General features: G+C 40.6%; 2 protein-coding genes, 1 non-coding gene and 1 pseudogene across 9 annotated transcripts; 1 reads left to right on the top strand and 3 right to left on the bottom strand.

Moving 5' to 3' along the window:
• Positions 1-21,459: 21,459 nt before the first annotated feature.
• On the bottom strand, positions 21,460-23,370 carry CCDC185 (coiled-coil domain containing 185). The gene has a single exon (XM_044000254.1). The coding sequence runs from the start codon at positions 23,368-23,370 to the stop codon at positions 21,460-21,462; it is 1,911 nt and encodes a 636-aa protein (XP_043856189.1).
• Positions 23,371-50,746: 27,376 nt separating this feature from the next.
• Positions 50,747-285,029, top strand: SUSD4 (sushi domain containing 4). 7 transcript variants are annotated; one of them, XM_044004309.1, is made up of 10 exons: positions 50,747-50,865; positions 51,993-52,184; positions 166,756-166,968; positions 201,581-201,760; positions 219,462-219,650; positions 268,608-268,799; positions 269,875-270,019; positions 278,515-278,900; positions 279,666-279,872; positions 284,057-285,029. In XM_044004309.1, the coding sequence occupies exons 2-9, from the start codon at positions 52,028-52,030 to the stop codon at positions 279,848-279,850; spliced, it is 1,647 nt and encodes a 548-aa protein (XP_043860244.1). In that variant the 5' UTR covers positions 50,747-50,865; positions 51,993-52,027; the 3' UTR covers positions 279,851-279,872; positions 284,057-285,029. The 7 variants fall into 7 exon arrangements, with proteins under 7 accessions (XP_043860244.1, XP_043860239.1, XP_043860246.1 ...); XM_044004304.1 differs by lacking the exon at positions 50,747-50,865 and adding an exon at positions 50,872-51,018; XM_044004307.1 differs by lacking the exon at positions 50,747-50,865 and adding an exon at positions 51,326-51,380.
• Positions 200,960-201,064, bottom strand: LOC122726958. The gene has a single exon (XR_006352949.1). It is a non-coding gene; the product is annotated as a U6 spliceosomal RNA (small nuclear RNA).
• On the bottom strand, positions 203,330-203,449 carry LOC122727164 (annotated as a pseudogene).
• Positions 285,030-288,358: the final 3,329 nt, after the last annotated feature.

Here is a 288,358-nt window from a genome sequence, read left to right as displayed (position 1 = left end):
TCTATCTGTATGTGGAGAGAAAGTAAAACAGAAAGATGCATAGATAGACAGACAGACAGATTGATAGATGATAGATAGATAGACAGACAGACAGATAAATGATAGATAGAGGGACAGCCAGATAGATAGATGGATGATAGACAGCCAGATAGATATGTGATAGATAGACAGACAGATGATAGACAGACAGACAGATAGACAGACATATTGACAGATAGATAGATAGATAATAGACTGATAGAGGGACAGACAGACAGATAGATGATAGATGGATATATAGATAGAGGGACAGACAGACAGACAGACAGACAGATAGGTGGATGATAGATAGATGATAGATAGACAGACAGTTAGACAGACAGACAGATGGACAGACAGATAGATAGATAGATAGATAGATAGATAGATAGATAGATAGATAGATGCAGCATTTATTAAGTGCTTACTATGTGCTAAGCACTATGCTAAAGACAACAAAAATACAAAAAAGTAAAGTCGTCTCTGCCCTCAAGGAGCTCATATTCTAATGAAGGAGAGCTGCAAGAACGGGCAGTGCAGTATGACTTAGACCAGTCTGGGTAGTTGTATAGAAGCCTGGGCCCTGGCAACATAAACCAAAAGCCAAGACCTACCATAGTAGAGGGACCCAGGGGCACAGTCTGGGTTATATGAAGGAAAGATCTGGTTACTTCTTTTTTTTTTTTTTTTTTGTGGAGCAATGCAGGTTAAGTGACTTGCCCAGGGTCACATAGCCAGTAAGTGTCAAATGTCTGAGACCAGATTTGAAATCAGGTACTCCTGAATCCAGGGCCGGTACTTTATCCACTGCGCCATCTAGCCGCCCCCTGAAGGAAAGATCTGGAGGCCTATGGAAGAAGCCTGAGTCTATAAGATAGAAAGTAGAGACAAGGAGGAAAGAAGAGTTTGAGGTACAAATATGGGAAAACAAGGAGAAAGGAAGAAGGAACTGAAGAAAATAAGAAAAACAGCATTGGGGGGAAAGGATTCTGGAGACGTGACAAGGCAGGGACAGAGAGAGAGAGGGAGATATACAAAGTGACATAGGGAAGAATGAAGAAAGGAGGAAATGAAGAGGAGACCAATGGTAAGTAAGAACAATTATAAAACAATTATAAATGTCAGAGGTTGGGGATCATTGTAAGGGTAGTGATGAAAGGAGGGTGGAGTCTAGTCAATCAGCATTTCTCAGCATCCACTATGTGCCAGGCATGATGCTAAGTGACAGGGATAGAGAGAAAAGCAAAAAGAGCCCCTGTCCTCAGGAAACTTATGTTTTACCAGGGGAAGGACTGGAGTTCACCCACAAGGGAGCCCTTCCCATTTTTAAAAACTCAAGCTATTGTGCATACCCTTTGACCCAGCAATACCATTTTTCGGTCTTTTTCCCAAAGAGATCATAAAAAAGGGAAAGGGACCCACATGTACAAAAATATTTATAGCTGCTCTTTTTGTGGTGGCAAGGAATTGGAAATTGAGGGGTTGCCCATCAATTGGGGAATGGCTGAACAAGTTGTGGTATATGAATACAATGGAATTCTATTGTGCTGTAAGAAACGATGAGCAGGAGGAGTTCAGAGAAACCTGGAAGGACTTGCAAGAGCTGATGATGAGTGAGATGAGCAGAACCAGGAGAACATTGTACACAGTATCATCAACATTATGTATTGATCAACTGTGATAGGCTAGATTCTTCTCACCAATACAATGGTACAAGAAAGTTCCAAAGGACTCATGATGGAAAAGGCTCTCCAAATCCAGGAAAAAAAAAAAGGAACTGTGGAATATGGATGCTAATTGAACCGTACTATTTCTTTTGTTTTTGGTGCTGTTGTTTTTCTTTTTTGAGGTTTTTTTCCTTTTTTCTCTTATTTTTCTCTTATAACATGACTAATGCAGAACTATGTTTAATAGTATATATATATATATATATATATATATATATATATATGTATATATATAACCTATATCAGATTACCTGCTGTCTAGGGGAGAGGGGAGGGGGGGAAGGAGGGAGAAAAAATTTAAATTGGAAATCTTATAAAAACAAATGTTGAAAACTATCTCTACATGTAATTGGAAAATAATAAAATACTTTTATTTATTTAAAAAAAAGTTCAAGCTATGCCACATAGCATTTTTAGTGGGAGATATTGGAAAAGAAAACCAATAACATTAGGCAGGAAGGATCACAACTCCCAAACAGGGTGGGAATGCTGGTTGTGGACCCTCATTTCAGCCTGAAGATTTGGGTCATTTTGGTGCTCCATCTTGCCAGTTATTTAAGGCCTAGTCGGCCCGATCCGGTTTTCTCATTTCCTTTATTTCTAGCACTGCCTCACTGAACCTGGGTAACACATCCTGTCAATGCTCCAACATTTCCTCCACATCTCCAATGACAAGGCACTCTGCTAGGTGCTTAAACACAGGGATTAAGAAATTGGAAGATTTTTAAAAGACAGTTTTGACAACAAAAACATGGATGTGTTTTTCCTTTAGAATAACAACTTCACTGAATCTACAAGCCACTACCCCCTGGGAATATATCCATTCACATCTTTCATTTAATTTAAGAATGGAATAATATTATCTGCGGCATTTGATAAAAGGGATCATAAGGAAAGCTACAGTGGCATTAATTTATCACTGACAAGTCACTAGCTTGAGTAAGTATGGCACCACACTTCAGCAGTATTTGGGTATCAAATCTAATCATATCTGTCTCCAAGACGGAAGAACTAACATGTTAGGAAGGCTTCGTTTGAAATGCTTGGTGCATTTTGCATTGTGTCTGCTTTCCTATATTTCATTTGAAAGTTGCCAATGACACAATGTTTTCTATGACACAGTCTGCACCAAGCTATCAAAAACTTCCAGTTTCCAAATACTGATGAGATTCTCTTCCAAACTGTTACTTTTAAAATGACTTTGTTGATGGTCTAAGACAAATATTGCCATGTTCTATCAGTGGAAAGTTTGGATTACCTCCTGGAGAGTTGTCAGGCCCTTGGTTTGGGGGCTTGTACAATGTATTTTTTGGTACTTCTAAAAGGTGGGGAGAGAACTGCTGGGTGGGGGCCTATTACCCCTAAAAATACCTAGTGGCCTGGAAGCTTATTGAACTCTTTAGAGGAGATCCCATCCTGAAAAGGCAGTTATATACAATGTCTTAAAGGGCTGATAGAGGTGTGAGAAATAATTATTAATAATATATTAGGGGGCGGCTAGGTGGCGCAGTGGATAAGGCACCGGCCCTGGATTCAGGAGGACCTGAGTTCAAATCTGGTCTCAGACACTTGACACTTACTAGCTGTGTGACCCTGGGCAAGTCACTTAACCCTCATTGCCCCACAAAAAAAAAAAGAGAGAAAGAAAAAAATAATAATCTTTATATTGGGGGACCCAGAGATCTCCCCTTCTTCGTTAGTCTTGTTTCCCTCCCCCACTCAAGGTCCAAGTTTTCCTTGAAACATTCATCTGGGTCAAATCAGACCCAAACCCACAAAGGAGTCTTAGGCAGAGATAGATCCTTTTGTCTAGATAGCCCAGGGATGTGATTGATGAGATTAAACCACACCTAGATAAAAAGGATTTTTGCCCTGATCAACTTGAGTGGAGGGTCTTACATTCTTCTTCTGCTGTCATCCCTGGACTTCATTTTAATATAACCTACCTCCAACCAATTAGATTTGAATGATGTTAACCAATTAGATTTGATTGTTATGTGATGGACTTCCTACAGTTGGAAGTGTATATGAACTGAGACCTGACCACCATGAAGGGTTTTTGGTCTGAGATGACCACAGACTTCCTTTTATTAATAACCCACCAGCCTTATTAATAAAATAATTAAGTTACCCAGAAACTATGTCTCTCATATTTTTAATCATCACAGAGGGTTCTTGCAGAGGGGGTAGTAAAGCCTTCCTATCAACTTAGCCCCTACTTTGTTATCACACACTCTATGCTCCAGTCAGACTGGCCTATTTGCTATTTTTCACACATGATATTCCATCTCCTACATCTGTCTTTGAACAGGCTATACCACAGGGATGGTGCCTGGAAGGACCATCTCTGAAGAAATCACTTTGGATTTACTTTATGTTTATCATATACATATGTGTGTGTGTGTGTGTGTGTGTCTGTGTGTGTGTGTGTCTGTGTTTCCCCAAAAGAATGTAAGATTCTTGAAAGGAAGGAGGCTCTAAGATTCTAAATGGCAGAGAAAGTGCCTTCCTGCATTATATTAAAGGGAGTTTCCTGATCTGGAATTCCCTGTACCAATGAAATCATGGATCCAGTCTCAATCACGATCTTCAGTGCCTAGCACAGTGTCTGATAAGCAGTAGATAATAAGTTTTTTTAATGTGTAAGGGGTATTCATCTGGACTTCAGCACACTTGAAAGTTGCAAGAGGCAAAAGATATTGAAATATTTTGAAAAGTCCATTCAGATGTAATGCAAGCACTCAGAAAGGGTCTATAGCTTGAATGGCTCAATGGCCAGCAGATAACAATATTCTGGCCCCTGGGATACAGACTACTTCCATACCTGTCGTTCATTTGCAATAAGATCCAACTGGAATATGGGAACTGTAACTGGGATGGCCAGTATAAAAAGGTGAGAACCATGATCTAAGCCAAGACTTTCTAACAAGGAAAGGCTATCCTCAGGCCTTTCCCATTTCCTGCCTGGAAGTAATAAACCTCAGAGCTAAAGCCCTGAGGGACTTAAAGAGAAGTTACTACTAATTTCAGGCTAAGGGTTATTACTTTTACTAAAAACAAAACCCAAAAAGCCACCAAAAAACAAAACCCCCAAACCAGTATTGTAACATTCAGTCTGAAAGGGCACGGTAACACCCAGCCAAGTCAGAAGCTGAAGGTGACGAAGGAGAGTACAGCTGCTCATCAAAGAGCAAACCCAGGTTGTCCAAAAGACCATCCCTTCCAGCAGAGATATCACGCCCTTTGAAAAGCCCAGCCACTTAGTGACCTGCTTGGCCTAGTCTGATTGATTCTTAGAAGAGAAACACAGTGTTCTTCAAGGAACAAGCCCAGCTGAACAGCTGAGGTGTTGCTGATTAATTTATCCATCAACAATGCTCCACAATGCAGGGAACTACAGGTGGGGCTTTCCAGGGGAAATGAAAGCAGCTTTGTGGCTCAGTGGATATCACACTGAGCCTGGAGTTAGGAAGACCCTAAATTTAAATCTAGCCTCAAACACTTATTAGCTGAGTTACCCTGGGCAAGTCACTTAACATCCGTTTGCCTCAGTTTCCTTATCTGTAAAACAGGGATAATAATAACACCTTCATGTCAGGGTGGTTGTGAGGACCAACGAGATAACATTTGTATAATGCTTAGCACAGTGTTCGGTACATAGTAAGCACTATATAAATATTTTTTATTATTATATTGAGGTTCTGGTTTTCCAGAATTGTGAGCTGCTCCTTCCATTTTTTGTTCCCTACCCATGTACCTCACCTGCACTGTGTTTTAAATTTATGCTCACTTGATATTTGTGGGAGAGTATGATCCACAGGTTTTGGAGGAAAGGCTTTGTAACAACTATTCTTCCAATAACATTTAAGTAACTGCTTTCTTTAAAAAGCTAAAAGCTAATTGGCTGATAGTTCATGGGAAGCCTATTGTTTGATACTGGTGAGATACAGCAATAGGAGGATAGACACCCCACAGAATCTGAGGTGGCAGCCACCCCTTTGTGGAACCAACCTGTCTGTGTCAGTGCTGGTTGAGGGAGTGACCCCGAAGGAGAAGTCACTTCAGTGAATGAATGAATGAACATTTATTAGAAACCGAAAGGCACTGATGGAAGTAGAGATACGGGAAACAAAAAACAATAAATTATCTACTCTTCTTTAAAGAAGTTCATGGGCAAGAAGCAGCTTAGTGGCTCAATGGATAGAGTACTGTGCCTAGAGTATGGAAGTTCTGACTTTAAATTTTAATATCTGTGTGACCCTGGGTAAGTTGCTTAACTTCAATGTGTCTCAGTTTTCTCAACTTCAAAAAATAAGGATCATAAAATCACCTACCTCCCAGGGGTGTTGTGAGAATCAAACAAGATATTTGTAAAGCACTTAACACAGTGTGTGGCACATAGCAGATGTTTTTAAAATACTTGTTTCCCACCTCACACCTATCAGAGTGCCTACTATGACAGAAAAGGAAAATGTTGGCTGTTGGAGGGGATGTGGGAAAACTGGGACACTAACACACTGTTGGTGGAGTTGGGAACTGATCCAACCATTCTGGAGAGCAGTTTGGAACTATGTGCAAAGGGCTATAAAACTGTGCCTACCCTTTGGTTCAGCAATATCACTGCTTAGGTCTATATCCAAAAGACATTCAAAAAAGGGGAATGGACCTATTTGTAAAAAAAATATTTATAGAAGCTCTTTTTGTGGTGGCTAAGAATTGGAAATGAAAGGAATGCCCATCATTTGGGGAATGGCTAAACAAGCTAAAGTATATGATTGTAAAGGAATATTATTATGCTTTAAGAATGACAAGTAGGATGACTTAAAAAAAAACTTAGAAAGACTTACATGAACTGATGCATAGTGAAGTGAACTGAACCAGGAGAAGGTTATACAAAGCAACAACAATAGTGTTTGAAGAACTGTGAATGACTTAACTCTTCTCAGCAATACAATAATGCAAGATAATCCCAAAGGACTAATGATGAAGCATACTTTCTGCCTCCAGAGAAAGAACTGATATTGATTGAGCACAGACTGAAGCATGCTACTTCTCCCTTTCTTTCACTTTTTTTCTTTTATTCGAGTCTTCTTGTACAAAATGACTAATATGATAATGTTTTGCATAATTGCACATGTATAACCTATATCTGATTGCTTACTGCCTCAGGATAGAATTTGAAACTCAGAACTTTAAATAAAAATGTTCCCCAAAATTGTTTCCTTCCTTTAAAGCCTAGTTCAAATAAAGAGTTGAATTTTAAAGGGTTTTGGCACTCATACTAAATTCTGTGTACCCTTGGGCAAGTAAATTAACCTCTCTGGGCCTTAGTTTCTTCTTCTTCTTCTTCTTCTTCTTTCTTCTTCTTCTTCTTCTTCTTCTCCTTCTTCTCCTTCTTCTTCTTCTTCTTCAGGTGGGAAAATGAGGGTTAAGTGTCTTGCCCAGGGTCACACAGCTGGTAAGTGTCATGTGTCTGAGGCCTGATTTGAACTCAGGTCCTCCTGAATCCAGGGCTGGTGCTTTATTCACTGTGCCACCTAGCTGCCCACCTTAGTTTCTTCTTCTGAAAAATGAAGGGGTTGGACAATATGACCCTAAGCTCTAGCTTTAAAGCCATGATCCTAAATCATAGACAGGTACAAGGAAGGAAAGAGGCAAGCTATTCTGCATATGGAAAAATTGTGACAATGAAAGGAGAGAAGGGAAATATAGAGAGCAGTAAATGGGTTAGTATGAGCTGAACAGAGAGATTGGGCTATTAAGTAATGGGAAATCATAGAATCTTAGAGTGTCAGACTGATTTAAGACCTTCTGGTCCAAGAACAGTATTCCAACACTCAGAAAGGGGATGTATTAGACAGCAAATACTTACTAGCTGTGTGACCCTGGGAAAGTCACTTCACCCTTTTTGTCTCAAGTTTCCTTATCTGTAAAAATGAACTGGAGAAGGAAATGACAAAACACTCCAGTGTCTTTGCCAAGAAAACCCCAAATCCTTGTTTCCCACCTCACACCTATCAGAGTGGGTCATGAAGTTAGACAGGACTGAAACGAATGAACGACAACAAAATAGTCTCTACCTACCTCTGAATCTTCATTAGGCCATACCCCAACTCTATAGCCAGCAGTAGGGGTCAGAGGCTCCCAAGACCAAAGTGAAAATACTGTAAATCCCAGGATCCTTAAGACTGTATTTTTGGTTATGTAGCTGTTGAGAGGCAGCAAATTGAGTGGGCTCAGAGTCAGGAAGACAGGTTTAAATCCCACCTCTGACACACATTGGTTGTATAACCCTGGGCGAGTCACCTCACTCCTTGGTACTTTAGGTAACTGCAAGAGTCCAATTTGCAGAAAAGGTGTCAGCCCTCATCAGTACAAGGCATTTCCTTGCATGGCAGTCTCAGATCCAACTTACATCCCTATCCCTTATGTTGCCATTGGAAAAAGTGACCCTGGGTGATGCAACCCTGGTTGCCAAATTTCCTTTAAAGAAAACCTGAGTTTATTTGCTGTTGGAGCAATATAGGAACTGGATTCTATAGGCTAAGAAGAAGCAGTGTGTATCTCTTGGCCACTGTATCCATAGATCTCAGTGATTTCAGTCAATGTCTCTATCCTGGAGTCCATCTTTGTGAGAGAGAATTGTTTGCATTCAGTGCTATTAGTAGACTGCATCACTGGAAGGGGAAGAGGGGTCAAGGAGGAGAGAGACACTTTATCAGCACATCACACATGGGATTTTGTCCAATGTTTATATTAAGCAAGCTGGGGTGGGGGGATCACATCTTCCCCCATCTGTATCCTTTACATGGCCATTGTTGCTAGCTTGGCTGCTGGAAGATGTTTCCTAAGAACCCAAGACTAATAGCAGGAGAGGTAATGTCCATACTGGGGAGATGATAAACCCACTGTGCTCTTCCTAGTGAGAGACTACTCCTAGAGTACTATGTTCAATTCTAGGTGTCATAATAGGAAGGTCATTAATAAGCTGGAGAGCATCTAGAGGAAGTTGGACAAGATGGTGAAAGGCCCCAAGTATAAGGGGCTAAAATTCTAGCTATACTATCTAAAATCTAATGAGTGGTCACCAATAAATTATAAGCTTTAGCAAGGGTATTTAAATGTTTAAGTACTTATTAAAGAGCATTAGGATCAGAGAGAAAGGTAAAAATCTAACTATTTCTAAGAGGACCCCATCATCTGATCCGCCATGGTGAGGTCAGGAACCAAAAGAGCAAGAACCCCTCCACCAGCATCTGCTTCCTACTTCGTGTCCTCCTCCCAGAAATGGGAGGCTCCTCAAGTTGATTTGGTAGCTTTGATAGACAGTACCCACGAGCAAATGTCACTTCCCGACACCAAGGAACTGACTACATGGCTTGCCCTTAGATGCCTTCTCATGGCAGAGCTTTCCTACAGTAACTCTCCAGCAGGTGGCGTCATTCCAATCATTACACAAGATTATACTTTATAAGGATTAATTAAAGGAACTAAAAATATTTAGTCTAGAGAAGAGAAGACTGGGGCAGGAGGAGGCTGTGATAGCTATCTTCAAGTATTTGAAGGACTGTTACATGGGAAAGCCCCAGTTACATTCAGCCTCAGACATTTCTTAACTGTGTGAGCCTGGGCAAGTCACTTAACCTTTGTCTACCTCAGTTTCCTCATCTGTAAAATGGGGATAATAATAGCACCTATTCCCCCAGGATTGTTTTGAGGTCACAGTGAGGTAATATTGTAAGGCTCTTCACAAACCTTAAAATACTAGCTATTATCATTGAGCTTAAACTTGTCCTACTTGGTTCTAAAGGACAAAACAAAGAAGCAGATGTAAATTGCAGAGAAGCTTAAAGTAAGGAAAGACTTCCTAACAATTAGAACTATGTGAAAGTGGAATAGACTACCTGAGGAGTTAGGGGGGTTCTCTTATTCATTGGAGGTTTTCAGGTAAAGAGAAGATAACTAAGTGTCCAATGTATTAGAGAGGGTTGTTTGTTTGTTTTTGGTGGAATCTGAGATTCCCAACTCCAAGATCTTATGACTTCACATTTTTTACAGTACTTGATATTTTGTAGTGTCTTCCTCCAGATCACCCTTTGAGGTAGAATGTCCAAGTGTTATTATTTCCATTTTACATATAAAGAGACAGAAAGAATAGGTGACTTCCTCACAATAACAGAACTCATAAATGTGGGGGAAAGGTCCCAAACTCTGAATCCAGGGTTCTTGTCACTAAACCATATGGTTTCTCTCTGCTTAGCCGGATGGAGTTTTATTTTCGCTGTTTAGTTATTTCAGTTGTGTCTGACTCTTTGTGATCTCATTTGGGGTTTTCTTGGCAAAGATACTGGAGTGATTTGCCATTTCCTTCTCCAGATCATTTTATAGATGAAGAAACTGAGACAACAAAGGTTAAGTGACTTGCTTAGGGTCATTTACCTAGTAAGTAGCTGAGGCAAGATTTGAACTCAGAAACATATCAATAATCTACCTGATTCCCAGGCCAGTGCTCAATCCATTAGGCCACCGAGGTACCTGTATGGAGTTTTATCATGATTCAGAATCAAATTAAAGCCTTAAAATTTTCCATGACTTTATCTCAGTCTAATCTGAGAGGTCTCATATCTGAAACCATCTCAATGTGGTCTAGGGCTTATAATATAGATCTGGCTTAATTCCAAGAAAATTCTGATGTCTTCTCAGCAAATACACCATTAGCAACAACAAGGCTTAGGCTACTTTCCACTTTTTCCAGTGCTTTTTTGCATATCTATTTGTACAGACCTGCTCTGTTTTAAAAGGAAATTTGAACTTCTTCAAACCACAAGAATCATTTCTGCTGGCAATTGCTGTCTGAGAGGAATCTAGCAACTAAAGTGCTCTAGAATTAACAGGCTGCACAGCATCTTTAAACCAGGGAGGAAATAGGATAACTTTCCTTTTGTTCTGTCTAGTAGTTTTCTTCCACTTTGTGGTTTATGTAGGGCCTTCCTTCTCTTTCCTCCCTCCCCTCTCCTCCCCATCTTCTTCCAATTTATTTCATGAAATGGAGGAGCCTTGAATAATACTGAATCACTTTTAGAGACACAAAGAATCTTCTGGAAATTAGGCAGATTTTTTATCTGCAAAGGAGGGCACATTGGCAGAATCCCTAGATCATTCTCTGGACCTCACATCCATTTGGCACTTCTCTCTGTACATATGTGTATATGTGTGTATTTTTTCCCTCAATTACACTGTCTTACTAATAAAGCTCAATTACCACTAATTGGTAAAACTATACTGATGCCTAGTTATTTGTGCTGATGGCTCAGTCCCAGATGTAGAAGTGTTGCTGATCTTCCTGCCCTCTCTTTATCTCTTGTACTTGTAGTCCAATTAATATTCATCATATTTAAGGAGGCCCAATACATCATTTTAGTTTACAATTTTTATGCTTAAAACCCATCAAAAGCAATTGTTCAGCAAATCTGCACATGTAGAAAAAAACACTATAGGATTAAAAATCTATTGCTGATGCTTTTATGCAAAGTAAGAAGTGGAAGCACAGTGTTCCATTTTTGTAGGGAGCAATGCCTGTACACACACACACACACACACACACACACACACACACACACACACACACACACGACATTCTTTTGGAATGCCTTGAAAGAAAATCTAATATTCTTTTAAAGCCCATTTCAAATAAAATCTTTTTCTTGAAACTCTATTGATTTCCCCAGATAGATGTACTCTCTTCTCTGGATACCAATAGTGTTTATTAGCACTTTTCTTAAGATATTAATCCCCCTCTGCTTTGTACTATTGCTATTTTTGTGTTTATTTTGTCCTTTCTATTAGATGGCAAGCTTCCTGAGGGTAAGAGTATCTTATTTATTTTTCTTATCTTTCACAAGACCCAGAAAAGACACAGGCACAGAGTAAACACTCAAGAAACATTTGTTGAATCGTATGTTCTAATCTAATAGTAAAATATTTTAAAATGAGGGCCAACAGTAAGATTTTCATTTAGCTAAGAACGATTCACATTTCCATAGCATTTTTTTGGTGGGGTGTGAGGCAATTGGGGCAAGTGACTTGCCCAGGGTCACACAGCTAGTAAGTGTCAAGTGTCTGAGGCCAAATTTGAACTCAGGTCCTCCTGACTCCAGGGCCTGTGCTCTATTCAACTGTGCCACCTAGCTGCTCCCCATAGCATTTTTAAGTTTACAAAGTATTTTCTTCACAATCACCTTGTAAAGATGTGGTGTTTGCCCAGAGACTGTGAAAGGAATGGGTTAATTATGTGCAGGGCAGCTAAGGATGATGAAATGGTGATTGATGTTGTTATAACTGGTGATTTATAAAGCACCATGAAAATCAAATGGAATAAGGGTTAATTCCTACAGGGTATGGTTTCTGGTTCAAGTTTCAAGGTAGCTGGTGAGAAATTAACTAGAGAGTGAGAAAGTAGTTGCTTTGTAAGGTGCAGGAGAGCAGAGATTCAGTTTGGGGAAAAGAGAGAAGCCTTGGAGAGACTATGAGACAAAAGCTAAAAACCTTCCCCCCCCCCCCATTTGAAGTACTTTCAGTGACTTGTATCCCTTCACCAGATACTCCATTTGATTTTCATGTACTTTGCACATTCTAAGTACTTGATAGTCATTCATTCCAAAATAAGAGTATCATCATAATCACCAATCTATGTAGTAATACCGACTGGGCAACAGAGAGTGGTTTTCCGATGTCCTGGTTGCGGCAGGAGCTGCGGCTCCCACCATTGGACTGCACAGCCACACTGTGGCCTGTGGCTCTTCAAGGTGCTGATCCATGGTTGTCCGCCACTGCTGGAAACCTACTATAAAGTAATATCTTAATACCTACATAGAGTACTATTGGACACTAGAGGCATGTGGAAGACACATTGTCCCTGCCCTTAAAAAGCTTATGGTAGAGTCTACAAACTACAGCCCAGGAAGCTTGGTTTTGATTATTGTGAAAATTGTAGAATGTGCCATTAAAAGGCTTATCACTGATCACCTGGAAAAGGAAGCAGTGATCGATGTGATCATAAGAAATAAAATGATAGGGGGCAGCTAGGTGGTGCAGTGGATAAAGCACTGGCCCTGGATTCAGGAGGGCCTGAGTTCAAATCCAGCCTCAGACACTTGACACTTACTAGCTGTGTGACCCTGGGCAAGTCACTTAACCCTCATTGCCCTGCAAAAAGAAAAAAGAAAGAAAGGAAGGAAGAAAGAAAGAAAGGAAGGAAGGAAGGAAGGAAGAAAAGAAGGAAGGAAGAAAGAAAGAAAGAAAGAAAGAAAGAAAGAAAGAAAGAAAGAAAGAAAGAAAGAAAGAAAGAAAATAGACAAGTTCAGTTGCATACAATAAAAAAACCTGTTGCATGAACAAAATCAATGCAGCTACAAAAATAAAAGATGTTAATCAGTAAAACAAATCTTTGCATGAAATACCTCTGATAAAGTCTATTCTTCAAGATATATAATGAATTGGCACAAATATAGAAGACCAGGGCAACTAGGTGGTACAGTGGATAGAACACCAGGTTTGGAGTCAGGAAGATATCTTTCTGAGTTCATATCTAGCTTCGGGAACTTACTAGCTGTGTGACCCTGGGCAATTAAGTAATCCTGTTGGCTTCACTCATCTGTAAAATGAGCTGGAAAAGGAAATGTCCAACCACTCCAGTCAGTATCTTTGCCAAGAAATGAGGTCAGAGAGAGCTGAACATGACTGTAAAATGAAAGAACAACAATATCTACAAAATAGAGATAATGGAAATGTTCAGTAAAATACAGAGGCAATGTGTCATAGAGAAGAGAGAGCTAGATTCAGTCAGGTGTTCACATCCCACCTAGCTGCGTGATGGTCAAGCCTATGAACCTCAGGCAACTCTCTAAATCATGCAATTGTATAAACAGACTTGTACTACCTACATCATGGAATCATTATGGGCATCAAATTAAATAATATATACAGAATGTTAGACTTCAACAGTGGGGTGTAAAAGAGATCAGTGATTATTGTCCCAGGGTATAAAGGCTTCCGGCTCCTATCTTGAGGTCTTCAGCCATTTTTGTCCACATACATAGTGACTTGAAACATAACAAAGCATTTCAAATGATTACCTCTGAGGGCTGAAAAGTCTCTCTCTTATCCAGAAAACAGCCTACTCTATTATAAAACCACTCATTGAGATACTGAAATGGACATTTCTTCGGCTATAATGCATATTCCTCCCTTCACCTGTGTGGATGGCAAACCCTCCTGCCTAATCTTGTATAATTCCTTTCCATGTCTTTCCATCCCATCCAGCCATTTGATTTGCCTCAGTACTCCCCCCAATAACCTCTCCCACTTTCCTACATGGAATAGTACCCTTGGGAATGCATCTCTCCCTGGAAGAGTTAATCTACTCAGTTTTGAAGCTCCCTTCCTGAGATGAGCCATCCTGATTGATGAGTGGGTAAAAATTCACCTAAACTGTTATATCTACCAGACCCCAGATGCTTCCTACCCAGACCAGACATCCACCAGAAAATTCATTTGTCTTGCTGCCAAACCTTCCTGCCTCACCACACACATTCCTACTTCTTGCTCTGGGAAATAATCTTGCTCTGGGCTTAATCAGATCAAAAGGACTGAAATTCCCTTCCTTAGCTACTATTCCCTTATATGTTGCTCCCCACCCTCCCAATGTAAGGTAATAGAAAGTAGGTACTACATCGATTGATTTTTGTATCCCCAGAATCTAACACAGTGCCCAGCACACAGTAAGTACTCAGTAAATGCTTTTCCATTCATTCCATAAGTTCTCTCTTGACAATAAATCCACACAAGACACTGAACTAGTTCCTCTAGTTGTTTTAATATCACAAAGACATTAATGTAACACTTGGGCTTTCTCTCTTTCATTCTAATACACATGCACCTACATATTATTGTCTTTTAATTACTCTTTGGTTATTCCATAGAGCAGTATCTTGCCTTTTCAACTACCTTTTAAAATCCCTGACTTCAAAGTCTTAGTGTTCTGTCTATCTTATTATTTTTTTAATCAGTGCTGAGCACAGAGGAGATGCTTAAGAAATAGATGACATATCCTGGAAGGACCATATTCAAATGGCTGTAAAAGAATTTAGTTAGGTCAGCCCTACCCCAATAATAAGCCTTAGTAAAAATGCCCTATAAGGTTTGTTACTGGTCTGGGGCTGACCTAATTAACTCCTCTTACAGACATTTGAACACCCTGCTGACTACACTCTTAAGGTTTTAAGAAAAATAGCCCAGAATAGCCAAGAAAGCTGGCCTAAAAGTCAGGAAGACCTGAAATCAAGATCCATCTCTGACAAATACTGGTTATGTGACCTCACCAAGTCACTTAATCTCTCTGAGCCTGTTTCCTTAGCTATAGAATAAGGGAATTCCACGGCCTCTAAGTTCCCTTCCAGCTCTCTAAATCTATGATCCTTAACCTCTCGGCATTCTTGGAAGTTCTCCAGGACTATATCTAGAATAGAGGGTACCAACATGCATTGGTAGAGGGAATTTCCTTATGCAGGAGTTCTTACAGTCATGAAATCACAAGTTCCTGACTGTCACAAGAGAGAACAAGGAAAGGCCTTGCTTCCATTGATTCAGAATATCTATGCAGGATATTACATCTTCAAACCAGCCTTATTAGGCCCCAAATAGAAAATAAGATTCTAAACTTCCAGAATCATTTGCTTTTGAAAAGAGGCCAACTTCTAACCTTAAAAAATAAACTTGTAAATAAATTTATACTTAAGTTCACTTGATTTAGAACATCTGTAATAGCAAAGCAAGAAAATGTATTGGATTTCAGAAAAACTGTAGGCATAGCTATTTGGGTTTGAAGTGTTATTAGAAATGGAAACTGAGTCGGGGTGTAAGTTAGGTAGGAAGGTAAGGATGTCCTGGTATTTTTTTAAAGGCTGAAATGGTCAACCTCACTTTCTCAAATAATCAGAAATACCATCTGTTGAAAGATGATTCAAAATAGATGATGGATGGATGGAAGTAGTCAATGAATCTGCACCTTTGGGGTCTTTTGGGTTGTTTGGGAGTTTCTTTGGTTAGTGCAAAATCTCAGATTGGAACAACTATTTGCCAACAATTAGCAAAAGCTAAAAGTAGAATGAACACAATTAATGAGAAAGCATTTCAATCCCTCTAGAGCCACTGAAAAGCAGCTTAGTTTAAAACTTTCAGGGGCTGCCTGGAGAAATGTAAACAGGATCATTGCCAGGTGTAAGTTGAACCAACCTAACCAAAATATTTTTTCACAGAGTAACAAACAGGATTATGGATTATATGCTGCCTGCATCAGGTCACCTCTTTATTCATTGTTCCCAAATCCTGAGCCTCTAAAACTATCCTCACATTTTCCTGAAAACCAAAGAAAGCATTTCCACATTTGCACCTGGCCCACCTAATTATGTTTGACTTATGTCCTACAGGTGTCAGACCTCAGAATCTGACATCATCAACAACCAACATTTGCTGAGTATCTACTTGTCCTGGGCATGGTGGCACAGAGTGTACTGGGCACAAAGAAACCTAAGATATGGTTCTAATCATCAAGCATGTTGAAATGTAGTTGGGGCTATAAGATAAACATGCAAAAATTAATAATATAAAGGCAGAATGTCATAATACAAGATGGCATCAAAGCCAAAAAGACCTGATTTCAAGTCCTGTCTTTGATAGATACTAGATACATGTGAAAGGGATAAAGAACCTGAACCTCTTAGGGATCTAACCAATTCTCTAAGACAAAAAGTTACAGATAAGTTTCCAATACTAAATATTCTCTGTGCTGACACAATCACATGTCCAGACCAAGGTAGCATGTAGTAAGTACCAAGTGAGTGGTATAGCTAATCAGTTTCACAGGAATTCAGCAGAAGATGACTAAAAGCTGTCTGAGGAAGGCTCACAGAGGAGGTAGAATTTCAGTTGAGCCTTAAAGGAAAGGGTAAGATTTAGAAAGGATGGAGGAATATATTCCAGGCAGATCAAATGAGTCCCATTAGGAATGTGTGGTATTTTCAAGGATTAATAAGTAGATTTGTCTGGAACAAGAGAGTTGGAGTCTTCATGTGTTATTAGATCTAGAAATAAGGGTGGAAAGAAATAAGAACATGCTAAGCTGTGGACATCCTTAAATGCCAAGAAAAGATGTTTGCATTTCTTTCTGTAGGTACGGGGGGACCACTGAAGAGTTTTTGACCAAGGGAATAAACAAGGGCAAAGAGATATGTTAAGAAAAAAAAGATTCATCTGCCTCTAAAGTCCTTTCCAACTCTTGGTTTATGATGTGATATTCTACAAGGGTTGTATAGTATAGATCTTAAAAGGGAAGATATTATAGCCAAGGAGACCAATTAGCAGACTACTGAAATAGTCACAGCATGGGGATAGGAGGTTTCAACTAGGATATTGAGCATTATAGTGATTTCTCTATTATATTTCACTGCTGTACTTCATTAGGAAAAAACAAAAACCTTGATATCGCAACAAACTTCCAATCTAATTCATTTTTATTTCTCCAATACCTCTTTAAGCACACACTGTAATGCTGCCTTTGGGATGAAATGTTTATTTTTCTTATGCCATATTAATGATACTTATGATAGGTTAACTTGGTTTTACATGTATTGTCTGTATCATAAAATAGTCTGGCTTCTAATACAGAAAAAGAGCCTGCTGAGTCATGCTCAAGACAGTCTCGATGGGCTAATTAGAAGCAGTAGGGGCAGACACAATGCTATCATATGTCTCCTTTATAAAGTCAGAAGAGACCTAGAGATGAGGGAGTATTTCTCCAGAAAACAGGACAGAGAAGAATAAAGGCATCTGACCCTCCTAAGAAACAAAGTGAAGAGAGATGGTTGAGACATCAAGGTTCAAATGTACTATCTCTAGCAAAGTACTGCCAATGGACTATTTATCTATTGAGACCATAGCATGAGCTAGAGAGGGCTAGGACAGTAAAGAGTCGGACAGAACTATAGAGGGATGTTAAGAATCACAGAATCAGGTAATGTTAGATGTGAGAATATATAGTTCATGTCAGGCTCCAAATCTATTTTCTTTGCAAACTGTCTGCCTTTTGTCAAGATATGGCTTTTGCATTCAATAATCACCTATTAAACAGCTATCACGTGAAGACATTGTTAGATACTGAAGATACAAAGACAATACAAAAAGTAGCACTTGCAACTGAGAAGCCTAGTTTGTTGAAGGGGATACAGCATGTACACTAATATGTAAATTCAAAGTAATTTGGGAATAGGGCAGTACTGAGGGAGCAGCTATCCAGATGGTTTGGGGAATGGAGAGAGAGTGAAAGCTTCAAGTACAAATTAGTAGGCTATTACAATAATACACGTGAGAGAAGTGATGAGTGTCAGAATCAGGGTTGATGGCTATGCAAGTGGACCAAAAAGAACGTATTTAAGAGATGTTGTAGAGGTTGTTTTGTTTTTTAAAAATAAACTTTGGCAAAGTGATTGAATGTAGGGGTAAAGGAGAGAGAAGAATGAAAGATGACTGAAATTATAAACCTGTGTGACTAGGAGGAGGGTTGTGCATTGGATAAAAATAGGGAAATTTGGAGGAGAGTTAGATTTAGTGAGGGAGAAATTATGAATTCCATTTTAGACATATCATATAGAAGGTGCAGTCAGGGTCAAGATGTCCAAGAGTTTCTAAATAAGGGGTCTTAACTTGGAGATTCATGGATAGAGTTCAGGGAATCTATGAATTTGCATAGGGGAAAATTACATTCTCATTTTGTGAAATTTAGCATTTCCTTCAATTATGAATATAAGCAATAAACCAATAGTCTGTGCCATGATGCAAAAAAGGTTACAAACCACTGCTCTAGATGATGTAGGATTGTAGTTCAGTAGAGAGATTAGATCTGGATACATAGATTTTGGAGTTATTTGCATGGAGACTATTACCATGGGAGCTAATGAGATTACCAAGGGTGCTTGAGCATGGAATAAAAAGGTCCAGAGCAAGCCTTGGGGGCCACCAATGCTGGGAGATGGGAAGTGGAGATGGATGTTGATACAGGAAATTGTGGTCAGATTAGTAGGAAGAAAACCAAAGAAAAGACAGAAGAATAATAGGAGTCAAGGGAGTAACGGGTTTTGGGAAGAGGTGGGTGGTCTATGATGTCAAAGCCAAAGCTGCATCATCATGAAATCTCATCAGATTTATCAGCTAAAAGCCTGGAGGAAGCAATTTCAGTAGAGTGAATATAGCTCAGAAGCCAAACTGCAAGGAAAGGGTTGAGAAGTGAGCAAACGATAAAGAAATGGACACGGTGAATACAAGGGATTCTTTCTACAAGTTTGTTTGTGAAAGGGAGGACTGGAAGATATATTTGAAAAAGTGGCAAGATCAAGTGAAAGGTTTTTTTTTTTTTAAGAATGGGAAGAACTGGGGAAGCTAGGTGGTACAGTGGATAAAGCACTGGCCCTGGATTTAGGAGGACCTGAGTTAAAATCTGACCCCAGACACTTGACACTTACTAGCTGTGTGACCCTGGGCAAGTCACTTAAAAGAATTGGAAGAACTAGGTGGACTGTGTTGGCAGTAGGGGAAGGAATAAGTAGAAAGGGAGAAAAGGGGGGAAAAGGTTATTTCATAGAGCTAGAAAAAACAATAACAAAATTCGTATGGAAGAACAAAAGGTCAAGAATATCAAGGGAATTAATGAAAAAGAATGCAAAGGAAGGTAGCCTAGCTGTACCAGATTTAAAACTATATTATAAAGCAGCAATCATTAAAACTATTTGCTACTGGCTAAGAAACAGAGAGGAGAATCAGTGGAATAAATTAGGCATACAAAATATAGCAGTAAATGAATATAGCAATCTCCTGTTTGATAAACCCAAAGGCTCTAGCCTCCAGGATAAGAACTCACTATTTGACAAAAACTGCTGGGAAAAAATGGAAAATAGTATGGCAAAAACTAAGCATAGACCAACATGTTACACCATACACCAAAGCCAAGTCAAAACGGGTAAAGATCTAGAAAAAAAGGGTGATATTATAGGTTAATTAGAAAAGGAAGGAATAGTTTACTTGTCATAACTGTGGAGAGGGAAAGAATTTATGACCAAAGAGGAGACAGAGAACATTATGAAATGCAGAATATATCACTTTGACTACATTAAATTAAAAAGGTTTTGCACAAACAAAACAAATGCAAACAAGATTAGAAGGAAAGCAAAAAGCTGGGAAACAATCTTTACAGACAGTGTTTCGGATAAAGGCCTCTATCCAAAATATAGAGAGAACTGAATTAAATATATAATAATACAAATCATTCCCCAACTGAGAAATAGCCAAAGGATATGAACAGGCAGTTTTCATATGATGAAATTAAAACTATCTACAGCCATTTGAAAAAATGTTCTCAATCACTACTGATTAGAGAAATGCAAATTAAATCTACTCTGAGGTACCACCTCACACCTATCCAATTGGCTAATATGACAAAAAAGGAGAATGAAAAAAGTTGGAGAGGATGTGGGAAAATTGGAACACTAATACACTGTTGGAGCTGTGAACTGATTCAACCATTCTGGAGAGCAATTTGGAACCATGCCCAAAAGGCTTTAAAACTGTGCATACCCTTTGACCCAGCAATACCAGTACTAGGTCTGTATCTCAAAGAGATCATGGAAAAGGAATAAAGGACCCACATGTACAAAAATATTTATAGCTGTTCTTTTTGTGGTAGCAAAGAATTGGAAATTGAGGGGATGCCCATCAGTTGGGCAATGGCTGAACAAGTTGTGGTATATGAATGTAATGGAACACTATTGAGCTGTAAGAAATGATAAGCAGATGGACTTCAGAAAAACCTGGAAAGACTTACATGAATTGATGCTGAGTGAAATGAGCAGAACCCGGAGAACATTGTATACAGCAGTATCAACAACATTTTGTGATGATCAGCTGTGATGAACTTGGCTCTTCTCAGCAATGGAATGAGCCAAGACAATGCAAAAAGACTTATGGTGAAAAATGCTCTCCACATTCAGAAAAAGAACTATGGAGTCTGAATGCAGACCGAAGCATACCGTTTTCACTTTTGTTGTTGTTCTTTTGTTATTGTTCTTGTTTTTTTCCCTTACGTTCTTTTCCTTTTGTTCTGATTAATGTGGAAATATGTTTAACATGATTTAATATATAACCTATATCAAATAGCTTACTGGCTTTGGGAGGGGGGAGGTAAGAGAGAGTGGGAGAAAAATTTGGAACTCAAAAAATATCTTTACATGTAACTGACAAAAAAGTTAAAAGAAATTTTTAAAAGAAAGGGAGAGAATGAATATGAGAAAGAGGCAAGGAATGAAAGCCTGATGATGAAGCATGATGAAGCCCTAAGAACCAGTGTTTTTCCATTCAAAGTAAGTTTTTAAAACCTAAATGATATAAAATATAAGGTTAAATTCCTCAAACTATCCTTTGCCCCACCCCTTTAAAAAGCTAATTAAAATAGCAGTTCTATTTTAAAAAGGAGATCACAGTTAGAGGTTAAAAACCACTTTATATCAATGCCAGGTTATAGGCAGATTATAAAATGAATGCGTTACATTTTCACATCTCTCTCTCTCTCTCTCTTTGGCTTATAGATTGTGAGATATTTCATGCCAAGGGCTCAGTGACTCCCCTGATGCAGACTGGCACTAAGCTGAGCTTCCCAGGCCATCCTGTCAAAGGAAACTTGCAGGGCTTTCACTTTCTCCCTCATCTGCAGAGAGGCTTGAGCAATCTTTCGGGATTCTTCAATAGTGGCGTCTTTCTCTCTGGAGATCTGGTTTATCTTCTGCTCCTTCCTCCTGATAGCTTCTTTGATGCCTTCAATGTGGCACTTGGCCTCTTCCTCAGCTTTCTGCTTTAGAAAGTAGTGGTTTTTCTCCCGAAGAAAGTTAAACTCCCTGATCCTGTCTGCCTTGTCTTTGTTATTTTTATTCACGTTATCTCTAGCCTGCTGGATCTTCAGGTCACCCAGCTCCACTAACAACATCTTATGCAATTTTTTCTGCTCATCTGTCTCTTCCGCTCTCCACTTGGCCAACAAGAGATGCTCTTCCTCTTTCTGAGCCTTTTCTTTCAGCTCTCTGTGCCTCTCCTCGATCAGGCGCTGGTGGATCTCCTGAGACCTCTGGGATCTCTGCTCCAAGGACAGTCTCCTCAGGATTTCCTCAGCCTTGTTCTGACTGTCTAGCAGGACCTTCCGGAACTGGTGATTGGCAGAGGAAGCAAGGTTGTTCTCCTGAAGTTTCTTCCTGCCTTCCAAGTTCTTGAGCTGCCTCTTGTAGCAAGCCTGCACCATCTTCTCCTGCAGCTGCTGAATGTTCTGCTCCCTGAGGTCCTTCCGCATCCCCTCTTTTTCTTTCAGCATCTGCTCCTGGCAATGCTTCCGGAACTCCGCCTGCATCCGAGCCCTCTCCAACTTCTCCCTGCGCCGGTTCTCCTGCTCCTGGACCTGCCGTTTCCACTTGTTCTCTCTCAAGGCCATCTCCTTTTCCCAAGTCTGCAACCGCTCCTGCTGTTCCTTGCTGAGGCGGGCACGTCGCTCCTCCTTCTGACGCTCCCACTCTTCCTTGCTTTGGGACAGCTGCTGCTGGCGCTCCCTCTCCATCATCATCTGGAACCTCTGGTCGCAGCGCTTCACCTCCTCCCAGGCCTCGGCCGCCTGGTGCTGCAGCTCTTGTATCCGCCTGGCCTTCTGCAGCCGCTCCAGCATGAGATTGACGATCTTCTTATCGCGGGCGGGGATCATGGCCTCAGCGTGCTTGTCCTGCAGGTTTTGGAAGGGCTCCAGCTCAGAGTCCTGGTGGGCCGCCTGGGGCTGGGGGTACTGGCCGCCACGTTCCACCAGCTGGCTCCCGGCCTTGCCGCGCCGCTCCTGGGAAGAGGCCCGGACCCTGAGCTCTTTCGAGGGCAAGGCGGACTTCTCCAAGGAGGTGGACGACGGGACCCAGTGCCCCATGGCCCTGCGCACAGTCGTGGCCCATTGATCCCCGCTGGGTTCTCTCTCCAGAGTCAGGCTCCCACGAGGGGTGCTGTAATCTCCGCGGGGCGTGGGCGCGGGGGTGTCCTTCTTCCCCGAATGGGGCCGCCGCTGTTGCTGCTGCTGCTGCTGGGGTGCGGGCGGAGGCGGGGGCTGCTGCCAGGCCAAGTTGTAACCGGCCCGTCCGAGCCGCCGGCACCTGGCGGCGGCCTCGTGGTCGTCGTCCGGGCGGCGGCCACGGGGCAGCTGCCTCCGGGCGCGGTCCGGGGGTCTCCTGCTCACGTCGGTCAGACTGCGGCTCTCCCGCGGCGAGCCGGGGAAGAGGCGCCGCTGCGGCTGCGGCGTCGGGGGGTGGTGTGCCTGCTGTGCCGCCGCCCCGCGGCCTCGCTCTAGGGCCAGGCCGCCCAGCCGAGTGGCCGCGTCCTTGCACGCCACTGGGGCCTCACCCTTGAGGGGCCCCGCCAGGGCCAAAGGCGCCGGCTCCCCGCCCAGCGGCTCGTGGTCGTAGACCTCCAGGTAGGGCAGCGGCGAGATGCGGCCCGCGCCCTCCATCCCCTGGACGGCGCCCCCCGCCCTCCGCAGAGCTGCTCTCTCGGCCTTATCTGGAGGTCCTGGCGGAGGCGCTGAGGAGCCTCCGGACCGTCCAGCAGGTCCTTTATGAATCCCAGTAACGCCCCGCCCGGGCCTCTCACCCTCCGCCCCACCCTCGGGGCGGCCCGCGCCGCCTGTGACGCCCCCACCACTTCACAATGCCCCCCACAACCGGAGCGCAGCCCTGGGGCCTAGTCTTTACGAGACCCCCCAGCGCGGGACTCGAGCGCCCCCGCTGCGCTGGATGTCCCACTGAAGCTGGTGGGCATCGCCCGCGTGGTCGGGTCCTAGCCCTCCCTGGGGTCAGCCGCAGCCTCTCGTGACTTAACAAAAGCTACAGATCGGGGCTTGATTTGTCATTCGGTCACTCCGTAGATGTTTATTAAGCGGCTGCTAGGCACAGTGCTAAGCTCTGGTGATACAAAGGAGGCAAAAGACTGCCCCTCCAGGAGCTCAACAACCTAATAATTATTTGGTTGATTGTCTAGATTTGAGAAAGTAATGGAGAAAAATGTGAATAATGCAGATTAAGCTTAAAAGTCTGTCCTATGTTTTGTTAATTGTCACTTAAGAAAGTGATGGGAAAATGTTTATAATGCAGATTAAATTTAATCGTTGCTTTGGGACAGCCAGGTGGTAAAACATATCAGCATATCTTTGGGCATACTCGGGATGGGTAGTTAAAGCAAATACTCTACTGCATAAGGCTTGAAACCGGGCATTTAAAAACCAACACCTTGTTATAATGACTGGAGTGAGCCGGTCAGAAGTTAAGGAAAAGCTTTTGAACAATTAGAACAATCTAGAACGGGAATAGGCTTCATTGGAAGATGAGGGACTTTTCTTCACCTGAAGTCTTCAAGTCAAGTTGGTCAAAAATCATTTATAGTGCTTACTTACATGCCAAGTAAGCTCTGGGGACAGCAAAAACACTTTCCCTGCCCTGATGGAGTTCACATTCTAAAGAGGGAAACAACATACAAACAATTATGTAATGCAGGATAGATACAGAGTAGATGAAAGATGTGAGTACAGCCTAGCTAAGAGTTGGGGAAGCCTGATGTTGTGAACATAGTTCTAGTTTAGGGTCGGGTGACATGCGTTTAAACCCCCCAAGTCAACCCATGAATTAGCAAGTGAATTTAGGTAGCACAGTGCAGTGGGAAGAATCTTGAGCTGGGATCCGGGTTTTGCTTCTTACTTACTTAGGTAAGACACTTCCCTTTTCTGGCCCTCATTGAATTCTAGATGACTTCTAAGGTCTTTTCCAGATCTTGATCTGTGGTCCCATGTCTTCTTTGAGTCTCAGTTTCCTCACCAGTAAAAAAAAAAAAAAAAAAAAGAGGCTGAGAGTCCTTGGAATACAGAAGATCTGGTCCTGGGCAAAAGGTTTAGTCTCTTGGTGCCCCGGCAAGTTTCTAAGACCAGAATGTTACGAAGGAATGGTAGATGTTCTACATGGGGAGCTCGATACAGGGAAGAAGAAATCTTGATCTTTGTGGCACTTTTATTCTTTGAGCTTGTGCAGCGGATTTTCTCAGAGTCTAATCAAAGCCATGAAGATCAAGCCCGTGTCTCTGAGAATAAGCCTAAAGCTCGCCATGGGATAGGTCTCCTCCCTCCACTCAGTCAACCAAGTAAGTCCAGCGTTCAAGAATCCTAAAGAAATCTGGGAGCAGTTTATTTGATAAACTAACACCCCTATCCCTAATTGTGCTGGACACAGACTTGGAGATTTGCAATTCCCCTGTTTCTGGCCTTCCTGAGGTCTGTGTTAGATGTAAAGAGTATCTATCAACAAATCTCTATAAAATCTGGATGCATACTTTTTTTTAATGTGGATTTTTTCTCTTTTCCCTTCCTTTGCATAGGCACTGATTTACCTTATAATCTTTCATCTGGAGAGATTAGAGAATAGGGACTGGTCCTGTAATTTCACTGGCATAGAGAACTCTCAGAAGAGGAAACTTTATCTCACAATGCAGGTGAATACCTTCTTTACAATTTATATAGTCTGATGGAGTCTGAATACAGACTGAAGCATCCTGTTTTTCTCCTTTCCTTCTTTCCTTCCTTCTTTCTTTCTTTCTCTCTCTGTTTCCTTCCTTCCTTCCTTCCTTCCTTCCTTCCTTCCTTCCTTCCTTCCTTCCTTCCTTCCTTCCTTCCTTCCTTCCTTCCTTCCTTCCTCCCTTCCTTCCTTCCTTCCTTCCTTCCTTCTTCTTTCCTTCCTTTCTCTTTTTGGTTTGAGTTTTCTTCCACAAAATGACTGATATGGAAATATGTTTTACACAATTGCATATGTATAACCTATATCAGATTGCTTACTGTCTCAGGGAGGAGGGAGGGGGAAAAGAGTTAGAATCTGGAACTCAAAACTTTTTTTTAAAGTTAAAATTTGGTTTTACATGTAATTGGGGAAAGACAATTACTATTTTTTTTTAAATCGCCTAGATTATTGAGTAGTTAAGTGATCTGCCTGGGAGTCACACAGCCAGTTTGTGTTAATAGGAGGACTTGAACTTGGAGCCTCTTGGCTTTGAGGCAAGCCTCTCTATCCACTATAGCATGCTACCTCTGAAGAGGAATTTGCTACCAAGCATAGGAATTGCAATGGGTAGATCTTGATCAATTTTTTTTTGTCCGTTTCATGGAAGGAACCTAGAAATGTAGAGACATAGCACTAATTTAAATTGTTATCAGAAATATGGTTAATACACACACCTGGATAATGTTCCAGGGTGGCAGGAAGGTGATACTGCAACCACAGATTAAAGAAAAAGGGCAAAGTGTCCCTTGGAGAATGTGATCTGAGAGTTCAGCCTGAATGAGCTGTACCAACCAGTCAAGAAGCAAACCAAATTCCAAGCTGGATACCTGAGGAAGGACGAGTCCCCAGCTCCTAGAAGGACAGGACATGTGCATTGAGGTCCTTCTCTTTCCAGATTTCTCCTCATTGCCTTTTCAGGGTTTGCCATTTGGGCGACTGAAACATTCTTCTCAGTCTACTGCCAATTTGGGGCATTTAGGTGTATTCTCTATTTACCCACGGGATATAGAGCCCAGGTCTAATAGGAGGAATTAAAGAAATCCCTGTCTTAGAGGGAAAAGAAAATTGCCTTCTGAATGTGAATTTTTTTCTGCTGTTCTTCAAAGTGGAAATTACTTTCCCTTCTAAACCAGCTATATAAAAAGTTTGAAATTTCAGTATTTCCTCCTCCAAGATAAACATGCTTACAAAAATACTTACTAATTGCTTACTTAAGAAAATGAGAGTGGTTTAAAGGAGAACTGTTTAGCTAAAGGATGGAGTCCTAGAGAGGGGCCCTAACCAGGCATCTCTGTTAAGACTACAGACCAGAAGCCATGTGACCCTTCGGATAAGATCTGCTTGTGTGTTGGACCTAGTGTCAGAATAACCAGGATTCAAAACTTGCCTCTGATACTGATTACTTTGGTGACTCAGACAAGTCATTTATCCGCCTTTCTGCCTCAGTTTCCTCCTTCAAAAATGGGGACAATAAGTAATCCCTGTGTCATCAAATGGAACTCTGTGCATGTGTAAAGTATTTTGAAAGTGCCACGCATTGTAAGCATGTCAGATGCAATTATCGAGGCAGTGGATTCCTCTCTGTGGTGGAGCTAGAAATAACTTGGTTATGGTCTCCAGAGGAGCTTTTGAAGAAGAAAGCTATGTTATTAACAAATATCCACAACTTGGCTATATAGTATTAGTTTTTTTAAAATTACACCTCTGAGCTGACTGAATAGGTTTCGACGGTGGAAGCAAATTTTCTAGTAAGTTATGATCAAAATGCAAATCTGGGGTTATAACACAAGTGACACTGTAGCCATAACTATAGCAACCACTGCCATCCAGGAGAGTTCCATCTCTCAGTGGTGGATAGAATCTCATTTGCAGTAGTTAACATGTCTGTATTGAAAAAAGGGGAGATGCGGTTTCCATCCCAAATTCCTATTTGCAGCCACTTGGACCATTGTTGGAGATAATTCCTTGATGTAATAGTGATCTATTTTTGGAGGCTAGGGGAAATCAAACTAAATTTGTAACAGAATGTTTTGACTTTTTTCAAAGTTAGGTAGTATCTAGACAATTAATATGGTAGTGATGACACCTAAGGAATTATGTAGCACCTTGCAAGGCATTTTATAAAAAGCATTTTGCCCTGGATTTGGAATTGTAAGATCCAGGTTCAAATCCAAGTTCTATTACTACCTGTGTCACTTTGGACAAGTAACTTAACCTCTCTGTGCCTCAGTTTCTTCATCTGTAAAATGAGAGGGTTGGACTAAGTGACTTCTAATATGCCTTCCAGCTCTATAAGCTATCATGTCTTTCAGATATAACCTAGCATCATAGGCTTTGAATAAACTTACCCTGTTCATAAGTCATAACCTCTCTGGGCTTCAATTTCATCATTTAGTCCCTTTGAACTCTTAAATCCTATGATCTTATGGCTGAGTTTAGTTATCCCAAATACCCAAGTGATTTCTGAATATAAAGTCACCACACAGTGAGGAAATGACCTTCCGGAGGCTGTCTAGAAGGTTGGCAGTCATTACTTATTTTAGTTGCTTTAACTTCCATCACAGCCCATAGTCAATTATACAGCAAGAAGAAACTGCACATTAAAGAGGGTTACCCTAGTAGATGGCCCCTGAAGTACCTTCCATCTCTCAATCTGTGTATGTTCTTATGATAAATGTTCTGGTCCCATTGCTGTCACTAATTCACTGTGTGACTTTGGACAATCATTCAATCTTCTCTGTCTATAAACTGGTGATAATAGAACACTTGCCCCACCCTTTTCATATGATTATTGTGAGGATCAGAAGAGATAATGGATTTGGAAGTACTTTATAAAGCTAGAGAAAGAGGTAACTGGAAGAAATATTTGCAATGATGAAGGTCTCATTCAACTATATTAGGAACTGATTCCGAGAGCCCTTCCTCAATACATAAATAGTTGAAGGATATGAACATATAGTTTTCTGTGTTTCTTTTTTTCTTCCTTCCTTCCTTCCTTCCTTCCTTCCTTCCTTCCTTCCTTCCTTCCTTCCTTCCTTCCTTCCTTTATATCTCTCTCTCTCTCTCTCTCTCTCTCTCTCTCTCTCTCTCTCTCTCTCTCTCTCTCTCTCTTTCTTGGTAATGAGGGTTAAGTAACTTGCCCAGGGTCACACGGCTAGTAAGTGTCAAGTGTCTGAGGTCAGATTTGAAGTCAGGTCCTCCTGAATCCAGGGCCAGTGTTCTATCCGCTGTGCCACCTAGATGCCCCTGTGAGGATTAAATGAGATAACATATGTAAAGCTCTTTGCAGACCTTAGGTGCTTTATCCATTGTGCCACCTAGCTGCCCTCGGAAAGATTAATTTTTAAAGTTCTTGTTAACTGAAAAAATAAAACTATTAAACTATGTATATATGTTTAAAAATAAGAAACCTTTTGCAAATGTAGGGTGTCATTCTTGTTATTTCCATTATTAGGGAACAGGCTGGACATGTAGCTAGATAATTATATTATTACAGGTAATAATAACAGCTCATCTTTGTGTAGTGTTTTAAGGTTTGCAAAGCATTTTACAAATATAATTTCATTTCATTATGATTAAATCAAGGGATAACCAATGTTATCCATGGGCATCCTGTGTACATGTCCTGTTGACAGCCACACAATGTCAAGAGATCAATAGGAAGGTTGCCCACATATGGTATGGATTTTCCATGAAGGATTTACAAGTGGACATGAATGAGTCACAAAGGATGAGAAGATGGCATTCTGCCAACTTCAGAGACAGTCCCGACATCGATAAGGTCATGGAATACCACCAATGATTTCATCCTCTAAAAGTATTTGAGTCCCCAATTTGTATATGGTGCTTTGTGGTAGGAGATGGAAGGAACATTCGAAATCTTAAAGTCTAACCACCTTGTTTTTCGGATCAGGAAACTGAGACCCAGAGAGGTCAAGTAGTCCCCAAAGTCACATGGGGAATAAATATTCACAGCCTGTGATGTCGACCCACATTTGGGAAACATAGGATCACAGATAAAGAGCTGGAGGATACTTTAAAGGTCATCTCATTTTACAGATGTAGAAACCGATTTGCTCAAGGGTCACAGTGGTAGTAAATAGCACAGCCAGGATTCAAACCTAGGTTATGCGACTCCAAATTCAGTAAAGTCTTGTTTTCCTCCTTTCATGACATGAAACCTCTCATAAACAAAAAAGATTTTTACACAGTCTTGGAGTCCTCAAAGAAGTTACACTCTTAAGTCAGACAACACTGATGGATAGATAACATTCATCAAGTATTTATTAAACACCTACTATATACCAGGCACTGAGCCAAGCAATAGGGATACAAGAATACAAGGGATACAAAGTCAATTCCTGTCTCGGGGAGTTCGCATTCTAATGGAAGAGAAAATGTGCAAACCACTCTTATATAGGATAAATAGGAAATAATCAACAGAGGAGAGGCGTCGTTAAAGGGAATCTGGAAAGGCATCTTGCAAAAGGTCGGGTTTTGGCTGAAACTTGAAGGAAACCAGGGGAGTTAGGATGAAATGATGAGGAAGGAGAGAGCTCCAGTTATGAGGGACAGAAAGTGAAAATGCATCCAGTTGGGAGATGGGGTAGTGCCTATTGAAAGGAACAGCAAGGAAGCCAGTGTCACTGGATTGCAGAATACATGGGGGTTGGGGAGTGTTAGGAGTAAAGAATGCCGTATACTGACGATAAAATTTTAAACTGTAAAATGAATGTAAAAACCACATAACATTCATTATACATGTGTGTGCACACACACGTATGGCAGGGGTTGTTATTTTGGAGCAGTGAGGACTATGGGAAAACCTCCAAATCTAAGCAGGATCGGGGAGGGAGGAACCAGCTGTTTTCTGACAAATCTCCAGAGGCTCTGTGGAATTGGCTCACCAAAAGATAAGAATGGAAGTGCCATTGAAAATCAGTAGTATAAAGTGAACATAATATAGCAACAGTAAACAATATGGCTGTCCCTGGCAGCAGACTGACTAGATTTAAAAAACAAAACAGAAAAATAACAACAGCAAAAAGCACTGTCTCTTCTGAGTTCCTTATAACTGAAGTTCTTGTCCTAACAGCCCAATACTTAAAGAGACAGTAGAATTTCTTGTCTTTTCCTGTAACTTTACAAAACCCATAACTAATTATTGATGAGCTGATGCTAATATGGTGCTTTTCTTACGTTATTAGGTGAGCCTCATCATGATCCCTCGAGATTGGTGCTATGGTTACTATTATCTCCATTTTATGGATAAAAGAACTCCCCCAAAACTGAGTTTGATGTTCACATAGCTAGTCAGTGTCAGAGGCAGGATTGGAAACCAAGCTTTCCTAATGCCAAGTGTAGCCCTATTTCTACTATGCTGTGCCTCCATTCAACTAGACAGCATGACTCAATGGAAGAGTCATGAACTAGTAGTCAGAAGACCTGGGTTCAAATCTTGACTCTGATTATTATAATAATTCTGTGACTTTGGAAAGTCAGCATAACTTCTCTGGGACCTTAGTTTCTACATCTATAAGATGGGGGGGGGAGGGCACTAGATGATCTCTAAGTTCCTTTCCAATTCTAGATCTTTTATCCTACCCAGGACAACCATGAGCTGGGTACTCCATCTCCACCTACCCTCAGCTTGACTCATCACTTTTTCTACGGGGAAGAGAAAGGATATGTCACTAAATACTAAGCTAAGTAGTATTCTCTTGCTACTGATACTGTATGCTTCATTTGGAGGGAAAGAGAGCTTAATGTGTATCCATGGATGTTGGATGATATGGGCTATGTGCCAAGTGAACACTGGGACATTTCATGAAACTGGGGAAAGGAAGTTAAATATTTTTGAACCTTTAAATTCAAATCCATCCATGGTAAAACTCTATGCCTTATCACTTACTTGCTTCTTTGGTGGGGGGTGGGGGTTCAGGTTAAATGCATTAGCTGATGATGACTGAGAGACTCAATTATCTGCATGTTCTACTAAGTAAAATAAAATTTTAAATTGTAACTATTTAGCTAGTTTTCATCAGTAAACACAGCCTTACTATTATACTTATATTTTCTTTGAGATGGAATTTGGGCAAAATTTGTTTTCTTTATGCCTGGATTTTAGGGTAACTTTTAAACTTCTAAAATTCATCTTTGAAACCCATTTTTTTTTTCTTTCTTTTTTTTTTTTTAGTGAGGCAATTGGGGTTAAGTGACTTGCCCAGGGTCACACAGCTAGTAAGTGTTAAGTGTCTGAGGCCGGATTTGAACTCAGGTACTCCTGACTCCAGGGCCGGTGCTCTATCCACTGCGCCATCTAGCTGCCCCCTGAAACCCATTTTTTAAAAATAAGATTTATCTTTTTCCTTTGCCTCCTCCCCTTGTCTAACTATGAAGGGAAGCATATGGTCTTAAGTAACATGTCTGAAGATACAGAGTAGAACATGTTTCTGCATCTGCATCATAGATGAGAACTCATTTAAAATATCAGGCTTGTCAGAAAAAAAAAAAAGAGGAACACCCAGGGCATTGAATGTAAGCCTTGTGTTAATGCAGTGTGGAAAATGAAAAATATAGCCCATAAACCACTTTTTTTGGGGGAAAAAATAAACTAAACGAGAGAAGAGCCAGGAAATATGAAAGTTGAGGTTTCCATAGTAACTAACAGTCATTCAGCCACAATGCAAATACTGTATGTGTATGAGAAGTCATATATGTATGTGTCTAATTATAATGGAAGAATACTATGTCTGAACAAGTTAATTTGATAGTACCATGAGAAGCCTTAGTTTTTACATCTTCCAATTTTTATGTGACTACATTTATAACCTTTCTGAAATTTTCTAAAGGGTTGATTTATTTAGAAGAGAGTTATTTGGGAATGGGAATGAACACTGGGTTCCTCTTTCCAGTGAAATTATAGGAGCAAATGGCAATTACTTGATTATTTGACAATAATGATAAAGTACAGAGTTACCTAATAAAGATACTCTGTGTTTTTGAAACTATCATTACCATCATGAAAATTATGTAATTCCAGATCTTTGTGAACTCCTGTATTGTTCGTACATGACCATTTAAAAATTTTCTTAGTATCCAGAGCACCTCAGTTCCAATCTGTCTGCAGTGTCTCATCATGGGAAAGAGGTTAAATTGTAAGTCTGTACATTTGTAAAGACTTAAACTCTAAGCATAGCCATAGCCATTGTGTCAACTGAGAACCAGCCTGGCTAAGTAAAGAGAGGCTTATCACAAGGAAATTGGCCACTAAGTCAATTACTTTGGGTCACAGCAACTCATTAAGACTCTATTAAGGCAGAGAACCATTGTTGACATCTTTTAATATGCTTGTACCCATAAAACATACAAAAATATTCAACTTCTTTGTTGCAAACTTGGAAAATTAGTTATGGATTGTTGTTTTTTGTTGTTGTTGTTGTTGGGTGGGGCAATGAGGGTTAAGGTCACACAGCTAGTAAGTGTCAACTGTCTGAGGCTGGATTTGAACTCAGGTCCTCCTAAATCCAAGGCCAGTGCTTTATCCACTGTGCCACCTAGCTGCCCTCAGTTATGGTTTTAAAAGTTAAACCATTTGGAGATAGCTCCCTTGTAAAATGTGAACTTGAAGACAAGGACCCCTGATTTTTTGTTTTTATTTTATTTTTATGCAGGGCAATGAGGGTTAAATGACTTTCCCAGGGTCACACAGCAAGTAAGTATCAAGGATTTGAGGCCGTATTTGAACCTGATCAGGTCCCCTGAATTCAGGGCCAGTGCTTTATCCACTGCGTCACCTAGCTGCCCCAGAAATGGAAACTTGTCTAAGTTCCAAGCACTTTTCTCTCTTCTGTCTCTTTGTCTCTGTCTCTGTCTCTGTCTCTGTCTGTCTCTCTGTCTTTCTGTCTCTGTCTCTCTGTCTCTCTGTCTCTCTCTGTCTTTCTCTTTGTGGGCCAATGAGGGTTAAGTGACTTGACCAGGGTCACACAGCTAAGTAAGTGTCAAGTGTCTGAGGTCGGATTTGAACTCAGGTCCTCCTGAATCCAGGGCCAGTGCTTTATCCACCATACCACCTAGCTACCCTAGGACCCCTGTTTTTAATCTTTTTTTCCCAGCACTTATTACTGTGCCTGATACATAATAGAATCTTTTTGTTTGTTTTGTTTTGTTTTTTCAGGGTAATGAGGATTAAGTGACTTGCCCAGGGTCACACGGCTAGTAAATGTCAGGTGTCCGAGACTGGATTTGAACTCAGGTCCTCCTGAATCCAGGGCCAGTGCTTTATCCACTGTGCCACCTAGCTGCCCCCCCCACCTAGCTGCCCCCTACATAATAGAATGTTAACAAATGTTTGCTGATTTTGAGCATTAAGTGACTTGACCAGGGTCACACAGCTAATAAATGTCAGGTGTCTGAGACTGGATTTGAACTCAGGTCCTCCTGAATCCAAGGCCAGTGCTTTATCCATTATACCACCTAGCTACCCCAGGACCCCTGATTTTTAATCTTTTTTTCCCAGCACTTATTACCGTGCATGATACATAATAGAATCTTTTTGTTTGTTTGTTTTTGTTTTTTTGCAGGGCAATGAGGGTTAAGTGACTTGCCCAGGGTCACACAGCTAATAAATGTCAGGTGTCTGAGACTGGATTTGAACTCAGGTCCTCCTGAATCCAAGGCCAGTGCTTTATCCACTGTGCCACCTAGCTGCCCCCTACCTAGATGCCTGCTACATAATAGAATCTTAATAAATGTTTGCTGATTTTGATAAAAATCTACCATAAAATACTTGAAAATAGAACCTTTAAATTTTTCTCAGAATCATACGTGCATTATTAATTTATGTATTGTGTACTTTAAAAAATTCTGATCCTTCTTTGTCCAAACTTTAAAAAAAAATTATGCATAATGACAAAAAATCCTCCCCAATAGAAAAGTATTCAAATATATGAATGAACAGTTCTCAAAAGAAAGATTGCAAATTAATAATCATGTGAAAGAATACTCAAACTAATTAATAATAAGAGAAATGGAATCAATATAACCCTGAGGTTTCACCTCATACCCAGCAAATTGACAACTGAAGACAAAGGATGGGAATAACAAGTATTGGAGGGGCTTGGAGAGACTACTAACTAATGTGTTGTTAATGGAACTGTGAATTGATCAGTACAACAACTATGGAAAGCAGTTTGGAACTATGCAAATGAAGTGGCTAAAATGCCCACTCTTTCAACCAGAAATTCCATTGCTAGGCATATTTCCTAAGGAGGTCACTAAAGAAAAGAAGGTCTCCATATACAACAGAATACTTAGAGCAGCACTTTTTGTGGTAGCAAAGAACTGGAAACAAAATAGACATCCGTTGAATCAGTCAATCAATTTGAACATGATCTCCACAGATCCTTAAATCAATCAACAACAGAGATTTGATCAGTCCTAAGAAGTTTCTGTAAAAGGGAAGAATTATCACAGAATCAGAGAGAAATTCCCAGAATCTGGACGTGAAAAGAGGTGGGGTTATGAGGGCTAAGCCAAGAACTGACATCCCTGGGGCAGGCTGGGGACAGGGAAGAGAAAGTGAGATTGACTTGTGGCAGAGAGACAGAGACAGAGAGAGAGACAGAGGGAGACAGAGAAACAGACAGAGACAGAGACACAGAGAAACAGACAGAGAAGAGAGACAGATAGAGAGACAGAGACAGACACAGACACAGAGACAGAGAAACAGAGAGATAGAGACAGTGACAGACAGAGAAACAAAGATAGAGAAACAGAGAGAAAGACAGAGAGACAGAGTAAGATTAAGAAAGGTTATTGGCTTTATAGGAATCTTAAAGCGGAAGACCCAAGCTGAAGCCAGCAGTTTACTCATACTCTAGAATTGAGGGTTTCTGAGAAAAAAGGTCTGCTCTTACCTTCCCATTCTTTTCCAGTGCCTGTCAATGTATAAATACTATAATATAATATGCTGCTTTGTTACTCAAACATCATTTTCAGTAACCTGAATTTAGCCTCAGCCACAAAGAGGCAGGAGAATATATGTGTGTGTGTGTGTGTGTGTGTGTATAAAATTCAGGCAGAGGGCCCAACTTCTGCCAAAATATTAGGAATTTTCCTAATTGGTGACTCAAAGTGAGTGTGATTGAATTCAGAACTTTTTTCTAGAATAAAATCTATGAAGCAGTAGAATAATGAACCAAATGGAAATTTAGGGGCCTTTAGGTTTAAAATGAGCTAATTATTGTAACCAGGAGTTATATAAGTAACGAGGTGATTAAGCAAGTTGAGTCAAGTGACCAAGAGTATATAGGTTGATTGAAGTGAATAATAGTTATTTGATTGACCAATTCATGAAGTGTCTTGTCTTTCCTTTAAGGGTATATTTTTAGTTTGGGCTGATTAAAAACAAACAAACCGCAATGCCATGAGTATTTGTACTTCAGAAGTCAATAAAAGAACCCTTGAGAAGCTTAATGGAGACAAGCACTTCTTGAACAGAGGCCATCCCTGGAATTATGCAGCACTCTGTCCCATACATATCTCTATTGAGCTTTTGTTCACCTGCAACTCTGTTTCTTTAGAGGCTGTAGTGTTCCAAGATTCACATCCATATAGTATTGCCAAGAGAACATTCGTGTTGAAAAGATGGGTCTTTGTGCCAGTGAGTAGCTTGAGATTGTTAAAAGCACTGCACAATTTCCCAAATGCAATCCAGCCTGCTCTCTACCTATTTTTATGTGGGGACCCAACTCATTGCCCATCTTCAATGCCTATCCTAGACTTATGTACAGATCGACGATACAATGAACTGACCATCTAACTTAATGTTACAGTCTGGACAAGAGACATTCATCAATTTGTTTTTGCCCAATTGATTTAAAAAAAAAATTACCATGCATCTTATTAAGGAGGCTCTGTTATGTTTTAAGGTATCTGGACTCCCACACAGATTATTAGTGGTTCATGAATTTAGACAGGAGAATATTCCTTTGTAATCATATTATTTTATTGTGTGGATTTAAACACATTTCCTGAGGGGGTTGTTCATAATACACAAAAAGATTAAGGTTTAATGTTTAATGAGCTTAATAAAATCCATAAACAGTAACACCTGGAGGATCTTATCATCAATAGGGAATCCTTTTTCTGCTTGGAATCCTATAACATATTCTCCATGACTGTAGAAATCACCTTTGGTAAGTCTACCTCTCCTTGCTTTATGTCTCACTTGATGTTAGCCATCAAAGAGCTGTGTAATGAACATATCTCTGTGTTTGTAATTTTCATGGATTCTTATATTATCTGAACATATGCATGTAGGAGGAGAACTTTTAGACTACATTTTATTTTGCCAAATCAAATACTTTTTGGTAATCAAACAATAAACACCCTGGGATCTTGTGCTTCCCAATGTTTTTTTCAGACATTTTATAAACTCTAAAAGGGTAGTCTTCTTTAGAGTAATTTTTGAAAGCCTACTTGTTCCTGCTTTATTTTCATCAAGGATACCCGCAATGCATATATAGATCATTTAAAGCTTTTCAAAAGATGAGAAAGTAGAATGCATTATTGCTATAGCCAGTGATTTCCCCAGTTTTTTGGATACTTCCACCTCCTGATCTATTTTCTTTCTTTTCTTTCTTTTGTTTGTTTTTGCAAGGGCAATGAGGGTTAAGTGACTTGCCCAGGGTCACACAGCTAGTAAGTGTCAAGTGTCTCAAGCTGGATTTGAACTCAAGTCCTTCTGAATCCAGGGCTGTGCTTTATCATCTGTGCCACCTAGCTGCTCCCTGATCTATTTTCAAAAGTGATCCCTCAGTGTTTTTAAGACTTTATTACTTCCAGCATACACCACTTTAGTGTATACTTGATATGGTCCAGCCATTCTTCCTGACTTTGTCTGTGCCATTTCTACTTCTTTGAGCACCACATTGTGACCTGAGTAGAAGAAAACAGATCCATGGTAGAGAAAGACAAAAGAAAATAATTTCAGATGTATTAAAAGATTTTTTTTCCATTTTGTGTATATTGTTGTCCTCTTGCCATTTTGATCCATGGATACCAGCTTTTTATATGCCTGTTTTTGCTTCCACTACCTTCTTTATGTTTTCAAAGGTGATGCTACTTATAATCTTATGCCATCCTCCTCCATAGCATTTTACAAACGCATTTGTATTCTAAACTAGTGTTACCTTTGGGTTGGCTCTCACTGCTTTTCAAGAAGATTGAACATCTTTCGGAAGTGGTTTCTAGGCTCTTTTTGCCTCCTCATTGTGATGATTTGTTTAATGTTAATTAACTTTTTGCAGGGAATGGTGCTTTAATTATAATAACTTAATTATATTTAATTAATTTAATTCTATCTAATTATAATCAATATTGACTTTCCCCTTTTCCATTTCTCATTTTTTGTCGCTAATAGTTTGATAGTTCTGATCAAATAGTTTGATAGTTCTGATCAAAGCTCTTGCACATAGACATGCTATTATGTTATATTATACACACATGTATAAATATATGCATGTGCGTACATACATGTGTTCATGTGTGTAAGCACACATACATCTTGTTCAATCTAAAGAAAGTATATTTGCTTATTATACTGAATCATTTTTAAGAAATGGTTGCAGCTAACACCAGTTAGCAAACCCCTTGCAATAACTCCACTGGTCCCCAGGGGGCAGCAGTCCACAGGTTGGGAACCAGTGTTATACATGTATACCTGCGTGTATTAATAATGTGCCTTTCTCCCTCATTGAAATTATAAGTTCATTCTGGGGTGGGGTGGGGGGGGGACCCACCCGTAATAGTTATTTCCCACAGATTTTCCCTTTAGTTAAACAGTAGGATTGTTGTTGTTCAGTCATCTTCAGTCATGTCTGATTCATTGTGACTCCATTTGAAGTTTTCTTGTCAAAGATACTGGAGTGGGTTGCCATTTCTTTCTCTAGCTCATTTTACAGATGAGGAAACTGAGGCAAATGAGGTTAAGTGATTTGCCCAGGGTCACAGAGCTGGTAAGTGTTTGCAGCCAGATTTGAATTCAAGATGAGTCTTCCTGACTCCAGGCCTGGTGCCCTATCCACTGTCACCTAGCTGCCCTGAAACTGTAGGATTAGGCCATAGAATTTCAGAGGTAGAAGGAACGTTAGAGTCAATCTAGTTCAATCCCTTCCATTTTAGAGAAAAGAAATCTGAGATCCAGACAAGTGTAGTGAGGTCATTTTAATAGTAAGTAGCAGAGCCAGGATTTGAATTCAGATCTTTTGGGCTCCAAACCCAGTGCTTTCCCCACTGTCTCACACTACCCTTTTCCTCATACTGCAGAATTAAGTTCACAGTATTTAGAATACAATTTGATCACTGATGGACCACTCTCTCCTGAAAACAAATATGAGTGAGAAAGCCTCATGCAGCACTTGCAGAAGTCAGCAAGACAAAATTCAGCCAGAAATAAAAAGTGCAGTGTTAAGCCTGATGAATCTTGTGCCTAGGGATTCAGCATTCTTGGCAGACAGATCATAGATTTAGAGTCCATTGGGTCCAACCTCTCATTTTATAGAGGAGAAAACTGAGGCTGAGAGAGTTTAAGTGACTTGCAAAGGACCACAGAGTTAGTAAGTGTTTGACGCAGGATTTGAACTCAGTTCTCCTAGACTCCCAGTCTAGCACTCTTATCTACTGTGCCACCCAGCTACATTAAGCAGCCTGTAGGTTCCCTAAGTGTCTGATGGATCTGTAGTTGGTACAGCTACAACTAGTTTAGGTCATGTCTCTGCATTATTGAATATTGCATAGTATTGAGAAAGAGTATGTTATGATGGCTTTTGTTTTTTAAGAAAGGATTGTAGAGGCAGCTAGGTAGCACAGTGGATAAAGCACCGGTCCTGGATTCAGGAGTACCTGAGTTCAAATCCTGCCTCAGACACTTGACACTTACTAGCTGTGTGACCTTGGGCAAGTCACTTAATCCCCACTGCCCCACAAAAAAAAAAAAAAGAAAGGATTGTGGAACCATTAGAAAGTGAGACAAGGAAGTCAAGCTGAGACAGGATAAGGCAAGGCTATTCAAGAAAACATGAATATTTCTGTATCAAGTCATGTCCTATCAAAGGCTAAATGATAGACATTCTTCTTTCACTTGGTTTTTCTATTATATATAGTTCAGATGGACTCGAGTAATTATGTTAGTCAGTCAATAAACATGTCTTAAGTACGTACTATGTGTCAGGCACTGTGCTAAGCTCTGGAGATAATGAAGAAAGGCAAAAGACAATTCCTGCCCTTGGGGAGCTTACAGTCTAATGAGAGAGACAACATGCAAACAACTGGGTAAAACAGGCTATAGAAAGGAAAACTTGGTGATAACCAACATAGGGAAAAGGAGATCTCATTTAGGAGGCTCTGCAATAATTCAAGGATTGATGATCCCTGAAGTGAGGTCATTTGAATAGCAAGTCATGGGGCAGCTAGGTGACACAGTGGATAAAGCACTGGCCCTGGATTCAGGAGGACCTGAGTTCAAATCCAGCCTCAGACACTTGACACTTACTAGCTGTGTGACTCTAGGCAAGTTACTTAACCCTCATTGCCCTGCAAAAAAAAATACAAAAAAAATATGAATAGCAAGTCATTTACAAACAGAAGCATCTCTAGGGCATCACTGGCTCTAGGAAGTCCTTTATTCCTCCAGATTCTTGACCATATCCTCCATGAAGATGGCAGAACCTTTTTTTTTCAAGTATACATAAACCCAGAGAGTTGGTCTATTAATTGGATAGACACTTTGCATGGATGGTGAGCTAGGCCTAAAATTACACTGTGCTTTTAATGACTCCAAACCTCCCCAAAACAAAGGCCTCTCTCTGTCTCTGTCTCTGTCTCTGTCTCTCTCTATCTATCTCTGTCTGTCTGTCTGTCTCTGTCTCTCTCTCAACCAAACTCTTTGTGTGATGCTATATTGATGTAGAGCATGGAATACAACAGTTTGATAAATTAAGGTTGTGGGACATCCAAAAGTCAATGGTCAGGTGCATGGTGGGTGTTAGTAAGCTAAGTAAAGAATGTGCTGGCTAACAACTGCTCAACTGAAGAAGCATAAAGGGAGGTGGTATAATTCAGGTAGGTGGTGCAGTGGGTAGAATGCCAGATCTGGATTCAGGAAGACCTGAGTTCAAATCCAGCCTCATACCTACCAGCTGTGTGACCCTGGGCAAGTCACTTCACCCTGCTTACCTCAATTCCTCATTTGTAAAATGATCTGGAGAAGGAAATGGCAAACCAGTCCAGTATCTTTGCCAAGAAAAACCCAAATGGGGTCAAGAGGAGTTGGACATGACTGAACAGCAACCACATAATCCAGTGGAAAGAGCTGCTGGCTCTGGAGTTAGATGACCTAGGCTCAGATTCTGCCTCTGACACTTACTATTCATGAGTGACCTTGGGCAAGTCACAACTTCCCTGAACTTAATTTCTTCATCTACAAAGGAGTTGAAATGGATGACATCTGAGGGCCCTTCCAGTTGCAAATCTCTGTCTCTGTGACCTCTGAAACATGTGCAGCACAGGTAAGATATAACCAATGGAGAGCCTACATGTTCCATTTGCATTTAAACACTGGCAAGAGGACTTGAGGAAGGCTCCTATAATATTTGGTGGAACCATTATGGGAGGATGTATGTGTGCATGGGTCGCATAGGCCATGACTGTCTGGATGGGCTGCGATCTGAATGACAGGAAGGAGTTACAGCATAGATGAGACCATAGATCCATTGATGTATCAAAGTCTTATGATTTCCATTTTAATTAACAACTGAAAATATAATGAAGTATTAGTTTACCTTTTACTTGCAAGACAACTGAAGTGGGAAGGTTGAGTAAAGGAGGTGATATTACTGAGCCTGCTTGCTCAGAAGGTTGTTTGATTATCCCTGAACCAAATATTGTTACTCAGAGGCAAGGGCTTAAAGTTAATAAAAAATGTATCAAATTCATAATTAAATGGAAATGCTAAGAGCTCAGAATATGTTCTTTTGTTGGACTATTTTTTCCCCTTCCCATGCCCCAAATTTAACCAACTGGAATTATTTTCTCAGCACCAGATATTTGCTTTGTGCTCTGAAATGACAGATATCTTTGCATATCGGATTTACTCTGTGGTGGGTTTAATGAGAAAGCAGTCAGTCAGTGACAAGTATTAAATACCCACTGTGTGCAAAGTACTCTAAGTGTGAAAGGACAGAGAGCTCTTTGGTCCCTCTTAAAAAAAACTAGTCATTCATCCAAATGGTGGAGAAGATGATATTGCAAGATGATAACCTTTTTTTAAAAATGCCGAGGAAACAGAAATAAATACAGTTCAATGTGGTTCAGGCAATAATAGGGGCTGACATTTAGACAGGGTGTCCCAAAAGTCTTAGTGCTGTTTTAGGCTTTAATAATTTATACACTCTGTATGGCACTTGGAAGTTTACAAAGTGCTTTAGAAACATTATCTTGAGTACAATCCTGTGAGGAAGATACTTTTTTAAGGGTAAGGAAAAGGTGAGAGAACTATGTCTGCTATTTCACTGGCATGGGGAACTCCTGGTAAGAATGACTTGCTGAGTGTCACATGGCCATTATTTATTCAAAGCAGGACTTGAACTAAGATTTTTTTTTTTAGACTCTTAGATCCAACTCTTTATCCGCTGTGCCATGATGCCTCTTAAGGTAGGCACTGAAGGTATCATTATCCCTGTTTTACTGATGAGGAGACAGATGCTGAGAGAGAGAGAGAGAGAGAGAGAGAGAGAGAGAGAGAGAGAGAGAGAGAGAGAGAGAGAGAGAGAGAGATATGAAGAGATTTGCCTACAATCACATAGCTTGTGAAGGTCAGAGGTAGGATTTGAAGCTGGGACTTGCTAACTCTTAGTCTAGCACTCCACCCACCATGATTACCCAGCCAACTGTTGAGAGAACATAGAGTGGCTATTTGGGGGTCAGTAAGGTGAGGGAGAGAATAATTATAGTAAAGGTGAGGCCACCTCTCACAGTGTTTGGGCAGACTCTTGAAAGGAGTGCATGGTGCATAATGAGGGTGTTTTAAGAATAGGGAATCTTGGAAGGACTAAAAGCAATGTAATGGAGTAGGTATAAGTAAGAGTGGATAGAAAGCCTGACTCAAGTTAGGAAGACCTGGGTTCAAGCCTATGATTCTACATACAGGCTGGATGATCCTTGCCCAGTCAAGGAAACTCTCTTAAACTCTGAATAGAGCAAGTGGTCATTTGCATTCCTTGAGGCGATTTCTTCATCAGGCGTTCCCTATACCAGTGGAAAGTGATTTTAATTAATATATATTTTTTAATTTTTTCCCCTCAATCACATGAAGAAACATTTTTTGGGGTGGGACAGTGAGGATTAAATGACTTGCCCAGGGTCGCACAGCTAGTAAGTGTCAAGTGTCTGAGGCCGTTTTTTGAACTCAGGTCGTCCTGAATCCAGGGCTGGTGCTTTATCCACTGCACCACCTAGCTGCCCCAAGAAAATTTTTAACCTTCATTTTAAAAATGTTTGAGTTCCAAATTCTCTCCTTCTTCCCCCAACATTGAAAAGGCAAGCAATTTGATAAACGTTATACATGAACAGTCATGCAAACATACTTCCACATTAGTCATGTTATGAAAGAAAACAAAGACCAAAAAAAAAAAAAAAGAAAAGAAAGTAAAGAAAAAGTATGCTTTGATTTGCATTCAGACTCCACCAGTTCTTTCTCTGGAGATGCATAGCATTTTTCATCATAAGTCCTTCAAAATTCTCTTGGTTCATTGTATTGCTGAGAATAGCTAAGTCATTCACAGCTGATCATCATACAGTGTTGCTGCTACTGTATACAGTGTTCTGGTTCTGTTCATTTCATATTACATCAGTTCGTGTAAGTCTTTCTAGGTTTTCCTGAGAGCATCCTGCTCATCATTTTTTATATTACAATTGTTCGGAATGTCATTATAAAAATTACGGTCCGGTCCAAAAATAGGAATGCCTTTCTTTTTTCTGCCACCCTGGCCATTTTGCTCTCTCTTCCTTCTTTGAAAGAAGAGTCACATGCAGGGTGTCCCAGCTTAAGGTTTAAGACTCAAATATTTGGAGATTATGACATTCAATGAATTTTTTAAAAAATAAAGCACTTATTAAACAAACAAACAAAGACAAGGCTCAGAACTTCACTAAGACTTTTGAGATGCCCTATATGTAGACATTAATAATATACTGGTGATATGTAGTGTGGTGTGCTATAGATCTATTTCAGTATACCCTATGCCTGTCACTTTCTTCTCATCTCCCTCTGTCTCTCTTTCCCCTACTCTCCACTTGATTTCCTTCTTTGGCCCATTGTCTCTTTCTACCCTACCTCTTCCTCTTTGGCCCTTTCTCTTCCTTTCTATTTCTCTAGATTAAGGTTGGAGGTAAGGTGGAATATAGGGAGATGAACATCCAAGAGAGCATGATGGGAAGAGAGAAGAATCTTAAAATAAAAGCCAGAATGGATTTTACAGCTTATCTAGCTCAATCCCCTGGTTTTATAGACAGGACAGTGAGGCCCAAAGAGGCAGAGGGAGTTGTCCATTGTCACACAGCCAACTGATGGCAGTTCTGGGACTAGAGCCCAGGTCTTCTGATTTCCAGGCCAGTGCCCTGCCATTCTCTGGCTTGTCCCTTGGCTGGATGTTAACTGTGATGATCACCCTTCCAATGGTCATCTTTTCTGTTCTTAGATTTCCTGTCCTCTCTTCTCATTACTTTTTTGCAGGACAATGAGGGTTAAGTGACTTGCCCAGGGTCACACAGCCAGTAAGTGTCAAGTTTCTAAGGCCAGATTTGAACTCAGATCCTCCTGAATCCAGGGCCAGTGCTTTATCCACTGCACCACCTAGCTGTCCCCTGTCCTCTCTTATCCAACAATGTCATGCCACCCAGGGCCCAAGATTCTTCATCCCAGCTCCCCTTCCCTTCGACAATGCTTCCATATTGAACTCTCCCCATTCTGTTGCTGTCATACTTTTGGACCCTCACCTTCATCCCAATTCTGTGAAATTAACTTGTCTCCTAAAAGCCATATTCCCCAAGTCTTCCTATTTAAGAAATAGCCAACAAATTCCTGTTAATGTGCTTAGGAGAGCAGTGAGGCATCATTTGCCTTCCAGCTGCATTGCGATGGTGATCTTCTGGAGGCAATGTCCTGCTTCCACATCTGAACAAGACTCTAATGGCAGGCGTTTCAGGTGAGGTTGGAGGGGATGGCGTAAATTACTCAGAGCAACTTTGAATTATATTCATACCACGCTAGAATAAATTTAGAGGCTAGAAGGGAAATATAAAGGTCATCTAGTACAACTCCTTCCTCCTCCCTTTTTATTTAAATGGATAAGCTGATGGAGGCTAGTGGAGAGTAAGTAGCTTGCCCAAAGTCACACAAGTAGTACATGGCGGGATTCAAACTCAAGTTCTCTGACTCCAAACCCAGGGCTTTTCCTGCTGTACCACCCTTCTTCCATGGAGTGATATGTGGTCAGGGAGATCAGAGAAGGTGTCCTTTACAAAGTTCTAGGAGGGGGTGGGGTCCTACCATTAAGTTGTCTTGTTAAGTTATAGGGACATGAGAGTTCCAAAACAATGCCTTTTTCTATTCCAGTCTGTTCCACTTCAAGAACAGGTACAATGGCTTTGAACTCCCACCTGTAGTGTTTCTACCCTTCATTTCAGCGTAGAGATTTTCAATTTTTAAACCACATTTCCCATCATTAAAACATTTTTGAGCACATACCTCTAAAACATGTATAGCTGCTTCTGTGAGAGGAAGTGGGGTACAGAACATAGAGAGCCAACCTTGAAATCAGGACAAGACTCATTAAAGTCCAGCCTCTGATATATACTAGCTTTGTGACCCAGCTCTTCACCACCTGGGAGTGGAAGGAGAAGGGATTTTCTTTTCCTAACTATCAGCCACGGTGTCTAGCAGCAAAGTGACTCACCCAGAAAGAGACACCTTATCCAGCAGGAAAGAAGGAAGTGTGTATTTGTTAAGTACTTACCATGTGCCAGGCACTGTGCTAAGTGCTTTATAAATATTATCTCATTTTATCCCAACAACAACCCTAGGAGGAAGGTGCTATTATCATTTCCATTTTAGAGTCGAGGAAACTGAGACAGATGGGTTAAGGGACTTGCCCAGGGTCACCTAGCTATTAAGTGTCTGAGATCAAATGTGAATTGGGGTCTTCTTGACTCCAGGCCCAGTGCTTTATCCATCATGTCATCTAGCTACCAACCAGCTAGGTGAAGAGAGTTTGAGATATTGTTATCATTGAGTCATTTCAGTCGTGTCTGTCACTCCGTTACCCCATTTGGGGTTTTCTTAGCAAAGATACTAGAGTGGTTTGCCATTTCCTTCTCCAGCTCATTTTTACAGATGAGGAACTGAGGCAAAAATGGTTAAGTGACTTGTCCAGAGTCACACAGCTAGCTGAGGCTGGATTTGAGCTCAGGTCCTCCTGACTCCTGGTTCTGTGTTCTTTTTCACTGCACCACCTAGCTGAGATATGTATGGGGAAATAATCTGACAAAGGTTGATAATAATAATAATAATAAGCATTTATATCACTTTAAGGTTTGCAAAGCCCTTTATAAAGGTTATCTCATTTTATCCTTATAACAATCTTAAGAGGTACATGCTATTATTGTGTCAAATTTACAGATAAGAAAATTGAGGCCAAAAGAGGCTGAGTGATTTGCCCAGTGTCACAGAGCTAGAAAATGTCTGAAGCAGGATTTGAACTTGGGTATTCCTGACTTCAGGGTCAGCCCCCAATCTACTATACCACCCAACTGTCTCTCCATGGTACTTAAGGGTCTAGAAGTCCTTCATTATTTTATGGTGTCTCATCTTCAGAACACTTCCCATTGCCAAGGCCAGAACCTCTCTTGAGTGCATAGTCATATCTTGCTCTGCTTTTCTGCCAGGGGTCATAGTCCTTGAAGATGCTTCCAGCCTCAAGGGACTGCTTCTCTGTATCTGTGCCCTTTGGAAGTGTGTGACTCTCCACCCTCAACTGTGCTTCAAACACTCTCCAGCTGACTCTCTTATTGTTGGATGTAGTGTTTCCTGCTAGCCAAGTAGCTTCACTGTTAGAGACCATGGATGAGGAAGATGGGAGGAGAGAAAGTCCTTTCTTCCCCTGCCAAGAGCTGAAGGCTAGGTTCTTCTCTACTGCTGGCTTTCTCTTCGACCTACCCCAACCTGACATACATACTTCAGGAGCCACAATATTGCTTCTTCTGACTTAGAGAAAGGGATTTTCATATTTTCTAAGGGAATGTTACCATACCTTACTTAACATGTTAACATTTCATCATTCAGGATGGATGGGAACTGAATCCTCCCCTACCCCATAGATAAGTTCTATTGTATTAATAATAATTAAGTACCTCATAAAATTAACACAGAAATAGGAATTAGGAAAGAATGAGGTAAAGATCAAATAATAATTGGAACTAGATTCAACAGGGAGTAGGGAAGTAATGCGGTTCAGATCCGTACTTAAGGAAAATAACTTGGCAAGCTGTGTGGAGATTGGATCAGAAATAGGTAGATGAGAGATGCCTAGGTAGGTAGGTAAATGATAGGGAGGGAGGGAGGGAGGGAGAGAGAGAGAGAGAGAGAGAGAGAGAGAGAGAGAGAGAGAGAGAGAGAGAGAGAGAGAGAGAGAGAGATGGCGAGAGAGCGCACATCCATTAAATTTTTTATGTGCCATAGGGTTGAAAGTGAGGAGGGTGGAGACACTTGAGGTAGGGAGACCATATAGGAGGCTATAATAGCTTAGTGAGAGGTGACAAGAGCCTCAGCTATCGTGGTGACTATATGAATAGAGAGAAGGGCATAGATAGAGGAGATGTTATGGGGGGAGAAACGACAGCATGGCAGTTGATTAGATATGTGAGGTAAGAGAGAGTCCAGTTTAGCTGGAATAGAGTTTGTGAAGAAAAGTAGAACGGGAGCTTATTCCTTTATCTTATTTTGTGGTTTCAGGTGTTATTCATGCAAGCTCCCCTTGATGCTTGGAACACAACTTTCTTCTCATCTGTTTGCTAGAGTCCTCTTCCTTCACTGCCTTCCCTAATCTAGCTGGATCAAGGCTCAATAGCTGGAAGACCTTAGAGGTCATCAAATCCAAAGGAGTAATCCTTTACAGATGAGGAAACTGAAGCCCCTATATCTTTCCTTCCTATTTCTTGCAGCAAGTTGTCTAGACCTCTTCTTGCCTTTATCCCATTCTACTTATATTTGTTTACCTGGTCTATCTCTCCTATCAGGTCCAAGCTTCTATAAGGGCAGGGACTGTGTCCTTTATCATGTTGGTAAACCCCAGTAGATACCACAATACTTTGAACATAATAGATATTTAAGAAATGTTTGTTAAATTGAAAGGCACAACTGAGTAAACTAGAGGCCAAATGAGTTCATTCCTTAATAAAGCACTTTTCCAGGAATTGAGTGAAAGTGATGTTTTCTCCTTTTACACATTATGAACCAGTGGCGCTCTATTGTAGGCATCACCTAGGATCAAAGGATTATATATTTAGAGCTAAAAAGAACCTTAGAAGATACTTTAATCAAGCTCCCTCACTTTACAAATGGAAAAAATTAGTCACAGAGCATTAAAGTGACTTGACCACTCACCCCGGTGGGATTTGAACCCCAAACTACAAGTCCAATACCCTATCCACTACACCACTCAGGGGTTTGTGTTGATATGTGACGGTTGGTCTTAATGATACAATCCAAGATATCAGATCAGCTTAATGTAAGTTTTAGGGAACAAGAAGTAGGAGACTGGAAGAAAATTCCAACACTGAGTACACAAGATGGAGAAAATTGAGGTAGATGTGAATTTGAATGGTGCAATACATTTGTCAACGAATTCTCCTGTAGGTCTTATTAACCAGAGGATCCAGAAGGAGCAGGTGCTGTGAAGAGCTCTTCACTCCAACTTTCCTGCCAGTGCTCCATTCTTTCCTCCTCCTAGCTAGATGCCACATCCTGAGTCCCCTCCCCACCCTGCTGCTGACTTTTCCCTTAGTTCCACCCCCAAAAGGAAGAAACCCTGTCCAAACTGCTTGGATGAACAGGGATTCCAATGACAAACCCAGTAAGATGATGGATCGCCGAGTCTTTCTCTTTGCCTTGCCTAGGTGTCTTAAGGACTACAGATGTTATTTACTATTTGTCCTGCTTCTCTATTTTCTATACCTCCAAGCATTGCCATCTGATTGGTTGCAGGACGTTCCTATGTGAGTTGCCTCCCCCAATTAGAATAAGAGTTCTTTGAGAGCAGGGGCTGTCTGCTTTTTCTGTCTGTATCCCTAGGGCTGAGCATAGTTGCTTGGCACATAATAAATATGCCTTACTAAATGCTTCTCCATTTATTTTTACATGTATGCAAAGTCTAACCATAGACAAAGAGATTCTGAAATAGTGAAGTTGTATTTGTTCTTTGTGAACCATCATCATGTTTGCCTTCTTTTATTCAAAGGCATTAATTCTACTTTGTAATGAAAAAAAAAGTCTCGTAGGATTAACAGGCTATATAATTCACTGTAGAATTTCTAAAAAGGTAGAATATTTTGAAAGAGTTCTTAAAATTATTCTTAGCCCATATCCAGACTGGTTGACAAACAAGATTTGAAGTAGGAAAATTTTAATTTTGTAAATATCAAGAGACTTTTGAACACTCCATCGAAGCAAAGTAATCATTTGGCTACATTGACAGTAGGTTTCATTTATTCAACAATTTTCTACAGATGAAAAGGTAAGCGAACCTAGAACTGTGAGCTCTTTCGGTTTGCCCCAGGGCAAGCTTTGAATTTCCAGCTTTTAGCACACTGCTTTGGACAGAGCAGAGGTTAAATAAATATTTGTTGAAATGATCACCTCAATTCTTACAGTTGGAACACTTTATCCTGCATAAAAGATTATAGCTCCTCTGAAACCATATTTTACTAATTTCCCAGTTGAGGCCAGAGGGTGGAAAGAAAGCCCTCGGATTCCTAAGATCATAGATAGTGTTGGAAGGGATTGTAAAAGCCATTGAGTCCAAACTCCTCATTTTACAGACGAGGAAACTGAGGCTTAGAGAATGAAATGACTTGTCCAGGGACACAACAGCTTGTAAGTATATGAGGCAAAAATTGAACCCAAATCTGAGCCAAGTCAAGGGTTCTTCTACACATTGCCATTCTCTTTTTCATTAGCCCTGCCGAAAAACAGGAGGGCAGTTCAGAATAAGTCTTTGGAGTAAGGGCAAGCAGTATCCACTGGAAGGTGCTACATCCACAGGGAAGGTGGTATGAGTGAAGCAAACTAGGGTGACAAAAATGGTACTGACTGAAGCGACCAGCCGTCTCCAGCTGGCTTGGTGTGTTGAGTGTGGAAAGGGAGAGCATGAAATCTGACATCCAGAGCCAATACATGGGGCAAGCCCTCCCTTCCTCTGCTCTGCTCTGCTCTGCTCTGCTCTGCTAGACACACAGTCCCGCAGCTTTACCTATTCTTCACCAACCTTTGGAAAGAGAACGGGCCCTTCCCGCAAATTCTCCTCAATTCCAGAGCTACACAGCCTGGTGGACCTTCAGCCCATAACCAGAACACCTCCCTTTCTCTCCCTTTCTCTCAGAACTCAGTACTCCTCTTGTCCAAAGTGGTTGGCCGGGGCAGCTTCTGGTGGAAAGGGGAAGTCAGCACTAGGCTAAGAGAGAGGAGCGTGGAAAGGACTCCTGGATCCCCTGACCGTCTAGGCTATATCTAGCAGGCAAGTGAGCTATCCCTGCTACTCTCTCCCTTCCTCAGCCCCCACCCCCGCCCCAATGGTGCATTTTCCTTCTGGTTGTTTGCTAAGGCTAGGGGAATGAGAGGGAGGGAGGGAAAAAAGACCGGTATATTTTTCTTTCCCCCCCCCCGCCCCCTTCTTTAATTTAAAGAAGTTAACGGTGGTGTGGGTAAGGCCCCACGGGATGGGCATGGGGTAGGAGGGAGAGAGGGGGTGATGTGGTAAAGCCAGCCACCGTGGTTTGGAGCAGTGGAAGAAGAAATCTCCCTCCCTCCAGAACCGTGCACTGGGGGCACCAGAGTACGCTAGGTAGTGGCAGCTGCGGCTGCACCCGCGGCTGGCACTTAAGCACGCGCGCAGCCAGGGGCGGGGAAGAGGGAGAGGATGGGGTGGGGGGAGTGGAGGCAGCACACGTGTGTGGGAGCGGCGGAAAAGCGGCGAGTGCACAGGACAGGTGCAGGCGCGCAGCCTTCCCATTGGTCCCGGGCTGCGACCCTCCCGCCCCCGCTGCAGCTCCAGCTCCAGCTCCAGTTCCGTCTGTGGGTACGTGTGCACGCGCCCGAGGAGGGGAGGGGAAGAGGGGGCAGGAGGACGGCGCGTGTCCGTCCTCCTCCGGTTCCAACTCCCCCGCCCCTCTGCCCCAGACCTGGTATATCTTCCTCCGTCGCTGCTGCCGCCGCGCGCTCGCAGACACAGGTATGGGGGAGCGCGAGCGCCTCGGGCGCGCGCTGTGTTTGCCATTCCCTCTTGTGCGGGCTTGGGGGAAGCGGGGAGGGAAAAAGAAGGGGGGGGGGAGGTTGGAGCTGCTGCTGCTGCTGCTGCTGCTGCTGCTGCTGCTACTACCGCTGCTGCTGCGGCTTTCGTCTAGCTCGCGCAGCAGCAGAGGTCGTGCACAGATGCGGGTTAAGCTTGGGGGGGAGGAGGAAGAGGAGGAGGAGAAGAAGGAGAAAGAGGAGGAGGAGGAGGAGGAGGAGGAGGAGGAGGAGGAGGAGGAGGAGGAGGAGGAGGAGGAGGAGGAGGAAGAGGAGGGAAGGAGGCTGCATGCATGAAACCCACAGGTAAGATTTCCAGGCAGAAAAGGGCATCCCCATCCGGGAGAAGGGGCGTGCGGAGGGAAAGAGTGTTTTGGTCCTCCTCCCCCCCTCCTCCCCCCGCCCCCGGCTGAATGTGACAGCGCGGGGGATATCTCTTGAAGACTGTGCAGTAGGACACATTCTGATCCCAAGGAGGAAAATAAACTGAGAACTAGCTGCAGGAACCCAGTGCCACGCTGGGGTGTGCTTAAGAGTGGAATGTATAGGCCTAAAGGGGGCAGAAAAAAAGTATCGTATTAGCCATGAGACCCTGAGAAGCTTCAGACTTTCCTGGCATGGTCGTAACTGCTGAATTGCAGGGACCGCTGCAACACAGATTTGCATTAAATCCCTGCCCTCCCACACCTCCATTACTCTTTCGCTAGAAAAGCATCCCAGAGATTGACACTCTCCGGACCTCAGTGAGTGTCGTTATGCACAATGGGAAGGGGAAGAAGCGGTGAGACAGGATGAAGTGGGGAGGGGAGGGCCGAGGGTGCGGAGCAGGGAAAGGGGGCGCTCGGGTTTAGCGGGAGCTGGAGAGGAGAGTGCCCTGAACCAGCTCGGGGTATTTTTGTATTCTGCCTCTTGTTACAGACTCTTGCAAGCCGGATGCCCTCTGTGGATAAAAGATGTATCATGGAATGAACCCGAGCAGTGGAGATGCATTTCTAGAGCAGCAGCAGCAGCAGCAGCCCCAGCCCCAGCACCAGTTCCCCCCGAGACTCTTCGCAGTGGTTTTGTGGTTTCAGCTAGCGCTGTGCTTTGGCCCAGCACAGCTCACGGGTGGTGAGTGACTTCCTCATGTGACAGTGTGAAGGGAGCCGGGACAGCACGAGAAGGAGAGTCTGTGGCGGGGTCGGCGGGGCCCCTCCCCACCCTCACTTCCAACCTCCAGGGGGTACCAGGAGGCCCTTCTCCTCCTCTTGTCCCCTCTCCTTCCATTACACCCCATCCGCATTCATACACTTAAAAAAGAAAGCTCCCAGCAGAAAGCCAGAGACTATCCTCCTTCAAACACACATTCCTGCTTTACTGAAAATCGCCTTCTCTTTTACTTACTCCCTGACACAAATACACACACCCGCATAGTGACAGGAGCGGACAGCAACACCCCAGCTTTTCTGAAGAACCAAACTGGAACCTCTTCCCCTCCCCCCCCCACCCCCAATAGCCTAATCAATTCAACAGACATCCATTACTAGTCCACTATCCTTGGGGGTTGGGGGAGGGAGCAAAGTGTTGGTAGCTTAGGATGAATAATTATGGATCTCCTATTACCAGTGGTAGCCTTCAGCTGAGAGAGCTCCAATATTTCATCACTGGAGATTTAGGCAAGTGCCGTTATGGCTACTCAAAGGGGGCAAGTTGGAAATTAGACTCAAAAACACGTGATACGATTGCCTAAGAATCATCTTGGATGGAAAGTTAAGCTTTGCTTTATTTTTCTTTGCAGTTGAAAGGAGGTGTGTGTGTGTGTGTGTGTGTGTGTGTGTGTGTGTGTGTGTGTGTGTGTGTGTGCAGCGATGTGCCTAATAAAACTGCTTTGCTGGGATTTCTCATTTCTGATTTTCAGTGAAAGAAAGCATAACAAGTCAAGGGCCCTTCTGTGAGGTAGAAATGAGTGGAAATTATATTAATAGCCTCAGTTTCACATGTTTCTAATCTAAGGTATGTTTGGTTCTTGAAGAGGAATCATCTTCTGATTGCATTAGTAGAAGACAGAAAAAAGTTGTTTTTAGAGTTTTAGAATCCTTGTGGGTCTTACCTTGTCCATCATTGCTATGCACCCCACCTTTAGTCTACAGGTTTTTTGCTATGGAAAAGTTAAAATGGAGGGGGTTGGGGGGAATGCGTTTCTTTAGCTTAAACGCTGTTAACATTAGTAAATTATTGTTGGTTGGGAAATCTTTTTTTTTCCAGTAGCAAATAAACATTATTTATTCACTTGAATACAATTTCTCTCAGGTTCTCCTCAACATCCTTATTATATGCCCTGAATTCGGGAAGACTCTGGCAACTAAGCACTGTGGGAAGAGTCTTAATTGCAATAAGCAAACCTTGAAAAAATACTTTCCAACAATATCAACCCAGAAGATTTATAGTGAAAGAAAGTATATGAAGTCAAGGGCCCTTCTGTGAGGTAGAAATTAGTGGAAATTATATTAATAACCTCAATTTCATATGTTTCTAATCTAAGACATATTTGGTCCTTGATGAAGAAACATCTTTTGGTGGCATTAGTAGAAAGCAGAAGAAAGTCCTTGTCAAGAGTTTTAGAAACTTCAGAGGTTTTGCCTTGTCCATCATTGCTGTCCAGCCTGTATATACTCTACAGGCTTTTTGATATGGAAAATTAAAATGGGGAAAGGGGATGTGTTTCTTTAGCCTAAATACTGTTAACATTGGTAAATTGCTAATTTGTTGGGGAAAGTCTTGACTGCAGTAAGCAAACCTTGAAAAAATACTTTCCAACCATATGACCTCAGGAGACTTCAGTGGAGAGAATAAAAGACTAGGTTGCAATAAAATTCTTCCCATTCTACTTTCCTGTAAGGGAAGAAAAACTAGGGGAGGGAGAAGAGAAGAAAATTACAAATGGAGTTATTATCATCGATCAAAAGTTCTGACGTTGAATTTGGGATCCTGAGTTTTGAGTGTAAAAAAACTTGCTGTGAATATGCATATCTGGTTATATTTGACTACCATGTAAGTTACATTGCTTTCTAAGCCTTTCTGTTTCATTGTCAATCAATATCAATGTCAACCTTCCTTCATCCTTGGTTGGGAAACTTTGTAAGAAAAACCTTTGTTTGTGTGTATTACTGTGTCTCCATAAAAATCCTTTAGGTGAGTGTGGACCACCTACTTGTGTTGAGCAAGGTCAGAAGTTCACAATGGCAGATCATTAGGATAGGGCATAGTCCTAGAGTATACAATTAAAATTCCTTTTGGATCAAAACACTTCTCCAAAGCTGAGGTATTTAATAATATTTTATAAGTAAAATGCAGTTTCTTTGAGTGACAAAGGACATTTCACCTTCCTTATCAGTATATCTTCTCTTTTTTCCTTCCTTCTTCATTCTCACTTCTTACATTCCCTTCTCCCAAACCAAATATACTTCCTTCTTGCTGGTCCATTTGTGTCTTTTAGTAGACTGTGGAGTACTGGACTTGGGATCAGGGGTCTTGGGTTCAAATAGAAACTTGTGATTTTGCGTAAGTCTTTTGGGTATTCAGTTTCCCCCTCTGTGAATTGAGGACAGAATGACCTCTAGGTCCTCTCAAGCATTAAGTCTTTATGAAGTACCATAGGACAGAACCTGTCTCATAGGCTTGTTGTGAAAAAGTTCTTTGTTCAGTTTAAACATGAATTATAATTAATGTAGATATAGGTTAGTAAGGATTCAATCATCTTTCAGTCGTCCTCAGATTTTGTTCTTCATAAGATGAGTTTAAGAAAAGAGATCTCTAAGATTTAAAAGAAGAGGTTGTTGCAGTTCAGTTGTGACCAGCTCTTTGTGACCCCATTTTGGGTTTTTCTTGGCAAAGATACTGCAATGGTTTGGCATATCCTTCTCTTGCTCACTTTACAGATAGGGAAACTGAGAGAAACAAGGTTAAGTGACTTGACGGGGGGATCACATAGTAAGTGCCTGAGGCTGGATTTGAACTCATGAAGAGGAGTCTTCCTGATTCTAAGGCCAGTGTTCTATTCACACTATGCCATTTAGCTGCCCTCGAAGACAGGGGATCCATGTGTAGTATCATTGCCAGAGCAGCCATTTGATTGATTTCATAGAATTTGGAACAAATTCAATTCTGGGCTATATTAAGATAGCAATGACTTCCAAGAATAGGGAATATTCTTGGAATATTGGAAGTGATAATCCAGTTGTTTGCTGCCATTATGAAACTTCATCTGGAGTATTTCATTCAGTTTTGGCCACCACAGTTTAAGAAGAGCATAGATAAGCTGGAGAGTATTCAGAGAAAGGCTGTTGTTTTTCCTTCATTCTTGAAGAGGACCATGACATTGGGAGGTGATGTCATGACTTGCAGTGAATTGGATTTAAGTGAGAGAGGGCTGTGCAAAGTCATCAGCCTCATTCTCTCCTCCAGAGCCATCTGGATCCAGTGGCAAGATATAGATCAGAATGATTGGAGAAAGGCAACCAGGAAGTGAAAGAACTTGAGATCACATCATATGAAGATTGGGTTGAAGTACCTGGGCATGATTGTCCTGGAGAAGAGAAGTTTCATTGTTGGGTGAGGGACATTATAGCTGCCTTCTAGTATTGGAAATGTTCTCATATGAAGAATTATTAGACATGTTCTCTTTGGCCCCATAAAGCAGAACTGGGAGCAGTGGGAGGCAGTTACAAAGAAGCCAGTTTAGGGTTGGTGTTGGGGAAAACTTAATAACAATTAAGCTGTCCACAAGCAGTGTGGACTGTTGAGAGATGGTGGGTCCTCTTCCTTGGAGGTCTTCAAACAGAGGTCTTGATGCAATTGTTGTATCTACCTTTTGTGGGCATTTCTTGGATCTATTTCATTGGTGTATGATTTGTAGATCATTGCTGAAGGTCCTTCCAACTCTCAAAAGTATATGATTCTGAGCTGGCAGGGACTTTGGAAGTTATTTAGTCCAGTCAGCTTATTTGACAGATGAGGAAAACAAGGCTCAGAAGTTGAGTAACTTGCCCCCAAGGTAATAAATAGCAGAGCCAGAATTCAAATTCAGTTCCCTTCAGGGTTTTTAAGGTACTATTGAGATAGTGTTATATTAGCAATAATGTTAAACTTCTTTGACATCTGTAAAGACCATGTTACATCTCAATCTTTCCATTGAAGTATGTAATAAAAGAAAGTATTCAGTAACGTTAAAAGAAGGTGGTAGGTAGTGTGTAACCTCCCATTTTTACATCCTGCTTTCGGAGAACCCCTTTGGGTCTGTTCATTTCAGAGAAGGGGCTTCAGTTCTGTTTCTTATTAAGTCCATACAGACTGATAAAGTCATCAGTAGTAACATAGTCATTATAACTGGATTCTCCTTCAAGTCAACAATTTGGGGGTTCCTGTCAGGATCACTCTTACCCATTAAATATCTGACAAACTAAGACTTAAGGGAGAATGTTTGTGACTGGTCCCAGTGCCATAAAAATAAATTCCAAAGCTTTTATGGAGAAAGAACCAGTGGCAAACTTGGGTTTGGGGACCACTTTTTGGTCCCATTATTCCTAATATCATGTTGCTTGGTCACCAAACTTAATCTAAATGGAAAACAGACATTGAGCCTGAAGCACATTTGGGACTGGTGGAAAGCAAGGGAGATAGCTTCCTACGGCACAGAACACCAGGAGGAGCACAAGGGATACTTGTAATATTGCTTTTTGAGAAATGCACATCTTTAATGTCAGAAAATTGTGCACTCCATGACACATACATATTTATTTTGTTTTATGTGTTTATAGTACAGGCTCAAGGCCTCTGGAATGCTGTAATACATGGGGGACAGTTTTCAAAGGCAGGGGTCTGGTGGGGAGGAATATTCAGATTTTGTCCAGGACATATAAATGTCTTGTCCTGGTTAGGACCTGAAGAGGTTTGGTCCAGTGTCCAGCCTCGGGATAATTCACAAAACTGTACATCAGGCCCCAGCAGGCAAGAGTGCCTTTCTCTCATTGACCAAAAGGTGCATATTTAATAGACAATCCATTCTTAACCTGGGATTTTCATTTTTTGTTACTTTCAGCAGAAAAAAATAGCTCAACAATAGTGGGTACACAGTAGCTTCATCTCAGAAAAGAAAGGCAGTTATTCAATTCAAATACTATATAGCAGGGCAGCTAGGTGGCGCAGTGGATAGAGCACCAGCCCTGGAGTCAGGAGGACCTGAGTTCAAAACCGGCCTCAGACACTTAACACTTACTAGCTGTGTGACCCTGGGCAAGTCTCTTAACCCCAATTGCCTCACTATAAAAAAAAATACTATATAGCAAGAGCCTGAATCACAGAGGGAGAACTGGAGAGAGTGGTCATACCAAAATGAACAGTTTTCCCCAGGATCCATAGATTTGAACCTTGGAATAGTTTTTATCAACCCGAGTTTACATGTGAGTAGGTTTCTCTAAGTCTTTTGTTAAGTGAGGAGAAGCTAGTTTAAAAATAATAACACTAAATAGTATGTATCTATTGCTTTAAGGTTTGCATGGCTATATACACATATTATCTCATTTGATTATAGCAATAATTCTGGGGTGTAGGTAATATTATCATTACCATTTTACAGATAAGGAAACTGAAACAGAGATTAAGTGACTTGCCCAGTCCCACAACTAATAAGTGTCTGAGGTTGGATTTGAACTCAGTTCTTACTGATTTCAAATCGACCATTCCATCCATGGAGGGATTGCCACTATTATTCTTTAAAGTTTATAGAGTACTTTAGCACAGAGGTAGCTTCAAACACTCCTGAACTCCTTGAACTAGATTAAGATGTAATTGGGAAATGTTGAACAGAATAAACTTTTAAAATACAATGCAACATAGATAATATTAATTTTGTGTTTTCTGAGTCAGTATGTGGCTGCAGGGATCTGTTTTATTTGGGTTTGAGAGTACTTCCTCTAATTTTTACAACAATACTATGAGATAGGTATTCAAGGTCTTTTTTTTTTCCTAATCCCTATTTTAGAGATGAGGAAACTGATTCTCAGAGAGGTTAAGCAATTTACCCATAGTCACACAGCTAATTTTTCTCAGAGGTAACATTTGAACCCTGGCAATTCCTGATTCTAAAGTTAACACCCTATCTGTTAAACCAGGATTTAAGAACTTAAGAGGCCTGTCATGCTACAAGTAAACCATTTCTCAGGGTGGCATAGAATGGCTGCTAGTGTCCTTAGTATCTTTTATCTCAGGTCTTTGCCTGAGTTTCAGAAGGAATCATCTGTATTGTCCTAGAGGGAATGAACAAAGAACTTGGCCACAAGTAGAGTCAATGGGAGAAAATCCTGAGAGCTCATTAGCATACCCTGGGTTGTGGTGTTACCCACCTGTTCTCCATCTCCTCTGGGTTTTAAAACTATTCCTGGTAAGAGAAAACAATTGCCACACAAGTTCAATAATAAATAGGGGCAATAAAGAAATGAAATCACATAGTGCAGAGAGAACCAGTCTCAAAACCAAGAGCCAGTTTCAAGTCTTGTCCCAACACATACTGTGTTACTTTGGGCAAGTCACTTAACCCATCAGTGACCTAGGTAGCTCTCTAAAACTATAAGTTGTAGACAAAGTGACAACTTCCATGAATGGAGGGATTTTTCTTATCTAGAGATTCCCTGTACCAGTGAAATCACAGATCTAAGCCCTATCCCTTTGTCAGTAGACCAGACAACCAGTGAGCCAAGGGACTGGGCCTTTTAATAGATTACTAGATCCAGAGAATACCGTAGCTGTAATATAGCTGGATTTCAGGAAGATCTTTGAAAAAGTCTCTCATTCTATCATTGTGAACAAGTAGAGATAGATGGATAATAGTACTGTGAAGTCAAATGAGTTTAGAACTAGTCGAACCATCAGACAAAAAAAGACAACCCTACACTATGCAGCCCTAAAAGAAGAGTTTCTAGCAGGGCACCTTAAGGATTTATCCTTGGTCCTCTACTGTTTTACATTTCAATTTGGGATTTAGATGATAGAATGCTGAGCTTGGAATCCAGAAGACCTATGTTCAAATCCTGCCTTTGACACATTATTATTATTATTGTTGTTGTTGTTGTTATTTTGTGGGGCTATGGGGGTTAAGTGACTTGCCCAGGGTCACACAGGTAGTGTCAAGTGTCTGAGGCTGGATTTGAACTCAGGTACTCCTGAATCCAAGGCCGGTGCTTTATCCACTGTGCCGCTTAGCTGCTCTGCCTTTGACACTTATTAGCTGTATGACTATTGAATGGAGAGCTTGACTTGGGGTTAATAAGACCTGGGTTCAAGTTCAGCTTCTGACACACACCGACTACTTTCACTCTGTGCATGCCACTTAACTTCAGAGTATTCTAAGAAGTTCTTAAGGCTATATATTGCAGAGCAGATACTGACTTGCTTTGGTAGAGGGAATTTCCTTATCTGGATCAATGAAATCACAGGTCCATAACTATCCATAGCTTTCATATACATGGTATCTACCTCATAGGTTTGTTGTGAGGCTCAGATGAAATCATGCATTTCATGATGTATCATCCTGAAAGCGCTATATAGTACGATGATGGTGGTGATATGAAGGCATAGACAGAATGCTTGTAAAATCTATAGATAATGAAAAGTTGGGTTGGGAGTAATAGCTAATGGTGGGTAACAGAGTAAGGATCCAAAAAGAACCAGACAGGAATAATGGGCTACACCTTTTTTTTTCCTTTCTGCACCTTGTGGTGGGTTGGGAACTTGTGCTTTTGTTAGCATGAGGAACTCGTATTCAGGAAATTGTTTTTACCAATACACATCTGCAGCTGTCCAACAATTTACAGTATTTGAGAGTTGTATGGGCAACCAAGAGATTGAGTGACTTCCCTAGGGTGACAGAGCCAGTATGTATTAGAAGCATTACTTGGACCAAGTCTTCTTGACTCTGAGGCTATTTGTTAGCCTATCCAGGCCTCATCTGGAATATTGTGTTCAGTTCAGTTAAATTACCATGATTTAAGAAGGACATTGTCAATTGGGCGAGTGTCCAGAAGGAAGTATACCAGGATGGTTGCATTGACTTCATGTAATATGAGGATATGTTGAAGTCTCTGGGCATGCTTAGTCTAGGAAAGAGAAGAGTCAGGAGGAATGTGATAGTTGTCTTCAAATATCTGAAGGGCTTTCACATGGAAGAGAGATTAGACTTGTTTGACCGCAAAGAACAAAACCAGGAACAATGGGTGGGAGTTACTAGGAAGCCAGTATAGGCTTAATGTAAGGGAAGACTTCCAAACAATTAGACCTTCCAGAAGGTAGAATGGGCTACCTCAAATGGTGGGTTTCCCCTCCTTTATAGGAGGCAGCTAGGTGCCTCAATGGGTAGGGCACTCACTCTGGAGTCAGGAATACCTGAGTTCAAAACCGGCCACAGACACTTACTAGGTGTGTGACCCTAGGCAACTCACTTAACTTCTGTTTGTCTTAACCCACTGGAGAATAGAATGGCAAAACACTTCAGTATCTTTGCCCAGAAAACCCTATGGACAGTATGGTCTATGGCGTCATGAAAAGTTGGACAGGTCTGAATGACAACATTTTCCCTCCTTGCAAGTCTTCAAGTAGAATTTGGATGGGTATTTGTTGATATGTTATAGGGGAGGTCCCTTTTGTGTATGGGTTGAGGTAGGTGGCTACTGAGGTCCTTTCCAGTTCTCATAATTTGTGATCCTATGATTATCAGAAACTGTCAACCATAACCAAAGAGATATAATTTAACAAAGATGAAAATAAAACCCTATACCAGGGTTCAAAAATAAACATCATAAGGAGAAAGAACACTAGATAAGAAGATCTAGGTCTGATTTCTAGTTTCTCCAGGTGTTATCTGGGTGGACTGTAGGTAAATCACTTCAACTCATTGAACTTAGCATCTTCTTGCCCTCAAACATTGATTGATTGATTGATTGATTGATTGATTGATTAGAAAATGTTGGGAAAGACAGGGGTTTTGATTGGACTATAAGTCAATAATAATGATGTGGTAGCCAAAAAATTAAGATAATCTTAGGCTAAATTACTAGTAGCAATATTATTTAGAACTACTCCTACCACATCTGGAATATTATGTACAGTTCTTCCTGCCACATTTTGGAAAACACATTGACAAACTGGAATATTCTCAGAAATGAACTACCTGGATTCTTGAGCAGTTAACAAAAGGATGTTTACTTTGCCTTAAAACAGCAAGGATGCACAATGAGGATACAACCCCTCCCCATCATCTACATATGGAAACTTGTCTGGTGGGCAGGAAAGGATATGATGACTCCCATGGTCTTCAGACAAACCCTGACTGGGTGGATGTCTTATGCCCTTGAGTGGAATGAAGGTTCTGGGATCTATGAGATATGAGATGTGCAAATCTAGAGACATCTCCATCCCAAATGTTCAAACTCTTTGTGCCTCACCTGTGGTTGAGCCTCCTGAGCTCCTATTGGACTGATCAACCACCAGACACACAATACCTTCACTCCAATATCACAATGTCATTGGTCCTCTTGGAGTACAAAGGATAAATGACAAAAGAGGCATTGGACCAGATGACCCGTGAGGTCACTTCCAACTTGAAGTCTGAATTTTCTGGCTTTGCCTGGTCTAGCTTTGTAGGGAAAACCTCTGTTTCTAGTTGTTGTTGTTGTTTATATGTATGATTAAACAAGTTTAAAGAATTGATGGTGGTTAAGTTTCTGAAGGCAAGGACATTGCTATTTTACTTGATCTGTGTGTACCCAGAATAGTCCAAAAGAGCTTTACTTAAACAAGTTTTCTTGCTTATGAGTGGAGACTTTTCATTTACCACTTCACTGAAAAGCTTCAATCTCAAGCTGTACTTTATTCAGACTGTAAACAAAGACACAATCTATAGACTAAAGAGTTGGATTTCTTCAAAAAGGCAGAAAAAAAATCCTTTTCATCTAGTTGTAGGATGAACTCTAAAAGCCCTTGGCAACATTCAAATGGTTTCTTATGCAATCCACAAAGCTCTAGTCTCACAAAGTGTCAGGGAAAAATTGGAGAATCACTGATGGTGGGAAAATCCTCTTTTTATATTCTTCTTGGTTTTGAGGCACATTAGAAAACTCTGCAAAAAGGCCAAAATGCTGTCATCTTTATGTGAGCTATATTTCCATTGTAATCTAGTGAGGACTTAGCTATCTCTGACACTAGTTATGTGTGGAACATTGGAAGAGTTACTTACTGTCCCTGGGTCTCAGTTTTTTCATTGTAGAAAATGAGGAAGTTGTACTAGATGGCCCCTGAGATCTCTTCTGGTTCTAGATCCCAGTGCCCTCTATGTATAGTGGGAAATGCCACAAATTAATTCATTGTAGGAGTTTGTTGACTAAGAGTTTGGTTTGTACCTGAATTTGTACCTTGCCTTTTTTTTAGTATTTATATAGTGCTTTATTGCAAAGAACTTTATAAATATTGTTAGAGTCTTATAACATTTAAGTCTTACAACAACCCTAGGAGGTAGGTGCTATCATTATTTGCATTTTACAGATGAGGAAACTGAGGCAGGAAGAGGTTAAGTGACTTGCCCAGGGTCACAGATCTAGTAAATTTCTGAGGAAGGATGTGAACTAGGGTTGTCTTGACTCCAGGTATAGCACTCTGCACCTAGCTGCCTTATTTTTTTTCCATAAAAGTATTTTATTATTTTCCAGTTACATGTAGAGATAGTTTTCAACATTTGTTTTTATAAGATTTCTAGTTTCAAATTTTTCTCTCTCCCTCCTCTCTCTCCCCTCTCACTAAGACAGCAAGCAATCTGATATAGGTTATATATGTATGATCACATTAAACATATTTCTGCATTAGTCATGCTGTGAAAGAAGAATCCGAGCAAAAAGGAAAAACCTCAAAAAAAGAAAAAAGATAGAAATAGTAGGGTTCAATCTGCATCTAGATTCCATAGTTCTTTTTTCTGAATTTGGAGAACATTTTCCATCATGAGTCCTTTGGAACTATCTTGGACACTGTATTGCTAAGAAGAGTCAAGTCTATCACAGCTGATCAACATATAATGTTGTTGATACTGTGTACAATGTTCTCCTGGTTCTGCTCATCTCACTCAGCATCGGTTCATGTAAGTCCTTCCAGGTTTCTCTGAAATCTGCCTGCTCCTCATTTCTTACAGCACAATAGTATTCCATTATATTCATATATCACAAATTTTTCAGCTGTTCCCCAATTGATGGGCATCCCCTCAATTTGAGTTCCTTGCCACCACAAAAAGAGCAACTATAAATATTTTTGTACATGTGGGTCCTTTTCTCTTTTTTATGATTTCTTTGGGGAAAAGACCTATTAGTGGTATTGCTGGGTCAGAGAGTATGCACAGCTTTATAGCCCTTTGGACACAGGTCCAAACTGCTCTCCAGAATGGTTGGATCAGTTCACAGCTCCACCAACAATGCATTAATGTTCCTATTTTTTCACAGCTACTCCATTTATTATTTTCCTTTTTGTCATATTATCCAATCTGAGTGTGAAGTGGCACCTCAGAGTTGTTTTAATTTGCATTTCTTTAATCAATAGTGATTTAGAGCATTTTTTCATATGGAAATAGATAGCTATGATTTCTTCATCAGAAAACTGCCTGATCATATCCTTTGACCATTTCTCAATTGGGGAATGACTTGGATTCTTATAAATTTGATTTACTTTCCTATATATTGTAGAAATTAGGTCTTTATCAGAAGTACTGGCTATAAAAATTATTTCCCAGCTTTCTGTCTCCCTTCTAATTTTGGCTGCATTACTTCTGTTTGTACAAAACCTTTTTAATTTAATGTAATCAAAATAATCCATTTTGCATTTCATAATATTCTCTGTCTCTTGTTTGATCATAAACTGTTCTCCTTTCCATAAATCTGAGAGGTAAACTACTCCTTCCTCTCCTAATTTACCTTTGGTATCTCCTTTTATGTCTAAATCATGTATCCATTTTGACCTTATTTTAGTATAAGGTGTAGGATGTTGGTCTATGCCTAGTTTCTGCCATACTATCTTCTAGTTTTTCCAACAGTTTTTGTCAAATACTGAGTTCCTATCCCAGAAGCTGGAGTCTTTGGGTTTATCAAACAGTACATTACTAAAGTCATTTACTAACTGTATCTCCAGTGCCTAACCTCTTCCATTGATCCACCACTCTATTTCTTAGCCAGTATCAAATAGCTTTTTGATGACTGCTGCTTTATAGTAAAGCTTTAGATTTGGTACAAATAGCCCACCTTCCTATGCATTTTTTCCATTAGTTTCCTTGATATTCTTGACCTTTTGTTCTTGCAGATGAATTTTGTTATTATTTTTTCTAGCTCTATGAAATAATTTTAGGTAATCTTATTGGTATGGCACTGAATAAGTAAATTAATTTAGGTAGAATTGTCATTTTTATTATGTTAGCTCGGCCTATCCATGAGCAATTGATATTTTTCCAGTTATTTAGATCTGATTTGATTTGTGTGAAAAGTGTTTTGTAAATGTGTTCATAGAGTTCCTGGGTTTGTCTTGGCAAGTAGACTCCCAAGTCTTTTATACTGTCTACCATTACTTTAAATGGAATTTCTCTTTCTATCTCCTGCTGGACTTTGTTGGTCGTGTATAGAAATGCTGATGAATTATGTGGATTTATTTTGTATCCTACAACTTTGCTAAAGTTGTTAATTGTTTCAAGTAATTTTTTAGTTGATTCTCTAGGATTCTCTAAATATACCATCATATCATCTGCAAAGAGTGATAGTTTTGTTTCCTCCTTGCCTATTCTAATTCCTTCAATTCCTTTTTTCTCTTATTGCGAAAGCTAATATTTCTAGTACAATATTAAATAATAGAGGTGATAATGGACATCCATGTTTCACCCCTGATCTTATTGGGAATGCCTCTAACTTATCTCCATTACATATAATGCCTGCTGATGGTTTTAGGTAGATACTGCTTATTATTTTAAGGAAAGTTCCACCTATTCCTATGCTCTCTAGTGTTTTTATTAGGAATGGGTATACTTTCCTTTTGCTTGTGGTCAAAACATGATTACATGAAAGTTCATTGGTAAAGTACCTTTTAGAAAGCAAATCCTGGTGTATTTTATGGGCCTGATTATATTATTATTATTATATTATTTGCCTATGCAAATGAAATAAAGAAACAGATGAGAAAAGAAATGTTCTAGGTGCCCTTCCCTTTACCCCCATATTTATTTGTATATCTTGTAATAAAAGAAACTCGCATACAAACAATATCCCCAAATGAATTGCTGAACGAGTGGCTGGGGATATGTTTATCTGAATTAGGTAGGCAGAGAGAGGCGGGGAAGGAGAGAGAGAAAAAGGACTGAGGGACTTTCTCTTTTGTGACTTGGAAATACGTGAAAGAAGAATCATAACTGTAGTTGGTAAAATACTGAATACACACACATATTCACACTGCTTAGATACAACTTCTTAAATCAGTTTTTTAAAAAAGAAAAATAACTTCCTGTAATGGCTCTAAATATCCAAAAGTGGACTGAATATGTTATTAGGAAACTCCCTCAGGGGTATCCCTTTATTCAGGCAATGTTGCTAACCGCAAAAAGACTAGGGAGAAAAATAGGAACATTTTTTTTAATCTGTCAGCATCTTAGAAAAATGGTAGCAAGATTTTAAATAAAAGTAAAACTATGCAGTGGCAAAAAAGTCTGTAATAGGATTTACCATGGTTGGGAACCTAAAAATCATAGCATCATAGTGTTTCAGAATTTGAAGGGACCTCAAAGGCAGTGCACCTTCTTCTTGACATAAGGGCATTCAGTCTTTGCTTCAAGAGATCCAGTGACATAAATCCACAGTTTCTGGAGGCAGTCTCTTCCACTTTTGGAATGCTGTAATTATTTAGAATAGAGAGATGAGCCTTGAAGTCAGAAGATCTGGTTTCAAGTCCTACCTTGGACACATTGGTTGTATGACTCTGGGTAATTCTGCAAATTCTCAGTGCTCTAGACCAGGGCTTCTTAAACTTTTTCAATTCATGACCCCTTTTCTCCTGAGAAGTTTTTATGTGACCTGGGGTATATAGGTATATAAAATAGATATGCATAACCTTTTACTGTTTCCAAATTTTTCACAACCCCCACATTCAACATGACCTTATATGTGGTCATTACCCACAGTTTAAGAAGCTAGACTCTAGGCCAGTAGTGTCAAACTCAAATAGAAACAGGGCTTCTAATCTATATATGAGCAGCTGGGTGGCTCAGTGGATAGAGCACAAGGCCTGGGGTCAGGAAGATCTGATTTCTTTTTTTAATTTAATTTTTATTTTTTTTAAATCATAAATGTATTTTACTAATTTCCAGTTACATATAGAGATAGTTGTCAACAGTTATCTGTATAAGATTTCTAGTTCCAAATTTTTCTCCCTTCCATCCCCCTTCCTCAAGACAGCAAGCAATCTAATATAGATTATATATGTACAATCACATTAAACATATTTCTGCATTAGTCATGTTGTGAAAGAAGAATCAGACAAAAGGGAAAAAACCTCAAAAAACACAAAAGTAGAAATAGTATGGTTCAATCTGCATCTAGATTCCACAGTTCCTTTTTTCTGAATCTGGAGAGCATTTTCCATCATGAGTCCTTTGGAATTATCTTGGACCATTGTATTGCTGAGAAGAGTTAGCCTATCACAGTTGGAAGATTTGATTTCAAATCTGACCTCAGACACATATTAGTCCAAATCACTTAACCCTGTTTGCCTCAGTTTCCTCATCTGAAAAATGATCTGGAGAAGGAAATGGCAAACCACTCTAGTATCTTTGCTAAGAAAACCCCAAGTGGGGTCAAGGAGAGTTGGATAAGACTGAAAATGACTGAACAACAATAACAACAGAAATCCATCCATACAAATCATTACCAGTCATATATTGACTTTGTTTAAAATGTAATGTTATCTATGTTTTATTGCATTTTTATTTATTTTATTAACTATTTCCCAATTACATTTTAATCTGCTTGGAGCCTTAGTTGGAAGTGTTTCAGGCTGCATTTGACACCTCTGCTCTAGGCAAGTCTCTAAGATTATAAATTTCAGAGAAGTTGGTAAAGGAATTTTTCTCACACAGAAGTTCTCTCTACCAATCAAATCAGTGGACCAGTCCCCCATGACCTGTAATTGTTATTTTCTCCTAATACCTGTCTTTTCATTTTATCTCAGTCTAGACCTTGAGTCTTAGTTTTTCATAAAAAGTTAGTTATCCATAAAATGAGGATGATCGTTACTGGTAGTAGCATTTTCCTCACAGAGCTGTTGTCAGGACCAAATGAGAAAACGATGCAGAGTGATATAGAAACACTGAAATGTCATAAAAATGCCAGCATTTCATTTTATACTTCTTCAGATATAGGTACTTCCTTTAATGATATCGTTCAAACCCCATTTAAACCTCATTCTTGGCAATTCTAATCCATGTTTTCCCATAAATATTCATAGCCAGTCTACCCAATGTGCTGGGGGGGTTTCTTCTAGATCAGGGGTTTGTAATCTTTATGATGTCATGGACTCCTTTGGAAATCAGGTGATGCCTATGGACCTCTTCTCAGAATACTGATTTTTAAAACCATAAATATAAATACGTATGGTTACAAAGGAAACTGATTATTTAATGCAGTTATCAAAACATAAGAAACAAAAACAGAAACAAAGTTTGCAGACTCCAGATTAAGAACTGCTCTTCTAGGTCTTCTGATATTGTGTACAGAGTAGTAGAGCTTTCAAGTTGTCTATTATTCATCCCTTGTGTGACTAGCCTATCTTTTGGGGAGGCAACCTATGAAACCAGAAGAATGTTGGGTTAAAGGGATGAGCATTTATTCCAGGGAGATTTGCCAACCGGATAATTAAAAGTATCGAGCAAGAATTAAAACAGGAAGACATGCTTGTCAAAGATGTTTGTCAATGTCATGGAAGATATCCAGAACAGAATCCAAGTAGAAGAGGGATCTCCTCTAGATGACAAGGTCTTTCAGAGACTCCTGTTTTCACAAGAACGTTGTGCTGATTATCTTTGATGTATTACAGAGCCTCCTAGATGGGATCCATTTATGCTCAAATACTTCAATTTAACTATCCACACAAGGGAAAACCCCAAAATAAATGAAAATTCTTAATTGCCCATGCCATGATATGTAGTTGGATGGACCAGATCTATGGGCTATCTCTCTATATATCTAGACATATATAATATCTTGGACAGATTCTGTGGATGGACAATGAATTAGGCCCAGAATTGAATAAGAGGAGAATGGAGCAGATTTAATTTTTGGAATGACTCAGAGGGGTTCCTTAAAATAAAGGCCCAGCTGATTTAATAATAATTAATAAAAATATTCTGAATATGTGAATCTACCCACATACACAAAACACTCAAACCAAAATGGTGTATAATGACAAGAACTAAACAGAAGAGAATGATAACAGGACCATTTAATGTATCAGACACTTGTTCCTCTGGGGAAAAGGGAATGGAAACTGAATATCTCATAATTCTACCTTTTCCCTGCTTGGGAGACAAGGGGTATTAGTGAAAAATAGTCAGTCTCTTAGATGCCCTTCTCCATCCTCATGATACATTCTCTATTCCCAGAGCCTCTTTGATCCCTTAATGTTCACAGCACAAAATTTTATAACATGGGTTCAAGTTGGTTCACGTTCACAGAAATTGTATGTAAAGGGGAGGCTAACTGTTAAATTAATGTTTTCACAACATTTATAGTGTAACTGATACCATAGTTTCAAAAAAGTGCCTTATTAATCTTAATTCATAGACAGGAGTTAATAGGCACCAAAAGCTAAAAGAAAAATTATATGTGAGATGCTTTTTCAATGAAATTAAGGTATAACTCTTCAGAGCAAGTGTGGATTTTTTTTCCCTTTTAACAATTAAATTTTCAGTAACAAGACATTTTTTCTGTGACTGGTATGGGGCAAGAAATATTAGTATCTTAGGACAAGTGGGTATGAGTGACATAGATTTAAGCTATAGTGTTTAGGGGGAAATTTCCCCTAATGTTTTCCCTTCTTTAAGACAAGCATGCTGTGGTGCTGAGAGAGAAGAAATTATCCACTCAAGAAGAAAAACAAATAGTTATAATTAAGTGAGTTACACATGAACTGGAATTAAAAGTGCATTTTAAAATAGCTTCTTAATTGAGAGTATTGTAATTGCTTTATTAATCTTAAATAAGGTAAACTGTGTGCAACAGAGAAGTAAAATAATTCTTGAAATTATTTGGAAGTGACAGTGAACTTGGGAATATACTAACTAGATAAAACCCACATTTATCTACTACAGAAGAAGTAGCAATGCTCCTAACCCACATTCTGAGAGGACATCATGAAGATATAGTCACGGCAGCTGCATCTGTCTGTTTATGTTGAGTAAGTACATGCCCTAAGAAAAGAAAGATTCCTAGAAGAAAAAACAGAAACCCCAAATCTCAGTCATCTGTACCAAATAATGAACCTCAAATCTATCTTCCAGTAAATTTAGCTTTTTAATAAAGAGGATGAGGAAGAGCAGATTTGTTTGGAAATGAGTTTAACTTGGTGTCTCATGTTTCTATTTGGGACTGAGTACTCTTAGGTCTCTGTGAGTCACTAGTGTGGGAGTTAGAGAACCAGTAGGTTGGTTGTATACTAGTCTATTCCATTTTCCAGTTTAGAGCAAAGAAAAGAAGATTTCATTTCTATGGAAAAATTTCACTTGAAAAAGAAATGTGTGGTTGAATTGGGTACAGTGGTGAGAGATTCTTTAAAAAAATGCATATTGAAAGTAGACATTATTAAATAGAATTTGAATACTATTGATCAGATTTCCAATATATGTGAATGAGATGTACTAAGTTCCCCAAGGCCATGAAAACAGAAGAATCTAGCAGGTGTTGGGGGCTGGGGGAGAGAAGAGTGTTAGAGGAACTTGTTTAAAAAAACTATTATATTATTATTATTATGTTGTGTAGAATTAGGGAGTACCTAGCTTTAAATCAGTTTTCTAATTGGTATTGTCAAAAACAATTTAACACCACTTTCTTTTGGTCATTGTCGGGGAACTATGAGTGTGAAGGTGGGTGGGTGGAGGGAGAACCTCCTTTACTGTTTTGGATTGATAATTGTTGTGTAATTGATGATCTTTGAGCATTGTGGGGCGGGGCACTGAAAAGTTAAGTGACTCATTGAGAGTCATCTCACCTGTATCCACCATAGCACACTGCCCCTTCATTGTTTTAGTATTAGAAGAAAATCTAACTTAAGGATTTAATTTAAGCTATTGCTTTAGTGATTCCATCCCCAGAGTCCATTTTCAAGTTTGGGTTGGGGTACTTAGAACTGGGTGTTAGGAATGAATTTTTAAGTTGTAATGACTACTGTTTTAAATTGTATTGGGAAGGTCCTGTTTGTGGAGGGTTGTCCTTCATCTGGTTAGACAAATAGTCCTAAGGATGCATAAGAGAGCAAAACAAACATGTTACTTCACAGACATTGTCAGGTCAATTAAAAAGCAGAGTAAGTAGAGTAGCTTATCATGGTAGATAGGTAGATAGATGGATGGATGGATGGATGGATGGATGGATGGATGGATGGATGGATAGGAAGATAGGTAGGTAGATAGACAGACAGACAGACTTATAGAAAGATATCACCTAGATTTGTCTAGTTCTGTGCAGAGGGCACTCAATTATTTTTACATGATGATTCAGTCATCTACACTTGCATATCCCCCACAGCACATAGCACTGTGCCTTTGGATACTTGCTGCTGCTCAATAAATGTCTGTGAAACAAATGAATGAGTTCTACTGGAGATGCTTTGATTTCATGTCAGTATTAATCTGGAGCAGAGGGCTGACAAGGAATATGCTCTAATGGAAAATGCACAAGGCCTGGGAGTCAAGATACTTGAGTTTTAGTCCCTACTCACTAACTTTCTGTGTGATCTGCATCTAATCTGTGACTCCACTTCCTCTTCTGAAAAATAGGAATAAAGTTGTTCAGAGGAATAAGTGAGATAATAGATTTTAAAGAAGACCTGAATTCAAATCCAGCCTCAGACATTTCCTAGCTATGTGACCTTGGGCAAGTCACTTCACCCTGTTTGCCTCCATTTCCTCATCTGTAAAATGGGCCAGAGAGGGAAATGTCAAGTCACTTTGCTAAGTGTATCTTTGCTAAGAAAACCCCAAATGGGGGTCAGACATGGACTTGAAGAATCAGATAGTACTTGAAAACGACTGAACAACAACATAAAATGCAAAGTAGGATTATCATTATCAACAGACCTTTATGGAGATTGTAGGTACTTGAATTTTCTAAGATTGTAAAGATGAATAATACCCTAAAAGAATTTATAATACAAATGTGAAGACTTGACTCATACCCAAAAGGAAGAATACTAAGTATTGTAGGCTAAGTGCCAAATGAATGATAATAAGTACTGTAATGAGGTCATAGGAGAGATAAGCTTTTAATATATTCAGCTCTTATTCGTTCATTAATTCAATTATTCAACAAACATTTATTAAAAGTCTATGTTTACAAAGCACTGGTCTAAGGATATATGATGCGAATTTTAAAATATTAATACCTTTTGTTTTTACATTACCTCCATTTCCCCTGAAAGAATACACCCCAAAGAATAAAAAAGAGGAAGAATCCGAGTCAGATGTAATGTTCCCACACATACACACACACACACACACACACACACACACACACACTCACTCCCCTTGCTCAGCAAAGAAGGAAGGGAGGTGCATTTTCCTATCTTTTCTTTGGGAACTAGTTTTTTGTTTTGTTTTGTTTTGTGGGGGCAATGGGGGTTAAGTGTCTTGCCCAGGGTCACACAGCTAATAAGTGTCAAGTATCTGAGGCCAAATTTGAACTCAGGTCCTCCTGAATCCAGGGTTGGTGCTTTATCCACTGCACCACCTATCTGCCCCCAGGGGTCTCATTTGATCATTAAAATGTCACAGCATTCAGCTTGGATTTCTTGTTTTTTTGTTTTCCTTTTGTACATTGCTGCAGTTAGTGTTTGTACTGCTTTCCCAGTTCTGCTTAATTCACTTTTCACTAGTTCATATAACTCTTCCTAAACTTCCTTGTATTTTTCATATTCATTGTTTCTTATAGCAATACTGTCTGATTCCTGTTTTGTTGCTGGCATCTGCCTTGTTTCCCGTTCTTTGCTACCACATGAAAAGTACTGCTTTGAATGTTTAGTGTATATTGGCCTTTGCCTCTTGTCTGTGGCTTCCACAAAACTCCCCCCAAATTTCCATTTAATTTCTTATGCTGACCCAAGATGTATCAAAACCGAGATGGGGAAAGTCTTGATGTGGAAGAGATAACTATGATCCTATTAGCAGAATGGGATTTTGAAAACCCTGGACTCTGAACAGCCACAGTAGCAAATAACAAAATCTGGAAGTGCTGGAGGCAGTCATTGCAGTAGACAGGGCAAGGGACATGAAGCTAGAAAAACCTAAATTCAGATTCAGCCTCTGACACTTGCTTACTTGTGTGACCCTGTGTAAATCACTTCATCTCCCTCAGCCTCAGATTCTTCATCTGTAAAGTAGCACCTGACTCATATGTTTATTGAGAGGATCAAATGAGTTAACATATGTAGAGCAGTTTGTATACCTTACAGAGTTATATAAATACTAGCCATTAGGATTATAATTGAGCCGGAAAAACTTTGAGTATAGGCGTGATGACAGACTGTATGCTTTTTTGACATCTAGTCCAAGTTCAAAGAAGCTCATTAACAGAATAACTGTAGGGTAATGAATTTGTCAGCTATACCAGCTCCTTAAAAATTATTATTTAGTTAGTTTTAATTCTTTTTTTAAAATGTTGAGTTAAAAATTCTCCCTCTCCCTCTCACCCCTCTCCCATCCACTGAGAAGGCAAGAAATGTGATATTAAATATGCATGTGAAATCATGTAAAACATTTTCATATCGCACAAAAAGGGAAGAAAACTAAAGAAAGTGAGAAAACTATAGGTCCATTTACACTCATTTAATTGGGTATCTCTCTGGAGGTGGATAGCATTTTTCTAGCATGAGTCCTTTGGAATTTTTTTGGATCATTGTATTGATCAGAGTTAGCTAAGTCTTTCACAGTCAAGCATAATTACAGCATTGCTGTTAACTGTATACAATGATCTCCTGGTTCTGCTCACTTTATTCTGAATCAGTTCATATAGGTCTTCTTATTTTTTTTCTGAACCCCCCCCATATCATTTCTTATAGCAGAATAATATTCCATCACAATCATATACTGTAGCTTATTCATCCATTCCTCAACTGATGGGCATCTCTTCAATTTCTGATCCTTTGCCACCATGGAAAGAGCCACTAGAAATCATAACAACTTTTGAAAATTGTTAACTCATTCACGAGGAAGTTACTTTTTTTGTTTTATCTGGGGGGGAGTTTCTACATAAGTAAAGTTACAGCTTTTAGAACCTTGTATGTACTTGAAGTAAGTATGCACACATATACATTTGTACATATATATATGTATGTGTATATGTGTGCATATATACACACACACACACATACTTGGCAGCAGCTGGTGGATCGTAAGGCAGAAGCTGGGCGATCACTTGTTGGGTGTTTCAGAGTGGAGATTCTTTTCATGTAGGAGTTAGACCAGATGTCCATGGAGGTCCTTCCAGCTCTCAAAGCTGGTGATTCTGTGCCCTTCCAGGTTTCTTTCCCCTGGATTAATGTAACAGTTGACTTGAATTTACTTATATACCAGCTATTTGGGCAGTAGGAAGTGAGGGCACGTGAGAGGTAAGGAAGGCGTAGCAGGCATTGCTGTAGATATAATAGTAATTACTGTGCCCCCACTGCTTGAAGGCATGCTATATTTCATCTTTCCCCCAGGGTTCTCCAGCACCCTAAAAGGAGCTGGAGGGGGTTGGGGTGTCTACTTGTCTCAAGCCCTCACCAGTTATGTTCCCTCAATTTTAAGGGTCCAAGCAAAACCCAGTTCAATTCATCCACTTAACAGCCACATTCCCTTTTACAAAGGAATATTTTCTTCAGAAATATACCCAGAACAAACATAAGCATCTTTCTTCCAACACCTGGGAGCATAATATTCTCTTCAATCACTCAGTCTCTGGAGAGGGAAGGAAAATTAGGTTTATGGTTTAAGTCAGTTTCTGTATAGTAGTAGGCCCACCAAGTTACAAGTCCCAAACTCCTCTGGGCTTGTCTCCTAGGACCCTGGTTTCTCAGAACTTTCCTACTGGGTTGGTTATAGCATCCAGTCTGGAATCCTGCCTCTGATGTCCTCATGGCTGGAATTTCTGTTTCCTGGGAACTTGACCACCTGCACCTAGAAATGAACAGGACAAATAAAACAAGACCAAAATACCCGGCCCATTGGACCAAGGGCCAGAGGACCTAAGGGAATGGAAAGCTACCTTTCTGGTACTTAGTTTAGTGCATGGTGCCCATGCTCTTGTTGAATGAGATCTTCACATCTGGATGCCACTGGAATCAGAAAGATATTGTCCTAAGCTAGTAGTTTTAAACTCAGTTCTGACTATAAAGCCATTGGAAGGAGGCTGCTCCCACACAGAGGGAAGTTGAAGACATGTCTTCTCCCAGAAGCAGGTTCCTGGCATCTCCCACACGGATGCCTCCATCCTAGGTGATCAAAGCCCCATTACGCTGGGAATACCAATGGAAAAGCAAGGCCATCTCTTAAGGACCACGGGGTTTTAGCACTGATTGCATTAATCTGCATAGAGTCTGTCATGAAATGTGCTTTATTTCTTTGGATTTCACATTCTACTTGTGCATGAATATCTTCATTGGTGCATTATATTCTGGTAAGGGGAGATTACCCTAATAAGGGCAGGACGGCCAGGGTGTTTTGGATAGTTTTGCATTTCTTTGTGTCTTCAGGGCTTAGCACAGTACCTAGCACCTAAGAGGCACTTCATAAATGCTCCTTGACTGACTATAAAGTTACAGAGATGTTGAGTGACACCGCACAGCAGTCGGTTGACAAATCCTTTCCAGAAGTAACGGAAGCATTGATTTGATTATCACTGAATGACTTCCTGGACTTGGAGTCCACTATATTTAAAGCACTGTATTTAAATACTAGTTATTGTTGTTTTTGTTGTTGTTTTCAGAGGAGGGGTAGAAAAGGGTAAAGGGTGAAGGGAAGGGGAACATGGCACCTGGGTGAATGGGAAGGCCACGTATGGGACAGACAGTCAGATGAAATGTGAACTATGGGCTGGGGTCTGGAACTAGTTAAATCTAGTGGCTATGTGCATTTTCATTGGCTGACTCCCAATCTGGACGGCATGACCCTAGGGTGTTGGTTCTAAAGCTGAGTGCATGGTCTCAGTAGGTCCAGTGTTCTAGAGAGAGCAGAAGCAGGTGGGTTGAATACTGAGATAACCAGGGTTGGTTATTCAGTGGGACATGAAACCCAGGATCAAAAACTGACTGTCAATAATTTATCTGAAGAGAAGATAATTTCCATCCAAATGATTGAAAGTTGAATGATTCCTATGTATCTTTCTGTATGCAATTTTTTTTTGTGGGGCAATGGGGGTTAAGTGACTTGCCCAGGGTCACACAGCTAGTAAGTGTCAAGTGTCTAAGGCCAGATTTGAACTCAGGTCCTCCTGAATCCAAGGCCAGTGCTTTATCCACTGCACCACCTAGCTGCCCCCTGGATGCAATTCTAATGGGCTAGTTTGAAGAATTATTGAGTTTACTCCCTAGTTGAAGAAACCTCAAGAGAAGGAGAGCCTTTGTGAGAGAGGAGAGGAGAGGACACTCATAAAACAATGTATTGCTCATCTTGAGAAGCTTGGAAGGGATGTCACAGTTGTTAGAGTGCTGGCCCTGGAGTCAGGAGGACATGAATTGAGATCTGCCTCAGATGCTTATAAGCTGCGTTACCCTGGATAAGTCACCTAACTCTGTTTCCCTCAGTTTCCTTATCTGTATAATGAGCTGGAGAAGGAAATGACAGACCACTCCAGTATCTGCCAAGAAAGCCCCAAATGGAGTCGCAGAGTTGCTTTATCTTCCTAGTACTTTGTATGTTTTGTTCTGTTGCCCCTACAAGTTGGCAATCCTGCCATTAAGTCCTACAAATGGAAGAGCAAGGCAAAATGACATGTCAAATCCAGCCTTCCCAGGCTGTCAGTAAATCCCTGAGAATATGGTCGAGAGAGAATGACTCCTCTGCCCCCTTTGCCTCTCCACCCGATTGCTCTGAGAACTATGGCCAAGGCACGGCTTCTGCCTCTGCAAATCAGGGGCAATACTGCCCACCTCTGGGTCCTTCATGGTGGGCAAGGAGTGAGAGGAATAGAAGAGACATTGTTAGAAGACAATGCATTTTATCAACACAAATATTTATGTTAATGCCTGTTTGGAAGGAAAAGTCCCTGTGCCATGCCTTGGGCTATTCTTGTCTCCCACCTCCCTCTGTACCAAATGAGGCTAAGGATTTTCTCCACAGCATGTAAATGACACCCCACATGTGGGTCTTGATCTTTATGAAAGCTTAATTTGTGCAAAGTGTGATGTTAGGCAGCTGGGAGAGCTACTTCGCCTCAGAACACACTGTGCCAATCTGCTCTCACTCCCTGTTCCTGGGTGCTCAGTGAATGCCTGTGTCTAAAGATGGAGAAGGTCCGTGTTTGGCTGAGAGGAACTTCTCAATAGCTGTTGGCCCAAGCCCAGTTAGCTTCTTTTGTGTGTGAACAGAAGCCTCTGAAAGGGAAGTTAAACAGATGAGGCAGGCTAGAAATTTATATTTAGGTGCCGGGGAGGTACATGACTCTTTTAGGAATGTTTAAGCATGTGAAACTGCTGTGGCATCACCTCCTCCCTCCCGAGTTTACCTGCCTTGGTAGGATTCTTCAGGCATGGTCGGAGACATCTTTGCCACTAAATGAACGGGGAAGTCATGGGCAACCAAAGGCTAGGGTTGGAAGGGATTTCAGAGGTCATCAAAGCCATCACCCTTATTTTACAGATAAAGAAGCTCAAGCTGAGGCAGCTTGTGTGACTTGTCTACCATCACAAACATTATCACTTTTCGAGCATCGTGTATTCATTCTTCATGATAATCTGGTGAAGTAACCTCATGAGCTAAGCAGAGTAGTTATTTCCCCTATTTTAGAGATGAAGAAACTGGGGCTTAGTGACTTGATTGAGATCATTTGTTGGAGCTGTTGGACCAGAAGATCTGAGTTCAAATTCTGCCTTAGACCCTTATTAGCTGCATGACCCCTTTCATTTAAGAGTAAGTCATGTTCTAAGTTTTGATGAACAATTTATGTGCAGCTAATCTGTCTTGTCTCTTCTCCTCTCTTACATTTGTCATCCTCTTGATGTGATCCTCTTGAACTCAGGTCTTCCTGACTCCAGGGCCAGTGCTCTAGCCACTGTGCCACCTAGCTGCCCCTGGATGCGATTCTAATGAGCTAGTTTGGAGAATTACTGAGTTTACTCGCTAGTAGAAGAAACCTCAAGAGAAGGAGAGCCTTTGTGATAGAGGAGAGGAGAGGACACTCATAAAACAATGTATTGCCCATCTTGAGAAGCTTGAAAGGGATGGCACAGTGGTTAGAGCGCTGGCCCTGGAGTCAGGAGGACACGAATTCAAATCTGCCTCAGATGCTTACAAGCTATATGACCCTGGATAAGTTACTTAACCTTGTTTTCCTTGGTTTCTGCATCAACAATTTACCCACTGAATGAGATGTTGCCAAACAGGATGATATTCTTGGGGATGTAGAGTAGGTTCAAGTATGCCACGCTTATTTCCTAACCTGAAATGGACTTCAAGTTGATAGAGACCTCAACCATTGTCTAACCCAACCTCAACTCAAACCATGAACCCCATCTATAACATCCATGATGAGTGGCTGTCCAGCCTCTTCCTGGAGGCCTCAAGTTACAGACAACTCATTCATCTCCCATCCACAGCCCAGTCTGCTATAAATAAGCTCTAATGATAGATTTTCCCACATGTTGAACCAGAACCCTAGTATACCTAGTTCAGGTATACTGAAAGGGCCAAATGGACTTCAGGTTGTTATGCTAAGGAAAGCAGAGTTAATAAGAACTTAGCATCAGATGATATGAGTTAAAATCTTGACTCTGATACTTTCTGCCTCTGTGAAGCTGACCAAGTCAATTAACTCCAATATCCTTCAGTTTCTACATCTGTAAAATGAGGCATTGGATAAGGTAAGGAATTCATAACCTCTGTGTGTGTGTGTGTGTGTGTGTGTGTGTGAGAGAGAGAGAGAGAGAGAGAGAGAGAGAGAGAGAGAGAGAGAGAGAGAGAGAGAGAGAGAGAGAGAGAACCCCTTAGTGGTCTAATGAAGCCTATGGACTTTTTCTCACAATGATGTTTTTGAATGTATAAAATAAAACATAGTATTACAAAGGAAACAAATTATATTGAAATAGTTATCAAAATATTTTTAAAAGTTCATGAACTTCAGGTTAAGAACTCCTGAACTAAATATCTTCAAGTGCCTTTGAATTCAAAATCCTGTGATCCCATGAACTGCATAAATATACCACTTCCTTTGAAAAGCCTTCCCTAATCTTTGCAACCTGACCTCTTCTCCTTACTTTTAGCACTTATAGTCTGTCTCTAGTAGCTATAACTAGTGCATGGCAAATGGTACTTTTCCTCAAGTTGCTAACAGAGGGGGCAATTCTCTTCCTGTGGCAAGAACCGTTTTCCTTGTAGTTGACTCCATACTTCACAATGGAATCCTCAGGAAGCATAAGAGAACCCATGCCCATGCCCAGCCTCTTCCCCCCATCCTTCTCCCAAGGTCCTGTCATAATAATGACCCTTTTCCAGGGTTGGAGTTATCTCCTTCCACCAATCTCTGTGGGAAATTGGAAGTGTGGCAAGAAGAGAATAGATTAATCCCATCAAGTATGACCATAATGATAGTGGGATTGCCCTCTGTGTAACCCCAGACTGAATTTGTTCCAGGAACACATTAGGCAAGTTATATCACTGACAAATGTTCCTGTTGTTACAGGAAGACCGTTTTCTTCCTAAGGAAGGTTCAGTTCCCCTTTTCTCCTCCTCTCCCCCCCACCCCCCGCCATTGTTGTTGTTGTTGTTCAGTTGTGTCCAACTCTTGGTGATCCCATTTGGGGTTTTCTTGCAAAAGATACCTTTTCCTTCTCCAGCTCATTTTACAGAGGAGGAACTGAAGGAAACAGGGTTAAGTGATTTGCCTAGGGTCACACAGCTAGTAAGTTTCTGAGGCCAAATTTGAACTCAGGTTTTCCTGACTCCAGGGCCACCTAGCTGCTCCAATACATAAACTATTTCATTTTTGAGACAATCAAAGAAAAGAATGCATAAGAAAAACTGTTAAGCAGTATTCAAACATAAGCTATGGTTACCATTGTGTATCTATTAAGTACAAAGTTGTTTGGTATAGTATAGATCTGGGGTTTTTACAAGACAAAACGGAGAAAACATGGGAATGATTAATAACTAATCATTACTGACAGACTCTGCAGAAGGAAAGCAAGATTGGAAATGCAGAAAGTCCAGCTCCATCTACATTTTTATGAATGCCAGGGACAACTTTTATTGTGCAACTTCTCGAAGCTGTATTTTCTCCATTGCTATTTATACATGCTCTCCTCTCTCCCTATTTCTCCACTCTTAATAGTAATTAAAACAAAAAAAACTTTTAGTAAAACCTCAAAGTATCTGTGTGCTTACTTCAGAGATAGGAGGGTAGGAGGGGATAACTTCATCCCTGCTCTACAAAGGTGAGAGGTAGAATTAGACCCTGGGTAGAAGCAATGGGCTCAGGAAGGGAACTAGACTTGTTAGGCCCTTTGGGAGGGTCTGTAGGTGGGTGGGTGGAATTGAGATTTTTATGGGCAGGAGTCCCTGGACCATCATAAAGAAAAACCAAAGGACAGAGGAAGTGCAAGGAGGAAAAGGCGCTGGGGGACCCAAGCACCACCATTTTCTTTCCCATGCCTTGTTTAACCAAGAACCTAGAGTTCTTTTCATCAGAGCTCCTTCCCAGCTTCTCCTTCTTTAGCTCACTAACCTTTTGAAACCACTGCCCTAATAGTGAGGCACTTGGTGAGCCCCTGTTCCCATTACCCAGCAGTCCTAGCTCTAGGGCAGGAGCAGTAGGTAGGACTTATTCCTGGCATCCCACTTGGGAATTCTGATCATGTTTTTCTGTAGAACCAGGGGTGTGCTGAAGTTGATTATTAAATTTTTAGTATGAGCATTTATACTTCAGAAATGGACAAATGCTACCAACCAGGGCTGGATTTATTGTTTTGTTGATTGTCTGGACTTAAGAAGATAGAGGAAAATGTTTATAATGCAGATTAAACTTTAAAATATGTCACTGGTAATTTTTTCCCCTGGAGAGCTGGTTATTAAACATTTATCAGCACACCCCTATGCTAACTTTGTGTTAAATTGTGGTTAGGGTCTATACTTTGGGTTCATTGTGGGTTAAATACGTGTGGGCTGGCCCACAGGCCTGAATGCTTAAAAAATTATTTCTATATAAAAATATAGTCTTAAATGATAAAGAAAATGGAGACTGCCTTGTCTATGGGTTGTTGCTTTTTCATGTATTTGTATCATCTCTTCACCTAAGCTCATTTAGGGAAAAGTTTTGAATTTATCCTATTACAAGAAAACCCAACAGTAACCAAGCTCAGGTAGACCTTCAGATACTCAGCAGTTGGTTGTTGATTTAGATGAGAAAGTCCCTTGCCAGTAAAGATATCATACCAGTTTAACATATTTATGGAGTCAAGGCATTTTGGTTTTTTCCACACATAATCTTCTCTTCTTACTGCTTCTGCCACCTGGCAACTATTGCGGTAATTCTGGCAGGAGGGGAGAAGAGGGAACCGGAGAGCAGTGAGGAGATAACTCCTGCTGGTTGCTTATTGGGTGACAGGGCTTTGGGAAAATTCTTCACTCCTTCCTGGGGAAGTTCAAAAATGCCCTTGAAAGCTAGTGGTCCTCCGTTTCTTCATTTGTTAAAATGAGGGGTTTGGGTTAGATGCTCTCGAAGTTCCCTTCTGACTTAATCTGTAGCTACTAAAATCAACCTGTTTTCTAGGTGCCCGCAGAAGATGATTAATAGATTTTAAATCGAATTGTAGGTGTTCCCCTCCCCCCAGTCACTCAATGGGGTCACTACTAGTCTATGTGATTCAATATCGAATCCAAGGTAGGTGGGTACAATCAGAGAATCATCCTTGGGATAATAACCCATTTTGGCCTCAGTTTAGAAAATCATGTGACTTTATCTTTTGGAGGAAGTCTTCATGATTCTGGATTTTCCCCTCCCTCTCTGTTCCCCCTCCCCTCACCGAACCACCAATGTCACTAAATACAAAGTGAAACAAGATTGAAGCAATTGCTATGTTCACATTATTTTCCCACTTGGTTCTGATCTTTTTTTTGCCCAACATGGGGATGAGGTATTATATGAACCTTAAGTCCTGGGGTGCTGCCTTCTTAATAATAATAAGCTAAACTTGTAGGCTGTTTTAAGGTTTATATATTATCTTATGTAAACCTCAGATCACAGAGATTAGGAAATTTGCCCATAGAAGTCAATGAGCTAGCATCTTTTGGAGGCAGATGTGAACCCATTTGAGAGTATGGTACAGTAGAAAGAATACTCACTTCATTGTCAGGAGAACTGACATCACTTAACAAAGATCTCTGGGCCTCAGTCGCTTCATCTATAAAATGAAGGGGTTGGACTGGATGACCTCTCAGATACCTTCCAACTCTAAATCTAGGGTTTTATATCCTATCCACTGTGCCAGGCTGCCCGCCTTTCCCTACACTACATACATTTTATCATTAAAATTCTTAGCCATCCCATAGCCATTTATTTAAAAAGAGTGGCTTAGCAATCAGCAATCAAGTCAATTTCTCTCAATTCTTTACTGCTTATAGCCAAGCCAACCAACCAACCCCTGCCTGCTCTCTCTGAGGAAGCAGGTGTGCTTATGAGGAGGGAAAGGTGGATAATGTGTAAATGGTTGAAAAGTGGTGCCTGTAATGGGTGTTGAGTCCAGAACAACCCAGGTTCAATCCATAGCTCTGATAGTAGTTGTGTGGTGGGACTCGTCACCCTCCCAGCACCCCTGATTCCTCATCTGTAAACTAGGGATAATAATGTTTATATGACCTGCCCTACAGGGTTGTTGTGATGAAAGCACTTTATAAACCTTAAATCTCTGTATAAATGTGAGATCATCATAGCCACTACTATCTTTACCATCACCATCACCATTATAATCAAGGATTTCCTGTCTTTTCATCTTGGGGACTTAAATACCTTTAGTTTAGGGATGACAAGAACCAGTTGGCTGTTATAAGAATAAGCAAATTTAGTGTTTATACTTTCCTGCAGGATTGGAGGTATATATAAAACCAACTATTCTTTACTCTTTACTCTGGGATGAATTGCAGACAAGTTCCTGACTCACTTTCATTCCCAACTAATGCTTGCTCTGCCAAAGACACAGTATTAAATTCAGAAAAATTTCTATCCACAAAATTGCTGTTTCAAAGCCGGAAAATAAGTGTGAGCTTGCCGGGCATGTAGCTGGTATGTTTGCATTGGGGGAGAGGGTGGTTATAAGGAGAAAACATTTTTTCTTTTGTTTTTCCCTAAAAATGTGGGTGGGAATGAGAAACATGAAAGTAAATAGGTAAGGACCTAGCTTTTTCTCAGTTATCTGAGTAATTCAGTGTGTTGATGTGACATTTTTATCACAGTGATTATGACAACATTACCTAGCTTATATGCTGATACTTTTGCTTGTGAAGAGTTTTCTACCAAAAAGAATTATCGTACCCATAAGACATGCCACACAGGTTAGATCTATGAGCTCTTTGGTTCATTCAATTGAATTCAACAAATGTGAATGTAGTGTCTACCATGTGCCACACACTGTGCTACATGCTAGGTGCTAGGGACAGAAAAATGAAAGACAAAAAAATGAAATGCTCCTTTCCCTCAGGGATCTTAATTCAGATCGATGCACCAATAGCCATTTGGTGGGAGAGCATGGAGTACCCATATCGAAGAAGGTGCAGGGTTTGGAGCAAAGCAGAATTGAAGTAGCTCAAAAGATGAGTTGCTCAAATTTAGAGACTTCTCCACTTCAAACGTTCATGTGGACTATTTGTGCCTGACCTATGTTAGAGCCTTCTGAGCTATACTGGTCTGATCAACCACAGATGCACACGTTGTACCTTGACCCAGACACAGTAATGTCATTTCAGTCCTCTTCAAGGGAAGGAAGGACAACAACCACCAATTGGGATGTTTTTCAAAAATTCCTAGATTTTAAAAATTGCCCTGATTGAATCAAGCTATGATGCAGCAAATAAGGTGCTGGGCTTGGATACCTTGGTTTAAACCTTGTTTCTGACATTTAGTAGCTGTATGACTTTGATTAAGTAACATAACCTTTTGTGCCTCAGTCAACTCATTAGGTTAACAACAACAGGGTGAGTTAAAAGTAATGATGTTTTAATTACTGTGTGAAAATTATTTTTTCTTTATTTTCTGCCATTTATGAGATTTGATTTTTCACATGTAATATAAATTCATTTCCTATATACACTGCATATGATGCTATGGTATCTAAAAGCAAAAAATAAAGGAGTCATTAAATATTGAAGCCCCTTCATTACTTTTGGCCTACCCTGTACAACCCTTTACAAATAGGAACTTGTTTTATCCTCACAACAACCCTTGAAAGTAAGTAATGATCCCAATTTTACAGATGAGGAAACTGAGACAGACAGAGGTTTATGGCTTGCCCAGGGTGATACTGTTAGTAAGTATCTGAGTCCAGATTTAAACTGTGACCATTACAAAGGTTCAAGAGACATAATTTCTGAGTAATTTAATTATTTTATCAATAATGCCAGCATTTTAATAAAAAGATGGTACGCTTGCTTTCTCTCTCTCTCTCTCTCTCTCTCTCTCTCTCTCTCTCTCTCTCTCTCTCTCTTTCTCTCTCACCAAAGACTATCATGGCTTGGGCTCACTGCCTTATATGCCCATTTCAAGAAGTGTATTCCAAAAAGTGGCAATCAACTCTGATTGATTAACAGTTAATGACAGGGGAGCAGCTAAGTGGCACAGTAGATAAATCACTGGCCCTGAATTCAGGAGGACCTGAATTCAAATCCAGCCTTAGACACTTGACACTTAACTAGCTGTGTGACCTTGGGCAAGTCACTTAACCCTCATTGCCCTGCAAAAAAAAGAAAGAAAGAAAAGAAAAAAAATTAATGACAGAATGAATATTACAATGAGGGGCTGTACCTGAACTTTGATTGTGTCATTTGCTTCTTAAGTTACCCCCCAGCCTTCAACAGTCCATCCAAAGAATTTATCCTTACCCAAGCCTGAGTAGGACAATTGCTGCCCCATCTAAATGGGGTCTGGATAAGGAGGAAGGTTAGCTCAATCTTCAGAGATTGAGGTCTTGAAATGAGGGTAAAAGAAAAAAGGGGGAAATCTGAACCTCCCTAAATCATCCAGTTATATTAATAATCATTTCTCTCGCTCAGATTTTCCTGGTGTTCTCTCCTTTTCCTCCCCTCCCTTTCCCTCTCCTCCTCCACTACCATTTAGCTACCTCTGCTGGGTAATAGGATATGATTTTCCTCTGTGGAGGAGTTGATTTCTTTATGAAAGTACAGATCCTTCTCTGCTTATTTGCATATGGATTGATTATTCATTAATTTATATTGAATGGATTTTAGTTTTCAGCCTGTACCAGCTCTTTGGTAATGTATTCTACAGATTTGCTAATCACCAGGTCAAATGGGCTTTTATTTGTCCTTTTCTTTTATTTGATTCAGCAGAATAAAATGCCATCTTACTGGCTGTTTCACAACACAGTGTCTTCTGTCTCCAGTACATCTATGAAGATCATCCAAAACTCCTTGAAAAGTGGAGCAAAAGAAATAGCCCTCTTCAATGGTCTTCTGATAAGCAGTAGCTGGTGAGGCATCAATGAGGCAGGGAAATGTACACACAACAAAGGGATTCATATTGTGATGGAGATCTAGTATGGAGTACAGGTTAAGGAATAATCTCCTTTGAATGGTGAAGTCCTAAAGATGCTCCTGTTTATGGATGACATTGTGCCGTTACTGTCAAGCCCCAGAGCATTCCAGAGACGCCTGATAGAGATCTGTAATCACTACAAGGAATTTGCCCTATCCATCCACGTAGGAAAGACCAAATGGATGAATGATGATCATTGCCCAGAGTGAATGAACACCCTACACAATTTGTCCGACAGTGTGTGTACCTATGAGAGACAATACCTTTGGATGACAGTTTAGGGCCCAATTGAACAGGAGGAGGAGAGTAGGTTCGGATTGTATTCAGATTTTTACTAACCCCAAGTATCCTATGAAAGCAAAGACCCATCTCTCTAATATGACATCAAGACTCAGAACACTTCTGCCTCAGAAGAACTGAAGATGAGCATCAACACTGCGTCACAGCAAGGTGCATGGTGTGTGTAATTGGGTTGCAATGTAAAGCTAAAAGAAATGCTGAAGAAGCATAGGAGTAGAAGATGTCATCTGGGCACTGCACGAGAGGACCAGAAGATGGACTAGTCGTGTGCCAAGAGTGAGGGATAGCACTAGGACAGCCAAAGGGTTCCACTGTTATCCTCTCAATGTTTTTGGGGGGGGTTAGGGTTTTTTGCGGGGCAATGAGGGTTAAGTGACTTGCCCAGGGTCACATAGCTAGTAAGTATCAAGTGTCTGAGGCTGGATTTGAACTCAGGTCCTCCTGAATCCAGGGCCATACTTTATTCACTGTGCCACCTAGCTGCCCCTAGGATATATCTTTAGGAAATACTACATACTGATACCTAGATTCCTTTATGAGTGATGATGAAAGCTCAAAAGTCAATCTCTTTTAAGTATAGTTTGGAATATTCCCCTCCCCCCAATACATTGCTTTACACTGGTCCACAGTGAATATCATCTGCTATTTTCTTATCCACTAAAATAGTCACAAGAGAGCTTTATGCTATGTGTTTCTATTGGCTTGGCATTTTACTACCAAGGCTCAGGAATAGACTTTCTGAAGAACCCTTAGAGACTCTCATGCTTATGAGCATAAGCTGTGATATTTTGCTATGGTGAAACCATCAAAGGGACCACAGGAGCAAAACTAATAGGGAGGCAATTAGTGATTTAGAATTCCTAGTTTATGTGAGAATGTTCCTTTTATACTTGTATTTTATAAAAAGGATGAGATGGTGTTTATTATGATTAAAGTCTTGTAATTGAAGACACATAGAGGAATGAAATTTATTCTATTTCAGACATTTAATATATAGATGTACATCTCATAATTTACTGGGTTGGGAACCGGGACGTGGCTAGCTTCTCTGCAAACCAATAACCTTACATAGCTATTTTTAAAGCATTGTACTATATATAATAAAGCAACAACTTAGGTTCTCTAATTCATTCAGAAAATGATTTTTGGATATATACTATATCCAAAGTACTGTATTAGGTACTTTAGAAGATACAAAGATGGAATGAGCTGCTAAATTTAGGAAGCCTATAGGCTAAAAAGAAAACTAAGAAATGACCCAAGCAAGTCACTTTACTTCTAAACCTTGTTTTTATTTTTTTGTGGGGCAATGAGGATTAAGTGACTTACCCAAGGTCACACAGCTAGTAAGTGTCAAGTGTCTGAGGCCAGATTTTAACTCAGGACCTCCTGAATCTAGGGCCGGTGCTTTATCCACTGCACCACCTAGCTGCCCCTGAACCTTGTTTCTTTATTTATAAAATGAAGCATTTAGAGTAGATGATTTCTAAGGTTCATTCTAGCATGGACATTATTTATATCATTTTTTTGACATCTTGATTTTATATCATTGAAATATTCAATACATCTCTCTTCCCTCCCCCCAACAGAAACATTCCTTTATAAAATCAGAATAAAAGAGGGAGGGGGGAAGTTAAGAAAAACTAACCAACCCAATCAAAAACTTCTGACATATAAAGTGTTCTACACCTTAAGTCCTCTCCCTTTGCTAAGAATGGGAAAAATGCTTTCTTGTATTTCTTCTCTGCTGCTGAACTTGTTCATGATAATTTCACAGCATTCACTTTCAGTCATTTCATTCTTCTTTCCACTTACATTGTTGTAGTCATTCCATACAGTATTTATCTGGTTCTTATACTTTGCATCAGTTCACATAAGTCTTCTTATGCTTCTCTATGTTCTTTGTGGTCATTGTTTCTTAGAGTGAAGGAATGTTGAATGGCTTTCATGTTCAGCAGTATTTTAACCATTCCCCAGATCAATGAACACCTACCTTGTTTCCAGTTCTTTGATACTACAAAAAGCAGCACTGATACTCTTTTATTCTATTTACAAAATGACAGTAGCATGTTCTTAGTGCCATAGTATAGCACTTTACAAATCTTTATACACTATAAAATTTGAGTTATTATTAAGATAAGCACTATATGAATTTAGAAGAGAAGGAAATAATTTCTTGCTAAAGGGAATCAAAGAGTTCTAGAGTCTCAGAGTCAGAAGGGACTTCCAAGGTCATCTTACACAAACCACAAAGGAGTAAACATCTCTATAACATAGCTAGCAAGTGGCCAGCCATCCAACCTCCTATTAAAGACAAGACCACTAGTGATGAGCAGTTCATTACATTCCAAAGCATCCCATTCCATTTTAGAAAAGTTCTATTGGTTAGGAAGCTTTTCCTTAATATCAACTCAAAATCGGTCTCTCCATACTTTTCACCTATTGTTCCTGGTTTTGCCTTCTGTGTTCAAGTGAAACAAGACTCAAACCTCTTCTGTGTTACATCCCTTCAAATATTTTTATTTTCTTTTAGGGCTAAACATCTCCAGTTCATTCAGCCTGATCTATATACATCACTGTTTTAAACCCTTCATTGCTCTGACTGTAGATTTTATATTAGGTGTTATTAACAGAAGCATAGGATCCAGAACAAGGAAGGCTATATATAGTCTCGTGTACTTTGCCCTGGTTAGATCATAACTGTGTCAGTCAGACTGGTTAGTCAGCCTAAAAACCAATGTGTCCTTTGGATAAATTCAAGCTTATCAGTGTTCTTCCTATAATATGGCGCCCAGAACTGGGATTATCTCCCATTTAAGGTGTAGGTCTTGTTGATTCAGTTCTTTACTCTTCCAGTTAGAATATGTGCTATTGAGGGCAGAGATGGTGTTTTCTATCCCCAGAATGCAGCACAAAATACTTAATAAATATTATTGACTGTGACACAGTTGTGGTCTAAGCAGGACAAGGTAAACAAGACTATGTATAACCTCCCTTATTTTGAACACTATACTTCTGTCAGTGTGGTCTAATATAAAATTCATTTTTATTTGTGGTTGCCATGTCACTCTGTTGACTCAGTATTGCGTTTGTAGTCCACTAAATGTCAAAAGTATTTTTTTCCTGTGAATTGTGGTTTAGTCATATCTCTCCCATATTCTATTTGTGCAGTTGATTAAAAAAACTCAAGACTTTATAATTAGTCTTATATTCTCATTGTTCTTGTCTCAATTCTACCCTTTAGCATATTAGCCATCTTACCTACTTTTGAGCCATTTAAAACACTGGAAAGCATGACATTTATGCCTTGACAAAAACACTGAACCAAGGCCAAGAACCATATACTGGGCCACTCTATTGGACACTTTCCTGTAGGAAAGCATCACTCTGTAACAACCCCTTCAATACCATTTCCCTAATTCCCACTCACATTTGAAGTCTGGGATCCCAGAGGATGGTTGACTATTTCTCTCCTCAAGGTTCTAGAGGTAATCCATTTCTAGTACACACTAATCACAAACCCTAATCTCTGAGGCCAGCCTGATTTAGATGAGCTTTTAGAAAGGTCATTTATTAAGTGAAAAAATAATAACAATTGGCACAAAACATTGCCCCCCAAAGCCTGGGGCACAACCACCTACGATAACACTTTCATGGGAGAGTTAGAACTAACTCTAATGCTCCATGATGATGAGGCACAAAAGTTGAGAACACATGGGGGACAAGCATAACTCATAGCTGCTAGTTACAAGACCCCCTTCCTCAGCATGTAACTGACCTTCTTCTCTGATGCAAGGGAGATCATACTCCTTTTTCTTTTTTCTTCGTGGGACAGTAAGGGTTAAGTGACTTGCCCAGGGTCACACAGCTAGTAAGTGTCAAGTGTCTGAGGCTGGATTTGAACTCAGGTCCTCCTGCATCCAGGGCCAGTGCTTTATCCACTGAGCCACCTAACTTCCCCAAAAGCTGAATAATCATACTCCTTGAAGTTACTTCCTCCCCCTGCATCTTTCCATGCTCTGTATTTGTGTTTGTCCTTGATGCACCTCTCTCTGCTCCAAGTTGGATATGTTGTTTCCTATTAGTTCCTTCTCTCTGGTAATATGGTTAATGGAAAGCAGGGGGAAGAAAAATCAGAAGAAACTCTTTCCTCCTGAGAGCAATTCCCTCTCAGGGCCTTGAAATTAATTGGAATTCTTAGCTCCACCACTGCAATCTTCTCTTGTGCTTGCGCACTCTAGACTGAAGTCATTAATGAACTGACTGACATTTTATACCTAGGCTCAATGGGCTTGACATCCTCTCAGCCATTCACACCATTTTCTTTCCTGACCCAGAGATTCATAATTCCTAACCAGATCAGCAGGTATAAAACATCTTGTTTATATATGTAAACCCTCACCAAGCTGTTGGTTGGTTGGAGTGGGTGGAAACTCCTAGTTTTGAATCCAACCATATCATTAAACCTTTATCTCTCCATCTTGTCCACAGAGATATTGTATTACTCTGAGCACTTCACCCTAAAAAGCTTTCAACTGAATACAGTGGAATAAACTATTTATATTCAATGCTTAACATAGTGCTTGGCACACATGGGTGCTTAATAAATAAATATGTTAAGTCATCTTTGATAGCCTATACCATTGTGCTGGAATTATGAAAATGAGCCTGCTTGCTTCAAAAAAAAATCTGGCTCTACCTTCTGTTTTTAATTGTTGAAGACTCAGTGAACTAGCTAGGCCTCCCTTTGCCTTTGTATTCACCAGAAGGAGGGAAACATCTGGAAAAAGGATGATGCAGAGGGAAATGTATTCTAATTAAATGTAAGGTCAAGGGATCTGGAGAATGGGTACATGGTCTTCAGTGTTCAAAGGAGCCTCATTTAGAATTTTAAATCTTTCTCCAGGCAGATGGAGCTTACTGATCAACTGAGAAAGAAAGCTGATGCTCACCTTGACAGCCTCTCAAGGGCAATCTTTATTTAGGAATGAACAATTCTTGAGCAATTTCTCCAGCATATTAGGCACAAACTGGTACTTCCCTTACCAACAAATCAGCAGGCCAGTTCCATTCTGTAGGAAACATTTGACTGAAAAGTTAAAGTTTTCTGAGATCGCTGGTGAGGTTTATCCATTTGAATATTGAACCCCTACCATACCATGTTATTTTTTGTGGCCAAGATCCTAATATGGAAATCGAAATCTTGAGACCTGTTTCTGATTTCATAATGACCTTCCTGAATCTATTTTCTCATTTTTTATATAACGGCTAATAGCTTTTCGTCATCTGCCTTATGTAGAGATTATAAGGATGTATGAAATAATCATAGCCATTCAGTTCATTTAGCTATCTATAGATATACCTTGTATTATGCAGTAGAATCATAGAACGTTAGGCATCTTAGAAGCCATCTATTCAAGATCTTCTTAACCTTTTTGGCGCAATGATCCATTCTGGAAGTCTGGTGAAGTCTATAGATCTCTTCTCAGAAAAAATAAATTAACACATAAAATAAAATGCATGGGTTTGCAAAGGAAACCAAAAGTTAGTGATAATAAAGCTGTAATTTTTCTCCCATCCAAGTTCTCAAACCTGCTGAAATCTATTCATCTCCCATCTACGTACCTCTGCACCACCTGTTCCCCATGCTTGAAATGTTCTGTCTTCCAAATCCTGACTCTTAGAATCCTTGGCTTCATTTAAGACTCAGTTCAACTGTCACCCCCTCCAGGAAATTTTTCCTGATTCTCCTGCTTCTCATGCTATCCCCTCTAACGTTATCTTCCATTGAATGTGTTTATCTGGTGTGTTCTGATATATCTCTATCTATCTATCTATCTATCTATCTATCTATCTATCTATCTATCTACCCGCCTATCTATAATATAAGAATATATTACATATATATCAATATATAATATAATAACACTATATAAAATATATAGCACATATATTCTAGTAGTACAGACTACATATAGATATATTTTATATATACACTAGAATGTAAGTGTCTAGAGGGCAGGTTCTACTTTTTCTTTTTCTTTGTATCAACATTGAGCAGAGTGCTTGGTGCCTAGTATTTAATAATTGTTCATTGATTTATTGGAATGACAACTGTACTACTTGTTCATCTTCTCTCTCTTTACCATGAACACAAAATAGGGATTGCTCATAGCTTCTTGGTTATTGGAAGCCCTTTCTTGAGTATGTAGCTGACAGTGTCTGGCTCCTTGAAGCTCTTTCTTCTCTCTTGATCTGTGTCCCATATCTGAGTTGCTGCACTTGTCTGCTCCCCCCCCCCAGCTCTTTTAGCACTTTGTAAACTTCCTACTTTGTAGGGGCTATTTATCAACCAGAGTCCTCTCCTAGTGATGTCACCATGAAATCGACTCATATACAACTTAAATGTTTTATTGGCCCCCAAACCACACGGGAAATGAAGTCCTGAAGACATTTTTCTTATATAACTATGCATGCAACCCTCTCCATCCCACCTTTAGTCAAAACAAAACAAAACTGAACAAGGAATTTTGTTTAAGCCACCATGGTAAGGCTAGTCAAATGAACAATCACTTATTAAGTGTCTAGTATGTTCCAGGCATTGTGCTAAGTCCTGGGGGTACAAAGAAAGAAATAAAGGTCCCTGTCCTCAAGGAGTTCACAATCTAATGGAGACAACATGCCAAAAACTATGTATGAACAGTATATATACATGATAAATTAGAGATAATCATAAGGGAATGGTACTAGCATTACTGGGAGCTATGAAAGGGTTCTTGCAGAAGATGAGATTTTAGCTGAGAACTAGTGAAGCCAGTAAGCAGAGATGAGGAAGGATTCTCAGAAGAGGGATAGCTGATGAAAATGCTTGGAGTCGGGAGGAGGAGTGTCTTGTTTGAGGAACAGCAAGGAGACTAGGGTCATTGGGTCATAAGTATGAAAAAGGGAGTATTAATGATTTCTTTAAGTGAGAAACACCTATGCATACTGCTGTTATTGCCATTATATCTAGGATGTGATCAATGTTTTATTTTTGTTGATTTGCAGTGTGTGTGTGTGTGTGTGTGTGCCCAGTTGAGGGAAGTCTTTACCCTTCCGGGCACTTTGATGCTGCTATGGGTAACTCAATCATGGCCATACTGTTTAGCAACCCTCTACTTTGTTGGTTTCTCATTAGACACTACACATTTTGCATCTTGTTCTCCACATGGGAAAATCTAATCATAAGCTGCAATGCTCCCCTCTACCCCCTCTCCCCCACCTCATCCCTTTGTAGCTGGCACCCTGATGCTTGGGAGGGCAGAGGGCGAGTGAGTGGCCCGGCTGCTTTTCAAGCATCCCTCATGGCAGCTGGAATGCCTTGGCATGTGGAGACCCGACTGAGGAAATTCAGCCACGGCTTTGCTATTTTTAAGCTGTCCGCTATGCTCTGGTGGCGACTGCCTCAGCTTGGATGCTGAATCATGATCTAGCTTGCTAATTGCAGAGGGGCCTGTAGCTGCCACGCACCTGAGCAAGGCATTCTGGCTTTATCCTTTGTATCCCCTTGATATTTGGGGGTGGAGGGTGACAAGACACATCCTCACTGACAGGGACACTAGCTGGCTTTGATACCATCAGTCATTTTCACAAACCGCAGATTTTAATAAACAGGGTTTTTAAAAAAAATTGTTGAAACAAGTCATCTTTCCCTGAAGAATTCTACCGCATTAAAGTACCTGCTTCAAAATAAGGGAAATGATTTGGGGTCTTTGCATATTAAGAGATTTGCATAGTCTAGTCATCAGAGTGACACTTTCCTCCCCCTACCCTGCAAAAGCAGCCCCACATTCTAAGGAGATTCTTGTAGATATGCTACAATGCCCAAGTAGTTTTGTTTTTTGTTTATTTTATGCCAGAGAGGGGAATGCATATTATATACCCAATTTATGAAGGTTAAACACACATTTAAAGAGAGATTGGCAGCTTTTAGCTTTTTGAATCAAAACAAGATGTATCATTATGTCTCCCTCTGCAACAGAAGACTTATGTGGCTAGGAATAGAGAATAGAAGTCACATTTTCTGTTCCCAACTGAACCTTCTCTCTTCTTAGTAGGAAACCCTTTAGAAGCCACTGCTCTTCTCTTCCTGAATTATTGAGGGAGGATATATACCGTATTAGGAAATCTGGGAAGAAGCTGACTTCGGATTTGCTTTCTTCATATATTCATTCAGCAAGCATTTATTAAGCACCTACTATGTGCCATACATTGTTATGTGCTACGGATTGTTGTTGTTTGTCCTTCATTCCCAAAGAGGACCATGACATTGGGGTTATGTTATGACCTGCACTGAATTGGATTTGAGTGAGGAAGGGCTGTGCAAGGTCATCAACCTCACTCTCTCCTCCAGAGCTATCCGGGTCCAGTGGCAAGATATATATCAGGATGACTGGAGATGGCACTGGATACTTAAGGCAATTGGGGTTAAGTGACATGCCTAGGGTCACACAGCTCGTAAGTGTCCAAGGTGAGCTTTGAACTCATGTCCTCTTGACTTCTGGGCCAGTGCTCAAGACAAAATTAACAGTTCCCAGTCTCACGGGAGCTTTATGGGAGTGAAGTGGCGGAGCTTGAACACAGATAAGTAAATACAAAAGTATCAACAAAGATTTTCTGGATGAAAGGGAAATAAACATTTATTAAAGACTTACAGTGTGCTAAGCACTTTACAAATACTGTCTCATTTGATTGTCAAGTGCCTTTAACATAAAATGGCATTTTTTTGGAAAAGCTAAAGAGTCCTGTTTAGGGCAAGTTCATTGTAAGATATCTGCAAGAAATTCTGATGGAAATATCCAATAGGTGATATGAGATTAGACCTCAGGAGAAAGACTAGGGCTGGTTATACAGATCTGGGAGTCGTCTCAATAGAAATGGTATTTGAACCTGTGGAATCTGATAAAATCCTAAAGAGATTCTATTTGCTAGGTCCAACGATTGCTAGCCTGAAGCCTTACCTCCTGAAAATGACACATATTTGTTTTTACTGCTTTTAAGGCACAGGGATTTTTTTCTTCCTTCCCTCCTTACTCTAATATACAGTATTATAATTAATGTGATATTCCATTTGGTATGCTGTAGAAAATATATTATAGCTGAGAAATTGCAGCTAGATGCTGTGACCTCCTTACTCTAAACCCCTTACGTGAACAGCTCCCCAGGGTCCAAACACTCTTCTGTGTGCTTTGGAGCTGCCATATGTTTTCCCTGCCTCCGTTCCTTTTTGAAGCTGGCACAAGAGCAGGTTTGACAATACGCTGGCTCTTCTGGAGCTTCAAAGAACCTGAATTCCTGTCCACTTCCTGTCTGGGGGTAAAGTGTGAGGAAAATATATTTATAGCATGATGGACACTGTGTACTGTGGGACTACCAGCGGTCCTGTTGTCATCTCAGGCAAGCCAGAATAGCTTCCACCTCCAGGATTGTTTTCTCAGGATGCTGCCTATAGGATTCTGCCTGTATTTACAGGACATTGCATTCTATTAGGCTTTTTAGCATATGTAACTCTATTTTAGAGGGCATGAGTTGAGCCTCAATATAGCTAAATCCATATAATCACGAGCAAAGTTATAGAACTTAGGGAATCACTGATTCAATCAAGTGTGTGGGTAGGAATCTGTGGTGGGAATTATTTGCATTCTTTGGGTGGGAAGGCTAAGAGAGGAAACTGGAACTGTCAACATTAACAAGATCTATGAAATGGGCCCCTTCCACTCAGCCTTGAAGGATTTGGTATCCGCAGTACCACTAGGTTAGGTTTTTTTAGTGACAAAGTTTATCAGCCAGTCGATCAACTAGCATCTAATAAACCCTTGATATGTGCCAGGAACTGTGCTGGGTTCTCAAAGTGAAAGACAAAGACAAAAGTGAAATAAACAGCCCCTCCCTTTAAGGAGTTTAAATTGTTGCGGTTCCATGATGGTGTGCCTCCATGGTTCTGGATAATGGGTGATGCTCTCTGCTTTTCTCCGGTCACCAGTGTAGTGAAGCAGAGCCATGTGCTTGCTTCTATACTTGTTAGCATGATGTTTTCAGCAATGTAGTCAGATGCCTTCTGTAAGGACAAAAAAATGACATGATGGTCTGCTACTACACTGACAGTAAATTATTTCACTTGAAAAGACTACAAGCCAAGACTAAAGTGCAGGGAGAGTTGGAGACTTTTTTTTTCCTGCAGATGATTGTGTGCTCAGTGCAGCCTCTGAGGCTGAGATAGAACAGAGTATGGATTGATTCTTTTCCACTTGTTCTAATTTTGGCCTGACGATTAACACCAAGAAAACAGAGGTTCTCCACCAGCCAGCACTGCACATCGTACATGGAACCATATTAGAGCAAATCAAGACATTTTGAATGCTGTGTATAAAGTCACTTACTTGGCAGTAATTCTTTCCAGGATATACAAATAGATGATTAGGTTGACACATAGATTGTCAGAGCTAATGCAGTGGATAGGAGGCTCTGAAGGAAAGTGTGGAAGAAAAGAGGTATTAGGCTACCTACCAAACTGAAGGTCTACAGAGCCAATGCTCTGACCTCACTGTTGTATGCCTGTGAAACCTGGACAGTCTACCAGTGCCAAGCCAGGAAGCTGAATCACTTCCATTTGAATTGATCTTAGGGAAGGTCTGAAGATCACCTGGCAAGATAAGGTACCTAATACTGAGGTTCTTTCTTGAGCTGAACTGCCAAGCACTTAAACTCTACTACAGAAAGCACAACTCCGATGGGCTAGCACTGTTGCTTGAATGCCAAATCTATGTTTGCCTAAACAACTATTTTATGGAGACTCACACAGGGCAAGCACTCACATGAAGGACAGAAGAAGCTGTACAAGGGCATTTTAAAGGTCTCTCTAAAGAACTTTGGGATCTATTGTGAGACATGAGAGACACTGGCACAGGACCACCCAGAGCATGGGTGCATCAAAGAAGGTGTAGTATTTATTCCAAGAGCAAACAGCTGAAAAGAAGTGTGAGGTGCACAAATTTAGAGACATCTATACTCCAAATGTTCTTATAGACTCTTTTGCCCAACCTATGGTGGGAACCTTCCAAGCTTGTATTGGTCTGATCAGCCACAGCCGGACACACTGTACCTTGACCTTGACATAGTGATATTACTTTGGTCTTTTAGAACAAAGGATAGGGAGCAGCTAGGTGGCGCAGTGGATAGAGCACCGGCCTTGGAGTCAGGAGTACTTGAGTTCAAATCCGGCCTCAGACACTTAACACTTACTAGCTGTATGACCCTGGGCAAGTCACTTAACCCCAATTGCCTCACTTAAAAAAAATTTTTTTGGGGCAGCTAGCTGGCGCAGTGGATAAAGCACCGGCCCTGGAGTCAGGAGGACCTGAGTTCAAATCCAGACTCAGACACTTGACAATTACTAGCTGTGTGACCCTGGGCAAGTCACTTAACCCCCATTGCCCCGCCAAAAAAAAAAAAAAATTTTTTTTAAAAGAACAAAGGATAACAACCATGTATTGTCTTTTCATATTAGAATATAAGCTTCTTGAGGGCAGGAACTGTATTGCTTGTTTATATAACATCTCTAGCACTTACCACAGAGCCTGACTAAGTTCTCTGTCTCTGTCTTTCTATCCATTTCTCTGCCGCTGTCTCTCCAGATTATTGATAGAAGAGGCCACCTCAGCTTCTGGGATATTCAGGTTAAGTAGAACTCTCCTCATTCCTCTTGGTAGATAGGGGAAGCCCAGTTTCTATCCTTCACACGAGGTCAGTTTGGAGACAAAGTCAAGGGGCCACGAGAAGGAAGACAGGTGGAATAGTCTTTGATCCTTCAAGGAACAGTAGGGATGCTATGGCCTTCCAAGAAGAGAGGGAGGCTGGAGAAAGAACTTGATGGGGAATGTAGTATTGGTTTGACAATTGGATAGAAGGGGCAAAGTGGTGAATCTATTTAGGGTATTTAGTTGAGATGGCAAAAATTAAGTAGAGTGCCAAAGGGAAAGGCTTGGAGAAAAGAATGGGAAAGGGGAGTTGGAATTTTACCTGTGGACCTAATAGACAAGGATCTGCATTACAAGGCCAAGGGCCAACCTTTACCCCTGACTTGAGGATGTCTAGGCTTACATTTGGAGACTAGAATGCTTTGGCCCAGTGGATAGAGACTGCATGTATAATCAGACCAGGTCCAGAATGTTGTGGCCCTCATTCTCTAAGCACTTGGCTTAGTTTCTTAAGACCTTCAGTCGGCTTTAAAACCAAATATGTTTTCAATTTCCTTTTTGTTGTTGTTGTCTCCTGAGATCATACTAAAAAATAGGCCTGTTTCTTGCAGAGAGTGATGGCATTGTAAACTAATACTGTAGCAGCTTTCCAGCTGGCTCATGCAAGGGAGGGGAAAATGTGGCCTGACAGTCTTGCACACGATGAGCAGATCAAAACATGTGGACGTGGGCTTGGAGTCTGTGGTGTGCTAATTGCTGTCTTTTGAACAAATAACTTGTGCTGTTATTAAGGTTGTAGCATAGCTTCCATTATTAACACCAAGTTGCATCACGAGTTTCCAGTATGAGCAGTGGTTTTCAGCTTTTTATCTCTCTGTGCCTAACAATATTTCTCCATTGGTACTCTCCTTTATTCTTGTGTCACTCCTTCTCCTCACCCCACCCACTCCTAAGTTCACTTGTGTCTTTTCTTAGAGGTGGCTAGGTGGTACAGAGGATAGAGTGCTGGATCCAGAGTCAGGAGGACAAGTTTGAATCCTGCCCTAGCAGGATTCACTTACTAGCTGTGTGACCCTGGGCAAGTCACTTAACCTCATCTGTAAAATGAATGGGTTGGACTAAATGGCCCCTGAGCTCCCTTTTACTCTCTTTATGATCCTTTTATTATTCAACATTTATTTATCTATCTATTTATTTTAATTATCATTCACTTGTAATCTATTTATTTATTCATTTATTCATTATTTATTAGATATATTATTGTGGTAGATATGTATTTAGATTTGTTGTTATGTTGTTTCAGTCATGCCTGACTCTTTATGATCCCATTTGGGGTTCTCTTGGTAGAGAAATTGGAGTGGTTTGCCATTTCCTTTTCCAGCTCATTTTACAGATGAGGAAACTGATGCAAACAGGGTTAAGTGATTTAGGTCAGATTTGAACTCAGGAAGATGAGTTCCACTGTACCACCTAGCTGCTCCATTTTAAACAACAGCAATGCAGATTAGCACAGGTCCAAAAAGCCAGAGTCTGAACATAAAGAAGTTAAGGTAAGTAAGAATATAAATAAATACTGAAAAGAGTTTTGTAGTTGAGACTACCTATTATATCATTCTGACTCAAGAAAATGTTGGGGTGGGTTTGTGAAAATGTTGATCAGGTGAAAAGTTCAAACAAATCTACCACCACAGGTATACTTTAAAGGCACATTATACTGCCTGGCTCATCATCCCTAATTCAAACCCTGTACCCTTCTCTTCAATTTCAAGCATCTGTGGTTTTATCGGTTCAGGTGCTCATTCCATTGACACAGATCACAACCTCCCCAATAACTTATGAGATGGACTCTTAGAGTGGTTGAGGCTGAAAAATTCATCATCCTGCAGCTGACCTGGTGGCGGTCAGCCTTAGGAGGATGGTCCCTCTAACAAACAGATGGGGGAATCTGTCACCGGGCCTATATTAACACCTTCTTAGCTAGTAGGACTTCCAGAGCTTATTCAGATAGGAGAGGCCTTCAAGAACCCAGGCTCACTGACAAAGCATTAGGCAGCGTCAGAGTGGGACTTTAGAAGACCTTGCGTGCATAAAGGACAAAGTCTTCATTACCCTTGGATGTTTATATCACAGCTTACTAGCCTAGAGTCTGAATCTATCATACCTGATTTAGGACCACTTACTAGTGGGAAAGCTGTGGGAGGATGTTTTATGTGAAGAGGCCTGCCTCTAGGAGTTTTGGACACAATTGTATACAGGGGACATCTGTAGTTATAGTTGGAGAAAATGATAGTAAAGAAAATGCAATTGTTGTTTGCTGAAGTATGAGAGAGAGAGAGCAAGAGAGAGAGAGACAGAGAGACAAGGAGGAGACCTTCTGAGAGAAGAGGAGGAGAAAATTTGGTAGATAGAGAGGCTAAAAATAGATATGGAGCAACTACTTTCCTAGTGAAAATAGTTTTTCCCTCCCCCAAAAGTCAGAGCACATGTATAACCCATGAGTAATGTAACCAGTCTCTGAAGGAAAGAGGACAAACCAAACAGAGAGGTGCCTGCGGCTTCAGGGAGTTCAGCTTCCGTCAAAGGCTGAGGCAAAAGGCATTTAAGTAACGTTGAAATAAATCCTTAGGGCCCATCTCCCCTGCCTGGTGCCCTTTGCTAATTTGTGACACCTTCCCACTCCCAATTATTGCAGAAGGATCAGTATCAGATGAATCCAGGACTAATGATACCTGTGGTAGCCCCCCTAAGAGTCCCCTTAAGGGAATCCTAAACTGTTGCTGCCTTTGGCTGGAGGTAGGAGGAGGGGAAGGGAAACCTGAATGACTATACATTGTTAGAGGGGACTATATTACCTCTAACTTTTATTACCGCGGCCTTCCCATTTCAGGCTCCATTCAGCCGTTTCCCCAGATTTAGCTTTGCTGGGTCATCGTTTGGGTGTCCTCTATTCCATAGGACATTGATCTTCTATAGAATCCTATCACTAAAGCAAAGCTTCTTAATCTTTTTTTTTTGGTACATTGAATGCCTTTGGCCATCTGGTGAAACCTCTGGAGCCCTGCTCGAAATAAGGTGAAAAATTCCTGCTAGAAGTTCACAGTAGAAAAATATTACTTGCACAGAGTTGTAACAGTGCATGATACCCATATATAATTAGAGAAAAATAATTTTTTGACAGTTCCCAAAGAAAGCAACAAAGCTGTTCAAATAATACAATAACTCTGTAACCTCATTCATTTAGGTGTTCTTTCCAGCAATGCAGATCATAGCCCGTCGTCCCCCTGCTTATTCAGATAATGCTTGTCTATGGCCTTTCACAGGTGTTCCAGTGTCTTGGGTATCTTCATTTCTTCCGACACTATGGAACACTTCACCTTTAACTTTTGCCTTGGACAGTCTCTGCCTGCTTTCCTGCTCCCAAATCAGCTGTCTTTTAAATACCAAGCAAGACCTAGACTTTACCTCCCTCATGTTGCCTGAATTTCCAGCAGTTAGAAATTCCTTTGGGTGAATAAGCGAACAGTTCTGGAATAAGGTACAGAATTGGTAGGGAGTCATGATGAAGTATTAGAAAAGTGATCTGATGACACCAATATGTACTAAGGGTTTGGAAATTTTGATTCAGGCTGGGTGGCTTCCTGGCTTCCTGGCTTCCTTTTTTTTTTTTTTTTTGGCCAGGCAATTGGGGTTAAGTGACTTGCCCGGGGTCACACAGCTAGTAAGTGTTAAGTGTCTGAGGCCGGATTTGAACTCAGGTCTTCCTGAATCCAGGGCCGTTGCTCTATCCACTGTACCATCTAGCTGCCCCTGTACCATCTAGCTGCCCCCCTGGCTTCCTTTAAATAAGATCACATTATTCAGCCCTATAGCTGATCATGGGAGTAGGGAGAGAAAAGAAGCATTTGTTAACCCCAACTCTGGAATACAGGCTATTGGGGTATTCTTAGAGAGAAGTGAAAAGACTTGGGTTTTTCTGATGTACAGATTCAGGGGCATAAAGGGGATATCAGTATAATTTCCCTTTTTTCATCTACCATCAATTTTCCGTACCAACTGAGCTTTGAAATGCTTTTGGGTACTTTAAAGTAAGAGTAGAATCACAGGAAATTTGTTGTTATTGTTGCTTTTCCTTTGGACCTTTGATAGCATTGGTTTAGGGCAGAGGTATCAAAATACTTCCCACAATACTCCTGAATATAGCCCGAACCAGATTAAAATGCAATTGGGGAACATTTACAAAAATAAAAAAAAAATACAACGAAACATAGATAATATTAACATGTGGTTTTCTAAGACAACATGCACTGGCAGGGATCCTTAAGTGTGGTTTAATGGCCCCTGCTTCTATCTGAATTTGACACCACTGGTATAGTGTATTTGGTCCATCTAGATGATCAATAGAGAAATCATTTTTACAATGTCAGAATATTAGGAACAACAACAGGATGAGATGTCGGGGTAGGAAGACAACATCTAGGGCATAACCAGGTGATTGTACCGGTATTTCTCTAGTTGTTATCCATCATTTTTAAGAAGGAAGCATCAAAAGCATTGCTGGGGTGTATTGTTTAGCTAAGTGGCAGTTCTTTGGTTGTTGATGGATTGTGTACAAGGATGAAAGAGAGTAGGAGTCAGGTAGGATGTCAGATATGCTGAGCAGTGAGATTTGGGGGATTGTATTTTCTGGGCATGTTCCTTTCATCTGTGTTCATAGGAGTGGGATCAAGAACATAGGGTGTCCATTACCCAGCATCTCCTCAGGATGTGGCAGTGGTTTTGCTGTCTCAAATCCATGGACATTATGCCTGGAAGGGTGAGGGGAGTCAGTGATGACTCATGTCTGAAGTTCAAAAGGTAGGTTATCTTTCAGGAGGTTCATCACATATCACATTATTCATTTTTAGAAGCAGCTAAATGGTGCCATGGATAGAGCACTGGGCCTCGAAACAGGAAGAACTTAATATCTAGCCACAGACACTAGCAGTGTGACCCAGGGTCAGTCACTTAACTTCTGTTTGCCTCAGTTTCCCCAACTACCTGCCTCTCAAAGAGGTTGTGAGGGTCAATTGAGATACCTGAAAAGTGCTTAGCACAGTGCTTGGCACATAGTTGGTGTTTAATTTTTAAAAAAAAATTTTGCGGGGCACTGGGAGTTGTGACTTGCCCAGGGTCACACAGCTAGTAAGTGTCAAGTGTCTGAGTTTAGATTTGAACTCAGGTCCTCCTGAATCCAAGGCTGGTGCTTTATCCACTGTGCCACCTAGCTGCCCCATATGGTAGGTATTTAATAAATGCTTCTGTCTGCCTCAGTTTCCTCAACTGCAAAATGGGGATACCTAACTCTCAGGGTTGCTGTGAGGGTCAAAAGAGATAATACTTGTAAAGTGCTTATCACAGTGCCTGGCACATATTTGGTACTTAATAAATACTTATTTCCTTCCTTTTTTTCCATTTAATAAAGGGATCAGAAAGATTTCCTAGAATAAGTTGAAATCCATGATCTCTAAGATAAAAAAATATAAATGACTATAAATAATTCTTGAATAGAATATTAGAGGAAGAGAGGACCTCCCAGCTGGAGGAAATGACCTGGGCAAAGGCATGGGTAAAATTAATATCATGTCACCAGAGTGTTATGGAAGTGTTGTTCAGTTGTTTTTCTGTCTTTGTGACTCCATCTGGGGTTTTCTTGGCAAATATTCCAGGGTGGTTTGCTATTTCCTTCTCCAGTTCATTTTACAGATGAGGAAATTGAGGCAAACAGTTAAGTGACTTGCCCAGGTTCACACAGCTAGTAAAAGTCTGAGACCAGATTCGAACTCAGGAAAACTCATTTTCCTGATTTCAGGCTAGGCGGTCTATCAATTGTGCCACCACACCACCCCAGAATGGGAAGTAGCATCATACAGTGGAGAGAACACTGACTGTAGTTAGGAAGAGCTACCTCAGATATTTACTAACGGTGTGACTTTAGCTCTCTGAACCTCAATTTCTTCATCTATAAAATGGGGATAAAGATAACACCTTCTTCCCAGGATTATAGTCAGGGTCAAGTGAGAGATAATATATGTAAAGCCTTTTGTAGTGCTTTGTTACGCTTCTAGCAACTGCACTTAACGGGCTATATAAATGTCAGCTATTAATTATTTTTATTGGCATGTAGGTTTGCTTATTCACACTGGATAGTCTGTGTTGAAGAGTAATGAAAAAGATTGATGGTAACGTAGGGGACATTTGGTACTAACACTCAAAACTCAAGCTTCGGTGGTTACTGAGATTGAATTCCTCTGACCTTCTACCCTTCCACCAACATCTCAAGGAACAACTGAGGGTTAATCTGAAAACATTTCGGTTAGGCTTGCTGGATTCTCTTTCATGAACCTTTGTGTTGTTAGCTCTTTCTGTCCATGTGTCTGCTTCCCTTAACACTACACTTGCCTACCCACATATGAGCCACAGTGCTAGAAATGGCATCTTTAATTTCAAGGGACAAAGGTTTCTTCCATAGAAGGATGACCCACACAGTAGTATTGAATCTGTCAAGGACCCTCTCTTAAATGAGGGTACTTAGCCTTTGATTAAAGGTAACAATCTAGAAGAGTATTTCCACTTCTTATCCTGGATGCCAAAAGATAATGAAGAACAGAATGATTCAGTGCAGTGTGGCCAGGTTCTCACGACTCAAAATTTCAGTATTTAAAAATGATTAGTGACCCAATTGAATTTAAGTGGACAGATCCTAACAAATGTTGTGACTTAACTGTGCATCGAAATAGAAAGACAGATGGTAGGCAATATTTGTCTCTCAACATCATCACAGGTATCAGTGGGCAGTAAATGTCCAATTTTATCCAGAAAGTTCATGGAAGTAATTCACTCCCATTGATACTTATTGGAATTCAGATACTTTGCCTGAATATAGACATGTCATTTTGAAGTGTACTGTCATATTTTCTGCAGATATGTGTATATATGATCCCATATAAAACAAGTTGCTTTGAGGCAGTCTCTCCTTGCTTCCTAATAGCATACTCCAAATATTTTATGAACTGGATTTTTAGTATTTTATGGCCACATATAGCATTGCTGACACACCGACCCCAATTCCTGTTTAACTCAGCAAGAGAGTCTTGTGTATTTGGCATTTGACCAAAAGGATTGTGACTTGGATTCCAGAGAAAACACAGTGTCTTGTACTTTATGCTTATTTTGACATCCAAGTCTCCAATAGCTCAGTGCACTGTCAGTTCACAATGAAATTTCAAACTGGCAAGGAGTTCAGGAAGCAAAAGTGTGTGTGTGTGTGTGTGTGTGTGTGTGTGTGTGTGTGTGTGTGTGTGTGTGTGTGTGTGAAGAGCCAACGTTGAAAGTGTTGGGTTTGGACTTGAAAAGATCTGTATTCATTCTGCTATTGACTAGCTCTGCTTGAGTGTGGGTGAGTCATATCATCACAGGATTTAGAGCAGGGAGGGAACTTAGAAAGTAACTAGTCTCTTCTCTTTTTATAGATGAGTTTCTCTGAGCTTCAGTTTCTTCAAATAAGCATAATAATAGGTACGGCACTGACTGACTTTATAGGATTTTTCTGAAGATCTAATGAGATTATGCATATTAAAGCATAAATGTAAACTTGGGGGGGGGAGCAGTAGTGGTATGGTGTAGTTGGTAAGTATTATGCAGCACAGGCTAGTGACCCATCATTAGCTTCTACTCTCACAAAGATGCCTAGGATACTGAAAGGTCTGTGGACCTGTGCATGATGACACAGCTAGTATATGCCAAAGGCAGGATTTGAACCTGCGTCTTCCTGACTCCAGGGATAGCCCTTTAACCACTATTCCATTTTGCTTTTCAAGACCCAAAGCATCAATGGAAAAAGTGGTCCTCCGAGGTTTTACATTGTTGTTTAGTTGTTTTTCATTCATGTCCAACTCTTCATGACCCATTTGGAGTTTTCTTGGCAAAGATACTGGAGTGGTTTGCCATTTTGTTCTCCAGTTCATTTTATAGATGAAGAAAGTCTTTCTGGCCTTTTCATATTCAGTTGTTGTTGTTCAGTCCTGTCTGACCCTTCATGACCCCATTTGGGGTTTTCTTGTTAGAGATTCTAGAGTGGTTTGTAATTTCCTTCTCCAGCTCATTTTACAGATAAGGAAATAGGCAAACAGGGTTAAGTGACTTGCCTAGAGTCACACAGCTCATAAGCGTCTGAAGTGAGATTTGAACTCAGGTCCTCCCAATTTCAGGGCCAGTGAGTTATGCACTGTGCCACCCAGCTGCCCTGGCATATAAAATAGGAACTTACTAAATGCTTGTTGATCAATTGGCTCACTATCCCTTGTTGGGAGCAGTATTGCTTTTTTCAGAATTGCTTTTTTAAAATGCAGCCTGGATATTGCACCAAGTGATGCTTTGATGTCTCCCACATGGCTTTCTAGTGAAGAGCAAACAAGACCATATGGCATCCTTGGCACCCCTTGGTCAGAGCCATTAGACCAGAGCTGGTGTTCCTTAGCTCTCTCTCACTAGGGCTTTGATTACAGGAACAGATGACTTGGTCGTCGTGTTTCCAGCCTAGTTAAAATAAAGACATGAGAGGTCGTGTGAACCGGCTGCTTTGAGAACATGCAAGGCAGGCAACTTGTTGTTTTTTTTTTTTTTGTATTGTATGTGTGTTTTGTTTTTCATAATCTCAAGCCTCAAGAATCTTGCTTTATGCCCTGTACAGATAGTGTCAGAAGGGCTGGGAAGTAAATTGAGTGTTTTTAGGTAAATGGATAGTACAGAATGACTCACTTCCAGGGCATGTTAGGAGTTGCTTTGCTTTGATCTGACAAGCATTTCAGACTCTACCTATCATATACAGGACTCTAAGCTGGCTGCTCGCATCACCAAAACAAACTCAAAGACAGTCCCTGACCTTAAGGAGTTTACATTTGGGGGGCTCAAGGACAAAGTTTGTAAAGAAATTAGTATCTCCAAGAGCATTAGAGAAGAGAGAGGATAATAGGCTTCCTGTAGGAGGTGGCATCCAAAGCAAGCCTCAGATGACATTGGGGATTCTTAGAGGTAAAGATGTCATTATCCTGCCAGATTGAATCAGCCTTGGGACTCTCATCTCGTCATTATCTTCTGCCTCTATGGCTGGACCTTCAGACTGGAGCTCACACCGGGGCGGCTAGGTGGCGCCAAACACCGGCCCTGGAGTCAGGAGTACCTGAGTTCAAATCCGGCCTCAGACACTTAACACTTACTAGCTGTGTGACCTTGGGCAAGTCACTTAACCCCAATTGCCTCACTAAAAAAAAAAATAAAAACAAACCAAAAAAAAGTCCACTAGGTCCTGTGGTGGCCCTGCATACAAAAATTTATAGGACACAGGAGGTTACAATTTAATGGTGGGGGGCAGCTAGATGGTGCAGTGGTAAAGCACCGACCCTGGATTCAGGAGTACCTGAGTTCAAATCCGGCCTCAGACACTTGACACTTACTAGCTGTGTGACCCTGGGCAAGTCACTTAACCCTCATTGCCCTGCAAAAAAACAAACAAAAAAAACCCCAACAATTTAATGGTGGGAAAGACGTGCATAAATTAATATGATACAAGAGAGAGGAAGAGAAGCAGAGGCCAAATGCTGTAAGAAATTTGAGGAGAGACCATTTTTACTTTGATTGGGAGATGGCCAGGGAAGGCTTCTATGGAGGAGATAGCACCTGAGTTAAAGTATTAGCTGGTGAACTGTATGGAATGGCAGACAAAGATGAAACTCTGGGCAGGAATGCCCTTAGGAATGAAAAGCCCCAAGTCATTGTTGGGGGTGGGGTGGCACTGTGGGGCAGTCTGGTATAGACGTAGGCTGAGAATTGAGAAACGTGGTCTTTTGGGTTCTGTCATCAACCAGTGTTTGCAAATTGGCTGTTAAACCACTCCGGGCCTCAATTTCCTCATCTGCAAAATGAAGGTATTGGAAGAAAAGATCTCTAAGGTCCCCTCCAGCTCCGCTGTTCTGTGATTTTATCTGAAAGCAGTGGGAAAAAAGTAGCAAGCCACTGTTTAGCCACACTCATCATCCCATTCTGTTCTTCTTTTGCCTCCTCCTGCTCATGCTTAAATATCAGTGGATTGACCCTCTTGTTGATATGTAGGGGCTGATTCCTTGGGATCACCCCAAAACAGTTTATAGAATTTTTGTGCTGGAATATCATTAGAAATTATTCAAGCAAAACATACCCCTCCCACCCCCTTCTTTATTTTTTGGGGGGGCGGGGCAATGAGGGTTAAGTGACTTGCCCAGGGTCACACAGCTAGTAAGTGTCAAGTGTCTGAGGTTAGACTTGAACTCAGGTCTTCCTGAATCCAGGGCCAGTGCTCTATCCACTGCACCACCTAGCTGCCCTTTAAAAAAAACCAACCAAACAAACAAGTGAACTGAGGTCCAGATGATTCGTTCATTTTCTTTCTCTTTTCTTCATCACCACTACCAGCTACAGCGATTATCAATGCTGGATTCGATTGTATCTACATTCTGTTTCTTTGAATTTGTTCTCACTGTGCTTGAACTCTGTGTCTGCCATTGCCTGGGGGTGCTGACTGTGTATAGGCTGCTGGAAGCTGGGGACATGCAATTTTATTTCACTTAATGCCAGGAGAGAGAAAGTTAAGAACAGTAACTAAAACAAATGTGGTTTTTTATTGGCAGATATTTCTTTCGCCTTTGACTAACCCATTTTCTTTTTCTTGGTATGAAGTTTATTTTCTTGTTTTCTCTTTTCTGAATCTGTCTCCATGTTCTCTGCTTAAAATTGGTGGTAGTGGCAGTGGGGGACCCATCAATATGGGACTTAGGAAAGAGCAAAAATGTTTCAGGAGAACCAGGAAGACATAATAAGCCACTGAAAGAATGCCTGAAGAATTCTCCAGCCAAGAAACCATTTATTAAAAATAAAATTAGAACAGTAATATCTGCTCCTTGTTTTTAGTCTGAAATCTAACCTCTCCCTCCCCTCCAAAATGCTAGGGTGCTTTTAATTTAGTGACAGATATAGAGAGATACTAAGACCTCAAAATTGGGAATGTACAGAGGAGTCAGATGAATATGATGCTGAGGGAGAACAGTTGCTTTAAAAAAAAACTGGAAAGGAGATGATAAGATGTGGCAGTGTATAGTATAGGGAAGAGAAAGAAATATTCCTTTACTGATGGTGGAGTAGGGAGAGGCAAGGATGAACTATAGTCTATAAAAAAGAAGAACTGGACGAATGCAAAAAGTCTCTTCTGGATATGAATATTAAAATCTCTATTCAAACTTTTAGAAGAATTGCTAAAGAATTATTTGCTTAAGTTCCACTTAGTTCCCTTCCCTTTAGGGAAGATGCCAAAATGATTTTCCTAAAGCAAGGATCTAACTATATCACTCTCCTCACAAAGCTCCAAAGACTCCCTCTGGCCCTCTAGGATAAAATACAAACCCCTCAGTTTGGACCCTGAGGGTCTAATTTCCATATTACTCTCCTTCACACACTCTACAATCTAGCCAAACTGGTCTTCTTGCTACCCCCCCCCCAAAGAAGATAATGTCTCCTGTCTCTTTGCCTTTGCATAGGCCATACCCCATGCCTGGAATGCACTTACTCCTCAGGTCTCTCTCTTAGAATCACCAGCTTCCTTTGAAGCTCAGCTCAGGGGCTATTTCCTACATACGAGAAAAGTTAAGTATCACTTGCTGCAAGAAATGAGAAGGGAAAAGAGGAAAGGGAAGGGATTGGAAGAGAGGGACAAAGGTGGGACCACTAACTCTTGAATCACCAAGAGATAGTGAAGTAGCATAGAATGCAATGTGCTTTGGGGCAGGATATTGTCATTTGATAGATCAGTTGATGAGGCCTTTTCAAAGCCTGGTGGGCCATGCCATACTAATGTATCACCCAACTCCAGGCACAATATTTGAATGTTTGTTTTGCTAGAGCAGCAGTAATGTCCAGTCACTTACAGATACTCCATGGACTCTTAGATGATCTTCTTTAGAAGTTTCCTCGGTATTTCATTAATGGTATCTTCTTGGTCGATGTATTTAAAATGGAAGGGGCTCAAGGGCTAGAGTTGTGAGTAGTATCTATATAGCTCCTCCATAAGTGAGTTATAGCGCCATGTCCTCTCCGTTGGAGAACCACCTCTATTTGCCACCATGAGTATAGGAGAGAGAGAGAGAGACGGAGAGAGGTGCTACACCTGCGATACACTAGGAAACCCAACTCACAAACATAAAATCAGGGAAGCACAACATGAGTAGGAAACAACGTGTATCAAGAACAACTCACAACTAATGGACACTTAGGCTTAATTTCCTCCATCTTCTTAGGGAATACTGTGTGCCACACATTTCCTGTTGGGTGGGGCCTGTCAGTCCGACAGTCAACAAGCATTTATTAAGTGCTTACTATATGCCAGACACTGTGCTAAACATTGGGGATACACAGACAGTAAAAATTCTACTTTCTTTGCTTCTTTGCTGGGAATAACCAATTTTATGCTAGCTCCTACTCTTGGTCCACTGAAGCGGTGATAAGCTCTTTTGGTGAAAACAAAGACCCTAATCCTAGGATCTATGCTACTCAGGTCAGCTTCCTTGACCAAACAATGAGGCCGTGTTAGCTCTCTCAGGAAAAAACAAAAAGAAAAACAAAAACAAAACGTTCCCCGAGTCTAGAATCCATAGAGCTATTCAAGTCTTGTCACTTAGCCATTTCTAAAGCCATAGGCACCATTTAAAAACAAGGAAGACAAACCTCTGAGAGGTTTCCATTTTTTAAGCGGTAGTGGCATTAAGGACAATGCAGTCTAGCTTTTCCTTTCCTTGGCCATTAGAGGATTCTGCTCTTCTTCAATTGGTTCTTTTAAACAGGAGGGCTTTCCTCCAATCAGTGCAGCTCCCATCAGCAACTGCAAAGCCTATTTTCCTACACCTGGCTGGTCTTGGCTTGAATCAGCTGCTCCTCTCATCTCCCTTCCCTGCACTGCTTCCAACCACTCTGTTGCTAAACTTGTCTTTTTTACTTTGGTCGCTGACTGACCCCTGCCTTGAGGCAAGGTCTCCTTGAAGTGTCAGATTAATCACAAATAGGCAATGTACAATTGCCCCACAGTTCCCAAAAGGGTTTAGGTATCAGGGTTTCTTGACTATCTTCTTCAAAGTCTTCACAACAGTCATATTTATAAATGAGCTGCTAGGAAACAAGGCATTTTGGCCATCTTCACTACGAGTAAGTCCTTTTTCTCTGAGTGACTGATTCTCTTGGGTCCTCTTAGAACTATTTATATTTCTGCCCAACCACTGAAAGGCATTTTTTCTCAGAGGTTTCTCACACAAATATCTTTCCCCTACCCTTTTTTTTTTTTAGCAAGGCAATGAGGGTTAAGTGACTTTCCCAGGGTCACATAGCTAGTAAGTGTCAAGTGTCTGAGGCTGAATTTGAACTCAGGTCCTCCTGAATCCAGGGCCTGTGCTTTATCCACTGTGTCACTTAGCTCCTCCTCCCTTGCCCTTTTAATAAGTAAAAATATCCCAATAAGAAAGAGGGTGTGAGCCACTTTGTACTAGCAGAACAGCAGTTCTCACTTTAACACAACTTCTGGGCTAGACAGCAATAGTGCCTGGGTGGCAACATGGGAGTGGATGCCCCCCACCCATCAGATATAGTTAGTTTACTAACTATATGAAGCCGTTGGGTGGATATGAAGTATAGGGATTTAGATGATCTGTTTATCTTCCAGTTTAGATGTCAAGTACAGGGATTTTCTCATTAAGCAACTGCTGATACTTCTTTCTCAGCCTTTTTCTTCAATAGTTAAAAGTACAAAAAAGTGCAGCTGACTGAATGTCCATTTAATATTTCAACCTCTTGGCACAAGGAATTGCTATGATTTGACCTGGACCTTTGATATTGGTCAAAGGGAACCCATTATGTCCTCCAGTACTATGGAGAGCTCCTGTGAGAGATGCAGTACTCTGTTGGGGAGACCATAAATCTGACCCGGGATGATAGTTCTTAAGGTGGAGAAAGGAAGCCAGAGCAAACGCCCTGAGGACCCGATGAAGTGTAATTTCAAATTGATGTGGCCTGGCTGTAAAACAGTGAGAGAAAACAATGGCAAACAGACTGACTGATGTGTAGCCATTCAGAGACATGTGGTGCATTTTGAACAGACTGAGCTTGAAGGATAACGCATCTGAAGGTACAAGCTTGGTATGAATAATGAATTGGACTTTCTTGTAACTCTCAAATGGTAGCTATAGCTTCACAACTTGTAGGTGTGTACTGCATGGGAAGGACCTCGCTAACACCTCAGTTATCCCAGTCACACCTGAGTCTGTGGATAGCAACATCATCAATAAGACTCTCTGTGCAGGGTGGGGAACCATGGTGAGAATAAGCATTGGTGACCATATTAAGGGCAGCTAAGTGGTTAGAGTGCTGAGAGTGAAGTGAGGAAGACATGAGTTCAGATCTGGCCTCAGATACTTATTAGTTGTGTGACTCTGGGCCAGTCACTTAACCTCTGTTTGCCTCAGTTTTCTCATCTGTAAATTGGGGATAATAATAGCATCTACCTCCCAGCACTGTTGTGAGGATCATATGAGATAATAATTGTAAAGCACTTAGCAAAGTGCCTGGCACATAATAGTAAGCATTACATAAATATTAGCTATTATTATTACCCAGTAGACCATGAAAGCTATCAATGGAGGCCATGAGATTTCTGAACCCAGATATTCAAAAGGAGATTGATGACTTGTGGATTTAAAGCAGCTCATGATTGTCCTGCCTGGGTATTCAGATTCTGGATTTTCCTTTATGACCCAGCTCAGGAGACCCTTCTATGTGAAGCCTGTCCTGATTCCCCCTCCTTCCTACCCCCATCCCCCAGGCAGGTGCTCTTTCCATCATCCTGAGCACTTGGTCTGGATCTCTCCCTTACTCTCATTTTCCCCTTGCAGCACACTTATCAGTATACATATGTATCCCTGGTAAACAGACTTCTGGAGGGCAGGGATTGTTTGGGTTTTCATTTGTTTATCCTTGGTTCCTAGCCTGATGCTTTGTACATTAGATGCTTACTAACTTGGATGACCCAGAAAGAAGTCTCTTCTAACCCTATGAGTCTTGCATTGTCATGTTTAGTGGTGTGATTAAGAATGATGGATTGGGGGCAGCTAGGTGGCGCAGTGGATAAAGCACTGGCCTTGGATTCAGGAGCGCCTGAGTTCAAATCCAGCCTCAGACACTTGACACTTAACTAGCTGTGTGACCCTGGGTAAGTCACTTAACCCTCATTGCCCTGCAAAAACAAAACAAAACAAACAAAAAAAGAATGATGGATTGCCCAAACCCAAACTTCAGAGAGGGCTTATTTATTCATTACAGTTTATGGGGGGGGGCAGGGAAATGAGGGTTAAGTGACTTGCCTAAGGTCACACAACTAGTAAGTGTCAAGTGTCTGAAGTCAGATTTGAACTCAGGTCTTCCTGAATCCAGGGCCAGTGCTTTATCCACTGCACCACCTAGCTGCCCCATCATTACAAATTAAGTATATCTTCTTACTCTCTCTTTCTTCCTAATATTGCAGGGGGCTGGGGGGATATTTATCCCCTTCGCTTTTTTTGTCCTTTGTTCTTGAAGAGGACTTGAAAGTGAATTGGATTTAAGTGAAGCAGAGCTGGGCAAAGTCATCAGCCTCACTCTCTCCTATGGAGGGAGATAAAGAAGGCGGCACCTTTAGGAGACACTGTGATCTTGCTCAGAGAACAGTTTGTTCAGAGGACCATGAAGAATTACCTCCCCTTGGGGCAGCTAGGTGGCGCAGTGGATAGAGCACCAGCCCTGGAGTCAGGAGGACCTGAGTTCAAATCCGGCCTCAGACACTTAACACTTACTAGCTGTGTGACCCTGGGCAAGTCACTTAACCCTAATTGCCTCTCACACACACATACACACACAAATAACCTCCCCTTAACAGACAGACCTCCTAATTCATAATCAGCATAAGGTATTTCTGCTTTTTTAAAGTGCTTAGCTGAAGTGTTCATAGTATGTAAATACTATAGAGAGAACGTGAGCCCTTTTATCATCACCCTTGGCTATCACCATGGCATGGTGGCATGTGCTAGCCCATCATTATGAGCTATTTCTTCCAATTTGCATCTTTGGGTTGGGTCCTCAGGGGGCATCTAATACTCTCAGGTTCTGCATGGGATAGTCTGTGGGTCTTGTTCTCCTCATAATCCCACTCACAAGCCCCTTATCTATGAGTTTACCTTTAATAGCAAGTGGATGCAAGTAGCTCCAAGCAATAACATTTACTATAATGGTATAGTAGGGACAGCAGTGTAGTTACAACACATTCACTCCATAAACCTGGGGCATACTCTCCCACAAATATAGCATGGAGAGCCATGGCCAATCTTTTTCTGGCCAGTGGCCAGACTCCCTTTTCTATTAAAGAGATGAAAATTCCTTCACACTTTGTTAAGGGATGACAACATGTTAATACTTCTTTGTACCTTAATGTATTCCTATCTCGTTTATCACTGGTTTTTGCCCCTAGCTTTCTGTGATTACATCAACTGGGGGAGTGTGTGGGAGGCCCAAATTCCCTTGTGCATATACACATAAACACATATAGATATGTCGTTGTTGTTTGTCCTTTGTTCTTTTTTTTTTTTTTGGTGGAGCAGTGGGGGTTAAGTGACTTGCCCAGGGTCACACAGCTAATAAGTGTCAAGTGTCTGAGATCGGATTTGAACTCAGGTCCTCCTGAATCCAGGGCCAGTGCTTTATCCACTGCGCCACCTAGCTGCCCCCTGTCCTTTGTTCTTGAAGAGGACCATGACATCTGGGTGATGTCATAACTTGTCCTGAATTGGATTTAAGTGAGGAAGGGCTGTGCAAGGTCACCAAGCTCACTCTCTTCTCCAAAGCCGTATGGATCCAGTGGCAAGATATATATCAGGACAACTGGAGATGGCCCCAATGCAGTGGGAGACCATTGCCTCTAATGCACTGGCCTTGTGAACCTGGGCAAGACTCTTAGCTACTCAGTGCCTCAGGCAATCTTTCCAGGGCTTCAAGTTAAAGATAAAGTGTGATCTTGTGATTTCATTGGTAGAGAGAACTCCCAGATAAATTTATTTATTCATTCATTCATTTGTTCATCCATTTATTTATTTATTCTTCACTCATATATATATATATATATATGTATATGTATATGTATGCATGTATGTATGTGTATATATATATATATATATGTATGTATTTTTTTGTCTATTTATTTATTTATAATTCTATTTTGTAAGGCAGTGAGAGTGTGAATGACTTGCCCAGGGTCACACAGCTAGTAAGTGTCAAGTGTCTTAAGGCCAGAGTTGAACTCAGGTCCTCCTGAATCCAGGGCCAGTGCTTTATCCACTGCAACACCTAGCTGCCCCCCAGATGAATTTATTTTAAAATCATATGAGGACTTCCTCAAAGAGCCTTTGTTTATGTGAGTTATTGTTATAAGGGTTATATCTATCAGTATTTATCATATTAGAAATTAGAATGTCATAGTATTATTGTGAAAATAGTTTTGATCTTGTTAACCCCCTGAGAAGGCCTCAGGAATCATCATTTTGAGAACTGCTTTCTTATGCCAACAGACATTTGCTTTGCCACTAATGACATCCTCCTCCACTCCTCCCGCCCAACTCACATTCTCACACAGAATCTAGGAGTTGATAGGGATCCCAGTGGTCATCTGGTCCAACCCATTAACTGAAAGTTTCCCCACTATAAAATACATGATAAATGGTCGTGCAACCTGTGTTTTAACACAGACACATACAGAGATACACATACATACCTATATACATATAGAATATCGTATGTCTTAAAAGTCAGGTGTATTTATCCCTATATACACATATTTTATCATATATGTCTAGAAAATATTATAATGGAATATATTTATATATCTATATGCATCTTAACATATACATACATATATTATATGTGTGTAGTTATATATTTATATCTGTATATACATTTTTACATATATTCCTAATTAATATTATATGTTGGTATATGATTATTTCTATACATGTCTTATATATTAACATCTAAATATATCATATCTATATACATATATCTTGTGATCTATATTGTATATGAGAGGCAGTACAACAAAGTACATAAATAGCTGCTTTGGAGCCAGAAGGCCTGGACTGAAAGTCCTACCTCTGAGACATACTGGCTGTGTTACCCTGGGCAAGTCACTTAACCTCTTACTGCTTCAGTATTCTTATCTGTAAAATGAGATTAACAATAGCATGTACCTACTAAGATTGTTGTGAGGATAAAATGAGATATTTCTAAAGAGCCTTGCAAACCTTAAGATGCTATATAAATGCTAGTTTTATTAGCATCATCACCATTACCACCATCATCATCTTTTGCCAAGTTGTTTTCCTAGATATATCTTCTATTCTCTTCAGCCTGTAAGCTCTCAAAATGGTCAGGGTGGTTTGGTGGACAGCTAAGTGGTATAATGCATAGAGTGCTGGGCCTGGAATCATGAAGACATGAAGTTCATATCCAGCCTCAGACACTTTCTAGCCATGTGACTATCAGCAAGTTACTTGACCTCTGTGTGTCTCAGTTTCCCTAACTGTAAACTGGGGATGATAGTGCCTACCTCTCGGAGTTGTGAGACTCAAATGAGACAGTACCTGCAGGTGGTAAGCACTTAATGTTTATTCCATTTTATCTCTATATGTGCACACATCCATCTTATCAAATTAGCAGAATCCTTGAGAAGGTGGCAACCCCCTGTGTGACAATGGAGACATTATGGTACAGTGGAAAGGGCAGAGGACCTAGAAACAGGACTGCCCTGGGGTGACATCCTACCTCCACTTCTTACTAGCTTTGTGGCCATGGACAAATTCCTTCATTTCTTTGATCCTCAATTTCTTCACTTATAAAATGGATATAATCTTATCTGTACTAGTTATTTCAGATGATTGTTGTAAAGATCAAATGAGATAATATATACAAAGCACTTTGTAAACCTCAAAAGCATTATATAAATGTTATCTATTATTCTTATTATCAGTTTATGACTTGGTTTTGTGTGACTCTGAGATATTTGTTGGCTCTTGATCAGAAAGTAACTATGGCTATGATTATATCAATCTGCTAGAGACAAGACCTACCCATGAAATAGGAAAACTCTTTTCTCTCTTTACTCTTATTCTCTGTGGTGAATGGACAAAATCATATGTTGAGTTAAACCTGATTTACAAGAAATTGTGCACATCGGCATGAGCTTGGCATGAATTATGAATGGTACTTCCTGGGAACTCTGCAGATCTACTATAATTTTAAAAATAAATTTCCCCCTGTCATTTACAATATATTTCTCTTAGACTCATGGCTTTCCTGGGCTTCATCTCTCTCACAGGCAAATTAAATCAAATAACGGCATCAGTGGGGATTTGTTTGTTTGTTATGGAAAAAAAAAAAAAAGGATGATTTCAGCAGAGTGGGAGGTTTTCCAACTCTTCTGGGGGAAACAGGACAGAAGACAAGCCCCACATGGAAAACTCTGCTTTTCATAGCAGTCTTGCCACTGTCTGTCATGAATGACCTGGGCTTTGGACAGTGCGTTCTGTGTGCCTCAGTTTCCCCTTCTGCAAAACAAAGATGGAGAATTATTTTGCCTTAGTGTGCTTTGGAAGTAGGAGCCCCAAAGACACAAAGTCAAAATGTAGTAGTGAAGGGGGTGGCTAGGTGGAGCAGTGGATAAAGCACCGGCCCTGGATTCAGGAGTACGTGAGTTCAAATCTGGCCTCAGACCCTTGACACTTACTAACTGTGTGACCCTGAGCAAGTCACTTAACCCCCATTGCCCCGCAAAAAAAAAATAAAATATATATATATATATAGTAGTGAAAGAGTTTGAGGTTGTGGTTAAAAGGAAAGATGTCGTCACAAACAGTTGGAGTCATCAGAGAAGACTCAGATCATGCTGCTACACCTGCCATTTTTATTGTTTCCTCTCTAATCATTGACACAGAAGGACCAGACTCACTCCCCAGAGGCCAAAGACATGGATTCTTTGGCATCCTACGCAACCAAAGAAAGTAATCTCTAATATTCCTCCACATCAGAGAAGGAAAGAATAGAAAAACAACTTTTCCATGCTCCTGGCTATATGTTGGTCAGGATTGGGAGGGTGGGATGAGTCAGACTTCCCTTTTCTCTCTGTGTGTAGATAGATAGACAGATAGAGGATAGATAGATATACAGACAGATAGAGATGTATACATGTATGTATGTGTATATATAAAGATATGTGTGCGTCTTAATATCTCTGTCTGCCCCTCTTTGTCTCTATCTCTGTTTCTGTCTGACTTTCTGTTTCTGTTTGTCTCTGTCTCACTCTTTCTTTCGCTGTTTTTGTCTGTTTGACTCTCTTTCTGTCTTTCTGTCTCTCCCCATCTTTATCTCTGGAGGCTTACAGCACTTCTTGCCTTGATCAGCATGGTGGGGAGAGGGAAAGAGAAGAGGAGAGAAAGGGGGGCAGAGAGAGCGAGAGCGAGATTTAGCTGGCCAATACCTTTTGTATGCACACTCAGTTCTGCTTCAGCAGCCAATCGCAAGGCTCCTCTCCACCATGTAGTAACCAATTAGAAGCAGCCCCAGGAAAGCTGCATATGTCCTGGAGTGGAGAGTTTGGGCCCTCCCCTCCACAGCCTCAAAGGCTTACAGGAGCACAGTCACCAGAAATCTATAGAGGGTACTAGATCAGTCAGAAGTGGGTGTTCATTGGCCACATGCTCGTTACATCTACATAGCTGAAAATCCAATAATAAGATCACTGATTTAGACTTTCAGGGATAGCTAGTCCAGCCCCATTGCTTCACAGATAAGGAAATATACTCAGGGGGAGTTACATGACTTTCCCAGGGTCACCACAGTTAATAAGTGATTGAAGGGGGATTTAAATTCTTATCCTGCACCATAGAGCTTTTCAGTACATCCCTTAAAGCAGAGGAACTTTTGAAATGTTCACTATTTTAGATGTAAATCTTTCTAAAATATATTATGTACTTCTTTGTCCTCTTAACCATGGGATACTTAATATGATTTAACCTCTGGAAAAAAAGTTATCATTTTGAACATCCATTATTCTACTGTGTTGTAATGCAGTTTTGCTTTCAGGAGTTACTGAAGTGTGTAGGACTAGCTTCCTATGTACTAAATAGTCCCAACAGGGCCTGCTTCTATTAGTTTTCCTGTCTCTTTTTTTTCTGTTGTTGTTGTACAGTTGTGGCCGACTCATTGTGACACCATGGACCATACTGTCCATGGAGTTTTCTTGGCAAAGATACTGGAGTGGTTTGCCATTTCTGTTTCCATTGGATTAAGGCAAACAGAGGTTAAGTGACTTGCCCAGGGTCACTATTTTTACTTTTGTTGTTTTTTTTTTCTTTCTTGAGGTTTTTCCCTTTTGTTCTGATCCTTCTTTCACAACATGACTAATAGGGAAATATGTTTAATGTGATTGTACATATATAACCTATATTGGATTGTTTGCTGTCTTGGGGTGGGGGAGGGAGAAAAATTTGGGACTCAGAATCTTATAAAAATGAATGTTGAAAACTATCTTTACATGTAACTGGAAAAAAAATACTATTAAGATTGACTTGCCCAGGGTCACAGCACTAGTAAGGGTTTGAGGCCAGAATCAAACTCAGGTTTTCCTGACTCTAGCTAGGCCCAGTGCTCTTTGTCCACTGAGCCATGTAGCTGCCCCACTAAAATAATAACTAGCATTTATATACCACTTACTATGATTGTCTAGACTTAACAAAGCTCAATGGAAAAAATGTTAATAATACAAATTAAATTTAAAAGTGCGGTGTGCCTCCATTTCTCCCCCCCCCACCCTGAAAATCTGGTTGTTAAACATTTTCCAGCACACCCCTATCTGGAGGTATAGTCCACGGATTCTGTCATGGGCATCTATATTACAGTAAAAAGCACAACTAGTATTTTTATTGTGATACTTGATCACAAGAAGAAAGAAGCAGACAGATAGATATCCTACAGGGGATACCCCATTGTTGGGTTTTCAGCCTTGGCTCTCTCCTCTTGTAACATGTTGAGTATTATATTCCTTCTATGAAAGAAGGAGAGGTATAATAGTAATAGAAATAAACCAATAGAACCACAACTAAATGTCAAGATCAAAGGGCACATTGGGAAGAAGCAGAGTCTACAATGATGGTTAAACCCTTTGAAATTTGAGCAGTGTCAGTCTAGGACAAATCTTGTTCAATAAGGTCTTCTTAAAGCTATATTCAGGTTCAAGGTACTCCTTGTGTTCACATCTGTTTAAATCCACCTGAGCTCCCATTTGTTATCCACAGGACCAAGCCAGATTGCACACTAAGCAAAAGACATTTAATTAAACAGAGTAGCAAGATAAGCAGTGATGAAAAGCAGCCCCCACGCCCCACAGCTCCAACATACTCACAGGATTACCAGAGGTGGAGGTCAATAATCAATCATTTATTAAGTTCTGCTCTATATGTTGGGTACTGTGCTGATCTGGGAATACACATACAAGTGGGAAAATGAAAAGACAGCCCCTGGCTTCAAGGAGCTTACATTCTAATGGGAAAAGAAGGTAATATATAAAAGGAACCTGAAAATGGGGAGTTGGGGGAGGTGACACAAATGCAGCCAGAGCATGGGGACATGGTAGAGGAAGTCTGGAGCGTGGGGAGTGAGATGTGGCTGACCTGGATACCCTCCTTCCATGGAGGTCCATCCAGTCAGAGAGAGGCCAAAGGGACAGGGGGTAATTCCATTGCTGGTGAGGAAGGATCGCCTTCTAGACAAAAGGGACTTCCTGTGGCAAGTCACAGAAATGGGAAGCTTGGACTGACACCCTCAGGGAATGGCAGGCAGGCCAATTTGGCTGGATGAAAGAGTGCCCCTGGAAGAGTAATCTGATGAAAGTTTGGAAAGCTAGGTTGGGGGCCAGATAATGAAAGTCTTTAGTGCCAAACAAAGTCATTTTTATTTTATTTTAGAGGCAATAGGTAGCCACTAGAACTTGAACAAGGGGGTGATATAGTCACTGTGCTTTAGGGATATCACTTTGGCAGCTGTAAGGAGAATAGATTGAAGAGGGGGGATTGAAGAGACAATCGTTTCAACAGTCCAGGTGAGAAATGATGGAGGCCTTCATCAGCAGGTTGGATGTAGGTATAGGGAAGTAGACAAATAAAAGGGATGGAGGTATAGTGAAGATGAAAGCAATAAGACTTAGCAACTGACCACACCAAGCTGTTTTGTTTTGTTTTTGGTAAAAAAAAAAAAAAGCATACACTGATTCAAACAGGGTTTAAATATATGGAACAAATGGCAGAATTGTAAATGCATACCAAGAGAAGCTGGGTCAAGGTTGGCTTCTGGAAGAACCTTCCAGTGGGGCATGTCACTTGGGGCAGCTCTTGGCAACAGCATACTAGGTTAGCATGACTCTCTTGGCCTGACCCTGTGGTAATGCCTTTGTTCTTATTATAGCAGAATTTATTAGCAAATGCTTCTGGAATGAAAAGCAACTCTTTCTTATAAGGGTGGACCAATACTCCCTGGGGTAGGGTCTTTGTGATCAATGTAGTGTCTTTTATAGTCCAATTTGCAGGGCCCAGGCACTAAAAGAAAGCTGTTTTTTGAATGCCTTCCTATTTGAAAAATGTTTAGTAAGTCCCCTAACACATCCCTTGCTTCATTGCCCCAGTGCCTTTGAAGGGAAATGTTTATCTTTAGCAAGGAAATATAACCAAATTGGGACACCCACATTCTCTTGGCTCAGATCATGCTGTAGGGCTTCAACGCAACCTCACTAGTAACCAGAATGCCTTTGCAGCCCACTGGCAGTGGCCCTAGAACCTCTGGTTTCTGAACAGAGAATGTTTGCCAAGGTGGGAGAGAGCAGTCAGCTCTGTGCTGGAGCCCTTGGGGTCTGGCCAAGAGGGAGTTCCCAAATTATCAAGAGATTGTTCAGAGCTGAATGATGAGCACACCTCAGCTCCCAGCTGGTCTCATGTAAGTGGTGTTATTAGCCTAGATTTTTCTTTTATCACAGCTTCCCTTAATCTCTTAATCATGATTCCCTAGGAACAGCCCAGGACTTCCCCCCCAGAGGAAGGGTTTTAAAACAGAATAGAAAGAACATGAGTCATTATTTTCTTTTTTAAAAGTGTGATGTTGATTGTGGTTGTGATGGTGGTGAAGGAGAAGAGGGAGTTAGAAGTCCTTCTTCCTAGTTTTACCCATACTTTGGGAAGCTATTCTGATTCTACCTGTGCTTCTTCTGCCCTGAGATATTTAGGGAAAAACACTCTATCCTCCCCCTGTTCCTTCCATCCCTCACATGTACAAGATGGGAACTGAACTCTTGGCTGAGCTTTGCCATTTCCAAAGGGACCAGTGCTAGCATAAATCAGACAGTAGTATCCACTCCTTTGTTTGAACAAACTGTGTGTTGTTGTCTTTTTAATATCCTGAGCATTTTTACTGTACCAAATGGACATGAAGTGTTTTCCTAACTGCAGTTATTATATAGGAGCTTATCATAAGGGTCTCCTCCATTTCCCCATTCCTGCCGTTTGATTTAAGGAAAAGGTCACCTGCTGAAGCAGAAAAAGACAAGAACTGGACTGAGGATTTCATTGGTCTTCACTGAAGAGAGGTCCTCTGTGAGTGCAGGTCACTATCTTCCCTGAAACTTGGAATCTTAGTTACCTGAGTACTGAGAACTTAAATGATTGAACCAGGAAAAAAATGGACAGAATTTGTCAGACATGAACCTAGATCTCCTTGGCTTCCAGGCCAACTCTCTAGTCCCTATGATAGACTGCCTCTTCTTTTTTTTGAAACTGGAGCTAATAGAAATCAAGATAAATGAAAGAGATTAGCTATCTGCAAAAAGTCTCCAACCACTGGAATAGTTTGTGAATGGGACACTAAGACTCTTGGAAGCTGTCTTTGGGCGATTAGCAATTTTAAAATGTAGCTAATATAGAATAAACTGGAATCATTTTAACATCTTTAAGGTAATGTCATAGCAAAAGGGGGAGTGCTTTTAATAGAATCTAGATGAGAATAAAAGAAATAACAAGAGAGAAAGAGAAAGAAGAGAAGAGGAGAGAGAGAGAGAGAGAGAGAGAGAGAGAGAGAGAGAGAATAGGGAATAGGGATTTACCAGGATGTATTCAATCTTTTCTAAAAGAGGAAAGAAGAAAAAGTGTTCCGGTCCTGGTGACATAGGACAGCAAATACATAGCTTCTGTAGTGAAGAGGGTACTTTTAGCTATTATCTCTCAAAGGGCACCTGGTCAGACTGAGCAGAATATCATCAAAGGAATCCCATCAAAGAGCTGCATTACAAAAAGAAAAGATGGGCTGGTTAGGTAGCAAGATGGGGAAGGGAATAAGCATTGATAGAGCACCTACTATGTGTCAGGCACTACACTAAGAGCTTTACAAATATTATATATCCTTTGTTCTTTACAACCACCCTTCAAGGTAAATGCTGTTATCATTCCCATTTTACAGTTGAGGAAACTAAGGCAAAAAGAGTATCACTTGTTCAGGGTCTTATGGCTAGTCACTGACCTAGTCTGGATGTGAACTCAGTTCTTCCTGACTCCAGGCCAATAGCTCCATCCACAGAGCCACCTAACTGCCCTGAGAGAAAAATGACAAGTAGATGGTGAGAGTGACCTGTTACTATCCTCTAGATATGAAGAGAAATTGAGGGGGACCTCTAGCACATTTAGTGGACCGATTCCAGGTCATTAGGTGGCAAATTTTGGAGAGGGCATGGATGAGAGTGATACAGGGAGGGCAGGAGTAGATAGATTGTAAGCTGCATCATTGGAGGGTACTTCAGAAGTATTTGAATATATCTATAATACCTCCTCATTTTCCACATACCCTTCTCCCCTCTCCCAAGAAAATGAGGCTATGGCCAAGAGGTGTGGCATTCAGGGACAAGAAAAAGGATAATGGCAGCCTCACTCCTTTCCAGAACCAGCTGGTGAGTCTCCATGCCCTACTTTGAAATGAGCTAGCCAAGGTCAGAAGTGGTTAGAAGTCCCCCACCAGCAGCTAAACCTCTGAGACTGGGAGAGGCACCAACCCTCCTGAATTCCATCTCACATAGGATCCTCTGTTCCATTGCCTGAGCTGAGCTGAGATCCTGAGTCCATTCCCTGGGCCATGAGTCAATGTTCTGACACTGGTACTTGATGATTTGTCACACTAGATTTCAGGGGTCCTTACCCAGTTTGTGCCTTAGACCCCTTTGAGATTCTGGAGAAGCTTATGGACCCCTTCTCAGAATAATGTTTTTAAATGTATAAAACAAATCACATAGGTTTACAAAGGAAACCAAGTATATTGAAAGGCAGTTATAAAATGTAGAGACCCTAAATTAAGAATCCCTGTAATGGAGGAATTAGTTAAATATCTCATAGTCTGGGGACTGGGGGTATCTGGTATCCACAATGGCATTTAGCATTCTATGCTTCAGGACAAGAAGAAACCATCAGGGTGGTGTGGGGCTCCTCAGTGAGTGGTTATCAATGCCACTTGGTGGTCACATTTCATTTGATCCTCATAACCACCATTTTCTGATAGTTTTTACCAATGTTATAATCCCCATTTTAGAAAAGAGGAAACTAAAGCTCAGAAGTCAAGTGATTTACTCAGGTTTGCACAGGAGTTTGGGGATGTTTTTAGCTGTAGGAAGCTATTGAATTCAATTCAACAAGCATGTCATAATTTGCTGTGGCTAGGGATGCAAAGAAAGAACCAGAAAGCAACTCCATTATCAAGGAATTTACATTCTATTGAAATGTAAGCTCATGTTTTTATTATTTATCTTCATCTCCCCAGACTCACAACTTAGTGAAGTATCTTGTACATGGTAGCCCTTAATATGTATTTGTTGTTGATTATTACTTGATGGCTTGGTGACTACGGGAATGCCCAGCCAGAGGAGTCAGGTGGCTTCCAGAAACAATGACAGAATTTCTATTTCATGGGAAGGTTGTTGGATCCATCCTAATGGGATTGGGCAAGATTTATGGAGTGTGTTAGTCTCATGTAGATAAAGCAAAATCTGACCGTGTCCCTTCCTTGCTCAATAAATTTCAATGGCTCCCTAGTGACAATAGTATAAAATGCTAACTCTTTGGTATTTAAAACCTTTTATAAGCTGGATCCATCCTATTTTTCCAGACCTGTTACCTATAACCTACTTTTTTGTCCCTCTAACCCACTTACTGTTCCCAACACTTGGTGTCCCATATCCAGTCTCTATGCCCTTGCCCAGGCTGTCTTCTATGTCTTCAGTGCACTCTATTTTGACCTCTGCCTCTTAGAACCCTATCTTTCTCCAAGGCCCAGGTCATGTGTTATCTCTTGTAAGAAGCATTTCCTGACGCTCTTTATTATCAGTGCTCACTTCACCCTTCCCAAGTGTGTGTGTATATATATATATGGAGAGAGAGAGAGAGAGACCCACCCCACCTCTACCCCATTGAATGTTAGCTCTTTGAAGACAGGGAGTATTTTTTGTTTTGTCCATATCTCCATCACCTAGCACCATGCCTTGAACATGGGAGGTGCTTAATTAATGTTTGTTGGATGCCTACCATTTCATAGCTATTTGTGGAATCGGGGCACCACCTGTGATCCCAGGGACATAGCCAAGTTAAAATGGGTCATGGTGAATGGGATTATGGTTTCATGAGAAATATTGATTTATCTTATTTTTCTAAAAAGAAAAAAAAGATGCATCCTTTCAGAAGAATCAGATAAATATGAGTTGTTGGCAAAGAATGTTTACCCGAGATTGCCCAAGAGCTTCCTGAGAGACTAAATGTAATTTAGAAATAAGATCTTTCCAGAACCTGATTGAGATCTGGGAAATATAGGAGGTTTTCTTAGAGCATCTGCAATATGGAATTAGTAACCAGGCCTTTCCCATTTTTTTAGCATCAATTTTCCTAAAATCTTGTAATAATAATAGAATTTATACCATAAGGAAAATAAGGGAAAGGTAATATATGATATATGATAAGATTAAAAAAGGAATAAAGACAGGGAAGCTTTGGCTCACATCCCAGTCACCTCAGGTGTTATCTGTCTACAGGTAGCAAGGACTCATGGGGAGTCAGTTGGGCACAATTGATAACGTGCTGGACTGCAATCAGAAAGAACTAGGTTCAAAACTCTCCTTGGATACTTGCTGTGTGATCAGCACACAGTCAGTCCGTTAAATCTCATTGAGCTCCAGTCAATCAATCAACCAATCAGTAATTTATTAAGTGCCTACTATGTGCTGGGCATTGTGCTAAGCACTAGGGAAACAAAAAAGAGGCAAAAGACAGTCCCTGCCCCAAATGAGCTTAGAATCCAATGCAAGCAAGAATATATAAAGCCTCCAAGTTCCTTATGTGGAGAATGAGGGGAGTAATAGTATATACTTCCCAGGGTTTTGGGGAGGCTCATGTGACATTGTATATGTCGAGCTTTTGCACACATTAAAGCACTATATAAATATGAGTTGTTGTTGTTGTCGTCATTGTTGTTCTTCCTTCAGCCATTTAGCCACAGTGAGAAGATCCTATCTGACCCCACTACATGACCAATGGCTACTTGCTGGGGTTCTGAATTGAGGGGTGGCTTCCAGATATAATATGGAGCGTCATTCATAATGGAGCTTTGAAAAGCCCATCTGTGGCTCTGAAGGATTCAGTGCCAGCATCTCCCGGCACCTGTAGAACTCCCCCTAAACCCCAAACCATAGAATTATAGAACCTCAGAGTTAAAAGCATCCTCAGATTCCATCTAATACCTGGTCAGGAATCACCTCCATAACATCCTTAACAATTTGTCATCAGGCTTCCACTTAAAGTCTTCTAGCAATAGGAAACTCATTACCTTTTGAGAAAACCCATTCCTCTGTTCAACTCCTATAATTGTAAGGAAATTGTTCTTTTAAATCTGCCAGAAATCTGGCTCTGCACCTCAGCCCGCTGCTCTTAGTTCTGCTCTGTGTGGCCAAGTAGGATGAATCAAATACCCTTTCTGATACTTAATGATTAGCTATCACATGCCCCATCTTGGTTTTCTCCGCTTTGGGTTCCAGTTTCCCAGCTCCTTCAGCCGTTCTCCCACTTGGCATGGTTTTTGAGCCCCACCTCCCCAACCATCCTGGTAGTTGTCCTCTAAATATATTTAATGCACATATTGATTAAGAACCTACTACGTGTAAGGCACTGTACTAGGCTGTCCTAGCTTGCCAGTGATGTGAGCACAGAGAACCAAGATTCTAACCAACATCCACCCAGCAAAGAGTACAAAGGAACCCAAACCTGCCTTATCATTTGACCAGATGAGGAAAAGAAATAATGTAAAGGCTTCATAAACCTGAAATCACTCCATAAATGCCAGCTCTTCTTCCTTCTGGATATCATGCTTCTAATCAATATAGCCTGAGATCACAGTAGAGAGGCAAAACCCCATAATGGATAAAGCGCTGACCTCAAGGGTCAGGAAGACTTAGATTCAAGGATGGCTTCTCACACGTTCTGGCCGTGTGACCCTGGACAAGTGTCCAGTCAGTGCTCTCAGGCAGCTGAGCAGGTGCCCACTGACAGAGAGCATTTCTTCACTGGTAGTTACCCCTATCAGGGAAGTCACAAGTCTAGTCTAAAACCAGCTCGCTTCATCTTTGTTGACTGACATATCACCCAGCTGAATCATACTGAGCATGCCTATAACCCAAATGGAAGGAATTCTATTTTTTGTTGTTCAATTGTTTCTCAGCCATGTCAGACCCTTTGTGACCTCAATTAGGGTTTTCTTGGCAAAGATACTCTCCGAGAATGAAAGACAAACAACAATAACAACAGCAGCAACAACAGCAACAACTGGAGTGGCTTGCCATTTCCTTCACTAGTGGCAAGCAGAGGTTAAGTGATTTATTTGCCCAGGGTTACACAGCTAAGAAGTGTCTGTGACTGGATTTGAACTCAGGTCTTCCTGACTGCAGGCCCAATGCTCTATCCACCGAGCCACAGATTCATTCTATTAGCTTCATTATGATCCACTGAAATCTTTTTAGATCTCAATTCTGTCATCCATTATGGTAGCTATCCCACCCAGTTCCAGACCATTCACAGATCTGTTGGTCCCATTACTTGTGCTTTCATTGAAGCCACTGGAGGCAATGTGCTATAGTGTACTTGGAGTCAGAGCTTGTTTGAATTCCAGTTCTGTTCTCATAGAAACCCAGAATCTCTATAGCAGAAAAGGACTTCCACAACTATTCCAATCCAGAATTACCTTATTACCTTAATTCAGAATCCATTCTTACCTGATTCAGAATCCATTATACAACATACACTTAGCCTTGGATTGAATATCTCAGTGAAAGAGAACCCACTGCCTTCCAAGTCAGCCTGGCTTACTTTGGGATAACTCTAATTGTTGGAAAGTTTTTCCTTTTATAGCACTTTCCCTGGGCTACTTCCCCAACTCCCATTTTTGTTGAACAGCCAAGTTCCCAAAGGAAGGCTGACTGATACTCTCTCAGGGTCCTAGGGCTAACCCTGATAGTCATTGGGGTTTTGAGTACCCCACCAGAGTGTTCCCCATTGATTGTCAGTCAGAGTTAGTTTTCAGAAAGCATATTTATTAAGCAGGTAAAGCAAGGACAGTTCTTACAGAAATATACTCCCTAATTGGAAACACATTCTCCTTCTCCATGGGTCCACAGGATGGTACAGTGGATAAAGTGCCAAGTTCAAATCCAGCCCCAGGCATTTAGCAGCTGATTGACCCTGGGGAACTTACATAAGCCCTGTTGGTTCAGTTTCCTCAAAGAGAATAATAACAGCACCTACCTCAAAGGGTTGCTGAGAGGATCAAATGAGATAATATTTGTAAAATGCTTAGCACATGTCCTGGCACATAGATGACACTATAGAAATGCTTGGGGGCAGCTAGGTGGTACAGTGGATAGAGCACTGGCCCTGGAGTCAGGAGGACTGGAGTTCAAATCCAGCCTCAGACACTTCACACTTATTAGCTGTGTGACCCTGGGAAAGTCACTTAACCCTCATTGCCCCACAAAAAAAGAAAAAAATAGAAATGCTTATTCCCTTCCTTTCCCTGGGAAAGTGGGCTCAAACCTAGAGAACATAGGGACCATAGGGTATGCTCAGCATCCTGCTGACTGGAGGTCCGATTCTCTTTCTGTGGAATTCTTCTGAAGTTCCTCTTAGCTGTAGCTCTTTGCTGGTCTCTGAGAGTCGATGCCCTCATGGGGTTCCTTTTTTAGACTGAATATCCCTATCTTGACCATTCTGGAGGTGTAATGGTCTGACTTCCAGGACTCTTGGATTGACCTGCCTGTCAATCTATGCTTCCCATAGGAGCTGCTTCCCCAAATGATGGCTTTAGCAGCTGGGATGGAAACAGGACCAAAGGTCTAGTGGATACCACTATTCCCAAGGCCCTAGGATTCAGAGTGACATTGAGGTCTAAGGAGAGATGGGGGGGGTGAGGTGGTGATGTTGGTTTGATGTGCCCGGCATATGCCAGCTCTCCCCTCTCTCCTACTGGGTGCCTTGTGGTTTCAGTAATCTGAGGTGAGATACGGCTGTAATAACTAATGGAACCAGAGAGGGATTCTCATAGGAGGCAGCACATCAACTGAGTCTTAAATAAGGCTAAGGACCCTAAGAGGCAGAGTTAAGGAGGGAATTCATCAACCCATTGATGGTCATTCTTTGGATCTAGTCCTTCCACAAGGTCTCACTCCAACAGCATTGCCATTTAATTTACATCTTTTCCCTTTTGTCTGCCAAGATATGGAAGGCCACCCAATGCTTGGCTGAAATCCACATATACCAGGTCTATTCATCCCTCTAGTAAGAAACTGGTTAATCTTGTTCCTAATGAAACTCTGCTGACTTGTACTGATCACTACTTCTCTTTCTAAGTTCTCCTAAACCATTTCTTAAATGAAGCATTCTGGAATTTTGCCAGTCCCACGGTAAAGCTTACTGGTCTACAATTTAAATAATTCACCTCCTTTACCTCTTTGAAAACGGGGACATTTGCCTTTGTCTAATCATCCGCCTCTCCCATTTGCCACAGTTTTTCATAATTCATTGACAGCAGCTCAGCATTGACATCCACAATTTCTTTTAGTCCCTTGAGTATAGTTCATTTGGGCCAAATGTCTAAAATTCATTGAGGGTAGCTGCATGCTCTTCTATCACCTCCCCAACCTTCTTGGGTTTCATTTCCCTGCTAATTATTTGTGTTCTACTTTCCTGGTCTGAAGATCATTCTTCTTGGTAGAGGAATGGGAGAAAAATCAGCACTGAATAGCTCTGCCTTCAATCTGTTGTCTATTTTCATTGTTTCTCCTCCCCCCACCAACAATCTTAATCCATTTTGATCATCCTTTTGCCCTCAACAGAGCTTTTTTTTTAAGGACCCTCTCTATTATCCTTAGCATTTATCATGAGCTTTAGCATTTAATCAATAAACATTTTAGTAAGTGCCTACTATGTTCCAGGCACTGTGATAAGTGCAAGAGATACAAAAAGAGGCAAAAAATAATCCTTGTACTCAAGGAGCTTACAATCTAATGGGGGAGATAACATGCAAACAAAAATACAGAAAGCAAGCTATAAACTGGATAAAAAGGAAATAATTAGCAGAGGGAAGGCACTAGATTTAGGAGGGCATGAATATTTATTCCTGTAAAAGAAGAGATTTTAGTTGGGACTTAAAGGAATCCAGGGAAGTCAGTAGGTAGAGCTGATTCCTGAGATTCTCTTAAGATCATGCCATCCTTTTTTATTTGTCTTCATTTACCTGCCCTTGATAGAATCTTTGCTGCAGTTTTCTCTTAATTTTACTTGGATGAGTTCCTTCTACAACTCCATCATTCTCTAGACCTTTTTTGTGTGTCATGAACCCCTTTGACAGTCTTGCAAAACCTATGGACCCTTTCTCAGAATAATGTTTTTAAATGCATGAAATTAAATATATAGGATTAAAAAGGAAATGAAAGGTTAGTGAAAATAAAGATGTAATTTTTCCCCATCTAAGTTTATAGACCCTCATGGGCCCCAAGAACTCCTGCTCTAGACATTTCTTTCTTTTATTCTTCATTGGAACAATTTATACTTATGTTATCAGAATTTCATTATGAAGAGCTTTCCATTCCTTTTAAGCAACTAGAGGTACCCATCAGATGTCAATGCCTTTGAAGGGCACCTAAGAATATCACATCTTATAATCAGTACTCATGTTGTTGCAATATCTGGGAGGGGTCAGGATCTTCCTCAGTTGTTTCTATTTTAGGCCTCCCTCACCAGAATGGCTTAATAATATATGGGTAGGGGGGGCAGCTAAGTGGTGCAGTGGATAGAGCACCAGCCTTGGATTCAGGAGGACCTGAGTTCGAATCTGGCCTCAGACACTTGACACTTGCTAGCTGTGTGACCCTGGGCAAGTCACTTAACCCCAATCGCCTTACCAAAAAAAAAAAAACAAAAGCCAAAGAATAATATATGGGTAGGGTGAAAGAAGGACATAAGATGGGAAGGCAGGTCTGTGACTTTTTTTTTCGGGGCAATGGGGGGTTAAGTGAGTCGCCCAGGGTCACACAGCTAGTAAGTGTCAAGTGTCTGAGGCTGGATTTGAACTCAGGTCCTCCTGAATCCAGGACTGTTGCTTTATCCACTGTGCCACATAGCTGCCCCCAGTCTATGACTCTTAACACAACACAGTTGGCCATTCATTTTTAGCAATGTGATAGTTGGAGATAGGAAGATAGAACTATGAGAGAAGTCTGTCCTTATCATCACTTCACCTCTAGTATGCTTATTATTAAAAATGATTAATGACCTATCACCTCCTTCGATTGGGTCACCTCCTACACCACTTTCTAGCCAAGCAGAGACCTTGCCCTGTAGGAACTTCTGCACTGTTCTCCTGATTGATGACTATTTCTGGACCATCATTTTAGAAGAATCACAGTCACTCTCTCTCACTTCGCTCCATACTCTCTTGCCATCTCCTCCTCATCACCTGCCTTTCAGCCACACAGGTGTCCCTTTTCCCCTTCCCCTTCTCCACATCCTCCACTACAAAGCCCAGTTTAAAACCATGAACGAAGATCGGATCAATTCTGCCATTGTTCCTGGAGATGGGTGTGTAAATCTGCACAAATAAATAGTCTTATTCTCCCTCAGCATCTAGCTCAGTGCCTTAAACATAGTAGGTTTGTTGACTCAAATGTAAAGAAGGCAGCACATTTCCAATTTAAACCCTTATTGGTAAGTGAAATTTAAATATGAATCACCATTCATTCTCCCTCCCCCCCCCCACCTCCTGATCTACAGCCTAGGTTGCTTCTATTTCCAGTCCTATCCTTTCTGGCAGTTAATGAGATGAATTGTGGGCTCCAGACAAAATTTAATAGCAGCTGCTTCTTTCTGTGCCTCCTGGACTTTGAAATGATGATGGTCTTATTTGCACAGCAGCCTGAGGTATGAAAACCTGGACTGGCAGGAGCCAGGAGTCTTTAAATTTAACCAGAATCATATGGTTTTTCAGATTGGCTTTTATAAAATATCGTGAGCACCACCTCTTATGCACTTAACGATTAGCACTGCAAATGGCTAAATGATTGCTGCTCACCAATCTCAGCTGTTAATTAATAATACCTCACAGGTGTGGGTGCTACTGGAGGCTTTGTGTTGAATTAATGTTAAAGGGATGAAATTACAAAATGAAACAAGCTCATGGAAAATTAGTGAATGGTTAAGAATTAGAGCTAAAGCACCAAAATTCAGTTCTGGATAAAAGGAGATGGAAAATATGGGTTTTGGTGACTTCCGAGCCCCAAGCTTAAAGTTTTATATTTTCCCAGCCAGTTATGATATTATTAATTCAGATACCTGTAAAGAGAGCATATGCCTTCATTTTATTGGATCATATAAGAGAGAGAAAAATCCTAAGCTTGGATCTAACCTGAAAAGGAGCCTTTTCTAAGCAGACAAATATTTAGATTCTTCAGGGATTTCCACCAGTGTAGATTACAGCTCCTCTGTGCCCTATCATCTGGTCTTTATGATTTTTTTTTTGGTGGTTGAAAATCATGATCCTGTAGCCAAGGCTTTAGAGATCAGCCTCTCTGAACTTAGCAAGGTTGGATCTTGTATAACACCAAGGTCCTATTTAAAGCATGACAAGATCTGCCAAAGCTTATGCTGCAGTGGTGTAAGCCTTCAAGAATCCAAACTCACCTACATGCACTGTAAGAATACTTTTAGTGGTCTATCAATCAGTCAATCAGCAAGTACTTATTAAGTGCCTACTATATACTTGACTGTTCTAGGCCACTGGGAATACAGACAAAAATGACGGTCCATGCCCTCAAGGAGCTTATATTTCTATCAGAGGAGACAATATGTACAAATATAGATATTTACAAAATATATTCAAAATAAGTAAGAGGTAATTGGAAGGGGGTCTACCCACTCATAGCTAGAAGGAGTATAAAGGATCTCACGTAGAAGGTGATATCTGAATAGAGCTTTTTTTTTTTTTTCAGGGCAATGGGGGTTAAGTGACTTGCCCAGGGTCACACAGCTAGTGTCAAGTGTCTGAGGCTGGATTTGAACTCAAGTACTCCTGAATCCAGGCCCAGTGCTTTATCCACTGTGCCACCTAGCTGCCCCTGAATAGAGCTTTGAAGGAAAGGTAGAGATCTAAGAAGCAGAGGTAAAGAATGAGAGCATTCCAGGCATGGGGAATAATTTTTGTTGTTTTCTTTCCCATCATTTTCAGTTGTGTCTGACTCTTTGTGACCCCATTTGGGGGTTTCTTGGCAAAAGATACTAGAGTGGTTTGTCATTTCCTTCTCCAACCCATTTTACAGATGAGAACACTGAAGCAAGCCAGGTTAAGTGACTCATCCAGGGCCACACAGCTAGTAAGTATCTGAGGTCAAATTTGAACTCAGATCCTACTGATTCCAGGGCCAGCACTCTATCCATTGTGCCACCTAGCTGCCCCTAGGCGAATAATAGCTTGTCCGAAATCACAGAGACTAGAGATGATGGAGTGTTCTGTGAGGAACAGCAAGAAAGCCTGTTTGGCTGGAATGTAGCTGGAGATATTGATTGAGAGCCAGGTTGTAAAGGGCTTTAGATACAAACCAGAGGAATCTATATGCCATCCTAGAGGCAATAGGGAGCCCTGAAGTTTCTTGAGCAGGGGAGGGACATGGTGAGACCTGTAGTTCAGGAAAATCTCTTTGGTCTTCAAGTTCAGGGTAGACTAGAGAAGACAGAGACTTTCGGCAAGGAAATCAATTAGACAGCCATTGCAGTAGTCCAGACAAGAGGTGATGAGGGTCTGAATCGGGTTGAAAGTTGTGTGAGTAGAGAAGAGAAGAATGGGAGAAGGGAAAAGAATTCTGATTTGAAGCCAGAGGACCTGGGTTCAAATCCCAGCTTTACCACTTACTATCCACGTGACCTTGGGTAACTCATTTAATCTCACCAGATCTCAGTTTATTTCTGTAAAATGAGGGGCAGGCCCGATGACCTCCAATGCTCTTCTAGCTCTAGATTCTATGGCTAGAAAACCTGTTAGATTTAGAATAAGAGGAACTGGCATTATAACTGTGGGTCTAAAATAGGGAGAGAAACGTCATCTCATCAGTATGGGCAAGACACGATTCAGAGGAAATTCCCTCTGTCAATATTTGTTGGCACCTTCTGTGCAAAATGTAGTAGGAGAGCCATTTGCTTAGAATACTGAAGAGGCTAAGCAACCTGTGGTCCCCCAGACCACTGTAGTGAGTCAGTGGGTCAAGAAGCAGACATTAAGCACTATGTACCTGGCATAAGGAAATAACAGATTCTCTACCTCTTGAGGCGGAGAAGAGAGTGTATTAAGCACCCAAAATGTGCCAGACTAAGCACTGGAGATACAAACACCAGCAAGCTAGACACTCCCTACCCTCACGATACTTTGTTCTAACTGGGGAAAACAAGACATGTAAGAGAACTGGACGGGGAGAGGAGGGCAAGGGAGTTGGCAAAGAAGGAAGAGACCCCCAGAGAGCTGAGAGTGAGACTTGCACTCGGGTCTGAGGCCAGCTCTCTCATGACACTAGGCTGCCTCTGACTTCATGAAATACCCGCTGAGAACAATTCTCCTGCTTCTGTTGCAAACGCCTTTCTTCCTTTATCCATTTGACTGCACACAGCCACTCTCTGACTTCATTATTACAATAACCTGTCGTTTTTAATGAGCCTTCCAAAGCAGTAAATAAGAATGGAAACCCGCGGGTTGGAAAAAGCCGACTCTCAGGTGCCCTCGGTAAAGAGAGCTTTCTGAAGAAAAGCTTGTCATCATCAGGGCAGGGTGGCCTGGAGAAATTCTCCCGTCATTAGTGGTATTTTTCCTTCACCCTCTAGATAGTTCTTAGACCCAGAGAAGGAGACGTTTTCAAGGAGACCAACAACATTTTGTCAAACCACTTCTGGTTCTCATCTTTTCACCAACTGAAAGGCTCAGGCGATGGCATATTTATAACGGCCTTTGTGAGATTCAGTCATTTGGTAATGGCTCATAATGAACCACAGACAGACCCTAGCATTTTCAGGAACCTTCTGTTTTGTTTCTTTATTATCCTCCTGGTACCTGCTTCACTCGTCCCTGATAATGTGTGTGTGTGTGTGTGTGTGTGTGTGTGTGTGTGTGTGTGTGTGTGTGTGATGGTCCCACTTGTTCGGGAAAACAATAAGCTAAAACCAGCAGTTCTCAGACGTTACAATCTACCTAAGGTAATACTAAAGATGTTTACGGTGAGCAGCTCCAAGATGAACAACAATCATCTCCCCATCACCATGCATCCTGCTGCTTCTCTTTCCAAACCTGTCTGCTTTTTACCCTTCTTTGTGAATGCAGAGAAATCAGGTGGACTTGGAGTCAGAACAACTTGATCTGGAATCCCATCTTAGATAATGACTGTGTCACCCTGGGCAAGCAATGACCTGAGCCTCAGCTTTCTCTTCCATAAGATGGACACAGTAATAGCAACTACCTCTCAGGGTTTTGCGAGGATTAAATGAGATGATATTTAGACAGTGGTTTGCAAACCTAAAAGTTAGCTAAATTAAAATAAGGGCAAATAAAGAACAGTTGGCTTAAATGGTCAATAGAGTCCTGGGCCTGGAGTCAGGAAGAGCTGAATTCATTCAAATCCAGCCTCAGAAATTTACTAGCTGTGTGGGACCCTGGGGAAATTACTTAATCTCTTTCTTTCTTTCTTTCTTTCTTTCTTTCTTTCTTTCTTTCTTTCTTTCTTTCTTTCTTTCTTTCTTTCTTTCTTTCTTTCTTTCTTTCTTCCTTCCTTCCTTCCTTCCTTCCTTTCTTCCTTTCTCTTTCTTTCTTTCTCTCTCTCTCCCTTTCTTTCTTTCTTCTTCCTTCCTTTCTTTTTTTTTTTTTTTGTGAGGCAGTCAGAGTTAAGTGACTTGCGCAGTGTCAAGTGTCTGAGGCTGGATTTGAACTCAGGTCCTCCTGACTCCAGAGCCAGTGCTCTACCTAGTTTGCCACCTAGCTGCCCCCACTTAATCTCTTTCTGCCTCAGTTGTTTTCATCTGTAAAATGGGGATAATAATACCTACTTCACAGTACTGCTGTGAGGATTAAGTGAGATTATATTTGTAAAATGCTTTGCAAATTTTTAAGTGCTAGATAAATGCTTAAAAAAATGTCTAAACATATATGTTGTTTAATAGCTTCGAATGTTAGCTCCTTGTTTTTGTTTTTAGTTTGCATCCCTAGTACCCAGCACGGAGCCTGGAACATAGTAATTGCTTGATAAATGCCTGTTAATTGAAGTAGAACATTTTCCTTAAATAGCCTTGTATTACTATCCCCATTTTGCACAAGAGGAAACTAAGGTTCAGTGTGGTTAAGTGATGTGGGGCAGCTAGGTGACACAGTGGATTGAGTGCTGGGTCTGAAGTCAGGAAGACCTGAGCTGAAATCCAGCCTCAGACATTTACTAGCTGTGTGACCCCGAGAAGTCACTTACCCCAGTTTGCCTCAGTTTCCTCATCTGTAAAATGAACTGGAGAAGAAAATGGCAAACCCCTCCAGTATCTCTGCCAAGAAAATCCCCAAATAGGGTCAAGAAGAATCAGACATGGCCAAATAGACTCAATATCAGTGACAGCCCTTGATCATAGTTATGAATTGCCCAAATCACACCTTAACTCAGATATTTAAACTCTAAATCCCAACGCTCTTTAATGCCACGATGTCTCATCAACACTGATCTCTTCAATAAGCAAAAGAAAGAAAACATTAGGCTGAGGTATCTTGCTTTTATGCGTTGGATGCATCTATTATTATGATCTATTATGATGATGACATGTCTCACATTTACATGATATGCTCTAGTTCCCAAGTGCTTTGTATATAATATCTTATTTAATCTTCCCAGCAGCTCTTGGAGGTCAGTTATTAATACTTTGAGCAAGTATTATTACCCTCATTTTAAATGTGAGGAAACTAAACCCCAGAGAAATTAAGAGAGTTGCCAAGGGTTACACAACTAGGAAGTGGCCCAGCCATGACTCGAATCCAGGTCTGATTATGTGACTAGTGTGTTCTGTTACTAAAACACAATCCTCCTCTTCAAGTGTCCCTGAAGAGTACACAGTTGGACAGCTAGTAGCACAGTAGATAGAGTGTTGACCTTGGAGTCAGGAAAACCAGAGTTGAGATTCTGCTTCAGACACTCACTAGCCCTCTCAGTGAGTTAGTTAGCTGCTGTCTGCCTCAGTTTCTTCATCTGTAAAATGGGGATAATCATAGCACCTACCTCCCAGGATCGTTTTAAGGGTAAAATGAGATAACATATGTAAAGTCTTTTTCAAGTGCTATATAAAGAAATGCTAGCTATTATCTCAAAATGGAGCAAATTGATTCATATTTATAGAGGATTTAAATTATACTTTTAAAATATGTTTTTCAACAGAAAGAAGAAAAAAAAGTGTTTCATACCCTCACTGTTTTCATAGGCTGTAGGTCTGTTGTTATGCTCTTTAGGGAAATACAGAATGTGCAGGTTCTTCCCCAGGTGGGTTCTGACTCACCTGGAGAACATGACAGTGCTTACAGTGTAGCTTGCTTACTTGGAAGCCTTTTCCAGGAAAACTTGCTACACTCATAAATAACTTATTGGTGAGGGCCTATAGATGGCTTCAATAAAAACAGCTAATAAAGTTGCAAAGATGAACTGTTTTAAAACAGCATTTTCCAAGCTTTATTTTTGGAAACATTGTATTCCAATCAATCCAATAAGCATCTGTTAATAGCATGCAGCTAGTGTCTGAGGTAAGATTTTTTTTTTTTTGCGAGGCAGTAAGGGTTAAGTGACTTGCCCAGGGTCACCCAGCTAGTAAGTGTCAAGTGTCTGAGGTCGGATTTGAACTCAGGTCTTCCTGAATCCAGGGCCGGTGCTTTATCCACTGTGCCACCTAGCTGCCCCCTGAGGTAAGATTTGAACCCAGGTCTTCATGACTCCAGGGCCAGTGTCATGGTCTTCTTCAATAACAAAGGACAAACAACAGCAACAACTTGGCACACAGAAGGTGCCTAATAAATGCTTTTCATTCAACTGTGTATACTGTATAAAGCTCTGTCAAGCACTAAGGAAACCAAAATAAACCGTAGCCTCTGCTCTCAAGGACCTCACAATCTAATTAGCCAGAAGGTCAAGTGCACCAATAATTCTAACCTGAGAGGAAGTGAGATGAGCCACTTAGCCTCTGTGGGCATCCACTTCCCTATATGGAAAATGAAAGGGGCATGGGTAGATGACTTTTGAGGTTCATTTCAGCTCTAAACCTATGATCCCATGAAGTAAATAGGAGAGCTCCAGGCAAAGGGCAATAAGAAATTGAGAGAGAGACAGAGAGACACAGAGAGAGAGAGACAGAGACAGAGACAGAGAGACAGGGAGAGACAGAGAGAGAAACAGAGAGACAGAGAAAGAGAGAGACAGAGAGAAACAGAGAGACAGAGAGACAGAGAAAGAGAGAGAGAGAGAGAGACAGAGTGAGAGAGAGGGGAGAGAGAGAGACAGAGACATACAGAGAAACAGAGAGAGGTTTTGTTAAGAAGGTAGCATCTCAGTTGGACCTTGAAGACAAGGTTTGTAACAGATTTTAACTAAGGCAGGGTGTTTGTATGCTAAGTCATCATTGCAGTTTTGAAAGAGAACTTAGATGCTAGTGATCATTGCCTGCTTGCACCTCCAATAGATTCTATAAGAATATTTCATTCTATTCTATTTCTTCATATCAGGATGGCTAGGACTCTGGCTTCTCAAAAGCTATGCCAGAGAAACATAAGCTCTTGCAGATCCCACCCAGCTGGAAAGGCTTTGGATTGAGTCCTAGTGACACACTGGATCCTTGGTCTGAGGACCAGTCTGGCTAAATATGGAAAGGCACCGGCAACCGTGGGTTCAATGGCTTTGGAAACCTATGAGTCAGTTAAAAAAAAAATACAACATGGTGCCCAGCGCATTCATGGTGGTGGCGGAATAGTGGAAAGAGGAGAAAAGAATACTAAGAGTCACAGAGTTTTCATATTGTCTATGACCATTAATTTAATTGTTGGTACTATAAGAATGTTATTTTTTAAAAAGCAAAACAATGAATTGGTGCACTAATTCTATTATTCTGATAATAATGTTTAGCTTTTAAAGCCCTTCGCCGTCTGCCTCTAGTCTGCCTTTCCAGATTTGTTCCTCTTTCTATCCTCTGAGGTCCAGCCAAATTGACCCATGTGGTATTCCTTCTCGGTGACTTTGTCCGGGCTGTCCCTCCTGCCTGGAATGCACTCCCTCTCCATCTCTGCCTATTAAAATCAATACCCTTCTTTAACACTCAGCTCCGGGGGAACCTCTTGTTCAAGACCTTTTCCAAGCTCCCAAGTGCTAGTGCTTCTCTCCCTGAAATTACCTGTTTCCCTGTATATAGTTGATATCTACCTCCATATGTACAATATGATTGCAAGCAACTTGAAGGCACAGATTGTTTCATTTTTGTCTTAGTGTCTGTAGCATGTACGACACTGACTCACATATAAATTAAATGCCTAATAGACGTTTACTGATCTATCAGTGGATGCCGCTGGATTAACATTTGTACTAATGAAACCAGAGGACGTTGCAAGTAACTGAAAGGGTGGCTCATAGGTCCTCCGTATGTCACCTTTCTGTGGTGCTTGTGATAAACATAAACGAATACTGTGAAGGTAATGGCAGCTTACATTGCTAGTGTCTGCTGCACAGGGTGGGGAGATTGGGAAATTCTCTCAAGAGCTTGGTTACATGCCATCAAGCCAGACGCCACATATATTCTTACTCCCTAACTTCAATGTGAAGATGCTCACAGAAGAAATGGGCAAAAAAAAGTTGGAAAATGGGAATCAAGATTCAAAAGCAAAAGATGCTGATGAGGGGGCAGCTAGGTGGTACAGTAGATAAACACTGGCCCTGGATTCAGGAGGACCTGAGTTCAAATCCAGCCTCAGACACTTGACACTTACTAGCTGTGTGACCCTTGGCAAGTCACTTAGCCCCCATTGCCCCACCAAAAAACAACAAAACAAACAAACAAAAAAAGATGCTGATGACTTGTAGAATGCTCAATAATCTAACAACTGTATTTCCTGAATTATTTCTTCAAGAAAAGAATAGAAAGGCATTGGACATAATCAGCACCAAATAGTATCACACAAAAAGAGAACTTAACTGTCTCTTAACATATAAGAAACAATTGGCTACTGATATGAATTACTGTCTTTGTGATCTTGGGCTAGTCACTTAACTGCTTAGTGCCTTAGGAAACCCTGCAAGACTAGAAGTTGCTTAGATCTGCATTGGCAGAGGGTAGTGCAGTGGAAGTTGTCTACATGGATGAAATCACATCTCATCCAAACTCGTGTGTGTGTGTGTGTGTGTGTGTGTGTGTGTGTGTGTGTGTGTGTGTGTGTGTGTGTGAGTAGACAGTAAACAACTAGTTACTGATATAAGAATCATTTTCACATCAGCTTTCTTCGTACAGCCAATTCATCTGTGTATTAGAGCAAAGATCAGGACAGGCCAAAGTGGAAGAAAAGATGAAGGTACACAAAAAATATGGATAATTACAACTCCAACCTGACCTATTCCAGTGACCCACTGATGTAGAGAAATGAGAATTGTATAAAAGAAGAAAGGGGCAGCCAGGTGGGGCAGTGGAAAGAGTGCTGGACTCATCTTCCTGAGTTCAAATCTAGCTGTGTGACCCTGGGCAAGTCACCTAACCTCTGTTGGCCTCTGTTTCCTCATCTGAAAAAATAAGCTGGAGAAGGAAATGGTAAAATCACCCCAGTACCAAGAAAACAAGAAAACTCAAAATGGGATTATGAAAAATGACTGAACAACAACATAAAAGTAGAAACATCAGTACTGTCACCATTTCCTAGAAAAGTTCAACCAGTTGAAAGCAATTGCCATGATCAGGAAGCCCAATAAGCCCAGAAACCACCTCAGCGAGAGACATGTTTGGGCCAGCTTCTTCTACCAGCTCATAAGAATCAATGATTAAATTTTTAGTGTGAGCATTTACACCTCAGAAGTCATTAAATTCTACAAATCAGATCTTGATTTATTGTACTGATGACTAATCTAGACTTGAGAATGTGATGGAGAAAATATTACTAAAGCAGATCAAACCTAATAGTGTGTCATGTGAAAGCTGGTTGTTGACCAATTACCGACTTCAGCCAACTATATTTGATTTCCTCATAAATGTAAGAAGATGGGAACCAAGGGCAACGGCAGTCTCTAAACAGCTTCCCATGAGACTCAACAAAAACCAGTTTGCTGCAAGAATATTTATGGATGAAACAGGAAGGAGGGAGGACAAGTCCCTCCTCTCTCCAATTCATCCTTTGAGCAACTGCCAAAATGCTAGAAATGACTTGACACCACCTGATCCAGTTTCTTCATTTTCAATTGAATTCAACAAAAATCCATTAGAGTATATCTTATATATATATATATATATAAATTTTCAGTATGAAATAATAATAGCTAACATTTATAAAACACTTCAGGCTTTGCAAAGCACTTTATATATGTTATCTCATTTAACCCTGGAAAGTAGGTGCTATTATCATCCTTACAGTTGAAGAAACTGGGACTGAGAGAGATTAAGTGACTTACCCAGGGTCACACAGCTTCTTTTTGAGGCAGAGTTTGAACCTGGGTGTTCCTGACTCTAAGGCCAACACTCTTTCTATTGTACTGCCTAACTGCCTCTATTTTGCCTGAAAAATCCCCCAATTGCTCTTTATTCAGGGGTGTGCTGGAGCCAGCTTGTAGCTGCTGGTGAGAGTCAATTGTTAAATTTTCAGTGTGAGTATTTATATTTCAGAAATCTGCAAATGCTACAAATCAGGACTTGATTTACTATTTCGTGGATTGTTGAGACTTAAGAAAGGGGTGGAGAAAATATCAATAATTCAGATTAAATTTAAAAGTGTGTCAGGTATGCATTTTCCCCACCACCCAGAGAGTCAATTGTAAAACATTTGCTAGCACATCCTTGCCTTTTCCCCAAAATTGTTGGGGAAATACACTCAGACCCCCTGAGTCCCAGTTTATAGGGTTTTTCAGTTTATCTTAAGCCTCCAAATGTTCCACAGCCAGATAGATGTATCAGGTAGATCTATTTGGGAAACCTTGCTTTAAAGGGATAACCTTTTTAAAAAATGGCAGCAAAGTCTTAATTGAGTAAGGAGCCCTACAAATTGGGGAGACAACTTATGGTCCTAATTAATTTTTAAATTTAAGGTTTCCTCCCATATTGTATAAACCTATGATAAAACTCCCTTGCATACATAATTGACTATAACTTATAGGATTCTAGCAGTAAAAGAATAGAAAGTTTCTCTCCCTCCTACTCTCCTTGTTCTCCCAAAGACATATTTTCTATCTTTTTCTTTCAGGACAACAACAACAAAAAAAGGAAAATATTTATATCTACCAACACTAGTAAAAGCTTTCAGAGTGTGATTCATTTATATGGCCAAGGACCAAAGATCTTGCTCTAATTCTGATTTTATTTAGAGCAAGTCTTGGGCCAGGGGGGTGGTGGAAGTAAGGAATTAGGAGGGAGAAAGGGAATCATAATCATGGGCTTTGAAGCTAGAAGGGGCCTTAGGGACCCTCTAATCTCCCTCCCTCATTTACATATTCAGATTCCGAGATCCAAAGGGGTGAGGTAATTTACCCAAGCTCCTAGGAAGCAGGAAAGCAGGAATTTGGACCCAGGTGTGGAACATTCAGAAGATGATTGAAAGACACCACTTTAGCAGTTGGATTTTTTTTTTTTTTTGCTGGGCAATTGGGGTTAAGTGACTTGCCCAGGGTCACACAGCTAGTAAGTGTTAAGTGTTTGAGGCTGGATTTAAATTCAGGTCCTCCTGAATCCAGGGTTGGTGCTGTATCCACTGCGCCACGTAGCTGCCCCTGAAATTTTTTAATGTTGTGAACATTTTTGCTTTTGTAATGTGTTGATATGAAGCTGTAAGTCATAGGTGGGAATATAGTGACTTGTTTTGTTTGCAATTTTTTAAAATTCCAAGTTCATTCATGATAATTTTATGTATCTTAAATCATTATAAATCACTCAAGAATTTTTCATTCAGTGCTTTAAAGACTAGAAGAGATTCAGCAGTTTACAGAACATCTGAAATCATCTTTCAGGATTATATATATAGTTTAGGGAGACTAGGTATCAACTATCAAAATAAAGATTAATAGAATATAAGAACTGAGAGCCCATGTTGATGAGCTTCTGAATTCCTATTTGTTGTGCTTTCAGTAAGAGACCACCTGACCTTGCCTTTAAGGAGTTTACATTCTACATGAAGAAGACATACAACGTGCACATAGAAAAGTTAGTATTTATGTATACAAACTTAGTCAAAGTAGTTTAAAGGAGACAGTATTTAAAAACTGAGGCAGTCTGGGAAGGCGTCTTGTAGGAGGTGGTGCCTGACTGAGCTTCGAAGGCAGTGAAGGATTCTAAAAGGTGGAAGCGAGGAGAGGACATCCCAGAATTGGGCTAGCACTGGTGCAAGGGGACAGAGACAGAAGAGGGAGTGTCCTCTATAGTTGGTTGGTTCTTGTCCTTTGATCTCGAAGAGGACCAAAATGACATCGCTATGTTGGAATTAAGATCCAGTGTGTCCGACTGTGGCTGAGCAGACCAACACTAGCCCAGAAGGTTCTTCTTCCACAGGCTGGGCATAAATAGTCCTGATGAACAGCTGGGGTGGCAATGGCTCTAAATTTGCGTCTCTCATGTTTCTTTCTTTTTTTTTAATTTTTTAAAAATTCTGAATAGAATTTTATTTCCCAAAATATATGTAAAAACAAAATTTTATCATCAATTTTTAAAAAACTTTGTGTTTCAACTTCTCTTCCCCCCTCCATTCCCACCCTCCACCCACAAGAACTCAATCAATATTTGAATTTTGAATTCATGTTTCTTTTAACCTACTGCAATTCTGCTTTGCTCATGGAGCACAACGCCTTCTTTGATGTGGGCATGCCATACTGGGTGGTCCTGTGCCAGTATCTTCCACGACACTCAATCAATTCTAGAATTCTTCAGAGAGATCTTGAGAGTGTCCTTGTAATTGCTTCTTTTACAGCTAGCAGGCCAGTTTGACTAGAACTGAAAGTGTGTGAAGGGGAAAAATCTAAAATAAGCCTGGGAAGGTAGGCGGTAGACTTTACTCTGGATGGCTTCAAAGGCCAGGCTGAAGATTTTCTATTTTGTCCTAGAGATAATAGGGAGTCATTCAAAGTATTGAGTGCAGCAGGGATATGGCCAGATTTTTGTGTTTTCATAATATCAGTTTAACCACTATGTGAAGAATATAGGGGGCAGTTAGGTGCAGTGCAGTGAATAGAACCTGTGCCCAAAGTCAGGAAGAATCAGATTTGTGAGATCAAATCCAGTCTCAGACACTTACTATAACCATAGGCAAGTCACTTATCCCTGTTTGCCTCAGTTTCTTCATCTGTAAAATGGGCTAGGAAAGGAAATGGCAAGCCACTCCAGTATCTTTGCCAAGAAAACCCCAAATCCGGTCATGAAGAGGCAGACATGACTGGAAAACAACAGAATAATCTAGTAGATCAAAGAGAGACTGAAAGGAGGAAGAACAATTAAGGAAGAGGAGATGAAGTTCTGAACTAGAGTAGAAAGTGTTTTAGTAGAAAGAAGGTGACAAAGGTGAGAGGTGGTGTACAGGCAAAATTGACAAAAAATAATAATATAAAATTGACAAGACTTGGCAAATGATTAGATATCAGGGTTGCGTGAGAGGAAAGAATTAAGCATGGTTTCTAAGGTTGCTAATTTGGGTGCCAAGAAGAATAGGCCCCTCAAGTTCTCAATTAGGGGGAGAGGGTTTGGGGTAGGAGAGTGAGAGGGTGGGTCTTGATTGATTAAAACAAATAACATGTATTTTAAGAAAAAAAAAAGAAGTAAGGTCCCAGGGAATTCATTATTGTATGACTTAGCTCCTCCAAAAGCTGGGGTAAGGAAGCATGGTTCCTATTATGGTGTCTGTACCTGTCAAAGAGGTTTAAGAGTTTTTCAGTCAAGAGACCTGGATTCAAATCCTACCTCTGACACATTAGCTGTGTGTCATTAAGTCACTTCCTCTCTGTGAACCTCAATTTCATCTGTAAAACGAGGATTCTCATACTCATATTGCCCCCCACAGATTGGTTATTATGAAGAAAAAGTGCTTTTAACCTTAAATTACTATATTAAATGTGTTGTTGATGACGGTATTTGTGCTGGTGTTGGTGGTGTTATTGTCCCATGGTGCAAACACTTGCTGGAGTTTCGGGGGTGACTGATTTTTTTTGGAGAACTGAGAAAACCAGGTCAAGTTAATTTGCATAACCTGGCCCAGATGCCCTGAAGGAGGTTAGGCATGAAAAAGTAAACAGAGAGAGAGAGAGAGAGAGAGAAGGAGGCATACCATCCAGAAGCTGGAGGGTAGGGAGACAAATTACTACCATTTCAGTATAAACTATCCCAGATTAGGAAACAGAGACCCCCTTGAGAAATCTACTAATGACATTGCCACAGTCATCTGAGGAGGCACTTTGTGTAGAGGGTGGGAATGTAGGAATAATGTACAAAACCGAAGATCTATAGATAGACCAGAAGCAATCCCCCAAAACTGTAGGAATTTGGTCTTTAAGGGACCATATTTGTACTTGTTTTGTTTCCAAGCCCCAAAATGCACTGTGATCTGACATCGGAATTTCTATCATGCATTTGTGTGGCATCAATGAATAGATATCAATAGTCTGGTTGGTTTTTTAAACATCTTATGAGTTACCATTGTTTCTAGTGTTACGAGAACTGAAACAGAGCAAAAGATTTAGGAGTAGATGGGTAATCAAAATGATTAAATCAAAAAGTGGAAAAAGATCCCCCTAAATGAGGAAGGCTGTGACTGTCACATCTGCAGTGTTTACACATTCTAATCATCTCTAATTTAGATGATATTAAAAGGCTTAATTCCATCACGTTTGCTTGTTCATACCAAGCAGATTTTTTTTTCATATATCTCTCGATGGTTCCAGGAATGTCAAAATATTCCTACCAATTATGGAGGAAATCTAGATTGCTTGATTACTATCTAAATATTAAAAGTTTCTCTTGGATTCATAATTCCCAAAGCAATTGATGGCAGTGATTCAGTAATGAAATTCATATCCCGAGCCTTCATCCCATGTTGATGAGCTTCTGAATTCCTGTTTGTTGTTGTGCCTTCAAGAAAGCTGGGACAAGTGGTATTCCATTAGGATTTCTCATGATAAATTGTATATCATGTAGTAAAAGTATTACTATAGTAAATAGCCTAGATTTTATTTCTGACATTCCTTTGCTAAATTTCCTGAGGGGTATTTTTGCAATATAAGATCTGTTTAATGTAATGAATGGTAACAGTAATCAATTTTGTTTCCTTCAGACCACTCTCAAGTATGTGACTGATAATACACAGACTTAAGAGTTAAGCTAATGTTTAAATCCATAAACAAAAACAAATTAAATTTGAAAGCCTCTGGCCTTAATTTATTAGGTTCATTGTTCATCTTGAACTTCTTATTTTTTGCTCTATGGTCTTTGTGTGTGTGTGTGATATTGTAAACTTTGAAGCTCTATATAAAGTTGAATTGTTATTTCTAATGCCTAGTAACTTGGGCAACCTTTTTTTTTTTCCTTTTCTTTTTCAGTCTACTGATGAATAGGTACTTACTGAAACTATTGAGGAAATTTGTGGAAATTTTGTACTTTAGTTCAACCAAACCAGAAGGGCTGAGAGTAGCTTGTACTTGGGAGCTGCTGATAAGTTAAATGCCACCATCACTCACTGGCTGCCCCACTAAGCTTTGCTTTTCATTTAAAAGGATCAGAAGCTGGTTGTCCAGACTCCAGTAGGTTAGGATGCTCTGCTTCATAATCTAACAATTTTTCTTTGAGAAAGCATCCCTTCAGAAGCAGTCATCATGGCTAAAGAAAATGGCTTATTTTCAAAGACTTTACTTTTTTTTTTTTTTTTTTTTGTGAGGCGATTGGGGTTAAGTGACTTGCCCAGGGTCACACAGCTAGTACGTGTCAAGTGTCTGAGGCTGGATTTGAACTCAGGTCCTCCTGAATCCAGGGCTGGTGCTCTATCCACTGTGCCACCTAGCTGCCCCAAGACTTTACTTTTAGGAAGAGTTAGAGAAGAGTAGGTTTTGAACTTCAGGATTTCAAATCAAGATGGTTCTCGAAAACAGAACCAGCCCTGTCCTCCTGGGCAAAGAGATAAGCTGAAGTTCTGTAGGATATTTGTTGAAATTTAGATAGATAGATGATAGATAGATAGATAGATAGATAGATAGATAGATAGATAGATAGATAGATAGATAGATAGATAGATAGATAGATAGATAGATGATAGATAGATAGATAGATAGTAGTGAGTGAGATGGGAGTACACCCACTGATCCCTGTAATAGAGACTCGAGGAGAAAGGAGGCCAAAGCATTGATTTATTTCTTTCGAAAGAAAGGTGACCACACTCACTGGGACAACCAGGAGGTGTGACACACCAGGATTAGAAATCAAGCAGTTTTTATACTTTTTACAGACATCTCATTTGAGCAAAATGCGGTAATTGGGTTCAGCCATAAATCATTCTCCTGGAATGTTTAGCGATTACTTATTTTGCAACATTTTCAGTTTCTGCAACAACTTTATCATGTCTACGTAATGTCTCAGTGCAGACTCTTTGAAACAGTTTTTAAGTTGATATGCCTATATTTAGAAAGGGGGGATAGTAGCTTCCCATTATTGCCTCTCTCTAGAAAAAAAAATAGAGGGAGAGAAATAGGGGGCTGTAAAGGACTTTAAGACTTTGAGATCAGATCACTAGGCCGAAGGGGGGGCACTTTCCATCTCAGTGGAGGGTCATATCCATATGTCCCTCTCAGTCCTCCCTTTTCTAAAGACCAAATTTCTGGTCCATCCTGAATCTGATCTCATGTAATATGAGTCCCGCCCACCACAGTTTATCACCTGACAGGCATCGAAAGTCACAGTTACAGGGTCACTAGATTCTTGGATCTGAATAGTGAAAAGTTCTTCTCCTTGCCCCAATGTCCAAGAGACTGCCATCAAAATTATCCAAAGTTCATACAAGGTCATCTTGTTCCGATGTCTTGGGACCAGCCGTCTACTTCAGACGTCGGCTTCTTCTCGTCCTGGTCTGGGAATAAATCCAAAGGGGGTCCTCCTGTAATGAACCAGGTCCAGGTTCTGGTATTGCGGTTGGTTAGTACGCAAGCAACAGATGATAAGAATTATAAAAATACAACAAATAGTAAGAAGTATTAAGGCAAAGAAAATCAATCTTAGTTCATTATCCATTGGTTTTTCTGAACCGGATCTTGAGAGGACTCGGGCCAGGCTCCACCTCCCAGTCTGCTTCGGGGGGAAATGACCTTTTTACCCGAGTATGGTGGGTCCACCCTCGTTCTTGGGTGCAGATTGCGGTATCACTAGTCAGTAAGACCTGGAAGGGTCCTTCCCAAATGGGGGCCAACTTCTCTCCTCTCCAAGACTTGACCAGAACCCAATCTCCGATCTGGATCTTATGCACCGGGAACCCCAGAGGTGGGGCCTGAGCCACCAATCCTTTATTCTGTAAGGATAGAAGACAAGATTGTAAGGAGCCTACATATTCTCTGATAAATTTATCCCTGGAGCTCCAATCTATAGGTTTGGAGTTGTCCTCTGGAACAGCCGGGTAGGGATGTCCGAAGAGCAGCTCAAAGGGTGATAGTCCAATGTCCCGCCGGGGCTTGGTGCGGATTCTCAGCAAAGCTAGAGGCAAACACTTGGTCCAAGGGAGCCCAGTTTCTATTCCCAATTTGGTGAGTTGTTTCTTGATCTCTAAATTCATTCGTTCCACTTTTCCTGAGGATTGTGGATGCCAGGGGGTATGAAAATCCCATTGGATGGCTAAAACTCTGGCCAACTCCTGTAAAATACGGGCTGTGAAATGGGTTCCGTTATCAGAGTCAATTCTCTCTACTAGTCCATATCTGGGAATTATATTTTCCAGTAAGATTTTAACCACCCCGTTAGCTGTAGCCTTTCTGAGTGGATATGCCTCCACCCAGGATGTGAGGTGATCAACTATGACCAAAAGATATTTCAGCCCAGCTATGGGGGGCAACTCGGTGAAATCAACCTGGATGCTCTGAAAGGGTCTGTAGCCTGGTGCCCTCCCTCCTACAGGAGAACTCCTGAGGGCCTGCTTATTTACCTTCTTGCACACCAAACACCCTTCCACCATTTGCCGGGCCAAAGTATACAGTCCGGGGCAAATGTACTTGCGGAGAATCAAGTCACATAAATTCTGTACCCCCCAGTGACTTCCTTGGTGGAGACGGATTATAATTTCCCGGGCCATTCCCTTTGATATTACCTCCCTGCCATCTGGTAACATCCACCTTCCTTCTTGATTTGGAGTGGCACCTAATTGTTTTGCGGCTTCTTCCTCCTTTGGGGTCAATTTAGGCTGTACAGGGGGCATAGTGGGAATCAGGGGAAGCAGTCTTTCAAATTCAGTCAGAATTTGTTCTTCCAACCCGGCATCCTTTGCTACCTCATCAGCGAGCCGATTTCCCTGTGCTTCAAACGAACTCCCTCTCTGGTGCCCTGGGACATGTACTATTGCTAGTTCCTCAGGTAGCAACAAAGTCTGCAAGATCTGTTCCAGCAACTCAGGATGAGCCACAGTTCCTCCTCTGCTGGTTATCATTCCCCTTTCTTCCCAGATCTTCCCAAAAATGTGGGCTACACCCCAAGCATACTTAGAGTCAGTATATATGGTCCCTATTCCTTTTCCCACCAAAGAAAGGGCTTGTTTTAGAGCGAAAAGTTCGCAAGTTTGAGCTGACCAGTTTCCTGGGAGTCGACCTTTTTCCAGGATTGCCTGTTTGTCTCCATCTATGATGGCATATGAGTTCCTTCTAGTACCTTGAACCACTCGAGAAGAGCCATCAATAAAAAGTTTTAATCCAGTGTTAAGGGGATTCTCATGCAAGTCCTCTCTTGCCTTAGTTTGATAATCTATGAGTTCTAGACACGTGTGAGAGAGTTCTTGAGTTTGGGTAGAGGCAGGAGTAGTGAGGAACAGGGCAGGGTTAATGTTATGGTCTAAGGACAGGACAAGATCGTCCTTCTCTAATAAGATGGCCTCATATTTTAAAATGCGGGAATCAGTCATCCATCTGCCTGCCTTCTGTTGTAGGATGGTTCGAACCTGGTGTGGGGTGCTCACTATCAGGCTTCCCCCTAAAGTCAGTTTCCGGGCCTCCCCCACCAACAGTGCAGTTGCTGCCACAGCTTGTACACAATTTGGCCAGCCTCTAGCAACTGGATCCAGTAGTTTAGATAGGAAGGCCACCGGTCTCCTTTGTCCTCCCCACACTTGTGCCAACACACCTAAGGCTGTCCCTGATTCCACATTAACAAACAGATGAAATGGCTTTTCTAATGATGGGAGGGCGAGAGCTGGTGGGGAGTAAAGGCTTTTTCTTAGTGTTTCCCAGGCCTCCTGGTCCTCCGCAGTCCACTCGAGGCGGTTGAGTGCCTCATCCAACAGGTGTTTATACAAGGGTTTAGTTAATTGAGAATAGTTCAAAATCCATAGTCTACAATACCCAACCAGTCCTAGGAATTTTCTTAGTTCTCTCTTAGTCAAGGGAGGGCTAAGCTGTAATATTCCCTGAATTCTGGACGGGTCTAGCTCTTTCTTCCCTTGGCTGAGAAGGTGACCTAAGTACTTGACAGTTGGCTCAGCAAACTGTAACTTCTTTTTAGACACTCTCAATCCTTGGGAGCCCAAAAAGTTCAGTAGCTGGATGGAGGCATTTGCCAGGTCCTTTCTATTCGGTCCACTCAGTAACAAGTCATCTACATACTGGAGGAGAGTGACTCCCCTGGGCTTGGGATAGCTTTCCAACAACTGTTCCAGAACTTGCCCAAAAAGATTGGGGGATTCCGTATATCCCTGTGGGAGGACACACCACCGAAATTGTTGCTTCCTTCCAGTTTCAGGGTCCTCCCACTCAAAAGCAAAAATGTCTCTGCTGTCAGGGTGGAGAGGAACTGCCCAAAAAGCATCTTTTAAGTCAATTACTGAAAAAAACTTGTCACCCGAGGGGATTTTACTCATGATGGTATAAGGGTCTGGCACCACGGGATGAGAGGGTAGAACGATCTTATTTACTTCTCTTAAGTCCTGTACCAGTCTGTAAGTCCCATCACCTTTTCGAACGGGGAGTATGGGGGTGTTATAAGGGGATCGGCAAGGCTCTAAGAGCCCATCCTCAACCAGTCCTTGAACGATTGGCTTCAGACCTTTTCTACCTTCTAAACTTATAGAGTATTGTCGGACCCGAGCCACCTGTCGGGGCTCTCTGAGTTGTATTTTTACTGGTTCTATAAGCATTCTTCCCCTGTTCCGTGGACCCGCCCAAACATCCTCCCTAATTTTCTCCTCCTCCTCTTTTCTTAGAAGAAGAATCCTTTCTTCTGGAAGGCTTGTCAATATTTGATCACCCTGAATCCTGATATTCACCCCTAATTTAGTTATCAAATCCCTACCCAAGAGGTTAACCCCGGCCTCGGGAACCACGAGGAAAGAATGCACAAACTGTCCAATTTTCAAAGGTTCAGAGAAAGGGACCACAAATCTTTCCCCTTTTACTCCTGAGATTGTTAATTTTTGTCTTGAAAGTTTCCCTCCCCTCGGCAGGTTTGTGAGAGAGGAATGACCAGCCCCAGTATCAACCAGAAAAGTATATTGGTCCCCGGAGTCCCCCACCACCATAGATAACAAGGGCTCTGGGTGGGGATTCATGAGCCCCTGTCCCCCCCTAGTCTTCTAGCTCGATTAATGAGTAGACCTTTGCCTCCTCCCTCAGGCGGGGGCAGTCCCTTTTCATATGCCCTTCCTGCTGACACTCATAGCATACTAAGGGGGGTCGGGATTCCTCTCTTTTCTTCTTCATTTTTAGTGTTCTTTCTGTCCTAGATCCTAGCTTTCCCCCTTTCCATTGTCTCTCCCTTTGCACCAGGACCCTTGAGATCTTGTTCTGCTCTTCCTGGGCCCTGACCATTTTATCCTGCATCTCAGTCATCTGGGCCATCAATTTTATCTGATTCCTGGAGGTCTTTTCGACCTCATCTTCCCTACGCACAAACACCTGTTGTGCAGTCTGGAGTAACTCGGGAAGTCCCTTTTCAGCCCAAGTCCCATCTTTTTGTAATTTCTTAGAGATATCTGGCCATGAATTTGCCACAAACCAACTCTTAAGTAAGTGCTCATAGGTGGGGGAATTATCATCTATGCCCCCATATTTTCTCATCAGTTCCTTCAGTCTTTCAAGGAAATCTGATGGAGATTCCCCTTTTTTCTGTTTAGTAGCACTAACTTTACTCAAATTCTGATTCCTGGGAACTGCTACCTTGATTCCCTGAACAACCATATCTCTCAGATCTCTCATATGCTGCAAATGATCTTCATTATTATGGTCCCACCCTGGATCCTGGAGGGGGAATTTTTGGTCTCCAGGTATTCCTCCCCTGGGCCCTGGGGGATGAGTATCCTCCCAAATTCGCATGGCTGACCTCCTAATCTGGCCTCTCTCTTCTGGAGAAAAGAGGTGTGTAAGAATGGACATTAACTCAGACCAAGTATATATATTGGGGCCCAGAAACTGGTCTAGCTGTTCTGCCAGACCGGTGGGATCTTCTAACAGGTTTTTCATATCCTTTTTAAAAGCTCTGATTTCAGAGCTACTTAATGGGGCATTTACATAACCGATCTGCCCCTCCCCAGAGGAACCTCCCGAAGGGGATAGAGCCTGGAATGGTTTGACTTAAAGGGAAGATTTAACTGGTCTTTTATCAATTGCTTAACCTCCCTGCTGCCCTCCTTTCCAGGAATTTCGGGATATATTTCCCCTGGAGACTCCTCCGGATGCTCCTCAGGGGTATCTTTTCTTGCCGGCGCAGAGGGAGGGAGCACATAAGGGGGAGGGAGGGAAGAAAGAGGGTCCCATTCTTCTGAACGAACACCCTCCCCTTCTTTGTCAGTTTCTCTATGGACTTTTACTTCAGTTTCTCCCCCTAAGCCCCCCTCTTTAACTATCATCACCTTAATCCCTCTGGGCAGCCATAAAGCTGCATAAAGACTTTCTTCCCTGCTACAATCCTTTTTCCCATTTACATAGATATTTAATGCCTGGCACACCCACAATTCCTCAGATCCAAACTTTGGCCAGGTGACTGCAGGTCCCTGAATGGCTTGTCCTGCCCAGACCTGACAACAGTACCTTATCATCTTTTTTTTATCAAGTTCTGGTCCCTCTAGGTCATCCCAGTTATTCAATTTGTTACCAAGAGGGCTATCCCGGGGTACCACCAGTAATCGGGTCTTAGATTGGGATTTAGCCTGTCCCATCTCTCTCGCCAGTATCTTGGGGTAGCAGCCTTCGTTCTGAGCTCCACGCGTCGGGTCAGAAGCCGCCCCCTCACCTGATCCAGACCTGACACTTTCCCTGGAGGTTCTTCCCTTACGTGTCAGGGAAGGGGCTTTGGTCAGGAGCACCGAACAGAGACCTCAGTTTCGCTTCCCAGAGGTTCAGACCCAGGTCGTCGCTCACGCAATCAACGCTGGGAAATGCTTACTTCTCTGGTACCACTCTCAACCCACATCTCCCTCATCAGAGGGGAATGACTGATTCACTCCGGAAGGCAGAGTCCTTAGTGGGGTCCCGCTCTTAGCAATAGGTCGTCCAGGTATAATTCCCCTGGCAGGATCCGACCGGAAAGCCGTATGAGTTCGGACCCCAGACTCAACTTCCTTCCCTCACACACACACACACACACTCAAGAATCTCTTTGTCCGGTCCCTCCGCCCAAAGTCAATTTCCCCTTCTGGGACATTTTCAGCCAACCAGGATCACCTCCAACCTGGCTCCGTGCACAAGACTTACGTGGCCCTCATACCAATTCCCAATCAATTCTTACCTGACCCGTTGCTGCTTTGAAGTCCTTGCTCCCCAGTCCCTGTAGCTCGGATCTCAGCCGCCTACTCCACAGGTCACAGAGGGTCAGGAATGAAAAGGCTGCCTTAAAAGGAAGGCAGGGGCCCCCCTTTTCTCCCAAGCTCCACGACCACCGGAGGGGGTGAGGGGATCCAAGTCACGGCACCAACTGAGTGGGATGGGAGTACACCCACTGATCCCTGTAATAGAGACTCGAGGAGAAAGGAGGCCAAAGCATTGATTTATTTCTTTCGAAAGAAAGGTGACCACACTCACTGGGACAACCAGGAGGTGTGACACACCAGGATTAGAAATCAAGCAGTTTTTATACTTTTTACAGACATCTCATTTGAGCAAAATGCGGTAATTGGGTTCAGCCATAAATCATTCTCCTGGAATGTTTAGCGATTACTTATTTTGCAACATTTTCAGTTTCTGCAACAACTTTATCATGTCTACGTAATGTCTCAGTGCAGACTCTTTGAAACAGTTTTTAAGTTGATATGCCTATATTTAGAAAGGGGGGATAGTAGCTTCCCATTATTGCCTCTCTCTAGAAAAAAAAATAGAGGGAGAGAAATAGGGGGCTGTAAAGGACTTTAAGACTTTGAGATCAGATCACTAGGCCGAAGGGGGGGCACTTTCCATCTCAGTGGAGGGTCATATCCATATGTCCCTCTCAGTAGTAGTAGTAGGCTTCCACCAGTTGCGGACAACCATGGATCAGCGCCTTGAAGAGCCACAGGCCACAGTGTGGCTGAGCAGTTCGATATGGGAGCCGCAGCTCCTGCCGCAACGAGGACATCGGAAAACTGCGCTCTCTGTTGCCTGTTGGTTGCTGCGTCTCATTTGTTTTTCTTCCTCCCAAGCTTGAAGGCCCATCTCAGCTGCTCGCAAGCTGCTCCTGAGTACTGAACTCCATCGGGTGCGGTCCTTGGCCATCTCCTCCCAGCTGCCGGTGTCTATTCCCAGAGCCCTCAAGTCTCGCTTGCATATATCTCTATAGTGAGGCTGGGGGTGTCCAGCAGGTCTTTGGCCTGAGGCTAACTCACCATAGAGTAGGTCTTTAGGAATGCACCCGTCTTGCATGCGGTGCATATGACCAAGCCAGCGCAGCTGTCTTTGTATCAGTAGCGTGTAGATGCTCGGAAGTTGCACGTGTTGGAGCACTTCTGTGTTGGTGATCCTATCTGACCAAGATATGCCAAGGATGTGCCAAAGGCAGCGCACGTGGAAGCTGTTAAACTTCTTCTCTTGTCTAGTATACGTACTCCATGTTTCGCTGCCATACAGTAAGGTACTCAGGATGCTTGCTCTATAGACAGCAAATTTGGTTCATCTTGTCAGTTTACTGTTTCCCCAAACAAGCTTGGCAAGCTTAGCCATGGATGAAGTACCTTTCCCAATCCTCTGATTGATCTCAGAATCAAGTGACAAATTGTCACTGACAATAGAGCCAAGATACGAGAATTGGCTTATGACATCCAACTGATAACTATCTATATGTATCAATGGAGACGACATAGCACTCTGACACATGACTTTCGTCTTTTTAAGATTTATGATTAGGCCAAAGTCTGTGCAAGCTTGGGAGAAGTGATCCATCAAGATCTGCAATTCATGCTCTGAGTGACAGGCAAGTGCGGCATCATAGATAGATAGATACATAGATAGATAGATAGATAGATAGATAGATAGATAGATAGATAGATAGATAGATAGATAGATAGATAGATAGATAGATAGATATAGACTTATCCAGATATATCTATATATCTGGATATATAGAGATATTATCCATATCTAGATATAGATAGATATATTTATATCTGTCTATATCGGTCTATATATCTGTCTATATGTCTAGATATATAGAGACATACTCTAGATATATCCTCAGAAATATCCTTAGAAATATCTATATATGTCTCTAGATGTGTCTATATCTCTCTATATACATATACATATGTATATTACTGGTATTATTTTGATATTTTACTGCTGATATAAAAGAAGCAAGATTGGGGGAAGCTAGGTGGCACAGAGGATAAAGCACTGGCCCTGCATTCAGGAGGACCTGAGTTCAAATCTGGCCTCAGACACTCGACACTTACTAGCTGTGTGACCCTGGGCAAGTCACTTAACCCTCATTGCCCCACCACAAAAACACAAAAAAAACCAAACAAAAATAAAAGAAGCAAGATTAAGGGAGGTAGTGTTGTGGAAATGGCAATGGACTTGAATGAGAAGACAAGATTATTTAGATGGGGAAAATGATCAAGGTGCCACTTTATAATGGTCTTCTAAGTACAGATATACCTCATCTGGTGAAAATAGTTACTATAAAGTGACTTCTTGTAAAGCAAATCACATTTCCTCATTGGTTTCCAATATAATTTCCAATATTTGTTACAGAAATGTATTTCTATGCCTGTTAAGTGGATTTGATGGTCTTCATATCCATATAGATTAAATGTTCTTAACCTAGGGACCATGAACTTTAAAATGTCTCATATTCTTTAAAACTTTATCTGTTCTGTGCTCTGATCTAGGGCCAGTCAGTTTGATACTACCCCTACTTCTACCCTGGGGTAGAAGCTTCTTAAGGAAAGTCCCAACAGGGATCTGGTTTGTTCTCAAACATATAGAATTCCAGTGGAAATGCTTGGGAGTCTCTGAATTAACCAAATTTTCAGATACCTCTGAATTTTTAAACCTGCACTTGTTTCAAAGAAGAGACTTGAAACTGTGAGTGTCCTGAGTAGATAAGTCCTTGGACGTTTTACTATGGCCATGACAGGGACATGCTACCTGCCTGGGTATATAGGCCAAGGGCACCCAGCAGACTAATTATGTGCCAGGCTGAAAGATGGCAAGAAACTTCCAACAGCCTATTTATCAGCTTAGTGACGTGGAACTATTTTGCACATGTTGAAATTATTTTTGGTTAAGGATAAGCATATTTATTTTATTGTTGTTGTTTAGTAGATAAGTCATGTTCCACTCTTTGTGACCCCAGTTGGAGTTTTCTTGGCAAAGACACTAGAGTGGTTTGCCATTTCCTTCTCCGTCTTATTTTACAGATGAGGAAACTGAGGCAAACAAGGTTAAGTGACTTGTCCAGGGACACACAGCTAGTAAGCATCTAATCACAGGTTCCAGAGTCCAAAGGGACCCAGGAAATCTAATCCAACACCCTCATTTTATAGGTGAGACTGATGAAGTAGAGAGGGTAAGTGACTTGCTCAAGGTCATGCCAGTAGTAAATGGCAGAACTAGGATTTAAACCCAAGTCTTCTCATTCAAGTCGAGTGCCATGTCCACAACATTTCCTCCCTTAATCTTGCTTCTCTTATATCATCTTCATTTCTGAGTCCTTGTTAGAGATGAAGTATGCTATTCGCTAAAGCACAAACCAATGGCACTGCTAGGCAAAGAGTATTATTAACTCCATCACTTTAAAACCATGGGAGTATCATACTTCATCTCTAACAAGGACTCAGTAATGAAGATTGAAGCAAAAACCCCAGATACACAAAAATATTTATAGAAGCACTTTTTATTGTAACAAAGAAATGGAAATAAAGTGGATACCCACAAGTTGAGGGGAGAGGGGGGGAATGGCTAAACAAATAGTAATACATGAATGAAATGGAAATGATGAATATGAAGCCTAGGAAGAAGTATGGAGAGACTGATGTGAACTAGAATAGAAAGTGAAGTAAGCAGAACCAGGAAGATGTACACTAACTTGAGCAATGGAAATGGAAATAACTACCCCCCCAAAATGATGCCCATGCTTGACTCCAAAGAGATGAGAAAAGATACTCCCTTCTTTTCTTTGCAGAAGTGGGTATCTATATAGGTCTAGAACATTTGCACATACAGTAGGACTTGGTGTGTTGGTTAGTTTTTCTGAACTGCTCTTTTTCCTTCTTTTTTAAAATGTTAAGTTATAAAAGGTAGTTCTCTGAGTAAGAGAAAAGAGAGGAACATATTGGAAAAAGGAACGTATTATAGAAATAAAAGCTATAGATAGAAATTTTAAAATAATTTAAGGTGGGGCTTGGGAGGTGGCAGTATCAGGGTTGTTTGTATTTCCTGTTAAAAGATTATCATATGGTATTTGGAATTAACAGTCTCTCAGGGGTCACCTCAGCCTCTTTTGTTGCTGGGTTCAGAGTGTTTGGGGATCAGTAAGATGTTAAGGAGGATTATCAACTAATGCTTCATTATGAGACCCCATGTGATTCAGATAGAATTGTATGGTGTGTTTTTCCTGGTGATAAGTAAAAGAAAAAGCCAGATTCTATTATCCTGGGAAGCTGGGATCTAGGAATCCAGTTTTAGTGAGAAAGATTGGTTAAATGGTCAACAGTAACTTCCAGAAGCAGTTTACAAGCTTGGAATTCCTCCCTCTTTTCCCGTTAGAATCTAGGATCCTTGAGGTCATGAACTGATTTTAACATTTGTATCCTTAGAACCTAGCACAGTACTTGACACATGGTGGATGCTTAAGAAATGCTTAATTGATCAATTGGTACCTAATACAGCCATTGGCCTTTCTTTCTTTGGAACTAATCTGCTTTCTAATATTATATTAACTACAGTGAAGTAAAAAGTAGATTGAAATGAAGAATCAGGAGACCTGAGTTCTAGTCTCAGCTTGGCTACTGCCTCACTGTGAGATCTTCTTGGCCAGAAACTTTGAGGGTCTTCTCCTTCCAGAGTGATATTTTTGCGATGGTAAATTAGGCCATCCTTTGTCTCAGTCCTTACCTAGCCCTTAGTCATTGAATGGGTATTACCTCAGACAAACTGAGGCCTGGGAAAGACTTTGATTTAGAAAGGCCAAGGTCATTCACTACAACCCGGGGCCATCTACAATCCTCTGGACTTTTGTCTTGCCACTGGACTTTTGACGACTCTGGAGGAGAGAGTGAGGCTGACCTTTGTACAGCTCTGCCTCACTTAAGTCCAATTCTCAGCAAGTCAAGACATCACCCATGATGTTATTGGTCCTCTTAGAGAACAGAGAACAAACAACACAGATCTTCCTGGACCTCAGCTGGCTCTTTTGTTAAATGAAATGATTGGATTAAATTATTTGTGTAGTAGACAAATGGCTGGCCCTGGAATCAGGAAAACCCAGGTTCAGATCCCACCTTAGATATTTACTAACTACTTGCAACCCTGGGTAATTTATTAAATCTTCTTATGCCTCACTTTCCTCATCTGTAAAATGAGAGGGTTGAACTCAATGGCCTTGAAAATCCCTGTCAGCTCTAAATCTATGGTTGATGATATCCAGCTTTTATATTCTAACTCTTAGTGCTAGTAATTATAGTTTTCAAAGGCAGGTCCTGAATCTTTTCTTTTATTAGCCGAGTTCACACTCAGGTGATTTTCTCCTTAAAGAACTGGATTTGTGAAAGTCTGAGATAATGAGTCCGGTTTTCTACTCCTTCCTCCATGTCTCTCAGACAATCACTGTGATTCTGAATTCTGAAAGCATTTTGGGGAGCTGTGAGACAACTTCTCACACTGTTCATCCAATACACATTTATCAAATATTTACCAGGTACTGAGAAGATTACAGAAGAATGTAAAATGGTTCCCTGCTCTCAGGGAACTTCTAATCCCATTGCTGAGATGAGATTTACTTCTGTACAAAGCTGTGAAGACAATACACAGCTGGGTGATGTCGACTTAAGACAGTGGGATAGTGGAAAGATCTCTGCTGAGTCCCAGCTTTGCCACTAAGACCCTCTGTGGCTTTTGGAAGACCATTTAACCTCTTTGGTACCCCCATTCCTTCATGGGGAAAAATGAGGGCTAAATTAGATCCTCTCCCATACACCCTTCTGGCTTCAGCACACTATGGCTCTAAATGCTGAATGAATGGACAAATGATAAATGTTAGAGAAGTTCAAATGAGAAGTTCAGAGGAGCTTATGGTCCCTATTAAAATTCCCAGGTCCTTTTATAAAGAAAACAGCTCTGGTTAAACTTTAGCAGGCATGCTGCCTTCACTTTATCCTCTGACCTCCTCACCAGATAAATGGAGCAAAATTGATTCTTTGCCTGTATTCTGTTTCCTCCCTAAAGACTCATCTAGCAATTTACAGAGGAATAGAAAGCCAGCCTTAGTCCTAAATTGATTTAACTACATTTGATACACTCTCCCTGTCTTGAATAAGACTTTTCTGTTATAATAACCAAAAAAGATTGCTTTTCACACCTCTTTCATTTTTATGATTCTTTTCAAAGACTCCTAGTGAGGTGCAGAGTAAAATTCTCTAGTGGGTTTCATCACACTCAAGAGTAACCAAAGCAGAGGTGTCAAGTCCTCATAATGAGACTGAGGGCTTACTACTCTTTTTTTTTTATATGAGAAGGAAGAGCTACTTTCAAATGACTGCTACTAACCCATTCATTCGGTCAGGAGGTAGTAAGAAGAAAGATGCAGTGCAAAAAGAGCATGGGAAGATGACCACTATCCCCCATCTTCTTACAGGAAGCATCGGCTTCTGTTCTATTCTTTATTTTTTTTTTTGGCAGGGCAATGAGGGTTAAGTGACTTGCCCAAGCTCACACAGCTAGTAAGTGTCAAGTGTCAGAACCCTGATTCGAACTCAGGTACTTCTGAATCCAGGGTCGGTGCTTTATTCACTGCACCACCTAGCTTCCCCCTTCAGTTCTATTCTTGACTGTGTCTTATACATATTGGAACCCAGGGTTTGATTTCCAGGTCACCCAATGACTTGTTCCACAGCAGGAAATAAGAGCCAGGAATAAAGAATAAGAGCTAGCACTTACATAGTGATTCAGAGTTTGCAAAGAACTTTACAAATGTTATTTCCTTTCATCCCCACAACAACTCTGGGAGGTCAGTGCTATTATCAACCCCATTTTACAGATGAGGAAATTGAAGTAGCTGGCAGTTAAGTGAATTGCCCAAGATCACACAGCTACTAAGTGTTTGAGGCTAAATTTGAACTCAGGTCTTCCAGACTCTAGGCCCAGCAGGGTATCCACAGCACCACCAAAGTCACTTTTTTTGAGGTATTTAGGGTTAAGTGATTTGCCCAGGATCACAGAGCTAGTAAGTGTCAAGTGTTTGAGGCTGGATTTGAGGCTGGAGTCCTCCTGACTCCAGGGCCAGTGCTCTAACCACTGTACCACCTAGCTGCCTCCTCCCACCCCCACCTAATTCACTTAATTTTTTTAAAATAGTATTTTATTTTATTTTTTCAATTAAAAGATAATTTTCAACTTTCATTTTTGTAAGATTTTGAGTTCCAAATTTTTCTCCCAGCTTCCCTCCCCCCTCCCACCCCTGCAGCCAGGAAGCAATCTGATATAAGTTATACATTACAATCATGTTAAACATTTCCACATTAGTTATGTTGTGAGAGAAAAATCAGAATTAAAAGGAAAAAACAAGAAAGAAGAAACAACAGCAACAAAAAAAAAACCAAAAGTGAAAATAGTATACTTCAATCTGCATTCAAACTCCTAATTCACTTTAAAAGGTGACAATAAACTGCAAAGAACCATTTTTTCACATTAGCATGAAAAAACATATCAAAAGGAAACTGTTGTCCATTCTCCATAATCTTCTCCCTTTCCTCCCTCCCTTCCTCAAGGGCCAGTATAGCACACTAAATGGAGTGCTGGACTTGGACTCAGGTAGACCTGGATTTCAATTCTGCCTTTGACAATAGCTGTGTGACTCTGGAGCAAGTCACTTAATCTCTGAGAGCTTCAGTTTGGTCATCCTGAAATGGATGTGTTGTGAGGAACGAATAAGAAAATGTGTCTGAAGTGCTTTGTAAATTTTAAAGCAATGCTAAGCCGTGGCCTCAACACCTTTATTTACCATTTATGTGAGAATGGCATTTAGGAGATAGCATGAGAGCTGACCAGTACCCAAAGATAAATGATTCCTAACTTTGAAAGACTTTGGATCTCTGATCAATCCAGTAACCAACTGTGACCTCAGAGGACTCATGGTGAAACAGGTTGCCTACCATGTGATAGAGAGGTGATAGACTCTGAGTGAAGGTTAAGACAGATCCTGGCCAAGGCAGGGATTTGTTTTGCTTCGCTATGCACTTGTGTAACAGCACAAGTGTAACAGTAAAGGTGGGGAGGGCAGCTAGGTGGTGCAGTGGATAGAGCACCGGCCCTGGAGTCAGGAGGACCTGAGTTCAAATCTGGCCTCAGACACTTAACACTTCCTAGCTGTGTGACCCTGGGCAAGTCACTTAACCCCAATTGCCTCACTAAAAAAAAAAATAAAATAAAAAAAAAATTAAAACAAACAGTAAAGGTGGGGGCAGGTGGGAGGCAGAGAGGGTGGACATTCATTTTCAAAATAAATTCTCATTTAAAGAACTATATATAAGTTTAAGAAAAATGTATAAAAGAGGACTGATTCTTAGGTTAGAAGAGATAGCACATTAGAGTGAAACAAGCATTGGAGTGGTAAGCAGGAAATCTGGTTTCTGGTCCCGTCTCTATCTCTATCTCTCATTTCTAATATGACTTTAGGCAAATCATTCAATACCACTGGCCCTCAGTTTCCTCATCTGTTAAATGAGGAAGCTGAACCTCATCATTTCAAAGTTTCATTCCAGCTCAAATATTTTACGATAGTCAACTTTTCTGTATGCTTTTTAATTTTTTTTCTTTCCCCTCTTACACATCCGGATAGAATAGAACATCTATCATCACTTAACTCACATGCATCTGATGGCCTAGTAGATATATCGGTTGATGATTGTGGTTATCATCTTCCCTTTACAAAATGGCTTTATGGAAAATTGATCTAGTTTCGAAATTGATCATCATGGGGCCGAGGAGGAAGATGATCATTTGAAAAGTGGCATTTGCAGCTCTGACAATCCCAGGCAAAAAGTACTTAGCCTGCTCAATAGAAGTAATTTCCCAAGGTGAAGAATAGTTCCTCCTTTTACCATTCTAGGCTTCGCTTCGTCCTACTTGCACATTTCCTTCCTTTTTATTCAAGGAATCACATCCCTAAATCCATATTTCTCTCTGATTGCTGACATAGGCACATCTAAAAATCAAGGGAATTTGGTGCTTGGCATGGAATATCTTACAGCACTTAGAAGCAGAAAAGGTAGCCAGGCTATACAAGTTTTCAGACATAGTTTTATAGAATTGACTTTTAGGAAACACTGCCACTCTGATGCCCTGCATTTCATGAATCTCACATCTTTTATTTATGATGGTGGGACTCATTTATCTGATAGGGCTAGATGCTGAATCTTCAACTTTGTAATAAAACTCTTTCCCTCTTCATGATGCGGATGAAAGGAGTCTGTAGTCAAGTGGTCAGTGCCTAAATTAGGATCTTTGGGGTCCATGCTTAGCTCAGATCTTTAAAGGATGGGCAGAGGGTGAAGGGATGGGAGGCCTGAGTTCTCACCTTTTCTAGCTGAATCTCCATCACAGTCCTCTATTCAGTTCTTAGGGTCAGAGAGAGGGAGAAAGAGGGGAGATATATGGGAGGATTAGGGAAGGAGGAGAGAAGGTAAATCTATGTGGGTGGGGAAAAGAGGTAAAGTTGAAAAGGATTGGAAAGATAGTGTGTCCATCATTGAATCATAGGTGGTCAGAGCTGGAAAGTTGGATCATCTAATCCAACTCCATCTTCATTTTACAGCAGAGAAAACTGAGACCCAGGTAAATTGGCTTGTCCAATATGAATGAGCTACAAATCTGGGACTTAGAACCAAAATCTCCCAATTCCTGATTTATTTCTGTTACAGTATTTCACAGACACCACACTACATAAAATAAACAGTGACTGGGGAACTTTGAGCCAACCAGACCCTGAGCCAGTGTGAAAGGAAGATTCTGAATTTAGTGGGGGAGACTGTAACTATTTTAATATTAGGCAGGCCGACAAAGGCTCTATCATGCCCTTTGCTAGCAAATCAGACCCTTCCCCCCAAAATATCATGACAATGACTATCGAGGACCATGCATTTGCGTGTGGTAAGATGTTATTCGATAATGAATCTCATTGCAATTAATTTTTACTTTGTAGATGACATAATGAACCCTTTTAAAAGCTTCCACCACCATACCAGATCCCCCACCTTTTGTAGATTCTCCAAAGGAAGTCACTGGCATTTTTTTTCTGTAGGGAACATTTGCTGACCTGTAATGCCTTGTTCCCAGAATGAAAACATAAAGCCACAGTTTGATGGCTTTCCAATATTTCTTGGGCCCCCCCCCATGAGCATTAATTGCTTCACTGCTGTGTGGGAAAGCAATTTGTACATTAACAGCACAGCAATAAACAGCCATCATGTATTGGGAGATGAGGCAAGGAGAAAAGAGAGAAAATCTCTTCTTCGAACAAGTGACATTAGCTACATTTAGGCTCATTTTGAAAAAATGCCAGATATTCTTCCATTTCACAAGTGGCAGAATTTCTGATTTGGTTCAGATGTAGGAGTGGTCTGTCCTCCTTGCCAGTTTTTTCCACCACATCCCTTGTATCGCTGACAACACGAAGCAAAATTCTTTAACCAAGACCCCCATGGCATCCAGTTCTCTTACTGTCTTCTCCGTGTTACCTTTTCTGTTTGGCTGCCCTGGCACAATCAACAGAAAACTGGCATAGCATTTCCTATATGAATGTACATCTGGAAAAAATTCAGATCCCAGCTAAGGACAACCAAGTAAACCACCCTTATTTTATAATCCAAGTAAGAGTGGGCTAGAGAAAAATAAAAATCCCAGGGATCTTTCCCTAGGCATCACCACGAAGTCTATCAGATCCTCAGGGATCCTCAATTTTACATGGACTCTCTGTTCCTAAGACTGTTCTTTTTTAAAGTTCAGAAATGGATCATTAAGATTTTATAAGGTACATACACATTCATTACAACTACATAAAACATAACAACAACAAAATCTGATAATGGCACAGATGAAAAGGATTGGAAGGTGGAGAGACATAACTAGTAATTTTGGCACCTAGGGTAAGCAGTACAAAATGTGCCCAGGATAAATGGCCCCAAATATTTCTTCAAATATTGCTTTAAGACAAATTCAGCTAGAGTAGTAGTAGATAACCTACACTAGCCAGTGGGCAGAGAGTCTGAGATATCATAAAACTAGGGGCAGGAAAAAAGAGAGCGGATCCAGGTGGGAAGGAGCTTACCTGGTGTGTGCCTTGCCAGGAGGAAGAAGGCACCATCTGGTAGCTTCCCATTTTAACTAATTATCTCATTAACCAGCATCTAAACTCAGTTGTTTCTATGCTGCTGGAGGAGTACAAATACTGCCTTTGCCATCTAAAAGGCAGAACCTGTGAGCAAAGTCCTTGTTGCTTCACCTTAGTTATAGTTCTCAGAAGGAAACTCAGAACCAAATAAGAGGTTATTGTTATTATACATAATAAAATTTTAGACTCACAGGCATAATTCTGTTAGCAGACTATAATTTGGAATTTATGATTTTATGATGTTCTTTTTTATTCCTTATTTTGTTTATTTGATTTTTAATGACTTGATGCTTATTAAGACTGTAATAATGGATAAAAAAAACCAGCCCTTGATTCAGGAGGACCTGAGTTCAAATCAGGCCTCAGACACTTGACACTTACTAGTTGTGTGACGCTGGGCAAGTCACTTAACCCTCATTGCCCTGGGGGGAAAAATACTATTTGTAAAGAAAAAAAAATGCTATTTGTAAAGAAAAAGATTGTATAAGGTAGCATGGTTTATTTCTCCCCTCTGCCACGTAGAATGTTTTCATGCCTCTTGGAGATGGTCACCCAAGTCCGGTGAGCAGTCTGCAGAACAGGAGGCTGATAAACCAAGCCCTCCTGAGGTAGGGGAAGATACAACCTTAATGACATGGCCCGAGTTATGCACACATCGCTCATACATAAACACTCAGGGAATATTTGGTGAATTTGTGGGTGTCCAAACAACATAAACAGAGCCATACCAATTTGGTGGACTATGCACCAAAAGAGAGCCTCCATGTCCAAGTTATATAGTATGGCTCCCTCGGTAAAATGGGAATAAAAGACCTGGAAATAGAACATTTAGATGTGAAGGAACAGGAAAAGATAGACATGTGAGGGGGGTGATAGTATCTATTGAAGGATCTACTCTTCAACTCACTCCTGCCATAAAGCAGACCCCATAAGGTTTTTCATCCCTCCCCTGTTGACTTGAATCCCACTGGCTTGGTCCTTAAACAGCAAACTATGAGCCTTCCTGGGTAGGTGATAAAATGCAGAATAGAGCGGGCTTGGTTATTACCCCCTTGAGTTATTTCATTTCACCATGAGTCCAGTGTGTTTGAAACTTCCACAAAACCAAGCCAAAATGATGATAGAGGATACCAGGGATGGGTTCAGAGACTTCTCTGATATATCTTTACAGGGTTTGATGATCTTCCTGCTTGTGCTGACCCAGGAATCCCAGAGTATGGCTCTCGATCACCTAGTGGAGGTGTTTTTTTCGAAGATTCCATAGCCCGATTTCACTGCCAAGAAGGATACAAGCTTAGGGGCCCGCCAAGAAGACTGTGTAGGAAACATTTGAATGGTTCCTTAGGCTGGATACCTACTGATACACCGGCGTGCCTACCAGAAGGTAAGGTGTTTAGCATTCTGTGAACGATCCAGACTTAAGCTAGGTTTGTGTGTCTCCCATGGTGTTTGCTGAAGATTTTCAAGGTTATGCGTGGGTCACAGATGGGTCAGAACCCTGCACTCTGGTGGATGGTTCAGTTGTTAAGAACCTTGTGCACATTGACCAATATAAGCATATAATGAGGTCTGGGAGAAATTTCAGCAACTCAAGGAATACCATGTCTCCTTTATCCCAATTATAATTCTATTCATCACCATTTTTGTCAACTCTGAGATAGCATCCAGCTAACATTAGGGTTCTCTGTTACTAGGTTGCCAAATCTGTGGGCATTTCCATTTTATTCAGAGAGAAGCTTGGCAAAAAATATTGTTTGAATACTGTATAGGATGATCTCAAAGATATATAGATATATAGATATAGATATAGATATATCTATGTTTCTCAAAGGAGCAAATCAATTACTGCTTATTAGTTCCATGCCAGGGGTAATTCATTTAAAGGAAGAAAGGAATGTGGCATGTAGTGACAGATGAGCAAGATATAGATTTATTTCTAGTCATTATCCCTAAACCTATTGGAAGAAACAACTTGACTTTTGCTATATGAGTACATATTTGGAGTTTTAGAAATGTGATTAGTTTAACTAATTGGAATGATAAACAGTTCTTCATCTGTCTCAATGGACTGAATGAAGCAGTCCTAATAAATAAAGACTGATAAATCACAAACACTAATTTGGGCCTCAAATTTCAAGGTGTCATAAAGCTTATTATCCTACCAAGTTCATTAGAAACCAGAGTTTTGGCTCCTGACAAGTATTGATTTATCATCACAAGTCACAAAAATGTCCACTGAATTTAGCATGTGCTTTTCCCCATGAAACCTTTTAAACAGCATTTGGCTTGAGAAGAAGAAAGAGTTGACAAATTTTGGGGGGGAGGACTTGTTTCTAAGTTGAAGACAAGCACACATACTACCAGAATAGCAAAACAACGTAACAGAGGATTTGGGTTTTTTTTTCAAATTAGGGAAGGGAATAAACATTTATATAGAACTGACAATATGCCAGACACCTTTGTTTACACACTTTACAAATATTATCTCATTTGATCCTCACAACAATCATGGGAGGTAGATACTTTTATTATCCCCTTTACAGCTGAGGAAATTGAGGTGCACAGAGGTTGTGACTTGCCTAGGGTCACACAGTTAGTAAGTGTTTGAGGCCCAATTTGAACTCAGGTCTTTCTGGCTCCAGGCTCAACATTCTATCCACTGAGTCATCTAGCTTCCCTTAGCTTTTCACTGTGAAGTGAAAAACCCCTAAGGAGAGCGTCCTTGAATGGAAATGGTTTGTCCCTAGCTTCCAAGTGCTCAGTAAGGATGTCAGGCCTTCCTTCTCAAATCAACAATAGGAATATGCATAGATAGACAGATAGATAGATAGATAGATAGATAGATAGATAGATAGATAGATAGATAGATAGATAGATAGATAGATAGATAGATAGATAGATAGATACAAGTTTCCTTACAACTACTCAGAAACCAGGAAGCCCAGGTTTGAAGTAGAACCTAAAACTGAATCCTTAATAAAAGAGAAGATCCAATAGCTTATTTTGTTAAATGATCTCTAATCATAAAAACCTGCCTCCTTGTCCCATTTAGACACTTAGAGGGGGTAAGGGTGAAGTATGTGGACGTCTGAACTGTTCTTTCTCCCATAAAGTGCTGCCAATGTTCCTGTGACCCCTGCTCCCCAGCATACTTATCCTGCTCACGTTAATGACTAGGCCTCATCTTGTGGCAGCATCATTATTAGCCAGCTGGGCAGAGGGGTGCATTCCTTTAAACCTGGCTACTAGGGAAGGCTCAGAATGTTGAATCACTGAAGTTCTGGTGTTCCAAGCTGTACTAGGCCTATAGCCAATCAGGAGTCCACGCTAAGTCTGGCACCAATATGTTGAGCTCCTGAGTGGGGGGAAGAGTCGATGGGAAAAGATCTCCTCCAGGGGATGGTGCCTATGGGAGAGGAACCAGCCTAGGTCAGAAACAGAGCAGATCAAAGCTTGTGAGACTCTCAACAATGGGACCGAGATATACTTCTAGCCTGGGCGAGATGGTTCCTCTCTGGTTTGGGGATGCTCTGGGTACTAAGACTAGACCTGCCTAAGTGACCGCCTCTAAGAAGATGGCATCTGTGAGATCAAGGTGGCCAGGTGAGGCTCCTCAGCTCTGCTGGATTCCTGGCCAGGAGGGGAGGAGGGTGCAGCACCATGGGGAATACCAGAGCCTGGCAGGCACACTCAGTAGCCAGTGATTGCCACACTCTGATAGTATTGTCAACCTTGGGACTCTCCAACAACTCCTGCTCTAGGGCATCGAAGGCTACAATCAGGCACATTCTTATTTGAGAGCTTGACCAGGAAGATATTGTCCTATCATTCCCAAACATGGCCATGTGTCACTATGTCATGTGGAGAAAAATTACTAACCACACCACCCCCCAAAAAAAAAGAATCACTAAGATTGCAGTTACTGTGACTCTGCAGGACCTTATTCACTTCTTTCATAGTTTTAAGGTCAGTCACATGAAAGTAAGCCTTCTCAGTAATAGGTGATGACTTCATCAGGGTCCGAAACCACTGAACAACTGGGCTACAAGTGGCTGTTGACATACAAGCCTCTGTGGTCAGTTTGGTTTCATTGATCATCTGCCAAAGTGATTTTCCTTAAAATGCAGGTCTGACCATGCCACACTCCTACTCAATAATCTTCAGTGGCTCCCTGTTACCTCCATCATCAAACATAAAACCCTTTTGTTTCCTACTTATTCTAGTCTTCTTACTCCCTACAAGGCACACTGTAATCCAGCAACACTGACCAATTTGCTGATCCTCACACACAACATGTCATCTCCTAACTCTGTCCTTTACACGGGCTGTCCCTCATGCCTAGAATGCTCTACTCCTTTATCACGGGCTGCTGGGTCCCTTGAATTCCTTCAAAACCCAACCAAAACCCCCTTTGCACAGATCTTTCCAGTCCCCTACTCTCACTGCTAATGCCTTCCCTCTGAGATTACGGTACACTTATTCTGTACATGTTCTGCGTGTAAATGTGAACTCCTTGAAGGAAGGGACTATATATTTGCCTTTCTTTGTATTCCCGGCCCTTAGCACAGTGCCTAGCCTGTAGGAAGCATCAATTAAATGTTATTTGATGGAGCCACTATCCACACTTGTCTTATGGTTTTATCACCCTTCTGAGAAGAGAGCCAAGGTCCAAGCCAATGAAAGCAATCTCTTCCCATCAAAAACCCCTAGATGTAGAACACTAGATATTCTGGCTGAACTGGGAAAACTAGGTATAGCTACAGTTATTGGAAGTGTGTGAGTCAAAAGGCCAGGTTATGATTAGAGATTTTTGCCAGCAGCAAGGTGGTGCAGTGGATAGAGTGTGGGACCTGGCATCAGGAAGACCTGAGTTTGAATCCTGCCTCAGATACTTACTAGCTGTGTGACTCTAGATGAGTCATATACAGTTATCCATTCCACAATGTGGGGTTTATGGTGCTCCTGTGATCTGGAAAATCTGTGTAAAAATTTCTACCCTTCTTTCCTACCAGAGAAGAAGGCTGACTTTTCTCTTTTCTTTTATGGGGTATTTATAGTACATTATTGTAGAACTTGGATTAAGCATTTCTGAGTTTCTAAACTTTTTCTGTGTCATCTGCTGGCCTTAGCGTGTCATTTGTGGCAACCATGAAACTCCCCCAAATTCCCGTTTAATTTCTTACATCGACCCTCAATATATTGAAGCTGCAATGGGGAAAGTCGTGGTGTGGAAGGGATAACTGTATTGTCTCTTAGCCTCAGGTTCTTCATCTGCAAAACGGGGATAATGATAACACCTTCCTCACTGGGTTGAGGTTCAAATGAGCTAACACATGTAAAGTGCCTTGCAAATCCTAAAGCACTGCAGAAATACTAGCTACCATTATTATTAGTATTATTATCAGTTATTATTACAGTATAGTCCTTGGTGTAGGAAGAAAACACATGTCCTGGGTGTGAGAAGCTGAGGCAGAGGACCTTAATAATGTCTTCTCTTCCAGTCTGTACTCCATTTAAAGGAAAGTGACATAGAACTTCTGAACCTTATAGCAGGAGGCAGCAGATGGCATGGGAGTCACCTGGTTATAGGGATAGAACTTTGCTTTCATAGAAACTCATCTTGAGATACTACATGGCCCGGACGGCATGCAGGCCCTGTTAGCTAGCACACCCTCATGACTCATGCTCAGGAATATCTGAAAGAAAATACTTTGGGGAAGCAAGGGGTCACCCCTATCATCCATTACATCATTTTTGTCCCCACAGACTCAGAAATCACAGGCACCACTCCCTCTGCTTCTCACCGCAGGGGAAGCTGGAACTGAGACAAAGAAGGATTGTCCAGGCTAATGGAGAGGAGAGAGAACCTCCCCTCTACACCAGGCTGTTGTGCCCCGGGTCCCTGCTTCCTCTCCCCTGCCAGGCCTTTGCAATTCAACAACATTTTTATTATAAGTGCTTAATATATGCCAGGTGCTTGTTAGATGCTCTTGATAGAAAGTCAACAAGGAACGTATATTTCTACTGGTATGTAATCAGAATATTGATTTTGCCTCTTGGGTAACTTGGAACAGGATGGCTTTTTCTGACACTAATTTTTGCAAAGCTGTCTCTGTTCTCTAATCTTGTTGACATCAGCTAATCAGTTACATTGTGGCAAATTGTCACATATATAGAATCATAATTCAGAGCTTCAGTGGACCCTTAATCTTGTCAACATGGATACTCCTCCCACTAGTTCAGTTCTCTGTAGAATTACAGAATTTTAAATCTGAGAGGGACGCTGGAGATCATCTCATTGGAAAGTCCTCCCACCCCCAAGAAGTTAGCTGACTTACCTAAGGGCATAGTTAATTGAGGAACATGAACCAAGAACCTTACACTTCCATACTGCTGGGCCAACCACACCATTGGGACGTTCTTCCAAATAAGCAAATGTTCTCTTATTTAAGTCTGTGCAGTTTTTTTTGTTTTCATTCTCACATTTCCCTATGTGTTGCTGTCTTTCATTGTTATATAGGTAGGCATTCACCCCATACTTTTCTTTGAATATCCCACTTGTTTCAAGTAAACTTGATATGCTGAATTTTGAACTTACAAAATGGTGAATTTAAGGAACCACATGACTTTCCCCTCCTAGGGAGGGGAAACTGAGTCCCAGTTTCTTTGTAATTTGGGGGGCTGGCTTTAGTAACGTGACTTTGATTCTAATTATGGTACTTAAAAAGCCTACAGTGTTCAATGAAGAAGGGGCAGCTAGGTAGCACAGTGGATAAAGTACCAGCCCTGGATTCAGGAGGACCTGAGTTCACATCTGGCTTCAGGCACTTGACAGTTACTAGCTGTGTGACCCTGGGCAAGTCACTTAACCCCCATTGCCCCGCAAAAAAAAAAAAGACACAATGAAGGGTGCCTTCACTGGGGGGGGGGGGGGCTTTACTGCCACTAATTGTTGTTGTTGTTCACTTGTGTCTGACTCTTCATGATACTATTTGGGGTTTTCACAGCAGAAATATTGGAATGGTTTGCTATTTCCTTCTCTAACACATTTTACAGATGAGGAAACTAAGGCAAACAGAGTGAAGTGACTTGCCCCGGGTCATATGGCAAGTAAGTGTCTAAGGCTGGATTTGAATTCAGATCTTCCTGACTTTAGGCCCAGGACTCTATTCAATTCACGACCTATTTGTCCCACTAGCTAACTAGCTAGCATTTATTTAGGATGTTAAGATTTGCGAAGTACTTTTTTTTGTGTTATCTCATTTGATCCTACCACATAAACTCAGAAATCCTCTAAGCAAAAAAAGGAATTGTGAGTCTGGAGTCATCAGAACCACTTACAAAGAAGACATTTTTATGGCCTAAAAAGGATAGAAGTGGTAGCCAGGGATGGAAGGAAGATACCAACATTGACAATGTCCAGTAGAGAAAAGGTAGCTGCTCAGTGGGGATTACAATTCCAAATAAGACTCATCCTTCTGGTGCATTATAAACAATATGCCAATGAGCTAGGCACCGTATTGGTGTCTCCCTCCTTGAAAGTTTACAACAAAATTCACTGGGGAAATTTTCCCCAGCAGGAATATCAATTTGTAAGCAACTTTTGTGGAATGTACCTTGCGGCTAGGTGGCACAGTGGATAGAGCACTGGCCCTGGAGTCAGGAGTACCTGAGTTCAAATCCAGCCTCAGACACTTAACACTTACTAGCTGTGTGACCCTAGGCAAGTCACTTAACCCCAATTGCCTCACTAAAAAAAAAAAAATTATCCATAGCCCCCAAAATAGATGAAACAGACTGAAATAAAGTCAACTTAGGATTCATTTTTATTCTGAAAAAATGATAAGACTGAGCAAAAGTAAGTCTGTTTCTAGAAGAAACCAATTTTTAATTAATGTTGTTAAAAAGATTTTCTGTCTTAACTACATTTAATACAGGTAAGAAACTAAATCCATACCAGGTATTATGCTAGTAGTTACATTGGTTAAACAGAAGTTGTTTTTGGTGGGGGTTTTTAATTAAAAACTAAATAATTGAGCAAAGTTCCTATGCAGGGTCATAGTGTTAATTAGGTTTAGCAGAAACTCTAAAGCACACCCTCTTCTCCGTTTGGATTCTTTTTCAAGAAAGGGCATTAAAAAAATTTTAAAACAGACCCTTCTAGCAGCAGCAGCCTGAGTTTCCACCTTTTTTTGGGTGAAGGGTGATACTTGAGAAATCAGCTAGAGGCTCTCAGGATGGAGACAACTTGCTTCTTTATAAAAATCCACATGTTTTTTCTTTCTTCTTTATAGTTCCCAGTAGAGTATACCAAAATTAAAAGAAAAGAATAAGAAAGGGAAAAAGAGGGTAAAACTGTAGACTCTGAAAGTTTTATGAAACAAGAATTTTAATATTTGAGGGGTTTCAGCCCAGTTCTTCCTCAAAGGTAAAAGGCCTTTTCTTTGAACTATTTTTATTTTCTATATTTTACTGATGCTTTTAAAAGTTCTGAATTACTCTCCCCATTCCCCACTCAGTCAGCCTTTCTTTGTAACAAAGATTAAAAAAAGAAAGAAAAAAGTTCAGCCAAACTGACCAACACATCAAGTAGACCTGACTATATATGCCCTACTCATCTACCTCTCCAATGAAAGGCCAAACTTAGTCAATATAATCATATAACATTCAGTTTCCCTAAATTCTTTAGTATTTTTCCGTTGTAAACAATGCTAGCTTTTGGCATTAGATATATACTTTAAATTATATTAAAATGGCCCTTCCACACCTTTGCTTTTTAGTATGTTATGCATAAATGACATATTTTGTCAAAAGATAATTTTTTTAATTTTAAAAATGTTATGATTATTTTCTTTTTAATATGTTTTATTATGCTCATTGTTTTCCTAATATCAAACCATTCTTATATCCCTAGTATGAGTCCAACTTGGTAATAGTGAATGATTTTTTTGGATATATTATTGTGGTCCTTTTGCCAGGATTTTATTTTTTTTTAATTTTATTAATATTTATTACTGATATTGGGCTATAATTCTATTTCTCTATTTTATTCTTCTCTGGTTTTGGTATCCTTGCCATATTTGCCTCATAAATAAAGTTTACTAAGAAGCTTGCTTTCTCAATTTTTAAGACTAATTTTTATAGCATAGATATTCATCACACTTGAGACATTTGAAAGAATCCATCTATAAATCTGTCTGGAGTAGGGTTTTTGATAGTTCCCATTTGGCTTGTTCTGTTTCATTTTCTGAGAATGAATTAAGGTCTCAATTTTTTGTTCTGTTCATTTGAGTATTTATGTTTTTTAGGTTAGTATTCATTCCTTTGGAATCTTGGTTTTGCTCACGCATAATTGTGTCTAGTGAGTTATGATAATTCTTTAAATTTCTTTGTTGTGGTGGTTTTACCTCATTCATTTTTTCTTTCAATTTTGGTAAATTCACTTTGTCTCTTCATTTCTCTCTCTGGTCAAGTTAGTTAATAGTTTTGATTTCATGTCTTTTTTTTTTTTTTTGGCAGGGCAATGAGGGTTAAGTGACTTGCCCAGGGTCACACAGCTAGTAAGTGTCCAGTGTCTGAGGCCGGGCTTGAACTCATGTCCTTCTGAATCCAGGGCCGGTGCTTTATCCACTGTGCCACCTAGCTGCCCCCTCATTAGTCTTTTTAAACAATCAACTTTTAGTTTGTTATCATTTATATAGAAATTTTTTATCTATTTTCATCTAATTTTCAAGATATGTTCATTTGTGCCTATTTTGGTTTTGTTCATTTGTTGCTTTTTTTTTAATCACATACTGAACTGATTATTTTTTTCTTTTTATTCAATGTATGCTTTTCAAGAGATTTTTTTCTTTTGTGTACTTATTTAATAGTACATTAGAGGGGGCAGCTAGGTGGCTCAGTGGATAAAGCACCGGCCCTGGATTCAGGAGTACCTGGGTTCAAATCTGGCCTCAGACACTTGACACTTACTAGCTGTGTGACCCTGGGCAAGTCACTTAACCCCCATGGCCCCACAAAAAAAAAATAGTACACTAGAGAAAATTTAGTATTTAGTAATTCTCTTTCAAGCAGTTCTGTATGGTTTCCATGCTTCATTCTTTGACCCCCTCACTATGAGAATGTCATTATTAAGGCTCTATTTTGTTCATATCTTTTTCTTGTGTTTCCTGTAAATTACAATTTTACTACATTATGGCCTATAAGTAGTGTTTCTGCTATTTCTTACTTTTTAGATTCCTCCATAATTTTTCTGTGCCCTAGCAAATGGCCCATTTTTGTACAGTTACCATGTGATTCAAAGGAATATGTATATTACATGTATAATATTTCTAGTTAGAAGATATTATATCTTTCAGCTATAACTTCTACCGTTTGTCCAGTTCTATAGTTTCCTTTTTGCTAATCTTTATGTTAGATTTGTCCAATTCTGAAAGAATAATATTAAAGCTTTCTATAATTATTATGCTATAGTATATATGTTTTATCAAATTAGTTAACTTTTCCTATGAATTTGGCTGCTACACTACTTAGTTTATACCTGTTTAGTATTGGGATTGTTTCATTATCTATAGTACCTTTAAGCATAATACAGTTTTCTCAGTTTATCCATACAGACATGGTAATTTTTATTTTTGCTTTGTTTGATAGCATGATGACAACTTTTACTTTTAAATCACTTTTTTAAATAGTAAGTTTTTATTTCAGTTATTGACTTTCATTCTTTAATTTTTATATATTTCTTATATTCAACAATTTATATTTCTTTTTGTATCCATTTTACCATTATTTTCCATTTTACTTATTTATTTTTGTTTTCAATGCAACAAACATTTATTTTATTTTTTCCAGTTACATGTAAGGGTTGTTTTCAACATTCATTTTCATAAGATTTAGAGTTCCAAATTTTTCTCTTTCCCTCCCTTTCCTTCCCCCCTCCACAAGACATCAACCAATCTGATATAAGTTATATATGTACAATCTAAAAGTTCTCTTTTTATCAGTTCTTTCTATGGGGGTAGATAGTATGCTTCGTCAAGACAATCCCTTGGGATTGTCTTGGATCATTGTATTGCTGAGAGTAGTTAAGTCATTCATAATTGCTCATTCAACAATACTGCTGTCACTATGCATAATGTCCTCCCAGTTGTGCTTACTTCACTATATATCAGTTCATATGGGTCTTTCCAGGTTTTTCTGGGATCATCCTGTTTGTCATTTCCAATACCATTCCATTACAATCATATACCACAGTGTCTTCAGTCATTCCTCAATTGATGGAAATTCCCTTGATTCCCAATTCTTAGCCACCACAAAGAGTTGCTATAAATAATTTTTGTACAATTTTCACCCCTCCTTTTTCACAATTACTATTGTTAAATGTTTCCCTCCATCCTATTTCCTTCACCATGATATTTACTCTATTATCTATCTTCTTTCACCCTATCCCTCTTCAAAAGGTATTTGCTTCTGTCTGTCCCCTCCCCCAATCTTCCCTCCCTTCTTTTGCCCCTCTCTCTTTATCCCCTTACCCTCCTGTTTTTCTGCAGGGTTAGATAGATTACTCCACCCAATTGAATGTGTATGTTATTCCCTCCTTGAGCCAATTCTGATGAATTTTAGGCTCATTTACTGCCTAGATTAAATAGATTACTCCACCCAATTGGGTGTGTGTGTGTGTATTAATCTCTCCTTGAGGCAACTCTGATAAGGTTAAGGTCTTTGAGCCTATTCTGATGAGTGTAAAATTCATTTACTGTCCTGCTCCTCCCCCATCTCTTCCCCCCACTCTGTAAGTCCTTTCTTATTTCTTTCATGTGGGATTTCACCCTATGCTACCTCTGCCCTTCCCCCTCCCCCAGTGCATTCCTCGTACCCCTCAATTTTACCCTGAAGATGTCATCATGGGGTGGCTAGGTGACACACTGGACAAAGCATCCACTCTGGACACAGGGGGATCCCAGCCAAAACCCGGCCTCAGACACAAGACAGTCACCCACCCCAGGTATGTCCCCCAACTACAATTTTTTATGGTTCTCTAGGGTCTTGTATTTGAAAGTCCTCTTTTTCATTGAAGTCCCATTTTTTCCTCTGAAAGATTATAATTGGTTTTGCTGGATGTATGATTCTTTGTTGTAATCCCAATTCCTTTGCCTTCTGGAATATAATATTTTATGCCCTCCGGTCCTTTAATGTAGAAGCTACTAGATCTTGTACTATCCTGACTGTGGCTCCACAGTACCTGAATTCTTTCTTTTTGGCAGTTTGTAATATTTTCTCCTTGACCTGAGAGCTCTGGAATTTGGCTATAATATTCCTCGGAGTTTCAGTATCTCTTTCAGGAGGTGATCAGTGGATTCTTTCAATTTCTATTTTAGCTTCTTCTTCTAGAATATTAGGAAAATTTTCCTTGACAATTTCTTGGAAGATGATGTCTAAGCTCCTTTCTTTATCATGGTTTTCAAGTATACCAATAATTTTCAAATTATCTCTCCTGGACCTATTTTCCAGGTCAGCAGTTTTTCCCAGAAGATATTTTACATTGTCCTCTATTTTTTTATTCATTTGGATTTGCTTTATTGTGTCTTGATTTCTCATAAAGTCACTAGCTTCCATTTGTTCAATCCTAATTCTTAGGCAATTATTTTTGTCAGAGAGCTTTTCCATTTGGCTTTTCAAGTTGTTGACTTTTTTCTCGTGTCTTTCCTGCATCACCCTCATTTCTCTTTCCATTTTTTCCTCTACCTCTCTAACTTTATCTTCAAAGTCCTTTCTGAGCGCCTCTATGGCCTGAGACCAATTCATATTTTTCTTGGAAGCTTTAGATATAGGGGCCCTGATGTTGACATCTTCCTCTGAGGGTGCACGTTGGTCTTCCTTGTTACTAAAGAAACTTTTTATGGTCCTCACCTTTCTCTGTCTGCTTATCTTGCCTTTCTTTTACTTGACTTTTAGCTCCTTAAAGTGGGGCACTGTTTCCAGGCTGCCGTATCCCAAGCTTCAGAAGTCCCAGGTGGTATGATTTAAGGAGGGGAAGGTTTTTCACTTGCCTGGCCTCTTCCCTGATCCGTAGATGACCCCAGACCAACTTGCTAATCATGCAGCTTTGTGTGCTGTGGTTGTCAGCTCCAACAAGCCTGTGCCCCTTCCCCACCTGGGCCACTGCCACTCAAGCCTACCTCCTGGTTCCCAGCAGGGATGAAAACCCCAAGTTCTGCCTCAGCACCAGCAAAGACTCCTGTAATCTCTCCCCTGCCAAGGGCTCCTCCCTCTTGCCAGATTGTGAGCTTAGTTCCAGACAACACTGGTGCTTCAGCTGATTCAGAGGCTCTAGGGTTCTCTTTCTCTGGAGAGGCCTTCCTGAGACTGGATCTGTGTCAGGGTGACTGTGGGGTTGGGCCCGACTCCTGTATCAGCACAGCAGCTCCCTCCTTCTGACCTTCCAAGCTGTTCTTGGTTAGAAGATGATTTCAGCACATTCTTCTGTGGATTTTGCTGCTCCAAGAATTGTCTATGGTATTATTTGGATGTTTTATGGAGCAATCGTGTCATGAGTTCGAGAGTTCACTTATTTTTCATTTTATTGAATTGGCTAATTAAGTCACATTTAAAGTTAGAACTATTAGGATTGCGGGTTTTTCCCACTTATTTCTTTTGTACTGATTTTATACTCTTCCTTTTTTAACTCAGTACTTTCTTTGAGTTTAAATTTTGTTTATGATACTTTGATGCTAATCCATTCCCATAGATTCTTTCCTACTGTTGTAATACACTATTTGCCTTCCCCTTCCCAAATTCCTTTAATTTTACTACTTTACAATTTATTTTACCTTCGAGTATAGTTTCTTAAAAAAAAAAAAAGTAGTATATAGGCATGAGAGAATTGCTTCATTGCCTATTTTTTTTTTTTTTGGTGAGGCAGTTGGGGTTAAGTGACTTGCCCAGTCACACAGCTAGTAAGTGTTAAGTGTCTGAGGCTAGATTTGAACTCAGGTCCTCCTGAATCCAGGGCTGGTGCTCTATCCACTGCGCCACCTAGCTGCCCCTCATTGCCTAATTTTTATTGGTATTGTGTTTAATTTCCTTGTGTTTCTCTTGTTTAAGCTATTTGAAAATTGAATGTTATGTTCACCTCTGCATTTTTCTATTTTTGTTTTGTAGGAATGCCTTAGAAGATTTATATTTTCATTAATGATTACGTTAGTTAGTTATATAGGATAGGTCATTTTATGTTGTAACTTGAGGTTTTTTGCTTTTTGAAATATATGATTATATTTTTTTCCTTTGAGTCCTTATAGGGGCTGAGTAATCCTGAGTTATTTGAATTGATGTGAAGTTCTTTCTCCTAGATACCTGAAAGATGTATTGTTTTGTATTGATACTGTGAATTTTAACCATTACATATCTCAGATTTTTTTTTTTGCCTGGTGGTGATCTATAGATTTGCTTGATTAGTACTTTGTTGTCTGTATTCAAAAATCTTGAGCAGTTTTGTTATATTATTTCCTACTGTATGACATTCAGATTTTTATGGTATATTGTATTATTTTGGGAATGCTTTGATCCTCACATTTTCTCTATGCATCTTATTTTATTTATTGGTTATTTTGGCTTATGCACAATTCTTTTGTCTTTTTAAATTTCTCTCTTGGCTTTTTTGTGTCAAATTTCCTTCCTTCTTGTTATTTTTTCATTTTAAATAAGTCACTCTCTTTTCAGGGTCTTTCTTTGGAGAGATTCTCTGTCATGAGTTATAATTTTTCTACTTTATTATTTGCCTGCTTTAATTCTTCATTGAGAACTTTGATTTCTAAACTAATTTCTATCATCCATACAGTATATCTTCAACATCTTCACACAGGAAGACGTAGGGAATCCTAGTGGCTTCCTGGGTCCATTGATCTCTGTGGGCAAAGGCTAACCCCAACTGGGTTTAGATTCCCCTTTGTCTTAGGTATGGACTTCCCTAGAGATTCACCTCTTGTCACTCTGCACTGCCATTTTCTCCCTACCCTGCCACCCACTGTTATACTTCTTTTCCTTCCAATAGCTGGACAGAATCAATATTTTCTGCTTTTTGTAGTGTGTTGGTGGTTAACACTGTGTTACTTCCATAGAGGAACCCCCTTTGGTCAGGTCCTGAAATAGAAGTTCATGAGAATAATTGTCCTGTCTGGGGTGAGCTCTGAGTGCGGAAACTGAGTGACAATCCTGAATATTTCAGCTGTCATATTCCATGAAACTCTTGCTTTGTGAAGTCTTTCCATTTTCTTATATCTTGTAGATTTAGCTTTAATTGCTTTTTGCCTTTTTTTTTTTAGGTTTTTAAGTTGGAGAACTTTGTAAAAAAAAAAGCTATTCTACTATATTGCCAATCACATGATACTCAGTGCCTTTTGTTTTTGTTTGTTTTTTGGTGAGGCAGTCAGGGTTAAGTGACTTGCCTAGGGTCACACAGCTAGTAAATGTTAAGTGTCTGAGGCCGTATTTGAAAACTCAGGTCCTCCTGACTCCAAGGCCAGTGCTCTATCCACTACGCCATCTAGCAGCCCCAGTGCCTTTTGTTTTTGACACTATAATCATTCTCCATACACCTCCCATAATTCCCTACATTATAACCAAAAAAGTCCAGTAAAAGCAGCTTACACAACTATAGCATATGCCAATACATGCAAAATTTTGCCCTCCCAGTAAGGTCCCATGTCTCTACTAAGAGGAGAAAAGTATGTTTCAATGAGTGTTTTTTCAGGAACAAGATTTCCTCTGCTTGTTGTAGTCCTCCTTTAATGGCCAAGACAGATGCTGGATGCCTATAGCAGTTATTTTAGTCCATGCACATTTCAGAAATGTTCACATTAAACCCAAAATATATATATAGTTTAATAGCACCTAATCAAAGTTTTAATCACTTGAAAAACTGTGTCACATTACTTCCCAAATTTTTGACCCCATACGTCTAACGAGGAATTTGTGCAAGTGAGAATTTTTCCATGGCAAGTCATGGGAAGAATTTAAAATCAGTATCATCTTGTGCCTTGCGGTCTTAGGTATATTAAGAGAGCTTATGTGTATCTGTATAAAAATCCTTTATTTTAAAAATGAACTCCTTGACCAGAAGTCTTTTTTTTTTTTTCAAGCATTTATCCTCCATCCCTACAACTGGTCAATTGATTCCTATGGAGCTAGAGAAAAGCTAAAATGCTAATTAGGGGACCAATGACCAAGGAATATTGCATCGACATACTTTATGTTCTGTCCTTTATATCCAAAGATGATATTGCTAACCTGCTATCTGTAAATGTAGTCTGCATTTTGAGTTATTTTTCCAGCACTGAGAATGGATTTGTACCAATCTAACCATATGCAATTATGCCACCTTGCTTCAGTCCATTCCCTACATCTCTAAGACATCTAGCAGGAGTTAACCATGCAAGGCCAGGGCCATGGAACAGAATACAGCTAAATGACTTAGGTGGCGATTGAACTTGTGAACTTATTCTCATTAGCATTATGTTATAGCCAACCCAAGCAAATTAGCCCAGATACTTATAAATATAGCCTTTCCTGGCCCAATGTGAATATAGGCACGGGCTCTGATCTTTGGGAATACTGTTAGAGGCTGATTAGTGACTCATACAGTGTGGTGGGAAGGGAGTGAATGGTGGGGGAGAAATAATCGGCTGCCATTTTGATCTAAAGAATTAATATACATATCTGCAATGCCCCAACAATTACCATTCTAATATAATGCTGTAATACCCCATACCAACCCCAGTGTAATCTTGAGGTCTGCCAATCATTAAAGACATAATTTAAATGGCCTAACTGTACTTGAGAGGAAGCATGGCATGGTAGGTGGAGAACTAGACTTAGAATCAGAAAGACCTGCATTCAAGACCTATCTCTGACCCTTCCTAGTTCTGTGACCATCATCACCACCAGTCAATCTTTCTTTGGGATCAGAGAGGGCTAGAAAAAAGATGAATAGGATGATGTTCAGGTGGAGCTTTGAGCTTCCTGACGGAAAGGCATGATGTGAATTTAAGTACTAGCATGGTATTACAAATATTTTCTTTAAAAGATTCGGCTTGATTCATTAGCAAAAACTGTCACTAAAAAAATCTTTATTCATTAACACCGACATGGGAGTGCTTTTCAAAGTTAGAATGTCATATGTCTTTTTATAGTTATTCATAAATTAAGGTGAGCTGCCTCCCGGCTCAGAGACCTCACCAAAAGAGGCAGAAGCTTGGGAAGGGGCAGGGGGGAGGAGTTTTATTTCAAGCCTCTCCCTTTCCATATGCATTTTCTATTGCCCGGAGTGTGTTTCCTAGCTGCCTTTGATGTAAATTGTCAGAAGGAGTAGCCTATGCCCAGAAGGGCCATCCTCAAGACTTCCCCTAAGGTTTCCTTTTTCAATTTGCCTTGACTAATCTATTGTTTTCCCCCAAACAAGGAGGAATAGGTTGGCACTTTCTCCCTTCACCAGGGCCACTGTCTTTTTTTCATTCAACCGTGGGCCTTAATTCCATTACAAAAATGAGAGGCTTGAATCCCATCTCTGACTTCCGCAGAACCACCTCAAAGCCCCTCTTCTGTAGTGCATTTGTGTGTGTGCCTGTAATCATCCCGTGACTTTCACATGCTCAGGACCTGAAAAATCTGGGCAAATGAGAGTTAAGGTTAAATCATGGGGGGGGGGGGGGGGCAGCTAGATGGCACAGTGGTAAAGCGCCGCCGGCCCTGGATTCAGGAGGACCTGAGTTCAAATCCGGCCTCAGACACTTGACACTTACTAGCTGTGTGACCCTGGGCAAGTCACTTAACCCTCATTGCCCTACCAAAAAAAAAAAAAATCATAGGGTGGGTGGAACGGGTCCTGGAAGTATAGATTTAGAGCTGGAAGGGAAATTCAGATCATTGCATCCAACCCTCTCATTTTATAGAAGAGGAAACGCAGGCCCCGAGAAATGAAGTAGACTGCCCACCATCACATGGGCAGAAAGTAGCTGAGTAGAATCTGATCCCAGGTTCCTTGATGACACATCCAGCACCATTGCAACCAGAGAGGTAGTAACACACACACACACACACACACACACACACACACACACACACCCCTTGGCTGCTTCCAATGTCATTCAGTTCCAAACAGTGTCAAAACCTGTGGATTTTTCTCACAATTGGGGAGAGTGAAAACCAAACAAAACCAAATAAGAATGGTTGCTGGCTTTCTTTACAGAGAACATTGCAGGCCCTTGTTGTCTGCTGTTCCTTTTGGGGTGGGGGTGGGGGCGCTAAAAGGATTATGAGGTGACAGTAGGCTAGCCCTCTGTGCTTCTGAAAAAAGGAGGCGAATGGAAAGATGCACACAGAGCTTTGTGTCTGATTGTATAAAGGTCACAAAATGATCATTAAGCCACCCTGAACGCTAGGCTGGTTGTAGAGATTCCCCAGAAAGTATTTTTTTCACAAGCGACCAACCGAGACTACACAGAATTAGGCTGGCAGCTTATGAAAAATGCAGCGCTGCTCCCACAGGTCTCCTGCCAACCCCACTGCAAATTAAATTCATTTTTCCTCATGCCAGTGTTCTGTGGCATTGAGGGCAGATCGAAAGCTTCACCAGACCAAAGGAACAGGGGATCAAAGTGCTTATGATTTCATATTACCTATTCAGACCCCTTCCAGGGCCCAGCATTTGCTTTACATAAGGGTGAAGACTTCCTGCTCGGAGGAGCCTCCCAAGACTTATCCTTTATTCTATGCCTCAGAAACCATGCCAGGCATATCTGTAAAGAATAAAAATAATAGTGCCAATGACGATAATAGCATCTGTATAGCACTATAAAGTTTCCAAAGTGCTTTACATATGCCATCTCATTTGATCCTCACAACAACCCTGAGATATAAGTGCTATTATTATCCCCATTTTACAGATGAAGAAATTGAAGCTGAGAAGTTAAGTAGAAGGATGAGGGACCTAGAAAATCTCTAGATCTGAAAACAATCAGAATATTCTGGCTACTACCTTTGACCTAGTCACATGCAGAGCACAGGGTTACGATTCCCTGTGGTCACTCATTCAGTAGTATTTCATGACAAGGGAACATGGATCATTAAGTACATAGATGAGAGATGTATGCAGCATTTTTTGTTTGTTTTTTTTCTGGTAGGGGCTGATCTTACAAAATGTAACACTAGGTTTCTTCAAGTCAACAAGCATGTAGTAAATACCTGCTATGTGCCAGGCACTGTGCTAAGTATTGGGTATACAAAGAAAGGAGAGAGAGGGAGAGAAGGAGAGAAGGAGGGACGAAGGGATAGGGGGGTGGGGGTGGGGAGAAGGAGAGACACAGAGACAGAGAGAGAGTGTTTTCTCTCAAGGAACTCACAGTCTAGTGAGGGAGAAAACAACTCTACAACAACATACGTCACTGAAAAGGAGGGACTGACTTCCCGAAGGATCCCCCAACTGGGTATGTTCTCTATCTTCTCAGTGTCCCAGGCAACCCTCTAAGACTGTTAGGTGCAGAATGGTGGTAGCTCTCCATTGGTAGAGTAGGCGTTCCCTACACCAAGGGAGTCACAGATCCTAACTATAAAAAAAGAAGAAATAGTGCCTTCTAGAGCAAGGTTCTTTGAACTGAGCATACTTAATCAAATAACCTCTCCTAGAGGTTTCATTGCCCTCTAGAAGAAAACCCTAGGCATGTGGATGTGACAATTTAAATTTCAAATATGCCTCTGTATGGTAGTACACATTACATTCAACTGGGAGGAAGCTAAAGTTCTGTTTTTACCATTTACTGGCAGTGCGACCTTGGGCAGATCACTTCCCCTGAGTTTCAGTTTCCTCATCTCTAAAATGGGAATAATACCTACCTAACTACTTAGATTGCTGTGAAGATCAACTGAGAGAAAAAAATGTGAAAGCGCTTTATAAACTAAAAAGTGCTATAAGTATGTGATAATGTCCTCATGGCATAAACGCCATTGTCATCATCATCACCCCTCGTTCTTTGTAACATTGCCTCCTTTGTTGCCTTCTGCATAGCATCATTTATCCTTTTCAGCTTTTACACAGCCCTCTGGGGGGGGGGGGGCAGGGCAATGAGGAATGCCTAGGATCACACAGCTAGTAAGTGCCAAGTGTCTGCTGCTGGATTTGAACTCAGGTCCTCCTGAATCCAGGGCTGGTGCTTTATCCACGGCTCCACCTAGCTGCCCCACACAACCATCTCTTGAATGATGGGTCTTAGGGCTTTCTATACTGAAAGAAGGAAACACTCGAATTCTTAGTAATATTGGTTAAGTACATCTGGGTGAGTTCTCAGATTGTATACAATATTTTTGAATAGTTGCAGAGTTCCTATATCAAAAGACTATTCCATTATGCATGGGGGTTTTTTTTTTGCATCTGTTTGAGTGCATATATGCATCTCTTATGGGAAGTTAAAGCTAATAATAGCTCACATTTATATAGTACTATGTAGCACTTTCAGATTTAATAAGTACTCTCCTCACCATCCTCACAACAACCTAGTGAGGGAGGAAGTCCATGCATAATCACCCCAAATTTACAGATGAAGAAACTGATGCTCTACTAGGAGGAAGGGAAGTCAGATTCCAAGAGAGTGTCTTGGCCAAGAACACATAGTTGGTACTTGGTAGAAGAAGGAAGGAAGGGAAGGAGAGAGGGAGGAGGGAAGGAAGGAAGGAAAAGAGGGAGGATGGGAAAGAAGAACAAAGGAAGGAAGGGAAAGAGGAAGAAAGGAAAGAAGAAAGAGAGGGAGGTTGGGAGAGAGGGATGGAGACAAGCATTTATTGAGTATCTAATAAGTGCCAGGCATTATACTAAGTGCTTTATAAATATGATCTCATTTGCTCCTCACAACAATCCTAAGTAGTAGGCGCTATTATTATCCACATTTTACAGTTGAGGAAACTGAGGCAAATAGCAATTAAGTGACTTGTCCAGGGTCACATAGCAGAGCCTGAACCCAAATCTTCTGACAGAATCTCAAAATACCTGAACTGGGTGGGACCTTGAAGGTTACCAAGCCCCTATGTACATATAATGTTAGATGACTTTTTTAATAGAGCTTTTGCTTAGATTATTTAACTTGATCCTCAACAACCAAATTAGCTAAGTATCAGTTATTATCCCTGCTTTCCAGAGAAGGAAACTGAGACTGGAAGGGGCTAAACCATTGGCTTATGATCACAGCTGGTAAATGTCAAAGGTACGATTTTAAATCCACTTCTTTCTGGCTCCAAATCTAACACTTCATCTACTACTTCAAGTCTAGTCCTTCTATATACCATGCAAGGTAGCATGGAATATTGGATAGCATTCAGGGAAGCCTGGGTTTGAATCTTGCCTCAGACAGTTACAACTCTGTGACCCTGGGTAAGTTACTAAAACCCTCTGAGTCTATTTCTTCATCTTTAAAATGAGGATTATATCAACTCTGTGTGTGTGTAAAATATAATATAATATATGTAATATATACACATACTCAGAGTCAAGAAATATGTGTATAATCATATACAGTATAAATTCAGTTTGTGCCCATGCACCCACAATGCAGTTAAATATAAGGAGTTAGGGGAGGGAGGGGAGTTGGGATTAGGAAAGACTTCCTACAGGAAATGGTGCCTAGAAGGCATCTTGGAACCAGGGAGGATCTAGATAAGGCAGAGATAAGGAGGGAATGTATTCCTGGTGGGAGATGGAACTGATGAACTAATCAATTTCAAAGACCTTTCACTCCCAAGTTCATATTTTTCAGAATTTGAAATATCGTTCAGTGAGTCCTAAATACTACAAAACAATAATATTCCTTAATAACATAATGGAGTTATGTTAAAGACTGTTGGGGGCAGAAACATGGCAACATGTTAAGGATAGTTTAGGGGCAGAAAGCAGCCGTTAAAATGATAAACCCAGGTAAATTGCAGGGAGAAGGCCTGCTTGGCTGGATCCCAGAGAGTGGGAGAGGAGTAATGTCCAATAAAACTGGAAGAACTGGTTGGGGCCAGTTGAGAAGGGCTTTAAAAGTGAAACAGAGGAATTTATGTTTTATCTTGCAGGCAATGGGAAGCACTAGAAATGATTGAGTGGAGGAGTCTGTACTTAAGGCAAATCAATTGGGCAGCCAGGCTTAGGGGGAGAATTGCGGGGTGGGGTGAGGGCAGGCCAATTAGAGAGCTCTTGAAATAATGTAGGTGAGAGGTGACGTGATGAGAACTTGAACTAAGTTGGTAACTATGTGACTAGAAAAATGGGTTCCATGTAAAAGATGCTGTGAAGCTATAAATGGCAAAATTTGGCAAGGAATTGAATATTTTCAGTGAGGGGTGGAGGATGATGCCAAGGTACCAAGCCGGGGTGCCTGAGAGGATGGCAGAGCTTTCAACAGAAACAGGGAAGTTTAGAAGAAGGAAGAGTTTGAGGTGGGGGATAATTACCATATAATTATGAGCTATTATTGTTATTACTATTACCCAACGCTTCCTCTTAGAGATTGCAAAGATTCCAGAACATTAGAGAGGTACTCCTGAAGTATAGAAAGGCAAATCTTCAGATTGTTTTTTTAAAAGGAAGAGAGTAGGAGGGCGGGTAGAAGGGGAGGACTATTAACTGGTGAGCTTTACTTCAATTTATGGCAAAATTCTGTAACATATTATTAGACATATTATTAAATGGTTAATGAAAGACCTAGAAATGGAAATAGTAATGATAGAGAGCTTGGGGTGGGGGGTGGATAAAGCACCAGCCCTGGATTCAGGAGGACCTGAGTTCAAATCCAGCCTCAGACACTTGACACTTACTAGCTGTGTGACCCTGAGCAAGTCACTTAACCCCCATTGCCTTGAGAGAGAGAAAAAAAAGAGAGAGCCAACATAGTTTGACAAAGAAGAGATCATGCCATGATCATAGTAGCTAATATTTATGTAGTTCTTACTATGTGCCAGGAACTGTACATTATCATTTCATTTGATTTTCACAACAACAATGAGGTAGATGCTATTATTATCTCCATTTTAGGGATGAGAAAACAGAGGCAAACAGGGTGAAGTGACTTGCCCAGGGTCACACAATGAGGAAACAGAAGTGTATGTGACTTGTTCAAGGTTACACAGAAAATCAGCATCAGAGGCAGAATTGGAATCCAAGCCCTCTAATCCAATGCCAGTGATCTTTCCACAGGTGATATAAATGTTTCAAATCCAAGCATAAGACTTTACATGTATCTCAATTAAATTTCATTTTATTTTATGCAGCCCAATGGTCTAGCCTGTAAAGAACTTTAAAAATTTTGACTCTGTAATTCATTTTCTTACCTATCCCTCCTTTTTTCTTTTAAATTGATAATCTGCAAATCTGCCTTTATCAAGTCACTGATTGGGAAAAAAAAAAGTTAAACTGCACAAGATGAAATACAGATCCCTGGTACACTCCACGGGAGACTTCTATGAAGGGACTTTTTGGGTCAAGCCATTCAATCAATTCAAAATCTAAAGCGCTGTCATCTAGCTGTCTCCATTTTTTAAAATTACTTATATTTTATTTTTAATTTATGGAATAAAACAAGCATTTCCATAACATAGTATAATTTTTTTAAAAGATGATTACACATGTGAGAATACTTTGACGCATGAACACTCTGCTAAAATCTAGGTAAATAATTTCAACAACATCTCCTGCTCAGCCATTCTAGTAACCTTGTCCAAAAAGGAAATAAGGTTAGTCTGCCAAGGCTTATCCCTGATGAAGCTGTGCTGGCTTTCTGTGATCACCTCTTTCCATCCTAGATGTTTAATAACTGTCCCTTAACATATTCCAGAAATTCTGGCAGGATGAATGTCAAGCTTCCTGACCTAAAGTTTTCAGACTCCAGACTCATCAAGAGCAGGAAAGTGCACTCTTAAATATCTCCTTACTTATTGAGATCAGCTCCCTATTACCCATTTTAGGCTCTCTCCTTCCCAGTCTGAACATCAGTCTCCTTGGCATAGAGAGTGGAAGCAAAATACAGTTAGCCCTTACATGTGGGGGGGGAGGGGTTAGGGACTCTCCTGCCCTCCTCTCTCGCCCCACAATCTGGAAAATCCACATAAAAATTTTTGGCCCTCCCTTCATGCCAGAGAAGTCTGAATTTTTCCTTTTCTTTTATGGGGTGTTTACAGTTCTTTATTGTAAAATTTGGGTTAAGTATTTGGTCATGTGGTCCATGTTGTATGCTGGCCTTCACATGTCATCTGCAGCTTCTGCAAAACTCCGCCCCCATCCCCATTTAATTTCTTATGCCAGTCCATGATATATCAGAACAACGATGGGGAAAGTTGCTGTGTGGAAGGGATAACTATACAAGTCAAGCAACTCTTTCTTCTCTTATTAAGTATCAAGATCCCATCTACTTCAGGCACTATGTGGTGCATTGGATAGAGTTCTGGGTATGGAGTCAGGAAGACTGGAGTTCAAATTCACCCTGAGACCAAACATTTAAGAAATGAGCCCCAAGCTGCAATCAATTCATTACTGCTATTGTAGGTGCCTTACTGATGAAGGTACTTGTGTGCAAAACATGTAAGATGAATAGCCAAGATTTTTCTAAAGCTTCTTTAGAAATGTTTAATTTCCTATAACCTTTTAACCTCCTTATCATTTTATGAATCAAATTACCTATCCAAAAGCTATTCCTACAACAGATTAAGTATGCTTCCTGAATAAGATGGATAAAAGAATATTGAAAAATAAAAACTTTTTAACAAAAAAAATTTTTTTTTAAAGAAAGAAAAACTTTTTTTAAACGACAAAAAAAAAAAATCATCCTTAGCCACTTATTAGCCCTGTGGCCTGGGTGAGTCATTTCACTTCTATCTGCCTCTGTTTCTTCAACTAGAAAATGGGGATATAATGGCACCTACCTTCTAAGGTGGCTGTGAAGATGGAATGAGATAATATTTGTGAAGGGTTTAGCAGAGTGCATGGCCCATAGTAGGCACTTAATAAATGCTTGTTTCCTTCCTATTCCTTCTCTGAATGCTTAAAGGGGATTGTTAGTTTCTTCTTGGGTTATGCCCTTGCTTCCACTGCCATTACATGAGTTTTCAGAGTAGCTAGCACAAAACATACTTTAGGACTTGATCAAGAAGCTCCAGAGAAACACCACAATAGTGTTTTTTACAGATACATACATACACATACAGATATACACAAACATACACATATACATATTATATATGCATGCATATACACATATGTACATATGTGTGCATATGTGTGCACATAGATATATGTTTATATATACAAACATATATTATATAATTGATATATAAATCCTCTATCATATATAACATATGTAAATTCTATATGTAACGATTGGAATGACGCCACCTGCTGGATACTTACTGTAGAAGAGTTCTGCCCATGAAGCAAAGGTCTTTGAGGGCAAGACCAGGCTTCAGGAAGTGACGCGGACTAGTGGGAGGAGGAAGGAAGAGACTGGCGCTCGGTCTCACTCTCTTTTTCCTCTGGACTCTGGCGGAGAAGGGAGCTAGAAATGTGCTCTCCCTTTAATAGATAGGAATCTAGGCCTTTTTCTCTCTCTTTACCAAATTCTTATTCTCCTTAATAAATGCTTAAAAGTCTAACTCTTGCTAAAGCTTATAATTTATTGGCGACCACTCATTAGATATTTTAGACAGTTTAGCTAGAATTTTAGCCCTTAACAGATGGCTGACCACGAAGAGGAAAGCTAACCCTCAGTCTTCTGATCTTCTGGTTGGGTAAGAAATTTCCCCTCCCTCTCCCTTTAACTGCTAAGTACTGGCGCACTGGCTGTGTTTTCCTTTAAATTTTTTCGAATGGACCTTTTAAACTCCCTAATTACCCCATTTTTGATTTTAGTCTGTTTAACCAGACAAATGGGAGATAAGATCATGTTAATGCTTTGTTTTTGTGGATTTTCTATTTTTCTTTTTCTTTTTGTTAAAAGAGCCAGCAACTTACTCACACAAGGAAATATCTCTCCCTCTCCCAACCATGCTTTTTCAGAGAAACCTGAAAAGATGCAGCTTTTCCCAGTTCTAACAGTAATTGTTGCTTTAATTTTGCATGCCTGGAGGCAATGACCCACCCTCTAGAAGCTTTTAATCCCCTAGCACCTGGAGGCAAAGTGGGGGAAGAGGAATCCAGGCCTGAGTTCAAAATCAAGTCTGATTCAAATTGCTCTGGTCCCTCCCCTCCTCTCCAGACCCCACCCTCTACTCCTCCTATGGCCAAGCCCATAGCTTCCCCTGCCTGGGAAGTCCAGAGATCTGGTGCACATGCTCAACTTTTTCTACCTGCATTTGCAGCTTCAGGCTCAGCCCTTCCCCAGCCTGGCTGTGCTTCTGAGACAACCTTAGAAAACCCTTTAAATTCCAGATATGCTCGTTTTGTTCATAATTTTGCTAACCTGCTTTTGTCTTTAATTAGTAATCTTATAAAGCATTTGTATGGTGAAAAGACTGACAGACAATATAGAGGGGTTAAAGAAGAAAAACTTAAGCTGAATAAGAATGACAATCATCAACATAGTTCAAGACTCTGCTTTTGCCATGGAAGGGTATATATTTTACAGAAATGTAGAAGTAAGCAGCAAGGTATTGATATGAGTATTGGGGATTTTAGATATCGGAATCAAAAGTGTTCTGAATTCATTCAGAGTATTAATGTCAGTTCAGAGGTTACATAGGATTTCTATGCTATTACATATACATTTTGAAATTAATGGTATAGGTTTATTTTCATAGAGATTTTCATGCTTTTGAGATTGTGTCATACTTAGTTTCTAAAACAAGGAGAATATTTGTAAAAGCTTTTTATAGTCATGTGATCAAGTTTATATTTTATAATACTCTTATTGATATTAAGTTCATATTCATTTAGATTTCCTTAGTTTGAATTTCACTGTATTTTATTGTTCCATGTGTATTTTCTTCTATTCATTCATCTATCTAATTTTGAAACATGGTTTTGATTTTATTATACAATGTTAATTCTAGGAGTATTGTGCTCCCATATTCTGAGTTGTTTGTTTTTGTTATTTTTTCTCAACTGATTATTTGATCAAACTCTTTAAAGCATTTCCCTGGCAAATTGTTTGCCATGGCAAGTGTAAATTGATTCTTGAAGTATTATTTTTGATAAGCATATTCCAAAAAAAAAAAAAAAAAAGAGGGGAACATTTGTAAAAGTTTTCTTTGAGATTGTGTTGTGCTTTAACTTGTATTTAAATATGTTCAGATTTTTCAAAAAAGTAATTGTATACTAAGTTAAAAAAAAAGGGGTATTATTTGAAATTGTTGCATAATTATATATTGTGTTCTGAGTCAAGATGTATTCACATTTTTTGCAATCATTTATTATCCTCAATTTTTAAATCCATATGAGACTTGGATTATGGGAACTTATCATTTAAGACACTAATTACCTTTATTCTGAGTTATCAGATGCCAGTTGGCCAAGGTGCCATCCAATCACAAGAGGAATACATGCAAGAGCAGACACTGAACTGTCACATGAGGGGAGACATGCATGAAGTCAAGGTATGGCCGAGAGAACGGCTTTTGACAAATGTTGAGGTTGGATTCTCTTGGTTTAATATTTTATTTTATTTTTCCCCACAATATTGTACAGATGGCTGGAAGTATTCATCCCACCCATCTCACTTCTACACCTGGCTTCTATGCTCCCTCCTATATGCCTGATGCCATGGACATCTTAATCCCATGCATCTGATTAAGTCTGACTCAGTTTCCTCCAATATGTTCGGTGGCATGGACATATATTCCATCCACCTATTTTAAGCCTAGCATACTGCATGGGCAGTACATATTGCTCAAGTGTGGGAATGCTCATATCCCATCATTTCTCTGTTCTTTTATGGTAACCCCCATAATTATCTCAGGTGTCATGATAAATACAGTGTTGAATTTGGCCTTGACACCTGTTACCAATTATATTAGATTTTCTAATTTCTCATAATGGCATGAGGATAATTAGGCAGATGATGCAAAAAAGTGATGAAACAAAGATAAAAATTATTTTTAAAAATTAATATCGCAGCAATTGTCTTCTCAATTACTCTCCATGAGGGGGGACTATAATAATAATATAATTTTAAAGAATGGTTCAATTTTTGTTTTATTGTATGTTTCACGTGTTAACAACTAAGATTCTGTATTCCCTTAGACATGTTTTTGAGAACTTTCATTGTTTGATTTGATTATTGACAAAGCTATTTTAAAGTTGTGTTAAGCTCAATTTTGTAGGAAATTTTCCTGGCTGATTACCAGCATCCACACATCAACCCCTAAAAAGACTTCCATTCCACAACTACACCTAGAGGACATCTGAGAAAAGACTTTCAGAGACTTTAAATGAACAGTTTTGATTTGTTGTTTTTGTTTTTTTTTTTCTCTTTCTGTTATAATATACACCATCTGTAACATGTATTCTCTGCAGAGGCCCTCCCTTTGCAAGACTAATGTCAAAGCGTCGGTTCATGAGGACAAAAAAAATCGCCCCTCTGGACAAAACTTTCCTCTCTTCCTTTTCTATATTGTTGTTCACATATTATTAGTTAGCAATAGTTATTATATTGTTTTTACTGTTCCGTCAAGGAAACATTTTGTTTCTTGAGGAACAACAGGGGGGACTGTAATGATTGGAATGACGCCACCTGCTGGATACTTACTGTAGAAGAGTTCTGCCCATGAAGCAAAGGTCTTTGAGGGCAAGACCAGGCTTCAGGAAGTGACGCGGACTAGTGGGAGGAGGAAGGAAGAGACTGGCGCTCGGTCTCACTCTCTTTTTCCTCTGGACTCTGGCGGAGAAGGGAGCTAGAAATGTGCTCTCCCTTTAATAGATAGGAATCTAGGCCTTTTTCTCTCTCTTTACCAAATTCTTATTCTCCTTAATAAATGCTTAAAAGTCTAACTCTTGCTAAAGCTTATAATTTATTGGCGACCACTCATTAGATATTTTAGACAGTTTAGCTAGAATTTTAGCCCTTAACATATATTAACAACAAATCAAAAAAGAGTATAATTCACTGTGTTGCCCACTAATAAGTAAAATAATACTATAATGCAAAGCACAGAAAAACTACTCCCCCCCAAAAAAAATCTAATTATAAGAAATGTGCTGATTCTTACTTATCATCATCATGGCAGGTCAGAATATAAAGGGAATTCAGAGCTCATCTAGTCTAATCTCCTCATTTAATGTATGAAGAAACTGAGGCCTAGAGAAAGCAGAGTGATTTGCCCATGGTCAAGAAGGAAATAAATAATGCATCTTGAATTTAAACTCAAGGCCCTCTGACAGGAAAGCAAGCATTCTTTCCATGGCTCCACACTGAAATAACAGGCTTGACTTTCCTGTTCACATCGCCTCTCCTCAGATATTTTTAAACAAAGCCCCAATAACAATCCTGTATGACTCTCATTCTGTGACTCTGCAAAGAGCCACGAGATCTGGAGTGCCCCCTCTTCAGCTGTTTCTTTGGGGTTCAAAACGGCTGGTCTCCTTTAGAGGACATAGCCTGAAGCAGCTCTCTTCCCCTTTGGTTTGTCCTTTCTGAAGCCAGGCCCCCCTTTGAAGCTCCTCTTTGGAGCAGTTTTCTCCTTTCTGGTTGTCTCTCTGTAGCAAGTCCTTCTTCTGAACTAGAGAAAGTTTCTCCCCAGAGGTTTTCGCTGCCTTTGTGCCATATAGCAGAGGATTATTGTGTTGTCACTGTGGCTTGTACAATTTTAAAGCCGGAAAGGACCTTAGAGATACCATCTAGTAAAAAACCTTCATTTCTACGCATGAGGAAACCAAAGCTCAAATAGAAGTGGCTGCCCAAAGGTCACAAAAGGTGACGGGGATGGGATGCAAACCCATGTCCTAACTCCCAGTCTAATGCTTTTTTCCAGTACCTCACACTGCTACCCTTTAATTGATGCCAATCAACCTCCTCAAATGTTGACTTGAGAATTTGGTATTTTAAAGGGACCAAAACTATTTTGGGATATAGCTAACATATGTTAAAATTAATTCATTTCACACAAAAAAATTTTTGAGTGGATAATGTTTTTCATCACTACCTGTCCTCATTACCCATGTGTTTTCTGCTTCCTGATTTAATAAATGAATTTGGACCCAGTTGCTAATGATTAACTATGATGCAATGTCTTACTCCCATCCAAATAACACTGTCATTTTCATTCAGTGCATAAGTAACACGGGGATTTACAGGAAAGGATAGAACTTTGGCACCGCTTAAATACCACAGAGGGGATATTTGCTTTACCTAAACAGTAAGCTGGTTTTGAATGTTAACCTGATTCTACAGGTGCCTTAAGTTGGAAGTTGATTAAATTATTTTGAGAGCCGCTGGCCTCCTTCTGTTGAGTTGTTTTTTAAATTATGAGTTTATGTTCAATGTGTAAGTACACTAAGTCTTATTTTATTAGGAGTTATAGAATTACAAAATGGAGAAGTTTATTTTCAGATAGTAAAAGCAGCCAAAATTATTTTTAGCGGTAGACAAAAGATTAGTGATTAGCTAACCTGTTGTGGGACATCCATTGATACAAAATTCCCTTCATTTTATACTTGCATCTTTTCTATGTTACATATAGAGAGAGTCAGCTCATGTCTGAGTGTGTGGGAACATTTAGTGCACAGAAACTGACCTTGTACTATTTCTCATATACTATAATACCTAATTGCTCTACTCTAATGCCACTTCCCCAGGGGGAAGTCTTCCCTCATTCACCTAGTTGTGGGTACTTTTTCCCTCCTAAAATTGCCTTATATTTATCTATCTTTGTGAATGTGGCATCTCTTCTAGTAAAATATAAGCCCTTTGAGGGCAGGGACAATTTTATTTTGTTTGTTTTTCTATGCTCCTCGTCTTACATATAGCAAAAATAATAGCTAGAATTTACATAATTCTTTTAGGATTCGCAAAGCACTTTACAAAATGTTATCTCATTTGATCCTCACAACAATCCTGTGAGGGAAGTGCTATTATTACCTCCATTTTACAGACAAGGAAACTGAGGTCAAAAGAGATTAAATGACTCACCAAGGGTCACATAGCTAGTAAATGACACTGATATTTGAACTGAGGTGTTCCTGGCTCTAGGTCCAGTGCTCTATTCATTGCACCACCTTGCTGCTTCTTAGTGGGCGCTTTATAAATGTTTGTTGAGTTAAAGCATTGAATAAGCTTGAAGTTCTGTTTTTAAAGACTGATGATCATTTCTGGGACTACAGAACTACAAAATACTATATGGAGAAATCTATGAAAATTACATGGCATAACAGGTAAAGGACTGAACTTGGAGTAAGGAAGAACTGTGTTCTAATCCTACTTCTGACACTGTGATGATGGATAATGTCATCTATAAGCTTCTCTGAGCTTCAGTTTTCCCCCTTATAAAATAGAGCTGATGATACTTGTCTCAGGATTGTTGTAAGGTTCAAACGAAATAATGCAGGTAAGAGTGCTTTGCAAATTTCAGAACATATTGTTGTCATCTGTTATTAGCAGAGTTATTATGACGTCTGGACATTACTGATACTAGATAGTCAGTGTCCAGAGCGACTTAGTAAAAATTCTGCACATTGTCCAATCCAGTCTGCCACAAATTAACCAGTGTTGGTCATGTGTGATATTGTCCAATTTCTCTCCTAAGTATACCAATTAATCATAAGTGAGTAATAGGTATGTCAGAACAAATATATGGATTCACTGCTATTTTATCCATCTGAATTACTATTACCACTCAATCAATAAACATTTGTTAAGGGCTTATTATATGCCAGGCACTGTGCTAAGTGCTAGGGATACAAAAAGAGTCAAAAGATAGTTCCTGCCCTCAAGGAACTTACAATTTAATGGGGAAGACATGCAAAGAAAGATATACAAAGCAAGCTAAATACAGGAAAAATAGGAAATAACTAACAGAGAAAATACACTAGAATTAAGAGGTGACAGAATGGCTTCCTTGTAGAATATGGGATTTTAGTTGAGATGAATGGACTTATGACCACTCTTTTTAAAAATAATAATAAACATTTTTGCTTAAAGTTTTGAACTACAAATTCTACCCTTTCTTCCCTCCCTCTCCTCCCCTGTCTGAGGCAGTAAGCAATGATGTGTAGGTTATACATGTTCAATTATGTAAAACATTACCATATTAGTCATTTTATATAAGAAAATTTGGACAAAAGAAAAAAATAGAAGAAAGTCAAAATAGCATGCTTCAGTCTGTGTTCCATCAATATCAGTTCTTTCTTTGGAGGTGGAGAGTATGTTTCATCAGTAGTCCTTTGGCATTATCTTGGATCATTGTGTTGCTGAGAAAAGTTAAGTAGGACCACTCTTTTACAGATGGATGCTTAGAAAGTTGACTTGAGACGTCCAGTTCTATTTGTTAACCATGTATTTCTTATATTGGCAGTGGAAGAAAAGATAGTTCATGATTCCTACAGAAAAGCTTAACAAGGGCAGTGACAGCAGAGGAAATCATAGGATGTCACTTCTCTGGTGAATCTAGGTGATGTGTTATATAGTCAACCCATCTGGCTCTCTCCAGAATAACATGTTAGGGAATTCAGCCTCTACTAGTAGATGAGTAGTTGGGTTGAACATGGGCCATTTGGGAACCTCTTTCTATAGACTGAAACAGTAGTTGGATGTGAAGCTGAAATCAGAATAAAGCTTTCTAGCCTAAAAGGTCCTTAGAGAGTTTCACAGGCAGTAGGAAGGACTGATAGCAGAGCCTTGACATAGCAGTCAAAGCACTGAGACCCAATTAAAAAGGGTCTGGTACTGGGGCTGAGACTGAGGTGGTGTGCTCTATGCAGTCCGTGGCACCTATTCAAAGGATCATTTTCAAAAATAGTATTTACCGAGCACCTGCTATGTACAAAGAACCATTCTATGCTTGTTGGGAGTTAACGAAGGAATTTCTCTCAAATTTACCATCTACTCATAGAGACTAGTGGTAGGTAGGATCCAGACGTTGTCTAATTAATAAACACTCAGCTTACAAAAAAAACAAATGTAGCATCAGCTGCTGCCCCATGACTTGCCACCAGAAACCTCTTTCATGGTTGAAGAACCCCTGATCCCCGGGTTTGCTCTTGCTACTGCTGCCTTCTTCCCCTGAAGCCTTTCTTCTCTTACTAGTCACAGGAGACACCAGAGGCACTTTCTTGTCCCTCTGCTGCTAGATCCTTTCACCTTTTCCCACTTTGCCTGTCCTTTCCCCTCAAAATCCTGTAATTACAGGGTTAGAAAACAATACCACTACTTAGAATTGTAGATTTACAGCCTAAAAGGAACTTAGACTTCATCTAGGCAAACCCTCTCATTTGAAGATAAGGAAACAGAACTTGAATCTTGTCCAAGTGACTTGTCCAAGGTCATGGTGGTAATAAGTAGAAAATCAGGATTTGAATCCAGGTCCCTCAACTCCAAATGAAGCATACTTTCCATTGTACTGGAATATTTGTGGCTTTAAAAAGGCAACGTGGGAGTAATGGACAGAACACTAAACCTGAAGTTGTAAAGCCAGTCATCATATGAGTTTGGGCAAGTCTTTGAACATCAGTCTATTCATCTTTAAATAGGGGGAAATAATTTTTGTCTAGCTCACCTCACAGGATTGATGTGAAGAAGTTTTATAAATTATAACAGTGTACACTATTCTGTTATCAGAATCTATATATTTCTATTTTTACTTGAACTTTTTTTTCAATGAACAAAAATCTGTTTTCACTCCTGCCCACGTCCACTTCCTCCACCCCCATCCCCACCCTTAGGGAAAAAATACAATTCTTAAAATAGTTTTCGTAGTCAAGCAAGACAAATTCCTGCATTGGCCCTGTGCAAAAGAATATATCTCAGTCTGTATGATGCATCCATCACCTCTCCGTCAGGAGGTAGGGCACATGCTTTATCATTGGTCTTCTGGAACTGTGGTTAGTCATTACATTGACCATAATTCTTAAGGTTTTTTAAAGTTTAAAATTTTTAATTTAATTTCTTTGTTTTTTACAATGTTTTTGTTACATTATAAATGTGTCGTCCCGTCCCCCCCCCCCCCCTGTTCCACTTACTTTGCTCTGCATCAGTTCATACAAGTATTCTCATGGTTCTCTGAAACAATTCCCTCAGTGTCATTTCTTTTTTTTTTTTTTTTTTTTTTTTTTGCAGGCAATGGGGGTTAAGTGACTTGCCCAGGGTCACACAGCTAGTAAGTGTCAAGTGTCTGAGGCCGGATTTGAACTCAGGTACTCCTGAATCGAGGGCCGGTGCTTAACCATTGCCATCTAGCTGCCCCAGTGTCATTTCTTTTAACACAATAATATTCTAATTAGTCAATCAGTCAATAAGCATTTATTGAGTACCTGCTAAGTATCAAGCACTCTGTTAAGTGTTGGGGATACAAAGACAAGCAAGACAGGCCTTGTCCTGGAGGAACTCACAATCTAATCACACAAACACACACACACACCCCACAAAATTAAACAGCTGGATTTCAGGGTATGATATTACTCAAATTTACTTTATAAACCACTGATTTGTTGCCATCCTCTGGGCAGTATTAGAGTAAAAGCATGGAAAATAACCAGGCTTTAAACCTTTCTGTTTCTTTCATTCATCTTTTTTGCTTCTCTCCCAGGTCTTTCCCCATTTTATTTTAGATAGATAGATAGATAGATAGATAGATAAAGAGAGAGAGGGAGGAAGGAAGGAAGGAGAAAATTTTTTTTTAATCTTAATAGTATTTTATTTTTTCCAGTTATATGTAAGTATAGTTTTTAACATTGATTTTTATAAGACTTGAGTTCCTAATTTACCTAATTCCTATCATGGCTTGATCATCACACAGTGTTGCTGTTACTGTGTATGATGTTCTCCTGGTTCTGCTCATTTCACTCAGCTTCAGTGCACGTAAGTCTTTCCAGGGTAAATAAATTTTTAAGCTGTTCCTCAATGAATAGGTACTCCCTTAGTTTTCAGTTCTTTGGTAGTACAATAAAGAGCTACTATTAATAGTTTTTTACCTATTCATTAATTTTTATACATATTTAGTATTTATATTAATATTTTTGTACATATGGAAAAGAGATACACTTTGTACTTCTCTTTGATCTCTTTGAAGGTATATTACTCATACTATGTATGAGGGTTTCCCCTGTTTAGTCATGGGGTTGGGAGGAGGGGCACAGTTACAAATTGCTTTCCAGAATGGCAAGACCCATTCCCAGCTCCACCAAAAATGAACGCATGTACCTGTGTTCCTGCAGCCTGTCTAAAAATATGGAATGCTTCATGAATTTATGCGTCATCTTTGTGCTGGAGCCCTGCTAATCTTCTCTGTATTGTTCCCATTTTAGTCTATGCGTTACTGAAGAAAGCAATCTACCTTTCTTTCTGAGACCGGACTAGAATGAGATGCTAATGGCAAACTCAGCCACAAGCCTTGTCTACCTGCCGTTGTGCAAAGCCTGGGAACATATGTCCTTATCAGCCTCACTCACCACACTGCAGACTCAGTGTGGATCAGGGGTGGTAGCAAGGTGGCGATGGGTGTTAGTTAATCAAACTATATTTTGTGATGTGCATAGCATAAAGAGTAAATTTACAGAGGGAAAAAAAAAAGAAATAGCAGACAGGTTACCCTTAATTTCTGCCTTTCTTCATCTCTTTCCCAAAGCTTCTAAAAACCCACTTGTTCTTTATGAAGTGTTCCAGGCAACAAGCCCAGTTCCTTGGGTATATTCATTCCATCATCTCTCTCGTCTCATCCCTCTATGTGTCTCTAAACTGTAAGTCCCAGTAAGCAGTCTGCGGTTCATTACCAGAACTGCTTTTATCCATCAAGTCTGCATGTCCATACTTCTTTAGAATTGACTGGGAGTTTTGTTTTTTTAGGCCCAGATTGCCGCCTTCCTTACATCGAAGATGCCGATATTGGTAATAAGACATACAAACATGGGGACAAGTTGATAATCAGCTGTCATCGAGGATTCAAGATTCGATATCCTGACTTGTACAACATGGTGTCAACATGTCGCAGCGATGGATCATGGGATAACCTCCCCGTTTGTCAAGGTTTGGTCCACAAAACAATTCCTTTTTTACTGCTTCTGGGTACACCTTATTGCTATTAGCAAGTTTCTACAACAGTATAAGATAGAGATGGTAAAAATGAACTCTTTCACTCCAGAGAGGTCCAGTTGTACCTCGGATATAATGGCAAAAGCCTCTTCCCTCCAATTCCCAATGGCAACTATCTGCTTTTTGCATTCTAATTCTGCATCACAGCATATTTTCATCTTGAAATATTCAAAAAAAACTTAGTCTGTGAGTTGAAAATCTGTAAGCGAAATAATTTCCTCTTTAGCCCGTTAGGTGCCTCGTTCACTCTAAGAAATTGAACATCATTTAAAAATTAGGAAGCTTGTAACTGGACTGTGAACGTAATGATGAACTATTGTATGTTTAATGAAAATGTGGGAGTTTCTAAAAAAGTACTAGGGCATTTATACTTATTACAGTTGTGTGAGAATATATTCAAAACCAATTTTACAGAGGCTATTATTTTCCTAATAATGTTATCCCCTTTTATAATGCATGAAGAGCTGGAAAATCATCAAATCCAAATTACATACAAACCACATAGTGCCTATTTATCCTCTCCCAGTCCTTAAATTTGTGAGCGTTAACATACAGGGGCCTTATTCCTGAAAACAAGCCCTTGAGTTCACATTAATTCTGATCTTATATTTTGAAATGTGACTTGGGCCAAAGGACTAAGAGTCCAATGCATAATTCATGATGAGAGCAAGAGAAAGGTCTTATTTACACCAAAAGCACCAGCATGTTAAAGTTGAGACGAATGCTAACTTTGTGCTTGGAAATCACAATTGGCAGGGTCCTCTATTACCTCATTCTCCCCAAAAGTACACCGTTTTTTCTGAGTGAGATCTTAAGAGCCATGACCCAGTGAAGAAATGGAGCCAAATTGGAAGGGCAGAAATATCTTAGTCCGGCAAATACCTATTCCTTTCTCTCTATCAGCTTACATATATGGATATGGATATGCAAATGCACATATTTGTATATAGATACATATATGTGCATTTTAAAGGGGGTACATCCTTTATCTTACACAAATAGGAACTATCCACAAAATAAATAGCCAGATTTTACACTGGGCTATTATTACTCAAATTAACTTTTTAAACTACTGATTTGTTGCTATCCTCTGGAGTAAAATCATGGAAAATGGCCAGGTCTATAAATCTTGCTGTTTCTTGCATTCATCTTTTCTCCATATCTCCCAGGTGCTGTTTTTTTACATTTTAGTTTTCTTTAATTTTCCATCCATATATGCATGCATACAAATATACATACATACATGGATGACTTATTAAATAAATAAATGAATGAATGGATAAATAAACAGATAAATGGTTAAATGAATGAAAGAATAGGTAAGCAAAAACCTAAGTGCATTTTTTTGTGACTTTCTACCCCAAACGATTTTTTAAAAGGAAGGCTGAGCTTTTGCTGGGGAGTAAGTGTAAAGTGTCTGATACAGATTTGAACTCAGGTCCTCTTGAATCCAAGGCTAGTGCTTTATCCACTGTGCCCCCTAGCTGCCCCCAACTTTTTTTTTTAAACATGGTTAGATGCCACAGTGGCAATGCCTCAACCGTATATGTGTTGTAAAGGTCACTAGGACCTCTTCCATCCATATCAAGGGGAGTACTAACCGTCTCTCCTTTCATGCAACACCAGAAACGTTTAACTTGCAAGCACGTTTGACTTTTTGAAGAGGTCCTTTGTTGTCAGCCTTAGAAATTAAGACCTCCTTGTCCACAGAAGAAGGATATTTTTTGCAGCATGGAACACTTTCTCTCTTCATCACCTTCTCCTATTTATTTAAGTCTGAGATCCAGGAAGCCCTTTGAATGCGACAAGAAGACTCTGCTGCAGGCTAGGGTGAAAAATGCTTGTTCAAGCAACAGTAAAAACAGAATAAACAAAATCTAATCCAATCCAACAGGCATTTATTAAGTCTCTGTTATGTGCTAGGCCCTGGGGATAGAAATACAAAAAGGAAAATAATCCCTAGAATAACGCATAATAGAAACTGTTAAATATATGCATGGTGATTTGAGGATGGAAGGAACAAAGAAACACAAAAATGACAGGTAGCAGGAAAACCTTCTGTGACTGGAGCCCAGCCTTGAAGGAAGTTAGGCATTGGATGAGTGATTGTATGTTAGGCCTGGGGACTCTCTTCAGCATTAGGAAGTAGATAGAACTGAAAGTAGGCCAGTTTGGTCAGATCTTTGAATGAGTTATGGGGAGTAATATGAAATAAGTGTAGAGAGATCATCTGGAGCCAAACTGTGAAGGACATTAATTGCCAAGTTAATACTTTTTAACTTTTTGTTTTTGTTTTTGCTAGAAATAATAGAGAACCATTGAGGATTCTTGAGCAGGGGAATGGCACAGTCAGATGTGTGCTTTAGGGAAGATAATTTTGATGACTAGAAACATAGAGTCCAATGAAGATGCTGCTGAAATAGGCCAGGAGGAAAATGATGAGAGAGTAGGGTGGTGACTACATGGAGGGAGAGATGGGGATGGATGTTAGATATACTCTGGAGGCAGAATGGACAAGATTTGTCGATTGATTGCATATGGAGGGTAAGATGGAAAAGTCTAAGGCAATTTATAGAGCTGGATGCCTAGAAAGTGGTGATACTCTCAAAAGAAATTATAGAACCAGAGTGGGTTTCGGAAGCAAGATTATTATTGTTTTGTACACATTCAGTTTGTGATGCCTACAAAAGTCGAAGATATCCAAGAGACAGTTGGCGAGGTTGGGCTGGAGTTCAGGAGAAAGATGAGAACTGGATATGTGGGTCTGAATGTCACATGCATCAAGATGATAACTGGACCCATGAGAACTGATGAGATCAGTAATAGTAGTTGTAGTAGTGGTGGTGGTGGCAGGAGGGGTAGGGATGCTAGGAGTAGTAGTAATGGTAGTAGTGGGGGTGGGGGTTGCATAGTAGTAGTAGTAGTATTGTAGTAGTAGTAGTAGTAGTAGTATTGTAATAGTAGTAGTAGTAGTAGTAATAGTATCTATCATTTATATAGGACTTTAAGATTTGTAAAGTGCTTTATATTTGTTACCTCTTTTGAACCATACATCCCTAGGGAGTAGGTGCTATTATTATTATGATCATCCCCCTTTTTTTACTGATGGAGAAACTGAGGCAGAGATAAACTAAGGGACTTGCCCAAGGTCACACTGCTTGTTAGTATCTGAGGCAGGATTTGAACTGAAATCTTCCTGACTCCAGGGTCAGTTCTCTATACACTCCTAGCTGCTCCATTAAGTGGGGGGTGGGGAGAGGTGTTACAGAGAGGGGAGAAAAAGGGGAAAGAATGAAAGAGAGAGACAGGGAGACAGTGACACAGAGAGAAAGAGAGAGACTAAAGGGAAGACAGCCTTGGGCAGAACCTAGAGAAATACCCAAGGTTACAGGGCAGGAGGTGTCTTGCTGACCCAGCAAGATGATTAAGAATGAAAGGCCAGAAAAATAGAGAGTAATGGAAGACAAACCTAGGGAAGAGTTTCCATCAGGAGGGGATGGTCCGCATTGCAGAGAAGTAAAGAATAAGGACTAATATAAGTACATTGGATTTAAAGGTCATTGGTCATTTTGGAGAGCATTTTTTTTCATCCCCAGGATTTATTATAGTGACTGGCTCATCATAAGCATTTAATAAATGTTTGTGGACAGACTGACAGCAGTTGCAGTTGAGTGGTGAGGCCAGAAGCCAGATCTCTATGGGTGAGTAAATGACTTAGGAAGTCGAGGATACTTAGCCTAATGCTTCCTCTTAAGTCTTTATGGAATTCTTGTCTCTGAACTTCAGGAAGGACCCCCAATGGCACCCCTGGGGAGGAACTGGGAAATAAAAGGAAAAATGTATAAGAATAGGCAGGTTGATCCTTCCCCCAGCCCACAAGGGAAAACATGATTGATCCTTGGGGCACTATTTCACCATGAAACTCTGATTTACTCCTCTAGATAGAGGGGGTTGGGGGCTGAGGTGTTCTTTCTTTATTACCTGGAAGTTCAAATAGAAGTCACTTTGAGCTGAAGACTGTTTTCTTCTCTTTTATATTTGGGGTGCTTACTTTCAAGAGAGACTATATCCTAGGCTTCTCAGTAGATAAAGACTGAGATTTACAAAAACAAAAACAGACTCTCCTATAGCTATTTCCCCAAGTGGTTGTGTGTGTGTGGGGGGGGGGGGCGCGCGCATGCCGGAGACAGAGACAGACTCACATTTCTCTTGCAATTTTGAATGTGTTAATGTTCATTTGTAGGGAAGCAGAGTTCTAAATGTGTGTGATTTATACAGTGGTTCCAAAATGCAAATGACTGTCTTGGGGAGAGAAGGGTGAGGGGTGGAGCAATTATATGTCGTTAATGACATAATTTACTGCCTGCTGATCCCTCCCAGGACACCCACAGGATACTCATTGCTCTAAGGTATTCCATCTGCACGTGTTAATTTTGTAATATTTGATGGGGGTTTTCTCAGAGCACCAATTATATCCATTTCTGACTTTCTCTCCTCGATTTCCCCATGAACGCTGCCAGTTGATGGCCCAGCCATGTTATTCAGTACCACAGGGGCCAGTTTAGACGACGGCATTGGTGCTGATCTTCTCAAATAAGGCTATTCCTTAAAATCAGAGCACCGGCTTTGGAGAGGAGTTGATTATCCCAAGCTCCCCTGACACAAATCCATAGTCAATGTATGGTTTGTCTTAAAAAGGGGGGGGGGAGGGTTGTTTACTGAGCCATCTGTTGTTATCTCCCTTCCAGGTGCACATGATACCCAGCCAGTCTATACCTAAAGTCAGTCCTGGGATTTCTTGGTTCCCCTGATGCTGCAATTATGTCACTATAGAATCAACTCTCAACATTTAAAATAATCCCATGACACCATTTATGGGGAACAACACAGCCCTAACTTTTCAGCTTACATGTATCAGGCCTCATGTATTAAGAACTTATCATATGTAATCTTACAGCTATTCAAACATTGATGCTTTATATATGCGCATATATATATGCACATAGAAAAATGCATGCCTCTGTACTCCAGGGATCTGTGATTTCATCACTCCCTCCAAAGACACAGATTCCAACCCCACTGCAGTAGAGTATATGGTCTTTAACAGTTGCTCCGGCAGAAAAATATATTGCTTTGCCACCAGTCCAGTGATGAGTTATCTAGGCTGGTCCTCAGAAAACAAATGTACAGTTTTAGTATTTGTTAGTGACCAAAGCCTTTCCATCTTTGTAGGAAATGCAAGCGTCTTCTCTCAGCTAGCATAGCCTTCAGGAGGCCAGGGTCACCTACACTAAAATAAACTTTGATGCGTATATTGTGTGTGTATGTATGTGTTTTATATGCATATATGCACATATATATGTGTGTATCTATGTGTTTCTGTAGATTTATGAGCATCTATAAATAGATATTTATGTATCATATTACAATATATTATTTAATAGATAGGTGGTGATTATAATATTGTAACTGTTATATTGCTTAATAATATTATATATAATTATAATGTTATATAACATATTATATATAATATATATGGAAGCAGCTAGGTGGCTTCATGGATAGAACACTGTGCCTGGAGTCAAGACAATCTGAGTTCAAATCCAGCCTCAACCATTTACTAGCTATGGCCCTGAGCAAGTCACTTAACCTCTGTTTGCCTTAGGAAGAAAAAGGCAAACCACTCTAGTATTTTTGCCAAGAAATTGGTGTGATATGGTCCACAGGGTCACGAAGAGTTGGACATGACTGAGTGACTGAACAACAATAACAACAAATAGGTGTCTGTGTGTGCATATGTATGCATATACGCCTGTGTCCTCCACAGAGTTCTGCCATGATGTTTCACTGTGTCCTGGAGGTGTCCCTGTATACTAGAAGGCCATCCTAGCAGAGCTTGGGCAGGTTCCACCATGCTAGAAAGGCATGGGATATGGCCCCAATAATAGACCGAGTCTGTTTTCCGAGGATCAACCCAGCTACTACAGAGAAGCGTGTTGCCAGTAGCTAGCCATCTGGTGATGATTTTTTTTTTTTTTTTTGCCCACGGCGACCCATGAGGGAAGAAGAATCACAAAATAACCCTTGGGCCTATGCAAACCATTCCTACTTCCATAGTGACAATGGTGGGGAGGTGAGAAAGGGAGCAGAGTGCTAAGAATCACTTCATTTTTAGACCATTGATATACTTTCATTTGATGCTTGATATTCTAAATGTGAAATCCTTGTCCAGTGACCAACAAGTGGACATATTGCTAGAGGAGCTGTATCCTAACAATCTTACCTGAAGAAAGAAGGGAGTTAGCATTAAATGGAAGAATGACTCCCATGTACTCCTTGGAGAAACAAAGATAAAAGTTGGCTTTATCAGACACCCAATAGCTACAAGAAAGATTATTTCCTGGGATGTCTGGTCATCTCATATTGTAATACTAATGATAAAAATTTGCAAAAAAAAATCACCATGAACATAACTGCTGTTTGTACTACAATTATGCAACCATCTCAGGTACTGAAGAAGTGGTAAAATGTTCCTATGTAGAACTCAGTAAGATGTACCAAGTTAAAAACAATAATAGCAGATGCTCAGATGCTTGGTGACTTCAACACAAAGATGGTGAAGATGGGGAGAAGTATATGGAAACGCATGATTCATGAAGAAGGAATGGAATAGACCAAAGACTTATAGACTACACAGAAATTTCACACCTCTATATCATAAATATCTTCTTTTTTAAAAAATTGCTTAGTGCTAGACATGGAAAACACTAAATCACACTCTAAAGAATAATATTGATTTTTATCTTAACATACAGGAAAATACTTCTTATTGATGTGGGAGTTATTTCTGAGTCAGCTGTCTGTGTGTAGTTCAGAACATCAAAATGAGAATAATGAGAAAAAAAGATAGAGTGTACAATTGAAACAATTTAACCCTGAACTAGTTAAACAAATAATTTTAAATAAAAAATAGGAAATATTTTCCATGTGCCAGGCCTGGTGTTCAGCCCCGAGGATACAAAGAAAGGCAAAAATAGCCTTTAAGTAGCCCTTCAAGGAGTTTCCATTATAAAAAGGGAGATATGGAGATAACTAGGTAAATATAAGACATACGAAGAGTATTTGAAGGGCCAGGTAAGTGATGCAGTGAATAGAACACTGGCCCCGAAGTCAGGAGGACCTGAATTCAAATCCAGCCTCAGACACTTACTAGTTGTGTGACCCTGGGCGAGTCATTTCACCCTGATTACCTCCAAAAAGAAAAGGTATATGGAAGGTAATCTTACTAGGGAAAGTATGACCAGCTAGGAGCACCAGGAAAGACCTCTTGCATAAGGAAAGGTTTAAGCTCAGTACTGAGACTACAAAACTGTGAGGTAAAGGCAAGGCAAGGGAGCAAATTACCCCAAAGATGGAGGCCAGGCAGAGCAAGTGTACAAAGGTGGGAAATGGAGCACCATGTGTAAAAAACATCAAGTAGTCAGTGTCACTGTGATCTAGAGTGCACAGAGGGCACTAAAGTGTGAGACTGGAAAGGTGGGAAAGGATGAGGCTATGAATAACTTTAAATGCCAGACAGAGGAGTTGATATTTGATCAACTCCTTTTATTGAAACTCGTTGAGCAAAGGGACAAAAATGAACTCAATACCATCTCTGACCATTTTATCCAGAAGTTTAACTGCTATAAATTGAACTTCCCCAACATGGAGACCAGGAAAGCCTGGAGATTTCCTTCATAAACAAACACGTGACCTATTTGTCAGAGAAAGATGACTGCCGGCGTAACGCTAAGCGAGAATATAAACTTGTTTGTAAAATCATCTGAAGTAGGATGATAGATGATTATGAGCCATATTAGCTCATAAAGCAGAGAGAAGCAGCGAAGGGTAAAACCAGCTTAAAGAAAGCTAGTCAAAATATCCATCTGAGCAAAATCATCCCAAGGGCATTCAAGGATGAAAATGAAAACAGAAGACAAATGGAAAATCTTTGCAAAAATTGTTACAGCGACTTGTTTTCTTCATCAAAGACAGCGGAGCCAGCACTTAGCGCAGTGCCTGGAATATTGTAGGTACTTGGTAAATGCTCATTGACTGACTAGACCACCCATCTTGAACCCTCATGGCAAAGTTCCCTACATGCTTATAGAAGAAGTAGAAATAGACCTCAAGAGAACAACAAAGGCAGGAAGTAGAGGCTGATTGGGCCAAAAGTATAGAGAAGAGATCCATGCTGCAAACCACACAATTGTGACAGTGTTCAAGGAACTATATAGCAGGTATCGAAAGGGAAAGGAAGGAAGATATTAAAGGCACATCAAAAACTCAGACCAAAATTAATATTGAAAAAGGTGATCAAAAGAGCATCAGTAGGGGGCAGCTAGGTGGTGCAGTGGATAAAGCACCGGCCCTGGATTCAGGAGTACCTGAGTTCAAATCCGGCCTCAGACACTTGACACTTATTAGCTGTGTGACCCTGGGCAAGTCACTTAACCCTCATTGCCCAGCAAAAAAAAAAAAGAGCATCAGTAACTATCATCCTGTATCCCTACTCTCCTATCTATACAAAATCATTATGAGAGTCATTAATCCATAAATGGATGACAGCTTTGATGAGGTTGTTCATGGGGAACAAGCAGGCATTCACAAGCAATACTGAACAATAGACCCCCATCTTTACCATTTCACAATCAGTGGAAAGATGTAAGGAATATAATATGCCATTGTTTGCTGATTGAGAAAAGGCTTTTAATTCAACAAAACAAAACACAGTCTTGCAGCTTCTGTTACAACAAGGTGTCTCCCATCTATACATCAAAATCATTCAGGATTCCTTGGTAAATGTAGCAGTAGAGATGAGCCTGTTGAATGTTCCTCAGATAACATTAGGAGATGTATAAAATGAGGAATGCAGTAGCATGGAAAAGCATTTACTACATACTTACCACGTGCCAACTGTGCTAAGCATTGGGAATATAAATGAAAAGACTTGGCAAGGACATGTTTTAAAGAACTCACATTCTAATTGGAGACTGTCCATTGGTTGTGGCCACAGGGCCAGTAGCTTTTAGGTTGCAGATTTGGGAAGGGGAGATCCTGGGGGAAATCTACATGGTGAGGGCTCAGGGTCAGACCACTAGGGAAGGAATCTCATGGTGGTTCCAATATCAGGACCTTGTAGTCATCTCTGTGCATGTGGGACTCAGGTGGTTGGTGGGGTGGACATTTGAGGGGTGCCTCAAGTTTCTGGTAGGCTTTGCCCTCTAGGGCCCATAGTGGTCTCTGGATATGAGAGACTCATATACTACTATGACAAAGGTAGCAAAATCAAGTCAAAGAAAAGTTTCCTGTAAATAGTGAAGTCCTCCAGATGTTCTTGTTTACAGATGATATTACACAGATACAACATAAAACTCCTTCCCCAGTGGTCTAATCCTGAGTCCTCACCATACAGATGCCCCCCCCCGCCGCAAATGTCTCCTTTCCAAGTGTGCAACCTAAAAGTCCTCGGCACTATTGTTGTAACCAGTGGACCATAGGGACTTTCTACTGGCCTTGCACAAACCCTAAAACTTTCTGGAGCCTCCTGGAAGAGATCTGTAATCACTCAAAATAGTTTGGTCTGTTCACCAACACAGGAAATACCAAATGGATGAAGAATATCTGTTCCCCAATTTTTCAACATACATTTGGGTGAACATACTATAAAGTTGGCCCACCAGTACATATATTTGGGACAATCAGTACAAGTGGACAATGAATTAAGCCCAGAATTGAACAAAAGGAGAAGAGTGGGCTGTTTTGCCTTCAAAAAATATCAAAGCTCCCGTAAAAGCAAAGGCTGATGTTTTTAGTCTCAACATTCAATCAGTGCTACTCTATGGCAGTGAAACATAATATAGCGGCCTGCAAAGAACTGAAAATGAACATCTCAAGAAGGGAAACAGAGAAGCACACGGCAGGTGTGAGCAGCCTACAATATATAACCCATAGAAGCTGAAAAAATAGGAGTGAAATATCAACAAGGAATCATGACAGGAAGAAAAGATGGGCTGGTCTTGCAGCCAGAGTAATGGATGACAAAGTCACAGCAGGAGTGTCCCACTGATACCTTCTCCACGTTGAGAGAGATTGAGGAAGGCAGGCCCTCGATGTTTTGGGTGGACCTCTCCTGGTCATAGATAAGACTCACAACAGATGGGAAAGAATGGATGAGTTCTGATCTGTAGATTTGAAGGGAACTCCCAAATCCATGAGATTGCAGATCTATTTGAAAAAATGTATAGATATATAGATATTTGTATTGTGTATACATATCTGTATCTACATTTATGTATACCCATATGTGTGTATGTGAATGTAATAGGGTAGTTGGATAAGAGGCTTAGACTTCTTTTTAGATTATGTATATTTTCCCTAGGAGCAGGGAAAAGGAGTGGAAAACTAGCTGGGAATCATGGGAGTTGGAGTCTAAAGGTAGAAGGACTGGACTATTAAGAGATCTGAGTTTGGGGTATGGAAGGGAGAGTGGTGGAGTTCTTCCAGACTAGGAGCTTTTGAATTTATCTGAGAGTAGCGCAGATAACAGTTAGTGAGAACACTTGGAGAGTACAGTTGGCGATACAGTCCACAGTGTAGCTTCCAGAGAGGCAGTCTAATCCAGATTCTGGTGTTCATCTCAAACCCTGGGATATCCTTCAATGAGCTTACTGCCTAGTTCACAGTCTTTCCCTCCTCCCACACTCTTGCCCTCATACTATTGTTGTTTTGGAGTCATTTCCAGCTGTGGTCTACTCTTTGTGACTCCATTTGGAATTTTCTTGGCAAAAATCTGGAAGTGGTTTGCCATTTCCTTTTCCAGCTCATTTTACAGATGAGGAAACTGAGGCAAACAAGGTTAGGGTCTCTTACCTTAGGGTAAGTGCCCAGGGTCATACACCTAGTAAGTGTCTGAGGCTGGATTTGAACTCAGGAAGACTCTTCTTCCTGACTCCATGCCTGACACTCAATCAAATCTATTCCCATGAATTGGGGATGCTTCCACTCTTCCATTTCACCTCATCTACATCAAGAGATATTATGAGTTTGACCCCATGATATTTGCATCACTTATTAATGTTCCATTTCCATATATAAAAAGTCTAACTTCCTTTCATCTGATCAAAATATTTTGTCATTTCATCTTTCCCTTTACCTTATAACTCCTAATGTTGTACTTTGCCCTCACAATAATCTCCCACTCCGGCCACACCTCAGTTCCTTCCCAAGCCATCACCCCTGCATCGGCTACATTCTGCTCCCTTCCATATCCAAATGCTTTAGTAAACTATCTCAACTCCACACCATGCTCCACTCACACTCATGATAGAATTAATTAGGAAAGAGTAGAATGATTGTTTTGATGAAGTGAGCACCTAGCTGAGATTGGAGAACATACAATTTGTATCTATCATGCTCTCCACAACAACTGTGTGAAAACTTCTTGTCTCTCCTCAAGTTCTCCATGGCACCTCTTCTCCTCACCCTTTCAGCTGAGATAATGAAAAAATTGAGTCCACTTACCCATTTCTCCCCCTTCTCTCTTCCTCTTTCTCCTCCTCAACTCATATTACTCAGTCATCTTCACACATTTCACCCACTATCTCCTCCTCCACTCTATTCTTGGGTAAAGAGATGGTTATTCTTCTTGGCAAGGCCAACCCCTTTACGTGTACCCAACATCTCATCCACTCCTGCCTTCTCGAGAAGATTGTTCCTTCCAATATACTCATATTCTCTTCATTTCAGTCTTTTCCTGTCTACCAGCACCTTCCTTTTTGCATACAAGCGTGTCTACTTTTCCTCAAAAAACCCTCATTTAATCCAGATGTCTCCACTAGTTGTATATTTCAAGAGTTTGGGGTTTTTTTGCAATCTGGTTTACAAACTAATCTTTCAACTCATATTGCATTCTCTAAAGTTACCAGTGATCTCTTAATTGCCAAATGTAATGACCTTTCCCCAGTCTTCACCTTTCTTGACTCCTCTTACAAGATTTGAAAAAGTCAGTCACCTTATCCTCCCCTATATTACCCCCTCTCTGGGTTTTTATGACATTGTTCTCTCCTGGTTCTCCTCTTATCTGTCTGTTCCTTCTTAGTCTCCTTTGCTGGTCCTTCATCCATGTCACACCCACTAACCATGGGCAATCCCCCAGGCTCTGTCCTAGGCCTTCTCCTTCAATGAAATCTCATTTGGGTATCAGTTATCATGATGATTCCCAGAAATATATATCTAGCCCCTAATTTCTTCTCTAAGCTACAGTCCTGTATTACCAGCTGTCTTTTAGATATCTCAAACTGGATGTTCTTACAATCCATATGATTGTTAAATTCAACATGCCTAAAACAGAAATCTTTGCATTTTCCCCAAAATCTTTCCCTTTTCCAACATTGTTATTACTCTTGAGACTACCCCAGCCACTCAGTCACAGAGATTCACAAACTATCTTTGACTCCTAACTTTGAGTCATCTCATATGTTCTCTGGTCCAATCTATGCTAAATCTTGTCATTTCTACCTTCACAAGATCTCTCATATATCCTTTTCCCTGTACTCACACAGCCACCACCCTACTTAAAGTCCTCATCACCTCTTGCTTGGACTACAGAAATAACTGTTTTAAAATTTTTTATATATAATATCAATCAACAAAAATATGCCTTCTTTTCCTCCCACATTAGACTCGTCCTGCTACCTGGAAAATGAAAGAGCAAACCCCCAGTTACAAACATGTATAGTCAAACAAAAGAAGTTTCCTCTCTGTGTGTAGATAGATAGATAGATAGATAGATAGATAGATAGAGATATAGATATAGATATATACACATACACATACATATATATATGCATACATATGTAAACATATACCCATTTTATTTTTATATATGAAACCACAGATATACATGCATACATTTCATTTTTCTATATACATGTACACATGCATGTATATATGTGTGTGTGCACATGTGTACATGTACACATATTATTCTGCACTCTGAGTCCTTTACCTCTCTATTAGTAATCATTAATCTTCTGGAATTGTTGCTGGTCATTACAATGATCAGAGTCCTTAATTTTTTCAAATATGTTGGTTTTTACCATAAGGCTGTTGTATAACTTGTTGCCCTGGTTATTTTCACTTCACTCTGCATCAGTTCATATAAGTCTTCCCAGGTTTCTCTGAAACATTCCCCTTTACCATTTTTTATAGCACAATAGTATTTGATCACATTTACATACTATAACTTATTCTTCCTTTCCCACTTGCTGGGCACCCTCTCAGATCCCCCTTCTTTATGACCTCAAAAAGAGCCACAAATATTGTTGCACATCCTTACTTAGACTTTATTCTGCTTTGGATTGATCCTCCCCTTAATCTACTCTCTCTAATTCCTTCGATCTCTCCTCCCTTTTCCTTCCTAGTTCCCTGTTGAGTGAAATCTATCCCTGTACCCATCTGTGTGAATGTGTATTCTTCCTTGCAATAACCTTCTAATTAGTTTCCCCACCTTGAGTTTCTCCACACTCTAATTCATCCTTCACTTAGCTATCAAAATTACTTTTCTAAAGTATGTCTGACCATATCACTTCCCTACTAAAGGAGCTCCAAGTGGCTCCTTTTACCTCTAGGATCAAATATAAAGTCTTCTGTTTGTCATCGAAAGCCCATCATAACCCAACCCCTTTCTACCGTCCTAGTCTCCTTACACTTTATTGTCCTCTGTACACTTAGAGACTCAGCTGCACTGGCCTTCATGATGCTACACACACACACAACAAACACACCAATTCCCATCTCTGCCTCCACCTTGGCTGGTTCCCGGGATGACATCCCTTCTCATCTCTGGTTTTTAGTTTCCCTACTTTTCCTCTTCAAGATTCAGATCAAATCCTGCCTTCTGTAGGAGGCTTTACCTGATTCCCTCATCTGATAGTGCCTTCCCTTTTATATTACCCTCCATCTACTTGGCATACATCTTACATGTACCTAGTTATTCTCACACTGTCTCCTCTATTTGAATATTAGCTCCTTGAAGACAAGGGCTCTTTTTGGCTTTCTTTGTATCTCCAGCACTTAGCCCATTGCTTGGCAAATGGTGAGCCTTTGATAAATGATTGTTCATAGATGACTAGCTGAGGGAAAGGTTGAGATACAACCAAAAGAGAGAGTGTCAGCCCCAGCAGCAACGTGATGACAAATGATTTGATGGTGGATCGAAAGTGAGTGTTGATAAAGCTGGAGCTTCACCTCTTTGTCTTTCCTGTTGAAGTAACCCTTCAGAAGAGCAGAGCTGAACTGTTTCTCCCAGAGAAACTCTTGAAACCCATGATGTGCCCAAATTTTCCTCCCCTCTCTGATTTATTTCCACCTTCAGCAGAAGCCAGCTTACTACTATGTATTTTTTTTTTCTGGTCTTTACATTTGTTAATATCTTGCGATGTAACTGTTTTCGTTGAAATCACTTTCCTTTTCTTAAAGTTCATGATCAGTGATGACTACTGTGTACTGTCAGCCAAGTAGTCAGTATACATTTATTAAGCACCTACTACATGCTATACACTATGTTAAGTACTGGGCACACAAAGAAGTGTTAAAGATAGTCCCTGCTTTCAAGAAGTTCACAATCTAACATGCAAACAGCTACTTTTTGTTATTGTTGAGTCATGTCGGTTGTGTCCTGCTCTTCATGACCCCATTTGGAGTTTTCTTAGAGTGGTTTGCCATTTTCTTCTCCAGCTCATTTTACAGATAAGGAAACTGAGACAAACAAGGTTAAGTGAGTATCTAACAAGCTAAATTCAAGAGAAACTGGAGATTACCAACAGAGAGAAAGCACTAAAAATAAGAAGGATTGGGAAAGGCTTCCTGCAGAAGGTGAGATTTTAGCTGGAACTTGAAGGAAGCCAGAGATCAGGAGGGGGAGATTCCAGACATGAGGACAACCAGTGAGAGTGCCCTGAGTGGGCATGTTTGTATCTTTATTCCATTTCAGGCAAAGGGGACTGCAGGATGACAGAGGCTGTCTGGAAATACACAGAATTTAAATAGGTGAGAGGTTGAATTCTCTGTCAGATGTTGGGAATTTTCCTAACTGAGGCCTTAGCAAGCTATATATGAGATGACTGTATAGTTCTGACTTTGCTAATACCTTCCCATCATAGACACATTCCCCCAAATAGCAAAAGTGAGGGGCAGCTAGGTGGCGCAGTGGATAGAGCACCGGCCCTGGAGTCAGGAGGACCTGAGTTCAAATCCAGCCTCAGACACTTAACACTTACTAGCTGTGTGACCCTGGGCAAGTCACTTAACCCCAATTGCCTCACCAAAAAAACAAAACAAAACAAACAAAAAAACCAAAAGTGAACCATATAGAACAAGGACCATTTCCCCCTCAGGCCTCTCTAACAACAATTGGGTTACATGTGCATGTATACATACGTGTGTTTATATACATACACACATACCCATACACATAGATACATAAAGTATACATTTATAGATTTATGTGTGTACACGCATACATGTATGTATACATACATATATACATGCATACATAGTATTCCTATCCTACCTTATCCAGAATTGCATTTCAATCATCCTTCCTGATCCCTCCAGGGACTAGTGCCTTCTCTAGTTCCCCAGATTACTTTCTATGTGCTTTATCAGCTATATAGCATAAAGGATAGAGTTCTAGGCCTGTGGTCAAGAAGAACTCAGTTCAAATGCAGCCTCAGACACTAGCTACATGACCCTGGGCAAGTCACTTAACCTCTGTTTTATGATTCTCCCATTGTTAAATCAGGGATCATAACAGCACTACCTCACAGGATTGTTGTGAGGATCAAATAAAGTAATGTTTGTAAAGTGTTTAGCACAGCACTGACACCTAGTAGGCATTTAATAAATGCTTCTTAAAAATAGATCCGTATGCATGTTGCGTCTCCCTGAAGGCTGGTAATGTTTCATTTTTGTCTTTGTACCCTTAGCACCTTGAAGCATCTTGCGTCATATATACTTGTTGAATTGAATTAAATTAAATACACACACACACACACACACACACACACACACACACACACACACACACACACACACACCCCTTAGCTTTAAATTGCACAGAGGCAAAATTTCCAGGGCCACATAGATGAAATATTGAGGGATGATTTTCATAGCTGACCTTTTGCCACAATTGGACTTTATTTGGGGACTAGTTAATGTTTATTGAAATCTAATGCTGAGCGAGGGGCTGTGCAAAACAGATGGTTCTCCATTTTCTATACACAGTGGTCAGACAAGAAACACACAGATGGTTGAAGCAGAATGTGCCCTGGTCATGTCTCAGTGGACAGATCACAAATCTTTGATAGTCTAGACTAGAGAATCTCTCCAAAATGCAGCTGGGCCACATCTCCCAAGCGTTACTATTTCTCTTAACAATTTCTCTGATCTCCACTCAAAGCATTCGTAATCCCATTGCTCTGACCTTTAGACTACCACACTCAGTGACTGGCAGCAACCTTGACTGTAGGTAGATTCATTGCATATCATTTATCTCATATGAAGTTGTTTCTCTTTAGGAGTTCTATCCCAACAGCAAGCTCTTCCCTCCAGCAAAAGTATGGCTGTGGATAAGAGAGTAATGACCACACAAATCAGAATTTCCTGAGATCTAGTGTGATCCCCTACAGGCATGCAAGCATAGCCTTGGGGGGAGCTATTACAGAGGGCAACAGTGAAAGATCTGAATCTCATTCCTAAAGTGATACATTACAGATTCTCTGCTTTACAGAAGTATCCATTACAGCATTCATTTTAGAAAATGAAGCATCCTGTTGCTATTGTTGTTGTTGAGTTATTTTAGTCACGTGACCCACATTTGGGGTTTTCTTGGCAAAGATACTTAGCTGTCCTGGGCTATCCTGCATCATTGAAAATATGATTCAGGGAGCAGCTAGGTGGCACAGTAGATAAAGCACCGGCCCTGGAGTCAAGAGGACCTGAGTTCAAATCCAGCCTCAGACACTTGACATGTACTAGCTAGCTGTGTGACCCTGGGCAAGTCACTTAACCCTCACTGCCCTGCCAAATATATATTTTTATTATATATATATATGTATGATTCAATTTACAATAATTCAGTTTGCTATTCACTTTTCAAGAACTCATCTGTTAAATGAAATATGAGAGAGCTATACTTGAATTGACTCAGGATGACATTCTTCTTTTGTTGTCAGTTACACAAACCAAAAGTTTGGTTGTCTCTCCCTCTTCCAGGCTTACAGAATTGGAATAGACAATCCCAGAGTCATAGGATCATTCCCTAATTAGCTTCTTTGGCTTATTTACCCATCTGACTTTCTAGAAATTAGATACCATCAAAAAGGCAAAGACAAATTTTCTCATTAAAAAGAAAAGAAGAAGAGGCGAGAGACCTGGAAAATGAGACCAAGTTTATGTTTACTTGCTCTTCTCCCCTAAGTAAGAATGTTGTGGTAATATCTGGTGTTTTATCTTCTAGTTTCTAAACCCTAGAACTCCATCTGAGATGTACAAAGATAAAAAGACTCTTATTTTTTTTCATTTTAATTTGCAGGTTGCCTGAGACCCCTGACTTCTGCTAATGGTTACGTCAACATGTCGGAGTACCAGTCCAGTTTCCCCGTGGGAGCAGTGATTGCTTACCACTGCTTCCCAGGATTCAAACTGGAGGGGTCAGAGTATCTAGAGTGCTTGTATAACCTTATCTGGTCATATAGTCCACCCAGGTGCCTTGCTTTAGAAGGTAACATATCTTATTATCGTCTATGTTTTATTGAGATCTATTAACCATGTACATTTGGATGAGTGAGAAAAAAGCTGGTAATACATTTGACACAAGAGTATATTGTGCCTTGCCCTAGTCTTGGGTCCATAGAGTTATTTACAACATCTTTCATGAGATCATGTTGATAGTCGATGGGGAAATAAAATTTGTTTCCCCTTCTTACGGGGAGGGGACAGGAAAGCAAAAGTTTCAAACATCAAAGGGCTAAACTGAAAAATATCACTATGTTAAATGAATTGTCTTATAAAATTAATTTTTCTACAACAAATGAAAACAGATTGTATTATAGCATCGTATATCTCACCCATTTTTTTTATTGTTATGTCGATGCTTCCACTGTATTTTCATGTACTTTATAGCTGGGTTGTAAATGTTTTGAGGCAAGTGAGAATGAGACAGGCTGAAAGCAAGACCTTTATTTCTTTTAGTTATATATGCATGAATGTGTGCTTGCGAATGGACCTGCAATTACTTTAGAAGGCTGTAAATACTTGAGACCACTGACCAACAGCATAAGACAAGGAAGGGGAAGGGATGAAAGCTGTCGGACAAAAGGGAGGGTTCAAAGGGATGGAATTCATAAAAACTTCTCCTTAGCATAGGGAACGTGTATTCACATTCTCTCATTGCTCTTCAGGGGCTATATCATAAACAAAGAGCCCCATCCAATTGGTTTTTACTCCTACATCAGCTGTGAAACAAGGGCATTGGAATGGATGAGCTCTAAAGATCTTTCTGGCTATAAATGCTATGACACAAAGAGGAGAGAAACTAATGTACTCTTGGTTCTTATCATCTCTAGGTCACAATACAGCAGTGTTCATTAAACAACAAGGTGCTATGGGTGGGAAGGAGATAGCTAGAAGATATGGTCCCTTCCTTCAAGGAGCTTAACTGCAGAATTTACAATCTAATTTAGAATGCCAAACTCAAAAGAAAATAAGAGAATGGTGACACATCAGTAAGTCAACAAAATCGCAGACTCACAGAGTTGGGACGGACCTCAGAGGTCATCTATTCCCATCTCTATCCAGATAGGAATGACTTCTACAATATCCCCAATAAAGGGCCATCTGGCCTCTTCTTAAACACCTCCAGTCTTTGTGGAAGGGAAAGGAAGAGAAGGTCTGGAATAGCTCCTATGGGGAGTGAGATGGGGAATCAGGTAGGGAGAAATCAAATCACAAAATTGCTAACATTTATATGGCTTTTTCAGGTTTTCAAAGCATTTTATATACATTACACATTATCTGATCAGCACAACAACCCTGTGAGATTGATAGGTTCTGTTATTATCTCCCTTTTACATATGAGGAAATTGAGGCTTGGAGAGCTAATTAAATTGTCTACAGTCTCACAGATAGTGTCTAAGGTGTAAGATTAAAACATGGATCTTCCTGACTACAAGTCCAACACTGTCCACTGCACCACCCAGCTGCCTTTATGTAGTGAAGGTCCAACTGAAGTTTTTTGGTTTTGGTTTTTGTGGGGCAATGGGGGTTAAGTGACTTGCCAAGGGTCACGCAGCTAGTAAGTAAGTCTCAAGTGTCTTCTGAGGCCAGATTTGAACTCAGGTACTTCTGAATCCAGGGCTGGTGCTTTATCCACTGTGCCACCTAGCTGCCATCCCCAGCTGAAGTTTGATCACCAAACTTCCTGGTGTATCCTTTTGGCACAATTATGAGACTTCCTTAGCTTTGTTCAGCAGCCCCTGAGTAGGAGTGGAGAAAGCAGATGGTGGATCAAGCTAATCTCTCCTCCACATGGTACCCTCTCAAATACTAGAATTAAAACAGTTTTGTCCTGGTTAAAAATTCACAGGCTACTTCAACTATTTTCAAGTCCCCTCACTATTTGGGTTAGCTTCCTTTGCACATACTCAAGGAGGATGTCAGTGTCCTTCCTAAAGAAGTGCCCAACCCGAAAGGAAATGCTCTATCTGAAGTCTGAGTAGGAGAGAAGACAGCAGGATGGATACCGCCATCATTCTAGATGGTCTTTCCGGTGGTAAAGGAGCCCAAATTTGCATTGGCTTTTGTGACTGCCTTCACATTACTGATTCACATTGTGAGGGTTTGTTTTTTGTTGTTTGGGTTTTTTTGTTTTTGTTTTTGTTTTTTTGCTGGGCAATTGGGGTTAAGTGACTTGCCCAGGGTCACACAGCTAGTAAGTGTCAAGTGTCTGAGGCTGAATTTGAACTCAGGTCCTCCTGAATCCAGGGCCAGTGCTTTATCCACTGCACCACCTAGCTGCCCCATGAGTTTTTTTTTTTTACATGAACTGTTGTCCAGAAATACATTTGTAGAGTTGATTTTTCTGAACTCCTGCAGGACTTGCGTTTGTCTCTCCATCAAGCGTCATGCCTATGTATCCCTGATGCTTTCTTTAAGAAGAAAGTCAGAAGTCACTGAATATGCCCAGCACATAACAGAGCACAGAGAGAAAGGAAGTTTACTACATCTTAACAGAAGGGAAATAACTCATTACTGATGTGACATTCATTTTTAAATCAGCCCGTGTGTAGTTAGATCATCAACTCTTTAAAGCAAAGTTCAAAATCACTATTAAATAAAGGGAAAGTTAAAAATAAGGAGACACCACATGTGGTTATAGCATCTCCAACTCAACATGTCTCAATGCTGTTAACAGCAAAGAAAGAGGTGAGGGGAGGAAAAGGAAAGAAGAGAGAGGATGAGAAGGGGAGTAGAAAGGAGGGGAGAATAGGAAACAAGAGGTAGAAAGGATAAAGACATTGTTACCATTTCCTGAAGATGTTTAATCAATATAAAATAGAACAAGAATTCAAATTATGGAGGACCTAAAATGTCAGGCAAAAAAATCTGAAGAGATAATAGGGAGCCATTGAAGATTTTTGACAAGAAGGGTGACATAATATCTGGTCACTGACCCTCCCTAAGTCTCAGTTTACTTATATACAAAATGGGGATTTTACTACCTCATAAGTTTGTTGTGAAGATCAAATGAGATATGTGTAGGGCCCATTTCAAGCTCAGTTGGACATGATGAGTTTAAAGTGACAATGGGTTAGGCAGGAGGGGCTGGCTCCTTCTGGGACCACCAAAGGACACAAGAGATTTGGTTGGAAAGGTAAGAAAACCAAAAAAATGTGGTATCTCTGGAGCTAAAGAAGAAAGAGTGTTCATTAAAAGGGATAGCGATCAACCATCGAAAGTAACAGAAACCAAGGGAAACATTTAAATATGAAAAACAGCTAGGCCAATGAAGTGACTTTAGGGACCATGAAGCAGTCAGATATAGTCAACTCTTTATCAGAAACAATTCCCAGGCTCTGATTCTCTTGTGCTCACAATCTGCTTAACAAGGAACTCAAGCCAAATCTATGGGGGTCAGGAGTGATGGACTTCTGCAGGGCAGGTCACAGAAAATGACTACAAGGGCAAGAGAAAGACTCATAGTGGGTGTCACAGGTGTTATCCAGCATCCCAGGTAGCTCTCTATGGGAGATTTGTGATATAATATGGATGTGAGGAAAAATGACTGCTACAATAATTTTCTGGAACTCAGGGGTGTTGATGTGTCAAAGGCTCATTTATTGTCATTCTCGCGAGAATGGGTAACCCAATGTGCAGCTGGTGCGTGCCCAGAATGGAGGTTCCCAGGTCCTGTTTTATCCCCTAGTCCCTGGCGTGGATGGACCCTCCCCTTTTTCATCACTAATTGATTACTCAAAGGTTACAATCTTCCTGTAAAGACTAGCTAATCAGAATGCAGTATTCCCAACCTTAATGATCTAATTGAGATCAGTTGAACCTAATTGAGACTAGCTGGAGCACCTAGAACCATGTGATTTTGTTTGCCAGAGGGGGAGGGAGGGATCTGAGACCTTTGTCCTAAAACAGGTCTGGAGGAGTGTAATTTGAATGGTGACTCCCATATTCTTATTGAGAGGAGACCTTCCATCATTTCCTTTTTTTTTTTTTGTGAGGCAATGGGGGTTAAGTGACTTGCCCAGGGTCACACAGCTAATAAGTATTAAGTGTTTGAGGCTGGATTTGAACTCAGGTCCTCCTGACTCCAGGGTCAGTGCTCTATCCACTGTGCCACCTAGCTGCCCCCCTCATTTCCTCACAATGGGCAAGATGGATACCTAAGTGGTATAGTGGATAGAGTGCTGGGCCAGGAGTCAAGAAGACATCTTCCCAAGTTCAAATCTGGCCTCAGACACTTACTAGCTGTGTAACCCGAGGCAAGTCACTTTACCTTGTTTGCCTCAGTTTCCTCATCTATAAAATGAGCTAGAGAAGGAAATAGCAAACCGCTCTAGTATGTCTGCCAAGAAATCCCCAAATGGGATTACAAAGAGTTGGACATGACTAAAGTGACTGAACAAAAAAAAATGGTGTGTGAAGCTTTGTTACCCGAATGTTACATGAAAAATATTTTGTATACGGGTAAAATCACCATATAAAGTTAAACTGCTACTGTCACAAATGTCCTGCAGAGCACCTCAGTCATCTCCTCCATTTCTAGTTAGCACTGTTTGTGATAAAACAAGCCTAAAATTGCAAAATTTTAAATAGCAACAACAAAATCACAATATTAAAAAAAAAAAAAACATTGGGAACCTGGAAGGATCTGTTCATCTCTTTCACATTCATCTTCATACCCAAGGCCAAGGCATATTTGGAATGACTAAAAGTTTGTAGAGGAATATTTTCAATTTTCCCACTTTCCCCATTTCCCATTTGTGAGAATTTAATTTAGAAAGGGTCAGCAGCATTTCTTGACTACCTTCTTAGCCCAGTGCTTGGCACATAGTAGGTACTTAATAAATGTTTATTTACTGACTGATCTGCCGATGCTTAGTAGAATATAAGCTCCCATGGAACTTCAAAGAGAATTAAACTCATCATCCCTGATTCGAATTTATAGTCTATGAAATAAAACAAAAGAAACTAAAGAAAACTGATCATTGGGAACATCTGTATAGATTTGTCTACATAGATGGACCTAAGTAGGAAGAGGAAGACAATTTTAACAACATTTTGTCTATCACTGAGTCGTGTCGACTATGTGCTAAGCAGGTAGTCAATAAATGCTACTCACTTTAAAATGTTACAGCCTTAGGAAAAAAAATTATAACTAAGGATTTATTCCTTTCTTGGATCAGAGTCTTAGAGCTGGAAGGGACCCCGGGGCCATCTAATTCAACCCCTTAGTTTCACAGATAAAGGATAATGAGGCCCAGAGTCATACACATGGTGTTGGAGGTGGGAGATAAATTCAGGTCCTCAGACTCTGGTCTGAGTCCTTTTCCATGCTTCCTCCCTTTCCCATTTTCCCCACTGAATGTCAATCTAAACACATGTTTTAACCTAAAGTTATAACTAGTCTCCCCATTTGACTAACCTGGGTGGGTGGCTCAGCCTTTATTATTCCTACTGTGTGTACATTGTAGGCCTCTCCCTTAGAAAGGACTATCTGTTCTGAGAAGCTTATTTGTGAAGGTTGAAGCTACTTTGTGTGAGGTACCGAGGCAGCAGAGACTCGTGTTAATAGTCTGAAGGGTGGGAAAATAGAAGAAATATTGAGGGTTGTAAAAATAAATAAATGAAACCACAATGCAGTAAACTGTTTCTGAGGAAATGTCAAGAGGGATGCATGCAGAGGCGGTCTTGGGAGAAGAGGTAATAAAAACACACTTAGAATCCATTAAGCACCCAGTTCCATTTAGTCTGGTGCTGTGCTCACTAACAATGTGACTACAGAAGAGAGGGGCTACCTTTCCTCTGGTGGAGAGTCATTCAAAAGGCATGGAATGTTGGGGGCTTTCAGCTAGCATTCTAACTCCCAAAGAGCTAGAAGCAGCTCAGGTATACAAGTACAAGCCCAGAATGAGATTTAAAGTTAAATCCAACCTCTCTTCAAAAGAAAGGGTGAATATAAGATGTTAGAACCTGGGGAATCATAGATAGAAGGGAAGGATGAAACAGAAAGAGATCAAGAGTTTGGAGGCTCTCTGTTCCACCACTTATAACATGATTATAGTTCTATGTCACGGAGCTTTCCTAAGGTGTTGTTTTTGTTCAGTCTTGTCCGATTCTTCTTGACCCCATGTGGGGTTTTCTGGGCAGAGAAACTGGAGTGGTTTGCCATTTCCTTCTCCAGCTCCTTTTATAGATGAGGAAACTGAATCAAATAGGGTTAAGTGACTAGCCCAGGGTCACATAGCTAGTAAGTGTCTGAGGGTGGATTTGAACTCAGGAAGATGAGTCTTCCTCACTCCAGAACCAGCACTCTATCCACTATGGCACCACTAGTTGCCCCAGGGTGTTCTTAACCTAGTTGCCAAATGAAGACATTAGGTTTTCCTACTACCAGAAGTCTTTATTCCAGTGGATCTCTAGGAGGGAACATGAAATTGATGCTAGAAAATATTAGCCAGTCTCATTATTAGAAGCAAAGAGTAAGAAGCTTCAGACACAGAAATATGCAACACTTTTGAGAGGAATGATTATTAATACCTAATGATTTGTAGTAATCCAGAGTTTTCCCTTTTTTCTAAAGTTCTGGTTTCAAAAGTTCAGTCTCTTGAAGGGCATTACTGATGCCCTTCCTCAGATGGGAAAGCCATTGTGCTCTACTCAGGTTTGGGTGGGGATAAATTCTTTGAATAGATTTCCCAAGACTGGAGAGGAGGTGGGGTAACTAGAAGTAAATGAGGTAATCAAAGTTCATTTGAATAGCTCTGGCCCCTTATTGTAATATTCATCCTAATTGTTAACCAATCACTCCTCTTCCAAAGGGCATATCAGCCATGGGCCTGCTGCCATGATTGTCTTTGGTCTAAGAGAGAGATGGCCATTTATTAGTAAACATGCTGGCATTGTTAATAACATGATTAAATTACCTAGAAATGATGTCTCTCCAACTTTTAAAACGTCACACTTTGTTTAAGACACTGTTATAATTGGCGTGTCTCATCCAATGCAGTTGAAATCCCTTTACCCTCAGCAGGATCACCCTATGTATCCCTTATTCCCTAGAATTAAATAGAATAGTTAGAATGGACACGTTAATCTTTGAGAATATTTCAAAGCCTTCGCAGTGAGATGTCTGTGGCATTGAAGAAGTTAAGGTGGGTTAGGATGATAAAGTCTTTTCCTTATTTTGTGTATGCTACTTCCTAAATCTAACATGAGGTTACCATTGAGAAGGAGGGATAGATTCCAGGAAAGCTTTAAATGAGGTCACAAAGGGCTAGGGAGGGAGGGAGGGGATTGGTCAGCTTGTTTGTTTGTTTCTTCTCTAATAGGGGAATAAATGACTCCTGGGACTGCAACTTCTAAAAGGTTTCATTTATAATGACTTGGGCAATAGCTTCTCCAATGTTGACGTTTTCAACAGGCTTTTTCTGCCTATGTTTCTGGCATTTCTCCCAGGAACAAGGGGACCTGACCTCATTAGGAACTGAACATCTCAAACTTTTTTTGTTGTTTTTATATCTCACCAAATACAGAGGGCAGAATGTCCCAAGTGGTTTTTTTTCCTTCCCCTGTTCACTTCAAAGCTCCCATGGAATGAGAGAAAAGTTTAATCAGACAGCTTCTGATTCAATTACATGGAATACAGCGGTGTTATTTCATAAGAGCCTTATAGTGTCCGGAGAGCCTTTTAACTCTATGCCTTTTTATAAGAGGAAAAAAAAATAAGAAACTGAAAAACCTGTTTGGCCAAATGTAAAATAACTTGAAAGGTTCCCATTTGGGTTCAAAACTCAAGGCCCATGTAGTTTTTGTAGGTTCTAAGCTCTTGTCCTAGATTTTTCACTGGACTTTTTTTCATCAGTAAAAACACACCTAGATAAAAAAAGGCCTGTCACAATTTCTCCTACCTGGAATTCCCCCTTAACTCAAAGAACTCCTCCAGACTTCAAAGGGAATTCTGAGTAAGGGGCAGGATTTGAACAACAGAGAAATCTGGCCTTTAACCTGATCTTAAAAAGATCAGTGATTTATTGTTTCTAGCCTAGGCTCCAGCAATCTAAGCTCAATCCTTTCCAAGGCATTCCAGGGATGATTATTACTAGACTACAAAACATTTACTATCAATAGGTCCTTTAAGAAGTTAAGCCTATAAATTTAAAACCAACTCCTCCCTCCATCCTGTTCTTCCCTCTCTAACCTACATCTCCCTAGGTCCAGAGCACCTGTACTAGGGGAGTAGAAGGGAACAAGGGAGAGTCTTGTGTTAAGCCTGTGAAGAGCAGAGGAACCCATATGGACAATTTACATATTTTTACCTACTCCTCATTATGCCTCATTTGCCATTCTTCAGCTATCAGTTCTCTACGATGATAATTACAGATCTTCTGCAAGTATTGTCATTAGTCCCACTTACCAAAAAGGAATCGGAGAAACACAGAAGACAGGCCAAGGCAGGTGAAATTGTGGCTGCTTCACACCACCAAGAGGGCCCTTAACACCCCAGATAATAATGAGATGTGATTTTGCCATTTTGATCCACCCTCCCCCACTCCACCCCCCTCAACCCAAACACAGAGAATTAAGGATTATATCAAAACATTTATTATTACCTGGCCACCTCCCTTCCCACATTCCAATTCCATGCAAAAATATGACAGCATCGATTACAGGTAATGGATTTAGCATGTCTCAGGGGTCAAAATGTATTGTCCTTATTATCCATTGTTATTGTAACAGTTCTGACAGCCAACTTGAGGAGTTGGGGTGAAGTAGGGTTATGTGAAAAGTACTGTTCAGTACTTTTCAGTACTCTCCCTATCCAGAGTGGCTCTAAGTTCTTTTATCATGGGAAGGTGGCAAGAACTACTTTTGATCATCCCAGGCAATATCCCTGGTCTTAGAATCATAGAATATTTGTGTTACAATGTGGGTAGCTCAGAAGCCAAGGTCTAAAGAGTGAGGTGTCTTGTCCAAGTTCACACTGATACACCTCCCTCCCACCCCACCCCACCTCACCCCCAGTCTCCATCCTTAGATAAGCCACTAATTACATAGCTTGTATTAGTGGAAATCTCACTGGATCTTATATATCTTGCTTCTTTTTGAGGGGGGATTGGTGGGATTAATTCTCTTAGAGTGAAATCTGTCCTTTCTAGAACTGAAGAAAACATTGGCAATACCAAGCTTCCATTTCCCCCTTTTCTCTCATGATGCATGTAAGCCCTGTCTGAAACAATATGGAGGCTGATTTGTAAACAGAAAATGTATTCTAGGATATTGGCATATACACTATTGCTCCACAGCTTCCACTTCCATATTTTCTCCCTGGCAACCAGAATCCCTCTATCTGACACAATTTGTATCACAGCCACCTTGTCCATGACCCTGGCAGGGTTTTTCATTAGAGAGAAATGCAAAATAGCGAGCGAGCCTGTTAATTTATCATTCTCAAGCAACAGTAAATTATTCTAATAACATTTCCTCTTCTGTTCCGACATTACAAGAAAATCATAGCCCGCAAGCCTTACTAGCATTTCATAGGGATTGCAGGGCTTATTTTGAATAAAAAATAGCAATAAGTGACTGACATTGGAACGTCTTCCTCTTCTGAGTCATGTAGCATCCTGATGCTCAGAAGGAGAGTGTGATATAGCATTGACTGACTTTATCATCATCTTCACCTCCATCATCATTATACTGAATCCAGAAGTGCTGATCCTTGTGTTAAGAGAGCAGAAAAGCCTTTTTCTGTTTTTAAACAAACCCCCAAATCTTTTTTGTGTCTCCCTGTTGTTGCATTGCAGGAGCATAGGATAATAAGAATTAGAGCCAGAAAGAAACTTAAAGATCATCTAATACAATCCTCCTCTTATTTCAGAGATGGAGATACTGAGGCTCATAAAAATTGAGTGGCTTACCCAAACATCAGAGATAGGGCTTGACCCCTAGACTCCAAATCTGCTACTGCTTCTACTAAACTACATCTCTTTCCTCTCCTTTAGGATAGTATTACTTGTGTTCAGCCCGGTAATCCAGAATTCCTCCTCATCCTTTCTCCTCTAGTGAGAGTTGCACCAACATAGAATATCTGGCTTCCAGAGTTCCAGACAAGATGAGGGGAGTGTTTTCACTGGCCCTACCCTGCTTGGTTGTCACCTGCTTGGGCGACATTCCTCCCTTACTTTTCTAGAGTATAGCTGTCATCTGACCTGAGTCACACTTCCATCCATTTCCCACTCTGTGTGGTCTGACACATCTCACTTATATCTGGGTAGTCTTATCCCCTTCACTTACACGAGGGCTTTAGTTATGGGTGTGTGGCGGAAGAGAGGCAGGGATGGTTCCTCTCCCTCATTCTTACTTCTCCCCACATTGAAGGGTAACTCCAAAAAGTGATATCTGGTCGTGGTGTAAAGTAGTGATGTCAAACTCAAATAGAAATGGGAACCACATAAGGATCCCTGCAGGAACATGATTTTAAAAATCACATATTAGCATTACCTATGGATTGTATCTTTATTTTTTTTCTCTTTTCTTTTTTTTTTTTTTGGTGGAGCAATGAGGGTTAAGTGACTTTCCCAGGGTCACACAGCTAGTTAAGTGTCAAGTGTCTGAGGCTGGATTTGAACTCAGATCCTCCTGAATCCAGGGCCAGTGCTTTATCCACTTCTCCCCCTAGCTGCCCCTATTTATTTTCATTAAATATTTCTAGATTACATTTTTTATCATTTTTTTGAATAGAATTTTATTTTCCAAAATATATGTAAAAACAAATTTTAACATCAATTTTTAAAAAAATTGTTCCAACTTCTCTTCCTCCTCTATTCCCACCCCCCACTTAATCTAGTTCCTTTGCTACATTTGGGAATAACGTAGGCATGTGTTTGATACCACTGTTTTAGAGAAGTGGAATGGAATAAAAATACCCAGAGAAGGACTAGAATAGCCTGAAAAAACAGCTAGTGCAGGAGGTAGGGGGTTCTCAACCCCTGTTTACACACCTTGCCTCCACCTGCGGAAAGTAGGATTAAATTTAGGGAGACCAACAGTGGAGTATAGTAGAAAGGAGAAAGTAGTTAATAGGGGCCTGAGCTAGGATGGTTGGGGTATAAGTGGAAATAAAGAGGCAGGTGTGAGATATATTGTGGGTGTAGAATTAAGAAGATTTGGTACCTGATATGACATGAGGGGTGAAGGAGAGTGAAGATCTCCAAGAACCGTGGCTTCCCACAGCACAGACTAGATGTTTCTGTCCAAGAATATCTATGAGCCCAGAGAGACCATGGGTCTGGACTAGTGTGGCAAATGGGATATCCCTCTGGAATGAGCTTTGTATTTAAGGCTTTGAAGTCATCTGTCTAGCTCATCTTTTACCAGTCACTGGGAATGCTTTACTTTTTACTTTTTTTTTTCAATGAGAATCACATTTGCACAATGATAATCACCAATTTTTCTTTATGTGATGAATTATTTTTAATCCAAACTGTAAGAGTGCTTCCTTCCTTCCCTGGTATAGGGCTGATAAAATATAATAGTGAGTGCCCACCCCAAAGCTATTCTCTTAGACGGGAATCAAATTAGTTTAGTTTGGAGCCAGGTCATATGAATTATAATTATTCCTTTTAATCTGGCTGCCTGAGGATAACTCTCTCCTGGAGACAGAAACAGAAAAACAGGTTCCTTACCAAGGTCTCCTGCCCTCCTAGGAAACACACAGACAAAGCATTGCTCTCCAGACCCAAATGGGCCAGACTCCAAAGGAGATAAACTGATTTACACAAGGTAGACCTCACGGCCCTCAGAGAAAAAAAGGTCCTTGCTTCAAAGGAACTTTAGCTGTGAGCATTCCACTTGTGAAGGCCAACAATAGCTCTCAGGGAGAAATTCCCCTGTATGAGTAAATGCCGGCTCAGATCACCAGCATCGGGCTCAGCCCACCATTGATCTTTATGGGCTATTTATTGCTTTGGGAAAGAGGGGGAAGAATAGCATGATGAGAACATTTTTTAGCTGTGTTAACTCCCACTGTTTTTCTTCTCCCAAGCATCAGGGTGGACATATATGTCAACCATGCTGTTTGATACAAAACCTTAGAATTGCTCATGAGCTCTCTTACCTCCTGGAAAAAGGCAACTAGTGGGTGATATATCCTGGAAGCCTCAGTTTCTCTGTGTGTGTATGTGTCTTCTTTCCTTTTTATAGGGTTCATGAATCTGACCAAAATGAATTCCCAGATTGCACCACAAATCTCTTCACGTTCTTGAAAACCCATAGAAAAGTGAAATCTTTATTTTGTGGTGTTTAAAAATGAGTCAGGTCACTGAAACCCATGTTGAGTCGAACAAGGATGAAATCCACAAGGGGAAAATGACAAATTCTGTCAGTCTGAACTTTCCAGCTCATGTCAAGTGAGTGACTTCATGCTCAGAAAACAGATAACCAGAATCTTCATCCTGAAAACCTTAATACTTTCCCTTAAATTCCTGGAGTCAGGAAGACCTGAGTTCAAATCCAGACTCAGACACTTACTAGTTCTGTGATGCTGGGCAAGTCACTTAACCGGATTGCCTCTGATAGCTGCTAGCTAGCTAGATCTATATCTATCTTATCTATATATACACATGCATGCATGTGTATATACATATGTACATGTATGTATGTGTTTATGTGTGTATGTGCATGCATGTATATAAATGTATACTAAATTATTAAAAGAGTGTGGCCCAAGTATCCCCAGAGGAAAAACCAGGTGAATGAAGAATCCTGTTGTCTGGACTATGATGGGAAATGATGAGAAAGCCCCAGTGCTGGCACATCAATACATATATTTTGGACAGACACCACAAATGGATAATGAATTGGGCCTAGAATTCAATAGAAGGAGGAGAGTGGGCTGAGTTGCCTTTATGAATTGTGCAGGACTTTAATGATCCAAAGCTCTTCCCTGAAACAAAGGCCCATATTTTTATCAGTGTTCTTCCTGCGATGTTTCATGATGCCTCGGAATCTTGAAATAACACAGCCTCTGAAGAATTAACGTTTCGGGTCATGAAGAAGGCTAAGTTGGCTGAAATATAGGCCACAGGGAATGGACAGGAGAAGGGGACACTAAGGGGGGCGTCAGGGCGATAGGATTGGCTGCAAAGAGGTGGGCTGATCTGCAGCAGGGGTGAGGGACTACCAGTGGGTGTTTGCGCCATTGGCGGCCACCCAATGTCAACAGAGCCAGAAAGTTCCCCAACATGTTGGATAGATTCCCTTTGGAGTCCCGATGAGAGGAAGGACATGCATAGAGAGAGGATGTGCATAGATAACTGCCCCAAATCCTACCCCCGACCATATCAAATAAAAAATCCTTTGGCATTCAAAGGCCTTTATAATCTGGCCTCCTCCTACCTTCCCAGGCTTCTTATACTTTAGTCCCCTTCATATACTCTACAATTCAGTGGCACTGGCCTCCTTGCCAGTCCTTGAAAAAGACGCTTCAAATCCTGACTGCGCATGGGGCAGCTAGGTGACTCAGTGGATAGAGCTCAGGGTTTGAAAATCAGGAGGATTCGTCTTCAGGAGTCCAAATCCAGCCTCAGACACTTACTGGTTGTGTGACCCTGGGCAAGTCACAACCCTATTTGCCTCAGTTTCCTCATCTATAAAATGAGCTAGAGAAGAAAATGGCAGACCATTCCAGTATCTTTGCCAAGAAAACTCCAAATGGGATTACATAGAGTTGGACATGACTGAAACAACTCAACAATCACCACCATTCTTGAAATGCTCTCCCTCCTAGTCTCTTCCTCCTACCTTTCCCTGGCCTCCCTCAAGTCCCAGCTAAAATCCTACCTTATATAAGAAACCTTTCCAATTTCCCTCAATGCTAGTACCTTCCCTCTATTGATCGTGTCTTAATTTATCCTGTCTATATCTTGTTTGTACATAGTGGTTTGCATGTTATCATCCCCATTAGATTGTGATTTCTTTGAGAGCAGGGACTAATTTTGCCTTTCTTTGGTATCGCTAGTGCTTTGCGTAGTATGGGAGGCACTTAAGAAATGCATGTGGGCAGTTAGGTGGTGCAGTGGATAGAGCACCGGCCCTGGAGTCAGGAGTACCTGAGTTCAAATCCGGCCTCAGACACTTAACACTTACTAGGTGTGTGACCCTGGGCAAGTCACTTAACCCCAATTGCCTCACTAAAAAAAACCAAACAAACAAACAAAAAAAAGAAATGCGTGTGTGCTCCTCTTCACCTTTCTAAGACTCTAAGTTCCAAAGTAGTTGCCAATCTGCAGTGGCAAGGGGAGTTTCCCTATTAGGCATTCCCTATATCAGTGAAATCTCAGATCAAGTATAACACATCAAGGGCAGCTAGGTGGCACAATGGATAGAGCACCAGCCCTGGATTCAGGAGGACCTGAGTTCAAATCTGGTCTCAGACACTTAATACTTACTAGCTGTGTGACCCTGTGCAAGTCACTTAACCCTAATTGCCTCACAAAAAAAAGTATAACACAATTCTTTTAAGGTAGTAATATGGATCAAGCAGTTCCTAATTACCAGCCCTGAGATCACTCAGGATTCTTGGAGAGTTTTAGGGCACTGTACTCCTGGGATTTCTTGGCTTCTATCCCAGGATGACTTTTAGGGGAGAGCCAGATAGAAAATGCTTGCATTTCCTGCTCCTTCTGACATCTTGTATCATTTGCACTTTTATAGAGCATCTATAACACTAAAACCTGCATCCAAAATCCTTTGATCCTTCTGTAGGGGATGTGATTCTTTACAATAAGATGATACTGGATTATAAATCATTCCCAGATTTCTATCAAGTTAGGGTCCTTGGAGACAACTCTGCACTTCCTCTGATAACTCATCTTTCTCTTGGTAATAGTTGCTTTTGAAGAAAGGTGCAGGTCTTCATTCTCCTATTCTGGCCAATTCATTCAATAGAGGATGAAAATATAATGCATTTTCTATCCCCGTCTCTTCTGCTGATGAAAGAGGGTTTAAGAGGCTCAGATGCCACAGGAGGGAGGGCTGAGGGAAATAGTTTGATGGAAAAGAAAAGAAAGTCCTGTGTATTGGAATTTAGCTTTTAAAAAATTGGTTTTTGAGCAGAACTGTCCCAACTTAACTGTCCTTGTTTTCAGACATAAAAAAGTTTCATTTTGTTTCCAGATGTAAAACAGTTTATATAAAGGGAAGTATTTTCTAAGGAGCAGGGGAAGTTATTGTTGTAGAATAGTAGGGGTCATAAAGTTACAGAATTCTGTCCCTGAAACACCTATCCCCACACCCACTTAAAGCATAAATTTTCCCTTTTTTCCAACAAATTCCCCAAATATCAGCAAATATTCCAGGTGATGAGAAACTCACTACCTACGAAAGCATCCGTTCCATTTTGGGGACATCTCTAATTGTTACCTAGTTATTTCTTCTTCTTATTATTATCAGTCATTTCAGTCATGTCCAAACTCTTTGTGACACTATTTGGGGTTTTCTTGTCAAAGATAGCTTAGTGGTTTGCCATTTCCTTCACTGGTTCTTTTTTTTTTTTTTTTTTTTTTTTTTTTTTTTTTTTGCGGGGCAATGAGGGCTAAGTGACTTGCCCAGGGTCACACAGCTAGTAAGTGTCAAGTGTCTGAGGCTGGCTTTGAACTCGGGTCCTCCTGAAACCAGAGCCAGTGCTTTATCCACTGCGCCACCCAGCTGCCCCCTGGTTCTTTTTACAGATGAGGAAACTAAAGCAAATAAGGTTAAGTGACTTGCCCAGGGTCATACAGGTAGTACATGTCTAAGGCTGTATTTGAACTCATGAACTTGAATCTTTCTAATTCCAGACCTAGTACTCTATCCCCTGTGCCAACTAACTGCCCCTCTTCCTTATGTCGAGTCAAAATCTAACTCCCTGGAGTTAATACCCTAGTCTAATCTGTCTCTCACATGATAGTCCTGAAATACCATTTCTTCCCCAAGCTAAACCACCAAATTTGTCCGACTGGTCTTTGCATGACATAGTTTCTAGTCCCCCTCACTACTCCAGTGTCACTCAAAGAATTCTAGAATCTCAAAATTAGGAAGAACCTCAGTAGGCATCTAGTTCATCCTGTATGGAGCAAAACCTCTTTTGGCAATATATACAACAAGCATATATTGCCTGTATTTGAAGAGCTCTAATGAGGCAGAACCCACTATCTCCCAAGGCAACCCATTCTACTTTGGAATTACTTTAATTGTCAGTAAGTTTTTCCATCCTTCAAGTGTAAACTCACCTTTTTAAAACTTCCATCCAACTGGATCCATATTGTCAACATTCTTTCAAAACATGGTTCTCAAAACATAAAACTCCAGATACGGCCTATCCACATCCAGCGGTGCTATAATCTCTTTTACTTTGGGTTATTATCCTAGTGTAGCAAGGGTTAGGTCTATATTAACTATAAGCCTTGGGTCTTGGGTCAGCCCTACCCATTAATTGGAGACAGTATATAAAGAGCTGAAGAGCCAGTGTGCCCGAGGAGTCAGAACTGATATGAGATAGCACTGCACGGACATTTGAAGAGGTAAGGTTCAAGGGAGGAGTATTTCTCTTGGCCTGTGCCTGCTTCCACTGCTTCACTAGTGATGAATACGCCTCAGAGAGAAGTCAGAACACTACGCAGCTCAGCTGATGAGCAGCTGTACCTGAAATAATAGCTAATAATAATAGCCAACATTTATATAGCACTTTAAAATTTTCATTGCTCTTTAGAAATGTCATCTCAATTTATCTGTACAAGGATCCTGGGAATTACTTCCCCATTTTTTCAGATAAAGAAACTGAGGCAAACATGGGTTAAGTTGCTTGCCCAGGGTTACACAACTTCTAATTGTCTGGGGCTAGATTTGTACTCATGGCTCCCTGACTCTATGTATGGGAGGATTGGAGGTTTCTGTAAAGAGAACACAATTAAAAAGTACCAACATTGGTGGCTTATCTCAGTTCATGGGTTTCCCAGTGACTAGACTTTGACTCTCTGGGATACTATTAGTATGAAAACAGATGTAAGAGCCTTGGAAGGTCCGAGTGGGAATGACTGAGTCTGAGCACCCAAAATTTGTCCAGAAACTCCTGACTTTGGGATGTGCCCATAGATTAGTTAAGGGTGATCTGGGTCTGAGTGCTGCCATAGCTATGAAGCCCGTGCTATTGTTGTTTAATTATATTTGGTTTATTCCTTTTGCTTCTAAGGTCATGCATGAGTAAAGACTGCTTATAATTAAACCATGATTTCTTGACTGGCTCCATTATGCCCTGTTTGTGTCATTAGCATCTATTGAAATCTAACACAAATGGAAGAGGACAGAGTCTAGGGTGGCACAGTGAATAGGGTACTGGACCTCCAGTCAGGAAGACTCTTCTTCCTGAGTTCAAATCCAGCCTCAGACACTTTCTAGCTATGTGACCCTCGGCAAGGGACTTCTCCCTGTTTGCCTCAGGTTCCTCATCTGTAAAATGAGCTGGAGAGGGGCGGCTATGTGGCGCAGTGGATAAAGAACCGGCCTTGGATTCAGGAGTACCTGAGTTCAAATCCGGCCTCAGACACTTGACTTACTAGCTGTGTGACCCTGGGCAAGTCACTTAACCCCCATTGCCCAGCACAAAAATAAAATAAAATAAAATAAAATGAGCTGGAGAACAAAATGGCAAACCACTCCAGTATCTTTGCCACAAAAAACCCCAAATGGGTCACAAAGAATTGGACACAACTGAAACAACTGAATATCAATAACAACAACAAAAAGAGTTTTTCTTGTAGGGTGTAAGGGTTGGAGGGTGGGGCTGAGAACCAATCGATCAGTAAATGCCTACTATGTGCCAGGCACTGTTCTAAGTAGCGGGGGTACAAAAAGAGGCAAAAGACAGTCCCTGCCTTCAAGGAGCTCACAATGTAATGGGGGATACCACATGCAAACAAATATATGCATTGGATTTGTGATCTCATCAAGGTGGGTATTCTTCTGAATGATGTAGACCACAGTCTGTCTATGTTTGCTCATCCTATGCAGCTTTTGTCCACATCTATCCATTAAAGGAATCGACCCACTGTACTGAGGGCATTTGTTCTCTAGACTTTGCATAGATACTAATGGAGCATATGGGTTGTCATAAGATTACAAATTTAGAGCTAGAAGGAAGGTCATCTAGTCCAACCTGTCATTTTTATAGATGGGAAAACTGAGGCCCGGAGAGTTTTTAAGTAACTTACTCAGTTACACAACTAGTAGGTGGCTGAGCAAAGATCTGAACCTTTGATACTCTGACTTCAAAACCAGGACTCTCTTTCCTTGTGTCATCCTGTCTCCTTCCATCAGTTGTCCTTTGCTCTTGTCACAGACCAGCCCATTGCTTTTTTCTAGTTATACATTTCTCTGATGTGTTCTCCCAAAGCTCCTTGCAATGGCATCTTGTAAAAGTATTAAGACTAAGAATCAAATCATCTATTTGGCTGCAGCCCCTCAGACATGCCACTCCAGAGATCTCTCTCCAGGATGATAATACTCAATTAATCAACTCTATTTTTATCAAGTCACTGTCAACCAGGGAGGAGGACAACGTCACGGCTCTGGCCTAGGCCCCATCTTAGGTGAGGTCAATTGACATGCCTGTTAAATTTTCAGAGAAAAGTCTTTTATTATCAATTTAAATCATCAATCAATCTCTAATAATTAGTTTCTGTTTTTATTCTCTTCCAGTTTCATTATTCCTGACTTTTTTGAGTCATTGTCCTTTCTCATTAGTTACCCAACTTCCACTAAAGCTGGCCTGTTTTTTTGAGATGGATTGGGCCCTGAAGTAGCAAGTTCCTCCCCTGTTTGAGCCTCAGGTCCACTCCACTTGAGAATGAAACTCTTCTCTTCAGAGAGATCTAAACTAACCCCAACATTTCAACATACCCAGAACTCTGCCCACAGAAATTTTCTTTTCCAGCCTTGCCTCTATTCTAGATACACAGGTTTCTGATAAATTCCTGTGAGCTGAGCTTTTCATCTCCATTAGCACATTCTGGCTTCTCCCCAGCTCTCCCTTCCCCTGGCATTGTCTCAGAGTCTGGAGGCACCTGAAGCCAAAGTCACCTAGAAGCATCAAGTTTTCTCTAATATCCCTAACAAGTAGTTATCTAGTTACTACTTGGAGACCTTCAATGATAGGAAAGTCATTATCTGCCATGGCAGCCTGCTCTAAAAAATCCAGGCTTTGGGGCAGCTAGGTGGTGCAGTGGATAAAGCACCGGCCCTGGATTCAGGAGTACCTGAGTTCAAATCCGGCCTCAGACACTTAACACTTACTAGCTGTGTGACCCTGGGCAAGTCACTTAACCCCCATTGCCCCGCAAAAAAAAAAAAAAAAAATTCCAGGCTTTTAAACAGGTTTTTCTACCTCTATGGCTTTACAAAGCTTATTGTACATATGTACAAAATGTGTTAAAGAAATCCCATTTTAGCTGCCATCCTAACTTTTAGATAGTCCCAGCATTGCAGTTCCAGAGTTGGACATTTCCTTAGAAAATTTTCTCATACTCTCCCACCATACTAGCACCCCTATATTGCCACTTTTTTTGGGGGGGAGGCAGGGCAATGAAGGTTAAGTGACTTCCCCAGGGTCACACAGCTAGTAAGTGTCAAGTGTCTGAGGTTGGATTTGAAATCAGGTCCTCCAGAATCCAGGGCTGTGCCACCTACCTGCCCCCCTATATTGCCACTTTATAATTCTTCTCTGTCTCTCTCTCTCTCTCTCCCCCTCTCTCTCCTTCCCTCCCTCCCTCCCTCTGACCATATCTCTTTCTCTACCCCTCCCTCCTTCCATTCTTCCTTACTCAGTTCTTGTAATTCCCCTTGCTGTTTCCTTCCTCTCCTGATCCCAGGGGCACCCATGGGAATTTCTCAGACCCACTTCAATATAGAATTAAAGAGATTTCCGAGGCCTAGGCCAGACTGAAAAGGGAAGCCCTAAATATTAAACCTAAACTACCACGAGCTTGCTCTGTGCCCTATTGGGAAAGTCATTTCTATTTGTTTGGGGGTTTTTGTGTCCAGTTTCCCACTTGTAGAAAACTCAAGGTGCTCAGCCTTCCAGTGGGTAATTCCAGATTGCTGGGATCAGTCATCAGAACAAATTCAGCCCATTGCTACCCTTTTGCAGAGGATTCGTGGTAGACTTCTAAAAGTTGTGTTTGATTTACCTGATGGTGTTCTTATCATTTCAAGGAAAAATGAAAAAAATCTAATCAGCATCCACAGGCACTTGTCAGCTTTTTATTTTGGTATCAGCTTTCTCTCTCTGCTCTATAGGGCTGTCAGAATAAATCACAGTTTTATACCTGCTCTGTCACCTGGGTTCTCTACAGTGGCTTCTTGGAGCCTCCAAACAGACCAAAGATTTCTTATGTGAAGCCATAATTTTCGGTACTAAAGTTTCTCTGTTGTCAACAGATGTATGTTGCATTTCTTCTGGGGTGTCCAAATGTGCTAAGGATGAGATGGAGAGTAGATCAAGCCTCTCCCTCTGGGCTGCCTTGTCATATAGATCTTAAATTTAATCTGTCAGCACACCTCCCAGCAAATAAGTTCAATAGAGCAGCACACCAGGAGGCAAAAGAGAACACCCTAGTTTCTCCGTTATTTCCTTCAGCCTGGTTCCAGCAAATCAAAAGGTTGAGTTGTCTGTTGCACTATGTCTGTCTGCTCTTTTTTTAGTTAAAAACCCAAATCTTCAGTCTCTTCCACACGGTGGTGATGGGGAAAAGAACTCTATATTTAGAGCCGAAGGCTAGCAGTGTAGCCTTCAGCAGCTTAGCCTTCAAGGAAGGGAGAGGCAGGGGGGTTGACCACCTGTCAGGTGTGATGTAGAAGGGATATGCCTGTTCAGGTATAAGTTGGGCTAGATCGCCTCCTAAGTGTCTTTCAGTTCTAAGGTTTTATGACTTAACTCTCCTTGGAGGGCATCCCTTCCCTCTTCTATCGAGTGGGCACCAGAAGAGTTGTGCTGCCTGTCTTGCAGGATAAAATGAAATAGTACATGTAAAGCACTTTTTAACCATAAATGTAGGTTGTCATCATCACATGACATAATGATGGCCTTCCTCACCTCTGCCTCCTGGCAGCCCTGACTTCCTTTAAGACTCACATCAAATCTCCCTTTGCTCGAGGCCTTTCCCAAGAAAGGGAATTTGGAAAGGACTTGGGAGAACTAGAGGAATTATGTTGATTGATCCAAAAGAAAGTCTGGACTTGAAGTCCTTCTGCAATGGCTGGTAATAGCAAGGAAGGTATCCTTTGTTTTTTCTAGAGCCTAGACCAATGCTGTTGAGTCATGTGATCTGTAGCTTTGTTAAAATGGGGGCCATAAATCCAATGATCATCCATTGATGTAAGAGGCCTGCAGTGAAGACCAATGATGAGGACAACAACGACATGCCATTATTGGGTGCCGGGGGGGGGGGGGTCAGCTAGCCAGTGACAGGGAGCAGGCATCATGGAGGATAGCAGATGGATTCTCCTCTTTTCTAATTCAATAGCAGGCTTGCCTGGACGTTGATATGAGAATGAAAAGAATCTGATGGTACCTTAGAAATACCAGAGCAACAGAGGACACTGGAATTTTGGGGAGGTGGGGGTGGGGCAATGAGGGTTAAGTGACTTGTCCAGGGTCACACAGCTACTAAGTGTCAAGTGTCTGAGGCCAGATTTGAACTCAGGTCCTCCTGAATCCAGAGCAGGTGCTTTATCCACTACACCACCTAGCTGGAAATCTAAGCTGATGTAAAGAAAAGGACATTAGCATTGTGGTAATATAAATAACAAATACAAGCAAGAAGAAAGATAGTCCCTGGCCTCAGAGAGCTTAAACTCTAATGCAGTGTGTTATTTTATAATACTTAAAATGGAGCTGAAGGGGGTGAGGGAAAAAAAAGAAGGTACCCACAAGGGTAATAGTGCAAAGTCTGCAGAACTGGGAGTGGGAGGATGGCTGGCTTAGGTTCTTTCTCCAAATGGAGGTTCTGAGAGGGACTCCCCAATAGGAAGAGGAAGCTATGGGGGCAGATGGATTTTACAGGGTGAGACAAATACTGGATTTATATTCAAATGACTGCCACTTACTGCTTAGAAGCACCTAGCTTCTCTGGGCTTCAGTTTCCTAATTTGTCAAAGGATAGGGTCAGACCCGATGACCTCTGTGGGCTCTGAATCTGTTGTCCAAAGATACCTTAACAAGGACTCAGGGAAGATAACTTGAACTGCCAAGGTGAGAGAATTTAGTGGCTTTACACTTGTCATATAAATAGATCAGAACACTATCCCCAGAATGAGAAATTTTTCTTAGAAATCCCTTCCCTAACCCTGTACCAAATACAAAGCATTTACTACCCCCACCCAACCCACAACCCCATGGTCTCTGTGACCCAGTGGCAGCAGCCTCCTTGCTGTTCTTTTTTGTAAGACCCTCCATCTCCCAACTCCAAGCATCTTCATTAACCCTCTCCCATGCTTTGGAAGCTATCCTTCCTCTTCTTGCCTCCTGACTTTCCAGGCTTCTCATCTTTTATGAGAAGCTTTCCTGATGCCCTTTAATTCTAGTGCTTTCTTCTATTAATTATCACCAATTTATCCTGTATATATCTTGTTTGTATGTAATTATTTACATATGGCCTCCGCTGTCAGACTGTGAGTTCCTTGAGAGTTCTTTTACCTTCCTTTGCATCTCCAGATGCAAAGCACGGTGTCTGGCATATAGTAGGCACTTAATAAATGGTAGCTGACTCACTAGTATCTCCACGTCATCATAGATATTTATCCTTGGACCTACATTTGCATTCAGGAAGTAGAGGGCTCTTCTTCCCTCTCTGTCATTCAAGAAGTTGGCAGGAAGGCTCTCTGGGCATGGTGACTGGACCCTGGAAGGGATGCCAAGACAATTGAATTCTACAGCTGGCTCCACTCCCAAACTCCCTGAAAGTGTTCAAGCCACAGAGGTGGTGAAGAGAGGGAAATTTGTTGCGCATGTCTCTCTGTTGCTGCTACCTAGACCCTTGGCCCACAGAATATAGCAGACATATTTAGAATACAGACACTGTGCATAATTATCATCATAACCATGAACAGCCAGGGCAGGCAGGCAGACAGACCCACTTCTGCAGCAACAGTACATGCTGACAACTCCATGGCCACTTAATGAATGTTACATTTATAAGAATGAGAATTGAAGAGGAGTTGATCAGAGTGCAGTCATATTGTGCCTGTGGAAGGACACTTACAAATGTGAAAAGGAGTTAGCAGTTTAGGACTGTGATTTATTGGGGTGCCAGGAATCCAGGGGACATAAGTAATAATCCCAGCTTCAGCCCCTCCCTAAATCTATGAATGCATCACTCTAGATAAGCCCCACAATTATTCTGTGCCTCAGTTTTCACATTTATAAGATGAAGATGTTAGTCAACTAGAATTTATTATTTAGTTCAAGTGGTCAGAGACTATGGAGCAAGATACCGCATGCACAAATGTATGGATGGAGTGTGACATTTTTTCAGAGATCAAATTTATTTTTGAGTATGGTCAAATTGCAATTATTTGTTTCAGAGATGAGGAGTGGGAGAACTCACAGCATTGATAATCCAAACACTGAAAATTCAAAAATCCTTTCTACCAGCTTTTGAGTGCTAATGCGGAGTTTCTTTTGTACCAGGCTTGCCTTTGCAAATATATTTTGCTTTCACTTTTTTGATGGAAAGCACTAGGTATTAAGTATTTACTCTGTATAAAGCATCGTGTTAAGAAGCAGGGATACACAACAACATTGTGTTTTGAACAACTGTGATAGACTTGACTCTTCTCAGCAATACAATGATCCAAGACAGTTCCAAAGGACTCATGATGGAAAATGCTCTCCGAATCCAGAAAAAAAAAAGAACTGTGGAATTAGATGCAGATTGAACCATTATATTTCTACTTTTTTGTTTTTCTTTTTTGAGGTTTTTCCCTTTTGCACTGATTCTTCTTTCATGGCATGACTAATGCAGAAATATGTTTAATGTGATTGTACACATATATAACCTATATCAGATTGCTTGCTGTCTTGGGGAAGGGGGGAGGGGAGAGGGAGGAGAGGGAGGGAGAAAAATTTGGAACTAGAAATCTTATAAAAACAAATGTTGAAAACGATCTCTACATGTAACTAGAAAATAATAAAATACTTTTATGATTTAAAAAAAAGAAGTAGGGATACAAAGAAATAATCCTTAACCTCAGAGAGTTTACATTCTACAACATTTAGACAAGTAAATGAATACAAAATAAAATGAGTTGTAAGACAGGACCAACAACTAAAGGAATCAGGACAACTTCAGAAGGCACCTGAATCCTGAAGGGACATTCTAAGACTATTAAGAGTTAGAGATGCATTCTGGGCATGTGGATGGAAAGACTTGACAGGAGAGGTGGAATACTGAGACCAGGACACAGCAAATAGACTTCTTGACTAGAGAACAAAGTGTGCAAAGGGAAAAGAAGTCTGGAAGGTAAACTCAAGCCAACTTCAGAAGGGTTTGAAGGCCAAGTTCAAGGGTTTGTATTTTATCTTAGAGGTGAATGCTGGTGTAGTAGAAAGAACATTGGATTTGTTCTCAAAAGGACCTGATTTTGAGTACTGGTACTGCTTCCTGTAAGACTCAGGATATTACTAGAGGTTCTTGAGCAAGGAAAGGTGGCATTATCAGTCTTGTGTTTCATGAAGGTTGTTTTATTTTTAATTTTTTAATTTTTATTTTTTTATGGAGCAATAAGGTGACTTGCCCAGGGTCACACAGCTAGTGTCAAGTGTCTGAGGCCGCATTTGAACTCAGGTCCTCCTGAATCCAGGGCTGGTGCTTTATCCACTGCGCCACCTAGCTGACCCCTCATGAAGGTTGTTTTAGCAGATGGTTAGTAGAAAATAAAGAAGGGAAAGATTGGAAGTTGAGAGACCAGTTAGGAGGCTGCTTTAGTAGTCCAAGTGAAGGATGATAGGGCCTGAACAAAGGTAATAGCTATATGAATTAAGAGAAGGGGGTGGTATTATTATAGAACCTTTTGTACAAAGATATATCAAATAGTTTGGGGATGAAAGGATGTGTGAAAGTGGTGATTTTTACCTCTGTAGTGATGGAAAGCAAGAACTCTGCCTGATGCTTCTGCAGTTGGTTTGTATCATCATTTCTCAACTGTTTCATTTTAAATTGACTTTACAGAAAACAAATAAAAATGGAAAACAAAAGAAAAAGAGAGAAGGGGTGGATCTGGGAGATGTTGTGAAAGTAAAACTGCCAACAAGTGACCCCTGATTGGCTATAGGGAATGAAGAGTAAAGAGCCGAGGATGTGTCCCAGGTTTCAAACCTGAGTGACTAGAAAGGTGGGGGTATCCACAACAGATAGAGCCAAGTGTGGATGTTTCAAGGAGGCAAGTTTTGACATTTTCAATTGCAAACCTTAAAGGGCTATATAAAAGACAGCGATTCTCATTGTTGTTACCAAAAGAGAGGCGAGGGGAAAGTGCATATTGGGTGGCAAGGGAAAAGTAGTCTGGTATTGAAAGTTAATGTCAGCTGCATACCTATAATAGAAAGCTGTTTATGCTACTGAAAAGTCCATCAAACACAAGTTAGCCTTAGCGGTTAAGCCCCTATATTAAGGCAATCTCTGTCCCCTTCTTTGTGTTACACTCTTGCAGAATACAGATATCCCTCCTACTCCTATGAGAAAAAAAGGAAAGGAGTTGGGAAGACAAAAAATGACTCACTCAACTGATTGTTGTTGTTTAGTCATTTTTAAGTTATATACAACTCTTCCTGGCCCCTTTTGAGGTTTTCTTGGCAAAAATACCAGAGTGGTTTTCCATTGCCTTCTCCAGATCACTTTACAGATGAGAAAAGTAAGGCAAAAAGGCTTAAGTGACTTACCCAACATCACAGAGCTAAGTAAGTGTTTGAGGCTGGATTTGAACTCGGGTCTTTGTGACTACAGGCCTGGCGCTCTATCCACTGTGTCATGGTAGCTGCACCAGATTTAGAAATAAGAGGGGACAATCTCCCACCTCTTCTGGATGGGGGAGGGGCAAGGATCCTGATGGCCCCAACGTTAAGCCAAGGAAGCCTGAACATGGTGGGGGGGTGGGGAGGATGCTCCTGGCCTGCTGGTAAAGCCTGCTAGAATCCCAATGGGAAGTCAGGAACAAAGCCTTACAAAAGCTTGTGCAGGAAATGCGGCATGATTTCATTAAGCCTGTTAGGTTTGTTAGCATTACAGGCCCCCGGATGCAAGGAAGCATATGTTCCCAGGCGAAGCTTCTTTGGAGCCTTCCCCCAAGATGAAATGAGTAGTGATCATCTGTTCACGTTAGCAATCTCTGTGCAAACCACTTTATTCTGCAATCGCCATCTGCTTCGCTGTAGCCACAAACAGAGTCTGGCTGGGGGCGGTGATGAGTGAGGGTGTGATGCCCTTGAATCGGGATCTCGTGCCATCTTAATGAATGTGGAAAATGGGATTATGGGGCTGGTGCATGGTTGGGCCCTGAAGAGGGAAGAGAGGCCGTCAGTGGACAAGCTTACTCTGTGCCGCTGGCCACTGTGCTAAATAAAGGCTGGAGACACAAAGAAAGGCTGAAACAGTCTCTGCCCTCAGGGAGCTCACAATCGAATAGAGGAGCCCATGTGTGAATAACTGGGTACTATATACCATATATACAGAGTAGGTAGAAGGAAATCTCAGAGGGGGAGGCATTAGCAGCTGTGGGGGACAAGAAAGGCCTTCTACAGAAGGTGTTTCATGTGGTTCAATCGTTTTTCAGGCTTGTCTGCCTCCCTGTGACCCCATTTGGGGTTTTCTTGCCAAAGCTACTGCAATGGTTTTGCCATTTCCTTCTCCAGCTCCTTTTTTTTTGCAGGGCAGTGAGAGTTAAGTGACTTGCCCAGGGTCACACAGCTAGTTAAGTGTCAAGTGTCTGAGGCCAGATTAGAACTCAGGTACTCCTGAATCCAGGGCCAGTGCTTTATCCACTGTGCCAACTAGCTGCCCCTCTCCAGCTCCTTTTACAGATTAGGAAACTAAGAGAAACAGGGTGAAGTGACTTGCCCAGGGTCACACAGCTAGTCAGTATCTGAGGACAGATTTGAACTCACAAAGATCAGTCTTCCTGATTCTAGGCTCTGCATTCTATCCACTGCACTACCTAGCTTCCCCTCTACATAAGACTGACCTAATTATTAAAGAAAACCAAGTTGTAAAGTACCTCTGATTGGCTTTCAGATATCGTGTCTTTTTGTCTGTGTTTGGCTTAATTATAGCCCTGTACATGTCAGGCAGGGGAGCAGATGGGTCAGGAGAGGTTCTCACTCAGGGATGATATGGGCATTGATCTAAGAGGCACACACAGGAACGTCAGAGTGTGGGAGAGCTAGGTGTGCCACAAAGCATGTAAATGTTTTCACCTAATGTTTCTCTGCGGTGGCTTTTCCTTGCCATCATCTGAAATCCAACCCCTCGGAAACAACCTAGATCTAAAAGCTAGAGCCCATCAATTACACACCAGGGATAAAGATGAGGGACAGAGATCATAAGCTTTAAATTCTAATTCTTATTCTTCTAGATATACTAGTTTACTGGGTGATATTAGAGAAAACCTTTCAGCAAAGCATTTGTTAAAATGTCATGGAGTACTTGTGGATAAGATACAGAAATATGGGCTTGGTGATGGAACAGATTTGGGACTGGTTGAATGACCAGATTAAATAATCATAACAAAAATAATAATCCTCCTCCTCCTTCACTTATAAAAATTTTTGTTTGCATAAATCATTTCCTTTGATACTCCTGACAACAATCTAAGCTACCATGATGGTTATTATCTCCATTTTACAGAATGGTAATAATTTGCCCAAGACCACTCAGCTAGTTAGTGCCAGAGCCAGGATTCAAAGACAAGTCTCTCCTAACTCCAAGCCAAGTTCTTTCCACTCTCCCCTCACTGTCTCATGTCATTTAAGCCTTGTCATTTTGTGGGAAAGTCATTAGTGGGGACTCCGTTCTTGACTATGTTCAAACACTCAGACGACTTCTCTTTCTCTTGATTTTGCAAGGATAACAGTGGAGAAGCCTGCCTGTTTCTTCCTTTAAGAAAAAAGCTGAATCGATGCCTTTTGTCTTTATAAGACAGTCATTTCTGGGATGGAGAAAATAAACCTCTTCCCTCCAAATGAAATTCTCCCTTGTAACAAAAAACAACTAAACAAAAGCATCCAATAGGGACTACATATGACAGTGTATAAATCATCCTCCCCTAGTGGTACCTTTCTCTTCTTCTTGAGGGAGGAGATAGATTTCATTATCTCTTTTCTAGGATCTCCAGTGGTTTTTCAGTTTCTTAGAGTTTGGTTTTCCATTTAGTGATCTTTTCATTTACATAGTTGTTGTAGTAGTAGTAGCAGCAGCAGCAGCAGCAGCAATAGTAATATATCCTCACGACAACTGTGGAAGGTAGATGCTATTATTATCCCCATTTTACAGATGCAGGAAGTGAGGCAAGTGATGATTAAATGACTTGCCCAAGGCTACACAATCTAGTAAGTGTTCGAAACTAGATTTGAACGCAGGTTTTCCTGACTCCACATTCAGCATCCTATTCACCACACTGACTAGCTGTTTTAGTCATTGTGAATAATGTTCTTTTGGTTTTGTTTATTTCACTTTATATGAGTTCCTGCAAATTTTCCCATAGTTCACTGGATTCCTTATATTTGTCATTTCTCCCTGCACAATCATATTCAGTTACATTCCTATGTAACAGACTTTTCAGCCATCCTTTAATTGATGAGTACCCACTTCATTTTCCAGTTTTTGTCAGTTCCCTTGCAACATACTCAAGAATGCCCTTGAAATATGTTCAGATTATTCTCATAAAATTTTTATATAGATGGAAAAATAGGCATATAGGTCAGCAATTATTCATGTTCCCTTAGTTGCTTTCTTGTGTAATAATAAAATATGATATTCCCCACCCCCACCCTCCTGGCCTCTGGTATCTTCCCTTCCTCAGATACCTTGAGAATTGATCCCTTGATGTCCTCACAATTGTGTCATCTCATAGACCTCCTTTTTGTACATTTTATTTGGTCCAGCTGCTTTCCCCATCTTTGTTCCTTTCAATGCCGTTTCTATTTCCTTTATGAGCCCATCTGGGACTGTGATGTTAGAATCCAAGTCTAGTGGTTCTATTGTCCTCAATAGTTTATTGTACAAGAAATCTTTGCAGATCATTTTCATCTTGTCTGTCTGGCTACTGTCCTTCTAGCTTCCTTCTCAAATGTCCTCAAGATGACTTGGCTTAGTTGGGTCTCTCATTAAGCTTTCTTGAAATTGATTTAATCCTCCACTGTTTCAGTGTTATGAGGTCATACTGCTTATAATCTTCTAGTATGCATCTCTCTGTAAGATTTTACATACGATTTGTATTTTAAATCAGCATTGCCTCTGTCTGCTTTCTCTCTCTGTTTGGCAAGTAAGTCAAGTATTTACTGACTAAGGTGTTGTTTAGGTCCTTTTGGTTTCATTACTATGGCAATAGATTTGTGCTCATTAAACTTCTACATGAAATTATTATAATTAGTATTAATGTTCTTTCCTCTGGACAGATCCCATTTTCCAGCATCAATAGCTTGATAAAATAGATTAAACTGGAATTGTTTTAACTGCATACTATATCTTTTTTCATTTGTATTCTAGCCTTGCATTAATTTTGTTTTTGTTTTAATAAGTTGGCATTTGATTTAGAAATGAATCCCATGTCAGTAATGAGTTGCTTCCTGTCTGTTAAAATGTAATCAATTTCATTTTTTTGAAAGTATCATCAGACTCTGTCTAGTGCCTCCTAATTCATTTTTTGGAAAAAATATGTATTTGTGATGCATGGGCATCTGTGTGCAGTCTACAGACAAGTCTTTGACCTCTCCCATTTCTTATTCTTGATCCATATTTTCCAATTTTTTAAACCGTTCTTTCCTCTTTTCATTGAAATCACCAAGTATCTATCTATCTATGTATCTAGGCTTAATTTAGAGGGTCTTACTGAGTTCTTTGTAGAATTCTCTACCTCTTTTTTCTTTTGCGCCAGATTTTGATGCACTATCTAAAATGATTTGCATGGTAGTCATTTTGGAAATATGCATTATAAACCCTGCAATAGGGATGGCCAGATGTTCCACAAAGCAATGTTTCTTCTTGTCTTTGATACACAATAAAAACAACTTTGCCAATCCCTTTATTTGCTTCTCCAAGGGGAACCTATATGCCATTCCATTTAGTTTCAGCTTTCCTTTGTCTTTTGTTTTCATTTTTGCTGATACTATCAATATTGATATAATTCTCTTCCTCCATGAATATGCTCACTTACCCATTACTGGATAAGACTCTCGCACTATTAAGAGTACCAACAGCTAAGTTAATATTTATAGGTGATCTAAAAAATGCAGTTTGTCCCTCTTATTTTGAGGCTGCTAGTATCATTGCAGAAACTCAGGGGAGTTGCACTGAAAGAGCTATCATAATATTTTATTTCATGGATTGCCATGGACAAAGACTTCATCACCAAATGTCCAACAATCAATCAGCATTTATTGATTAATCACCTACTATGTGTCAGGCAGTGTGTTGGGTACTGAAGACACAAGTACAAAGTATGAAATAATCCCTTCTCATAAGAAGCTTACATTCAAGAAAGGAAGAAGGAAAGAAGAATGGAAGGAGAGAGAGAGAGAGAAGAAAAAGATGAAAATAAGCATACTGGTTATGAGCCTCTATTCTTAGCTAGGCTGTCCCTTGGAAGGCAGACACAATGTGTTGCTGGGACTCTGCTCAAAGTATTTCTATCTTTGTTAAGCTTTCCAGAGCTTGTGCTCTGGGGTCCTAGCCTTCAAGAGCCCAGGATCTCCTGAAAGCATTGTTGAAGCATCATAATAGGAACATGTGGCTACTCTGTGATAATTAACATTTGGATCAATGACATTGATGAATGAACAAAGCACAAAAGTCACACCTCTCAAATTTGCAGAAAACACAAATCTCTTGGCAAAGATCTTGTCAGGCTGGAATGATAGGCTAAATCTAATAAGATGAAATTCAATAGGAGTAATTGTGAAGCTAGCTTTCTGGGTTGTTGTTTTTTTTAAATCAACTTTATGAGTTTCTGATTTCTCTTTATTTCCATATGCTCCTCTTTAAAATGGAAATAGCAAAGTTGTTCCCAGGTTATTGGAATGACTAATTAACAATAATCTCTCAGCAAAGTGAGAGTACCAAAGACTATACAGTAAGTGAACTAGTCTATGTCCCAGTCACTGTGCTAAGCATTGGGGATATAAATGCAAATAAAAAGTAAAATAATCCTACTCTTAAGGAGCTTTCATTCTCTTAAAAGGGAACTAAAAAGAGTTAGAGGGATTAAGTTTGAGGGACATAATCATGAAATCTGGAGAGTAGGAAGCAGAAATGGAAGAAAAAAGAATGGCTAGACCCTTCCTCAATAAACTCCCCAGAAAAGGCTAATCACTGTCTTGCTTTTGGACTCTTGGTTGTTCAACTAACACCAACCACAGAGAAGATAGACTCAGCCAACTGGTTTCCTGTTTCCAGACCCGGGAAAATTCAGTTCCTCAGAAATGCATCTTAACCAGCAGCCTTCCCCAGGTCCAATATCCTGATGGAAATCCCAAAGAATTTGTGTCACAGCAAAGGAAAGATTAGGCTTGGGGGAGAAATGAAAAGAAGCTATTATTGTCAATTTGATACCACCAGCATTTTTTTAAAAAAAGATTGACAGCTTCCGATTGACAATAAATAGCTTCTTTACATTTTTTAAACCAATTATTATGCTTCCTTAGGAAGACCTGAGTTTTTTTACCCTCCCCCCACCCAGCTCCCCGAGCACCTACTTCATTTTTCACACCTCAGATTGGCAACAGTTGTGTGTGTGTGTGTGTGTATTTGGTTTCTTTGACTCTCCCCCTATCCACCACCACCACCTCAATATTCTAAATGTTGGGATGCAATTAAAGGAGTTTTATATTAAAAATTCCATTTTTATCACACCTTATTATACCGAGATCTACACAGTCCTGGGAATAATTGTCATTCGTCAGCTGCATTTGTGAAAAAAGAATTAAATAGCTTTGTTTTGAAAGTGTTAAGAACATTGCCTTATTTTTACTGTTAGGATTCTAAGAGGTGGGACAGGCTAAGTCCTGACTTTCCCCACTAAAAATATACATAAATACTGTCATGTTGTACCAATATGGGGAGTGAAGAAACTTTACTGAAATCATTATCACGTGGGTCTCTCTTTAGGGGGAAAATGCATAATTTCCATTAGTAATACTGAGTTAATATAGGATGAAAATTGGAACTGGGACCCTATGGGAATTGTGCAAAGTAGGGAGCATTCTTGTTTATTGTGAACACATTGGAATATTTGTTCAGCACCTACTAATGTGCAAAGCATAGGGGAGAGTTACATCTAACTATTGTCCCCCAAGTATGGGAATACCCCAAGGCCCTATCCCTGCTTCTCTTCTCTTGTCTCCTGTCTCTTTCCACTCCCCATTTGATGATTTCATTTGCTCTGCTTTGCTCAATCATCATCCCTGTGCAGATAATTACTAAATAATTAAATACTTCTTGATGTTGTTGAGTCATTTTCAGTCTGTGTCTGACTCTTTGTGACCCCATTTGAGGTTTTCTTGGCAAAGATATCAGAGTGGTTTATCATTTCCTTTTCTAGTTCATTTTACAGATGAAGAGGCAAACAGGGTCAAGTGACTTGGCCAAGGTCACACAGCTAGCAAATGTCTGAGGCTAGATTTGAACTCAGGTCTTCCTAACTCCAGGTCCCATGTTCTATTCACTGCAGCTGCCTGAATTAAATACATTCATTTATCTTTTTATTTAGGACTCCTCTATGCAGCCACATATAAAAATATATGCATATATTATGCATAATATATAGACATATAGTAAGATTTTTGGCACAACCTACATATATACACACACATAAAATGTAACATATATATCATATATTTAATAGTTTTAAGCTATTCAAACTTATAATTTCAATATATGTGTAATAATATACACTAATATATACATATACAACATAATATATGCATTTATAACATCTACAATATATATGTAATATATACTCTCTATCCCTAATCTCTCCTTTTTTTTTTTTGGTGAGGCAATTGGGGTTAAGTGACTTGCCCAGGGTCACCCAGCTAGTAAGTGTCAAATGTATGAGGTCGGATTTGAACTCAGGTCCTCCTGACTCCAGGGCTGGTGCTCTATCCACTGGGCCACCTAGCTGCCCTCCTAATCTCTCCTAAACTCATTCTCCATCACCAAGGCCTGCAGGATATCTCTGCTTAATCATCCCATTAGCATCTCAAACTCATTTGTAAAACCAAACTCATTTTCTCCTTCCTTAAGCCTACTCCTCCTCCAAATTTTACAAATTCTGTTAAGGGCACCACTATCTTCACCCCCCTCCTCCTCCCCCTCCCCCCATCCCCTCAGGGTTATAATCTCACCCCCATCCTCGTCTCACTAGACTCTTTGCTTCTACCTCCACAGCATTCTTTACATCTATCCCCTTTTCTCCTATTCACACAGTTCTTCCATGTAACCTCTCACCTAGAATGTCAGAATACTCACCTAATTGATCTCCTCCCTTTCAGTCTCTTATTCCACCTCACCCTGACCCCCAATCTGTCCTCCATAAAGCTCCCAAAATAATTTTCCTAAAGTACAGGTGTGACCATGCCACTCCTCTGCTCAGAGTCCCCCCTACCCAGTGGCTCCCTATTGCCAATACAATAAAATCCAGGCTCCTCAGTTTGGCATTCAAAACCATCCACAGTCTGGCTCCCACCAACCTTCCCGGCAGTATTTTACATTATTTCTGTTTGCATCATCTAAACTCAGGCTAAATTGGAATACTAATCATTTTCCAAATTTCTGCATTTAAGGGAGCCTTTGCTTCACTCCCCGCTCCTTCCTATCACTGCCAAGTTCCAGAGAAAACCAGTCAGATAGTGAGAAGCTGCGCTGTTTGGCCATTCAGATTATTGGACACCATTCATTGCCAATCAGGTAGCAATAGTCTTAATGCAACCAGGAGACTGCGAGTATTAGAATTGCTATAATTATGATTTATTATTGACTGAGCATCAGCTGTGTCCTTGCTCAGATACTGCCTGTAACCAGTGAATACCCACATTTTAAGCCTCATAAAGTCCATGACGGTTGCAAATATTTCCTAGATTTGCAGGAATCAAGAAAGAGAGGATGGCATGTCTACTTTTTTGCTATCTTTACCCAGATGCTATTCTGTTCATAATAATCCTGATGAGCTCAGAGGCACAGGCTAGAACTGAAGGGGTCCTAAAGAAGAAGAAACCTAATCTTTTCTAACTCAAGTGTCCAGGGACACAGGTTATTTTCTAAATACTCCAGTTATGGACATTTGGGGGTGGAGTGGAGAGGGACTGAGTGTTGGTAAGGAGAGAATGGAGACGATGTAAAGAGGCTTTTAAAATACAGAGAAAGATTTTTTTCCCCTTAAGCCCTCAATTAAAAAAATTTTTTTTTAAAAAATGACTTCAGCTCTTGGGTTTAAGGATAAGTGCCAGGAATGGGGCTGGAGGCAAGGACTAAGATGGGGAGAGTTAAGTACCAGAAAAACAACAACATGTAAGTGGACAGAGGAAGGGCTGAAGAATTAAATTCTCTTATAAATTCAGTAACAGACTGACTCTGCTTTAAGATTTTGACTCAAAATGGCCCCATTTATAGGAATTTTGCTGATTTGATGACAGCTACAAAAGCTACTGCTAAAAAATCCATGTACACTCCTCCACCTTGTTCTTTTCTGCCCATGATTCAACCATGTTGGCCAAGTCTCAGTTAAAACACACAAGAGCTTTTAAAAAACAAAAAAACCTGGTTTAGAAGCGAGGAAAGTCTTTAACTAAAGATTTGAGGACAGAGCTTAGAATTTTTAAAGCTATTTCTCCAAATACTTTGCCAGCCTTTGATGATCTCTCCCTTTTCTGAATTCCCAAGGTACTTAAAAGGATGGACTTTATAATAATAATAATAGCTAATATTTATATAATGCTTAGTACGTGCCAGATACTGTGCTAAGCCCTTACAATTATTATCTCATTTGATCCTCATAACAACCCCACAAGGTAGGTGCTCTTATTATCCCCATTTTTCAGACTAGGAAACTGAAGCAAACAAAGGTTAAGTGACTTGCCCAGGGTCACACGCCTAGCAAGTATCTGAGGTTGGATTTGAACTCAAGTGTTCCTGACTCCAGGCCCAGCACTCTATCCACTGCACCAACTAGCAATTTCTTTATATTCTCTTACAGTATTAGCTAGTTACTTCATGAGATCACAGATTTAGAGTTGGAAAGGGCTTCAGAAGCCATCTAATTCAAACTTCGTTTTATAGATGAAGAAACTGAGGCTCAAAAAGTTTGTGATTTGCTAATTCATGGGCATACATCCTTTGAAAAGACCATGTCTTCTACATCCCTTATAACTCTCCCATAGTTCCTAAGCTGGTCCTAAACCTTCTTTTCTATCCTCATTATACATTAATCTCCATCCTGAAGTCTATAGTAGAGCCAAATGCCACTTCTCTCTATTCCTAACATATAACATGTCACCTCCCACCATTCTTCCTGGGCCTTTGCACTAGTGGTCCTCCGTACCTACAATGTATTCCGGCCTCACCACTACCTCAAAGAGTCCTTCTCTTCCTACAAAAGGCAATTCAAGGGAGAGCTAGGTGTCGCAGTGGATAGAGCACCGGCCCTGGAATCAGGAGGACCTGAGTTCAAATCCGACCTCAGACACTTGACACTTACTAGCTGTGTGACCCTGGGCAAGTCACTTAACCCCAATTGCCTCACAAAAAAAGGCAACTCAAGAATGACCTTTTACATGAAGCCTTTCCTAATCTTTCCAAATGATGGGATGGATGGATGGATGGAGAGGTAGAGGAAGAGAAAAAGAGACAGACAGACAGACAGAGACAGAGACAAAGAACATATATATATTACATGCTTATTATGTGCCAAGCACTATGGTTAAGGGGTGAGGCTATAAATATAAGCAAGCAAGACAGTGCCTGCCTTTAAGGAGCTGACTGTGGAGGAGTTTACACACTCTTTGAGAAGAGGTATTGTTTCATTCTTTGAATTTGTGTCCTCACTGTCCAGCACAGACCCAGTTATATACAGGCATTTAATAAATGCTTGTTGATTGCCCATATTTAGATAACTAATGTCAGACAGGATTCAAACCTAATTATGCCCTGACTCCAAGTCCAATGATCTTTCTTTTTTAAATTATATTTTATTATGTCTAATGTGGAACTGTTTTTCATGATTGTTCATGTATAACCTATATCAAATTGTTTACTGTCTTGGGGGGTAGAAGATAGGGAGGGAGAGAGGGATAGAATTTGGAACTCAAAACTTAAAAAAAAACCCAAATGTTAAAAATTGGTTTTACATATAATTGGAGAGAAAAATATTATTTTAAAAATGATACCTTATTTTTTAATCAACAAAAACTGACATTCTTTCCCTCCCACCCCACCCCTATTGAAAATGAAAGAAAAACAAACAAAACCCCTGTTACAAACATGTATAGTCAAGCAAGACAAATTTCTACATTGGCCATGTACAGAATTTTTTAAATCCATCTCTCATTTTGCACTCCTGTATTTTACCTTTTTATCTGGAGGAGGGTAGCATATTTCAACATTAGTCCTCTGGAATCATGATTGGTTACTACACTGAGAAGAATTCCTAAGTCTTTCAAAGTTGTTTGTCTTGGGGCAGCTAGGTAGCACAGTGGATAAAGCATTGGCCCTGGATTCAGACAATTGACACTTACTAGCTGTGTGACCTTGGGCAAGTCATTTAACTCTCATTGCCTCGCAAAAAAAAACAAAAACAAACAACAACCAAATAAAGTTGTTTGTCTTTATCATATTGCTATCACTTTATTATAAATTATTCTCCTGGTTCTATTTACTTCTCTTTGCATCAATTCATACAAGTCTTCCCAGGTATTTCTGAAACAATCCCTTTTGTCATTTCCTACAACATACAGGTTATATATGTGTAATCATATAAAACATATTTCTATATTAGTCATGTTGCAAAAGAAAAAAAACAAAAAGGAAAAAAAAACACAAAAAAAAATAAAGTGAAAATAGTATGTTTCAATCTGCATTCAGAGTCCATAGTTTATTTCCCTGGATGTGGAGAACATTTTCTATCATGACTGCTTTGGAATTGTCTTGGATCATTGTATTGCTGAGAAGAGCTAAGTGTATCATAGCTGATCATTGCACAATGTTGCTGCTCCTGTTTACAATGTTCTCCTTGTTCAAGAGCTATAAATTTTTTGCACATTCTTATAGTTTGTTTTGCTTAACATTAATCCCTTCCTTAAACTACTATCTCACTAATTCCCACTTCTCTCATTTCTCAATTGAGTGACATATTTTTTATACCCATCCACATGTGCTTGTATATTCTTCTTCCTGCCTTTGACCAGTTCAGATGAGATTAAGGTTCAAGCTGCTCTCCTCATTACCTCCTCTTCTTTGTTCCTGAGATTACATGAGTTAATTTCTCCTAGCCTTCCTTTCCATTCTCCAACTTGTGTATTCTTCTTCCCCTCTATTTCCATTCTTTTTTTTCGGGGCAATGAGGGTTAAGTGACTTGCCCAAGGTCACACAGCTAGTAAGTGTTAAGTGTCTGAGGCCAGATTTGAACTCAGGTACTCCTGAATCCAGGGCCTGTGCTCTATCCACTGTGCAACCTAGCTGTCCCTCTATTTCCATTTTTAAGATCATCCAGAAATAAGAGAACCATTTCCAAGATTTCTGTCTAATTACATTCCCTCTATGAGACCTGATGATAATAGGGTTCAGTGGGGGGACACATATCACTTTCTCATATTAGAATTAATCCTTTATCATTGTTTGTTCATATTTGCCTTTTTATGTTTCTCTTAGCTCCTAAGTTTCTACATAGGTCTGCTCTTTTTATCAGGAATGCTTGGAAGCCCTCTTTAGGATTATATTCATATTTGCAGGGCAAATTATGCTGCATTGTAAGCCTATATCCTTCGTCTTCTGAAATATGATATGCCAAGCTTTCTACTCCTCAATGGTGAAGGCTGCAAAATCATATGTGATCCTGAATGTGGCTCCTCAGCATATGAATTCTTTCTTCCTGACTACTTGCAGTATTTTTTTTCTTTGACCTGAAAGCTCTGGATTTGGGCTATAATGTTCCTGGAAATTTTCATTTGGGAGCTTCTTTCAGAAGCTAAATAGTGGATTAATTCTGTTTCCACTTTACCCTCTTGTTCTAAGAGCTCTGGGTGGTTTTCTTTTAAGATATTTTGAAATACAATGTTGAGGCTCATATTTTTGTCTTGGTATTCAGACAATCCAATGATTCTTAAATTTTTTCTCCTCTATCTGTTTTCCAGGTCAATTATTTTTGCTATGAGATACCTTACATTTTCTTCAATTTTTTTCAGTCTTTGAATTTTGTTTTCTATTTCTTGTTGTCTCATGGCATCATTTGGTTCTATTTGATCCAATTAACTTTTGGAGAGTTTGTTGATTGGGCAAGGTTTTGTACTTCTTCTGCCAAACTATTAAGTCTCCTTCCAATTCTTTCTCCCATAATTCTAAATTCTTTTTCAATTAGTTTTTCTTCTTGTACTCTCATTTCATTTACAAAAAAAAATCATTTTAAAACTTCTCTTTTTAATTTTTTGCTTCTCCTCTTCCACGAATTTTAGTCAAATTTGTGACCATACCACTTTCTTTTGGGCTTTGCTTATAGATTTTTTGGAGTCATTCCCTTCTTCTGGGTTTGTGTTTTGAATATGGCTATCATCATAATAGTTTTTATGGTAGGATTCTTTTTTCATTTACTTATTATCCCTGATTTCAAGCTTCACGTTAGGGTCAGGCTTTATGCACTTCTGGAAGGGAACTGGTCTTGTCTCTGTTTTCTTGGAGTATTAAGTATTGTGTTGTCCCAGGACCTCAGGGACAGCTTAGACCAGCTATCTGAAAGCTTTCGGTACTCCCAAAATAACCTGATCAAGGGTAATGTCTGATTACTATTCCCCTGGTCTGAGCTCTGCAAGTCTGATTTAGGTCTAAGCAACAGTAGATTGCTGCTGGACTTGGTCATTTTCAGTTAGCTGGGCAGCTCTGCTGGTTCTGAGACAGAGAACTACAGGCTCTTCTTTGGGCTGGGATTCCTAGCCTGGTTCTTTTTCTTCAGGCTTCAAAATCACACCACTGTTGCTTGCTCCTGAATCTGCTCTTTTCTCAGTCAGTACATCACCAAGAATCTCCTTAACCAGGAACACCACCCCAGGGTGCATTAGTCCACCCTGGATCTATGACCCAGAATTGGGTAATGGGAGACAAAGCCACCAGCTGGCACCTGTCCCCATCAAACTGCCCTTGGTATGGATCTAGAGGTACCCTAGTAAGGGTCTGGGACCTCTGCTTGTTCTAATAGAAAGCTTCCCCTGGCACTGCAATGGAGTGTTCTATGCACAGTATTGCTGGCCAGACCACATTTCCAGTGTCCACAGACCTCTCTATCTCCCTGTACGGATGTGGGCTGGAAAAAGCACTCATTGTGACTTTGTTTTGGATTTCCCCATGAGGATTTTGTCTGTGCATTTTCTATATCCGTTCAGAGGAGTGTGGGGGAGAATCTCGTTATACTGCTTCCTTCTGTTCCGCCATCTTGGCTCCCCCGGTGAAATTTCCACTCAACCACACTGCCTCAACTCTTCTTCTATTTCTGGCCCAAAAGACCAGACACAATAAAGTCCTGAAGCTGCCTCCTGGACTGCCATTTTTCTAACCCACTTAAGATCACCAGAAGTGTAACCAAGAGAATGGTCCTTCAGAATCTCTAGAAGAAAAAGATTTTTGTAGATTGAAACATATTGTGGCTGAACTTACGGCAGCATCACAGAATCTTAGAGTTGGAAAGGATCTCCAAGACCATGTAGCCCAACCTGCATACCATCAGGCACGTGCTTTGCAACTTGCCTGACAAGTGACCATCTGGCTTGTACCTCCTATGTTGGAAAGCCTCCAGTGTGATGGGAAACTTAGCTACTTCCCCAAGCAGCTGATTCTACTATTGGAGAGCCCTGTTTGTTTTGCATTTTTCCCCTTATTTTGAGCTGAAATCTTCTTCTCTGCAAATTCTCTCCCACTCTTGTAAGTACTGCCCTTTACATCTGAGTAAATCAAATATAATCTCTCTTCTACATGATAGCTCTTAAGTACTTGTGGGCAGCTATCTTTTATCCCTATTGAATTTCATCTTATTACATTCCACCCAATGCTCATCCCTGTCAAGATCCTTTTGTCGTCCACTGTGTTAGCCATCCCTCCCAGCTTTGTGTCATTTCAAAAATAAATATTCCATACATGCCTTTAACCAAGTTGGGGTTTTTTGTAAGAATAGTACAAACAGCACAAGATTCAACCCAGATCCTTGGGGAACTCCGCTGGAGACCTTCTTCCAAGTTTATATCATAACGTGATTGGTAATTCTTTTTTTTTCATTAATATTTTTTCTAATTACATGTAGTGATAGCTTTCAACATTTGTTTTTATAAGATTTCTAACTCCAAATTTTTCTCCTTCACTCCCTTCCCTATATGTACAATCATGTTAAATATATTTCCACATTAGTCATGTTGTAAAAGAAAAATCAGAACAAAAGGGGGAAACCACGAGTAAGAAAAAAGCAAGAAAAGTGAAAACAGTATGCTTCCATCTACATTCAGACTCCATAATTCTTTTTTCTGCATGCAAAGAGCATTTTCCATCATGAGTCTTTTGGAATTGTCTTGGATCATTGTATTGCTGAGAAAAGCTAAGTCTATCACAGCTGATCATCACACAATGTTGCTGTTACTGTGTACAATGTTCTCCTGGTCCTGCTCACTTTCCAGGTTTTTCTGAAATCTGCCTGATCCTCATTTCTTATAGTACAATGGTGTTCCATTACGTTCATATGCAACTTGTTCAGCCACTCCCCAATTGATGGGCATTCCCTCAATTTCCAATTCTTTGTCACCACAAAAGAGCTGCTATAAATAGGATCCTTTCCCCATTTTTATGATCTCTTTGGAATACAAACCTAGTAGTGGTATTGCTGGGTCAAAGTTTTATAGCCTTTTGGGAATAGTTCCAAATCTCCAGAATGGTTGTATTAGTTCCAACTCCACCAACAATGCATTAGTTTTCCAATTTTCCCACATATTCTTCAACATTTATCATTTTCCTTTTTTGTCATATTAGCCAATCTGATAGGTGTGAGGTGGTACCTCAGAGTTGTTTTAATTTGCATTTTTCTGATCAATAGTGATTAAGAACCTTTTTCTCATATGACTATAGCTTTAATTTCTTCATCTGCCTGTTCATATCCTTTGACCATTTCTCAAATGGGGAATGACATATTCTTATAAATTTAATTCAGTTATCTATATATTTGAGAAATGAGGCCTTTATTGGAAATACTGACTGTAAAAATTGTTTCCCAGTCTCCTGCTTTCCTTGTAATGATAATTCTTTAAATCCAGACATTCAAGTACTGCTGAGTACTTAATGAATTATACTAGCACCTAACCAACATCTCACCATCTTTTCCAAAGAATTTCTTAAAATATCATGTCAAAAGCTTCACTAAAATCTAGGTAAACTCAATTTCCAGTATTCTCCTGATCTACTGGCTTTAGGAACCCTATCAGAAAGGAAAAAGTCTACCTGGAGTGACCTCTCCTTGATAAAGCCATGCTCGGTTATTATATGGTTATAATAAAGAAGGTTCCTTCTTTATCTGGATGTCCACTAGCTATAGCTTTAATAACACATTACAAAGTTTCTCCCTGAATAAAAATCAAGCTCTTGACCTTCATAGTTTGTAGTTCCATTCTTTTTTCCTTTTTTGAAAATCAGGATAAAATCTGTTCTTCTCCAGTCCTAGGGTAACAACAACGAGAACAACAATGATAAGCATTTACATAGCACTTTTAAGTTTGCAGACCACTTTACAAATATTGTCTCATTTTATCCTCTTAACAATCTTGGGAGGTGAATGCGATTACTACCTCTATCTTACAACTGGGGAAACTGAGACAGACAATGACTGAGGAGCTTGCTCTAAGTCACACAGCTACTAACTGTCTGAGGCTGAATTTGAACTTGAGTCTTCTTAACTCTTGGAGAAGGAAATGGCAAACCACTCCAGTATCTTTGCCAAGAAAACCCCAAATGGGGTCATGGGGAGTAGGACATGACTGAAACAACTGAACAACAAATTCTTAACTCTAGGTCCAGTGCTCTATCCTCTGTACTGCCTAATTGCCTCTCCTGTTCTCCATTGATTTTGAACCTGATGCTCATGTATAACTTAAATTTATCAAGATAATTAATTGCTCTCTTACTGTTCTCATTATTTTAAGAACTGGTCTTTAGTCAAGAAAGCTTAAGCTCTCATCTGGCCTCAGATACTTACTAGCTGTGTGACCTTGACTTTTAATCTCTCTCAGCCTCAGTTTCCTTAACTATAAAATGGGTATTTGCCTTCAGTGTTGTTGGGAGGAACAAATGGAACAATATCTGTGAAGTGCTTTGCGACACTTAAATAGCTACCTAGTACGATTATTTGGAGAATCAGGTCCTTAGTGACCCTTTTTGCTCTTGTCTTTCCAGTAGAAAGATCCTTCTTCTTGGCAGATAAAACTAAATCAAAATGTGAGTTAAATAGCCTTGCCCTCTCTCTTTTGTCAGTTATTATTGTCCCGTCCATCCAGAGCTTCCGTCTGATCCCTTCTTTGGTCATGCTCTTTTTGCCAATCAAGGTAAAAAACAAGATCTTTCAGTCTCCTACTTTTCCCAGCCAGCCTTGGCTTATTCTGAGTTCTAGCTCTCCTGACATCACTCTTACAAGTCCTTGCCATGCTTTTGTATCCACCTTCTGTCTCTTTCTTTCCCTTCCATCTCTAATACACATCCTTTTAAAATTGCAGATGGTTGATGAATTCTTTATCTATCTTCATTGGTGCCTTCAGCCGGCTCTTATTTTTTCACTCTTCAGAAAATCTTTCCTCTTTATTGGAATTGTTTCTTTTCCGCCTCTTTATATTTTCATTACCAAGGATCTCTCCTCTCTCCTCAGCCTACTTACTTAACCTTGTAGAATTTCAATCCATAGGATCCTGCTCATCTTTCCTGAGTCCCTTGAAATCTGTTCTCCTAAAATCTAGGGTGTGTGCCACACTATGCCCAGCTTCTTGTATCACAGACTCTAAGAGAAAGTGTTCACTACCTTCCCATCCTCCCAGCCCCCAAGATTCCTATTGCCCTTCCCTGATAACGGGGAGCAGTTCCAGGATAGAATTCCCCTTTGATGATTTCTCTACCTTCTCTAGCACTCAGTACATAGTGACTGGTGCATTTTTGTTGTTGTTGTTGTTTAGTTGTTTTTCAGTGGTGTCTGACTCTTCATGACTCCATTTGGAGTTTTCTTAGCAAAAATACTGAAGTGGTTTGCTATTTCCTTCTCCAGCTCATTTTACAGATGAGGAAACTGAGGCAAATAGGGTTAAGGTACTTGCCCAAAGTCACGTAGCAAGTAAGTGTCTGAGGCCAGATTTGAATTTAGGTCTTCCTGACTCCAGGCCTGGCTCTCCACTGTGCCACCTAGCTGCTTGATACTTAGTAGGTGTTTACTAAATGCTAGTGGACTTGATAAATATCTGACTGATCTTTTCGACAGATGTAATTATCATGGGGGAAGCTAGGTAGCACAGTGGATAAAGCACTGGCCCTGGATTCAGGAGGACCTGAGTTCAAATCTGGCCTCAAACACTTGACACTTACTAGCTGTGTGACCTTGGGCAAGTCACTTAACCCTCATCACCCCGCCAAAAAACAAAAACAAGCAAAAACACAGATGTAATTATCATTAAGGCAAGTGTAGACTGTGAAAGGCCTGAATTGGGGTTGGGTGGTAGGGAATACCATGGCAACAGAGACCCACAATGTAGGATAGCAAAAAGAATTTCATCAAAGTAATGGAAAAGCTAAGTGAAGGAGAGAGCTTACCCTTCTAACAGCAGGGGGAGGCCCTGACATGCTGGCAGAGTACACCAGTTATATGGGATGCACCCAGGATTATGAGTTTGACTACAGCAGAAGCCTCACTGGAGCTAGGCCAAAAGGATCCTTTTATATGAAATCGAGTTCTTTGTCAGGGATGCAGTTCACAATTGGATCTTTGTAGACCACTCATCACTCCTCAGCTTGGCACTTAGGTGTTACAACACACATGAGGGCAAAAAAAGGAATTCCAGTGGCTAGATTGAGGCACAGGTCACAACATGTCCAAAAACAAGAGACATTCTGTTCCATCTGTCTTTACATAAATAAACTCTTAAGCAGCATTCCTCATCAGGCACAGCTGGCCAAGACGTTATTAGCTGCTCTTCGTGTGGCCGAAAGAGACCTCTAAGCAAAAAGCCGGATAATGGAAGTCCCCCATGGGTGCGCTCCTGTGGCAGCCTTGTGATGTTTGCCAAACTCCCCATCTACTTCCTTTTTCTATCCATGTGGTCTGTAGTCTACACTCTAACGGCAAAATCACGTCAATTTCCCCCTCCATTGATCACCCAAGCGCTCCCTAACCATGAGTCCCACCCCGCCACATACCCCCCACACACCCTTCTTGGATTCCTCATTCTGGAAAAATGAATCTCTTTTTATGATTTCTTTTGCAACATAATTTGACAACACCTGCTCGGAATATTTCAACATGCTTCCTACCTGACCTTCCCCTGGCTCAGATATAAGAGAAATTATGACTTCATAGTCAAACTACTAAAATACAATGCAACACCTTTCCTCTTCCACTTATTCTGTTCCTTTAGCATAAGGCTCAGCTACATTCTAAACAATACAAATAAAGAATCCGGGGAATTGGTTGTATTATTTGAATTCAAGAAGCACAGCCATGTTCCATGGGAGAAATTAAACTATCAGCCAGAGGTGTGCTGGGATCAGCTCTTACTGGCTCACGAGAGCTGACTGTTAAATTTCCAGCATGAGCATTTGCACCTCATCAAGTGCTACAAATTAAAGTTTGATTTGGTGTTTTGTTCATCGTCTAAACTTAGGAAAGTTGTGGAGAAAGTGTCCGTACTACAAATTAAACTTAAAAGTGGGTCCATCTTTTTAGAAAGACAGTTGTTAAACATTTACCAGCACACCAATGATACCACAGCAGCATCTAGGAAATACTTGTAGCCCATGAAGCTGTTGCCACCGTCCAAGAGTGAGCATCAAACTGGAAGAGAGTTGTTTGTTTCTTTGTCTGGGCAATAAAGTCACTTGTCTGAATCCTCAGAGTCTCTAATTTCTTCTCAATCCAAGCCCTAGTTATCCTGTGGATAGTCAAGGTGCTTTCCAGTGTGAGCTTTCTATATCCCAGCCCCAGATTGTGTTTCCTGCCTGTCTCTCCAAGGAGAGTAAAACCATCTTCTTTTCATCTTCTCTGCATTCCATTGAGTAAAAGAACATTCCAAAACCCTAGGGCTTTTGTATTTAATTAGTTGTTCTTGATAGGTGATGCCAGGAAGCCTTCTTATTGTTGTTGTTGCTGTTGTTGTTTCTTCCTTCCAAGTTAAAGGGGGTGGAGGTAGGGGGGTATATAGTTATCAAAGATCAAATTCCTGCCAGGGAAGATTTCCCTTGAAGGTAGGCTAGCAGTCTGTCAGGTGTCATCCTGAAGAAAATTAGGAGGTGTGAAGACGAATGTTTCTGCTGTTGAGCTTGGTAAAAATACATCTCCATTACAAGCAGGTTATGACAGCCTCATAATTAAGCCCTCTGCAGTGGGTGGGTTTTATCTAGCTATTGAGAAAACTTGGTGATCAGACTGGTGTTCTGTCTCCAGATGCTCTGGGGGCCAGCCCCAATCTGGCTGTCTCCTGATGTCATGCAGAGACTTGGAATTCCCAGCTCTGAGAGGGAGAGCAGGTGGAAGTCTAGATACTTGGACATTTGCCTCTTTGAATGGCTGATCTGAGAGGTAAAGGGATTGTTTTGCTTGTCACACATCCTCCCTCTCCTCCTCATTTGGTCCAGGGTTGATGAGATTCTAGTAGTTCGTCTCAGGAAACTGACAGAGGCCCAGATAGGTCAGGCAGAGGGAGAGAAATAACCCCCTAGTAACTCAGTTGGATGCATTTCTAGGGAATAGGCCAATCTGTCAAGGCATTACCTTGGTTTTGATAAACAACCTTGCTAATTCCTTGTAGTCCTGCCCTCTCTTCAGTTTGAGAAAATTGACTTAGCCTGAGAAAAACAGGCAAGTACTGTGAATGCCTCTTTAGGCTTCTAAGAAGATTGCTGAGTCTGTCCTCCCCCAGTGACTGTGTTGAACACTGCCTGAGCAGGCCTTCATCTTGTTATTCTTCATCCCCTCATTTTTTGGTCTACGTTGTCAGAAAAAGAGGGTCCTGGGAACATAAACAGAACCCAGGGCCACTGGGGATTGGGAAACAGGCATTGTCACACATAACCAGCCTCTCAGGAATGCATATTGGACTCTCACGTATCTGTTTTTCTCCCTCTCTCACCTTGCCTCCTCTGAACTTGTATGCTGAATTCTGTATCCACTGGGGCTTTTAGTATTAAAAAAGACCATGGGTTGTTCAAATTATATCAAAATTATCTGCATCTATTTACATCGGCTGCTTTCCCAGTGGGACAATTCAGACACTGAACTCCAAGCTGAGTGTGACCCAAGCCCAGAGTGGCATTTCTGATTTTTTTTTTTAATGGTGAATCCACCCTGAACCAGATGTATGGAATGAACATCAAAAACCTGAAGCTGGGTCTGGGCTGACAATTTGTGATAAATTAGCCAATAAACTTAGTCCTTCATATTTGGGTGTTTGTGTGTGATTGTGCTCACTGCCAGCCACTGGCTTAAAATATTTAATTATGCTGAGCGAAGGACTTGAAAGTAGTCTTTCTTCCTGTGAACCTCTTGGCAGGATCCCTTGGTGGTTCAAGACATGGGTTTGAAGATATCCACAGCAGCAGCTGTGTTGGATTATTTAGAGCCATAAAGGTAGAGAAACTAGAGTTAGAAAGAACCTTCTCTCATCTTACCAATGAGGAAACTGAGGCTCAGGGAGGTAAAGGGGATGCCAAGGTTCACACGGTGAATTCTGCGGCAGATCCAGGAAGGACCTTTGTCTCCTGACTCCCAACTCAGCGGTCTTTCCACTGCACCATACTTCCTCCAAATAGCGGCATATGCCTTAAAAAAAGAAGGAAGGAAAGAAAGAAAGAAGAGGGGAGAAAAAATGGAAAGAAGGGAGGAAGGGAGAAGGGAAAGAGGGAATGAAGAGAAGAAGGGAAGAAAAAAGGAAAAAAGGAAGGGAGAAAGGTCAGGAGGGAGGGAGAGAAAAGAGAGGGAGAAAGAAAGACAGAGACAAAGAGATTAGGCACTTGGATGAGGTACTTGCTATGTACCAGGCACTGTGCTAAGTATTAAAGACACAATTAGAAAAGTAAAAGAACATTCTAATTGAGGGAGAGAACACATATAGAAGAGTTCTACCTCAGCAACCAACAGCAAAGCATTTGCACAGCTCCTGCTCTATGTTCTACATTATGCAAAGAACTGGAAATATAAAAACAAAGCATCCTTCCTGTCTTCAAGGAGGACATTATGGAGCAGCTGGTGGGAGGGGGGCCCACAAATGGCCTCATTGTAGCTGTGACACTTGGAGTCAGAGGCAGGACATGAGCTCAGGTCTTCCCGGCTTTGAGGCCAATTCTCTATTGACCATGTCATGGTATTTGCATAACGTATGTTGTTGTCGAGTCATTTTCAGTCTTGTCCAACTCTTTGTGACCCAATTTAGGGTTTTCTTGCAAAAATACTGGAGGGGTTTGCCATTTCCTCCTCCAGCTCATTTTACAGATGAGGAAACTGAGGCAAACAGCATTCAGTGACTTGCCCAGGATCACACAGCTAGTAAGTGTCTGAGGCCAGATTTGAACCCAGGAGCACGGGTCTTCCTGACTCCAGACCAGGCACTCTATCCACTGTACCACCTAGCTGCCTTAAACTAGAGAATGCGGAATGCCTTTTTTCTCCCTTTCCTTTTTTTTCATGGTGATACTTTGAGCTAGATCCATGAGCCTAGCCAGATAATGGCTCTGTATCTGCCCACCAACAAAGCACTTATGATTAGGCATTTGGGTGAAAACATGAGAACCACTTTGTTGTGATTTCAGATGGCTCCCAGTCCTTCACATAGCTAGATCAGCAGGGTTTAGGACATTTGTCCCCTTCTGTATTACTTATGCATACCTTAACATTATTTACTCAGTTGCCTGGTGTACAACAGCATGCATTATTGATAGAGAAACTTAATGTCATCTATTTAATAGGTATATCCTCTGCATTGTAAGAAAAATCTCTTTTATGATTTGTTTCTTGACATTACGTGACAGCAGAGTGTGCTCAGAATATTTCAATGTGCTTCCCACCTGACCTTCCATTGACTAAGCTGAAGAAGTAATGAACCTATAATTTGATAATTAATTTAAAAGAGTATCTTTAATTAATTGCATTTTCTCAGGCCAGTGTGGTTCTTGAGGGCTTTACACAGGTCAAGAACACAGGTACTGAACGTTTTGTTCTTTCCTTCTGTCCAAGTATGTCCACTTCCGCCTATCGTAAGTCACGGAGACTATGTCTGCCACCCACGGCCTTGTGACCGATTCAATCATGGGACTGTGATTGAGTTCTATTGTGATCCTGGTTACAGCCTCACCAGTGACTACAAGTATATCACCTGCCAGTATGGAGAATGGTTTCCTTCCTATCAAGTCTTCTGCATAAAATCAGGTAAAAAGGTTGTCAGGATTGCATTGCTTCCGGGAAACTTTTTTTTTTCTTTTCATGAAAATTATCAAATCTTTCAATCAATAAACTTTTCTGTGTGCCAGGAACTATGTTAGGCACTAAGGACACAAAAATAACAATGCAACAGACCCTGTCCTCAAGGAGCTTATGATCTATCTGGGGAATTATGAATGTGTTCTATTCAAACTGAGCCCCAAGGATATGAAGGTTGTTCTTGCTCGTTCATTTCCAGAGAGGACCAGTGATGTCACAGAGTGATGTCTTGACTTGAGCATGACTTGGATTTAAGGGAGGCAGAGTTGCAAAAAGTCGTCAGCCCCACTGTCTTCCAGTGATGGAGATCCAGTGACGAGACAAAACTCAGGACGACTAACGATGGCCCAGGATGGTATAAATAGGCCCATGAAGAAAAATATGAGAAGGCAAAATGATGCAATAGAAAGAGTACAAGATTTTGAGTTAGAGGAACCGGCTTCCAATCCTAGTTCTGCCACCTAATATCTGTGTGACTTTGGCAAAGTCATTTAACCTTCCTGGGCCTCAATTTCCCTAAATGTAAAATGAGGAAGTTGGACTAGATATCCTCTAAGGAAGGTCAATGTCAGTTCTAAATCAACAGTCCAATAATTTTTCTTTACTTAATATATTTCCTTGTAACGGATGGGGAAGATTTCCTTGCTCACTAAGGAGAGTCCTAGAGAGTCAGAAGCAACTTGGATGGAAAAAGATACGAGACTAGATTCCTATCCAAGTTATCTAGCATAGAAGTACAATGTTGTTGCTTCCTGTCTGAGTTCTGGGCAACTCTCACTTAGTAGATTCATTTTAAAATGTTATGTGGCACCTAATGTGGTGTAATATGTGCTGGATGGTTGTCAACCATTATCTCTGCAGAAGCCTAAGGGGTGTAGTAGACTTTCCATGAGCTTTTCAGTTTGTCCAATAAATCCAGCAAATGAGCACAAAGGGAACCTTTACAAACCTGCTTGTCTGTGATAGCTTTCTTGCAAATCTGGAAGGAAGTTTTACTGTATTACTGTGTTCTCTTTTGTAACAGAGCAAATTTGGCCCAATCCCCATGAGACCCTACTGACAACATGGAAAATAGTGGCGTTCACAGCGACCAGTGTCCTTCTGGTGCTGCTGTTGGTCATCCTTGCCAGAATGTTCCAGACCAAATTCAAGACACATTTCCTTCCCAGGTCAGTACCATTTGACATTCCATAGATGGTGAAGTCTGCATGCACACATGCGCACTTGTGTGCGTGCACGCGCATGTGCGCACACACACACACACACACACACACTGTCTGGTCATTCACCTAGGCACCTTGAGCCAAAAAAGAGAAGACAATGGGCTAAGTCTTTGAACAGAGCAGAGTGGACATTCTGAGTAGGGACTTGAGGGAGAGGTAGCATGGTGCAGCAGGAGAAACAACAGCTTTGATGTCAGAGGACCTGAGTTAAAATTTTGCCTGGGTCACTCACTACCTTCGAGACCATTGGTAAGTGATTTAGCCTCTGTGGGCCTCATTTCCTCATCTATAAAATGAAGGGGGTTAAATGAGATGATTCCCAAGGTCCCTTCTAGCTCTAACCCTATGAACTCTAGGAAAACTAACATGATATGATGTTGACTCACAGTCCTGGAATTGTATCACATTTGGGAGTTTAGATATTCAAGGCAAAAAATACTTTCTTCATGTTTTCTCTTCCTGCCTTGATCAAATACCCCCCAAAAAGGAGGAGTTTCCTTTGGTTGGCATCGATATCCAATAGCATTTAACTTCTTACAACTGTATAATGAACTGGAGCATTGTACAAGACAGGTCAAATATGCATAGTACCTTCCACCCGGGTAGTTTACAGATAAGGATGGACAAAATAACATAAACACACACAACGCAACACAAAAAGACCTTTGTTCCCAAAGAGAACTTGTTCCATTTTGTTGTAGTTGATTTTGTTACAAGAGATAGAAATCCAAGAAGAATTCCTGGATGTTTGATGAATATTAGAAAAGGGGAGCCTAACCTAACCTGGGCCATCTCCCAGCTCTCACTGGCTGTTTGTTTCCCCACCTAAGTAAGCCAATCATCTACGATATAGCTCTGAATGTGGAGTCAGGAAGACCCGAGTTCAAATCCCACCTCAGACAGTTATTCACTGTGTGACTCTGGGCAAGTCACTTGGTCCCAGTTTTCTTATCTGTAAAAACAGAGATTATAATAGCACCTACCTCTGAGGGTTGTTGTAAGGATAAGGAAATAAGAAAACAAGCAGGCATTAAGCTTGTACCATGTACCAGGCATTATATTAAGTACTTTACAAATGTTATTTCATTTAATCCTCACAAGAACCTTGGTAGGTAGGTTCTACCATTACCCCCATTTACAGTTAAGGAAATTGAGTCAGGAGGCAGCTAGATGGCTCAGTGGATAAAGCACCTGCCCTGGACTCAGAAGGACCTGAGTTCAAGTCCGGCCTCAGACACTTGACACTTACTAGCTGTGTGACCCTGGGTAAGTCCCTTAACCCTCATTGCCCCGCCAAAAAAGGAGACTGAGTCAGAAAGAAGTTAAGAGAAATGTCTGAGGCTGGATTCGAACTCAGGTCTTCCTGACTCTAGGATAAAATGAGCTATGATAGAATAAGATAAAGTGCTATATAAATGTTGGGGTGGGGTTGGGGGAAGGGAAGCATCCATCTTTTCTCCTTGAAACTTGAATAGAAATCCTGCCTCCTCAATCCAGTTCCCCCTAATGATCATGATATGAAAACATTGCAGTGATAGTAATAATAATGATAAAATAATAACAATTACTGACACTTAGCTGGTGTTTTAGGATTTGCAAAGCACTTCATATACATTATCTCATTTGATCCTCAAAATATCCCTTTGTGATAATTTTCTATAGGGTATTGTCCCCATTTTACAGAGTAGGAAAATGAGATTCAGGAAAACTAAATGGCTTGCTATTAATTAAATTAAATGAGACAGCTAGCTAGTCTCAGAGACAAGATTTGAACCCAGGCCTCCACTGACTCCAAGTCTATACATACCTAGCTAAAATCCAAAAGTGACGGAGAGGGCACTTAACATTGAGGTCAACATCTTCCCGTTTTATGTTTTTTTGTCTCAATCTTTTGGGGGAAGACCTCCCGGTATGGAAATTCCCCCATTATGCAGACCAGCAACTCATCTGGGCCTCTTTATTTTAAAGCCTGGGTTCTTAATCATTACTGTTTTATGGGGCCCTCTGGCAGTCTAGTGAAGACAATGGACACTTCCTCAGAATAATGTCTTTAAATGAATAAAATAATATTCATAGAATTGCCAAGGAAATCAACTGTGTGAAATACAGTTATCAAAAGGACAAGTTCACAGACCTCAGGTTAATAACTCCTATCGTAGAGTATTAGTATCGTAGAGAATTATCTGAGGTATTGAGGTTAGGAGATCTGTTTGTGTTCTCACACACCAGTAAGTATCTGAGGCAGGATTTGAACTCAGGGAGATAAGTCTTCCTGACTCCAGGTCCAGCACCTTCTGCACTGTACCACCTAGCTGATTCCAGACTGGCCTTCTATGTAATATACCATGCTACCTCTCTCCTGTTATATATAGTTGTCTCCTCCCACTCTCTTCCTTCTTCTTCTTTTATGTTTCTCTTCCGCTCTCCCTTTACATCTTCCCTCTTATTTCTCCCTTTACATAATATAATCAGGGAAAAATTATTATTGCTTCAATAATAGCTCAGGATTCAACTGTTAAATTCATAGTACTGTCAGTTCATACTATTGACCTCCATGTAAGTCCAAATTCCTCTGCCTCCCACCTAATGCCTATAATACAGTGAAATTCCTAGTAATACACCAACAACCAGGAATTTGTTTCCCAGTAGATTCCTATCAAAGACCCACGGATACCTTTGAAAAGAAATCATTCACTGGAGGAGGGCAGTGTCACAATTTGTCATGACCTTCCTCTCCAAGGGAGGTTGGCTATGGCATTTTTGGCTCACCTAAGTGAAGGGAAAAGGAAAACTTTTTAAGGCCTTCTACCAAGCAGTTTTCTCTTTTCTCCCACTATTTCCTTGTTTATTTTTCTTTTCATTTGAAGCCAACTTCTTCCCTCTCTCACTTGGGATTATGCCCTTCTCACTGGTCATCCCTTCCAACTATAAAGGTCTTCTCACCCAAGGAAGCCAAGCACCCTTTTGTTTCTCTCTTCAAAAGGAATTTCCCTTCCTCCATGAAGCCCTTCCCAGGCCACACCACCTCTTGCCTGCCACCTTTACTATATCCCAACTTATCAACATGGTCAGATTTCATACAACAAGCCGAAAGGGATTTCTTCAACACTTAACTATATAACCAACAGTGTGCTAGGTATTGGAGAGATCAAAGAGAATGAAAGAAGTCAGTTTCTCTCTTTGAGAAACTTGTCATCAAATAGAAAAGGTGAGGCATACCTCCAAAAAGCAGTGAGAACAAAGAAAAATACAATTTGATCAATTGATTTAGTCAAGTCTGAAATTGTGGACCACAAGTGCCTTGGGAGGTCCAGAAACACCTTAGAATAATAGGATAATAGATTTAGAGATGAAAGGGACCTTACAGATCCCTATAAATAGGCCATCTAGTTATCTGTTTCAACATTGTATAGATAAGGAAATTGAGGCCTCATCTGAGTAGTAAGGGTCTGATCAGAGGTCCTCTGATTTCATATCCAATGTTCTTTGTATTAAATCCTTTAAAATACTTGAACTCAGGGGCAGCTAGGTGGTGCAGTGGATAGAGCACTGGTCCTGGATTCAGAAGGACCTGAGTTCAAATCCAGCCTCAGACACTTGACACTTACTAGCTGTGTGATCTTGGGCAAGTCACTTAACCCTCATTGCCCCCCCACACACACACACACAAAATAAAATAAAATACTCTAACTCATAGGATATAGACTATTTCCTTATGCATATATGTAAGTAGAGAAGGAAGGAGGAAGGAGAGGGAAGATACAAAGGGAGAGAGAAGTGAAAAGGAGAGGAGAGAGGAGGAGACAACCATTTACTTTCTTATATCTCTTCTAATAGAGACTTTTTTCCCTCTAAGCTTTGGCCAGATGCTCTTCAAAGTCTTAAAAATGACCCTACATGGGGCAGCTAGGTGGCACAGTGGATAAAGCACTGGCCCTGGATTCAGGAGTACCTGAGTTCAAATCCAGCCTCAGACACTTGACACTTACTAGCTGCGTGACCCTGGGCAAGTCACTTAACCCCCATTGCCCCGCAAAAACAAACAAACAAACAAAACCAAAAATGACCCTACAAAGTTTCCCAGTCACCACAGACCTGATTCTTGGCTTCAAAGACCTGGCTTTTTTAAGGATTCGACATGGGAAAGGCCAGTTAATGTGAGGCTGTTCCTTCATTCTGTTAAGCCTGGGGTTTTTTCCCCCACAAGATGGTGCAGAAATGTTATCCCTCCCAATGTGAAATACCCCAAGCACTGGGACCACTGTGGTCAGCCCTGGCTTATTTAGAGGCTGATTATCTAGCTGACTTCCCCCACCCCCTTCTTGCCTGCTACTCTCTGACCTTCTGGCTACTTCACTGATCACTGATTTTCCCCAGAGATTGAAGACAGAAATAGGAAGAAATGAAAATCAAATAAGTTTCCATCATTAGCAATTCTGCTTTGGTTTTCTGAGTTTGTGTGTATGTGTGTGAGAGAGATTTGGAGTTGTTTGCTTGTTTGAGGTTTTTAGTAGGGTAGGGGAAAATACAGTTCTGTTGTTTTTAGGTAGGGAACTGATGGGGGAAAAGAGAGAGAGAGAGAGAGAGAGAGAGAGAGAGAATCAATAAGCATTTATTAACTAGCTATGTACCAGGCGCTGTCCTAGGTGCTGGAAAAAAAAGCAAAAGACAGTCTCTGCTCACAAAAGCTCACAAGAAGGAGACAGCACACAGCTATGTCCACCAACCAGAGGAAAGCGAAAGGAACAATGAGAGAGACAATTATTAGGGAACAGACAACAGGAATGAACTCTGATGAGATAGCACTTTCTCAATCTGGAAGTCAGACTAAAGAGACGGAGGCTGCATTCTAGTATTTGGGTGGGATTCCCCCTCGCTGTTTCTGCCACCTGACTTGCAAACAGGTCAAGCTATGAGTAAGGATAGAGGAATTGAGGACCACTAGATTTGACTCTCATGTGAACCTACATGCAACTGCACTGTCTCCCAGCTTGTAGTTCTGATCACGTTGTAAGAGTTGGAAACAATAATAATGACTCCATATCTCTGCCATTAAGGCCATGTTGTTTAATTGTTTCAGTCGTGTCTCTTTGTGGCCCCTTTTGAGATTTTCTTGGCTAAGATACTGGTATGGTTTGCCATTGCCTTCTCTGCCTCAGTTTCCTCACCTGTAAAATGAGCTAAACAGAGTTAAGTGACTTGCCCAGGGTCATACAGCTAGCAAAGTGTCTGAGGACAGATTTGAACTCAAGAAGATGAATCTTCCTGACTTCAGCCTGGCACTATCTACTGTAACACCTAGCTGTCCTATTAAAGCCATAAGACACTCTATATCTCTGTCATTAAATATTTCCTATGGGGCTTGATTCCACATCAGAAACTTCTTTATGTGTGTATGGAAATCCAGTTGGACTAACACCTTATTGGATTGTAAATTCCTTGAGGGCAGAGGCTGTCTTCCCTCTTTTTGTATCCCTAGCACTTAGCACAATGCCTGGCATACTGTAGTCATTAAATAAATGTTTATTGATTGACTGATTATTAGTGATTTCTACCTTGAGGGGTAGGATCAAGATTCTTCAACCCTAGACCCATGACTAGAATATGTTTCTCAAAAGGGATACAGTATTCAAAAGAAATAGAATGGGGGCAGCTAGGAGGTAAAGTGGCCCTGGATCCAGGAGGACCTGAGTTCAAATCTGGCCTCAGACACTTGACACTTACTAGCTGTGTGACCCTGGGCAAGTCACTTAACTCCCATTGCCCTGCAAAAAAGAAAAGAAATAGAATGAAACTTGGTAGGGATAAATGCTAAGTCTCACATTTGGGTTCAGAAAATCAGTTTCACAAGTGCATGATATCTAACTCAGGTTTGACAAAAGGAAGGATTTCCTAACAACTAGAGCTACAACAAAATAAAATGGGCTGCTTCTGGGCCCTGGGTAGGGTAGTAAAAGTTCTCTCACTAGAGGCCTTTATGGAAAGCTGGATGATTGCTTTTCAGATAATAGAAAGGATCCTTGTTAGAAGGTGTGATGTTTAAAATCTATGTTGTGTGATCGCCTTAAATTAGAAGCTTTAGCACCAGTCTTTGGGCATTAAACATTTATTAAAGCATACAGGTATTAACATGGAGTTCAGAAAGTTAAGAAAAGGCCTATCTAGCCTAGAGTTCCAGCCTGGTTGGGTTCTTCCTCAAGTCCTCCACCACGAGCCTGCTTTAATCAGGAACTCTCCAGCAAGCTGATTGTGGAAGCTTTTTATAGGTCTGGAACAGAGGCGGTCCTTACACAGTGCTTCAAGCTGATTGGTTGGCATCATCCAAAGCCATTGGTTTTGAAGATGTTCTCAAGTTGAGTTCACAGTCTAGCTTCTGAGTACAATACCTTCTTAAGGGCTAGCCAGGTGTGATTACAATCCAGTTAACTTGAAGTAGACTAATCAGCAGTCAATCACTCTCACTTGATTCAATCAGTCTAGATTAATCTCCAGGTGGGTCTTTGAGTATCTGCTAAATCCCATTATTTCATCACAAAGGGAATTCATACCTTAATTAATATAAATAATGTAATATATAAATAATTTTTAAAGTAGCCTTGGAGATTCCTCCTAACTCTGTAATTCCTATTCTTTAATTAAATAATTTTTTCATTATTATTCATGGATATCGGTTTCCTTTAATAGCCCTCTCCTCTCATACCAGAAATAAAGAAAAGGTCATTCTATCCTCCTTTTTTCCCTAATATGTTTCTGGAAACTATATCAGAAAACGAAACAAAGGAAAAGGTATGCTATTATTTTCCATTATTTTCTGGCAATCCTGTAAGTAGATTTGTAGAATACAAGTGAAAAACATGTAGTTACTCATTTCGCCACCAGAGGGCAGGGCAACATAATTGGTAAAGGGAAGTATTGCCTAAATTGCCTTAGACTTGTTTTTGAGACCTACTGGAGGTTCACAAATTAGTGGATTGATCATTTGCCAATATGATATGATTGATTATCGAAATGAAAAGTAACAAAAATAGGAAAAACTACTCATATTTCCCTATTAGTAGATTCCCACAGACCGTAATTATAAGATTTAGAGCTGGAAGAGACCTTGCAGAACATTTAGTCCAAGCCCTTAATTCGGTAGATGAACAAAAAAGCCATGATGTGCTTAAAGCTGTGCAGTAAATAGCAGAGACAGGGTTCGAACTCAGATCCTCAGACTCCCAATCCGGTGTTCTTCCCACTACATCATACTTAGAGATCTTCTCCCCTAGAGTCAAAGAAGGACTAAGGAAGAGGCCAGCATGGAGGGGAATCATGACCAGAGCTAGTCAATTGTGTAAGACAGACTGAGCAACAATGGGAGAAAAAAACTGTATTCCTTCTTGGAAAGCAACAGATGGATGACACCATCTGCAGCTGGGGAACTTATTTCTTTTATGCCTCCATAAACAACAAGCATTTATTGGAGCATCTACAGAATCCAAGACACTGGCTGTTATAAGCACTGGAACTACAAAACTAAAATAAATCATTCTTTTCTTTGAGGAGCTTACATTCTATTGGGAGAGGCAGCCTTTTATGTATAAAGGCAAAGAAACTAGGTGGCCCAATGGAGAGTATTAGATCTGGCATCAGGAATTCTCATCTCTTTGAGTTCAAATATGGTCTCAGACAGTTACTAGCTGGGTGACCCTGGACAAGTCACTTAGCTGCTGTTTGCCTCAGGTTCCTCATCCCTAAAATGAGCTAGAAAAGGAAATGGCAAAACAGTTCCAGGATCTTTGCCAAGAAAACTCCAAATGGGATCACAAAGAGTGAGACACAACTAAACAACAACCAATTTGGAGATATGCGTTCACGTCATTTGTTTTAGACCTAAGAAATTCTTCAAAATTTTAGCTTAACAGATTCCCACCGACCTGTGAGTGGGCAAGATTTGAAAATGGTAAGATCATTGGATCGTAGCACTGAGGCTAGAAGGGACCTTAGCAGCCATCGAGTCCAACTGTCCCGTTTTATAAATTAGGGAAATGATGATAATATCCTTCCTCAAGGAGGTTGGGAGCAGGCAGCCTGATGAAATAGTTACAGCTTACATTTATGGAGCCCTTTAAGACTTACAAATCATTTTACTGACCTCGTTTTATTTGATCCTTGCAACAATATCTTGAGGGAAACATTACAGGGGTTACTGTTCCCATTTGGACAAATAAGGTGACTAAAGCTCAGTGGTGCCTCACCTCCATAGTTCTATCATTAATAATGAGATAATAATGAGACTAAATGAGACATCGTATATCGAGTGCTTTGCAATTTGCTGTACAAATCCAAGTTATTTATTATTGCTGTGTCAAAGGTGGGATTTGAACTCAGGCCTCATGTCTGCTTCCCTCCAGAAGGCATTTCAGATGTCAGAGTCACTAATCTGTTTGTTTTTGATCTAGGGGCCTCTCAGGGAGTTCGAGCAGTGACCCTGACTTTGTGGTGGTGGATGGGGTACCCGTCATGTTGCCTTCCTATGATGAAGCTGTGAGCAGCAGCTTGAACACTTTAGCCCCAGGATACTTGTCCTCTGTAGGCCAGGGCTGCCCCATGCCAGCAGAGGATCAGAGCCCACCAGCATACCCTGGTTCAGGGGACATGGACACATTGCCGGGGGAGGGGGAAACCTGTGACAGCATAACAGGCCCTTCAGAGCTGCTGCAGAGTTTGTACTCGCCATCCATGTGCCAAGCAGGAGCACGGCCTGTTCCGGAAAGAACCACCGATGCAGTGGACGGCGTCACTGTAGAGGAAGTATCCACCAGCCCAAGCGTCGATATTGCTGATGGTAAACTTTTTCTCTGTAGTATGAGCCAGCCTTACAAAATTCAACCCATTTAAAAAAAACAAAACAAAACAAAAACCCAACCATTCTTCCTTGCATAGCCTACCCTGCCCCAAAGTGCAATACCCCAAATCAGGCTGCTTCCCACCCACTCAGCACAAATTGTTTCTCTCGGAGTACAGTGGAAAGACTAATTATGATGATGAATGATTCTCATCACCTCACAAATAAGCCAATTAGCTAAGTTTTCAGGAGCGATAGAAGAATGCCAAACAGTTCAGGGCAGAAGGTTTGGAGTTGGGTCTATTTGGTCTTTGGGTATAAAGCTTAGATTATTATGTTTTTTAAAACATTCTAAAAACTTCATTAAAATATTGCTTGGGAAAAGAATGGTATGCCTTTGTGTCAGGGGAGAGGAAAACACAGGAGTGTGTTACGAATACATAATGGATATGTATCCCTACAATATTTCCATAGAAGAGGGATGGGGCAGTGACTGGGCCTATGATTTCATTGGTCATGGGATGTCCCAGAGTTCCATGTTTGGTGCAATGGCTCACTCAAAGCCTGAGGGTTCAAATGAGCAATCCATTTAATAAAGATATATTTGAATACCCCTTCCCCCAGGTATGATGATTTAACGAGGCAATCAAAATGAAGTTCAAGAAGATAAAGGCAGACAAAAGCCATGGGCAAGGAGGTCCCCTGGGGTCTCAGGTGCTCTTGCCAACATTCTAAAAACCGCTTTCATATTCTTCTTGCCCATAGGGCCCACAGCTGGGTCCCAGATCAACCCACTTGGGGCAAAGTTAACTCCAACCGCCCCCCGTCCTCGCCATAGCTTCTTTGCTCACGACAGTTCCAGCTGGCAATGTGGGAATGTGGGGTGTTTAATTCATGCCTCTCCCCAGTTCCACCGGTATCCTGGCGGACCACAAGGGAGCTCCCAGTGAGAGACTTCCCCTACCAATGCAGGTCAGCACCTTCTCTGAAACTTACAGTCTTGGAGAGTTGCCAGGAGCCCTGGTTGCCCAGGGTCACCCGGCCAATCTGTGTCAAGTATGGGAACCCAAATCTATCCGGCTGGCTAGGCCAAAATGTCTCTCTCATGAAACTGTTTTACATTTCGTAGAATGCGAAGAATAATTTAAAGCCATATGTGTTTGTGTCATGGCTAAAAGACTGAGCATTGGTTAATAGTAAAAACGAAGTGGCATAATGAATATATTCACAGAATTTTCCAATTTTAGAGCTGAAAGGAACATTAGGAACCATCCAGTCCAACTCTTATAGGATCGCAGATGATGGGCTGGAAAGTATCACCTAGTTGAGTGGTGAAAAAATTCAAATAGAAAGGAATCCTTGCCTACCTTACATTGACTTAGAAAACCACAAATTAACATCTTCTATGTTGTATTAATATTTTATTGATTTTTTTGTTGTTAAACATGTTGGGCTGGGCAGCTAGGTGGCACAGTAGATAAAGCACCAGCCCTGGAGTCAGGAGGACCTTGGTTCAAATCCAGCCTCAGAGGGTAGATGTGTGACCCTGGACAAGTCACCCCTATTGCCTCAAAAACAAGCAAAAAAATATCCCAATTACATTGCAATCTGGCTTCAGCAATACTGAAGGGTTTTGCTGCCAGGACCAGTGGGAGTTTGACACCGCTGATCTAGTCCAACCCCTTTATTTTACAGATGATACAGTTGAATGTCCAAGAGGTTAAGTGACTTGTTGAGGTCTCACAGCAAGTTAATGATAGAGATGGGACTAGAACTCAGGTCTCTTGACTCCCAGCCCCATAATCTTTCCCACCGAAATTTATTGAATAATTATCTATCAAAAGTTATTATTTCCTTACTTTCAGCTTGTCCTTCCATGCCTCACTAAGGTCCTGCTCTAATGCTTTATGATGGTGTGGCTATAAACCTGGATAATCAAAAGCTCTGGCGGGTCATAACAAGCTAGGAAGGCTTCTGTAATCGGCAGTGCTAAGTTCAATGAAGTGTATCACCAGGAGGTTGGCTACCAGCTAACTAGTTGTTTGGGGAGGGGGGCAGGGTTTGGTCACAGAAACTCAGGAAGAATCTGATCTCTTTTGCTCATGGGAATACCCATACTAATGAAATTGTAGCTATTTAAAACACTAGGTCCTTTCAAAATGAAAATCAACAGTACCCAAGTCAATCAATTAACAAGGAATTATTAAGCCAGTGAAAATGGATCTAGACTTTCCAAGCATGTTTGAATTATATTTCCTAGCAGGGACTAGGCCAACATTTTTTATGGGCTGTCATCTGCTATCAAAGCATAGGTAATAAAGCCAACAGGTGATTACCCTTTACAATAGAAAAATAAACAAGGCCCTGATTTATAACACATGTAATCGATTGTCACCTCTATAGGACCTGGTCTGCACCTTGCAAAGAAGGCCAACGAGATAAAGTTATATCACAGAAATATACACATATTCTCCTAGCCTAACAAGACTGGGAACGGGAGAGAAGGGAATAGCTGGGATATGGAGAGGGAAGGGACAGGGGAAAAAAGATGTGTTAATATCTGGGGAAGGAGAAAACACAAGTAGAAAAGGCATAACATTTTTGCTTATAAGTTTTGGAAGAAATTAGCTTGGTTGTTTCTTATGCTTCTGAATGATTGGGAGAAGGTATGTACCTTTATGAGATCCTAGATTTAAAGCTGGTAGGTACATTAGATGTCATCCAGCTCTCTTCCCTCTTTTTTGCAGATGTAGAAAGTGAGGCCCACAGAGGCCAAGTGGTTTGTCTAAGGTCACATAGGTAGTAAAGAGCATAGCTAAGATGTGAACCCAGGTCCTCTGACTCAGAATCTAGGGGAGGGGCAACTAGGTGGCGCAGCGGATAGAGCACCGTCCCTTGAGTCAGGAGGACCTGAGTTCAAATCCGGCCTAAGACACTTAACACTTACTAGCTGTGTGACCCTGGGCAAGTCACTTAACCCCAATTGCCTCACCAAAAAAATAAGAAAGAAAGAAAAGAAAATCTAGGGGAGTTCTCACTGTACCACAATACCTTTCAGTTCTTCAGGGATCATGAATTCACCATCTCAAACTGGTGCAGATTCCACGCCTGAAAATAAACAATGCAAGAAACATTGAGTAAATACTTTCTGTGTGCAAGGTATCATGCCAGGCACCTGAATTACAAAAACAACAAAGTGAAATAGTCCCTGCTCTCAATGAGCTTCCATTCTACTGGAGGGATACAACAGTTACAGAGATAAGTAAATAAAATAATCTGAGGGAGGAAATGGAACTAGGGAGATAAAGAGATGCTTCACAGTAGGAGGTGCTTGAGTTTTAAAGGAAAGGTAGGATTCTATTGGGAAGAGATAGGGAGGGAGGGAATTCTAGGAATAGGGGAAAGTCTGTACCTAGGCATGGAGTCAGGGGATCGAATGACAAATTAAGGGACCACCAAGAAGGCCACTTGGTTGGAACATTGAAAGTATAAAAGGAAATAATGTGAAATAATTCTAGAAAAGTAGGCTAAAGCCAAACCGTCATCATCTTAGTAGGCGATTCTTCATGAGTCACTATGACCAAAATAATTTGTTCCTTGGTGGTCAGACTTGTCATGATTTTCTTCTTCAATATCATATAGCCTAGGGGCAGCTAGGTGATGCAGTGGACATAGCATCGACCCTGGATTCAGGAGGACCTGGGTTTGAATCCAACCTCAGACACTTGACACTTACTAGCTGTGTGATCCTGGGCAAGTCACTTAACTTTCATTGCCCCACAAAAAAAAAGAAATCACATAGCCTAGTCCTCAGAGGAAAATGGGCTAATTTGTTCACTGGACCTGTATTCAGTCTGTCCAGTTTGATGGATACTGTTGACTTGGCTGTTAAAAGCATAGAGTCACTTCCCTGCTTTAATGAAGTGTCAGAGTAGGCTTTTAGTAGACATTGAAAGGGGCCGTTTTCTTTTCTTCTTGTGGAGGGATCTAGACCCATGATTTCATGGGCTTAAGGGATATTCCAGTGTGGAATCTCTCTCCACTGATGCAGATAGGTCGCTTATCTACAATGTAAAGATTTAGAGAGCTGCCCAGGACACTCAGAAGTGAAGTGACATGCCCAAGGCCACATGGATAGTATGTGTCAGAGGCAGCAGTTAAACCTAGGTCTTTCTGACCCCAAGACCAGGCTTCTATCCACTAAACTCCACTGTCTTTCTAAGGGAAGGGGGACCATCAGTCTTATAGGAATCTCTTTTACTCTTCCTATGAGCAATAACTTATCATCATAAGACTCAGAGACTTCAAGGACTCCTTAAAGAGGACAACACTGCATTTTACAGATTGAGGTAATTGAATTAAATGACTTGCCCAAGGTCACCCAGCTGAATAAGCAAAGAAACTTGATTGGCAAGCCTATCTCCTAATAATACCCCAGTATGGCATTCTTGGTGGATAGGTTATTTTGAATAACATATCCTCAAACTGGGTATCACATAGCCTTTCGGTTCAGTTGACTACTTGAGCAGATGGCAAAATGTAATGAATTCTTCAGATGAATGAACAGCCTGTAAGGTGACAATGTTTCCCTTTGGGCAGAAGAAATGTGAGTGTTCCTTTTCAGCTCTAAAATTCCATGATAGGGTAGGTCTAGGTCAGGGGTTCTTAACTGGTTTTTTTTTTGGTCGTGAACCCCTCTGGTCTGGCCTACAGACCCCTTCTTGGAATAATGTTGCTAAACACATAAAATAAAATACAAGGGATTATAAAGGAAACAATTTATATTGACATACAGTTAGAAAAATATCTTTCCACCCAATGTCATGGATCCCCTGGAATCTTTCCATGGGGATCCATGGGGATCCATGAACCTCAAATTAAAAATCCCTGGTCTAGTTGGTCACACATTGAAATGCTGAGTTTTATATATATATATATATATATATATATGTATGTATGTATGTATGTATGTATGTATATATATAATTTGTGGTGAAAACATTTTGACAAATACAGGAGAAGGGAGGGATGGGATTTCAATACCCATTGACTCTAAAATTAATCTTGAGTAATTGGTTTTAATGATTTTAATAATTGCTGATTCATTGTGCCATTTTTAACTGCACAACTCTGTATGTTTTGTTTTGTTTTTGCAGAAATCCCACTGATGGAAGAAGACCCTTAGCCTGGTCAAAATGTTTATTATTCGATCTCACCTTTGGGAGAAGAAATCATGCACTCTAGCGGGTGGGGGTGTAAATGGAGAGATTTCTGGGGCTTGAGCAGAGATCTTTGTTTTTCCTGTTTATCTTCAAGGCAACAGCACATGACTTTGTGCACCTCGGATACAGCAGTGGGGTTGCCTAGCTCAACAGTGGTGGTTCTTCCACATGAGATTTGGGGATTTTTGCCAATGCCAATAGTCCAAGATGGAAAGGGGGAACCCTTGCAAGTCCTTGGATTAATATAATTGATGTATCTCCATGTTGAGGGAAATTGAACAACTCCATACAAATCCTACTGAATTACACATCCCATTGAATTATTGTTATGAGTAATATCTGCCTCCTCTGAAAGCATGTCATACTATGTAAATTTGCTTCTAAAACCTGCTTTGTACAATCTCTGGATTCCAGTTTAGGCTGAATCAGTCTAAGGAAAAAGAATCTGTGTTGGGCAACTGAAAGCAGAACTGCTCCCCTTTCCACATTCAGAAAGAAATGGGTTTCCAAAGGGAGTATTTTTCCTTGACTCTTGGACAGTTTTCTTCATTGTGGATATCTGTCCCAAGTAAGGCTGAAGATAAAAATGATGTTCAGTAATTTGGATGTGGCAAATTAATCGCCAGCCACCCCAAACTCTTAAAAGAAAGACTTGCAGCCAGACTGGGCTCTCTGGAGATCTCTTTATTCTGTAGGTGAAGTAGGCCTTCTGTCCTCTAGACCATCCAAGGTGAAGTGTTGGTATTTATATTTAGGGAACACTAATATGAATCCATTGCATTTGCTCAACCCTGTTATTTTCCAGTTGGCCAAAAAGTGTTAGAATACCAGTCTTATGAGGGAGGAAGTATTCAAAAGGATGCTTTGTTGCAACGTTTTTTAAAGAAAAAAAATATCCTTTACCTGTTGTTTGTATTTTTGTGAGTCACTCACTAGCTTATCTCCTGTTGGGCGTCACACTATTTAATTGTTTGTCCCCCTCACCCCAAGCCTACCACAGCCTCATTTCCTGAAACAGAAATGATTTAAGGAGAAAGAAGAAAGTTCCTGAGTTGAAGGCATTTTTCTTAATGCAAAGGGTTGGAATTTTTCTGGTTCTCAGCAAAACATCTGCAAGACAATCTTCTGGCATCTCTGGTCTCACTCTGGGAAGCAGCCTCCACTCTTGAGGCTGAGGGCATCCACCATGTGTACTAACCCTTGAGTTGCTCCAATGGATAGTTTAAAAATAATGAGTGATGGGGGCAGCTAGGTGGTGCAGCGGATAAAAGCACAGGCCCTGGATTCAGAAGGACCTGACTTCAAATCCAGCCTCAGACACTTGAGACTTACTAGCTGTGTGACCTTGGGCACTTAACCCTCATTGTCCCCCTCGCCCCCAAAAAAGAGTGATGAAGCAAGATCCATGAGTCTGACAGTATCTCATCAAGTACAGGATGATGGGGGCTGGGAGGAGGGAGTTGGGGAAAGTGCTGATTTCTTTTTCTCTTCTGGGTTCCAGACAAATTAAAACCAAAGTCCAATCCCTGAAGGAGCTGCTCCAGTGTGGCAATGATAGCAAAAAATTTTGATGAAATCCCAGGGATTTTTTTTTTTAAGTAGACTGGTTAAAATTAAGAAAACAACAATGCTTTGAGGACTCTCACAGGAAGATGATGTAGGGAGAAGAGGGAAGGAGTGCCTGGAAATAAAAGCAAGATTAAGGAATTAAGCACATTTTTGATTGAACATAATCTCTTTCCTTTCTTGCATCTTACAGTGTTAAACTCTACAGTGTGTTTCTTCTTAAAATTTTATTTAAAATTTTTAATTATTTCTTAAAATATTTTCATTACATATTTAATACTTTATTTTCCCCAACTACATGTAAAAGTAACTTTTAATATTCTTTGGGGCTTTGGAGGGGATTGTTGTTGGGTTTTTGTTTAGTTTTGTTTTGTTTTTAGTGGGGCAAGGAGTATTAAGTGACTTGCCCAGGGTCACAAAGCTAGTAAGTATCATGTGTCTGAGACTGGATTTGAACTCAGGTCCTCCTGAATCCAGGGCCTGTGATTTATCCACTGCACCACCTAGCTGCCCCCTTTAATTTTTTTTTTTAATTTGGTTCCAAATTCTCTCCCTCCCTTGCTTCCTCATTGAGAAGGCATTCAATTTGATATAGGTTACACAAGTGCAGTCATGCAAAACATTTCTGTCATATTCTACAACTTGTTTCTCACCTCACTCAGAAAGCACTAGATGGTCTCAAGCAGAGACTCCTTCATTTCACTAACTACAGCCTTTTTACAGAAGTCCACATAAGAGAAATATAGTTAGGGGCAGCTAGGTGGCGCAGTGGATAGAGCACCAGCCCTGGATTCAGGAGGACCTGAGTTCAAATCCGGCCTCAGACACTTAACACTTACTAGCTGTGTGACCCTAGGCAAGTCACTTAACCCCAATTGCCTCACCAAAAAAAAAAAATTAAGAGAAATATTGTTTATGTTTGCCAGAGGTATGGGATTGAAGCATCCCTGGCCAGAAACAAATTTGCCAGGCAAAATCAGCATGTGGCATGGAACTCCCAATGAGAAAGCCAAGGAAGTCTGGGCAATGCCAAGCCAGTAAGCAAAGCTCCCAGGATAGCAAGCCATCACAACTCTCCCATCTATGTTCTCCTTTGGCCCATGAACAACAGCTGTTATCCCAAAGGCTCCTGGGAAAATAAATTCCCAGTCACCTTCTGAAGTAACCCCATAAAAGTTATGCCACCCTATACCTAAAGTGATTTCCCGCCTCTAGGGACTTATCATTGTAGAGAATGATCCTTTCAGAGCTTGAAGAATAAGGGTCATGGGACCTCAGACGTGATCATATTCAAAATCCTCATTTTACAGGTGAGGAAACTGGCCCCCAGGGAGGTTAAATAATTTACCCAAAGTTACATAGCTAAGGAAGTAGCAGAAACAGGATTTGAACCCAGATGCTCCGAGTCTAAAAAGCCAGACTCCGGCTTCATATTTTAACTGATTTTAAGAATGGTAACCTGGGAGCCGGGAGCTCTCAGGCCAAAAAAAGGGAACCCACATGAATTTACCAATTTACCATCATCATCATGAGGATATAGACTAACTTATTTGTTAGCCATGTAATAAATTCTAGTTGCCTGAATCTTCTTGTTCAGTCATTTCAGTCATGTCCAACTCTTCATGACGCCATTTGGGGTTTTCTTGGTAGATACTGGAGTGGTTTGCCATTTCCTTCTCCAGCTTATTTTACAGATGAGGAAACTGAGGCAAACAGGATTAAGTGACTTGGCCAGGGTCACACAGCTAGTAAGTGTCCTGAATCTTCTACCCAACCTCTGATTCCAAGTAAGATCAAGGTTTCACACAGGTGCTGCTCAATGTGGGACTGAAAAGTGGAAGAAACATTAGAGATCCTTTAATCTAATCCCTTATTTTGGAGTTATAGTAACTAAGGCCCAGGAATATAAAATAATTAAAGAACCATAGATATAATGTAGAAGGTAGAATTTGAACCCAGACCTTCTCACTCCAATGCCAATACATTCACTGCCTGCTATACTAACTTACATCTTCTCATTTTTACCTATTTACTTGGTCAGAATCCCAGGTTGGGAGGCTCTCTCCAGATAACTGAATCTTATCAGGTTAAAATCTGTTTCCCCATGAATTCAAATTTTTATTAATTTTTTATTAATTTTGTCTCTTCAAAACAGACTTTATAATGTCACCTTCATTTCTGAATACATCCTTTCCCCTTCCCTATCCCTCTATAGAGGTAGGGAAAGGAAAATAAGGATTGTAAGGGATGGCTTTGTTATGAGTCATTCCTCATAACAAAGAATTTTTTAAACAGAAAGAGGAAAAAAAGCAGTTCAATAAAACCAACAAAATATCAATTATGTCTGAAGTAGACACAAATGGTCCATACCTGTGGTCTCCAACATTGGCAAAGAAAGGGAGCTAACATTTTCTCACCTCTTCTGTGTAGGGGAAAACCTTGGTCTTTGAAGTTCCACTGTAGTTTCTTCTTCTTGTTATCATTGTAGAGAATACATTTTTGGGGTCATGTCTATCTCTTTCTTTCAACCAATACTGATTAGGCATCTACTTTGTGTAAAGCACTGTGGGAAAATACAGATCATAGTGACAAGACATTATTAGATGTTTACAGAGAATTCCATACCCAGCTAGAGCTAGGCTTGATTAGCGTGAATAATGAATTCCCTGA

This window comes from Dromiciops gliroides, chromosome 4 (assembly GCF_019393635.1).
Source record: "Dromiciops gliroides isolate mDroGli1 chromosome 4, mDroGli1.pri, whole genome shotgun sequence".
Taxonomy (NCBI): Eukaryota; Metazoa; Chordata; class Mammalia; order Microbiotheria; family Microbiotheriidae; genus Dromiciops; species Dromiciops gliroides.
This window is presented reverse-complemented; position numbering and strand designations above follow the sequence as displayed.

Bases quoted from the DNA above. Each gene is read 5' to 3' on its own strand.
- CCDC185 (XM_044000254.1), bottom strand. From the start codon at position 23,370: ATGGAGGGCGCGGGCCGCATCTCGCCGCTGCCCTACCTGGAGGTCTAC.
- SUSD4 (XM_044004309.1), top strand. From the start codon at position 52,028: ATGTATCATGGAATGAACCCGAGCAGTGGAGATGCATTTCTAGAGCAG. The intron at 166,969-201,580 runs GTAAGGTGTTTA...TTGTTTTTTTAG, and splicing joins ACCGGCGTGCCTACCAGAAG to GCCCAGATTGCCGCCTTCCT. The intron at 268,800-269,874 runs GTAAAAAGGTTG...CTTTTGTAACAG, and splicing joins AGTCTTCTGCATAAAATCAG to AGCAAATTTGGCCCAATCCC.